Genomic DNA, 253045 nt, shown 5'->3' with positions numbered 1-253045 from the left:
GTTACAATGACAGAAAAAACTTTTAGAGATCAAGATATGGAATGTTGTCGGAAGATAAGAGTTTGTTGACCTATTGGAACAAAAAAAAAACATCTTTTCAATCGTAAAATAATAACTCTGAATGTTACATCTTTAAAACCAATAAAATAGAAATAATTTTGTTAATATTATTATATACGCAGCACAATAGAGAACGAGCTATTTTAAGAAGCTCTTTTAAGATAGCCCCATTACATCTTAGTACAAGTATGTATATAGACAACTGAATCAATTCAATAGTCAATATTACATATATTACATAAATTTGGAAATTATACTCCTTTCAGAAAATGAAATTTTTACAATTTAGTGAGGGACACATGGTTACACATTTTGAAAAATTTTGGACGAAACTGAGTTATTTCGGTACTGACGTTCTCTCCATAAGTTTTAACACTTTTCTGCCTATATACCGCCCTCGAATGTAATAATTAAGATAGTTCCCTAAAAAAAATGACTATCGATAAAGGGTCTTGAAATTTTAACCACATATTATTGACAGTGCTTTTCATATGTGTGAGAGATTTCAGGAACTTTAACCAAACCATTTCCGAAGTATAATTAATCAAAGTTCGATACTTTAACGTGGGATCCCTATGCTAGCGTGTCAAAAAGACGCTATTTTGTGTGATTTTAAAAAAACGCATCGATTAAATCTTTTCAAAAATTAGGAGATGATTGTTCAGTATGTACTGAAACATAGCTCAAAAACTAGAAAAACTTGACCATACAGTTTTTGAGAAAAGTTAGTGTAAAAACATTGCAAAAATAAAAATTTAAACTTTTTGACCAGAAACTCACTTTTAAAGGTTTTTAGGATCATTTAAAATAAAAAAGTGCTCTTGCAAATTTTCTCTAAAATCTATTTTTTACGAGTTATAAACGATTCAAATTTAAACAATTTCAAGCCATGAATCTTTACGATTTTTTATCTCAATAATTAAAAATCTAAAAAGAACAAAAAAAGTCTTAGAATTTGTCAAGGAAAGCTTATGAATTTTTTTGTGCCACCCCAACCTAAAGTAACATTTTACTCCCGCTGAGCAAAACCAAAATGTTACTTTAGGTTGGGGGATTCACAAAAAATTGTATTTGCACCTATGTAGTGAAAAAAGAAAGTCTCAGAGCACGTGATTATCAACCTCGGCTTCGCCACGGATGATAAATTACACGTGCTCTGAGACTTTCCAGTTTTTCACTCCCTAGGTGCAAAATATACTATTGCAGATTTTTTCTAGACATATGCCCGAATTTTCAAGTCAGGTTCTGAGGGAACTACCGTAAAAAACTCAGCATTTATAAAAAGAAATACATGGAAAAATGTCAAACGATATTAAGAAATGATAGTCGAGTAGCTAAATCAGCGATCGGTAGCTCTCTACAAACAAGGAAAGGTCTACAAGAAAGACGAAACGAAAGCGAGCTGCAATTTTCTCGGAGAAGGAGGATACTCTCGTTATGTCTAATTACCGTACTATTATCGTAGCATTTTATCGATCTCGCTAACGGTATTGAATTCGAAAGTCGATCGATGTTAATGAAGATGAGTTAGATCAAGTTCAATTTCGCAAAAATACCATCGAATGCATTAACGAATTTTTTCGACGCGTTGACGTACATACCGTCGACCAAATTGAACAACCAGAAAAGAGCATATTTTTTGCTGAACAAAAAAAAATAGAAAGAAAAAGATGAATTTAGCTGATCATAGCGTTAGTTTGATTTGGGTGCGTGAAAGGACGATCGCGAAGCTCCAAAGAGGAGAAAAAATATTTAGCTTATCAGGGAGATGCTTTGACGCAATCAAATACGCACGGCTTATATATATAAATAATATAATATGTATCTGTATAGGCAACTGATACTGCTTCCTCGCACCCGTATACACGCAAAGTACATTACACACTGGTAGATATCAAAAGGCACGCGCAAAGTCGAGAATTACATAGGAATATATGTGTGAAAAAATTCTCTGCTTATACACTCGCACAAAAGTTGCAGCTCGTGTGTTAGATGATAAGAAAACCCTGCGTCGCACTTACATACACACATGCTCTGCACACGCGGGCAAAGAGGAAAGAAGCATCAGCAGCCACAAGCAGCAAACTTCTTGCCACGCGCGACTATTTCTATATATACACTCGCTCTCTTTCTCTGCTGCGAGCTTTATATTCGCGAACTGTATATACCTGTATACATATATATGTATATAACAAATACGGCAAACCCACATGTGTCAGCGATATAGATAGATAGTTAAGGTATATACACGTGTTTTCCTTTTTGCTCGCCTCGCTCTCAGCTCCCCTCTGAGCGCGTGTGTGTGTGTGGTGTGCGTCTGTAGCCGCGGCGCATCGTTTCAACTGCATGTTGTACGTGATGTCGAGCTTCGAGTCCCAGTCTTGCTCCCGTATACAGCCATGTTTATGCACCTGTATATGCTGCTTGAGAGAATAGATATACGTGTATTGGAATCCACGTCAAGCGGATGAATACATAACGAACTGCTGTGCGTAACGAAAAGAGAAAAAAAAGCTCTCGCTACAAGAGTATTATACAATTAACGATGAGTTATCTTTGACTATCGAATGCTTGGTCAATTCGGATCCGTACGATCAAACGATGCTGGAAAACGAAGCGAGCTGCTGTTGCTGCAATCGACTAGACCAAAAGCCATATTAAATTGCAACTTTGCAGTCGTTTTGTATTAAATTACGATTGAAACGATTGACGCGCGAAGTGTAACGTTGATCTATTAATATGATATCACGATCAAAGCTATCTTCATTCGCCATCGATAGTTTAGAGGATATTTCGTTTTGCCGATGCGACTGTTGCGCAGTTATACGAGTGCAAGGAGTAGGAAATTTGAATGGGACACATTATGAGCTAGGGCTCTAGCTTCGATTAGCTTTGCCATTTGACACTCGTGCAATCGTATTGTTGCATTATAAAGATCAGCTCTAGTTTTCTGGTGATTGGCAATCACTCGTTGATAATTCCATTGCCTGTTCATTACTTTGGCGAATTACTACTTCAGCGTTGCCCTAGTCGAAATAAAAACGTTTTTGGGCTTACGGGCGAAGCGCAACATTTTTCGCGATATCTCAGCTAAATTCCTTTTATCAAGCTCAGACACTAATTACAGGTATCCATGAAACTTTTCTTTTTTCGCGGCCCATGCCAGTTAATGTACTATTTGTTTTCAATTCAAGAGGAAATTTACTGACACTTTTATTGAAGTTGTACCCAAGGCAGGCATGTAATTTTTTGTGAATCCTTTGAATTCGTCACATAGAAAGTAAAAAGTTTATTCGGTTCGCTAGTCTGAAAATGTCGCTTTTGACTGGATGAGAGAAAAAAATCATGTCGTCGCTCAAACGGCAAAAAGAATGGTACGCCCGGCGATTAAATTTTTTTTTTCTAACGCTCTGATCATCGAATAATTCACAATGAATGAGTTGAAACTTACTCGTATACATTCTTTTTAACTCAATTGCGCATTTCTTATCATAGACTATTTTGTAAGTTGCCCTAACTGTTTCGATGAAACTTTTACCATATTTCGATCAAGCCGTAACTTATGATTTATCTACATGAAAAAGGCCAATGAATCTCACTAAACTTGCTGAATGCATCAAAATTTGAGCGCGAACAATGTTGTTCTCTTAATTCTCATCAATCACTATCAATCTGCAAAGCGTCACGAAGCCGCGCGGTTATATATCTGTAAGGTCTATCAAACAAGACGGCCGGGTGCACACGTAGTAGCGGCGGGGGTGGCGGCGCGCGCCTCTCCCTCCTCATACCGAATCAACGAGTTCCGTCAAACTTCCAACAACTATATATAGCTAACGTAAACTACCGGCATCGAACTCGCGAATTCCGCATGAATAATTTTCCCTGGTCAATGAGTAAATCTTTCGAGCTTCTGTGCCGTTAGCTCACCACACTGTTATATTTGATTGGTGAATACGACATTTTTAAACGATTCAGTTTTTTATTCTCTGTAATCGTAATATTTCTTATATTTTGATTCGATACCCAAAACACCGATCGCTGTGACAAAAAAGTTATCGATTTTTGACGAACGAAGCATCGGCTAAAAATATGAAAGATAAAAGTTACAATTTTTAAATCTCCTCATTACAAATTTGTACCATATACGAGGATTTACTATGAAAAAACTGCAAATACGTTGTTTAACGTGAACGGCAAACTTTGGTAATTTCTGAATTTATAACGAGTCTCAAAGGACCGAAATTTCAGAGTATACAATCAACAATTTTGTAAGGTACAAAATACGTGTTGGTATAATATGTCAAACGAACCTATCGCATCCTCTTCTCTCTTATCTTGTTAAAATACTACGCTCTCGTGCATGGCTTATTGTTTGTTCTGCTTTTTGCAAAATAGGGGTAAATTTCAATAAACATTATCACCAATTTTGATTAATGGAAATTAAAGAGCGCTAGCCACTATAAGGTGCACTCTTAATTCTATACGTTTTTTTAGCTACTCGTTGACACTTCCTGCAATCGGGAACTTGACGGGAACACCCAATAATAGGTACAGTCGATGGAGTAAAAACTGATTCATTCCGCAGCGCCACTCTATACAGCCGAATATCTTAAGAACTGATACCCCACATAGTCAGTCGCTCACTTTTTAGAGGGAGCGTTTAACAGTTCTACTTTGCAACCGATCAAAACAAACTTCTCGTTCTATGCTCTTTTGGACATCGATGCGAGAGAAATTGCAAATTGTCTTCCTTCAATTCGGTGTTGAATCGTTAAACTGCATAACGCTCGCCTACCTTACTCACGGGAAAATTGAGTTTAGAATTGTTGGATACTGTAAAAGGAATATAACCAAATCAAAACACATTGTATCAAGCTGAACATCGGTTTTCTTCTGAATAAAAAGTCTTAGTTATCGTCACACAACTAAAATTTATGTATATTAGATTAAACAATAAAATCACTACAAGGGAAACTTCAGCTAACTGAATTTTAAAGTTCTGTTTTATTTTAGATTGAACGACTTGATTTTTCAAATTTTTAATTGAATTTTTATATTTGCGTGAAGGAATTTCGCATCTTGCAGCTGTTCATACACCGCTAGACGTATATTCAACAAATCCTTATTTTTCAGTTTCTTTATGACTATATCACAGCAAATCCAAGGCCCAGCGCCTTCCTCGGTTTTTGGAAGCGGAGCCCCCAGAACTGTCCCTCTACACTCCGGTAGTCCTCGTATATGAGTATTTTCTTTGCCTCCTTTGGTTTTAATCTGATCACGTTGTTATAGATCGACAGACTTGGTTTTCCTTCTTTTATCTCTATTTCTTAAACTTTTATCACGAACTCCTCATCATGGTAACAATTTTTTTCAACATCCGTCGACGTCTCAAAAATTTGGTATTTATAAAAAAATTAAAAGGCCATTAGGGCGTTACTTCGGTTCAGTCCTTAGCATATTTTCTCTAGGATCTCGATTATGGACAGAACGCGTGACGCCACTCGTATTTTGCCCATAAAATCAGTATGTTGTAAGTCTTCAGCTTCCATGATGTCGAAGTGACTCTCAGAGGGGAAAAAAAGCCTGACAGATCAGCACCATGACTCAAGATAGCTTCTAGCACGAGTGGCCCACTATTCAGCACAGCCCATTGTAGCGGTGTCCGACTCAAGTTGTCCTGAACATCGACGTGCAACGTCTGATTTAAGTCGTGATTGATCTAGTGGGGCTAATTCGTTTTTGTAGCAAATGACATGAAGAGGTATCATCCCTTTTCTGTTGGCTAAATTCGGTTGGCGCCACTTCTTAGCAGCAACTTGACCACCTGCTGACAATTATTTTCGTAGTCATCGCCCAGAGTCAAGAGAAGCGGCGAATCACCGGTTTCTGGCCAGATACAATTGGGATCCTATCCAAGCTCGAGAAATTTCTTGATGGAATGTACACAGACAAACTTGCAGGCCACATGAAAATGTGTTAAGCCGGACTCGTCGATACAATTCAAGTCGAATCTATCGTATATTCTAAAAAGATTACTGACGACGTTATAGTTTTGTTGGTATGGATCTTTGTTTCGAGCCACGAGATGTATCGGTGTGCTGCAATGCATCAAAGGCTCACCGTCTTCATTAACTTTGGGCCCGTCCTTGTAGCCAGTGCGAGCCACGAAGTAGATAAAATTGTCTCCAGTTCATTTATTCGGACTTTCAAACCCGAAGCTTGCCAAATACAAGGGAAACAAATCAATTTCTTTCTTGCGAAAAATGTTTAAGTAATCTGGAAGTTGGTCTTTCCAAATTTCCATTAAATGAGCAATTTTACAGAATGATTTGCATCGTTCTTCTTCGATCTCCCAATCGACATTTTCACGCATATTCCTCAATTGTACCGAATTATTTTGATTCCTTTAATCATACTCATTTTCAAAATAAAACATCGTGGACACTTTTCTCTAATTCGATAATTAGATTTATTGTCTCTACGAATAACAGAGGGCCATACCATGAAAATTACACGAGGCTGTAAAGGTATTAGGTACGCAAACGTTACGTTAGCGAGTATGATATGCAGTACTCAAGAACGGCGCAACAGCCGAATGGCTCTGTCTTCGAAGAGTTCATACTCTTATACGATCATCGAGCCTGCTCGCTCGTTTTTGAATCCACGACGATTGATCCTGTTTCGTGTATGCGGGAGATTGAACTATTAAGCATCATTTAACTCGTCGACTTCTATGCGATAAATGAACCGAACGGTCAGGCCGTACCTTTTCCCTAAATTTAAAATGTTAATTTAATTTGTCATTCGGACTCGAATGCGCGCGTCCCAGATTATTCGAAACGGACGTAAAGTCATATACGCGCTATCAAAATATATATAGCGTACACGAATGCTCATTCGGCTGCGTTTGTATGTAAACACATTCTTGTCTCTCTCTCTCTCTCTTTTGGTTTCAGCATTATTTACTTTGTTATATATTCACGAATGTGCGACTCCGTGTGCAGCGCCTTCCCTTGCGGTTTCGGGAGACTGATAAGAGCCTTTAGCTTGAGGTCCTCTTGGCAACTATTACACACTCGCACACTCGCTCTCGCTCACATCGGTTTGGCCATTCGCTCTGCCTACATACGTGTGCGTGCGTGTGTGTACGTGTGTGTGTGTGGCTTTTGTAATTAAACGACATGCAAGGCTCGCGCGATTTTATATGACCGCGTGGTAGCGGCGGCACGCCGCTTTGTGCTTGCAAGCTCACAAATGCGGTGTAGTGCCGCCCGGCGTCAGGCTTTCTCTCTGTATTTCGCTCTCTCACTCTCTCTTCCTCTATCTCTTTTCGCTTCCTTTCTCTCGTCCTCTCTACTTGTCGCTATTATACGCAGCTGCATGGTAAGATTTTCAGCCCCGCAGCAGATTTTTAGACTGTCGGGCTTGATTGCGCCCTGTATAGCAGTTTTAGCGATAAAATTAAGCTTTGTTGCCGCGCGCTCGTTCGCGCGCTCTACGTGTATTATATGCGTATATAGCGATCAGCGAAGCTTGTCCTATACTAATTGAACTTTGCCGTGAGCGCGACCATTCCGAGATTATAATTGTTGGAGTTTTTTCTTTCGCGACGAAAATTACTCCGTAAGCAAATAAACGATCGCGTACTCGCAGCTTCTGTCGATACTTTCAAAAATTAATGAGGCTTTTGCATTGGTTTCAAAATGAAGATGATGATGATGATTACACGACTATGAGAAGCTATAGTCATTACCTGTCACGACTCTCAATTATTCAGGATCTTGCCTCTGAAAAAGTGTTTTTTCTTTTCTGCTGCAATCGATCTTCTATCTGGTGGCCGAAACAAAATCATATCGTAAACTACGTTTTTCATTTTTTTTTTTTTTTGTGAAAACAAGTGATACGAATGATAAGTGTCTAATGAAACTCTCACGTTTCAATAAGCTAAGGTTGATAAATGTTTTCTTATGATTATTCCAAACTTAAGTAGTTCGAAAATGGTTATTTTTACCATTCTAACCCAATGTACGCAACTTTGCCTCAAATTTGAGGCTCTCGTGGGGAAAAAATAGTATCATCAACTGGCGCAGATGGTTTTTTAACTTGCCTTCGGTTCGGGCCCTCGTTTTGTTTAAAAACGATAACTTTTTCCGTTGTAAAATGTACTATTTCAGGACAGAGATATTAAAATACAGAACAGAAAAAAAAGAAACGAATTGTTTCATTTAATATATTATTATTATATTTTTTTAAATAAATTCACAATTGAAAAATATACATATTGAATGTAATTGAAATGTTGAACGAGAACCACAGATTTGAAATATATTCGATATCATTTACATTTTTTCGAGTACATATCTATTTAAGGCAATTTCACTAATTTATTTACAAAATATAGAAAATTATTTCTATTAAAATTATATGGCTTGTACCCAAGTCAATTCGTAAATTATAAATGTCTAAATGTGAAATTTACAAATTTTCAAAAAATAACATTTTTTTTAATTTCATGCTCAATGTGAATAAAAACGCGTCCAGAAATGAAAAATTGTCATATGGTACAAGTTCTTTTGTGGTTATTTTCTTGGTAAAAAATAACCTTGGTATAAACATGAATATAAATTCAAATGATCAAGATGTTTGTGCTATAAAATACGTATAATTTACAATTTTTTTCAATATTTTTTCTAGTTGTTTCTTTAAAGGTTCCTCCAACGCTTCATCCAATGGTTCTATTAATAGTTCATTTTCCATCACGAAAACATTAAGAATACAATTGCATGCGTCAGATTCATGATAGTCGTTTATTACTAAAAAAATTCCTATTTTTTGTTGAACTTTTTTTAATTTTTTCTAGTTTCCTATGTGGTACGAAATATTTTTCAGCTGCTTCAATATCATTCATACATCTTTTTTTAACTTGTTCTACAGCATCTGCCAATCGTTGCTTTTCAGCATTCAATCGTAGCTTTTCATTGGATTCGGGTTTTTTGTCTTCAATTTCTACAATTTTAACAGACCCACTTTGTTTCATGATTTTTATTCTATTTTTCATTTTTTCCAATTTTTCTTTAAACTCTTCACCTTTCAGACGCAGCGTTTGAAACGTTTTAACTAGCTCCACCCTGCCTGAAGAATGTGAAGAATGTGAAGAATCTGAAGATTGTTCGTCGGAAAAAAGAAATCCTTTTTCGAGTCTGTTTCCTTCTTTTTCAAACCAATCTCTTTCGCGGTTGGTTCTTCTTTTTTTTCCCCTACCTCTTTCGGGTTTGTTTCCTCTTTGTCTTTCCCTACCTCTTTCGGGTTTGTTTCCTCTTTCTTTTTCCCAATTTCTTTCGGGTTTGTTTCCTCTTTCTTTTTCCCTACTTCTTTCGGGTTCGTTTCCTCTTTCTTTTTCCCTACTTCTTTCGGGTTTGTTTCCTCTTTCTTTTTCCCTACTTCTTTCGGGTTTGTTTCCTCTTTCTTTTATTCTTTCGTTTTTGTCTATTGAATTACTCTTAGATTTATTTTTATTTTCCTCGACTAAAGATCTATCGAAATCATACACAGAAATAGGTTCTGTAACAAAATCTTGCGAAAAATCGATACTTTCAACTTCACGCCCATACCAATCATTTTTCGAGAAAATCGTAACTTGATTCATAGCTCGAATCTGAAAAACGAAGAAAATTTATTGAGTGATAATACTTTTTTGAAGTGTTAAAATGACTATATTTGATTATTATGTTTACCTTGAATATTTTAACAAGCTTATTGAACTCTACTAACAAGGTTTCGGGTACTTCAATATAATTATCATATAAGAAACGAAGTAATAAACGCATCGCCAAAGGGTGAACACGATTCAGATAAATTTTTATACTTCTTTGGTTCCTACTTAGCGCCATGAGCCCTTCTAAAGTTTCACTAGTTGCCGCCAGTACTTCTCTATGAGCTAACAATTCGTCTCTGCATTTTATAGCAATAGTCCCTGCATCGTTACGTAGTAATACTCTTCTATAAATATTTTGAGGAACAGTTATCCGTAGCCCTCGGACAATTAAGATTATTTTACCTGTGAACAACAAATTGGATTATTTGATATAATTTTTCACCGTAAGAAATCGTGTTTTTTAGCTCTGACTAGTTTTCGATTTTAAATCATTTCAATAAATTGAAAACAAATAACGGTTTCAAATCGTGTAGTCAGCGACAAAAAAACGAAAGTACTTACGTTCTTGCGGACTTTTTTCTGCAGTTGCCAATTCAAGTGCTTCTGTCATGGACTCGATTGGTCTGAAAGGTCTTTGATGAATAATCGGCCTCGGTCCCCTCGGTGAGTCCATATACATATCGAAATCTAAATCGCCGCTTACAATGTATGGAGGCTGATCCAGAACTTTAACGATGCGGCTCATTTTGAACGTCACACAAAAATTTATTTCAATACGAAGTAACAAGAAATATTTCTTTTATTCGTCTACCCTGATCATGTGCGCTTTATATGAATAATTCAAGAATGAATTTATTCACGAGCCGAAGATAATTATGATTGTTTAGTGCCTATAATTGTACGTTAGAAACCACTACTTTCATGTATACTCGACGAGCACTCGACGGCTAATGATCGCCGATAACTAATAAACAAAAATTATTAATTTTATGAAAATATTGTCTTAAGCCGAACGGGCCAAATCAGAAATTCTGAGCATAGCACCCGTTACAGTGTCTATTCATAACAGAGTTTCAAATCGAGCAACAAAATTTGATGTATAATATTGAATTGTTATTAACATTCAATCTGTAAGTCACTGATACGTAAAAGGTGATTTGATATTTTTCAATTATTTAAATTTTCTCCTGGATTTTTGTCAATTAACCGAAATTTAGTTATTACAGAAATTTCGTATCACCTATTCGTAGCTGTGAAAATATGAATGTAAACATTCTCAAACAAAATAAAGTTATTTTGTTGTCATTACAATCGTTGAAGGAAATATTCATAAGAAAATTCGATAATTAAAATCAAAGATCACTCGCAATTAATTATGAATATTTCTATTTCTATATAGTGGCAACTGTGAGAGTTATGCAAATTTAAAACTTCAGAAGAAATTTACATTCTTTGATCTCGTAAAAATAAACGGTTAATTAAATACATTTTGTATGATGATTACTAGTCACATTAGAGAGGGGTAGTAAAATTTTATTTTTATATTGTGATATGGTTTTTTTGTGTATTATAGTTTATCTGGAATTGTTTAAAATAAATTAGATATTTTATCTTTGCGTGATGGTTTGACATAGAAGCTGTAGTGACATAGTCATCAGAAAGTGACATGCTCCGCCATGCTTGGGTCGTTTGGCTTAAAATTCTTCACAAATTTTTACTTTCACTTTTGAAGATGTCTGATTGGCTCCACCTACAAACGCGCACGTCAGATCTTTAGCTGATATCTTTCTAATGAAAGCAGTTAATTTCTTCAAAGTTATGTTAGCCTGTTACATGACCTTGAGCAAGTAAATATTTTTTAATCTCAAGCAATTAACGAGTTGTACTATTTGGATCAAAAATTTCAATATTTACATCGTTATTTTTGCTATTTTTGTGGATTCAAATCCACTTTTAAAAATTCATTATTGCTGTACGGGATATACTTTCTTTTTCAGTCCATTGATATTTCAATGATACTAACCAACTCCTTTCCAGTTATGTTCTCTTGACGAAAGACATTGAGATTAACCGCAACTACTCATGTTTATGATTGTAAAATATTTACTTTCAATGACTATTTTTTGTATCGAAAAAGTAAGTCAGCGCTTTTTCGTCGAGTATGCCGCAGAAGAGTGAAGTGTGTGCCATAAAGAATGATATTGTCTCTTATTTTACCCAAATGTTATAACATAAATTGTATGAACATGTATAGACTGAAAAACGTCGCATTAGCGTTTCTCCGTTTGCAAATCCAGCTGTCACTATAGATTCTGTAAAAATAGAATGAAAAAAGGCAGAAAATTAAGCGAGTAAGGACTTAAAGAAAGAGGATGAACTTTTAGAAGAGAGATCAAGATAATATTCGGAAAATGAATGAAAAAAAGGCGCAAATATCCCCTTCGTTGGAAACAATAAAAGATAAAGTCTTTCTCTCTCTCTTTGCTCGTCAAAATTAATGTACATATAGCGTCGGTCGAGCATCTCATTAGTGTTCATTCTCTACGCTTCAGTCTTCGAACTAAACCCGGAGTAATCAGCTCGACTAATACATATTATAGTACAACACTAGCATCCAATCACATGCGTTTATTAATTATAAGAATAATTAAAATAATATAGAAGCTTTAGAAAATGAATGGTAAAGTTCAACATATTTTTCACCGTCTCTTTGTTTTTCTCTTCCACTCCAAGAGCACCATTAATTTGATGATTAAAACGTAACTTTATGAAAAAATATACTTGATTCATTACGGAGTTGAAAAAGAAGTCTAACATATACAGTAATACAAACGAGATCGAAATTTGGCGAAATCAGAATAAAACGTTGGCGCATCAAAATGTTGGGAAAAAGTATGATTATGAATAATTTCGTGGGTTCATTTTAAAATGTAAATGCGAAATAATCTCGATATGTAAAACAAAAAGTTAACAGCGCGACGGGCGAGTTGTACGCGGGCAAAAACAAAAACCACACGATGGTCATCCAAGTGTCGAAAACACACATACGACTGTGGGCGCGAAACTCGTGCGGACGACGACGACGACGACGACGATGACAACGAAAATGACAACGAGGGACGTGTGAAGTATCTCGCTAACAAACTTCTTGCCAAAAAGTTCAATATTCAGCGAACGCATGTATATAGGTGGTAGAGAGTATAAGCGGCGGCGCATTCCGACGAGTTAATCTTTTGGCGGGCCGCAACGCGTCCGACACTTAAAACTGGAAGACTGCATGCCACGCGGTAATGCGAACAGCAGCAGCAGCAGCAGCACATAGACAAGTCGCACTGCACCGGCACAGCAGAGTCTCTCTCGATGTATACTTTCGCAACTATATAATATGCAGTCTGCGGCGCAGTGGCATCGCTCGCGCCTCTAGCTGCTGCTGCTCCGGCTCTCTTCTCTTCCACTCGCACCCTATGCATCATAACGAAGCTACTACTGCTGCACACACGCGTTTCTGGCGATGATGACTTTTGTATGCGAGTGTGTGTATAAAGGTGCGTTGTGTATACGGTAGCGCGGCAATGTGTGTGCGTGTATGCGAGTGTATTATATATACGAAAAGCAGCGCGCCGAAAAAGCCATTTTCTATCTCCCGCAGTCCGTACGCGTGTGTTTCTACTATAAATAATTCACGAGCCATTCAAATGCACACACGTTTCTCTTCGCTGTTTACCTGCATATTATATAGCATATACGCGAAAAGAAAGAGAGAGAGAGAGCTTGCTTACTTGGAGTCGTTTGCGCATTTCTCGCTTCTTCCCTTCTCTTTCTTTTTCTTTCCTACTTTTTTTTTAATTCTTTTACTCTCCGGCACATTGTTGGAAATTCGAATGAAAGAGAGAGAGAGAGAGAGGTAGCACGCGCGGGATGGAAAAAGCTCTTGTTCCCATTACTGATCTTGAGCGCATCGAACGAGATAGAAAAAGGGAAAGAAAAAGAATTAAAAGAGAGAGAGAGAGAGGAAAAAAGGAGGAAAGGACACCGATCGCAGCATAGCGAAAATCCTGCTAATAAGGTATAGTCCTCCGCCGTGAGCCTGCACCCTCTCTCTCTCTCTTTCTCTCTCCCTCGTTTGATGCAGCTACACACGGCCGTCTCTATATACGTATATGTATATCCATAGCAGGGAACATAGTCATTGCCTAGTAGAACTCGAGCGCAGGAGGAAGCTTGCAGAGCTTGCATACCTGCGTACGTATATACTCTCGCTACCGCCGCTACATATAGATGTAGCTGCAGCTCGTGGCGTGGGAGAGTATGTGCGGGCGCACCGTATATATACATACATATACCGATCGTAGCGTGTAGCGCGCGCGGCGGAACCGAGAGCGCGCAGGGGGAGAATAATTACGAGCTTGCGCACGAGCTGCGCACAGTCAGCGCTCTGAAATAAAGCCCCTACTTCTCCACGGGGAAACGGCAGGAGCGGAGAGATCCTGGCAGCGGCAGCTCGGGCCGGGCGAGCATCGCGAGCGCGCGGCGAATCTCTCTCTCTATATACTCGCGAGTGAGCGACGGCACAGCGCGGAGGCTGCTAGTCTAGATCCACACGGCAGCGGAGCTTGCGAGGAGCGCGCAAAATACTGTATATATTAGCCTACTGTATATGGAGACCGAATAGGCGCGCGCGTAATGTGCAGTAATAATACGCGAATCGAGTGCAGTGTGGATCGCGATCGGCAGCGTTAATAAGCAATCGTCGCTCGGTAGTCGCGCATCGTGTGTTGTGTTCGCTACGCGCCTATCCACGTATACCATACACCGAGCATTTGGCGACACGTGCTCGGCCCGTGGACGCGTACTCGTGCCACGAGCGCGCGCTAATATCCTACCCGCCAAGCCTTGTGATAATTTCTCGATTCGACTCGACGGATCTCGAAAGAGAACGCATATTTACCTGTACAAACGATAGAATTTTGTCGTCGATCATTGTGAAAACATCGAGTACTTCGTGATGTCGTCGACGATCGTCGCTCGCGGACAGTGTTGAAATTACGAAATGAAATAGTAATGATAACAAGAAGACGGTTGCGAGGAAGGATATAAAAATTAATTCAATTACTGCTGCAGTGTGTCATCTCGAGGAGAAAACATCAGCGAGATAATTTAATTACTTATACCTGCTCACTCACTCGGTTTCTCTCACTCTGTACCGGCTACATTAAGGCATGCGCTCCCGCACGCCTTCTGGAATTGATGTATCGTAGCGTGCAGGTATATATAACCGCTCGTGTTTACCATCATACCTATATATATACGTATACGAATGCTGCAGGCTTACCTGACAAGACGTACTCATACACACACACACACACACACATCTTCACACGTGCACGAAACGGCAAAGACGAAGACAAGTTGCAAGCGCAGGACCACCTTTCAGATATTCGCACAGCTCCCTTACATACATGTATCCAGCTCTCCTGTTTTAGCCCGAGGCGCGCGAAAAGCGGAGCCGAGCTCGACAGCTACGTACTACTTAACTTCCGATATCTTTATCTCTCTTTCTCTTTCTCTCACTGCCTCTCTTTGCCCTGTATGCTCTTTTGCAACCTTGTTTTAGGTGTATATATATATAACCCATGGCACTCGGCACGTAGAACGAAAGCTCGGAGATCAACTTGTTTTCTCATCTTTTCTCGCTCTTTTGTAACTGTCCATCTCGTATACATCCTTCCATTTCCACTGCTTTCATTGCGCTTACTTCGTTTCCCCCTTTTTTTCTCGTTTTTTTTTCTCTCTAGCTTTGACTTTTTCGCCTCCGCGCGCGCTGTATAGACTGAGAGAGAGAGAGAGAGAGAGAAAGCGAGAGAGAAAGAGAGACTGTTTGTTTGGCTAAGATTTTTTTACAAAAGTTTGAAAAAGTTCCCTCGATACGCTACGCTGCTTTCGGGGCCATCGCAGGACACTCTCAGTCAATAGCAGCGTATGATTCATTTTGTTTAACAAAAGAAGCAAAACTGCCCAGATATTTTTCATTCCGAAATTTTTCCTTCAATCCTTATAATTAGAAAACTTGGAAGTCGAGTCAAGTCGCGCAAAGTATTTCACGAAATGGTAAAATTTATGTATATAATTGTAGAGTAGTACTCGGCGCGGCAAAGTATGATTTTCAATTAAACTCTTTTATATCTTATCCCTCTTATGGCACTGCTCATCAAATTTATAATTGCACCTTTATCCTGCGAATCCGTGATGAAAGTCACCACTAATACTCCACACAGTTTTGTGCTCCTGAATGTATTTATTATATTTCATCTGAAAGGGGGACAAAAATTTTATTATCATTTTATACGTGAAAAATATGTCGCCAAAGAATAGGAAAATGAGGATGAAATATTTATGCGAATGCTAACGTAATTTTCTTGTAAGGATCATATATGTACGTAAGTGCGACGTATCATCTTCCGAAGTGCATTAAATCCCTCGTCACTTTATTATCATAAAAAAATAGAGACTTCATCGAGCTATATCGTTAAAAAGTACATTTACCTTTGACAATTTTTGCGGTATGATATTTCAGTATAAAAAATGTCTCTCACTAAAGTCATAAAATTTCTCCTCCCACCTGAGCTCTAAAATTTTTCTAATTTACACCATCATCGAGCAAAATTTTATGATTCAAAGTACTGATAGTTTAGAATATTTCAGTTTTAATTGCAATTACCCAACCGAAACAATTTTCTTCGTTTTTAGTTCGCTTGTAGCCGTGATGATATATTGTATTTTAGTCAGGATACAACAGCGTTTCAGAGCTGGAACGATCCTTTTGACGAACGTTTATATATAATAATATCTTTAATTGCACTGTAAAAGCGCGAGGGTGAGAGACCCGACTGTTTCCCCCCTTTGAAGCCCGCCAGGCAAGTATTTATCACTGAAATTTATTTCTATCCGAATGAGAATGATTTCTCGCTCGAAATTTACGCCGCATTTAGTTTATTTACTTAATCGTGCACATGCAAAGAGCCAAACTTTTCGTTCAATCCTGTGTATTTTAATGCTATTAGCGAAATCAAATTAGTTTTTCAACGTGAAAAATTTCCGCAACTGTGCATTTTTCACTGTTTATACGAGAAAGGATTTTCTCGAAATAATTTGACCGAGGTGAAAACTTCTTATTTTTACTCGTCGAAGGATTACTTTATTTCGGCTGAAAATTTGGATTAGATTGAAAACTATATATTTCACGAATATATATAAAAGAGGTTTTATCGCGGCGAGAAATTTCTATGCTGTATGTGCAGTATAGTAGCATATTTGGTAGAATATACATGTATGTAAATTTATTGCTCAAACGTGTACTGGACATTGGAAATTTTCATTTCATCTCTCTCCTCTCTCTTCTCATCTCCCTTTCGTTCGTTTTTCCAAACGATGAAAAGTATTTTATATTGAGTGGGTGTTGAGTAGTTATCAGGCACGTACGTGATTTATTTTTTACTTTAAATATTTTATGCTCTTTCGCGATTATACAAACTTTGCATTTTTTGACCGCCCGTCGTATACATTAAATTTTATCTTGAAAGTCTGCTCTTATCAAAAGTGTTCGGTAAATTTGTTAATTCTTATTATCATCAAAGTTTTTTAGTTTCTCACATTATTCTGGTTAGTTTTACTGATAAATCCTAATGATAATTAATTTAGCAGTAATCCATAATAACTATACGAGTTTCATTTCTTACTAAATCAGGGGTTACGACTCGGCAAGTATCGGAATACTACCCTGTGAGAACATCACACGTTCACGTACACCTCCCATAATTCATGAATATGTTCGCATTGGTCTCTTGACTTTTTTAGTATCAGAATGATCAACAGGTTACTTTTTCTTACAAAAAGGAAAAAATCTCATTAATATATTATCAACTTTAAATAATAACTAATACATCCATTAAAAATAAGGTACTTCTTTCTTATTGGTTTGTAGACATGTTTTAGTAATTGGTGGTTTTTAAATTGAATTTTTTTGGTATGTTGAGCAATTACTTGGGTGCGAAGAAGTGATTCTGATAAATTAAAAAAAAATGAATTGAAAATTCATAGATTGAACATTTCAACCGACTGGCTCGACAGATCATCATTCGAGCTCGTCAATTAAAATTTCATTCAATGACATTGATTCAACTTTCAATACCGATGAAAATGAAATTGAAATGTTTGAAAGAAAAAATGCGGAGCTCGATTAAATTAGAAACGTGACACACGAGAGAGGGTCGTGCTGGTATGGGTATAAGAAAACTGAACGAGGTTACGCAAGAAAGACGACGAGCAGAGAGTGAAGTTCCACGCAGCGAAATAAAATATTGAATTATCATGCTGCGGGGTGCGGTTGAACTCATCTACTTGTGACTGAGTGAAAAAAGTTTCGACAACATCAGAAACAATATTTACTTCAAAGGCTCGCAGGCTCCTTTTTTTCGTCCTTCTCGCTCTGTGCTCACGTGTGTAACTTGACATTCATTATGTGCGTCCTACGTGTGTGAGATTCAGCTGTTTGCATTTTATTCCCTTGTTATCCAAAAAAATTCGCAGTGAGAGAAATGTTGCGGGTTAATATGAAAATTTCAGAGTATTTAAAAATGTACATGTAAAACCGACAAAAACCGTACATTACTGCTCTAGGATGCGAAACCAGAAAAGTCTCAGGGTAAGTGTAATTAGCGGCCGATAAACACGTGCACTTGAGGGCTTTCTTTTTCACCGCCTAGGTCGGTATACACTATTGTTCGTATCTCGTGGCCTGAAAATAACATTTCCCGTTTGACGCAGTGGCCGGAAAATGCTACTTTCGTCTGTTTTTATTTTATATCAAAAATAAGACCGAACGTAGATAGTAAATTTTATGAATAGAATTACATATGTAGGATAAATAGATACATTTATTTCTTCCGCATACAAGTGTGCCATTAATCAGAGCATTTAACGCAACGCAAAGAGCTGCGATATCGGATTCCAGCTGGGTTACTCTTAAATTGACGCACACCTCGTAAACATTCCAAATATTATTTAATTGCGAATCCCTAGCAATGCTCGGGGCGGACAGACGAAGATCGAACGCGATTTCGTATAAGTACAGGTATACTAGGCACGATGTAAAATCACTGGATTAAAGCTCTATACATAAGCACAATGGGAAAACGTACTCACTGCACTGTGTTTATCCTGGGCTACTCTGGAATATATTTACAAGCATCGATAAAAGAGTGAATATTCATTGGCAATCAGCGAAATGTCCACTGATTTAACTACTCTCTCATACGAGCTACTAGGACGCGGTGGCAGCGGCAAAAGACGATCGTCGAGCTGCAGCAGCTCTACACTCTGCGTATATCTCTATACGGCATTTTCAGCGAAGAAACTTTATTAGACGAATAAGTGGAAATTCAAACAAAACAGTACGACGAACTCCGCGAGCTGTACTAGAAATTGAGTGTTTGCTTTAGCTTCCTCCTCCGTCCTCCTCGTAGTAGTATATATATATAAAAAAAGAAGGAAAAAACGACGGCGGGAGATCTTAGGATGTAGCTGAGGTTGTTTCGAGAATTCGAGCATTATGCCATGTAACGATATATAAAGTTCGTTAGTTTATATAAAACAAATAATCGAGAAAAAGCTGCGGGAAAGGACGAGGAGGAGAAAATGGAATATGGGTAAAAAGGACTGGTTTCTGATTGCAGATTTGGATTTATTCAACGTCGCTATGCTTAATATTAATGTTTTTCGCCGGGGCCGTCGGTGGCATTACTACGGTAGCCACAAAAACAGACTTCGCCTGCGTGGCCGAGTGCATGTGCCTATCAAAGACCCAGGTACGTGTTATTTATATACACAATATACAACATATGTAGTACGCGCATCATGCAAATATTAACGTGGCAACGTACAACGCGCGTGTTTGTATGCATCTCGTTTGTGCAAACGTTGCAGCGTTAATGATGCATATTAAATATTGAAATCGTTTGCGAATGTTATATACGCGATGCGTGTACACACTCGGGCTCGGTCGTGTAGCAATTCGATGCGTGTGGCAGCTGCAGCGTTCATACATAACGATCCGCACAATGCACATATATACGTATATTTTTGCGCGCGGGGATTCATGTCTCATTACGATAGTATATACGCATAGTGGTATACGCAGCGGCCTTTGAACTTCATTTTTTTAAGTACTCACGCATGAATATTTATCAAACTAAAAACGCGCTTAGAGGTGCAATGACATTTCCTCCTTTTTTTTTAAATCCCCAGTCGCGTGTTTCTCTCTCGATATTTTTTTCTTTAATATTTCAAATGGAATGTAACTCCTGCGTCCTTTGCTCGCCGCGTGCATATTTATTATATCGATGTGTAGTAGTGTAGGTGTGTGTGATGTATCAACGAGACGCACTCGTTCGCCCCTCGCAGTATTGAAATTGACGAGATTTTATACATTTTATACATTTGATACATTTATATAGAATTTTCTCATCGGGCTTTAGTCCTCGCGGCAAAAGCAATAATTTTACGCTTACGAAAATTTTTCATCGAGATATTAATATCCCTTCGACGACGGTTGATTCGAATTAAATTTTTCATACCGATGAAATTACGTCAGAAGTAATTATAATCATGCAAAAACAAACGAATCGAATTTTCGCAGTTACGTAATTTTGCCTTTTCTCGGCTCGGGAATGAAAAAAAAAATAAACGGGGGGTTATCGATTGCAGATTCTGTGTAACACGGGCGGCCTGAAGGGCATACCCAGCAAACTGCCGGACAATCTCGAGGAGCTGTCCCTGTCGAAGAACAATTATCCGGTTGTGCGCAGCGACGCTTTCAGCCATCTGCGCTCGCTCAAGCGACTGAATCTCGACGCCAACAACATCCAGGAGATACAGCGCTTCGCGTTTCGCGGCCTCAACAAGCTCCTCGTCCTGCAGATCCAGCAGAATCCCCTGAGCTACATCGGCGAGTTCGCCTTTGCCGCGCTCCAGAACGTCTCGACCTTGATTCTGGCTCACAACAAGATCGGCTACATCAAAGGCCGGGCATTCGCCGGCAGCACTCAGATACAGAACATCATGCTCAACAACAATCCCCTAAAAGTCATACACAGCAATGCCTTCTCGGGGCTCACCTACGTGCAGAATCTCATACTGCCCATCACCATCACGAGCATCGAGCCCGACGCCTTTAACGGCCTCGAGCACGTCGGCTTTCTCAAGATGACGTACATGGACCTGAAGGGCTTGATGCCGTTTACCTTTCGTGGACTCAGGTATACATATAACTTCAACAATACATAATTTCCTACAGCTTTTTGTAATATAATACAAAGTTTTTTTTTACGAACAATTTTTAAATACCTCTCGTTAGAAAGTTACGAGGGCTTTGGAAAACGCCGTAAATTACAATCGCGTATATACTTTTTTTTTCCTCGACGCGCTGTTTAAGCTTAGCACATTTATTTTAAGACACGCGTAACGAAAATGTATGCCAAAGTTGAGGCGTGCGCCGCGACATTATTATAGTATAGCCTTATATGTATATACCATTAAGGATGAAAGAAAAAAATCGATTAAGCAGCTGAAAAAGTATGGGCCAAAAGTTGGCCTGACCGACAGCTCGATCGATTATGCATGAAGTTTGGTGCGCAGTTCAGGCATCGCCTGTGCACACCACTACGCGTACCTATACCTATAACCGCAGGAGTTCCAAGTCGCGAAATGACTCGATTTTGCATGCTGCAGGCCTCGCTCGACGACGACGACGACGACGATGATGCGTCTCCTTATGAATTTAAAAATTGCGCGCGTTCTTTGCTAAATTTTTTACTTTTTTTTGCTCTCTCTCGCGACTCGGCGCGTGATTAATAACTGGGCCGCGCGAGTTAACGCGTGTGCTTGCCTGTTATCCGTACGCAGGTATGTGCACAGACTGCTGATACAGACGAGCGACCTCGGGGTGGTGCATCGCAACGCCTTCGCGGGCCTCGAGCACGTCAACAATCTCGACGTGGTGAGCAACAAGATCGACGCCATCGATCAGTTTCGCCTGTGCGCCAACTCGTCCATCGTCACGTTTCGCTTCCACAAGAATCACGTGCTGCGCGCCCCGGACTACGGCGACGCCGTGTTTCGCGTCAACTCCAGCAGCATCGAGGGCAATCACTTCCCCTGCGACTGCCAGATACATCTGGTGCTCGAGAGCGACTTCGTTCAGGGCGCCAGCGTGAACGAGTTTCGACGGCGCAACTACTGCATCTCGACCGAGTTCAACGGCAAGTCCATGGACGCGGTGCCGCTCGAGTCCATCGCCACCTGCCACGATCGCCTGACCAAGGACAATTACGGCTTGGCCACGAGCCCAAGGTCTCGCGATCTCGCCCTCGTAATCTCCTGTCTCGCCCTTTACGTGCTCAATGCCTTGAGCCTGTCCTGCAACGATTTGCCCTCTACGTCTTCGTACCTATAATTTCAACGATGTTCTTATTTTTATCTCGTTCATTTTTTCACTTCCTGTTTGAATATGGATTTACAAACGTGCCGAAGCTGTTTTACGAAAGTGTATTCACTCGAATGGTTGTGCAAATCTTTATGTCTATATGTACAAAATAATATATTTTCAATTTAATTAAAACTTTATTAAAAATGTTGGGCTGAAAGTTTAATGTTCTGAATGCAGCATATCTGAGAAGCGTTCAAGAGAAACGCAACAAATGTAAAATGCAATATTGATATTAATGAGTTCCTTTCACAATACACTGAAAAGTTTTTAATTTTACAATCCTTCTTCGAATAATAAGTTTTAATTACAATTATTTTCGTTCGTGTTACTGTTTTTTCACACGAGGAAATATTTTGAGCCAAACAATTGAAAGTAATAAAAATTCAGGGTATTGCCTTATTTATAAATATTTCTACGTAAAAATATAATATAGCTTAATATGTCTGCTATAGCTATGATACTGATAAAGATAATCTATTCATCAACTCGAACTATTCTTATAAATTTTCTTCACGAGCTTTAAAAAGGTATCATTATGTATGCATAAATGATACACCTATTCAAAAATACTTTGGGAGCTGAGTAATCGTCTAACAAAAATAATCTATGAACTCATTTTAACGAACTTTTAAACACGATGAAAGTATTGATAAAAATTTTTTGAAAGATTATTAATAATAAATCGTACGTGCAATTGTAAAATTATTTTTAAGTAAATACGATTATTGTATGCAGCTTAAAAATATCACGAGCTCGAAATTGCTTTGAAAAAGATGCCATTAAAGATTAAGGTTTTATGGGTGAAAACCAAATTGGGATTTCCACGATGCTTGTACGCGGAGGGTAATAATAAGTGCTTTCCCCTTCTCCTTTTGTATTGTACTAAAATTGTTGGGGATGCTCTGAGGATTATTCATGCACTCCCGACAAGGAATAAAAATTTTATAAATATGAACGGATTTTAATGGATTTTGATAAGATTAATATTAATACAAAAGGTTTTCTATATATATAAATTCGGTGTTGGTAAACTAAAGTGAGTTTAAACAATGAAAGTCTACGCAAAGTATAGATGGGTAATATTAATAGCTAATTTTCAGGTCTCCGATTAAAAATTATAGAAATAATTTAAAATGTAAATACTTATCAAATAAAGAAGCTGAATGAAACAATTGATTTTTTAAATTTTATTGTAATAATATTAGTATATGATTAACAACATTCGCTTAAAATGTGTTATATCTTAAGAATCGCTCTATCAAAGGGTTGTGCTTACTTGATTAAAAAATTTTAAAATTGTGATAAAATATTAATGTTAAGTGAATCTGATGCCAAACGATATTACTCAGCAATTGTCAATTTATGCCAGGAAAATTAACTGCTTTGTATTCGAAAAATACTACTTCGTAAGGAAAAATTCGCAATCATTAATAAACATTTAAAAATTGATTGTCTTTCAGATTTGCTACAAATGGAACAATACTTTTCGATTTTTTAATGTAATATATAATTACTATTATGTTGAGATCGAGCAGAATACTCGATTTCCAAAAAAAGAAGTGTTCTAAAAAATCCTATTGCAATAAAATTTTTTTCAATCGCATCATATTTGAAAAGCTAGGTATGGCCTTATCTATTTTATAGTATGCGTTTACAAATATTTTCTCTTCAATATGTTCAAATAACTCATGAAAAATATAAATTCAGTTATAGATATGATTACATTCTTAGGTTTAAATATTTGAAAATGAAAAAAAAATCCTCTTCATAAGCTGAAAGCTGTAATTTAATATGATTGCAAACAACTATTGGTTTAAACGGAGTCCAAGGTTCTGAAAATATTATTAAAATGTCTTTTATTTAAAGTTATTATCCAATATTGCAATAATATTTAACGTGAATTTTTTAGGAGTTGGTTAAAATACTTGTAAGTTGACTTAATTATTTTAATTCTCATGATATTATGCACTTATAAGAAACACATTTTTTCAACAGTTTATAAATTACCTTGATTTTTTGTACCATTAATTTTTAAGTACTCTATTGGATAGACTTTGTTGAAGTAACCGAGGACCAAACTAGCTTGTATTTTTTAATGATGATACAGAAACATTCATCAATTATCTTATGATGTAATACTCATTATGACTCCAGAAGTGTTTTGAAAATTATTTAATAAAATAAATATGAAAAAAGGCTTACTTATTGAATGTGAGAAGTTTTTTTACAAAAATAATCAATTTCGAAATTCTAAATTGTAACAGATTTTTATTATTTACAAAAATTAATTGTTCGAATACAGCCGTAATATTTTCCATTTTTGTCGTTGGTAACAAAAAAAAAACATATTTTGAATGAATTCAGTATACACTGCTTGTATTTAATACATAGAGTTTCTTTACCTAGAATAAGCTTACAATTCTTTCATATAACTCATTTATATTCTAACGCTTTCAACGGGTTTTGGTGGAATTATTTCGGAATATTCTCCATAATCAGCTTCGTAGCTACCATCAAAACGATGTGGATCAAGTTCCCAAGGTATTTGCGTGTCAACTGGTATTGGTGTAATTCCAAGATCTTCAAGAGTTGGGACACCTTTTATTACTCTATCACTTGTGTGTTCCTGTAAATAAATGAGAAAAATATCATTGAATCTTTGAATCAATATAATTAAGCTCGTATTAATCTCCAAGGAAAAATTTTGAAAAATATGCAAGGTGCAGATTAGCAATTTTCAACATTTTTCACTGTCAAAAAAATTAGATATGTGAGGCATCTCAAAATTCGACGAAGAAATAAATTCGAAAATGTATTTCTTTCTCATCATTCACTGAAGGTATTTTCAAGTCAATTTTCTTGAATTAAATTACTAAAAAATTAACTTTGAATGTAAAAATTTTCATGTCAATTTTAAACATTTGCAAGCAGCAACAATGATTGTATGTTCAGTATTTAGATTGCTAAATTATATCTATTTTCTTACCTTTTCCAAACCCTCCCAGTGTAACAATCCTAGTGGATAAGCAGGACTAAGCATTTCAGTAAGAGTAACTTTGAGTTTAAAAAGTGGTGCCCAATCTAAATCAATTCTTTGATAACCATAGTCAGCAGCTTCTCTTCTCAAAATTTCATGGAACCAGTCCATTAAATCTGATAACTTATACCGATGAGGTCTGCGAATCAATAAACATGGTATTGTAGCACAAATTAATCATAATTTTTGTTTGAATTCATACACTCACCCGACAAATTGATAAGTTCTTCCTGCAGCTTGTGGATTTTTGATTGCAGCAACAATACCAGCAGCTACATCTCCAACCCAGACTGGTTGTTTTTCAGTTTGTTCTCCTTTTTTGTACAAGGGAACACCTCTAAATTTGAATTAAAAAAAAAGAAATGAATAAAAATTCAGTGTACTATTTGAGAAAAAATGACTAAAACCTCTCACCTAAAATGCATTCTCCACCTATTAGCATATAAGCGACAGAATTTATCAGCTGTTCCATATGTATCCGCTGGTCGAATAATAGTAGCATTGGGGAATTCTGTTTTAACAGCCCATTCACCTTCCCACTTAGATTTAAATAATCTAGAACCTTCTGGCAGTAAAATAGGCTAACAGAAAAAAAACATTATTACTTTGAATGCAGTTGACGTGAATAATCAGTTTACCAACCTTTGGTTCTGCAGCAGCATTCAAACATGAAACATGAATGAATCGTTCAACTCCACTTTGTGCACAAAGCCTTGCCAATCTTGCGGCACCTTCTACATGAACATCATTGTACTTGAAGTTTTTAGTTTCCCAGTCACTGCCGATGAGATTTACGACAACATTGGAATATTTAATGCACTTCAGTATAGAATCTTCATCGCGTAAGTCAAAAGGATGGAATAATACTTGACCAAGATCTCCACAGAGCTTCAAATCAGCAACATCGTAGAATTCTTTTCTATAGGGTAATATTAACTGTAAGATGAAACAACATATTAATGTATCAAATAAGAGAAAATACTACATCTTTTACAATAAATAATCAACATACTTGGGTTCCTATTTTACCAAGTCGATTGACCACATGTCTACCAATAAATCCAGAATTACCAAAAACAGTGCAGACGATGCCATTGAAAGAGCTGCGACCACCAGTTCCTCTTTTCATAGAAGCAAGCGTCGGATTTTTTATGACTCTGGGTTTTTGAGAGTAGTTACATGACTGCACAGCTACACTCAGAGTATATAGTGATTGCCTCTCTGCAACAAAAATGCAGGAAGGTAAATAAAAATATTTTTGACAGTTATATAATAAACAATAGACTTTCACATAAGTTAACTAAGCACCAATTGGTACAAACTCTTTTATGAGTCATTAAATGTATTATTTGTAACACTACTCACTGGCAACTTGAAAATGAGTTTTTGTTACGAGTGCAGCCATTTTTGCACTATTGGCAGATCACTACAGATCTTATTTTGCACCCTTGCAAAATAAAGACGTCTGCTACGCTGGCGAATACTGAGTGCTAAACATTAACATTGGATATCATTATTGAAAGGTTTAATGTATTTTATGAATATTTGCTTTTTAAAGGCTCGTTAGAATTAATAAATTTAAACAGAAAATAATTACTTATTTAATTTTGGTTAGTTAATTTGACAATATGTGATGAGTATTCGAACCTTAAAGTTTTAATACAGAATATTTCTGACAGTACGTGACGGGTGCTGCCGCCAATTTTGACCACGTCGATCTGTCGTACTATTCGTCGGGCACGATTTACAAAATTGAGTTTCTTCATCGATTATATTTTATCGAACAACTTTACATAATCACAATCACGAGAAGAGCGTAAAATCAAAAAAATTTGGCCCTTTTAAATTGTATTACTGAAATTACCAAAATACCAAAATACCATGTAATATACTAAATGCCAATTATATTTTTTTAAATTATTTATCGAAAATTATTATTAATTTTTTGAGTAGAAATAAAATGTTTATGAAACAACTCAAACCATAATTGCATTAATATTTCGGTACTACAGAGTGGACAATTCATACGAAAAACTATTTAAAAATTTATTGAAAGAAAATTAACGTAATTGTAATCAAATTTATTCCGTAACGAGCTACTGATTGAGTTTTTTGATACAACAATGATTGGAAAAATCACGAAATATTTACGGAAACGTGTACAAATGTTTTCGCAGAAAAAGAAGGTAAAGTCGAATCGACGACCTTAGCGCCATCGTTCGCTGCGCAGAATAAGTCACTGACCGAAGAGACTACGTATTTGCGCAAACGTTGCGTAGGCTGCTAATTTCGGAGTCCTGCACTCGCTGCTCTGCGGCCCCGAGACGACGAAACTGAGGGACAGAGCCGCCGCCACCACCACAAGCGCTGCACTCTGCAGTCGAGCGCAGCAGTAGAACAGTAGCAGCAGCAGCAGAGATAGAGCTCGCAGAAACCACTGGCTCCACAGTACAATATAGCCTGCAGCCTCGTTAAATTGCAACCCCTCTTTCGCGTTGTAGAGCGTATACGTGCACGAGTGCACTGCACGGTCGACTCTGCGTGGGTGTTTGTGTTACAATCATGTAAAAAACGGCGTCTTGGACTCGATCCCGACCTCGAGTCAAGATACATTTGCGTTTTCGGACGATAGAACGCGTCGAGACGTATTGATCCTGTGCAGCGATATTTCGAGCTCGCTAACGCGTTCTGGCGTCCGCCTGTAACGACGGCGCACCGAGCGTTCGACACTAGTGCATCGAGTGTGAACTATGTAACGGCGCGAGGATAATCTCGTTCATTCGTAAGACGGCTGGTTGCGAACATCGAAAAAGGACGAGTGCGCGTAAGTGAGCAGTTTGCGTGTGCGTGTGCGGCGCGCGCGCGCGTGTGTACACACACCAACACCAACACAGGTACTCGCGCTCGTATACACTCGTAGGTATATGTATTACGGGTCGATAGAGCAACGACATGAGTAGAAAGCGGGTGCGTCGACCTCGTCGCTGGTGTAGCAGAAGAAGCAGCTGTTGTTGAAAGAGCCCGGGCCCCGACGACGATCGAGTCCATATAGGACTCGGTGATTCGAGCGAGCTCCGAATTCCGCTGACACAAGGATCGAGACTACGTACTATACCCATTGGCAAGTGTCTGCGGTGCGCCGTGCGCGACTCGTACGCGAATACATACGCACACACAGACGAACTTACACTGGAAGCTGGCCCATGTGTTTGTGTGTACGTCGGTCGCCTCTGTGTTCTGCTGCATGACAAGTGCGCTTAAAACGTATACACACGAGCAGCAGCAGCAGCAGCATAATACACGGCACACACGTCTTAAATAACTTTAAGCGCGAGCAAGTGTCCGACGTAGCGGAGAAATGACATGGGAGTACCAGCGCGGGGATGCCTCGCTGTGGCCGTGTGCGCCGCTGCACTCGGCGTCTACCTCAACAGTCTCGGCTGCGGCTTCGTCTTCGACGACATATCCGCCATCAAGGAGAACCGAGACCTCAGGTCGCACACGCCGCTCAAGAATGTCTTCTTCAACGACTTCTGGGGCACGCCGATGCACAAGGTGAGTCGATGATCGCTTCAGCTGAATGCAATATATACCCATAATGATGTCATTGACACGACGCGCAGACTGCGTTGAGTCAGGTGATCGCTGATCCTCGACGCGTCGTCTTTGACGCGCTCGTAATAGTCACAAATTTGTGCTATACCTATATGTATGTAACATGTTTCAATCAACGCGTTTGGAGCCATTGATTCGAGCCCAGTCCAAGTTCCATGACGCCAGACGCATATTCTATTAAAAAAAGTCAATTTCGACCTTTTCAATAAGTCAAAAATGCTCTTTGTACGTCGGAGCACGATATGACTCCGAATTGAAAATATTCAAATGAATCGAACTTTTCTCCCCTGGCTCCGATGCTGGCGCGTACGAGCAAATATCGCTTCATTTTTAATATTCTTTGGTGATTTTTTTCAAAAAATATTTTATCGTTCTATTTAATATTTTATCAGTCTAAAAATATGAGCGTCCTTACTTATAATATATAGCAGAATAAAAAAGTAATATCGTTTCGATTCTCGAAAAAATGAGATTACTTTCTTTTGAAAATACATGTTCGAAGATCATATCTATTCATTAGGATCTAATCGAGTCAAACCGCACTCGTATGTCACAAATAAAATAACGCGTTTCGAGAGACATTAGTCGGATATTAGATTCGATCGGAAATAAACCGACTAATAATTAACAAATTTTATCAAGTTAGTTGCAAAATTTCGCATAATCGTATCTACTTATTCCATTAATTTTTTGTCAACTCCCCTCTCGATATTATAATAAAATCATATCTACTCGAGTTAACTTTTCTTCTTGCTCTCTAGTTGAGAGTAGATTCGATTATGATTAAGAATCGACGTCTAACTCGTCCATGTCAACTTTGTACAACATTCTTGCGTTTATTTATGAATCACGTAATAGTACGGAGGCCCGGCCTCATAAAGTTGTACAAAGTTGACTCTTTGGCGGCGAAATTGATAAGGCAATGTGTATAATTCACGCACGGCAGGTATATATGCGTGTTCGCGAGCGCAGCGCGCCAAGCATCTCTCAATTTCTCAGGCTCTGCGGATGTACAGTGGTCGCCGCTTAAGAGAATTGCGCTTAATAGAATACGCCGGTTAAATGAATCAAAAATCCTAACAATGATTTTCCCGTATCCTTATACATGTAAAATTCACCGCTTAAGTGAATAAACTTTTCGCTTAATAGAATCAAATTTAGTTTGAAGACGATGTTTACATTCAATGTTGTTGTCGATTAAATACAAGTTTCATTGTCAGTACTTTCTCATAGCACCGTCGGTATTACATGCTCATAATAATTAATTGTGTTAGTGATACAAGTATGAAAAAATCATCAGCTATAGTTCATAGAAAAGGCTTAAGTGTCCTTGAAAAAAAGGAGCTACTAAAAAAATATGATTTGTTGCCAAATTTATCACAAAGTGATGCAGCGCTGTTATTAAACATATCACAAGCTACTCTTAGTAGATTATTATTAAATCGTTACGAGATAGAAAGTACCTCTTGCTCTCACGAAAATCTCAGCCGCAAGAGAAAACGATGCGGCAAAGACGAAGACGTAGAAAAAACGTTGAAGAAATGGTTTGTGGAAGTGAGAGAAAAAGGCGCTCCAATTAATGGCCCGTTACTTAAAGCAAAAGCTGAAGATTTGTCAAAGAAATTAGGCAAAGAAAATTTCAAGGCCACTGACGGTTGGCTCTCACGTTGGAGAGGCCGAGAAAATATTGTGTATCGCAAGCCACATGGTGAACAAGCCGAAGCTGATTTTACAAGTGCAAATGAGTGGTTTATACAAGAATGGCCAGAAATATCTAAAAATTATTCGCCAAGCGATATATTTAATGCTGACGAAACGGGTTTATACTACCGAGCATTACCAGAGCATACATATGCTCTAAAATCAGAAAATACGAAAGGCTTCAAAACAAGTAAGGAGCGTATAACGTTGTTATGCTGTGCCAGTATGGCAGGTGAAAAAAAAGACCTGTTTGTTATTGGAAAATTTAAGAATCCACAATGCTTCAAAGATGTGACTCAATTGCCTATTGCTTACACGGCCAACAGAAACGCGTGGATGACAAGAGACATTTTTTCTGATTGGCTACGAAATTGGGATAGACAATTAAAACGCAAAATTTTATTAACCATTGATAATTGCGGTGCACATTCAAACTTAGAGCCTATGAAAAATATTACAGTGGTTTATTTACCTGCCAACACGACGTCTCTGATACAGCCTTGCGATCAAGGTATAATTCGTACATTAAAAGCGTACTATCGAAGAACAATGAGGGAACGGATTATACAAATATTAGATAATCAACAAAATGTCAAAGCCAATGACATTGCCAAGAAGACCTCTCTGCTTGATGCGCTACATCAGATCAAAGAAGCTTGGTCTTATGTATCTAGCGAAACGATAAAAAATTGTTTTAGAAAGGCTGGGTTTGTTAACGGAACTAATGAAATATGTAATATTTCGAGCAACGTTAGCTTGAACGAAATTTATCCGGAAGATATGACACATGAGGTTTTTGACGAGTGGATAGATATTGACGAATGTCTAGAAACCTCTGGAAAGCCAACAGATGATGACATATGCCAAAAATTGGACACAGATGAATCAGAAATTGAAGAGGAAGATGATAGTATAGAACCCGCACCTAATAATCTAGAAATGTTTAACGCATTACAAGTCTTGAGACGAGGAGTTCAACATCGTTCGAAATCCTTTGAAGAGTACTACAAATTTGAAAAATTTATTTTCAAAATAATTGACCAAAAGAAAAAACAAACCAAGATAAATGACTATTTTACTAAATTATAATNTCTCGTTATACCTCTCTCTCTCTCTCTCTCTCTCTCTCTCTCTCTCTCTCTCTCTCTCTCTCTCTCTCTCTGCACGACTAACGCGCGGTGAAAGAGAGTAAGATAGAGCGAGTACATCTTGCTCGTTTGAAATCTAATGCTCTCCATCATCGTACGCGTACGCGCATCAGAGCGCGGCAGTAAATTTTTAAAAGGACAAAAAACTTGCCTGCGTGCATTATCATTAACATTTTATTTGTTAAAAGGCATTTCTCGCTATAAAGTATTCGCGCGCAAGTATTTTGCCCCGTCGCTCTAGCTTTAATTAAGCTCGAAGCTCGCGCGCGCAAAACGACAAAGAAGGAATTATTTTTCACCGAAAACTCTTAGTATTTCATACTAATTACACGTAGCGGCGCCGGGGACGTTTGCGTTCTTCGTGTATATATATTTTTTTTATTTCTCGAGACGCGTGCTGCACCCGATGGCTAGGCGCAATATATTATATAGACACACAGTCTCAACGGCAATAAGAACTCGTTGTTTTCTTTCTTTCTTTTTTTTGTTTTTTTTTTCGTGACTTATGTCGCTGCGAGTAAAAGAAGAAAAAAAAGCTCGCGCTCTTTTTCCACCTAACGGAGTTCATATATAGATATACGAATACAAAGGTAATACGCGAGAGGGGCACGAGGATCTATATGCCGCCGTATACACATAGATATGCAAGTGAAGAGCAAGGAAAATATGTGTAAAAACTGCCCTTTTTCGGTTGACGACGACGACGACGACGGCGACGTAGACGTCGTAGTAGTATAGCGGAGCAGCAGCGGGAGGCGCGCGCGAGCTTGAACATCAGCTCTTTGCAACTTGTGTGCAGCTTTTACTCTGCTCTCTCTCTCTCTCTCTCTTTCCCTCTGCGTATGGCGTCTATATGGCTCGTGCGGCTGGGATATTGATCCACCTCGTCTTTCCCTCACGGTATGTACTCTATATAGCTAGAGCAGCGGTAGCAGACGACGTCGACCCTCTCGCTGTATATGTATACATTTCGAGCGTATATGGATATTCCTACGTTACTCTTATACTCGCGCTTCTCTTCTCTTCTCTATCTTCCCTCACTCTCTCTGTAAACTTAAGTTCTCGCACCTTGAGGAAAGTTAAGAATCGCGCGCGCAGAGCAAAATTTGCGGCCTCGCTCGCGCCACCGGCTGAATCAGCTCTTGTGTACTTGCGCCGCGTATACTTTTCTCGAAACCCGCTGCTGCACTTGTGCATCTCCGCGTATATATACATATACTTATATTGCGCTGCTACTGCTGCAAGCACAGGTCGCAGCTGTGTTCGCGGCGACGGACTTTTGTCGATTCGCCGCCTCGTTGCTGCGGCTTCTGATGAACCATACACATACAAAATATATTATAATGTACGCGCGTGCAGACATGCATAATATATTCCTGGCCATATAACACAAGTATTACAGCCCACATTGATATATAGGCGATGGGACGATGCGACGTTGCACATTCAACGTGTTTTCGTGATCTATGACCGACAAGCAGCTCTCGCTTGCATGTGTGTACTACTGCACTACTATATATACCATATATAGCCGTGCACATGCGAATGTACACGTTTGTGCCAGTGATTTATTTGATCCTTACTTAGCTTAACCGTGCCACACGCCGACGAGCGAGAGAGAGAAGCGAAGGGGAAGAGATAGAGCGAGATTAGCGAGGCGCGATTGTGGCATGTAATCGAAATTACGACGCCGAGGCTTGTATAGCACGTATACGCCTCCTGTGATATCACCTCCACACACACACACACACACATGCACCCCCGCTATTGTTTCACAAAGTGTTTCTCTGCATCTCGCTTTCAATTATGATTACCTCCAGACAATACTCCGTCGGTTACGTTATATGGTATATATTTCGCGCCTTCAATTTATCAAATGTTTACCGTAATACGTTCCACGTCGCGTATCCGCGCGCCTGCATATACGTACGATGCGCAGAATTAATTTTAATCAAGCCAACTTTCGAGTCGTAATTTATGTGTCTTGATTGCAACCTTCGTCGTTTTATTTTTATTTTGCCCTTCTTCAATCCGACTGAACTATTTCGAGGTGTACTTATTTAATTCCACTGGATTATTCCGGGCATTTCAAAAATCCATCATTACCCCGTACATACTCGACAATTTATTTTTTTTGCCACCCCAACCTAAAGTAACATTTTACTCCCGCTGAGCGAAATGAAAATGTTACTTTAGGCTGGGGGATTCACGAAAAATCGTCATTATTATATTGCACATATTATATAATTTTGAAATACAAATATCGTACGAAATCAATACAGAGTAAATATAATCAGTGAATCGAAGTATCTTCCTTCTTCCTCGTCAAATAATTTAATTTTCAATTTTCAGGTCATACTCAATTATTAGTAGAATATTTTATTGACTCTCTTTTGCTTTCAAGAGTTGTAACTTTTGGTATATTTCCATGCGACCAAAACAACTTGGTTAAAATATGTATCTTCTAGAACCGTTCGAAAACCGAATACACCATTAGTAATCGCCAAATTGAGACGCAACATTCGGCGCTTTCAGCTCTCTATCAAACAAAATTTCGACCCTCTTGAACAATAGTTCACTAATTGTAATCCTCGAAATAATTTGTTTGGCTATCCGTAGAAAGCGTCTTTTCACGATGACGTTGATTACGTACATTGTGAAAAGAAAATGCTCGACATTTAATGCAATTTGAGCTGAAAGCAATTTTCAAAACCGTGCTCTGAGATGATCTCGCGCGTGCATTCATCGTATTAAATTCGATTCAATTTAATTTTTGTATCTTTTTTTTTTTAATTCAAACTCAGCCATTTATTACATGGTCCCAGGTCTCGGAAAATCTTGCATCTTTGTGCTGAAAAATTACGTCGAATTTGTATAAACTTTTTACCGCATCAATGAACTGTTTTAATGTAACACACTGAGAAAAATATTTCCCTATTCAATCCAATCGATTTAACGTTCAACTGATCGACTGGAATATTTCATTCGGTTAACTGTGTAATTTACTCAAATTAATTAAATTTTCAGTTCCTTTAATGAAATGTTTCGTTGAGGGGAAATATTTTGACCAATCAAATAAATATTTAATTTATTTGAGTGAATTCTACAATTCATCGATGTTATGCAAATGAAAATATTACTTTATACAAAATTGATCATGAGTTTACACAATTTTTAAAATATTGGGATTTTTTTTTTGCTCACAGGAACAATCGCACAAATCGTACAGGCCGCTCTGCGTCCTCACATTCCGTTGGAATTACATGATACATCAATTGGACCCGATGGGATATCATCTTTTCAACGTTATTCTACACGTTGGAGTTAGCCTTTTGTACTTCAGGTTGGTAACAAACTGTGTATATACGTAAAACTGACGAAGACCATCGTAGCATTCGCGTATTGGATACGCGGATTCCTGGCAAACACACACGAGCACGAGAGAATTGGCAGATACTCGTGAATAGACAGGCCGGACACACAACGTGCCATACGTATAGAGACGGACTTGATTCGTGAATATGCTCGGTTTTTTTATTCAGCTTTTTTCAAACCAACCAAAAAAAAATCACCAAGTGGAGATGATTTTTTTTCTTTTTTATTCATTTAAAAATGAAGCTGCGCGCCGCACGCTCCAGTTGCGTAACGGGAAAATATTCACGAAGCAACGGGGCAGAGGGATGCGGCGCTCGTATATTGTATGCTTAAAGTAAACTGAAGGGTATTTTTTTCATCATATTCTGTTGTAGGATTTTGCGTAAACATCAATTTTCATCGAGAATTTGCTGAATTTAAACTACACCGTCGAACTCTGAGTGGAGTCGTTATCTATCTCGATAAGTCAGATCATATATTAGTCTAATTCCGATATATAATAGTATTACATGTTGATTCGAAGCAAAAACACGATCGAGTACTTTAAAAGCCCAAAGCACACATTTACTATTGCTATGCATCCAGTATGACATAAAGTTAACATCAGGATTTGTCATCTCTCGGAATGGCATTAAAATCGAATCGGGTTTACATTTTTTTTCCAGAATATGCTTGATGTTTTTACCAGACGTTGCGAGTTTCATCTCGGCTCTGCTGTTCGCCGTTCATCCTATACACACAGAGGCGGTAAGCGCACGCACTTTAGATTACTGCCTTGAAAAAAACGATGTATATTCCGAGCTTACGCATGAAAGCACGAAATCTATATAAGCTGTTTACCCTATGAATGTTAATGTATACATGAATTCGTAACACGTTTGAACGTCGACAGGTTACGGGAGTCGTCGGCCGAGCCGAGACCTTGTCATCCTTGTTTTACTTGGCCGCTTTGATGACCTACACCAAGTGTTGCAGAAGCAAACGATCCACAGGTCCGTATTTTTCGTAAAACAAAACGATTCGTTTTCACCTCTCGTATACTCTTATACTCGCGAAAAGCGTATACCTTGTTTTTCTTCGACTTTCTCGTGCGGACTTTTTGGCACATGCACGTATATATATAATACTCACACACGTATCCCTTAACAGGCTGGAGATCATTAATAATGTCCATGTTCTTCGTGCTCGTGGCTATGCTGTGCAAGGAGCAAGGGATCACCGCCACTGCAGTCTGCGTTTTATATGAAATTTTCGTTGTACAAAGGGTAATTGAGAGACTTTATGATGAATAATTAACGCGCCGACTCGACTCTCTCCGATGTGTGTTTGTCGAGTCAGCTCCTTTGATTTTCCGCCCTACTTTTCTACTACTACCGCTACTTGTTCTTTCGATGCAGGTTCGAGCTTTGGACATTGTATTAGCGCTCAAGTCGGCGTTCGACGGTAAAAAGATATCGCCGAGCTGGTCGAGCGAGGGCACAAAGCGACTCACCGCCGTCACCCTCGTTACCTTTAGTCTGTTAATTTTAAGATTACACGTGATGGGCTCGAAGCTGCCCGTATTCACCAGGTAACTTGAATATATACGTATATTTCACATCGCGCATTCTGACGTTTTTGCATGCGAGAGAAGTAATGAATTTTACCCCGCGCGGTATATATATCGAATCGACTTTTCCATTTTATTGAATATGTGTCCGATATACATCGGACTGAAATCGAAATGCCAAATTAATCTTGCAACTTTATAAAATTCATTTTCTCTCTCTCTCTCTCTCTCTCTTTATCCAGCGATATAATAATTTATGTATTATTCATCCTTCGCCGTGCGTCATAATATCGAAATTGGCGCATGAAGATAAATCGAATTAGCCCCCGCGAGCGAGCTGCCACCGCTGCTCGGTTTGTTGGGAGGTCGGCTTAAAGATTGAATTTTAATGGTTGCCGCCGTGCCCGCGTTGCATTACAGGTTTGACAATCCGGCGTCGGTGGCCGCGACGCCGACCAGACAATTGACGTATAATTATTTAGCCGCCGTCAATATGCGTCTGCTGTTCCTTCCGACGGATCTGTGCTGCGACTGGACCATGGGCACGATACCACTGGTCGAGGGCCTGCTGGACGTGAGAAACTTGGCCACTCTGGCGGCCCACTCGACGGTCCTCGGCTTGCTCGCCACCGCCGTGCTCACGTGCAATCGACAAACGTCAATAATAATCATCATGGTGAGTCTTTCTTTTTTTATTTCGTAGCAGCAATTACGTTCAGTACCATTGAAGTTCAAAATTGTTCTATCTTCTTTTTTTTCTAAATTTTTCGCAGAGTTTAGCGATGATGATTCTTCCCTTTCTACCGGCTTCAAATCTATTTTTTCCAGTCGGTTTTGTTGTTGCCGAAAGAGTACTTTATGCACCTTCCATGGGATTCTGTATGCTCGTTGGATACGGATGTCACATTCTATGTGAAAAAAGGTATTTAAGAGTATGCTTGCCTCCACTTGTAAATTTACGATGGTCGGTTTACATTACTCCCGACAATTCCTCTTGCATATCGTACGAAAGAAAAAATTCACCAAATATGAAAATACATTTTACACGACCTGGGGTATCGGGAGTAATATGGCCATGCTTACCTGTACGTCGATGAGCGGGCAAAAAGCGACAAATTTATCGAGCGTCCGCTTTCGCGTTCGCGACTTTTTTTCTTGTTGCAGTAAAAAATTATCGGTGTTGCTGCTGCTCACGCTGCTGCTGTCCTTCGCCACGAAAACCTACGTGAGGAATTACGACTGGCAGGACGAGTATCAGATATTCATGTCGGGTCTCAAAGTCAACGACCGCAACGCCAAGCTCTTCAACAACGTCGGCCACGCGCTCGAGAGCCAAGGCCGCTTCATGGAGGCGCTGAATTTTTTCAACATGGCCGTGCAGGTGCAGGGCGACGACATCGGCGCGCACATCAACGTCGGCCGGACTTACAATCATTTGAAGATGTTCAAGGAGGCTGAGGACGCTTACTTGAAGGTTCGCAAATTACTTTATGGCTCATCCATAGATTCGTAGTTATTCGTAGATGGTTTTTCATCTGTACATGATGCATAGCAATAATATTCACGTCGTCAAAAAAAAATATCACCATGAATTTTTTCCCCATTACAGGCCAAATCTCTGCTACCGAAAGCCAAACCCGGGGAGTCCTATCAAGCGCGGATAGCGCCCAATCATCTGAACGTTTTTGTAAATCTGGCCAATCTCATAGCGAAAAACGCGACGAGGCTGGAGGAGGCCGACCTGCTGTACAGGCAGGCGATCAGCATGCGAGCGGATTACACGCTGGCGTACATCAATCGCGGTGACGTCCTCATCAAACTCAATCGCACGAAAGAAGCCCAGGAGGTTTACGAGCGAGCCCTATTTTACGACAGCAACAATCCTGACATTTATTATAATGTGAGTGTGGCGCGGAGAAGTGCTCGTTTATCATCCGCACCTAGGACGTGGATATGTCGAGAGAGCTTTTATGATCATCGAAATTTAACGGCGCCGCGTGGGCATTTTTATTTACAGCTCGGCGTTGTGTTTTTGGAGCAAGGAAAAGCCTCGCAGGCCCTGGCCTATCTCGACAAAGCCCTGGAATTCGATCCGGAGCACGAGCAGGCTTTGCTCAACTCGGCCATACTTCTGCAGGAGCTAGGTCGCGCTGAGCTCCGAAAAGTCGCCAGAGAGAGATTACTGAAGTTATTGCGAAAGGTATGCACTAATTGATGGATTTAAGGGTCGAAACTGCGCGCGCACACGCTACCTATGATGAATCTCGATAAAAATGAAATTCCATTCGTACGCAGGATTCCAATAACGAGAGGGTACATTTCAATCTTGGTATGCTTGCGATGGACGATCACGACAGCGAGGATGCCGAGAGATGGTTCAGAAATGCCGTTGCTCTGAAGGAGGACTTCAGATCAGCTCTGTTCAATTTGGCTCTGCTGTTGGCCGACGAGCAACGGCCTTTGGAAGCTGCTCCTTTTCTGAATCAACTCGTCAGATTTCATCCGGATCACGTAAAGGGGCTAATTTTGCTCGGTGATATTTACATTAACAATATTAAGGATTTGGATGCAGCTGAAAACGTAAGAGAGAATTTATCCACAAAAGTGTTATTATTAGACCACACAATTAAATACATGTAAATGCGAGTGCAGTGCTACCGAAAGATTCTCCAGCTGGATCCGACCAACATACAAGGCTTGCACAATCTTTGCGTGGTAATGGTGGAGCGCGGCAAGCTCGGCTTGGCAGCTCAGTGTCTGGAAAAAGCCGCAGCCCTGGCGCCCGAGCAGGACTACGTGCATCGGCATTTGGCGATCGTGCGAGCGCGCTTAAATCGATTGCCCGACGAGGAGGTCGACAATGAGATTTTCGATGACTCGTTCTGGTCGCAGCCCCTGCCCGCGGCCCAAGATCAGCAGAGTCAGCAGCAGCGTGACAGCACGGAATCGCCGGCCTTCCTTAATCACAATCATTACTCAGGGAACAATCAGCAGAAACGCACTCAGCAGTCGGTTAGCGAGCTGATAAATACGCGGCCACGCGTTAATCGTAATAGTAAGTATTACTTGTCTTTTTGTGAATTCTAATTGTGCACTTTCAAGTAATAACGACGCAATCATTATTTTTTGTCCATTTAAAAGTACCAAATAATCAAGACAACGTGGATAGTTTGAGCAGCATTACCGGATCGAGGCCCGAGAATGGCGCTTTCAATCGCATAATAAGCGCTGACGCGACCAAACTCGATCTGACTCAGAAGCGCACCCCTACTAGGACTAAGATTACCACTACAGAACCGAAGAGTACGAATCGTAGCGGCGGCACGACCAAGAGCAAAGTGTGATGCCCGAAATCATGATGTTAAAGAAAAAATTATTAACGCAACAAAAAAAAAATTATTTACAAAGTCGTAAAATATATTATAAAATATATATGTGAAAAAAAATTAACCCGCCGAATAATATAAAGTAAATATATAAATAAAATATATGAAAAATATTGAGGGTTACACGATGATGGTATAGTCGTATAGAATTAAAAATGTGTGAATACAATGTGAAACAAAAGAGTATTGTTTTATATGCTGTATAAATAGAACATTTTATAAAAATATTTAAAACCATTTCATGCATTTATCATTACTTTAATTATTTATCCTCAATAATACAACATTTTAATCCAAGTTGCGTATAATGCGTGGCACTCGTAGTACATTTATTCTTAATAAATGTTGCGCCCTTTTACGCTCGAAGTGAAAAACAATACATCAAAAATTCAATTTAATCTGCTGTTCAGTGCAAAAGGAACCCTCGAGTACAGGTTCATTCACGTGGTTTTGTAAAACAAAGTAAAACGGTCGACTTTTTTGAATTATACATTTTTTCTTTTCTGCTCGTGCATCTGTAATGTATAGTTTTTCCATTTATTGAAATCGCCTAAAAATCTGAATAAATACAAAACAATTAAAATGCTAAATATAAAGCTCCGTGTAAGTATAAAAATATTAAAAAATTACACGAGTCAATAAGATAAAAACTTTAATCGCAGTGAAAGTTATCCTAAGATATTTTGAATATTTATTTGCAAGTAAATCACGGATTTTTCATCAATAATTACGATCGCTTCGGATTTGGGACAAATGAGAAGGACGCATAGGAATATCGAAAAAATGCACGTAGAGCTTTCAAGTTTTCTCTCTCTGTCCCTCTTCGCTAACTTTTTGTTTACGATCATACGTCAATGTGCATATTCGATTTTAACTGCTTGATACACTCTCGCTTCTGCTTTATGTAGTTTATATAGTATGTAGCGAGAGGTATATATACACACACGCACGCTACAGCTTAAGGAAAAAGTACGTATAACAAAAGCAGTGAATCAGGCATGGACTTTTACGAGCTTACAGTGCACAGCCGGAGTATAGCCCGGCGCAGTTTTATGTGCGTAAGTGTATGTGTGTGCGTGCGCGTGCATCAGTGTATACGAGAGCTTGCGCTATTGGTGGTATATAAGGGCTTTGTACTCGGCGTATAATACGTCTGCAGCACGGGCACAAACTTGCAACTTTTGTATATAATGTAGACCGTACGGTCAATGCATCTATCCGCGCGCTGCAAAGCACGGAGCACCCACAGACACACACACACACACACACACACACACACACACACATGTACGAGCTACTTGCAGTCCATTGTAATAATGATGATAACCGAGTTAGATATATAGCTCTGCATGCGCTCGAGGATCGAGTCGTTTTTTTTTTTTTTTGTTATATATTTTACAAGCTCCGCAGCTGCGTGCGCGGGGCAACTTTTGCTGAGCGCACAACGACGAGGGCTAACTTTCCGCGCCCAAGCTCGCGCGGATCATCGTTATAATACTGTACACCTACGTTTCGAGTGCTTTAAAAGATATATATTTACGCAAACGATGCACGTGAGCCGTGAATTTACGAGCCTTGCAACGCTGCTGCCTATAATATATACCTTGTTGTTCTCGTGCGAGAGCGCGTTCGGCGAATTTTTTTTTCCTTTATAGCAGAAAAACCTGTTTGTCGATTTTCTCGTCCGCAACTTTTTGGCTTATTGTTACCGAGAATTCAGCGATGATTTTTTCGACTAACGGGTATGCAACGACTAATCGTCTCGCTCGATCGATTCTCAATTTCGCAATGATAATACGGATATGGGCGAAGGGAGCGCTAAATGAGCTGTGCTCATTTCGTTGCTCAAAACCATTAAACTCATTGGGAAAAATCGCACGAATTAGTTTTTCAAGTTTACTGTCGCTATAGTCTCGGATATCTCTACGACATTACGAGTTGATATTGATGCTGTAGCCTTCGTCAGTATTAGGGTCCGAAAAATAAATGATTTGTCAGATTTTCGAGTAGATGTATGCGTGACTATAATTAGTAATTATTAATTACACTCGGCAACAAAATTATCGCAACAAAAAAATTCATTGAAATTTTGTCAAATTTCAAATGCCTCTATCTTGGGCTAGGTTTATCGTATCGAGACGCTTTTTTTTTTAATTTCTTGGAAATTTTGCCCTCTTTAAATCTATATCCCCCGTAACAGAAAATCCCGCGTTTAGCTGAAATCAAGACGATTTTCTGGACATTTTGCGTACACAAACCGTACCTTCAAATCGACCTACAGGGCGTTAAAAAAATCGTAGAGAGGTCCTTTTTTTTTTAAATTACTCGTTGAAAAGAGCACTTTGCGATGGTGTATGTTAGATTTCGATAGAAAAATTACTGTGGTACTGGTACACGTTCAAACAGTCATTTTTTTTCAGTAATTTTTAGTGTCACGCTCAAATACTACTGGTAACTCAACATTAACTCGAATCTTATTTTATATGGATTTAAAGAGGACAAAATTTCCAAGAAATTAAAAAAAAAAGCGTGTCGATACGATAAATCTAGCCCAAGATAGAAGCATTTGAAAATCGACAAAATTTCGATGAATTTTTTTGTTGCGATAATTTTGTCGCCGAGTGTATTTATATATGAGAAAGTATAGAGAAAGGTGTACGCCACCTAGCGATCAATATGAAACTAATAATATTTTATGTGCTGATGTTTATTTGAAAGTTTGTGTTAACTTATACCAGTCACAGGTCTTAAAAATAAATTATAAGAAAAAAAACGCGATATACTCGAGAGAAATTTTTAATAAAAAATAGCCGCAAGATATTGACTATTTTTTGACATCTAATCAGTTGGTAGTTGATTTTCTACTTCGTTACTCCAGCCCAGAGAGGTATCGTTCTAAAGCCAGAAGCAAAATATACCTTAGCTCTATCTTCATAATATAAGAGGCTATGATTCGAGATAATCAATCTTTTCAAATTTTTTATTACAATGCGACATAAAAATCGAAGCTTTTTTCGATGCAACGTCGAGAAACAACGATTAACTGCTTAACGGCAGAATAAGAGGCTATTTTACAGTTGATCTTGATTTAAATACGCATAAATAAGCAATCGACAGGGTCGCATGCCAGGATATTTTATTTACCACAGCCCCTTGCGAAGAAAAATGTGGCCGAGGCGTCGCGTGGCCCTCCGAAATCTTAATAAGATTGCACGATCAGCGGCAAACTTTTTCCCCGCAGGATCAGCTGTAAAAGTTGAATTTAGAATGATCGAGGCAGCGGCGCAAAAACTTGCGAATTAAGCGACGTGGAAAACGAGAAAGTTTCCGGGGTAAAAAACTCCGGGCACATCCCGAGTGGAAATGTATTTCTGTTCTTGCCTATTCTGCGCGACTGTTTGCCCCCCCTCCTCCCTGACTTCCACCTAAAATGGCTAGATTGGCTAGAATGGAAGTATATTTTTGCAGTTCTTTCTTGTTTTCCGTCTATACGTATTGTTATTCTGTTTATCCCGAAAGCCAGAGAGAAAGAGCGAGGTAAAAAGGGTAAATGATTTTTCATGCTCCGCAGGAAAGCTGAGAGAGCTGCAGTCAGGGGCACAAATCGCTGAATCTCGCTCATCCAATGCCGACCTTGTGAAAGTTTGTTTTTTTTTTTGTTCATGGCACGATCCGATTATCTCTAACGAGACGAATGTAATAAGCGGCAGTCTTAGCGCCTCCTCCCCCGCGCGCTCCTTATAATTCAGGGACTCGATAAATTGAAAAACAGTAGAAGGCTATAATATTTTTCTATATATATAACGAGCGATCGAATCAAAGCTAAAGCTCGATGCACTCGAATATGTATGTGTAGAGTGTTTGTCGCCCTTTATCGGTTCATGGATAAACGCAAACGCGTGACGCGAAGGACTTAATAATATATAATCTGCAAGCCAAGGCACTGTGCTCGAGTGCATGGGCTGTCGAGCACCCTTAAGTCTACACGACGTTGCTCGAAGCAATCTTAAAGGCAAGCCGAACGTGCCACACATACACACGCACAAACACGTAGCTATATATTATATATATCGACTATGCATTATGTGTATCGCGTTGAACGGTGTGTGCGCGCTACACGCGGCGCCACGAGGACGCTGCGCTGACGCTCGATTATGTGCACTGCTGTTGCAATATATACGTGCTATATATAATGGAGAGAGAGAGAGAGAAAGACGCTCAGCGCGCAGCTGACAAACACTGTTTAATGAACACGTCCTAATAGCTCAGCATTAGATGGCCAGAGGCTCGTTTCACATTATTATGCATTCTATGTACCCGCGCGCGCCCGACGATAAAAAGGTTTTTTCGCCGTTAAGTACGTATTATAATGGTCGCGGCCTCAGCAGCAGAGTTCCTTGTATATAATATATAAATTGCGGCATTGCACACGTTGCTCAAGGGATTTTAGCGCGATATAAAAGCGACTCCTGTTTACTTCTAAGACGCCACAAGTGCAGGTCTTATTGGCGCGTTCGCACACACTTACGATAGGCGCGCGCGCGCGACGGCGACGATCCCTGCCACTGTATTTATTGTTATTTCATTACGATATAATACAAACATCGCAACGTTTTAGAGCTTGGATCGTTTGTTCTTGCATCTTGGCGTGCCACCCTTCGAGTCAGTTTTGACGCGAAAACTTTCAAATACCGTACCTTGATTTTTGGTTCGCTGCAGCCACAACTATTGGAAAAGTGACGTTGCGTCGGGATCCTTCATTCGTATCTTCCGCGAGCAGGCTATCTCGCGAGCGCTCCCGTTTGACAAGGTAAGTTTTATGCCCAAATTTACGTCCGCGTGACTTAAACCTGCGTCAAGAATTTATCGGCAAACTATTTATTTTTTTCGTTTTTTGACGCTAAGAATTTTAATAATTGCTAAATATATCATTTAAATTATTGTGTAATCGATGGCGAACAAAGTCATAAAAGCAAAGGGAAGAATGGCAGTATCGACATAAAGGTTATTAATGAATTGATCAAAAATTAGTCATGAAAGATACACAATGAGCGAATCAAAAAAGATTATTCTATTTATGTAAAAATCAAATGGTCTAATTGAGTAGTGCTGTAAACGGAAGTTTGACGATAGCGGAAGAACGAAGCGTGTACAAAATCATCGAGTGAAAATGTATAGAACGCAAACGACACCGCGGGTCAATGTTAAAAGCTCGTAAGTCAGTCGAGAATTGCTCGCGAGCGCGCGGGTCGTTTGCGCAAAATGCACCGCATGAAATTTATGTATATTCTCGAAATTGCGTGCGTACACGCACAAGGCCATAATGGGGTATATTTGCCATGCGATACGTAGAGTGTATATATATTAGTAGTATATTTGCGAAGCAACGACGCGCCGTTTCCAGAGAGAGAGGCATCGAGCTTTTCGTCGCCGAGTAACGTATACCACGCGCCGCGTTGCAGGCGTTATTTGCCGCGGAGAAACAAGAAATTCAGTTTAGCCCCGTTGCGCGCGCGGCAACTTCACTCGTCGAGGCAATATTGCGCGGCGCGCGAGCCTGGCAATTGCACGGCTGCAAATGTTTTCCTAGCTCACTACACATAAATTTTCGGCGTAAATACACGTAGCAACGTGAAAACTGCTTTCCCCGATCATACGCGCTACGCGTTCACGAAATTGTGCAACGAGCTACGGTTTCCGTTCGAAGCCAGTGAAGAGTGCCAATATTAATGAGTTTACATTTTATTTACAGAATGTATTTTGATTCTTCCATCAACTCGTCGCGTCGCGCTCCACAGCATTACATCCTGAATTGTTTATATCATTGTAACATAAATTATTCACACGACAGGTCGCGCGATAATATCTCTACGAAATTCTGCGCACAATGAAATTTTAACGCGAAAAGCAGCCTAGATCTCTCGCATTCGGTCTGTACGCGCATATCATATGAAGGGTGGAAAATGTTTTGACGTTCCTAGACGCGGCATCTCGCATTTACAATTACTGTACAATATAGGTGTAAGCAGGAGCTTGCGATGCTCTCTCTATCTCTTTCTCCCTCTATCTCGACACGCATCGCTTTAAGGGATCCTTTCAAGTCGCGACGGTAGCGACGACGCTAGCTTCCATTTAGTCATTACTGCAAGCTTCTGCAAGCTCCCGTGCAAGCTCTTGCACGGCGACGGCGACGAACTCGTACGCTCGCTACATTAAACAGAGACAGCAGCGCGCGTTGCCGACGATAAAAAGCTTGCGTGCATATACGCACCGCCGCCGAGCGCGACTTAGGCACCCGGGCGCTTTGTAATAAGTAGCGCAAGTTCGGGTCGCTTACGGCGGGATGCGCGCATGATATATAATCACGATAAACCCGCTTGGAGATGAGGTTCGCGGAGGCCTCGCATAGAACGCAGCTTTTAGCGTGAACTTTAATACGTGCGCGCACGCACTCAGCTGCACTTCGGGACGGGGAAAGGGGTGGAAAAGTTGAAGGCAAAATTATGATAAATGCGCGGAGGGCTGAGCGATTCTTTCATCTCGCGTTATCTCGCGTACTCGGATAATAATTTTTTTATGCAAGTCGCGTCCGATCGCGTTGAGTACACGTTGACGTTATAATTGATATACACCGCGCGCTACTTGTTTACCATCTGGATTTTTCATTTGCGATTCATTCGTTTTAAAAATGTCTAGCCCCCCGAATAAATGACCGAATTTAGAGCTAGTCTCGTGCACACCGACATGCGCTGAATTCGCTGAATAAAATAGCAAAGAGAGGAGAAAAAAAAATAAAGAATTATATTGGCACGAGGACACGCGCGAACGGCTGTTGTGACGATCGATGTTGCCGCGCGGGCCTCTTTCATAAGATATACACATACAACACACATTTACAATAATGTAAATACGCGCTCGGGATGCTACGAAAAAATTGATCGCACAAATTTGTTGTTTATTCTCGCGTTTATATACGCAGATCAATGCGTGCGCGCGTGGAGATGGTTATATAAATAATACAGGCGTCGCGATGCGGTTTGTCGCGATGATCCCCGCGAGCGCGCCAAGTTCCAAGTCAGAGCGCGCTTATTATATATCGACCGATGAATAATACTTTTTAATAAAAACGCGGACGCTTTCTCTCTCTCTCTCTCTCTCTCTCTCTCTCTCTCTCTCTCTCTCTCTGTCACAGTGTGCGAGAGAGGCCGCGTGAAATAACGTTTGATAAATGGCAAGCATGCTATCCTCGCAGCTCGCAGCTTACAGCAGCCCAAACAGTCCAATTAAAGCGAAGAAAAATAGAAATATATCCGCGCGGCCCGCAAAGGATCGCTCGCGCCGATCGGACGCCACCACTCTCTTATGCGCTTATAAAGCGGCTCGCAGGCAAGCGTCGACGACGGAAAAGTGTAATGAAAGTTGGCGACTTTCGACGATTGCATATTTTATTTATTTATCATCATCATCATCATCATCCTCGTTTGATTGCGCTCGCGCCTCTTCACGAATCATCAAAGTGAGACAGATGTCTGTATTGAATCGTATCTGTGTATGTGCGTGTGCGCTCACGTGGACGCCTAAGTGAGAGCATGTGCCTCGTGCAACGCGCAGCTTATATTACACATGTGTTGGTCGAACAAACGATTTGTTTACTCAGCTTTCGATCCAGACGAGGATGCGCGCGGCTAAAAAATAAACCAGAGAAACGAGAATGAGAGAACCTCGCTTGTTCAAATTGATTTCATCATTCTTGGGTGCAAGTGTACTCTCGCTCTAGTATGCTCTCTCTCTCTCTCTCTCTCTCTCTCTCTCTCTCTCTCTCTTTATCTCTCGAAGCTTAAAAATAGATCGAGATTTAAGCCCTTGATGAAAGCATTCGCATCGTTAGACACTTCCAGTGTATGGCAGCCGCCGGACGATTACGATTTCGCTCGTATAATTACCATCAACATTCTGTCTCTCTCTCTCCATACATACATAAGCCTGTATAATAATGACGCAAGAAGCACTGCGACACAATACACCAAACACCCTGAATCGATTGCTTTCATGCTCGTAGACCGCAGACTCGCGCCGAGGACGAAGACACCTATTTAAGTACTTATAAATGCAAAAGCAGCTGAATAGTTACGACGAGTACTTGTGCGGACCGAGCGTGCATGTGTACAGTATACACGCTATTATATGTAGACTGCGAATGGCAGCTTTGAATTTAAAGCAACCCGGTCACTTGAGCACGTCGTCGTCGTCGTCGTCATCGTCTCGCTGGTCGTCGACGCGGCGACTTCATTGGCGAGCTATATATCTAGCTAGTAAACGTGTGGGGGGAGGGACATCTACATGTGGATATAATAAAGACTTTAAACGAGACGCTCGAGAGCCGCAAGCAGCAGCGACTATTCCATGTCGTTTTCTCGATCTCTTTTTTGCACTCATAAACGCGCACGTATGGTCGAATTGAGATATTACAAAGTGAGCATGCCAAGTAAATATAATTACCTAATATGGCGGAAAAGATTGAATTGCATTATGAGTGGCATCTGCTACCTAAGAGGCTTCTCTATTGTACGATCTTTGTTACATTGTATGGTGGTTTATTGAAAATTAAAATAAAGCCATCTAGCGGTCAGTCGTAGGGGTTTGCGTGTATGTTTTCTGAGATCGAGACGTCAAAATAAACTTTTTTGTGCCACCCCATCGAATTAGAATCAATTATAAGAACTTTTTGGTTCTCAGAGAAAAATTCTTCCAAGAAATAGTCGCCCAATTAGAATTTCAAACTAGTTCAAATATCATACGAACAATGAATAAGCAGATAAATCGAAAATTTAATTGTAAACAAACTTATCATAAACGATTTTGACATAGTTCCTCGGCATGATTGATCATGTTCATCGTGAGTATAAATTAGTTTGAACGTTGTCGTTTAATACATTGATCCATCGTTAAATTTAGGCATCAAAATGGATAAAATTGGTAAGAAATCCGAGGAATTAGTCTCGAAAGATAACTCAAATGAAGTCGACATTGTGGTTTCAAACGACAAAAAATACGTTTGTGATATTTGCCAGGAGGCATTTACACTAGAATCAAACATGTTAACACACCGAGACACGATTCACAATGAACAAAAAGATTTCGCATGCGACAAGTGCGAAAAAAAATTTGAGTTCCGAAGTCATTTGAGTAGACACAAAATATCGGTACACAAAAGCCGCAAAGACTACGCATGCGACAAGTGTGAGAAGAAATTTGAGAAGAAATCGAGTTTATGTACGCATCAAAAATTGCTACACAAAGATCGTGCAGATTTCACGTGCAACAAGTGCGAGAGAAAATTTGAAAATAAATCAAATTTACTCAAGCACAATAGAATATTTCACGAAGTTTTCAAAAATTACTTATGCGAATTGTGCGCGAAGAGATTTGATAATAAATATAGTTTGCTCTTGCATATAAAAGCAGTCCACGCTAAGTGCGAAAAGAAAAGAGGACAAAAATCGAAGTTGATAAGACACCAAAAGACAATACACGGAAGTCGCAAAGATTTCGCATGCGACTATTGCGGGAATAACTTCAAACATAAATGTCATTTGCTCGCGCACACAAGAGCAGTCCATGAAGGCTTCAAAGATTACGAATGTAACGAGTGCAAGAAGAAGTTCGGATATAAATGGCTTTTACATTCCCACCAAAAGAGAGTCCACGAAGGACGGAAAGAGTATGCATGTGACAGGTGCGAGAAGAAATTTGAGGGACGAGACACTTTGATCAAACATCTAAAAACATTCCACGAGGGTCGAAAAGATTTCGCGTGTGACAAATGCGGTAATAATTTCAGACATAAATGTCATTTGCTCGGGCACATAAGAACAGTTCACGAAGGTCGCAAAGATTACACATGTGACAAGTGCAAGAAGAAGTTCGGATATAGATGGCTTTTACTTTCCCACCAAAAAACTGTCCATGAAGGACGGAAAGATTACGCATGTGACCAATGTGAAAAGAAATTTGGACATAAATCAGATTTGTTAAAGCACCGCAAGTCAGTACACGAAGGTCGTAGGGATTTCGCGTGCAAGAAGTGCGAGCTAAAATTTGGACTTAAATGGATTTTGCTTTCACACCAAAAGGTAGTCCACGAAGGCCGGAAAGATTACGGATGTGACAAGTGCGAGAAGAAGTTTGGACATAAATACCATTTGCTTATGCATCAGAGGGCAGTACACGAAGGTCGCAAAGATTACGCATGCAACATTTGCGATAAGAAATTTGGGGACCGAAGTAATTTGCTCAGACACCAAAAAATAGTCCACGAAAGTCGGAAAGATTACGCATGTGACAAATGCAATAAGGAATTTGCACAAAAACAGAATTTGTTTGTCCACCAAAGGGCAGTACACGAAGGTCTCAAAGATTACGTATGCAAGAAGTGTGGAATAAAATTTGGGAATAAAAGCAATTTGAACAAACACCAAAAAACTGTCCACGAAGGTCGTACAGATTACCCATGCGACAAATGCGAAAAAAAATTTGGACGTAAGTGTACTTTGCTCAAACATCAATTGACAATCCACGAAGGTCGCAAAGATTTTGCATGCGAAAATTGTGAGCAGAAATTTGGACAAAAGTACGATTTGCTCAGACACCAAAAGACAATACACGGAGTTTGTAAAAATAACAAAAACACGATAAGTGTAAAAATTAAACATGCGACTCTATCGAATTTGAGTTGAAACAGAAAAATCAAAAAAAAAAAAAAAATTACAGAAACTACTACCGTATACCCTTAGTATGAATACGGGCAAAAATCCAAATTCATAGTGTAAAGTGTCAGATAGTTTTAGCAGCGGATTCACTGGACCTGAGATATTTTTAATTTCGCGATCTTTGCAAGTATCAACCAGACAGCAAATCATCTGGATTCGATTGCGGAAGGCTACTTCGCACTCAGTATCTGCAATGGAACCGAACGTGCTTACAATGATTAATAAGCTTGCAACCCATATATGATCTCATCATCGCACGTATAATTTAAGAAGTAACGAATTTCTAACGTCATACACCGATTATTTCAATTGTAACTTAAGAAGTAGTTCTCAAAATTGTGTTTTTAAATAAATTTGTTATGTGTGTTAAGACGAGTACGTACTTCGTTTCATTTTCTCTCACATCTCGCTTCAACACAAATGGCACAAAAGTAAACCATAACATGATTATTCAATCATAAGAGAAAAATAAAAATATTCAATGAGATGAAGCAGATTTTTTCGTTTCGATTTTCATTGGGGCGTAAAATTGGCTTTCATTAAATCTAAAATTTGGTAAGTACGAAAGAGACAAAGATTTACGCATAAATATGAATTAGTTATTAATAAAAGCTGTACAGAAAATCTTCGATTCAAAAGACGTTAATCAGTACGTGATACGTCGAAAAGGGAGTGCGAATAATCAAAAAGCAAATTGGGAATTTCTATAATAGCGAAATTATAAATCAGTAGAAATTCGGCTCAAACAGCTGTAAGCAGTTTTTATTGAAAACTTCAGAATAATGAATGATTTTCAACTAAGCTTCGACAGCTGTGTGCTTCATCTTATTGTGTTTTTTAGGTGACATCATAGTCCCTGAGCTTCGTCTAAGATTTCGTTTAATATTTCTCAAAAGCACTATACGAAGTATCGAACACGACAGAATTTAGATTCGGTCACTAAACTCTGAGATAATCTATACAGTAGTCAACAAAAACGATGCTTTGAAAACGTTCTCTCGAACAATTGACGAATTTGACAAATGCAAATGATCAGCCGGCAAAGTGTGCCGCGATGCACGTAAGCCCTCTAATCGCATAACACGTAGACATCGCGTGCAGTATAATATACATGGCTATTTTCGCGCTCGAGAGCTTTTTAATCGCAGTTCGCACTCGGCGTCGAGTATGTGCAAATGCATAACTCGGCTGGCGGCGGCGTCGACGCGTATCAGCTGTTATGCTCGCAACTGCGACTGCAGCGAGGCGAGAGAGGCGCGCAGAAAATCAAGGCACGCACGGTATCACGGATAACGATAATTCGCAATGATTCAGAGATCGAGCTGGGCAAACTGCACATGTGTGTATAATAAACTGTAAAGGCAGGTCGATATATGCGTGCAGCGAGTAAATCATCGTCGAGGAGGAGGCAGCTTCATAATATACGACTCGGCCTTATCCCTCTCTTTCTTTCGCGTGCCCGGCTATATATAATTATTATTACTGATTCATTCCTCTCTCGCTCGCTTTTTCTTTTGTACTTATATATTTATTTATTTTCATTTTTCGTCACGATGCCTGCTGCGGCATGTGTCTCTGCGTGTGCACGACAGACCTATTATCCCGTCACCGGGACGTCGTCGTCGTCATAGGGCCCTCTCTTTTGCCTCGTAGCCACCACTTTGCGACTCCTCGGTCTCTCTCTCTCTCTCTTTCGCTCCCGCGTATATATATTTATTTCACGCGACCGAGCTCGAGCCCGGACACCACACAGTCTCAGTGGCTGCTGCTGTTACGGTGGCATTACAAGCCAGGCGTGCAGAGTACAACCACCTTTTGACGCGCGAAAACTTCCATCATCGTCGTCGTCGTCGTCGTCGTCGTCGTCGTAGTTGTCATCTCATTTAGTAAGCTCTGCACCGGCTTCTAATGCTGCTCCGCTGCTGCTGTCTTGTCAACTGACAACCTCGTCTCTGTCCGTCAAAATTATTCTTACGTGCAAAAAGGAAGGAGAGAAAAAAGCGCGCGTATAGAAAAAAAAACGTGAGAAGGAACGAGACTCGTGGACGCCGGAGATACAGAGAGAGAAAGAGAGAGAGAGAGAAAAAGCAAGAGAGCGCGAGAGAGAGATTAATTTTTTTTCAAAGCGTATCGTATCGCCGATCCCCCTCCAACTCTTGCTTTTCCATTGAGAGAAAAAACAAACAAACAAGAACTTCAGTGAATGTAATATCGGTATGTGTACATGTATATAGAGGCCGAGCGATCAGCTGACGATCCGCAGAAGTGTATTAGCCGCGCGCTCTGACGAGGAAACGATCCGCAGGCACATTTCATCTCTCGCGATCGTGTGCATAGTCCATATACAAGTTGAGTGTTCGCGCCTCGTAATCGTCGTGCTTTTCATACAACCGACATAAATGCATCGTAGCCGAAATCTCTCGTGGATGCAGCCCGCAACGATTGAACAGCTCAAGAGATCGACTTGGCGTCCGTCAGACATATCAATCACGATTATCCAAGGAGGTCAAAATCGGCAGCAAGAGCAAAGATAAAGAAGGGAAAATCGAGGGGAAAAAAGTTCACCTGACTGTGATATAAAAAAGTGATAGATATACGCACCATCGCCAGCACACACGAATGATATCATCGTTTGGTTATTTGTTTGTTATACATAGGCGTAAATGCGTTTGTTGACGTGATTTATTTGTTAATTTTTTTTTTCGCGCTCTCTTCATTATTTGCCCGCAAAAGCCGTGAATTTTGTTTTCCAACATTATATTGACGTTGCGTCGGGGGCCGGAATATGACTTTTACTGTGCTTCATCAGTCGTTCGGCATCGTCATCGTCATCGACAGTCATTGACTTTGCGTCAACAACCCATACATAGACAGCAGCAGCAGCAGCAGCAGGTCCGTGGGCGCCGAATCGCAGAATCTCGTCGCATTTTTGATTAATTTCTTTTTTCGTATCCTCGCACCGAAATCCAACACAGCTAATCTAAGTAAGTTTAATTTTTCTCAATTTTAACTATTCGTTTTGTTATGTGCCGCGCATCATTCTCGCGTATCATTGTTTCACGAAAATTCTGGCCACTTGACTCATTTCTAAAAATCGTGCAGTGGCCAAACTATAAACGCCAAAAAGAACCATTGGCATCGGCATAGTTGAAATATTATAAAAAAATAAATAAATAAATAAATAAAGTATAAAAAAATACGCGCGTCGATCACATAGCGCCGGCCGCTCTCGTATCAAACACAAAGTAGTGAGTAACGCGGAATAAATTTCAATGAAACGGGAGAAAGATCGTATCGCACGCAGATGCGTGACTGCTGTATATACGTTATATACATGCTCGGGGATCAAGAGAGCTTTCAATGAGGAACTATAACATTGCAGCAGCGGCAGCAGCAGCCTGTAATAGTAAAGCCGAGAGCTATCAATGGTCAGCTGCCACTGGAGTGCGCGTCTATTTATATAACTTGTTTTTCATTTAGAACCAGTTTTCAGAGGCGCGCGCCAACGTTATCAATGTAGATTACACATAGTTATATAGTGCAAAATCTCGGTGGCAGCATTGCTTTCGTTTTTTTCCCCCCCGAACATTCCTTGATAGGCCTCTGTATGCATGCCAGTGTTATATTAACACTACTATAGGTAGTAGGGTGCTGCCGGTTGCGATACTCTCGCGCGAGAACAAAAGCGCGTAATGTCACACGATCGCGGCGACGAGCTGCAATAATACTCGCGCGCATACCTGTATTGAAAACTGCGCCACGCGCGATCATTGCCCATCCGTTGTCGTTGTCTGCTGCATACACCTACTCGGAAAGATGCAATTTATGCACGAGCTTACGCGAATACCATCTCGCTTCGAGCTTCAATTTGTTCGTTTGTTTATTATGAGTAAACCGATCGCGCGAGCGAAGCGAAACAAACCGGAAATACGGGAATCAGGTACAATCGTGTTTATTTCTTTCGGGAGAAAACCAGCATGTCTAATGCGGTGGCATTTAATGTTTTGTTTGTTATCTGTCAAGAATAATTTCTCAATTCGCATTTTGCGTTTTTCTCGCTTTCTGCTGCTGCAGCTGTCGTTGCTGTTTATCGTTGACGCCTCGCGAACGCGCAGCGCAGCAACAGAGTAACGCGGAGATTATATATATCGTCGTTCCTTCTTTTCTTATTTTTATTTTCTTTTCTCATTAAAAATAAACTTTCATCGCGATCTGATAGCTTCGCGATATTAAAAATAAATTCTGATATCACGGGGGGGCATAGCGCAAAAATAATCATACACATATAAAAAGCCTTGGGCATTCTTAGAATACCTCATGAAAAATGTCGCTGGTATTTTTTTCTTTTTCGCAAGGGGGGTGTCATAATAAATTACTCATATATTGTCACCTGCCTACGCAAAGAACACGAGCTGTATATGACATCCGCTCTCTATCTCTCCGCGGCCGGCCAATCGTCGATCTCAGCTCGGCTTCGTATATCGCGTCTCCGCGTCGTTTTGAGAGCAATCAAATGTAAATAATAACATGTACGTATCGAGCAACAATAAACAAAATGAGCAAAAAAGAACACGACGATATTAAAGAAGCAGAGGTCGATTAAAATTTATCGCTCGATTTTCCAAATATTTACGACAAATTCTTGAATACCACGCAAAAGCACGAAAAAAGGCGAAAAAGAAAAGAGTTGAAAAGAAAAATACATAAAAATCGATTGTGCATGTGCTCGATCGCGAGTATGAGTGCATATATCGCTCGCCTGTACACGAGCGTCCGTCCGTGTGCTCGCTTCTGTGCGTGCGCGCGCGTATGTATGTTTAAGAGTTTATTTTTGAATGCAAAGTATCTGCATCGGTTTATAAATAAAATCCAGTCGTCGGGCGCGCGACAGGCAGCCTGCAGGTATGCGCGCAGGTTTATAAGCACGATAAATACACGCTTGTGGCGCCTTAACGACACACACACGCGCTCACTCACATGTATAATAACATTAAGCCGGTACCGATTTACCTCGGATCGGATCATCATCCTGTGCAACGCGACAGCTTCGTATATATGTATATTTTGCACCATATACATGTGACCATATTATGCATAATAACAAGCCCCGGCGTGATCGAACGAATAAATTCTTCGTGTTTTCCACTCTCGAGGATATCGCTCTTATCGTCAGCGCCGATCTATTAAGTATATACTCGTATGTGTAGCAGCGCCGTGGAATCGGTCGGGCGAGTATATTTCAATGCACGATAAATAACGATTGTTATGGACTCACGCGCGATTCCAAATCGAGTGCAAAATTTCCTGTTCGAGATGCAGTCTTTCACCTCTTTATCTCGATGTGGTTGTTGTTGCTGTTGCTGTTATTGTTGTTGTTGTTGTTGTCGTTGCAGCAGTCGTTGACTTGGAAAACGCCGAGCGCTCGAACGGCTCGATCGGTTTATGTAGTACAGAAATACATGCGTATAGTATACCGTTCAGGTGAAGATTGCGTTCGCCCGTTCGTAATATCAATTTTTGAATATACTTTACCGATATCGCTTGACTTATTATAATAACATGGAATTTTGAAAAAAGCTCGCGCTCGACTGGCGGAATAAGTGGCGAATCGATCGTTTTTGAAATTGCTACTGCTTTACACCCTGCCCGCTGGTGCCTGCGTGCGTACATAAAATTAAAGTGTGCGATACACACGTATTATCATAGAAATTCTACATCGGTGAAATATTCGCGCCACGAGTTATCTGGTCTCGAGATCGCGACGGAAAAGGGTCGCTAACGTTGCGATCCAGCTTTGTACATATAGTATCCAGCGTGTACCACGCACCACGACGCGATTTCGGTCTCTGAACTCGATCGTATAAGTATACGCGAAAAGTTTACTGCGCATTGTGCACATTACATTTGGTCGATATTTATATACCATACATTATGGTGATAAAACAAGCCAAGCGCCATTCGCGGATGATCGAACAAACGACAGTAGCGACTGCGAACGTTGTCCTTTGATTTTTTTCTTTATATTTTTTGCTCGATAACGCGCATGAATCCTGTCCCTTGCGAGCGACGCGATACGATATTTCGCGTTCATGTGCGCCATTGTCTTGACTCATGTTTCGTCATTACATCGAGTAAAGTCAGAGAAATTGTTATCTGCTGCTGGCGCGAGTATACAGATGGATTTTGTTTGTTTGTGGTCCACATATCGTGGACGCTCATGTTCGGTGCACGCGAGCTCGAAACGCTCAGTGCTCAAAATCGTGCGCACCAAGTCGCGAGCGCTGCGGCAATTTCCGCGAGGAAAATCGCGGGAGGCAAGAGTGCACGGCGATTTATATATATGGGTAAGGCTCAGAATTTTTTAAATAAACCTGCGCTCGTATGTCACCGATCTTGACGCGCTTTTGGTATGTTATAGTACATGGTAAAAAAGACCCAAAACCAAAATTTTAGACCCCCTCCCCCCTCCTACCCCCCACTTCCGGTATAAACGTCCATTTTCTATCTATATTTTTTCTGAAGGCCTGAAGCAATTAAAAAATCTGAAAAAATTCACAAAAATACTTTTCAACAATCCAAACAACCTTGAATTTTTTCAGATTTTTCGAGTGCTTCAGGCCTTCAGAAAAAATTATTGAAAATTTTGAAAATTCATATACGGCACTACGATGCAATACAAAGCCCGATCTTTTTTTCCAATTATTTTTGACATCAAAATACATAACCTCAAATTTTTTCAGATTTTTTCAGACAGAGCGCTGGCGGTTTTTAGCCGAAAAACGCCCTTTTTTTACGAAAATAATTTTTTTAGGGCGATATGAAGCTTTAAAAAATCTGGAAAAATTTTTTTCTTGTTTTTCAGGTCAAAATACATAACCTTGAATTTTTTCAAATTTTTTAATTGAAGGCGATAGCATCTATGGCTAAAAAACGCTATTTTTATGAAAAACGGTTCCTGGAACCCAGAGGTTCCGGTAAAAAAATTTGAAAAATTTTTTTTCGAATTCCTTGTCAAATTTTAATAAATTTTGACAGTCGCAAAATTTCGATTGGAGCTTCCTAGCTCATTCTAGAGCATAACAAAGATTAGAGCGAAATTCTGAAGACGTTCATCACAATTACATTACTTTTCAAATTTCTTCAATAGTGGGATGGAAAGTCAGCCGAAAAGTAGCAGGAAGCGATGATTTAAAAGATTTAATTTTTGATAATGAAAAGATTTAACTTTCCTGCTCGTTACCGAATTAAAATCACGCAAGTAAATACATTAGATACTTTCTTATTTCCCATGTACTTTGGGACGTATATGTTTTTTGCCAGGGCAAGGTCTCTTATTCGCCAGATAGATAACAGGCTTCGTATCATCACATCTATTTCGATCTATGTTACTGCAATCAATTGGTTGTAGATTAATTTTGTCCAGGCATATACGTATCTCTAACAGGTATTGATTTTGCTGTCCGTTGCTTTCCGTCTGTGGATTATTATTAAAACCCCGTTTTTCGTTAATTAAGTACTCAAGTCAGAATTAAATAGCACGTTTTTTTACGAACCGTTTTCATACATATGAATCTGGGAGTAGCTAGTTTTTGTTTTAGAACATTGCGTAAATCTTCAATTTGGTATGAATCTCCGTCTCTCTTTTCTTTTAGTAAATCTTCTAGTAAATTACTAGGATCGTGATGATGGTAAAGTTTTATGGTCTCTTGAAAGAAACTATGTGGACGGTCCATTTGGATCCTTTTCGTACAAGTACCGTGCTTCTTCCACTCATGCCGTTGCAGATTGTTGCTAGAATGCTGATTATTGTAAGAAATCCAGTTAATACGTAAATCCTCCGCTAAATGCGATATAGACTCTGTCGTGTATGTATTGTGTTCGCTGTGGCAAGAATATATCTTTCCTTTTTTTTCACGCTCTAACAGTGCATCATTACTTGGCCACAAGCCGTGAATTGTCCATTTGTATATGTTTGATGGCATGTCACATACACTGCAATCTTTCTCAATCAGTTGCGTTAACAGATTTACGTTCAATTTATTATCTGCATCTTTAGAATTGTAGAAATAACAATTGGTTTGAGGCCACATTAATGACAAAACAAGGTAATCGTAAAAAGTTTTCTCGTAGAAAATGTCATTTGTTTTTGGTTTATTCTTCCCCACTTTGAAAATGTCCAGTACCAATGTCTCAGAATCCACGTTTCTGTTACTTTGCAACACATCCATTCTTAAGTTAGTATGGATAAATTTGTATAATAATTTTTATCATACTTACATTATTTCTCTACTATGCGAATTCATAAAACGATCACTGATTATTAAGAAGATGAATATTGCAATAAATTGGCGTAATAATATCATTGCGGTGTGATTAGTTTTAAAAATTGTACATAAACTGTATACGTTGCGAACTTTTGGTGAATATCAAAGTATTTCAGTTGAACATATATATAAGCATATATTTTATTATAAACGTGACTGTAATATTAAAATTGTACGTCATTTGGAGAATATAAAAACTTCTCAAGTTCGAATAGCTTTTAATTATTCTATACGCTTTCCGGAAATTATTTTTAATTTTTTTGGTCATGCGTACATAATCTTCAATAGAATGAAGTCAATTAATTTTGGCAATTTTGTTAGATCCAACGTTTTCAATACATTTTTTTGTTTATTGACTTATGGTGCTAGTTTTTTGTAGATAAATATTATAGCATTAATTTAATGGTTGGCGACTATAGATAATTGTATATTTTCTAGCATAAAATGAAAAATTCAAAAAAATATTCTTTGCTTTAATATGATGCGTAGTAAACCTTAAAACCTGTTAATTTTCTCGCACTTCCAAGTATTAAACAATTTTTCATTCCAAAATGTAATGAGCTTTCCACGTGTCTGCCATTTTTGTTGCCGCAAAGAAAAACGAAAAAAATGCATCAATCGATGTACACAAATGTACATCGTACCATCGTACCGATTGTAACCATGAAAACTCCATCAATATAGATCGCCTCGATATCAATTAAATTAATCGGTGACGTCGTTCATCAGTACTGGGGCTGTGCGAGTACTCGAAAAAACTCGACTCGTCGAGTTCGAGATTTTTCCTCGAGTTCGAGTCGAGTACTCGATTTTTTGAGTACTCGAGTTTTTTCGGGTACTCGATTTTTTTTCGAATACTCGAGTTTTTAGAGTATTCGAAATATATATTAAAGTTTTAAGTAAATAAATAAATGATGAATTCACAGTCTCTAGACCACCTCCTTTTGTGTGTCCGTGCTTATAAGTGTGATGAAGTACGGTACTATTAAATTATTTTCTTCTTTCAATCCAATACGCTGCGAATATCACACTTATAAGCACGAACATACAAAAGGAGGTGATCTAGAGACTGGTAATTCATCATTTATTTACTTAAAACTTAAATATATATTGCGAGTACTCGAAAAAGCTCGAGTACTCACATTTTCCCGACTCGACTCGAACTCGAAAACTCGGGTACTCGCACAGCCCTAATCGATACACAAACGTACACCATAGCGCATCTATGTGTTATATTGATTGAATATTTATTGCAGATGTCCACTCATCGGTTTAACGGCTTTTTGATTCTTGCCCTCCTGGCACTGGTCGTCTTGCAATTAGCGAAAGCGCAATCGGACGTCTATCAGTATCAACAGCAGCAGCAGCAGCCACAGCAGCAACCGCTAAAGCGCCAAGGCCCGTCGCAGTATTGCGGCAAGCTACTGTCGCACACGCTCCAGCTCGTCTGCAAGGGTCACTACAACAAGCCCCTATACAAGAAGAGCGGCCAAGGTTTGTCCTAGCGCACAAATAAATATACATGGATGTCCACGTCAATCTTTGTTTGTCTACTAACTTGCCAACTGGGCTCTCCGTTTACGAGCTTGATATCTCATTCGAATTGTCTATTCATATATTGGGACGCCTCTTTGGTAAATTGAACTGTTTTCTTGAGAGGCACGCGACGGACGGTCTGTCGCGAACTTTGATTCGACGCTCGAAACGCCACCGTTCAAGTTTGTACATTAACCCGAGAGTAATCGAAATCTGTCGGAGCGATGGGCAATGCAATTGCACTAATAATATTTCATTATTTTCGATTATTTTTGTTGCTAACGATCGAATCATTCTTCTTTTTTGTTATTGTTTTGAAGAAAATTACGTTGGTTTGTAAAAAAATGTTTTGAGCCTTAGATCAACTAGCTCACTGAGACTGAATACGAGCTTAATTTTTTACCCAACAAGTTTTTCCAACACATTTTAAAATACGCAATTTTACGTGTACAGATTCATAGATTCGTATAAATTCGTTAAAAACTTCGTGAAAATTCCGATGACAGATCCTCAAAATAAGGTCGCGTTAGATTTCAGCGAGTGATCGTGTATGAAAATAATTCGTACAATTAAGTATCAGTAAAATGACTTCTTGACTTAAAAGAGGTATAAACTTTCAAAGTCTGCACAGTAAAAATATTTTAAATTTTGCGAGAAACTAAACTATTGAACGATAATTCCAATCCTAAATTATTCCTTGAAAAATAATCTATTTTCTTACTGATTTATAACAAAATGCAATAATCATTTATCATTGTGCCTCCGTTTGCAGAAATGGACACCGAGGACTGGAACGAGTGGAGCAACGACGACTCTTATCCATTCAGATCGCGATCAAACGCCATGGCCATGATCACCGGCAGATTCGGAGCTGGCCGTTTCCGGCGAGAGTCACGCGGCGTCCACGACGAGTGCTGCGTGAAGCCTTGCAGTCTCGAAGAGCTGTTGAGCTATTGCGGCTAATCGAGGTTACGCGCACCCACTCAACACACATATTCGCGCACTTAGGTACCCTGCTATTTTTTCTAGCCCAACAAAAAAAGTAATGCCTGACAAAATGAAAGAATACGATTAAGTAATGATGCAGGAAACTCGAAGCTTACTGTAGCCCCCGGTACTCATGATTTTGTTGTACAAGCGATTGTAAAACCATCGCGATCGCATTGAGGTGGTCCAAGTGTACACACCCTACAAATTCACAATTAGATGTAAATTCGTTCCGACATTGTTGATTTAACTTTTGCATAGAAAAATATATATTCCACAGTTGAGTTTGGCCCCTTAACTTGACAAATGCAATATGATTTTTAAAAATTCACTTGACCGTCTGAATTTCAATATCTTCATCATCGCTAAGTTTTTCTCGAGTATAACGAGTAAAAATATCTTTAATAAACATTTGAATTTAGCATTGTCGAATACGTTCTTTTCCTTTTCTTTTTTTTTCTTTTTTAGTCGCTCGAAAGTATCGACGGAGCCACTTCATTTTAACGCTATACGTGAATATTTTTTTTATCCAATTCATGCGACTAATTCACTTCGATATACACGATGCTTGGTTTAATAAAACTTTTATGAGCTGACTATTTAGCGAGTAAGATTATCTTCGCAACATTCGAAATCCCGTTAATTTTTAATATTGTGAAAATAAGTATATGGCCAAGCTACCAGAATTATATTCCATCGTATATTGTCGTGAGAGAGAATGGATATATTGTGAATCGTTGTTGACGAAGCTGTCTTGTATTATATGACACGTAAACGATGCAATTTTGTATCAGTATTCCGTTATTATTTTATATATTAAATGAAAAATGAAAACACAGAGAGAATTTTAATAGTATTCTATTAAAAATTAAGAAGCGGTAACTATTAACGTAAACCTTTTATTCTATTGTATTTATTCTTGCTTATGAAGTATTTTTAAGCGTTTAATTTAGTTTTTATTGCATTATTACATCGTTCGATTTAAATGCAAGATATTCGCAGAAATAATAATGATGAAGAATGGAATTATTTTTGTACGTTTATTATGAAAAACATCGTGATGGTAAAATTGTTATTATTGTGCTAATATGCAATTCGACGAGTTGATCAAAGCACGATTGTTGCATTTAAAATTAAGGTTTTAGAAAACATTTTTTAGAAACTTGTAAATACGTAGGTTTCCCAATCTAATTTCAACTGCTGGATAAGAATGATTTTATTGAAAAATCATCATTTACTTTTACGTAACATTTTGTGAACAATTTGTGCGGAAAAAAATTTCGATCACATTAATTTTTTAACATTTGAAATCTCTGGTACTGTACGTTTATATGGTCACGCATCGAAAAAAAAACTTAATTAATTATTGCGATTGTGTTATTAGTTATTTTATAAAACGTGATTTTCAGAGTTAGATTTTTTTGTTTAAAGAGGCTGTGACACGATGGAAATAGCTCTGACTGTACTGAGACTACTTTTAATTATAGAGGAAATTTTTTTCGTCACACTATTGTAAATTTCATTAATTATCAATGCAATGCAAAATTTTTTTTTTTTTATAAAACTTGAATGATACATTTATTGACTTCAGTTAAAAGTTTAAATGGTACTTTCTATTTTTTCCCTTTGAACATAACTTGGATAAAAATATATAACTCACGCGGATACATCAAGTATAGTTTTTGAATATATATATTTTAATGGTTTTATTTTTGGATAACCAAAATTTTTGTTCTTGCTCGACTTTGCAATCAAATACTTGGAACGGATAACAACTTTTATTGTTATTGTTTTAATAAACTACTGTATCTTGAAAAATTTTCTATAAATGTTAAGGGAAAGGACGAAAGAAGTACTGTTTATACAATTAATATATAATAGTCCTATGATTACATTGAATATTCATATCAACATATGTTGCTGCTTCCATATATTGATTTTGTAGGCTCGTGTATCGACTATTAACATCTAATGAGATATTTCTTATATAAGACTATGTACCATTGTAATTACACATAATAATTATTTAATTTTTGAATTTGAATTGTAAACGATAATAAACTATATTTGCATTGATTTTTTATTGTTTCAATATGTCCGTAGCTGATTTTTCTAATTTTACAAAGATGTGTTTTATTTATAAATTATTAACAAATTATGAATCATCATATCGTTGCATAGTAGGATTCTTTGCTGACATCTATAATTACTCATTTACCTTATTATGAATTATTTGACAAATGAACTGAAACGAACAAGTACGATTGAGTCTATTTTTTGTTATTTATCATACCCTAAAATATCAAGCAGGGTGACACTAAAAATATGGTAACCCTTCGACAACTCGCGGAGTGAGCACGAAAGAAAAATCAGAATCACTATCCCCCATTTTTTCAAGAAGAATCTAATTATAACCTTGAATTTGACCTTAACATTATTTCAAAGTTTCAGCAAACCAAAGAACTATTTTTCAAATAGAAAACCCTATTTTTTATTGAAAATTCAAAAAGAGAAATAAATAATCGAATATGTCTCATATTGTATTTATCAAGATCATTTCAAATGTGCAACATTCGAAATCCTTCTTAATTTTAGATCAAATTTTGGGAAAATAATTAAATTTTTCTTTATGTATCTCATGTAAGATTTATCGAGTACAGATTTCTAGAAAATGTATTGAAAATATTAGAAAAAAACATAATTGAAACGATTGAAAAATGTTGTTTGAGTTTTTTAGCAAAACTTAAGTTAATATTTGGGATGTATTTGTTATTGTTGTTCCTTTCAAATAGCATTGAAAAAAAAATGAAAGACATATTCGAACGTAAAATTTTCAGTTCTTTCCAATCTGCTATAAAAATAGGGATCCCTCCTAGAAAAAAAGATTTTTTGTTTGTTGAAGCTTTGAGGTGGTTTTCATTATCAAATTCATTGACAGCATTTTTTTTGGGACATATTTTTACAAGTCAGCTAAAAGTTTTCAAGTAAAATTCTAAGATATAGAGATAAAACCTGGACAAGGTTTTTTATTTTCTGGATAGATAACATGATATTTCTCTTCGCATACACCTAATGTTGGGGCAGCTGGATTGACAGGAGTTTCGCAGTTTATTGGTTCAAGCAATCCTTTGTCCAGACAAATACGTATCTCATGGAGGTATTGATCACCTTCTACCTGCAATTCGAACCCGTTTTGTAAATTTAACATTTCAATTAGTATTAAATTCAAAAATTTTATTTTTACGAACCGTTTCAACGCAGGTAATGTTTGGAACAGCCCCATGCAGAAATTCTTTCAAAACGTTGTGTAGCTTTTTAAATTCGTAAGATTGTCCTGGCATGATTTCCATATCTTTCAGATATTGACTGGGGTCGTATTTCTTGAAAAGCTCTATGGTCTTTTCAAAATACTTTTCTTGGCTGTTCATATCTTCTCTATCCTTCACACAGGTACCGTGCTTGTTCCACTCATGCTCATGTAATGCGATATTTTTTTTACTGCGACCGAAAGTAATCAGATGAGTATTTAGATTATTTGCTAATGTAGTGTTAGCATTTATATTGAAAGCATCTCTTTTCTTCTTGCAATTAAGTATCTTTCCTTCTGCTTCCGGAGTCCATATTAGTTTATCATTACTTGGCCACAAGCCGTGAATTGTCCACTTGTATCTGTCTAATGGCATGTTGCATTCGCTGCAATTTTTCTCAATTGCTAGCATTCTCTGATGTAATTTTTTGTTTTGGTACAAATAACAATTGGTCTGAGGCCAATTTAACGTTAACATGAAATAATCGTAAAAAGTTTCCGGTTCTATTGGAGGTTTCTTTGGGACGGTATCCATCTCTGCCTCTTTGGAAATGTCCTTCTCGAAGTCCATGTCTTTTTCACTTTGCAACATATCCGTTCAAGAGTTATTATTGGTAAAATCGTTTAAAGATTTTTATCGTACTTACGTTATTTTCCTACTGCAAGAATTCATAAAATGACCACTGATTATTAAGAAAATGAAAGTTGCTACACATTCACGAAGCATCATGGTAATTTTTATTTTTAAATATTTAACTAAACTTTACATGTTCGGAACTTGTTGTGAATATGAAAATATTCCAGTTGACTATAGCTGATATTTTATTAGCCACGTGACTATTTTATTGCAATTTTACGTCATTTGGAAAATATAAAATTTTACAACTCAAAATCGTTTTAAATTATTTTACATTGTAAATGTTCCAAATTATAATCAATTTTTTTCTATCGCGAGTAAGAAATAACTAGAAGAGACTACAATTTCAATTGATTTTAAAAATTTCGTAACATCAAACGTTTTCAAAAAATTATTTTGTGTATTACATTATTTAAAATTTGATTGCAGAAATCTGTATCTTTTAGTATTTTGATTAAGTTTTGTAGAACAAAATAAATTATGAATCGCCATTCAAATTTATTTCTTTATGGTGGCGAACATAGGTTCTACCTTAAACCCAAATACTTGAACCTAGAGTTATAGAAAATGACCAGATATGTAAAAGGCGTCAAATATTTTTGGAAAAACTGAGATAATCTATTATTTTTATGATGAAAACGTTAAGATTTCCCAATTGAAAATGTTATGTGTATTTTTATGATGAGGTATCCATGAATCCATGAGTGTTCACCTTTTTTTCTTGGCGTAAAATGACTGGATGCGTGAAACAGTAATTTTTTATTTTTTCTTACCTGATTCCAAGTTAATATTTATTTGATTTTTTTAATGAGTAAATATCTATATAATATATAATTTTAAACAATAAAGGAAGAATAATATTGATTATAAACGATTCGTTTGAGATTTCATTTTACAGCACATGGTAACTCAAGAAAATTTTGGAGATTTAAAACAAAAATATTTAGCAAATATTGATATTTTCTTCTATTCCTGTTTTTCATTCAATCGACCAATACTTCGATTTTTGACACCCTTCAAACGCTGGAGCATCCCTTAGCTGCCTAGTCAACTGACATTCTTGTTGCTTCATTTGATAAAGTGTTTCGATAATACATTGATAAAAAAATTAAAAAGATAAGTAATAAGTAAAATTATATTCTGCAGGAAATTAATGTTTTGATCAGCTATATTCAGTGTGCTTTAAAAAAGTTTCCTCGTCACGCGCGTATGATACCAAAGTATGTACTTTACAAATACATGCAAATTTTCGTGCCCCATTGTGTCACGAGCGATCTTAAATTTTTACGATCATAACAATAACAATAGGTTGCAAACGAATATTTGGAAATCCGCTTTTGGTTAAAGTACGCGTATGATAAAAAAAAACGATAAAAAATATATGAAAGTGCAAACGTCGAAGGGTGAAAAGTTCAAACGCGTGACTAATTAAAAATAAAGCGATTGATAATTCAATGACATTTTTGTCCAAGCGAGTGTGTAAAATCGATCGAATGCTGTATAATTGCTCGCGTTGTTCGGAAGCTCACTTCGTACAAGCTCGTCCTTGGCTGTTTTTTTTTGCTCTCCGTCTCTCTCTCACCCTGTCGTGCATTGTGTTGCATCGCCACCACAAATTACACACGCTATATACCTAATACCAACGAAGCCAGCGCGACTACACATACACACACACACATACACATACACGGACGGATAGACAGACAGACTGGATACTCTGCGTAATAGTAATTTTTTTTCCTTTTATTTCTATCGCAATTTCATCGGAGCTTTCCAATACGTGATCGCTCGTCGCTTTGCACGCGTTGGTAAGTCGACGGCGGGTAGGTGATAGTGAAAACGCGTTGCTGCCCGTTCGCGAGGGTGCACGTGTGTGGGTGTACGTATGTGCGACTAAACGCCTTTCGCTGCTGCACACCCGCACACACACACACACATACACGTACAATACAGGTTGTTGTTTTTTTTTCTGTCGGACACACACACCGAGCTCGGCGCGTGAGGTGCCGGAGAGAGAGAGAGAGGCAAGGGCTGGACGAGAATAAGTGATGCGCGCATCGGCGCTGATCAGGCTCGAAAGTCCGTGTAGTACGTGGACACTGTATCGATAGGTGCACCGTGAGTGTGTATATATAACGGCGCGCGTTACGATCGACCATACCGCTACATACTGTGTTCGTAGTTGGACTATCGGATACTTTTTTCTACCCCCTGCTTTTTTGTTTCTTTCATTTCGACGCTTTACGTTTTTGAGCTCGCGCGCGCCTGCGACTACCTATACTACTGGTGCCGTTTTCTTTTCTCTCTACGTCCTCGTTTTTTTTTTTTATTTTTCATCGTACAATCGTAGCGAGACAGTTTCGTAGATTGCACGACGACGACAGGGAGACACGAAAATTTTCTCTCTCTCGACTGTTCTCGAGACTTTTAAATGCAAACGGGTGAAATGGTCGGGAGTAAATGCCGTTTACCGCTAATAAAGTGACAAAGAAAATACACAACGGACCTTCGAGTAATTCCGATGTGGTGCGCGTCTGACATCGACGCAATAATGTAAGCGATAGTTATTGTCGTTGTTGAAGAAGAAGAAAAAGAAGAAGAAGAAGAAGAAGAGGACGAAAAAAGAAACGAACATCATTCCGAAAATGGAGGCAGAGGACAACGAAACGCAATTTCCTGCGCACATTACCGTAACGACTTATTCGGTGAGTTAATTTTATGCACGATATCGAGAGGCATCGAGCATGCAGCAGCTCTCGTCCTCGATATACATAGGCGCCGTCGCGCGCGATAACCGTGAATTTTCATTTTTACGACACATTTCCGGGCGCGCACACAATGGGGGCGTCGTCAGGATTGGCCGTACTCGTCTTACGGCAAGGAGGACGGCGAGTGGGTCGGGCGCGGCTACGCGTTCGAGCTGCTCAAGCTCCTGCAGGAGAAGCTGAATTTCACTTACACGATCGTGCCCCCCAAGATCGACGTGATCGGCGATGACAATCGTGGAATGCTCCAGCAGCTTTTTCGCAAGGTACATTTAGAGCAAAAGACGCGTACGTGTCCCCGATGGCCGCGGCTATATTACGCACATCCTTTGTATGCGCAGGAGGTCGACGTGGCCGTCGCCTTCATTCCGGCCCTGAGCGAGTTCCGAAGCTGGTGCAATTTTTCCGTGCCGCTCGAGGAGATGGACACGACGTTCTTACTGAAGAGGCCGCAAACCTCATCCACGGGATCGGACCTCTTGGCGCCCTTTAGCAACAAAGTCTGGATCTTGATTCTGCTCTCGGTCCTTCTCGTTGGACCGACCACTTACATCATGATCTTGCTCAGGTACGCGTGCAAGGGTGTCGAACAAAAAATTTCGTTACTCATTTGTCATTTCAATATTTGTGCAACGATCGATTAATCGATTGGCGCGTGGCGCGCGAGAGTGAGACAATTATAGCGATAGGCTAATCGGTCGAATGTTGAAACAGAATGCAATTCGCCACCGATGACCGAGCGAAAAAATTCACCTTGTTCAACTGTCTGTGGTTCGTTTACGGAGCTCTGTTGAAGCAGGGAACGACTACGGCTCCGATCGGGGGTAAATTCTCGACTCACTGAATTAATTTTTTCATCAAAATATAAATTTGTCCGTCCGAGGCGCCCGAAAGTTATATCGTTGAAATGTGAATTTACAGATTCTACGCGGATAATATTTGCTACGTGGTGGATCTTTATAACGATTTTAACGTCGTTTTATACGGCCAATTTAACGGCTTTTCTGACCTTATCAAAGTTTACGCTAGATATAAATTCAATAGACGATCTCATACGCTACGGACACTCCTGGTTCGTTATTGAAGGAAAATCCGTACAGACCTTGATGAAATACGTAAGTTCAAACTTATCGTCGATTCAATTTTCAACCGTCTGGTCAGTTGTCGAAAAAATCTTTGAAATATTTTAAAAATTAATTTTAGGACTACGGAGACGCAAAAATTCTCAGACAATACTCGAACAAATATGGATTTCGATCCTACGATTACAACATGTCCTATCAGTCTACCTTAGCCCTGACAAAACGTAAGTCTTCTTCGATAAATGTTATATATTTTCCCATCAGCAACGTACAATTTTTTTTCTTTTCATCTTGACGCGTTAAACTTTTTTTTGTGCACATTGAAATTTTTTCATGCTGCCCATTAGTACTTGAAAATGATTCAGCTCGATGAAAAAATTCCATTTAAGCTCTTTACATTTCACTGCGAATATCTGAGTAATTTTATATGGATTAAATAGCAAAAATGTACTTCAAACACATCAGAGTCATAAAACGATGGTTTGTACGATTTTTCAGTTGGAAAAGTTTTTATAACGGATCGGCCCTTCGCTCAGCTCGCAATTTTCGAAGATTATCGGAGTAAAACATTTGCCGGCGTAAAAGAGGAGAATAAATGTACCTACGTAATCAGCGAGGCTAATGTCCTACCGAAAAGTCGAAGTTTTGCATTTCCAGCCGACTCGCCCATCAAAAAACATTTCGATTACGAGTAAAGAGCATTTACGAGTGGTGTTTTTTTTTTTTTATGCTGTTCAAGTGTGCGCGTGTGTTGTCTGTCTGTGTGCGTGTGCGCAGTTCATAGCAGCGATGAAAATCCATCGATTATTCATTCGAAACCTTTTATATACTTTTTTTTCTTTTCTATTCTTGCCATACCACTCATCGTGCCTCTGCACTTGGCATATCTATACTCGAAGTAGCCGAGAGCCTCTGCGATCGACAGCAGCTCTCTCAGCTTAATAATTTTACATGCATTTTTAATTAAATCTAAAAGCAAACCTTCGTTCATCTTACACGGCCAGCTTTTTCGAATTTTTCTCTCGAAAAATTGCTGCTAAATGCGTTTGAAGCGACATTATACGTTTACAAAGCTTAAGTATACTCAAAGTACAACTACATTTTTTACAGGCTTACTAACGCAGTCGAAGGGGGATTGATCAAGCACTTGATATCGGAAAAACTACCTCTGGCGAAGTACTGCCCGCTGACTTTGGACTCGAAGGAGCGACGGCTCAAGGTATCCGACTTATGGCTGACTTACCGTGTGGTATTTTGCGGCATGGGCGTCGCCGGGATCGTCTTCTTTCTCGAATTGTTAACTCGGTAAGATTCGAAAAATCATCCTTGATACATTTGAAAATGATTTACCATTTTCTACCTGGCCTTCCCCAGAATAATGCGAAAAATCGTGAAGTATCACGAAAATCGACGGAAAGTCAGACAGAGCGCTGCAGCGAGCACCAATCGATCGAAGGCGTCCTGGGACGGTGGCGGCATCGTCAACAACAACAACAACAACAACATTACGCAGAGCATCGAGAAGAGCGTGTGGATGCGCACACCCCCGCCTCTGTACCAGCAGCATCTGTCGGTCGATTACCCCAAATCTCCGATGAAGACGTACACCATTAATGGCCGCGACTACTACGTGATGAAAAACGACCATGGCGATCGAAGATTGGTACCGACGGGTCGTACGCCCTCGGCTTATCTCTTTCAGTACATGCACTGAACACATCTGTGTTCTCCCAAGATTTTCTTTTTTTCTAAAATGTCTCTCTACCCTTTAATTTTGTACATTTTGACGTGATTAATGATGTTCGTTTGATCGCTGCTTGATCACAGGTAGAATTTTACTCCATAAATTCTAATTGGGATATCGTGCTAAAGTTGTTAAAATTTTCGTGTAATCAGTTTTAATTCTTACTGTTTATTGAATTAATAATGTATTATAGACAATAGGTGTGGTGGTTGAACTTTGAATAAATACATGAAGAAATTTGAAGAAATATAACTTTCTTTTATTATATCATTTATTATTTACAAGTATGTGAATGTGAAAAAGTCTCGCCACGACAATTAAAGCAAACTCATAGCAAATAGATATTGATGAAATAAGTGATTGGTTGTTTTCATCAATATGAACGAAAACGACTATGCGATATTTCTGTAAACTGGTATAGTTTTCTTATAAAAATATCTTTTGTACATAAAAAACTTATACTGGTACGCAATTATATTTAGTAAGATTTATACATTTATAAGTTTATCACACTTTAGAGATTCGTTTCTCTAAATAACTTTATACATTTTGATTGGTCGCATCAACAACATATTTATCGTTTATGTTTTTTCCTAGCTGCAGCCAGGGCCTTTTCTTTCTTTTCTAAAGCTATGTCCTCTAAATCTTCCATGATACCGATCCTCGTCGATATCTGTTCTTCCCTCATTTGCTGAGCAAAACTACTTTCCATCGCTGCATCATCTTCTTCATCGATATGTCGATATTTACTTTTGTCGTATCCGAAAATTTCGCTAATATATTTACTGTAGTCTTCGCCCTCCTCTGGTCCATCATCGATGAAGTCGTCCAACTCAGAATCATATTCTTCCTCGTCTGTGTCATAAATCACGTTCTTCTTCTTTTTTGGCTTTGGTTTTGAAGACCTTACGTCGGGAGGAGGGAACTGTCTTGGTCTTACATCATCGGGTGGGAATTTGCGCGTTTTAACGTCTGCTGGCGGAAATTGGCGTGGTCTCACTTCAGCTGAAGATTTAACGTCACTTCGAGATTTAACGACACTGGATTTTCCATTTTTAGTCGACGACGATTGCAATGCAGAACTTTTCCCATTTGAAGATGAAGATTTAGCGAAATCTCTACCTTTACTATCAGTAGATTTCTTTGATGGCAAAGTCTGTTTACTATCATTTGCTCTACTTTGCTGCAACATCCATTGTCGCTTTTCTTCTTCAAATTTACGTTTTTGTTCTTCTAACATTCTCTTTTGCTCTTCTAGCATTCTTTGTTTCTCTGCAAGGACATCTCTACTGGATGATTTAGAAGCTTTGTCGTGTTTAATTGTACCATTAGAACGTTCAACATTTTTGTTTGTAACATTAAAACGTTCTGTAGATTTGCTTATCATGCTGTTGCTAGAGTTTGAGCTACTTTTAGTTTTAGCTGTTCCATTTGATTTTTCAACTATTTTATTGCTTGAAGAGGTACTTTTGTCAAATGACTTTTCGCTCACTTTTTTAGGTATACTTGGCAGTGATTTGGAAACAATTTTATCAGCAGAAGTATTACTTGAACTCTTAGAACTGCTTGTCTTAGCTGAAGAAATTGGTTTACCATTTTCAGTTGAAGATGAACCTGATTTAGATGTTTCTGGCTGCTTGTTTTTCAGTTCTTTTCTTTCTCTCCACTCTTTCTCTTTAGCATATTCCATCATTTGTTTTTTGGTCATGGGTCGCTCTTCTTCTTTTGGCTTAGGTGGAGGAAGTGCTACAGGCTCATACTGTTTTTTGGCTGCCAATGCCAGTAAAGATTGAAAATCTATAGGAGGTGGCATAGGTTTTTTTTTAATTTTTGGTTTTTCATCTTTGACATTTCTTTTTTCTTTTTCTTCGTCACTATTTGATGATCTGTGTTTTTTGTTTTCACGTTCTTCACCCTTCTCATCATTTCCTTTGCTTCTTTTTCTTCTATGTGGAAGAGTTTCTTCTAATTCTTGATCTTTCAAAGCTTGACGTACTCTATCTTTTGTTGATGCAATATCTTTAGCTGACTTTTTTCCATCGGAGCTAAATATGGATTTTTCTGGAGGCATAGCATTGTATTTATTCATAAGTTTATCATAAAACGCTGAAGCTTCTTGTGACACATATCCATAATCATCTTCATCGCATTGTGAAGGTCCTGCTATGGTAACAGCTGTGTTTTGGTGGTTAACGGCATCATCGAGAACAGACTTATTAGCAGCTTTACAAACTTTTAGATGTTTGTTTATTCTACTTTGTGCCTTATGATCTCGAAGAGCTTCCAGTTGCTGTAAAAAATAATAATAAAATTAGTTTCAGAATAAATTTTAGTGAGATATTTACTGAGAAAATAATTCTACTGATTCTTCAGAATATAGGTTATAGCATCCCAAAGATAGGCAAATGTGAATATGTGCAAGAGCTCTTGAGCTTTCTACTTATTATTTTTCGAAAAACGTGGATGTCTAAAAAACAACAAAAAGAAAAGTATTCACATAGTTTTTTAATTATGACATTCAGAAAGAGTCTCAACATTTTAAACTTGAATAATACAATGAATAATAATTACAAAATGAAAAATGCTAAAATAAGTTTAAAATTCTACCTCTCGTTTTCTTTTTTCTTCTAGAGCTTTCTGTCTATCTTCCTCTTCTTTTTTGGCCAAGAACTTTTTGATGTTCTCTGACAGTGCTTTACTTTGCTTCGTAACCTTTTTTACAGGTTGAAATTTTGTTTGAAGGCATGGTTTATTAGTAAATTTGTCCTTGTTTTGCTTGGCAGCGTCCAAGATTGCATGAAAATCCATGGCCATTGTGAATTAAACGTTAGCACAGATGCAATTAACACTAGAGTCGATAATAACACGTCACTTTACTCTTTCACTCACTGCCATAATATAACTGAACTTCTGCTGGTATCGCGATAGTCTGCTTGTCTCGCCTAGTACACTGTTCACTTGTAACATGAGGTTGGAGTGTGGGTAAATTTCGTTTCTTTCGCGACGTAAGCGTAACTCGGATTGCACGACACGGATATCTGCATTGTAGCGCCCTCTATGTGTTATAATATCGATTCCTTCAAAATTTAAAAGGATTATATTTAATTTTTTACAAATCCTGAGTGATACGGTAATTATTTACGTTTGTTTTTCGTGAATAGAATAACATTCAGTTAGTTTTTACCTTCATTTACACCGAATTGTCTTTTCTTAGAACTTTTTGATATTTAATTGAATATTTTTAATTTAAGCTATAAATCGCCAAACCTCTTTTACTGGCGGATACTAATAAAGTTAATATACCTAAATCTAGTAATTGATAATAAAAAAACCCATTGCTGAGTTGTTAATTTTATCTTCAGATCATTAATACTCAAAGAAATTTTAGTCATTCTACCATTAACGCTGTATCTTCATTTTTTAAATTTTTTCTTCATTTTTCAGTTGGACACATGTATTTTTCTGCAATTAACTGGTACAGAACTTATTTGTCTTTTATTTAAATATGATGGGGCCAAATAAATGCTCCAGCCATCTATAGTAAAAACTAAATTTATTAAATTTAATTTGCTATTAAAAATGATAACAAGAAAAAGGTCCAAAGTAAAAAAATAATTGGGGCTGACATTGAAAAGTTACATAAGAATAAATAAATAAATAAATAATAAATGTGACTTAAATAAGAATAAATTCATTTGGTGTATTTGAAATAAAAACTAAGAATAAATAATTAAGATAATTTATTTTACTTTATTTTATTGTATGATGATGCATCTCAACAATATGACTGAACATTAACTCATTGTAACTTATTGTTAAAGTTTATTTTAACATAATAAATAGTGAGCACATACAATTTATTCATTCAAATTTACAGAAATAAGAACACTATAACTTTACACTTCTAATCATTTTTAAACAGTTATACCTCATATTTAACGGTTTATAGTCGTTGGACCAAATGTACACATTTATAACTGTATTAATAATAATTATTCTTGAGCTGTGATTGTGATGGTTTTTCCTTTAGGATCATCAAAGCGATCCATTGTGTGTATATCCATAAGCATGGAAATTCCCCATATCATAATCATTGCTAAAATAAATGTTACAAAAATTCCAGTCCAAATTGGTGCACTAAAGTATCCAGAGCAGTCCCAAACATCGTCTCCGAATTTTGTTGTATTCATTTGCACTTGCATATTTTTTAGAGTTACTGTAATTTTATCAACTGTGTTATTTGCTTTACTCAAATATGTAAATAAATTATCGCTACCACAATGATAGGATGAATTATATGGGAAATAAATATCCTCATTGCTGTTTAAAAATACAGTTTTAGAGTCACCAGTATATTGAAAGCCTCTAAAGCTGTAGTAACCAGCTGACATTATAGATTCAATAACATGAGCAGTTAAGGTAATTGAATCAGGTACACCGTTATTACCACCTTTAAATGTCATAGTCAAATTTGTTGTTCCATTAAATTGAATAACTGATGATGAAATAGGACCGGACAATTGTACTGCATCTTCCTTGTTAATCTTGATCATTGGGGCTTGGCCAGAATAGAATAAAATACCTGGCTCGCTTACAATTACAGGAACAGGAGCCTCTTTAACTTTTTCATTGTAAACTGCTTGTCTTTTGCTTCTATCATTGGTATGCGAACAAGTTTTTCCAGTTAAAGCTACTTTTAAATTAGGACTCAATTCTCTAAGCAGGTTATATATCTCTGGAATAGCATTGAGATCAGAAACTTGTAGAATGGCTAGCTGCCCTTCGCTCACTGAATCTAAATCACGTTCGGTTGAGTATGAAATATTGTATAGCGACAGATTCTCAAATACAGATAGAGCTGACTCAACGGATGGCAAGTAAGTCAGCGATCCAGCATTATTGAGCTGCTGAAGATTCTTGTGCTTATTGATGTCTTCGATGCAGAAACTGTCTTTGACAAAGAGAATGAGAGGAGGATGTGTCTTACCCAGCCGCTTGAGCAAAGTTTCCTCAAACTCGTGTTTGGATGTTTTGTGAAGTGGGTTCACCAAATTGTTGGATGATTCGCCGTACCAGAGCATGACAGGAACGCTATTACCAGCTTCGGCGAGCGGCACAGCAGACATCGCCAAAAGCACCAGCGAGCTGAGGCAGATGAAAATGTTCGCACTAGCCATGTTTGGATCGATAAGTACGCACAATGAGTCGATATTACTGTTTAACCGAAACTATTCGTCGTCTACCATAGGTCCAGGATTGAGTACTCTCGCCCGTAACAACCACAATACTCGGCGATCGATACTCGCCCAAAAGCTCTCTCAACTACACTCGACGAGTACGTAGCTGCGTTTAAGCAGGAGAATATAATCAATCACATGATAAACTTGGGTATGTCTCCCGTCTCTCACATGACACCGTCATGGAAGCAGCAGTTAGCAGTAGACAGTGGTCGTGTTGTATTATCGGCTGTACTGCTGCTGCGCGAGAAGTCGCTAATCAGGCGCATGTTGCCACGATTGAGGCAGGTGTGCCAGTGCGCGTGACACCGCGAAAATTCGCGCTGTGCAGTGGCGAGGCGGGAAAAATTCAAAATTACTTTTTGGCTCATGAGAAAACTTCGAACTTTTTTTCGAAAATTATCAATTACCGATTGGCATTGAAAACAAGTTTTTCGATTGATGAGTTTAAAATTTGATTCTCGAAGCCGAGGCATAAATGTTTGCCAGGCTACTGTTAAACGGGAACGGCTATACATTTTTACGACTAACATCTTGATCGATTATTTAACGAGAGAAAAAGTTTTTGCACACGGTTCACACTTTCTTATCGATGATCCGTTTATATCTGTCGCAAATGATAATAACATTTAAAGTTAGACTGTCCAACTAATTGAGTGCAGTGGTGTTTATGCGTTTAATAGAATTTCAATTTTTTTATTAAAATTAGAATAAAATTCATTATTAAGATCAGTTAATAATTGATAATTGAGACGTTAATGGGTGAGTTGGTAAAATAAATAAGTATTTCTTTAATTTGTAGAAAATATTTTTAACACATCTATTATCATAGTTAAATTTATATGAAAGATTCAAATTAAAAAAAAACGCTAACTATTCGCTTATGCTATATGTTACATTCGAAATACACGGCTGAACGTAAATAAGAATAATTTTAATTTAATTGAAAAATAATACCGAGAAAGGACTATTAATATGAAATAAAAATAATCATTATAAGCTAGAAAATACAAGATTAAACAATTGATGGCTTTGCACGCATAATTGTTTACAGTGGCGCTTACAACAGAATAGTTGGCACTGTGAATGAGTTGGAATAGGCCAACAGGTTTTTTTCTGGGAAATTTTTCTATTGCACTTCTGACTCGATTTTCAATTCAAGTATTTAGCCTCAATAATTTTGATTTGCATTACAGGGTAGATCGAGTGCAAAAAGTTAAAAGTATTTTATACTCATTAAACGGTATGGCTCTGCTTTAATCTCTATTTTTAGGTTTATACTACTATATTTTTGATTAAAATTCTATCTTCGTAAAACAAGGTATAAGGGTTAAGTAAACCTCGTTTGCTTTGTTCCCAGGCAAAATAGTAACATGCCCATAAAATGTGGAAAAACTGTTACTCTATTGATTAGTAAACCTGTTTAAATGGCCTTTTTAAGCCTAAGAAACTTTTTTGTTGACCAAAATCTAGTTATAAAATGTCGAGTATTTTTATTAGGGCCAAAGAAGGAGATAGAGTACATCGTTAAATTAAAAATGAATGAAGCTTTGATGCATACGAGTCAACAAAATTTTCCTATTTTTCAAGCCAGAACCGGTGCAATCGTCTATTTGTCGTCAGTACGAATACTGCTTATCATATCAGTATGATGAAAAATCGATAATAATTTATATAGAAATTCGAGCACAGTTCATTCATATCTTCATTAGGCTTGCATGAAAGCGTACATCCCGTATCTCGTACTCTCACCATAATGAGCGATTTTTAATTGCCACAGACCATATTAATTGGCCTGGCGATGGGGAACGAGCCGAAAGTGTCTATCAGCTATGTAAGTAGTCGTGTATACCATTAAGCATTAAGGAGAAAGATTTGCATGCGTTATGGGTCGGCGCGACGAAATTGAGCTCGATACATCGCAGCGATCTCACTGTTGACCAATTCAATTATAATCAATCTATGTGTGCGTATATAATCGCTCGAGAGAAGAATGAGAGATGCATGTTGGCCAGTGGGACAACAATTTTTCAATCGGCAAAAGAAAGAGGCACAATTTCGAGACAAATGAATCGAATTATTCGTAGTCACGGCCAAGGTTTTATGCTCTTAATTTCAACTACCGATCATATCCTAGAGCTGCATTTGAATCTGAGAAAAAATTTACGATCACCCTAATGTTTCATAAGTTGATCAAACAAGAAATTTTTCATTGAATGATCGCGCGTGCTTGCGGCTGAGAAACATGTAAAGTTCTCGTGGCGCATGGAGAATATTATGCATGAAAATTAATCGAGTCGGAAGTGGCATTGCATTTGGCAGACTCGAAGTATAAATATGTCTACGTACATAAAATATTTACGCATCCGAGACGCTTCGGCGCAGGATATAAATCCTGTCGATTCTCAACTGCATCAGTGGTGGCTAGCCAGTTAGCAGCCACGCGGCTGTTAAATTAATGGTAGAACTTGAAAAAGAGAACTTTGATAAGCCTCGATGTTTTTTCCGCGCTTTTAGAGGAAAAAATATTTTAACTTTATACCCGATGAACCAATTGATCTCGACGCTTGACTATATATACTATGCATTTTATCCGCATCTCAAGCTCGATCGGGATACCGATCTTTTAGCAGTAGTAATTGTGAAGCGCGTGCCGTACGTTATGCGACGCCGCACGTACCACATCGAAACGATCGCATTGGAGCTCGATAATCTATCGACTTGTGCTTTCAGCCTCGCGTACGGCATGCCTCGGCTTATAATAAGTCACACGAGATTCACTCGTAGGCGCACTTATTACTCGGCAACGATTGCTATATGGAGTGTAGACGCGCACCTGTTGAATAGAATAAACATTCTTATAGAAACATATATAGACTGATATATTTATATAATCTGCCGAGGGCAAACGATAAAATCTCTCTATCTTTCTTTCTCACTCTGGTCTCGGCGCACTCGTGTGTCTTGTGCGCTTGTAAAAGTATGTGTAATAATATGTGCACGACAAGGCGCTCACTCACTTACACACAGACAACAGCAGCAAAAGTCTTATCTTATAGACTCTCGCTTCGCTCGCTCGATCGCGCGGGTGTTCGAAACACTTGGCGCGATCGGCAAGTCGTCGTCGTCGTTGCCGTTGCTGCTGCTGCTTCGGACCCCGCGCTCTCCTCGAGACGCACTGCTATTGGCGATGCCGATGAGTAAACGTCGATCGCCACGCTCACCGAGACACTTTCGTCGTTGTGCTGTGTGCCGCGCTTATTTTTTTTAGATCGAAACAACGAGCATGTGAGTGAGTGCGCGTTAAAATAAAGACACACTTTTAATAAGTACAAAGAACACCGATTACCGGACTGGCTCGTGCTCCATGAGCTTTGATTTAGAAAGCAAATTGGAGATCGCTAATTTTAGTTCGACAAAAGATGATGGTCTTAGCTTGTCATTAACGATATCAAAGGTTGGTAAACAATTAGTTTTTTTTCCGTAATTTGAGCTTGATGCTTTCAAAAGCGTTGCGCATTTTACAGTTTCTATGTGAATTCCTGTACAATGAGGCATTTTTAATAATTAACACCGATAATGCGATTTCTCATAGCTATTAATTTCATATATATTCAAAGGTTCAACACGTGGTTTCCAGAAAGTGATACTCTCTTACAGGTCTCACCTTGTTATCTATTTTTCTTTTAATCAAGTCTTTTAATGTTATCTCGGCACGGTTTACTTAATTGCATCGAATTTATCAGACTGTACAAAATTCGTGCATTATTTCGTTCAGCCCGGCTTCTCGTATCGATTTATCATTTTTCTTTATCTTCGCGGAGAAAAGAATCTCAAGTAAATATCCATTAGCGCACCTTATATATTGACGAAAAAAATCGATCGTCTGTAGTACGAATCATACAAAAATCAAGTATAATATACGATTGCGCGCGCGGGCACATTGTCGCAAGCAGCTCCGAGCCGAGCTTATTCCTCGAGCATCAGCCTTGCACTTTCGCTTAATATGGCCCGGGAAGAATTTCGTGACTTAAAATTGCCTTGACAGACGAAAATCCCGCTGCACTCGTGCATGTATACACCTCTGCACATACAAGACACGCATACGTGATGCGCGGCGCCGTGTCCGCGAAGATCGTGTCGCATGTACATCGCGGTAATATAACGAGGCACCTCGAAGCCCTCAAGATCATCCGTGCCGATCAAGCGGCGCACAAATCGGCCCGAAAATGCAAATAACTCATTGTCGTCTATTACGCAGCAAAAAAAGAAATCGGCAATTTTCCCTGATATCGTCGAATCGTTAATCAGATCCTTCATCGGGTGACCCGAGCTACGTTGGTCAATTTTTTTGTCGTTTCCAACCGATTTTTCACGAATCAATGCAAGCCGCAATCGAGATCGAACTTTTCGCGATATGGACCATTTTCACGCGCAGAGCTCGTTGAGATGCTGTGCCCGGACGTGCATATAACACCATTGTCTCTCGCGCGTAACACTCGTAATATATCGCGACGATGATCGTATAACGGTTGCAGCGTCGTATAATAATACGCGCTCGTAAGCATCCTCGATGCAGCGACAATCTCTTTCGCAGCCGAAACATTACAGTACGTAGTTCTTGCATATAATGCACCAACCGTGAACTCGGATTTTTCCTGCACCATCGCGTATAGTTACATACCTATACGTTACAACAAATCCGCGTGTGCCGTGCGAGATAACGAGCTGCCATTATAATACACGAATGTCCTCCTATCTCGAGTTTCTTAATCTTCGTGCGCTACTCGTCACGCGTTAAAACAAAAAAGCTATTACGATCCTACACACGAAGTTTCAGATTTTTATAATCCGGGCTTGGCGTGTATCACATACATGGAAAGTAATCATATCGCGCGCGCGAGGTACAAATAGAAAGAAATATTGTAGATTATTTTACATTTGACTATGTGTCGACGGTGCACGATGTAGCTTATATATAATTGCGCAGTCCAGCGAGTTTAACGAAATAAATGCTCGTAGCACGGGTTCACCGCGCCGGTATATATACACTACTACACGATGTAATACAATCATAACCCGTCGCCGATTACGCACACTTATACATAGCCGGCACAAGTGTATATGAATACAAGACTACTTACGGGTCGGCAGATGATGATTTTTAACGATCCGATAAGGCCCGTGGTGCAGTGCGCGTATATATAATATACACAGCGACGACGACGATCATCATGCTTATTAAATGCCGCATACGCAGCAGCGTAATATACGCAAGCTGCTTCCAGCACATCGAGATTATAATATGTGTACCTAGTTTTAAACGAGTGACAAATAATTTTTTCTTCTTGTAACTTCTTCTCTCGATGCGAGCGGCGATCTGTTGAATATTTACACGCGTATGTGTGTGCGTACGAGTGCGCCTCGATACTTTTTCTCAAATTAATTATCCGCAAGTACCGATGTTTTACCAGCTCGTGTATACGATTGACCATAAATTAATTACGTTCTCGCTCGAACCTACTTACGTAAATGCATGTGTCTGTACGCCACTAAGTATATGGACAATACTCCAAGTAATTACAGATCTTAACAGTCGTAGATATAGGCGACAAACGTGGAAAATCACATGGGTATAAGTACGAGTCCTCGGGATGAGAGAGAGCTACTAGCTTCCAAGAGCTATACACGCGACTTTTTACTTCGTCTTCTTCTTCTTTTTTCTCTTTCTCTGTATTTTATCTTTGGCTTTCAGTCGATGTGTTTATGTCGCATGATTATTGCTAATCGATAGCTTATTCGCGCGCAGACTCGATGATAAATCTTTGCGAGATCTTGGGGTCGGCGGATAATCGAATGGAAATGGGACTTTAATTAAGAAAATACGCGCGATAAATTTAACGGAGCATAAAACTTTGAAAATAAACAACAATAATTGAATGATTTGCGAGTGACAATCGTAGTAGAGGCGAGCATAGAACTCGTGGTTCGGAAAAATTAATATAATAAAAGTTATTCATTCATACGTGCGCGAACGACACGCGCACGCTGGTCTAGATTAATTTTTTTTCTTCGCATTCTTCAGGTTGCTTATTAAAAATCAAAGATTGCACACGATTGTTCTAATAAAACTAGTTTATATGGGTGTGGTATGTGTCGAACGTTTAACACGCGCGCATGCATATACTTACTACAAGACGCGCGCAGAGAATCTCTCGCCAAGGCGACAAGTGTTAATCCAGTTTTTCTCATATTATCGCGGCTTTAATTGTTCAAGTTTTTCGATTCATAATTAAATTTTGCACCCGCGACCTTTGTAAATGATCGTGTAACGAGAAAACACCATTTGATCGATCGAATCGGCGTATCGTTGTAAGGATCTCGTCGACTCACGATAACGGTCACGGCGGAATTATGAGCTCCGAAAATTTACCAAGATCAAGGTGCAGGAAAAATTAGCTGATTTAACTGAGTTTTACGATCGCCTGTGTCATATATTTTACACATAATCTACAATAAAAATAAATGCTGCACACGATCGTAGAATTATCGAAAACGATATTGACGCGACGGTGCAGTGTGAGCTCGAATCGAGAGCCGAGCTGAGTTTTGTTCCTGCACGGGGCTAGCTGCTGCTGCTGCTGCACCGCCGCCACGCGAGAGAGAGAGAGAGAGACTCACATAATGTTGTATGCACGCACGCAAGTGTCAGTAGCCTATCGGCTATGGGCGCGCAACGACGTGTGTGCCACTGCTGCGGTGCAGGCGTATTATAATATGCGAATTACGACGACGACGACGACGTCGAGCGATCGACGAGTGTGGAGCAGTTCCTTTATACATTACGCGCGCAGCTTCTATATATATACGCCTATTATACACACCGGACTTGGTATATTCATCCTCGTTCGACGTTCAAATGGTAACGATTTTCTTTTTCACTCGCGTGCGAAGATTGTTATAAAAAGTATACGTTTTTTAATTTAACGAGACGAGTGTTTGCAAAGTGATAAGATCCCGAATGTGCGGTAGCGGGCAATTTCGACATTTGTAGCCCAGATCGTCGTTATGGAATTTTTAATTTTTGTTGACATTCTGCGAAAACGCACCTCGTGCCTCCGGATTTATCGATCGAAACGCGCGTGTAGCAGTAAGAGCACAATGCAATTATAGCTGAAAAGCGCAGAGCAAGTCTCGCTGCGTTGACTAGGCTGCCACGCACATAAAGCTCAATGATTTGTGACTCAATTTTCCAAAAAAAATATGTTGCAATACAAAATCGTCCGAGTACACAGTAGTTGGTATTTTCATTCGTGTGCGCGGCGTTCCGTAGTTTGACCGGCGTGCGATATACTTTTAATTATTTCCATGAATTTTCTCAGTAATGCATGAAAAATCAAGAGGTTTGGATATTACATAAAAGACGATTAATCGTGCGAACAACCTGTGTGTAATAACGATTTTATCGGAAAAATCGGCATTGCATTATGAGTTTCATCGAACGAAACTGTTTCGCGAGGCTTGCGCGCGCGCGCATGTACACAAATGCGCCGCGGCGAGAACTGCTTCGGCGAACAAAAATGTGTTAAAATTTTCCGTGGTATCCTTTCTTTTTTTTCTATATCGTACAAGATATTTAAAAAAAAGTATTACAATTCGTCACTTGAATTGTTTAACAATAAAAGATACGAAGCTGCTCGAGAGACTATCGATTGAGTATGTGTAGCCATGCACACGTATGCGCGTAGTTTATTTTGCAAAGGAAGCGACTACGCGAACGATTATCTGTTATATGTAATACAATTAAATTGTTGCACTTTGCCGCGACAACAAAGTCAATGTCAATGTTTATTTACCCATCGGAGATCGGTAAGCGCAGTGGCGTTAGGTCCGCATTATGTAATTCGTCGTAGCGGCGATGATGTAATTATATATAATGTACAACAATTACATTATGACACTTGGTCCGAAATCGGGTCAGCTACCTGCGATGCATATATTATTATCGTGGCTTTGGGTGCGATTCAACAATTTAGATTTATATAAATCCTCGCGTTGGCCAACGCGTACGCGATGTATTTTTAAATAAATATCGTTTGTACTTTTTTTTTTACAGGATAATCACTCGCACGTAGCACATCACGAAGCAAATATCAATCGCTCGAGCAGTAGCAGTAGCGAATTATAAGAAACGACGCATTAGAAAACAGAAAAAAAGCAAACATGGCCGTGAAGGAGTGGTTCCGAAAGCTGCGCCCGGTCCAGCTGTACATCGTGTTGGCGCTGACCATAGCTTACTTCGTCGTGGCTATCATCGCCACGTACATCACCCACTGTCTGACGTTGCGCATGAACGCCTATCACATGGTCTGCAACATCGTCTCGCTCTTCGGCTGCATAGCTTCGATCAAGGTGAGATTACTTTTATTATATTCTAATGCGTGACTCGATTTATTATGCAGTACACGGGTGCGTGCGAGGCGCTAATTCATTACTCTACCGCACGCGTTGTAAGAAATATATGCAAGGATTCGAGTCAAACGCGTCCGAGTGATTTTCTGTAATAATTTCGATAACGAACAAACGTACATTATAGGGACTCGAATCGTTGCGCGAGACGATCGGTAAGTGCCTTTTGGTTCTCGCATCGGTGACTTTGTTTTCGCGCCGATTTTCGTGCCGCGCGCGACACGATTCCGCTTTCGCTGCGCGACGAACTTGTATGCACGTCCGCGGGACGCTTATCATTAGACGCGCCTGTTTACGACGTACTGCGGAGATGAGCTCTTTTCTTGCTTACACATTTTCTCTTCGATGAGATTATTTTTCTTTTCAATTTTTGCCAATTACAACGATTTATGCGCTTGTACACGCCAAACGATCTGTACAAGATCGTATTTTCTGCCCGTCGATCCGCTTTCAGCGCGGAATAAAAGTTCGCCGATTACAACAATGCCAATCGCGGCTCCGTTTAACTTTTTTTTTATTTATTTTTTTTTATTTTTATACTCGCCCGATGATTAATGCTGAGGAAACATTTTGCTGGCAGATAATTGCACACAGTATATTTTATGTATATAAATAAATCACACAATCGAGTGCAATATTATTTTCGTATGTAAAATGAATCAAAATCGTTCTTATTGTTTGTTTGTTTTTTCGTTGTTTTACAGTACGAGAATGACAATGAAAACAGCTGCCAAGGTTCGATGGCTTCTTTGAAAGCATCGTCTAACAGTTTGGATGTTGCCGAATCGACCAATAAAGCCGTCGTATCCGTTTCGGAAAAATCGCAGGATCAGGTGAGCTCGACATTCAAAGTGCTCTTTTTTATAATATTACAGAATCGAGTCGATAAAACAATTTCCCCTCTCGTTACATAATTGATTGCCCTAATAATTTCAGTCGGAAAAGAGCAACGAGAAGAACGGCAAGGGCTCGACGGCGTCGATCAAATCGTCGTCCAACAGTTTGGACGCAAAAACGACAGTCAACAGCAAAGCAGTAGTGGCCAAGAAAAAAGCCAAAGTAAGACGAATGTTTTCCAAAACGTTCAAAGACCGACGAATTGATACAAATGTTAATGAATCACTGTGCTTTACGCAGCAAACGCGCTCGGAGAAGCGCATGAAGAACACGTTCGGCTGGGCGCGCATCGACACCGTGACGATGCTCGTGTGCTGCGTGCTGCTGGCCTCGTTCTGCTTCTCCATACTGGTGGACTCGATGTCGGTCCTCGTGCACGTCATCCACAAGGACGCGATGCACTATCCGCTGACGGTCATGAGCATCGGCGCGGCCGGCGTCCTCCTCAATGCCATCTGCTACTTCCTCATCGGCGGCTACACCTTCAATCAGGGCATCTTTCTGCACTTCACCAGCGACGGCAACGTCATTCTCAAGAGGTATAAGACACGTGCAGCTGCCGTATCTCGGCATCTCGCGGCATTGTATCAATGAATTATCGTTTCCTCGCGCGCGCGCGTGAGATCGGTTGCCACGATGAATTAATAATGTTGACGCGCGCCACAACTCATAACAAGAGATTCACGATGTGTTGTTTATTATGCTCGCAGGAACCTGTCGAAATCCAATGGGACGGACGTGAGCATGGACAGCGCGACGAGGCGCAGCCCGCTCAAGCAGCCGATGGGCCAAGGCTGGCAGGAGATGTGCCGTGACGTCCTCGGCTGTCTGCTCATAATCGCCGACGCGGGTCTCGTCCACATGTACATGTATCTCGAGCAGTCGGATCTGGCGGCCAAGATCGATCCCATATTCGCCATCATTTCCTCGGTTCTCGTCATGGCTCTCAGCTACAAATACAGTTTAGTCTCTCTCGCTCACTCTCACTTTTTGTTTTCAATTTCTGTATAATAATAAGTGAACTCGTTAAAAAAAAAAAAAAAAAACAAAAAACAAATCGTTGTAATTTTTGCGCGCAGTGAAAGAATCCGGCATGATACTGCTGCAGACAATACCGAACCACATAAACATCGACTTGCTGCAAAAAGAACTGCTGGCCGCTTTTCCCGACATCGTGAACGTGCATGACTTGCACGTGTGGCAGCTCAACGGGGAGAAAGTCGTTTCCACGGTCCACATCATCTACGCGGATCCATCGGTATGATTCCTTGCTGATATTTACATGGATCTTGATCTTTCGCAAGTAGTTAAAAAAAAATCGTTCATAACAACGAGTCACTTTTGTTTTCGCAGGTCTGCGCGAGAATTACCGATCAGATTACGAGTTTCTTCATTGAAATGGGTATAACGCACGTGACCATTCAGCCCGAATTCAGTAACGTAAGTGACAAATGCACATTATATTATTATTATCGAGGAAGATTAAAAAAAAATAACAAATGTGAAATTGCAGATGAAACCGTACCTGGACCCAAACACCGAGTGCCTCATACGTTGCCAGAGCAAGACCTGCAACAATTCGACCTGCTGTTGGGCCACCCTGGACGAGGACGATCACGATCATCACCATCACCACCACCATCATCACGATCACAGCAAGCACGAGCACGTGCTCAATCGCAAATTCAGCTCCAAGGAGATTCTGCCCGCGGACAACGTCGACTTGACCAAGTTCAAGATCAACATCGGCGAGGTCAACGAGCTGACCTGTTCGACGCCCGACATTGCCTGCACCGGCAGCGGCGAACAGCAAAGAGAGCCGCCCGTCAAAGAGAGCATCAAGCTGCGCGCCATCAGTGCCATAGAGTTGAGCCACGATCGAGCCCTGCATCAGCAGCTCGACGTCAACGTCGCGGTACTGAACAAGCCCGAGGACGACGCCTCGTTGGCCAGCAGCAGCAAGGAAACTTCGATAGCTGCAGCGGAGGACAGCGAGGAAAGGGAAAAGTCGAGCTATTCGCTCGATCGGGGTAGCCAGCAAAATGTGGCGGTACAGCAGCAGCAGCAGCAGCAGCTGGCCGAATCGAACGAACAGTTGGCGGAGCCCGCGAAAGAGACGCCACTTGCCCAAAGTTGAATATACGCATAAATATTATTTGCCTGATAATATACGTAAACGTGTGTGAGCCAATTTGTGAACTCAAAGACTGGATTTATATTAGTGTGTGTGTTTTTTTGTAATTAATATATTATATGAAGTATTCAACTCGACGCTAAACACATTCCACACTCGATATCGATCAAACAGCGTGTGATCTTGCGTGATTATTACCTTTTTTTTTTCTTTTTTATACGTGTAAATAAACTTTCGATGAAAATACCTTATGATATATCATAGCTTGCCAGTGCAATATTAGTGGCGAAGATTATTACGTTGCATATGGAGCAAAGGACGCGAAACGCGTTTGTAACGCGACGATTGCCAAAATCTTTTTTGAGAACATAATATAACATATTTATTATACAGAATTTGTAATCTATATATCGTTATAATTGTATACACTGTTACGAATTGTATTTAACTTTTTAAAAAGTTTATTACGCAAAAATGTTGAATGTATTTTTAATAGTTTAAGTAATTTAAACAGGTGCGCGCATCGACGAGCCGGGTTATTCCCCGGTCTCTTTGTTATACGAAAAAAAAAAAAATAATAAAACGATCGACCCATCAAGTTATCATTGAACCAAGCGAAATCGATTTGTCGTCTATCTAACGACGCTTACCCTTCCTCTCTAATAGATAAGATTCACTAGGTATCGATTAATGATTTTCGGACGAGCTCCTGTTATAATTTGGCTTGGAATTTGAAAATTACGCGCGGCGCGCCTGGGCTCGCTTCGTGTGCTCGTCGCACTGTGCATATGGCCCGTGAGCTCACACATGCAATGAAATGCCTTCTTGATATATGTATCGAATGTCGTACTAGTCATCGTCGTCCCCCTCCTGTCTGAGAGCAGCTGTCTGTCCTGTACAAATAAACAAGCGCACGAGCATTTTCTCTTCTTACAACATCGCGCGGACGACGCGAGTCGAGCTCGAGTCGTCGTCACATATTCGTCGCCGCACTCGCAGAGCGGCCAGCCGCCGATTCATCGGTGTGGGAGGTCACCACACTACATTATCAACGCTCTTCTCTCGATATATATACCATTATACATATGCTGTACTAGCCGCGCGTGAGAGCTCGTCGTGCAGCTATCACCAAAATACATACTTTACACTTAAAAATAAAATAAAACGTTTTTTTTCTTCTCTTCTTCAAAAGTATATTAATTTATACATGACTCGTCTTTTCGCGTCGAGCGTATTCCGAACGGTGCTGCGATATACCATATATGTCGCATAATATCAGGCTTATCACTGAAGTCCGGTGCTACCGCTTTCTGATACTCATGGTGCATTGATCGCGAGGGATCCGAGAGCTCATTCGGCCGCTAGTGAGATCGCCGCTCTCGCGCAGAGCTCGTCGATTCATGCAGCAGTCTTCGTCACGATATCGAGCAATTGTACAAGGTAATGACTGACTGCGATACATATAAATAATATAAAATTTTTCAATATCATTGTGCTCGCGACTGCTGATAATAAGTCACTCGTCGACCTTATTTGTGCTGCTCTGAACGCGTACGTTCTTTCTTTATTTCTTTCTTTCTTTCTCTCTTTCTCTGCTCTCTTGGCTCCTTCTCCACTCCAAAGCTGACACGATCAGTGGCTTTATATATTCATCCACTACATGCGTGCAAGACCGTACATACACACTTACATTACACACGCAATTACGTACTCGAGTGTAGAAAAACGCTTACATTAACTCGTATCATGTATTATACCAACAGAGACTCCGTATAAAGTCGCATCGACACATTGGCCGCAGCTCGCTACTGCTAGCTAGTGCTGCTACTGCTCCTACTGCTACTGCTGCTGCCTGCTGCCTGCTGCCACTTTGAACTCTCCTTTCTCTTTCTCTTCGCTTTCCGCTTGATATTAGATGTGTTGTGCGTTTCACACATCTTCGCTCTCCCTCGACACCCACCGTAGTCGTCGTCAACTTCGGAGTCTGCATAACCTTATACTGCATTCGTATCGAATTAGCCACTAATCCTCGCCCTCGGCGTCCAACAATGTTAACTTTGCACTGGTGCGGTGAGTTATTTACGAAAAATTATACGATCGATCTAAACAACGGCTCTCGAGCTGAGCCAACGCAATATCGCGAGAAAAACAGGCATTGACATTCCACTCGATATATACCTGTATACATATACCTATCGACACAATGCGTTTACGAGGTGCACGTATGTATCGCATATGACACTTTGTGTACATGCATACGTGTGCGGCTGTATAGGTGCGAATCTAATGTGATTAATACAAATTCTTTTAACTCGTATATGTACGTTAAAACTCATCTTTTCTCTCGCTCTTATGTTGTTGCAGAGCTATAGGCGCACACACGCTTGGACGAAGAGAGAGAGAGAGAGAGAGAGAGAGAAGAACACAGCTTGTGCGCGATTCGCCGAGAGCAATAACGCACACGCGAGAGCCGAGTGATAATATTCCGTACAGCGAGGTGCTGCTACGCTTACAAAGTTGATATTACCAGCGAGGAGGAAAGCGTCGTCGCCGTCATCTTTCAAGAGTATATCGTCGCTTGGTCAAGAGCAAGACGGATAGATAGAGAGACGCGGACATATGCACATATACGCGTAATTGCATACTACTTGTAATAACGAGATAGAAGGACATGGGCGTGATGGCATCGCCGCTGCTGAAATTACGTTTGTGCAGTCGCTGTCATTGTTGCTTCAAAACACCTCGCTCCAAATAGAAGAAAAATATCCGTCCTATCGTTTGTGTATATATGCGTGTTATCGTAGTCTGTCGTCGTCGTCGTGCAATAATTACCGACCACCGAGAGAATCTTCACTTCGCTGAGTTTAAGTGCCTGTAATGTGCGTGTGACGTGTGTGTGCGTGCTCATCGTTAATCCACTGTACACGATTTTTAAAAGATTTCGATGCTTAATCACTCATTATCGATCTTTTTTTCTTTTATTCTTTCGTTCTAAGCCACCGAGTGAATTATATCAACGGCTCATTAAGGAGAGATAATTGAATCTATATTTTTTTATCGAACAATTCGTGCTTTATCACTTCTAACAATATGAGTTTGAATCTCGTCAAATTTTTCTCCAAGAAAAAACATCACAGCCAACAATCGGTAGACACGGTCGGCGAAATTGGCCTGCCAACTAATGTCTCACACAAATTCCATGTGAGTAAAAATGAAAAGACCGGACAGTTGGAAGGCTTACCCGATTCTTGGATACGACTGCTTAATACCCAAATTAGCAAGTCGGAGCAAAATGAACATCCAGATGCTGCACTTCAAGCCATTAAATTCTATAATTACTCCATAAAGAAGAAACCAACACCTCAAGAGGAAATTTTCAAGCCATTCCTTACTGCAGATATCATTGAAGAAGAGTCGTTAGAAATAGATAAAATATTAGCAAAAAAATTCAATAAAGAAAGGGATTCTGATGGATCTACGTCTGCCAGTTCTACAGATAGTCAAGTTCGTAAAGTACCACCAGAATTACCTCCAAAGTGGAAAAAAGCACCCAAACCAGCACCTAGAAAATATATTGAACGTAAGGAAAAAACATTTACAGAAATTCTTGAAGATCTCAACAATTGTCAGGTAGATGACTACGATTTATTACCAGAAGATAGAAATGGCAATAAACCTGTTGAAACTAAAGCTGAACCAAAAGAGGAAAGTCCAATTTTACGAAGAAAACGAAACTCTGCTGATGACTCTATGAGCGATGCAGAAGTTTATGCAGAACTAAGAAAAATTTGTGATAAAGATGATCCTCAGTCAAGATTTGACAAGAGTAAAGAAGTTGGTGCAGGCTGTTCTGGTACAGTCTTTATTGCTACTGATTTAACTAATCAACAAAGAGTAGCCATTAAGGATATTGATTTGACCAAACAGCTCAAAAAAGAGCTTATGCTGACAGAAATCAAAGTTTTGAAAAAATTCCAACACCCAAACTTAGTGAACTTCTTGAATTCTTATCTAGTCAACGATCATTTATGGGTAGTAATGGAGCTTTTAGATGGGGGTCCATTAACAGACGTTGTAACAGAAACTGTAATGAAAGAAGCACAAATAGCTGCTGTGTGTTGTGAAGTGCTCAAAGGTGTGAGTTTCTTGCACTCCAAGGGAATTATTCACAGAGATATTAAATCAGATAATGTTCTTCTTGGTATGGATGGATCTGTAAAAATCACAGACTTTGGTTTTTGTGCAAATATTGTAGGTGATGAAAAGAGACACACAATGGTAGGAACACCATATTGGATGGCTCCAGAAGTTGTTACAAGAAAGCAGTATGGTAAAAAAGTTGACATTTGGTCACTAGGAATTATGGCGATTGAAATGATTGAAGGAGAACCACCATATATGAAGGAAACTCCTCTCAGAGCTTTATATCTAATAGCAGCTATAGGTAAACCTAGTGTACCAAGTTGGGAAACATTGAGTCCCAAATTTCAAAATTTTTTGGAAAGATGCTTAGCTGTTGAAGTTGATGATAGGGCTTCCGCTAATGAACTTTTAGCTCACAATTTTCTTGACAACTGTGCCGATCTATCTACTTTATGTCCTTTGATTCGTGCTGCACAGAAAATCTTACATAAGAACTTTTCGAATCATTAGGAATTCATAAAATTCCAATTATAAGATGATTTAAAAAATTATCAGATATGTTATTCAGCCTGTTGATTTTATTTGCTCATTTCCAAAGGATTGCATTGCATTGTATAGATTAAGAATCTTAATCCAAAATGTATTCAATGAAGCTAACGTGATTTTTTTATCAATTGTACATATGATTTTTAAAGCTTGTGCGAGAATGTAAAATACATGTTATACTATTATTAGCTGCTTGTAATAATTTTTAATCTTTTGATAAACTTAATACTTTTGACAAACATTTTAACAAAATATTCTATAAGAACTTCTAATGTGAAAACATTCCAATAATAGTCTGAAAATTGTGCAATTTACGTCGACAATAGTAATTTACAAGATGAAGCATTTAAAAAGCAATATTTTGTAATTTTTCTACGAAAATCTATAAACTGTACTTATTTTTGGGAACTTTTATCACCTGTCCAATAAAAAATGTAAATTGTAAATATACGTTTTACAAAAATTTAAGCTCAATCGTGTATTAATCAAATAAAGTAATGTATTTTTCCATTCTTGAGATTCGTAAATATTTAAAATGTATTACTACTACAAGTATTACTATGACGTATGTATACTAAGCGTTGGACTCGTCGACTTTTATACCTTTTTAATAAAAAAAAAACTTTGCACGATTTCATCCAAAAAAAGTAACAAAGAAACCAAGGAAAATTGTCTAAAGATGTTCTGTCAAATGCAAAATGTATATGTGCCTGAAGGAGCACTTGATTGCTCTATGATATTCATACCATAATAATACTATAAAGTGAATAGTATAATGTATGTAAAGTGTATTTAGTGTAATTTTATTAATAAATAAACTTAAAAAAGTATGGTTCCGTGAATTTTTTTAAATTGATACACAAATAAAAACACCATCATGTGTAACTGTGAAGGATAAATTTATTATTTACACACTGGACATATTCTCAACAATACAAGAGCTGAAAATTTTAAACCACAGTTATTTCACATTGTCCTCTCCTATTTGCATCATTCACATAAATAAATGTATGTATATAATCAATCTAATTATATATTTGATTAAACTAACAATTTCATATAATTTCACTGTTAACAAATCACAGACTAACACGATCGTCTCTTTATTGTTAAAGTGAACGGTAACTTAAAAAATTGCAACTAATAAGATCAATCAGGTTGTGATAATTAGTTCAAAAATAAATTTGAATTATTTTTTACGCATGAATCAAAGATAAAATAACAATACCAAAGTCGTTTCACATTGACGTTTGTTTTTTTCCATTAATCAGTTGAAATGACATTCGCGTGTTCGTAAAAAAGCAGTCGCATTTAATATACAACTTTTAGTTCTTGCAGCAACGCCAATAAAAACCCTGTACCGATCAATGCAAGTCGAACTCGATTTCTTTTCTTGAACTGATATTTTGATGATTAAACTAGCGTGAAAATTCTGACGAGCGCTGAGGTGAAAAGAGAGATCAACTCATTGAATCGGACACACGATGAAATTGACATTAGATAAACTAGATAACATATTTGCTAAGAGTAGGTACGGTAACACAAGCTCCAAATTCACAATGCAGAGCTTCGACCATCATGTGCATATCTATACAAGCTTTTCTGTTAGGGTTATTTGTACAGTGATTCGATTGCGAGGCAGTCGTGATTTTTTTCTGTCAATACCTGAAATGAAAAATCGAGAAGTTACAAAGTGAGTCATGCGTCCATTTAGCGAAGTCGTAAAATTGAATGTGCAATAAAGTGCCGAATTAATTAGTCACGGAATAATTTAGTAGAAGGAATATTAAAACATAAATGGGAGTTCAATCACCTGTTTTTTCTTTTGTTTGGGCAAAACATTATTAACATGAAAAAAATTCATGCCGTGTCGAAGGAGCCACGCTAAAGATTTAGTATAGCATGCGCCTATATCGCTTTTTCCCGTGCTAAAAATCACACCAAACAAGGGCAAAAAAATTAGTCAAATTCCAAACTCATTTAACAATCTCACCAATTTTTAACGCCGGACTCGTCTCTCTCACTCGTGTCGAGCTCTGAGCGAGTGGGCTCTACCTACAGCTAAAAAGGATGGATCCTGCAGCATGGCTTGCAGCACGGCGAGGAAGTCAGCGGCTTGATCGTCGTCTATCGCTCGTCTGTCGTAGGACAGCGTCACGGTCATCATCGTTTTCGTTTGCAGCGACGAATCTGCAGAAAATTAATTCGATGAGTCGAGATATTCTTAGCTTTTATATATATAAGAGATACGAGCAAACCACATACCGAGAACTTCGCGGCCCGTTCCTACGGCAAGGATGCCGATTTGAGGGGGATTGATTATGGCACTAAAATCTTTGATACCGAACATACCAAGATTTGATATCCTAAAAGCACAAAAGTGAAATTTCAATACTATTCAGATACTAAAAAAATTATTGATCGATCGTAATGATATTACGTGAAGGTTCCTCCTTGGAACTCTTGTGGTTGAAGTTTTCCATCTCTTGCTTTGCCGGCCAACGTTCTGATATCGTTTGCGATATCGGACAAACCTTTGGATGCGGCATTGAACACGATTGGTGTGATGAGGCCAGTTGGCGTCGATACTGCTATCGATATGTCAACTTTGTTTTGGGGTACAAGCTAAATAAAATAAAAAGAAAATATTACTCCACGATGTATTTTACTTTTCAAGTGATATATATTACTGTGGCTTTGATTTTTACCTTTCCATTTTGGTACAATGAATTAACTTCGGGACACTCTAGAAGCGCATGTGCCACTGCTTTGGTGATGAAGTCGTTCACCGATACTTTGATGTCCTCCGTTCGCAATTTAGATCGGAGTTCGTTGAGTTTATCGATGTTGATTTCGATGCTCGCGTACGAGTGAGGAATTTGACTCTTGGATTCTCCAAGTCGTTTAGCGATTACGGCACGAATGTTGGATACCGGACCGTCGACGAAGGTCGATGGACCACCCGACCACGTTGCCGATGACTTCGATGCAGGTCCGGATGGTGCCGCTGATTGCGATACACCTCCCGTTGGTGAAGATACTGTGGAAAATAGTTAATCGTAGAATACGAAAATCTTCTTAAAATTGAAGCTTCTAGCCAGCCTATTAAATACAAAGCTTTCATAAATGAAAAGAAAAAAATATAAACAAAAAATTATACCAGTTTTAGGAGGAACTTTTTGAAGATTGTTTGACGCGATGTGTGCCAAAACATCTTCCTTGAGCAATCGATTTGGTCGCCCACTACCTTTAACAGATCCAGAACTGAGACCATACTCCTCCAGCAACCTTTTCACTGCTAAACCATATACTCTAAAATTTTTGGAAAAATCATAGTAAATCTTTTACTATTTGGCAAATGTAAATAATGAAATTTATAAATAATAACTCACTGTCCACTTGGTGGTGTTTGATCAACAGCTCTTGATGCTGTTGAAGACGGAGCTGATGTTGCAGCTGGAGTTGGTGCAGAAGCAGATGCACTAGAATCTCCACCTTTTAGATTTGTTGGAACTACTAAACTGGATAAATCAAAATCTCTCTCAGTAACAATTGCAATGAGATCACCCACTTCAGCTTCCGCTCCTTCAGGTGCCTATAAAATTATTTCTCATCTATAAATCCCCTTTATAATAATTAAGATAGTTCAAAAAGACCATATTTACCAGAATTTTAGCTAGTTTAACTTCTTCATCAATTTCAAAAGTTACAACAGCTTTATCTGTTTGAATTTCTGCCACAGCATCACCTGGTTCAATGTTATCACCTTCTTTTTTCAACCATTTAACAATAGTACCAGAAGACATTGTTGGAGATAATGAAGGCATTTTAACGTTTGTTCTAAAATGGATCATCAAAAATAAGTAAGTTGAATTAAGTAATATACATTTATGTTAATAAAACACATACTGTCCAGCTGGAGGCTCTGCATTTGGAGCACTTGAAGGTGCAGAACTTGAAGGTGCAGGTGTTGAAGCACCAGCTGACGATGCTCCAGCTCCGGCAGGACTCTCGACAGACTTCCAATCTTCACCCTGTTCAACTGTAAGAGCTATGAGATCACCAACTTTTGCAACAGTTCCCTCTTTGGCCTGTAATATATATTTTAAATTGTAATAAACTTCTTAGTTTCTCATCAAATATCATCATAAGTATCTTACTAAAATTTTTGCAAGAACAGCATCGTCGTCAACTTCTAAGGACATCACAGCCTTATCTGTTTGTATATCAGCAATTACATCTCCTGCACTGATGGAATCACCTTCCTTTTTTAGCCACTTTACTATAGTACCATTTTCCATGGTAGGGGAAAGAGCAGGCATATTTAACTCTTTTCCTGCCACTAAAATACATTAATGCTGACATTAATAAAAGAATTGGATTATTCCAAAAATAACAAAAATGTATTTCTAGATTTGCAATATTGGGTGCCAGTATTGATATTTTTGACAGATACATAGTCTGTGTGTACATTTGTTGCATAACAAACACAACAAATTGAACCGTAAACACGATGACAATCATCAATAAGCATCGATAAGCGAATATCGTAAAATCGCATCGAGCTTTTCATTCATGACAGTTGCAAAGCACAAGTCGAAAAGTCAATTCGCCAAGGGCAAATGTTTAATGTATATGTGACGAGCGCGCGATAAAGCTAACCTCACACGAGCGCGTAAAACGGGCCCCGCTAAAGCGTAACGAAGGAAATTCGATGTCATACCGTCGAGCAGACAGCTGGTGTGAAAGCATGTTCGTTGATAAAGCTCCGTCAGCCTGACTCGATATCCCAGAGGCTGGGCCTGTTTCCTCAACAGGATTCTGAGGCTGCACCTCATCATGTTCGCCATTTTTACACCACCACAGAGCGTACACTGACTTTTGCGCGATTGTAACGTCGTCGTGTGGCGTGAGCGCAGCAGAACAAGTCAGTTGAACACGCTAGAATCGGAGCAGTCGACACGCGCCTATACAGCTGCCAGATAACACATGCAAACGTAGCAGAAACTTTTTTTTTCTGAAACGTGGAGTTAATTTTTATGACATTTACTTTTTTTTCTCGTGTTGTATACGTATAGACCGTGTATAAAATACACTCGATTTTGACGATAATTTACCAATTTTTACAATTTTACGGTGTGTAATATTGTTCAAAACTGAAGATTCAAATCTTCTTGATTATTCCGCGATCTTAGAAAGTTTTGAAGATTGCGTGGCACTGTAAGAAAACTTTCACCTACCAAAATTTTACGATTTACGGCAGTGGAGAGGCACCGGTCAATTTGAAATCAGTATTTATTGTTACGATATTTGAATAAATAAATAATAATGATCATGTGTCAGGATTGAATGAAAAAACATATATTTAGTATAAAATATAACAATTTATTTTTAGGAAATAATGTATTATGTTTCTTTCCACAACTACATAATATTTTCAAAAACTTCAATAAACAGTAATAACAAAGTTTTGAGTTTTTTCTTTAAAAAAAAAAGTGTACAATATTATTCCATTTCTAAAAACAACTAGTAACAATACGTCGTTCCGATGCATCTATGCGATGCGTGTATGCATTCGTGATACGTCATTTTAAGCTCATTTGCACAAGCGCGCACGAAAAATGCACTTATCCCCGAAAAAATATCGTACACGTATATTTATGAACATCTTTAACTCTTAAATACTAGGGGGTTTTAAAAATCTTTATCTCTCGAAAAATAACATTATCGTTTAGGGATTAAAAAATTCTAACGCAAACATATTATAAGATTGGATCGGTAATCACAGAAAATAGTCGAACATTGCCTCAGCAATTGTTCATTGCTTTATATGAACCGTAGTTATAAGTTTATCTTAAATACTATATAGTCGTATTATTGTACGCTTTTTCTTGTTGAGAAGCATAGAAAACATAACATTTATATTTATAAAATTAATTTGCTTATCTTCGCGCAGCTTTTGAATTTGAAAATGATTATGTACACTCGTGAATAAAAAAATCGAATGAACGCAATTATAATGACTTATCTATATTCAACACAATTATAAATCTACATTTGGTAATATCTCCTACACATATACATTGCACAAGCAGTAACGGCTATAATTTCATTAAAATTGTCGTATGAAGTCGATCGAAAAATCGCCAAATTGGTGCATTTTGTCTGACAAATTTGGGTTTCGCAATCAAAAAAGAGACATATAGAGGATAGAGAGAGAGAGAGAGAGAAGAAAAAATCGGCAGTACGCGCGAGGAAAGATCGCGTCGTTGGTAATTTGTACTTATTCGATGGGCATCGCCCACGGATGATCGACGTAGCCGTACTGGATCTCGGTCAAGCGTTGGAAGAACGTCCTGTGAATGGGCTCGGCGTGGTCCAGGGTCGGTATGTACAGCTCCTGGTCCATGTACTGAATGAACGAGACGGGACTCACTATGCAAGCAGTTCCAGCGCCAAAAAACTCCAACAGCTGCAACACACGTCCGTGAGAGAAAAATTTAGCGCCTGTCTCTGGTTTATCTCGTTGTTACTCGTTTATAAATTGATTAAGGGCAAAATGTTATCGCGCGCAATATAGTGCTCGTATTAGCGCGATTCAAGGACGCAAGAATAAGCGAGGCGCGCTTACGTCAGACTGCAATAACAGCCCCCATAATAACATGATTATCGTGCACAATCGATTGCTCTCGATCGAGCTTCGAGCAGCTTACCCTATTTTCCGACAGCAATCGGCAAACTTCCGTCATGGTGATTCTTCTCTCGGAGACTTTGAACTGATTCCAGTCGCGCGACAACGACAGTATGGAGTTGCGCGTGATGCCGGGCAGGATCAGTCCATCGAGCGGCGGCGTCACCAGTTCCTTTTCTGCACTCGTCAACAGTTTTCGATTAAATCATTATTCGAGGTCAAAATGAATAGAAAGAGATTGCATATATAGCTGTAGCGACACGCACCTCCGTCGTCGTTGACGAAGTAGACGAAGACGTTCATGGTGCCGGCCTCGGTGATCTGATGGTCCTCGCCGTAGAGCCAGAGCACCTGCTGGAGGCCGCGCTCGGTCGCCTCCTTCTGCACGTGGATCGTCGGCGCGTAATTGCTGCCCATCTTGCGATCGCCGCAGCCGCCCGGCCAGGCTCGAGTGTAGCGCGGATCGGCGAGCAGCGAGACGCCGCGGGCCGCCTCGTGGCTCTTGAAGTACGAGCCGACCGGACTGAGGATGACGTAGAGCATCGCCGAGTCCGAGGCCGCCACTCCCAGGGTTGGCTGTGGGCAATGTAAATTTTGACGTATGCAATAATGATCGATATACAAGGCACAGGCACATGTCAACACACATATTTCACGAGTGATTACAGTGCGCGAGCTCTATCACGTTATTTTGATCGATCGCTTGTCTTCTTCTCTCTCTCTCTGAATATAGCGTGTTGCTGAACTCATTTTGCCCGAGCATCGAACGCGTGAGGCAAACAAAGCTATATTTGTGCAAGTATTTATTGAATTTATCTCGCCGGCTTATGTATCTCTCTATACATGATGTATATATCGTCGCCCCAGCGCAGGAAGGTATCTATTTCCAAGCTGTAGCAAGAAGGATACTTACTCGCGCGCAGAGGCAAAAAGGTATCTAACTCGAGCGCAGCGGCAAAAAGGTATCTAATTCGAGCAAGAAGCAAAAAAGTAGCTTATTCAAACGAAGTGGCAAGAAAGTTTTGACGCGCTGAATTTAGGTTGGCAACGGAGCCGTAAATGATAAAATTTTGTTTTGTATTAGAGCAAAAAAGAGGAAAAACATTTGAGCTAGTGTAATGAGTTTCATCTATGTGAAATGCGAGCAAACAAATCAATCTCGCCGCGATTTCGACTCAATATGCCTCTTATGGAGAACTTTCTATGTTCTGAGAGGAGTAGAAGTTATCGGCTTTACATATAGCTTTGAATTAAACGTTGAATGTTGAATGTTGAAACAAAATTTTATCATTTACGGCTCCGTTGCCAACCTAAATTCGGCGCGTCAAAACTTTCTTGCCACTTCGTTTGAATAAGCTACTTTTTTGCTTCTCGCTCGAATTAGATACCTTTTTGCCGCTGCGCTCGAGTTAGATACCTTTTTGCCTCTGCGCGCGAGTAAGTATCCTTCTTGCTGCAGTTTGGAAATAGATACCTTCCTGCGCTGGGGCGACGATATGTAATGTGCATCGATGAACTTTTCTCGTATAGGTCCGACAAAAAACACGTTTTTATCCGACTGATTGAAAATTCGTGCGCCAAGACAAAGCCTCAAAGTTGCGCTACCCGAGCCAAAGTGAGAAAAAGGAGAGGAAGAGGAGATGAAGATATACGTAGAAGAAAAGGAGCGGTCGAGAGGAGAGTCTCGCAGCTCGTATCGGTATAGTAAAATTATGAGAATCGCGCTTTTGTATAAACATGTATAAATCGTTATCGGAGAGCTCTTTAGCTGTCTCACAGCCGTAGAGCGATTGGAATATTTGGAACAAAAATCTTCGCGTGTAATATAGCTTATTCGCTATTCGCGAAGTTTCCACAATCGGGGGTGAGAACAAGATCTCTTGCGCGTACGCATGCAACAAACACACACACACATACACACACATATAATAATTATTGTTGTTACTGCACTTGGCGATAAATTGTCATCGTTGTCACAAGAGTGCGATAATATACGCGAGCGGCGCGCGAACAATATAAACAATATCTTCCAATCGCGCGATCATGCACTTTATTGGTACAAGACAATTGAGAAAAGTATGCGCGAAAATCGGATGCCGGATTTTCCGACAACATTGATATGTACGAGATGGCGAGGCCCCCGATACGACAACGGCGGTAGCGATTCGTAAAAAAGTTGACAGGCGAAATTTGCCCGAAAGATAATATTGGCGAGTTGCAGCAAGATAGTGCGGCTATGTGCGCACGAGAGCCGCTTCGCGTGTGTTCGTACGCGTGTTGGTGTGTATAATATAATAAACGCGTGCGACATCGTACATCACGCCACAAATTCTGCACAAATTATCGGCGTTTTAGCATACTGTACATACACACGCACGCGTATAAGCACAGCCGCTGGCTGGCGTTCGCGCGCGAGCTATTGCTTGCATGCTTATTGTGAAATTACAAGCTGATTACAAGACTCTCCTTTTCATGTTTTGAGACGGATTTTCTTTTTTTTTTACCTTTTTTGCCTCTTTTGCTCGCTCGAAAAATGATAATGTGCACAGAATGCGCGTAATACTTACGTCGATACCGATGAGAGTCGGTCTTATGTAGAGGCTCGACGCCTCCGAGTGCGGCACCCATTCCTGATCAATACTGATGAGCCTGTTCATGCATCTTATCAGCTCGATACCGTTGAACTGCGGTAGGCCCGACCTCACCGCTGACGCGTTCATGCGCTCCATATTCATGTCCGGTCTGAAAATGCGAATTTTCCCGTCGATTCCTCGGTAAGCTTTCATGCCCTCGAACAACTGCAACCAGTAGAGAGCACAATTTTACAAAAAACGTCCATCGTCGTCGCGAAAAAATGCAGCACGCCAGAGTGCACTTGTGGATGCTGCTTTTGCAATAGATTACTCGTCGTCGCGTTAATCGCGTGAAAGTTATTTTCACGATTTTTTCTAAAATCAGTTTTGATAAAAGCCATCTGAACAAGCAACAGCGAATTTTACATCAGCCGCGTGATGAAATTTTAATCGTGCTTTTCTTTACGTTTTATCTGAAAACCGATTCTTTGCTTTTGAGATTTTTACGTTGGAGATTACGAATTTTTCATGCTACTGCAAGTAAACCCTCGATTACATATTTCCATATTTTTTATGTCTAATCTTTGTGCTTGCGATAGACTAAATAATGAATGAATGAAATTGTTTTTGTCATCTATGAAAAATGAACAATTTTACAAACCTCTACAGCGTAATGCAGAACTTTGGCTGCAGGGTGTAGCACCAAATTTTCAAATGGTGTGATTTCTGGTGCTTGCCAACCCCCAAGAGATTCATAGTAGAATATTTTTAACATGTGATCAGTGAAATATTTGCCAAATGCCAAATCACTGACATTTGGTTTGGCTTGTAATTGATGTGGAGCAGCCAATCGCACTGACAGATCAGCATACTGAAACAAGGTTTATCAATCATCTAATTAAGAAACTCAAAAAAGTATGTTTTCATAATATTATGCATTAGTTTATCTTACTTTGAATGATCTATCTGGCTGTACAGCTTCTTTGTCTTTGTATTTTAAATTGGAGCCTAGTGAAGAATTCCATCTCACATTTGGCTGCAATTGATTTAATAAGCTACTTAAAGATAATATCTGTAAATAAAACAAAACAGTGAGTAAACTTTACTTGTAATTGATTAAAAATATACTTTGTTTACAATTGTCCCACCTTTCTTTCTCTGAATAGCAACATATTTTAAAAAATAAAGTTTGCTTAAATTTGATAGCGATATCATATATTGAATAGTTAAGTGAACTTTTAAACAAACTTCAAAATGGAAATATTCTGAGCACCGGTAAACAACTCAATACTTTCTCAAATATTTGATTTTATATTACATAAGCAGTCTTCAAAGGCAGATTTTTAGTTTGAATTTGCATTATTTCATTTTAGACAAAAACAACAATGGCACATCTTTTGTCGATAAATGGAAAAAGTTGTACAAACTATAAACTTGGTCTAAATATCTTTCTCTTTCTTTTTTGCTGCATTCAATGACCTTCTCGCGCGCATTTGATTTATGCAGGCCTGTCTTCATTACAATCGCAAATCGGCGATGCTTCGCCACGGGCTAGAAAATTCCATTTCAATCGAACGCGATAACGCAACCTCGATGAAAAACTGTATCATAAACGATCGTCGAATAGTTTGAAAGTTCTGTCGAAAATTCATGCGTCGCTAAAAATTCGCGAGGGCTACTACATATTCTAGCAGACGACCAAGTATTTATTAATTTACACACCGGCCTGCGAGCGATAATATTTCTCTCAAAGACGAGTTTGATATCGACGTCACGAATTACGCGACTCGGTTTATTCGCGCAAAAAGTTCACATTGTTATGCTCTTTGTTGCAGACTTTTGTGCGAAACACGTGCGTGACTTGAACTGCAGGTGCAGAAGTCACGCGAGACAAGAAGATAGAGAAGGGGAAGGGATGAAATCGAAGGAAAGATCAGCTGTTGCGCGCGAAAAGGTTAGACATTTGAAATCGGCAAGCCGATGTTTTTTTTAAATTTTCCATAAATTTACCTTGCGCCTGAGCTGAACCATTTTTTTTCTTTCTCTTAGGCTTGCGACTTGTTTTCTTTCTTGCAATCGATATGGTGATCGCTGATAATCGTCACGATGCAACAATGATTACTTTGTCGAGCGCAATTCGCATAATCTCGTTCGACGAGGAAAGCGCTCCCTTTCTCAACTTATATTCGGCACTAAATATTTTCTCGAATAACAATAACTAATTGGCACACTTTATCCTCCTTGATCGAGACGGGAAAAAGAAGCGTCGCGATACTCGCGCGTAAATCGGTATTATTTGGCAAGTTGTATATCACAGGCGGAAAATCCGTAAAATCATTGATAGTCGCTAATCCCGGATGCACTCGCGAACTCGACACTGCGCGCCAGCTCGCGATCTGTAAACGCTATAAAAATCAGCACCAAAAACTCTCGCTCTTTTTTGTGTATCGAGGGGTCTCGTAAAAATCAGCTGCAGGGTATAACTGACTGTAAAAAATTGCAAGTAGTTCGATTCACGTCAGTCACTGATCTGAGCAGCTACTTGACGACGACTAAATCGGCGATGCGACTCGGCGGCGGCTAATATTTTATTTATCGGGCGGCCCTGAAGAAAGAGGGAGAATCTCGCCTCGGTATCGCGCTAACGAGGAAAAGAGCAAAACTCGAGCTTTCGATCCCCTACTACCACTACTCGTGCGCGCCTCGCCGCATGTTACATCGGAATAATAATGCGATCGTCTCTCTCTCTCTTTCTCACACAGACTCGTATACTATCACTCACATCAAGTTGTCGTGTGTGCATATACAGCCGCCGCCGCCGCCGATGTAACTTTCTCGACGCGCATGCACACACGCGGGTATATGCTTAATACAACGTGTTTGTTCGAATGAAGGAGAAAAAAAATACAACATGACGATAACCGTATATAATACGCGTATTTTTGTAGAAAATGCAAAGTACGCTCGATCGTCGCCTTAGCTGTAAACGATGTACAATATACAACGTACGTTATACACATTCGGCGATCGTATGCGCGTGTGTTTTGCTTTGCATTATCGCAGCGATGATTTCACGAATCGCGCGCGAGCGGCGGATGCTACTCGCAGCGAGTTGCGCTATTTGCGCGCGCGCGCCCGAGATAATCATTAATTCTCGTTTCGTATACTTTCGATCATTACCCGTTCGCTGTTAATATATTAACAAAAAAAAAAACCGTTTGATTATACATATTTACGTATATCCGCGAGACGCGTCGATCGTGTGTCGCAAGTTGCATCACTCGTGGTTGGCATTAAGCTCGCATGATCATCCGCGTCGACGCGACGACGATTGTTTCGCGCTGTTGCTGTTTTTCGAACTGCAGCAACCGATTGAATTATTAGCATATGATCGTTGTTCGGTCGATCGATCAGCGGTGAGCAGTGGCGGTAATGAAACCAAAAAAAAAAAATTGAATCGGCTAATGAGGAAAAATGTCGCCCATTTGACTCGCGCCCCGGAGGTAATTCGGAAGAGCGTCGAGACGCGATTAGCGATTCATAAAATCTTCCTCGGCTCGATGAGCGTCAGCGGCTGATCGCTGCCATGCGCCGCCGACTAATCGAACGTATCCGCTTTAATCAGCGCAGGTGAAATGTCTCTCGTGTCAATAAATCGTAAATCTGCTTACAGAGCCGCGACGAATAAGAAAAACGAAGAGAAATTTCTTCTAAACATTTGTCGTCGAAAATCGACGATAAGCGAAAAATATTTTGTACATGTGCATCGAGGCAAGTGAGCGAACAACAGCGAGAATAAACGAGGCGTTAAGAAGCGCGTATCGCTCGAAACGTATAAGAAAAGGCGGCAGCTATGCCGAATCGAATAACAGTCAACTACTTTTATCGCAATAGAGAGATGTTTTTCTGCTTTTTGTACAGTTACGCGCGCGCGCGCCTCGCTCTCGTTATATTTGAGCATAATCGCGCGAGCGATGCGTATCGCACTTCAGAAAATTCGCAAACTTTCTCAGTGAATTATTTTCGATGTGATTTTTGTTCTTTTATCAAAACGAAAAAAAATGATCCGCCTTATCGCGCGAAGGCGTGTGCTCATGCTTGCATTCGCTTCAGGGGTGTGTGTATTTTTACATTAAACGAGAGAAAAAAAATACGTAAACACGTGCCGGGCCATAATTGCTATTATTTGCATTTCGTATACATTTAAATGGCTCGCGAAATGGCCTTTATTCCGTTGTCAACTCGCTCCTCGATGCGAGCGAGCTTGTGCTTGTGATGAATTATGCAACGTCGAAAGAGTTCAGTATGTTGTATTGTTCTATGAGTTAAGCAGAAAAAAAAAGTACTCCAAGTTCGGTGAATTCATTCATTATTGGTATTCCGATTGAGTGAATTTCGGAAGATCGTTGACGCGATGATTTACAATTCGTCATTGAACGAATCTTTTGCTACGACGAGTTTACACGTTGAACTGAAAAATTCAATTTGTATTCGACTTGAAAATATTAGCGATAGATTGCGAAGAAAAAAAAAGACCCAAGTGACGTTGGTGATATTATTCCCCCGTACAACAGTCCCTAGTTCCTGTTGTTTTATCCCAATACATGTATGATGACGCGTCTTCGCTATCACCATAAATAATCGATTCTCTTGCATTTGATATTATGCGCGCGCGCGCATTGCATAGCATTGACAAGAGAGCATCGCACGATTCTCAAACGCAAAATAATTAGGTGCGTTCGCGGACTTTTGATAAATAGTGTATTATCATCTTATTTTTCGTGTTTGAAATCTGTTATTACTTGAAAGCTCATTTGAACTTGAAATTCATGGCACTTTATTTATTAGGTGAATGATAAAATTTCTTTTTAATATTTCAACAAAAAAAAGAAATAATTGCAACAATTATATTGATCGATATTGAAGTCAAGTTAAAGCTAATCGACAGGTTATATAAGGGCTATTCCATAACAGGTTTGTCAGACCAAAAATGAATCTATGTCCTAATGTTGTACGCTGATAGAGCATACAAAAATATGAAAGTTTACCGACGTCTAAGGCCTTTGATACTGGTGCACTCAGATGCTCAACGATAGTGTTCAAAGTGATATTACTCCTGCTAAGCCAATCGACACTCTATTAAAATAAACAAACACAGGTTTTTTTAGTAAAAAAACTGTGAGATATTCACATTGGAATGTTAGAAGTTTACACATTTCGAATGGTAAATACCTATATAAAAAGCCTAGAAACAAATGTGGAGGCAGAAAATAGACGAGAAGTGTTTTGCGTTGACATTAAATATCAGTACCCGTGGCAGTGGGAATTTTTTCAGGGTCAGAATCAAATCATGAAGATGATGAAAAATGAAAGCTTATTTCCCACTGTCGGAAATGAAATTTATTTTATGAAGTACGCATTGGAACATAAAATACTGGTGATTTTGAAAGCACTCCATGCAAACGGTGAACATATTCACGAGTTCAGATGGGAAGATGGAAAGTCAGCGCTGCATTACTTAGTCGAGCAAGGCGAGCCTTATAGTCATAAGGTTATGAGTCTCATTAATTTTCTATTAAAAAATTCAGAGAGCAATTATTGCGACGAGCTGGGATACTCGTACTTACACGGGGCCTGCTTCGCCGGCCATATCGAGATGGAACGATTCGTACGTCAAGGCGTCGATGTCAATCTCGACACGTACACGTGCTCGGCGTTGCACATCGCCGCCCAGTACCATCACAAAGAAATTGTGAAAATTTTATTGGATCACGGCGCCAACCCAAACCAGCTGGATCATCGCGAGCAATCGACTCCTTTGCACGCACTCGCGTGCATATTCGTCATACCCACCTCATACTTTTACTCTTCGAGAACACCAGTCGACGAGATCGTTGACATGCTCGTTATGAAAAAAGCCAATATCGAGGCACGCAACAGTCACGGGGACTCGCCCTTGCAATATGCAGTCTCTCGCTTCCACGTCCAAGTAGCCGAGGCACTCTTGAAGAATTCCGCAAGTCTGAGCAGTTTAAGCGAGGACAGAATGTTCAGCACGACCTTCACCACATTGGAATTGAAGAGTTATCCTTTGACTTTCTACATCATCGAAATGATGAAATTATTGAAGTCAGCTGACTACCAAATGAACATGAACACTGGGCTTAGGATGTTGAAGTATTGGATGGAAATTCGAGGAAACGATACAGACCACCTGATACCTTACATCGAAGATGACGCATTTAATTTTTTAATTTAATAATTTTTATTTCATTTGGTAATTTTTTTCTTTTATTATAGGCTCCAACGAAATATCATCTTTTAAAACGAGTATGCATAATTTATTAATGTATAATGAGTACGGTTTTTATATAAAGCCCCAGTCTATGAATTACTTGCGCCTATTTCGTGACGCGTCGAGGGAAAAAATGTTAAAAATTTGGGGGGATTTATACGAGCGTCAATTAAATCATGAAAAGTATATGAGTGATTTGGCACTTGAAGTAGAAAAATTAAAAAATATGAAGGTGAATGAAAACATCTCGCTCTATAAACTTTGCCAAATGAAATATCATGAAGGTTATATGATTTTGAAAAAAGTGAATAATTGGCGTTTACCATCAATGTTGAACATGCGTTATTTGCATCAAGTAGTAAAAAGACACATAGCAAATATTTTGATAAGGTTACATTTGATATTATTCGCAGCCGATCTTTTTGTGAGTGATCACTGTCCATTGAGTCTTCCTTACGACATTTGCTATTTAGTTGCTGAGCGTATGAGTAACGAGGATCTATTCCATTTGTGTGAACAGTTCTCGGTTGCCAGTTTGACGGAACAAACTCCTGTACGTCAAACGGCAGATTCACCAGCCTTAACAGTTTAACAGACATAGAAATCTATAGGTCATGCTCATTTGTCTCTAAGACATTATTTTTTTGCTGGATTAATAGTGAACGATGTTTTTTACAAATAAAATAAAATTTTACAATATGATTATTCGAGGATCATGTGCCCTATAAAAAGAAATAAAGATTTATGTATCAATTTATATCGAAAATTATGTATATCAACCCTTTTTTACAGAAAAATGAATAGTTCTTAGATTGCAAAATCAGAAACACAACAATGACTTATTATGAAATTTCATTAAATGAAAAAAATCACAGCGATATTTCTACTCCTGTAGCTTATGTCATGATTTTTTTAATTTCTTAAATTTAACTTGAAAATTGACCTAGTTGTCTTCCAAACCCTTCGGCTTTTACCATGATTGATTTATTTAATTCTTTGGAAGAAACCCATTGTAAAAATTTTTCCTATTCTCTGTCATTGCATTTTCTACTTTTATTTAATGAGCGACTACAATTTTTTAATATCTTCTTGATTTTTAACGAAAAAATGGTTGCGTAATTTTCTTGCTAGAAGCGAGGGTATATCGTTAAATTTAACATTAAAAACACAGGGATGGCACAAAAATTTTATTTGCTCTTATCGAGAGAGAAAAAAAATGATCGCTTGTTGTCTGAGACAAAGTGCAATATAGCCATTATATTGTGCGATCATTTCAAAATTTTTGCGTGAGAAAAATGTGTGGGTGGGCCGTTTGAGCGTCTATCAAGTTGAGTGAGTTCGGAGATTTTCTAAAAAAAAAAAAAAACGAGAGAACTGCATCGGTCAGCGTCGCAAGCACGAGTGGTACAGCTGCATTTTTAGTCAGACGCGGGTGGAATTTTTATAACGCGTATAATTATCTCGAGTGACCCGTCGCGATTACGCTTCGAGGCTACTAATTTTCAACGCGTAAAAACTCCCTTTTTTTTACATCCTATAAACGAAGTATCGAAAAGTGAGTGAATGAGTGTGCGTATGCGTGTTAAAGAAGGAGAAAAAAGCATCGCCTTTGAGAGAAGAGCGTCTGTTCTCTCCCTCTCTTTTTTTATTCCACAATGTACACAAAGTTGCGATACAATGTGCCTAATAAAAATGTACGATCCCTCGAACAGCCACCAGTTAATGTGGTGTTGCAATTTTAATTCGAAAAAAAGCATTTTCAAGCTTTTGGTCACATATACCTAGATATACTTTCAAGCTAAATAACGTTAAATTTTTTTAAAATTATAAAAAAAAGCCAAACTGTAAAAATTTTCACGACGGATCCAAAAACGCGCAAAGAATATGTATCTCTTCTTGTTTCTCTCCTTTTTTTTATGTCCCGTCAGTGTGATAACAATTTTTTCGTCTTGTTTGAATAATTACATTGAAAGTGTCGACGGGGATTGTTATTTTCGGAGGAGCTGTTTATGCATCTTACGCCGTCGATGAAGTAAATGACTCAAGTTGAATGGCGGGGAGGCAAGAGCATTTTTGTATGGTTTACTCACATTTTCTTTGTCATCAATTTATAACTTAGATTAAATTGATTTTCCATAGTTGTTAAATCAATTCACTCGACTATGTTACGTTGTAGTAGATGTGCAGCTTCATTCCTTTAAAGATAGCGAGAAATCTTGTTGCCGAGAAAAGGCAAAGGAGAGAGACACTGTTGCTTTTTACCCGCTGGAAGTTCACCGATAACGAGTTACACGTAGTCTTCACTTTGATGTGCAGTTTCTTTGTGAAATGAAGAAATAATTCAACGCTTCTTTTCGAAATCTTAACGAGCAACTTGAGAATTTTTTTTGTACCTTGTTCTATAATGTTACACTGAAGATAAATTCGCACAATTTCTCAAATGCAAAATAATTAGGTGCGTTCGCGGACTTTTGATAAATAGTGTATTATCATCTCATTTTTCATGTTATTACTCGAAAGTTGATTTGAGCTTGAAATTCATGTCATATTTTTGACTTTATTTACTAGGTAAATGAGAAAATGTCTTTTTAATATTTTAACATATAAAAAGTTTATTTGGTAGCATAAAAAAAGAAATAATTGCAACAATTATATTGATCGATAATGAATTCAAGTTAAAGCTAATCGACAGGTTATATATACAAATATATTAGCGTATGCAATTAAATAAATGTAAAATTAGCAACGCATCTATTCTTTTTAACTTTTTAGAAGAACATTAATTCAGACTTATGCTTCAATAATTGCCAAACTTATAAGATATCGATATCGACAATATTTGTTTGCCATCTTACGTATAATATATTTATAATATATTATATTATTTCTCAATAACTTATGAATATACCTATATAATATCAATTGCAAGAGGCCATAAATATCATAACATATATTATATGTATGATTTACATATATCTCCAAGCTAATGATTCCGGCTTATTCGGCCAAATTTTTAATACCGGCTAAATTTATCTTCGCAATAACGACCGATAAAATCATATTTTACGTCATATATATTTATGCATAAATCTATTTCGTTTTATATACATTATTATTTTAATATAAAAAATTATTCAAACATTCGTGCCTCTCATTAATCATAATTTTACACTTATTATAAGAACTTTACACACTTTGATTCGAGAAATCGAAATATATACAAATACATTTTTAAAATACATATATTATATGTGAGCTAAAGTTTTGATTATTTGCGAAAAGTTTTTAGTATTTTATCGCTTTAGTCAAATAATAAATACTTAAATAAAATGATAAAAGTATTATTAGGCCATTTATGTAACAACCTAATAAAATATTTCAAAATAAGCAAATCATTATAACCAATGATAATGAAAGTTTTCCGAATCATTTTAGAACTGATTTAAAATTCACTTTTAGATTCATGTCTTATTTTCAAGACTTTTGTACTTATCAGAATTAAATTAACATAAATACAATCTCATTTTTACTTAAATTAGGAAAATTATTGAGTATTACTGTTTTAATGCTTCATTTAATCTTCACTTTGGCACCATAGTTTATGTATTTTGAACATCATTCATAGAGATTTCAAAAATCCTAACTATTATCATCTCTGTCAAAGCACAGATAACGTGCGGGAATTTGAGATACATAGGACTCCTCTCTACGATGACGTATGAAATAATTTATTGAATAATAATTATCACGCTTACTTAGATATCTAATGTGGTAAGATAATTACTATACAAATCGTCAATTGCTTAACTATATGATGCTTTTATAGTTTATAATAGTTTGTCGATTGAATTTCATGTAAAACTAACAAAGTGTAAAAAGTCAAGATTCTCGTAAATCTAAGCTACTGTGAAATTTTAAAAAATTAAAAAGTTTATAATACAATCACGTTTCAGTTATGAGCATTGCTTCAAAAACAAAGCAAGTGTAGTCTTACTTGTGTGGTGGTGAGTAATCATGATTGTTGATTGGTTAGACAAATTTGAGCATCAAAAAATCACAGTAATCGGAAGGATGGTTTGTAATACCGCCATTGTTTCTTGCTTGTTTTTTTTTTCTTTTTGAACAATCAATTCGTTTTCATTTCAAAAGGAATGTGTAAAATAATTTTCTCTGCAGAACAGTTAATGTTCTTGAGAGAAAATATCGGAAACAAAGTAGAGTAAATGTACCTTCCACGACTAGGTTTGATTTTGAAACCACATGCAAGTAGTTTATTCGGGTAAGTTGTCCGTCGTACTAACATTCTCTTCTTTGATTGTAGTAAGAGCTGGCTTTTTATCAGAGTTGTAAGAATTATTTTCAGAATTTAAGCTATCTACTTGATCATAGCCTAAACTTCTTTCAAGATTCTGTCGATTTTGCTCCATCCTATACTGATTATTTAGCATTTCTCTGTGCTGATCAACATTTACGAAATGTTTGTCATAACCACAAAAAGAATCGTCATCTAATCCGGTCCAATAACGAGGAATCACTGGAGATGAATCTGGTGAACTGTCTGAAAAATCTCCAATGGCACCAAACATAGGCGAACTCGTTGGATAACTCATATCAGGATATGGAATTGTTTGACTGAAATTAGGCATAAACATTCTGTGAAATTGGTTGCGACACGAACCATCCTAAAATGATGAAAAACGTTATTGAAAAATCATGTACAAAACTGAAGAATCATTGCAAAACATATTTTACATACTGTGTTGTAATGTGATGTCAAAGCTACCTCAGATGGTCTTGACTTTACTGTGCTTGGTTGAAAAACTCCTAACAAAGTCCAAGTTGGCACAAAGAACTTGATTAAAGTAGCAACAAATATAATTGGACTATAATATAATTGGTCATGATAAAACACTCCGCTGCATCCTCCTTCATCAGTACCAACTGAAAAATATAATTTTATAGAAAATTCAATAATTTGTTTAAATTTGGTTTGCTCTAAATAAGTAACTTACACATTATCATAGAAGTATCAAAAACAACAGATACTACTGCAGCAATTTCATATACAGCTGTTATCAGCCATAAGTCTCTAGTTTGAGATGATGTTGAGGGCATCATTAAAGCAGATACTACCAATGGTGTATTTTTGCTAGTGAGATAAAGAGCAACAATAGCAAAAATTTGAACTGCAATAAAGTCTGCTCCTGAGAGTATCAACCAAAATGGTCCTAGAATAAAATGTGTGAATAAAACTGCTTTGTTTTTAGAATTAGTCAAAATTCAATATGTAAATGAAAAGGCACTCACTGAAACATATGTTCCAAGAACTACTACTGTAGTCTACTGTTCCCATTATAGCAACTGCAACGCAGAATAGAGTATACAAAAAAAGTCCAGGAATTATAACATGTTGAGTAATATCATCTCTGTGTCGAGATTCTGCTGCCATGGACCAGTGAATATAGCATATCGAAATGAATTGATACAATTTGAAGAAGTTCAAAATGAAATAAAATTGTGGAAATGTATTGCCAATTAGGAAGCATACAATGCTGAAACATACAAAAAATATTAAAATTTTTATTCATTACAAATATTTTTATATAATAGTAAACCTACCAGAGTATGCATTGGAGAGCTGCCAAATAAAAAAGGGCATAATGTTGTAATGGTGAATGCTTGTACTTGTGATATTTAATGATTTTCATAATCACAAAGATCAATGTAACAAGACTTAGTACAACTAGTATACTAATTCGTCCACAGGCTATACCATCGTATTGTTGGAAACAACCCTTGTTATTGATATCCAAGGTTTGGTTCTCAAATCCTCTACCTCTTTTCATTAACGACCTCATTTTGAAGCTTTAATATTTTCGTGCAGTGTAAAGTTCCTGTAAAAGAAAATATCTGTTATAGACTAATTTTAAATTTGTAAAAAAATGCATATTTAATGAAAGTGTTTAGTTATGATTTATAGGGAGAAAATGTTGTGCAAATAAACTTTCTTTGAAATTCAGCAATAATTATATGACTCCTAATATGCAGGTACTTAAAAAAATGATCCCAATTCAGCCACATAGGCTGTTCTAATAAAGTTAATAGTAGTCAAACGTTTTCACTTTTATGATTCAATTAAATTTCACTCGAAAGCTGTTTGCATATATACTTTTACTTCAGTTCATTGATTTTCTATTGTATAAAAGAGCGCCTCTGTTTGAAAGTTACACAACCGAAGGCTATTACATCAAAAAACGACGTATCTCGCTCGTTAGGCGCGATAAAATCTTGATAAAAAAAATAAAATTTGTCCGCCAAGTGTTGTTGGGAGATAGTGTCGATGCGCGATTTTAAAATTTTTGCAAAGATCGAGGCAAAGTAATGAAGCTCGAACGATTTAACGATGTTAGTCGAGCGAAATGATATCGAAAAATATTTTTTTGTGTCGCAATACGTGGGAGTCGTGTGACACCTCTTCGATGATGTAGAAAAATCATTGCTGCGAGCCATTAACAAGTGTCGAATAAGCGCGTCGAGAGAGAGAACGACAAATACAGAATAGGCACGGAAAAATACCGAGCAAGCTTTAGTCACCCTTTCACACATAGTGTTTATACACACTTATCGGCTGGACAGCTCGGAATTTGAGTGTAACATAAACTACAGTGCCGCGGCTGCACATACACATACATATTGCATACACACAACGCATCTGTAATAGAGCGGGCGCGCGTTGCAAAGTGCATCGATCTCGCGCGCGCCGTGCACATTACACACTATACACGACGATAGAGCACGATGATCCGCATGATTCTCGAGCCTCTCCTCGAGCCGATGCTACTAGTTACTATCTGCATCGTGTATATATATTATATATAGTCGCACACGTTGCACATAGCGCTGCACTCGGGTAGTGTGCGAGAGGAAAAGAGAAAGAGAGACCATAAGGGCACACCTGCATGTATATCGGTGCATTGGCATTGCAGCTCTCGCTCTCTCTCTTTCTCGCTCGTTCGCTGCGCTGCAACACACCCATTTCCTCGCGAGTTCTCTCTTTCTCTCTCCGCTGTGTACGAGCATTCCATCGTTTACTCCGCATAGTACACACGTACTCGCGTATTATAATACACACGACTCTCGCGCGAGTGCATACAAAACGACAATAACAACAACATTCGTGCACTGCTATTACTTTATAAACGAGTATGGGTGCGATGATTCGCGATGCGTCTGAGAAAAAGAGAGCGGGGAAATATGTAGTTGCGCATATAATATTATAATGTGTAACATTGCCGCGCGCTCGGAAAAAGAGCGACGAGGGTAAAAATAAACTAGTCTTCCTTGAGAGAAAAGAGAGCCCGAGCTATGCGTGCTGCTGCTGCGAGCCGTAGCAAAAGGGGGAGAGGCGGAGCAGTTTATCACCGAGCTGAGATCTGCGTTGAATGTCCGTGTATAGCACGCGTACCTTATAACCATGTATGTGTTGTGTGTAAATTGTAATAGCAGCAGCAGCAGCAGACAAATGTCACGCACTCGTGCTCTCTCTTGGCTCTTTCGTAAATATAGAGACGTAAAAACTCTGTGTGGCACTTTAGTGTATTGTATCCGCTCTACCTATTTGGGAGGCGCGCGAAGAAAAAAACAACAAACGGAGCAAACGAAGAAGACAAGAGATACGGGTTGTTGTATTTTATTACGAGGCGCTTTCCCTGCTGTGCCCACACGGCAATCTTAATGTGTGTGTGCTGCGCGCGTGATATATATATAAGTTTGGCGCGTTTAGCACACATAAAAGCTTCATAATCCTTATTAGAAGCGCGCAAGGCCCCGCGGAGTATATCGCTGCTGCGACTCGAGAGATAGAAAAACACGGCACAACTTTCTCGGCCACTAGAGCATTGTATATATACGTAGCCACAGACAGAGCGTGTAAAGCAGCTCTTTATAATCTCGTTAAAAAAGACACGCGAGGCAGCGGCAGCGAGAGACGTCCCATTGTCAATGTGTGCGCTAGGTACATGTTTTTATTATAATAATATTATGCATGCGTATACAGAGCAGTTCGCGCTCCGAAAGCGAGGTTGGCGCGCGCGCGTGTAATAAAACACTCGTGGTCGAGGAAGGAAAATAATAATAACAACGATGGAAAAGTAGAGAAAAAAAAGAAAGATCGTATACACACACCCATATAATGTACTCTCGCTCTCGAAGCGATTGGCGTATTGCGACGCGATGAGAGAGTAAAAAAAAACAACAACGCGCATAATAATATGTAAAAGAGAGAGTATGTGTGTGTGCGTGTGTGCGTGTGGTCGTAGTATACGTTTTATGGCGTGAGTCGCGTACGCACCTCCTACATAAAATCTTTGATGCAAAGCAGTGACGACGATGGCCGATGATAGCGCGGATTGTAACACGACGACGACGACGGCGACATCGCCGCCGATGCTGTTGCTGCAGCTACTGCTACTGTCGATCCGATGATCGTCTCGTGCTGCTGCTGCACCGCTGCGCTGCTACCGTGGTACAACAATAACGACGACGACGACGACGACGAGGAGGAGAAGAATACGATGCCGCTGTCGCCGCCGGTCGACGACGCCATACTCCGCGTGCAGCGAATATTTTCACGATGACGGAGTGCAGCCACTATGTTTTGTATATTATCGTTCGTCTATATATGTAAGATCACTCGGAGAGGAAAGAACTAAGACTATCCGCAGCACTACTCACTGATTATATACCTATACGAATTGTCCGTGCACGTATAGCTGCACACTGCTCACTGACAGCTCATGTAGTACAGCGGTAGCAGAAATGCTGTATATACTTTCGTTTTGATTCTGAACTAAGTGACTGACGGATCATGAAAGAAAAGAGAGAGCTGCTGTATCTGTATCTGGCTGGGCAGCAGCAGCAGCACAGCCGAGCCTCGCCTTTATACTGAGCTCGTGCTGCTGGGCTGTAGTACTCGCGCTGCTCGCTGCTCTCTCTCTCTCGCTCTCGCTCTATCTCTGCAATCCCCGTATATAGTATATCTGTCTGTGTGTGAGTACGAGCGTCTCTCTCTCGTCGAGTACGCGAGCGCGCGGATTCGCCGCAGGCCGCTACTACTGCTTACTCGCACACACGCACGCACAAACTCACGAGCACACAGACACTCGAGCTCGCTCTCTCTCTCGTAGTAGGAGTCTACGATGTACACCATATAGGAGTAGTAATATCGGCCTGGCGTGCACCGCTGCTGGCTGCTGCTATGCTGCTCGCTACGACGCTATTACTATACTACACACGCTCCCCTGTGGATGGGTGATCTGCGCGCGCGAGAGATGCAGCCGAGTGGCGGGGTAGACTCGACTCTCTCGCCTATATACTATAGTCGTGCGCATATATATCTATACCAATGCAGTATGCACACTCTTACTGCAGCGATGCAGCCCGTGTGTATGTGTGTGTGACGTATATTCTGCAAGTAGCTCTGCAGCAGCAACTAATGCGCCTGAGCCGAGTACTCGCTACTCACTCGCACACTGGCTCACTGCCTGCATCGGGATCGGACTGTAGTCGGAGTCAGCTCGGAGCTGCGCATGCGTCGCGCAGCTGTACACACACAACATTTGCATTTTGCAGTACAGCTTTTCGTCGTACACACACGACACACACGAGGCATGTGCATACAAGTTATATATCTACTATACGCGAAGGTGTGCTCGATAAATTAATGACAGCACAACTGGCGTGGCTAGCGACAAAAAGCTGTCGGTGTGTCACGTACAGCATCGAATTTGTTCAAGACGCGCCTCGTATAAAAAAAAAATAAGAATCGACGAGTGCTCCTCTTCTTCTGTATTACATATACAGAGACAGCTACTTGCTACGGCGAATAATTACGAAACGTCTCGCGGCCGCGAGTGAAACGTTGTCGCACCTGACAATTACGTAACGGCTGATGTATATATAGAAGAGTCGACTGCAGCTAGGATTTTTTTGTGTCAAGCGATTCGACGACGGCGAGGACGACCTTGATCCCGACTCCCGAGTACCTGCTTTAATACCTACATACCGCGAGTGCAGTAAATCTGCTACTGCTGCACATCTCTCTCTCTCTCTCTCTCTCTCACTCTTTCGTATCACAAGCTCACGTGCTCCTCGAGAGCCACTTGTTTACCACTCGTACACCTATATATACCTGCAGTCTACTGCATTTCTACATAGAAAAGAAAGGAAAAGCTAACGCGCGAGTTAACGGCATTAATGCGCAGCAGTATACTACTCTGTTACAGCTCCTCTCTTTGTTGTACAGTGCTTGTACCTTTTTGTCTCTCTCTTTCTCTCGCACTCGGATGATGGATCGCGGAAACGCACGTTTGACGTTTAACGAGAGCCCGCCGCGCGCTCGAGTGAAACTTTTCTCTCTTTCTCTCTCTCTCTTTATAGATCGTCGCGCGCTTTTTTCGAGAGTACCCATACATACACGTTTTTGTTTTTAAGAGGTCCGCGTAACTCTGGTGCCTTTTTTTTTATACGCGAAGCCAATTTATTTTGGCCTCAATTATCTTTATTATATGCACGAATCGGGGAAAGTCGTTGCAATACACAAATGCGCACAAACACAAACACTTAGTTTTTCCCCGAAAGAAAAATCAGCCGAACGGAACGAGAGCAATTCGGCGGCCCCGATTATCTCTCGCTACGTTTAAGCTTCGATACGTGTGCTGCTGCTGCTGCTGCTGCTGCTGTTGCTACCGTCCCGAATGCTTATCATATCTTATTTTTTGTGCCCGTGTGTGTGAAATACACAATGCGCGAAAAAAAATGTGCCAAATCAAGGTACGTTAAGCGGCGCAGTCTATTTAATAAATCTTACGGCGAAAATATTTCGCTCTTTTCGCAACCATACAACGCATAAACTAGTCTTTCCGGATTCTTTCGACGGGGGCATTCGTTTAGAGATAATTTTCTCTTACTTTTTTTTATAGATATAAATAAACGACCACGCCATACGAATTCCGTGGTCCGCAGGCGATCGAATTTGTTGTTCGTACAGGAGTTCATGTCTTTCTTTTTTAATCTCCCAAAACTTGCAAGATCAAGTATGCATATCCGCGGGCAATCGCCTACTATAATAAGTTCTGGAATGTCACTTATTCCGATGTAATGTAATACTATGTATAACGAAATGCTTTAATTACCGATCAATGAAGGCATATCCGATAATTTTATTATCAGAATTAAGAATCGTCGACTTTTGTCTTTGAAGCTTAGCAGCTGAGCTCGCTATACTTTGTCCTCGCTTCGAGCAGCATCAACAGCAGCGACTCCATAGCACCGATAAAGCACAATATAATTTATCGCTTGCAACACCTACGTATATACTTCAGCTATATGTATACGATACGCGAGGCATGTATATCGGTGAGTCTGCCTCGGTGTATAATGATAGGCTCTCTCGTTGCGCCGCAGCACCGCCACCGCCACCACACCGAGCCGAGGAGTTATTATATGAATTTTACGATTTTGCCGAGTAAAGAAATATATAAGAACAATATCTCTCTATATTATAAGATAATATCGCCGCCATTCGGTGAAATGGTCATATGACGTCATTATCGCCGCCATTCGGTGGAATGGTCATATGACGTCATTACGCGATGATCACGTGATTCGGTCGAAAAGTCACATGACGTCATCACGTGATGATCACGTGATTCGGTCGAATGATCATATGACGTCATCACTTGATGATCACGTGATCAAAAGGTCATGTGACCTTTCTATAACGATGTCATCAAGTGACAGACCTTTTGATTATGTCACTTTGACCTTTCGATCACGTGACGATCACGTGATTACGTCACGTGACCTCTTTACCTTTCGCCATTTTAAACATTTTATTATAGTGTAACCTTGCGCGTTTTGGTACAAGAATAATTTAAATAATAGGGTCATAAATGTGATAATTATGGTTATTTTGGTTTTTTGATTACGTGATTTTAACCTTTCGTTCACGTGACGATTACGTGCTTAAGTAACGTTACGTTAAGTAACGAACCGCTTGATGATAACGTAACCTTGAGCGTTATAATTCGTTCATCATGCGATGCGTCATAACGTGATCACCACGTGATCGAAAGATCAGAGGCACATGATGATCACGTAATGAGGTCATGTAACCTTTTGCCATGTTGACCATTTGAACCTTTGACCTTTCGATCGAAATATTTGAATTTGACTTTTTGATCACGTGATTATCACGACACCTTGACCTTTTGATCAGGTGGTGATTATTATGGTGACTTTGATCCTTGACCCCTTTCGATCATCACATGATCATCACGTGACTCTGACCTTTCTATAACGCGATCATCAAGTGACTGACCTTTCTATACGTTAACATTACGTGACTTTGAACTTTCGATCACGCGACGATCACATAATTACGTCACGTGACCTTTCGTTCATTTGGTACAAAAATAATTTAAATAATAGGGTCATAAATGTGATAATTATGGTTACTTTGATTTTTTGTACAAGAACCAAAAATTATTATGGTTAATTTGGTTATTTTGGTTTCTTCCATTGTACAGACGTTCTCATCCAGTTGAAAGATTAGCATTACACTTAGAAATTAAACAAAATTTAATTTTCCCTGAAAATGAAGAAGTAGAAGCAGCCAAAAAGCCTGGTACTACTTTAACAGCGTGGTTTGATTTAAATAAAAATGATGTTCATGCTAGAAAATTCACGTACGTAAATAATTTACAAGACTATAAGTACAATAAAAAATTTTGAATTTGGGAACGGAGATCACAATTTTCAAATACATTGGGAAGAATAGTTAGTGTTGTGCCAAAAGATGTTGAACGGTTTTATTTAAAATTAATTTTACACAAAGCTAAAGGCTGCAAATCATTCGACGATTTAAGAACTTATAAGGGTATTAAATACGATACATTTAGAGAAACGGCGATTGCAATGGGATTAGTAGATAGCGATCTAGAAATAAAAAAAATATTGACGAAGCTTGTTTAATAATGATGCCGAAACAACTTAGAAAATTTTTCCCTTGGTTTATAATTATTAACAATATACCAATGATTCGAGACGTTTGGCAAACTTATAAAAAATATTTTTTGGAAGGTTTTAAAGATAATCATGAAAACAGAGCTTTGAAAGAAATAAATGATATTTTAAAATTTGAAAATTTAAGCTGTATTGATGTCGGTTTACCAGCACCGAATCTGGATTTTTTATAAACTCTTGTTGATGAAGAAGATTTAAATAGTCAACTGGAATTTTATAAAAATGAATATCTTCTTAGATACAAAAAAATGAATTTAGATCAAAAATTAATTTTCGATTACGTAATAACACATTTACGTAACGCTGGTAAACCGACATCAATACTTCTTCATTTTCAGGGAAAATTAAATTTTATTTATTTTCTAAGTGTAATGCTAATCTTTCAACTGGATGAGAACGTCTGTACAATGGAAGTATTATATAAAATTTTATATTATTAAACATATACTCATATGAAATTGTAAACGAGGGGGGTTGGCGCGCGAAGCGCGCAGGGGGGCTCGCGGTAGCTCGCGCCTGCTCTATCTATATAAGAAAAAGCCGATGAAAAATCACAATAGATCCGAGCTGCAGCAACGTGTTGCAATGATTCAGAGGCCCGTTTCCGAACGCGCGCGCGATATTATATACACGAGCTGAGTAACCATTTGTTTTTTGCGAAACGCGATTCGTCGATACATATGAGTATAATAATAACGAAGTATGCTTAGCGCATAAAAAGTATAGAAGCCGAGCATGTATCGCGCGATACGTTGCTAAATCATCGAAGAGCGCATTATTTGACATATTGTTTAAAAATAGATGTTCGCGCGTATGTGCATTTTACGCGCGCGCGAGAAAACTCCGATAACTCGGCGGTGGCGGCGGCGGCGCTTTAAATATAAAACTTCGAGCTTTATGTATCATCGTCGCGTTTCACGATGAGCTCGTTAGACAGAAAGAGAGAGAGAAAGATGAGCGCATCTCGCGAGACGATAAATATATAATTCAAACTCATCGGAAACGTCTAATCAACTATACATACGCAGTGTGAAAAGTGCTCGTGAAAAAGTGCAAACTAACGCATTTATACGTTTGGTTATGAGTGTATCTCTCGTCGACAAGGCTCGCGATCAGAATGAATATTCCAAGCGCTGTGTGCAGTGATTCAGGAAGAATTTCTCAAGAACAGACGGATTGGAGGAAAAACAAATCGTAAAAATGCTTTTGGCCTCCGTTCACGGGAACTTATATAGTAAAATATACTATGAAACTGGAAGCGATACTTTTTATGCGTTGTTCTTTTTTACTATCTATTGTTAGTCGTCCAACGATTATGATCTTTAAATTTGAACTAATGGGTAATTGTTATCGGGTCTCTTGAGACACCCGACTGACGGCAGATCAGCTGCGGCAATTTCGTTCGTTGGGACACCCGAAATTTCGAAAATCATCCATTCATCTTTGCCGATTGCCGAAAGAAAAATGTGAAAATCATACACAACACGCGCGGGCAAAAAAAGCTACTCTTTCGAAATTAAAATGTGTGTCTCGCACGCACGCATCATGACAAAAATAAATAGCTCGCAGCGCGTCAGGTGCTCGCAATTATCGTTCCAACGCGAGCGTAACTGTTAACAACAGTTAGATTTTATAGCGATGCCGATTGTAACATATCATTTGAATACACGGACGCGTGCGAGCTTGTGCTACTGTTCGTCTGGCAATTTTGATAAATAGCACAGCAGACTACAAGAGATAGAGCCGACTATCGTACGGAAAACAGAAATTCTCGATGCAGTGGACGTGATTTTTTTTGTCTCGTATTCAATATACTTGACCAGTGCTCCCAAATTTCGAGGAAAGCATCACACAGCGATTAATTCGTAGTATACAGCTTAATTACGATACTCGATTACGATAATTACGATCATATTCTATTACAAGAGTGTGAATTGATGTACAGAGAGCCATGCTGCTATAGCAGACGCTTCCGACTCGACGCGATAAAACGAGTCAAGAGCATCGGATGTATACAAAAAGAGCGTTTTAACTTTCACGACCGATCGCCTCTGCTCTATGTAACATATATTAGGAGTACCGAAAATTCTCACCGGGCAAAAAGGAAATTTATCCCAAGCTACGAGATGTTCTCACGATATTCTCGTTCGAATTTTCGGTTCTCTTGAAGTCGTCGATAAAGCTCGACGAAAAAAAGATGTAACTCAAAGCTCGCTCGCTCGTCGAATTTTTATCGATATTCTATCAGCGATCAACATTAATTTATACGAAACGTTTAAGGAAAAAAAAGTAAATAAATTTCGAAAACTCACCTTGACACTTGACTGGTGTAGATACAGGAAAATCAGTGCAGCTTTTGTTTCTCTTTCATGAATCGCAACCGCCGGTGAGCTCGCGTTATAATAGAGCGATCGAATTAATCCTCGGGAGCTCTACAAGTGCGTCGAGTCGTCGCGCGAACCTCGACAAAGGAATGTCTAATTGTTCATTAGAGGCACGCAAGCACGCGGCATCCATCCACTAGTACACCATTATCTATTTACTATTTAAATATATAGCAGTCTTGTGCGTGAAGTTTTGAGCGACGTATCGCGCACAGCACGATATAATATATCATAGGTATTATAAATACAAAACGCTGGCACTGGTATGTATGACAATCACGACTGTACGATACGCACTCGCGGCACTCTCTGAAAATTTAATGAACCATCATCGAGTGAGGTATATGATATAGTTGTGCGCTCGGGACGACTCACGGAGACGGAATAACGAATTGTGTGTGTTTGCTTCTGTGTGTATATTTCTGTGTCTGCGCTCGCGGTATGGAGGCGGCGCGGCGCGCGGAGTAGGAGACGCTCGAGTGTACATTTCAATTTATATAAAAAAAAAGAAAGAAAGAAAAAGCTGTCCCACGTGGGGAGCTGCGCGGCTCGACGCACTTGCCAGCGACGCACAACGTCCTATGCCTATCCCATAAGTACCGAAGCTGCCGTATTTTGCGCGTCGTATCATGGGGTCGTCGGCTATTAATGTGTCCCCGCGCGTAATGCGCATACAGTACGTACAGACAAGGACTTTGAGGCCTGCGGGGGTGATGGTCTCTTCCTCTTTTGTCTCTCGTTCGAGGAAAAATTACCAATTCGCAGCGCGTCGTCGTCGCGTGCGTCTGCAGTCAAGTTTCCGCTCGGATGTATGGCTTGGCTATACCATATCCCATACTCCTATATGCGTAATAATATCGAGACTCGGGCCGCGACCAAATAAAGTCAGCGATCGATTTTTGTCAAATACACAAGCTCGCAGCTGTGCAACGTAAGCCTCGTAGTAGCTCGGCCATCGCCTGCGGGTATCTTTCCGAGCTCGTCGAGCCGCGCCGCCGCCGTTGCTAATACACACACGCGATTTTTCATCGATTCGCCGCCGCTGTGGTGGTCTCGAGCTTGACGTACCGGTAACACACATGCTATATATATTATACTACCATATACACATTGTGTACATGGCGTCGTCGTCGTCAAGCACATCTTATTGATGTTTCGGGCGGTGGACCTTTTCAAGGGGAGGCCTATGACTCGTCGTCGGCTCGGCTCTGCCCCTTGCCGCGCGTAAGCTCGCTGGGGTTGGCGAGCTCCGTTATACAGCGTATATATAATGTATTACTCGCTCTGCCGTGAACTTAGCGTATGCGCGCGGGGCATTGATCTAGGCCAGGGGTGCCGCGCACAGACACGCAGACACGTACATACATTATAGACACCGACAGAGCACACACATGCCACTGTTCTGTGCAGCCTTCGCAGTTTCGTTTGCACTGTGTACTATACTACTATATACGATTCAATCGATACATATTCCGCCTATTTTATTATATTTTAACTCGACGTTTTCGGCATGGTAGCAGAGGCGGCTTACGCGACACATTGATTAGATAAAGAATTTTCAAGTACACGCGAGGCACGCGTATATTACACGATGCGAAACCCAGGTCACGATGGGTATGAAATGAATTTCTGGAACGCCGCAGCGAAGCACCGATACGCGCGTCTGTGTCTGTATTTATACGTGTGTAAAAAGCTCACGGTAACGGTATATAGCAGCTATATAGTAAATGTGTATATGTTCGCGATTACGCGGAGAGCGCCGAAATATCCTTTCGCGAATCGCCAACATATGCCGTAATCGCCGCGCGCGTACTTTCTTCCGACGACTCAATATTTCGATGATCGATCATGGGACAACAAAAAAAAGGAGTATATTCGCGCTTGTCTATAATACGTACAGCTTGTGTCGAAAACTTGGTTTATTTTTTCCCTGTCACGCATTAATGCTTTACCTTGCGCATATAATTCATTTGGAATACGGGCAAGGTAGCGCGATCCCCGCAAGTATATGAAATACACCACGTGTGTGTACGTACGCGCGGCCGTGAATATCGACGAATTAAAAATAGAGATTCGCGCGCGGGTAAGAGAAAAAAATGTGTAACGCGCGCAGCAGGACGCATGGCACTATACAGTGCGATTCGGCAGTGGACACGGCATTTTTGACATTTTTTTCTCATTGCTTAACGAATATAATGATCGAGTCCATGTATAAACGACCGATAATTATTATTAATGTCACGCTCGTAGTTTCGGCACGCGTCAGAAGCACCGCGACGAGCGAATTCGCTCGTACTCTATATGGCTTATCGAGGCTCGTTTTGTTGAAATCTTATCGTTCGCAACTATAATATAAAATAAAACCTCTGGGTAATTGGTTTTTTGCTCCGTTTTTAGTGCAACTGTATAGTTTTCTAATCTGTGCTTAAAAGCACACGAGTTTATTTACCAATCTTGTGGAATATACCATCGCACGCGGAAACCTAATGATTTTTCGAGAAAATTATTACATGCGCTAAGAGTCAACGAATGGACGCGCATGTGTAATGTTTTTGAACCATCGCACGTGTACACTAGGGTGTACCCCTTTTTTAAATATTTCGAATAAAAAGAATAAAATAAAATATATCTCAGGAGCCGAGTGAAAAACTGTAAGATGGTATATTTTTGCAGGTCTGTGCACAACATGGGTGCTGAAATCAAAAATTTTTAGCTCGGAGTAGCACGAGGCAAATAAATACTAATTTGGAAATGAAAAGCTTTGCGATTTTTTTTCTCCCAATATTTACAAAAATCCAAAAATGGGCCGAAAAAATCTGAAAAAATTCACACATATTCTTTGATCAAAATTAAGCACTTTTTGTTCAGAGAAAATTTTTCGTTAAACCTTTCCTATGGGAGAAAAAAAATCGCAAAGCTTTTCATTTCCAAATTAGTATTTATTTGCCTCGTGCTACTCCGAGCTAAAAATTTTTGATTTCAGCACCCATGTTGTGCACAGACCTGCAAAAATATACCATCTTACAGTTTTTCACTCGGCTCCTGAGATATATTTTATTTTATTCTTTTTATTCGAAATATTTAAAAAAGGGGTACACCCTAGTGTACACACGTGTATATTTAGTGGAAAGCCACGCAGAACAAAAAGGAAAAAAAGGAAAAAAGAAACAGTGGCGGGTAATCGATGAACAAATCACCGCTATGCGACAAGTCGTTAATTCATAAACATATTAACGTTAGATTCTGCAGAAGAGCCGTACACTATATAATACATTTTTCCGTTTCGATGCATTCGACGATCGGCAAAAATATACGACGTCGCAGCTGTATGCGCATTTTACGTAATGTTCATCAATGCATGGCAGCAGCAGCAGAATTAGCAGACGCTGCGTGGCAATAACAATATAACGCAAAAAACGCAGTATTTTAGTTCTTGCTTTTTTTGTATTGTTCGAGTCACGCTATAGAGAAAAGAGCTGCGAAATAATTGGCTTTATCGGTTGAGCAGTGCACTATTGTACCACTCGATTCCAAATGCATGTAACACATGTACATACGACATTGATCAAGATGAACTACATTATAGTGGACTAGATAAAAAAGGCACTAATAATGTTGATAACCTTGTTATAGTTTTGTTTTTCGATTTTAATTATCATTTCTTTTTATTATTACAAATATCGCATTCATTTTACACATTGAATCGAATCTCATTACAGCTACGGACCTACATTTAATCTTACAATGCTGTGAAAAATAAATTAAGTTTTAGAAGTTAATCGATACGTCTATATTAGCATGGATTATAATTATTTTTTATATGCGTATATATCACGAGCGAGTTGTAATGAAATATCGGCAGGCTATTACAAGCTAAGCTCGCTGAAGAAAATATGCAGCATTACTTGGAGCTATCGACTGCGTATTTTCTTTCAGGCGAGATGCAGTTGGGTTTTTTGCTATCCTTACCGACACTTACAACCGTAATTACATCAAGAATATCGTCGATATAATTAATATCCATACACCTAAGCTTTTCGTTATCATTATTGTTTCGAGAGAGGGAAAAAACATTAATCGTTGTTACAATGATACGGTGGTGGTTGGTGTTTTTTTTTTCGTCCTCTTCGTCGTTTTCACGATGTTATCACGACTCATCGTCTCGCCGACTTTACTCGCAATCTGTGCGGTTGATACTCTCCGGCCAATCGCAAATGTTCGTCTCGGGATTGTAGTGGAGACCGTCGCGGCACTGGAACAGCAATGGTTTTCCATAGACGCATCTGTAGTACTGCAAACAAAAAACAACGAGTTATACACGATGAGTTAATTTTTATTACCGTTCTTAATTGATCTGTATCATATTTATTGTTGTGACGAGCTTTCACTCGTGCCAATGTATACTATGGAAGATACAAATGATACAAGAGTATTTTGTAAACGATACTTATGTAATTGTGTATAAGTAAGTCATTAGGAAGTAAGATATAGATCGAATTACATAATTGGCACGACGCGCTAATCAAAGATCGAATACCTTTTTTCCTTATGAGAGAAAATCAGGAGCCGTAATGAGTGATCGTAAGCGCTTGGAAATTGGCACTAGTCTAACTTCTGGTATGCTAATTGCCTAACTATTTTTTCGGTCGAGTGTGTATGCACGCGCAACAAGCCTCGCCAAGTCTAATTTCAATAATTTGAATAAAAAATTGTCGAAAGAAAATCGTCGATGACTAATTCTTTTTTTTTTTACGTAAAGCAAGAGAGTCGATGTTCAATGAAGTTGTATTAATAAAACTCGAATAAATTACGCTATACTATAATTATATATCTGCGTAAAAAAAGGAAACGCATTTCCAATTTTACGCGTTCTTTTCTCTCTCTCTAAAACGACGATAAATGTTGACTCGAACACGCGTACTGCAAATTTATTTTACCACGCAGTTGTATCGCACGCGATTGTAAGAATCGCTCACAGTCCTGTGCAATTACACAAGCGGGATTTGCCGTTCGATGTAAAAATGACTCGTGTGTGTGCACACCTTTCGTCATATCATAGATACATCTGCGCGAATCGATACGATAAATATATATATTATTGGTATTTGTATGAAACGAGTACGTTGTGCCTCGTGTACGGGCGAACTAATGTTTCTGGAAAGAAGCGGTTTGTTATAAGGTATAATTCGTACTGGGTCATCTAACGTTCAGGCTGGTTTATTGTGTATTGTTTGATGTACTCAATAACAATGGGCTATATGATTTTAATAAATTTGTTGATTTTTAACGTTGATACTTTCGATCTACTTAATTAGTCGATTTGTCCCGTTTTGTTTCTTTTTTTCGAAAAAACTAGCACCCACAGAGCATAATTACGCTTCATTATAGACATGGAACAAGTGAAACATGATCGAAGTGGTAAAATTAAGGTTTATCTACTAGTGTCTCTTTGCGTCGTTGTCTAGCGTGTCAGCGATCACGTTTCAACGCTCATCAGTAATCGATACTTACGGAATCGCATCGTTTGGCAGAGACAAAGTCCTTATCGGAGCATTTGATCTCGTTCTCGCTCTCGAGCTCATCGAATTCGGATTCGGTAGAGCCTTGGGTGGTGGTGCTGGTGGGCCGAGATGGCCTCCTCGTCGTCGTTATCGTCGAGGGTCTGCTCGTCGAGCTGCTCCAGCTTGGCCTGGTTGGTCGGGTCGTGCTCTCGGTGTCTCTCGTCGCAGTTGTGCCGAGGCCAGCTTCATTTGGATTTGGTGTTGTGCTTTTCGGTCGAGACCATTCGGGCTAAAACACAAATTTTAATATTAATGAAAATTCGATACATCGATTTTACACGTTCTATCGTAAGTCCTGTAGAATATCGGAAAGGAGATCCTTTAAAAAAAATAAAGTTTTGACCGCTTACCCTAGGAGTGGTGTTGTAACTTGGGGTAGGAACTATGTAATTGCTCATGCCCTCGGCCAAGATGAGTGACAGATCGTTTTTGCGACCGCAGAGTCCGTGGAAGTCGTCCATGTCGATGGCCCAGGTCATTGCGCCCAAGTAGCCTTTCGACTTGATCCAGTCCATTTTGATTTTCAAACTCTCCGGGTCTTCGTAACCGACCCATTGAGTACCTTTAACAAATAAAATTTATCATTTTTGTACAAGAGCTTTTACAAATTTAAAAGCGAGACATTTGCGGTTCAATTTGTACGAAAATCATATTCGAAATAATAAAATAAAACACGAAAATTTTTATTTTACAAACAATAATCGTAAGTTGTATAAAACGTATTTGATAAATATGATTTAAAAAAGCACGAATAAAAAATTAAAAAAACTGTATCAACAGAAAAGTTTTAAATTTTTTTTTAATGTAATAATGCATCGTTTTGTGTTTTTTATTCTACTGACACTAAAACAGCTTCATTACTGTTCTTCAAATATCAAAACTCGTTTAAAGCAATGAATAAAACATTGATGGTATTTCGCGTAAATGTGAAATTTTGTATCAGTTTTTAAAATTTTAAGTATATGTTATCGAAATTCGTAATATTGCTTTTTCCAAAATCAAGATTATCTATATTCTGTTGACAAACTTTTTTTTTTCTTTTTAATTCGTCACATGACAAAAGCTAAAGAAGCCGAGGATGTTTACTCGTTTGGGACTTGTAGTAAAACCATTTTTGAGTCACTGTCTCGTAGAAACGTTGACAGTCGGAGTGTACGCATGAATATAAACGCGAACGCGCCGAGATGCGATTTACATTTTAAAGAGGCAACTCTCTCAAAACGAGTAGGAGTGAAGAATGCCATTTCAATGTTTCTTTTTGTTGCTCGGTTCGCGTCTTAAATCGTGAGTCTGCGTGCACATTCGTTAAACAGGAATTCGTAATAGTCATTGTATGCAAATGCATACCGAGAGAGTGGAAAAGATGCGACGATTGCTGCAGAAATTTATAGGAAAAGTATAAATAGACTCGCAAGTTTATAAACATTATTCTTGACCGACGCTTACCTTTGTACGCGTAAGGAACTCTACCGTACTCGTCCCACTTTTTCGTCCAGCCACCATTAGGATCGTCCACCTCGGTACAGATCTGTTGAAAAATGTCAATTAATTTCTTTTGATTTTCTTTTACTTTTCTAAAAGTATTCTTTGGTCGAGACGATACGTTACCTCGTAGTAGGCAAGGAAACCCTTGGCACCGGTGTATTTTCCAGGCGCGCCGCCACCTGCTTCCTTGTTGATGTAAGTGCCGGGATTGTAGTTGGTATTGCTGTTACTGAGCGTGAACGAGCGCCCGTAGAACGGCACACCGACGACGAGCTTGTTGGCCGGGCAGCCCATGTCTTCCCACAGTTGCAAACCATCGTTCTGCGAGAGGAATGTCAATCATCAATTTCCCTCACCAAGTGGAAAAATTTTAAATGTTTTTTTTAATTTTGAAATTTATGTATACGTACAACGTTGAGTTTTTCGTAGGCCCATTGGTCGTGGGGTCTCTTGTAGAGTGGACTGTGCACGTCTGCGAAGCCGCCCCAGTTACCTCTCAAGTCGTAAGACATCACGTGAATCGCGTCGACGTTCCTTGAATAAATCACTCAATTAGTATACCGCAGCTGAATGTGCTTACTTTTCATAGTTAATCGCACATGGCAGAGTAAATGTTCTTATGATATAATAAGTTTGAGGTGAACGATCTCACGAAGCGAACATAAAAATGCAAATTTGAGAATCGTGATACATCAGAAAGCGCCAAGTTGTGACTTACTCGCAGAGCTCGGGTACGTGATAGCCCTCCTGGAGCCTGAATTTGGCCAGGGGCACGGCCATGGTGATTTCCCATCCTCTGCCCTCGCGATCGAAAGCTCGCCTCAGCTCCTCGACGAAGTAGAAGAAGACGTCCTTGTCGGAGAAGGAACCGCCGCGATCGGCCGCGCCCGGATACTCCCAATCGAGATCGAAGCCGTCAAAGTCGTACTTCTTCATGAATTCTGCGAAACAATTGCGACGATAATTCGATGTATTTCGATCTAATTTCACGTATATCGTAATAATGCGAGTTAATGGGTGCAATGAACTCACGAACGACGCTGCGTATGAAGGTCTGACGGCGCTCCTTGCTGTGCACCAGAGCGCTGTACTTGCGACCGCCCTCGGCCCAGCCGCCGACCGCCACCTCGGTCTTGAGGTGCGGATACTTGGCCTTGAGCTGGGTGAAGTTCCTGAAGCCGTTCTGCTCGAGATCGACCTCCGGATCGATCACGAGGATCTCCCAGGTGACGTTGCTCACGCCGATGAACGAGTAGATGAGGTGGGTGCACAGGTCGGCCGGCACGTCGTCGATCCCGTACTTGCCGATGCCCGGACGATAGACGGCCCAGTTGCTGAAGTAACAAACCACGCGTCCGGGTTGTTCTGTAGGAAAGGTGACAGTTTAAAATTTTGAATTTTCAGAGTTGACAAAAAAATGAGCTCTAATTTGTTGTACTCAGTACTCACCAGCAGAAGCTGTGATGGCGAATAGAGCTGCGAGAGCTCCGAGAGAAAGCAGGAGCTTCCCCGTGGATTTATACATTGTGGTAAAGTTGCTGTAAAAAGAGGCAGTGAATAGAAACAAATTATTTTTTCTTCGTAATAAACAAGATCTATAAACAAGATGTGAGAAATTTTCCTAAAGTTTTGGCATAAAAATGCATGGGATTTATACAGAGTACTAGTCACATATAGCAATAAAGCTCACGGATTGATTTTTCAACGTTCAGTCCATAAACCGATTGTAATTGTAATAGAATAGATCACAGTTTCAAAAAATCTCAACGTTGAGTAAATCCATTCCACAAGTTCGTTACTCGGTGAAAATCACATAATTCGAACTTATAAAATATGGAGTGATTGGCTAGTCTCAGCCGAATCCAATTTAAATATTGAAAATAGTCGCATTAATTAAATTGTTTTCAAGAATTTTTCAATTATGAGATAATTAACTTCAAATTTAACACTTTTTTATAGTCAGGCGATCAAAAAGCTTTTAAATTTTGGATAAATGTAAATTAGAGCCCTAGAAATAGTTTTGGTTATAATTAATTTCTTTGAGACGTCGGTAAACCCCATCCTTGTCTTGTCAAAAAGATAAAACAGTATACATACGTTACCGCTAGATGGAGGTTATTCGAGTTTTCAGAAAGCACAAGAGAATTAGAAATTTTAAGGAATAAAAATGAACCAATTATTGAGATTCTGTAACTCGACAATTTTTCAGTTGTTAAATAATTGTGCTGGGCTCGGTAATGAGTTTACAGGTCTTGAAAACACCTCTTCTGATATAGAGATTAGAATATTTTGTGGATATATTGGAAATATTAAGTGTATTAGAGTGCCATATTTCGAAAACGTTCGAATAACATAGCTGCTAAAAAAATTGGAATTACCGCATAATTCGAATTCGTATAGAGGGTCCCAGAACGTCTAATTATGTGAGTTCCACCATAGTTTAAAGAAAAGGAGTCATAAGTGTAGCTCCTGAAAAATAACGCTGGTAAATACGTTTTATACTACGTTATTCAGTACGATGTCGCTCGCGGCCGGACTCTCTGCGCAGCTCATCTGCCTTTTATATTTAAATTTTTTGTCGTATCAATCGCGAGCGAGCGAGGCAGTGGGCGAGAGCGCAACGGTCGCTAATAAAAGCCGACGACCGGTTTTCCACTTTAGTGATCGATGCGACGACGATGGCGCGCGGGCCGTTATAAAAGCTGCCCCGCGTCAAAGCGTGACAGAATCGCTCTTTCTCTTTCTCGCGTTTGCCAGCTCGATGGCACCGCTATATGAGCTTCACTCCCGGTACATGCGCGAGCCGCGTCGTTTGCATCCGCGATATTCTAGCTTGGTCCTTTTTCTCGTTCGCGTGGTTATGCATGAATAAACGATGAAAATATAGAAAAACAAGTTTATTATTTTTGCAACGATTCACGCGTGTTTCGATGTCATTCTCGCATTTGAAAAGGCGTATTTCCAAAAGAGAGAAAAGTCAACAATTTTAATCGTTTGTCAAAAGAAACTCGGCACATAAAACGCGCGAAGAGGCTGCGTCAGGCGCGCAGGGTCTCCTCCGCAAGTTCAAGGTTGATCAAGTGCGTATCGAATAATGGTCCCGCAGGTTATTGACTCTGTCACTCGTGAATGTGCACACACACGCACGAGAGCTGTATCTTTTGCTTTCGCGCGCGTGCCACGCACACATTTGCTTTTAAATCACGCGCCTTTTTCGCATCTCGACCATTTGCATATCGAGCTGAAGAACCTCCTCGAAAGTACAAACATCTCCGTGTTGTCTTTGTATGAATTGTGAGAAGAAAATCTGAAAAATCGTAATCGGCTGCACAATCGGACAAGGTTTACCTTCGAATAAATCGTAATTTACTTTATCGCGCTGCTGTTTAACAATTAAACGATTGTACCAATAAACAATACGATCTATGGAATCAACTTATTCATTACGATTCGAAGATAAAATAATAAAAAAAAAACATCGAGAGGCACCAACGTAACAGAAGCTGTCGGTTAAATTCAATTAAAAAAAAAGAAGATATAACAGTAGACGTCGTACGTAATTCAACAAGCTTTCAAAGATATAAATAACGTAATCGACGTTGCTCAATTCCTAATAATCGACAATTCGCGCGATAATACCATATCCTATTGTAAAAACGGCTCAACCACAAAACACGCCAACTAGCTTGATCTACAATGATACAGCGATGCAAATCGTTCGACGCTTAATTCGAGAAAATACAAAAGGTCGTCTCGTGGTGGCGAAAATTGCTTTACTGCAAGGCTATGTGGCAATGTGAATTTTCGTATCTAAAAATTGCGTACGAATACAATTATGAGCGCACATGGGCTCTATGCACCAAAGGATGCATTATTGATAGCTACGCAATACCTTCACCTACTTAATTTTCTGTCTAAATCGTTTTGTTGCTTTGTTTTGATTGTTAAATTGGTCAATGCATTGTAAAACGAACAAGTTTATTTCTTGATACGGCGTGGCTTTTATAAATAATTATTCTACAGTCGAGCTCTAATCGGAATTAAATTATTCATTTTCCTGTACTCGCGAAGGCTGTGTGTTATTTCCGTCGCATCTGCAAATAATTTACGCGTAAATATATTTATGCATAAATAACAGCGTTTGTTTTTGAATATTTTTAAGTGAATTTTTACCACTCGTCGCAGATGCGATTTTGATAATTAAAAAAAGGTCGAGGGGACAAAACTTATATAGCCTTTGATAAAAGCTTTCATGCAATACTTCGGTATGTCAGACTTTAAAAATTCATTAATTTTTTATTTATATTGATTTCACATTGACTAGCACTCGTCACCGATAAAAAACAAAACAAAAATAAGAATACAGCTTGACGTAACGTAAACAAAAGCTCATATATATCGCGAATGAAAAAAAAACATTCCTTTTTCAGAACGTGCATTATACCGTACAACTATACAAAAGCACCAAGTAATTAAAATTCAAAGTGCATCAAACGCAAAACCTTCGTGATAACTTTTATATACGTGTATACTTGAAACATCGTCTGAATGCGAAATTTTTCAAAGAAGGATCCAAATGAGCTCTGGGTAAAAACGCGCGTGTACAACGTGTTGCATTACTTTTATAACTTTGTATTTACATTTAGAAACCCTATCAACATTATTTAATATAATTTTTTACTTTAATAACGAAATGTTTGCACACTTATTATCGTATCTCGTTCAAACAGATAAAGCCAATCTTTCGGAAGAATTAGATATGATCCGAACATAAGAGTTATATCGTTTTACACATTAGTATTTCCGCACTAAAAATATTATGCAGATAACAAAATAATTAAGTTGTTTTAGCAACATAATCGTGTGTCAACACTCTACTCGGTTTTGTCAATTTACGGAAATTAAATTTATACGTAGTGTAAAAGGTTAATGTAAACACTTGCCGGAAATTGAAGCGATTCGAATGAATCATTAAAATAAAAAGCAAATGATGAATTCACGTAGATATAGCTCGGTCCACATACATCCGCTCAATAAAAAAATAATGTCAGTCATAGAAATAATTTACACCGAGTACTATGCACTCAATTTTCGGTGAATTTAAACTTTTCCAAATAATACGACTTAGTTGTAATTATAATTTTTCAATTTAAATGTTACGAATTTTCTTCCACAACCACAGGAAAGTAATTACCTAGGCAAAATGTATGAAGTGCGAGAAAGTTTACTCACCTCGGTGGTGAGCCGACACCAGAGAGGAATCTAATGAAACTTGTGCCGGGATGGATAAGCAAAATTACAAGCGCAAAGTAGTCTCGTGTCACCGACTTCTTATAGTCTCTCTCAGGAGCCTGATTATAATTCAGGTGCAGGGACCAGATCGTGATTGGCTGGTTCGTCGACCTCCTCCTTCCCCAGAGCGAGTGTCGCACCCACTCTTCTCTTCGCTTCTTCTTCGTCGTCATCTTCTCTCTCGCGCGCTCTTCGTTTTCGTCTTGATGCCGTTTTTGCCGCTATACACGAAGTTGAACGAATTTACGCTCGTGCCAACTCGACTGTGTGCCTTTTTGTTTACTGCTTTAGAGGCGTATACACCATGTCAGAAGATTAAGATCGATGCGTTTATGGAAAATTTTTGTTATTTTCCATCGCGATTGTTGAGCTTGAGCGTATTTTTAAAGAAAATACTGATTATTTTCAAAGTCCGATGAATATTAATAACAGTAGAGTAGCCACCTTACATTGTTATGGTTTTTTTATTTTTATCTAATACTTTTTTTATCAAAGTATTATCAAATAAATTAATAATTAGTACGTTTAATTTTTCTATACTTCGTGGTCAACTTAATTTAAATTATGAAAATTTGGAACATTTTTGATTGAATCAGTAGTGATCTAATATCATTTCACTAAATTACTTTTTCCTGTAATAATTATATCATTTAGTTTTTTTAGTTCAAATTTTGAGTTTGCACTGTCATCCAATTATGCAATCGAGGGGAAATTTTTCTTCGCTTGTCCATCAAATTAAGGCTCTGAATACCACAAGCAATGGTCATAGTTTGCTATTATACAATAACGAATGACACGTGAAAATTTAAGTTAAATAATATACTCCTTATGGCACTCATCCATTTCCGCTTTACACATTTTTTGCCATAAAACCCAAATGATTCAGTCTTGTCAAAATATTGATGAAATTGTTGATTTAAATTTTTGTAGGTGTGACTGAATGTTTATTTTTTTGTTTGTTATTGAAAGATTTTTTTCTCGAACTTATGACAAAAATTTCCCGAAATTCAATGTCATCGGGCCGTTACAATCATGATTAATATACTTATATATGATCTGTCTATCACGAATGTATGCACCTGGTTAATAAAAATCACGATCATTAAATATTATGCATTTTTCAAATTATCACGTGCAATTTTGAGAGAAAGTAGCGCGTGGCGCATGAACTAAGTGTGCCTGCATCGATGAGGGTGCAATTGAATTATGTCTTTGAAGAAATGTAATCATCGAAGGAAAGTAATGATTGGAGATTACTTTGATTAAGTCACCTCGTACTTGTGACGCTAAGTGTTATACATTGTTGTTTTCGGATAAAACAATAAAAACATCTTGATCTTTCTTATCTGTTCATTTGTCATAACGTAAATTATTTCTAAATAAAAAAAATATTGATTACGGTATTGAAAAATATCAGTTCTTTTTTTGTTACTTTATTTACTTATCTAAGATGGGGTTAATCCGCGAGATGAGTCCACAAATAGATCAGTAGATACAATGTTATATTTATGATGATTTTATTCAAATAACAATTATTTAAAAAGTGACTACGACTAATGAATAATCTTCAATATTCCCCATATTATTCTCTTACGTAAAAGTGGTCTCTATAATTTTTAGAGTACTAATATATGTTTCTACCAAATACTTTTCTTTCAGAGTGCTATATTAAACGATTATCGATTATTATGATTATATTATCTTTAGCATGCATATATATATGTCATCGATCACGCAATTTGTTTAATACAAAATTTACAGTATTCTGTCTCATTAACGACACGCGCGTTTTTTTTTAATAAGGTGTCGATAAAGTGGAAAAAATCAACAACCTGTTGTTTTAACGATAATCATCATCGGAAACGGTTGCAGAGTTAAAAATATTGACGTTACGTGCGTTTTGTTATATCATAAAAAATGTTTCTTTATAAAATTTTCACTACGATCATCTTAAAGGTACATTTGTGGAAACGTAGATAATATTAAGATTCTTAAATTATCTATCAAACATAAGAATCACTCATACTTGATACATGGTGGTATTTACAATATACAAAAGAATTTTCATAGAAATACTTGAGAAATTTAAAACAAATTTTATTAATAAAGAGTATTTTTAGAAAATTTTAGAAAACCTCGTGCTGTATCAATGAATGTTTGATACTAGTTTATTGTCTACGACAAGTGTGCATTCATAAAAATTTGAAAAACATAAAGTATATGGTTAATATTTTTTTCTAATTACTCTTTACATTAAAAGTTTTTTAAAATCGGGTTAAAAATTAAGAAGATTGCTATTCATACCCTGAATTTTTCATTCATCTTTCACACCACTCAAGAGTTCTTTACACAAATCACGAGTAATTACAGCCGACGTAATTACTTTCCACGCTCGAAATTGTTATAATACATTTTATGTAACTATAATTAAGACATTTTGACATACATGAGCTTTACGTATCTTTAAAGCTGTACCGAAGTTATTGGTACTCGATGAGTATTTACTCAAAGGTAATAGCTTATGACAACTTAAAAAGTTTACTTTATAAAATTGTATGACTTATTCTTCACAAATTGTATTCAATAGCAATAAAAAATTTGATAATTTTGGTAGCAAAACTTTTTTCAAATATTTGGCACTCATCGATTTAATAAAAATTGTACAAATATTTTATCGTCCAGACTCACAAGTTTTTTGTCGATTAAAAGACTTCAATACGGATCATCATTTTTGAGTGCTGATAAAAATCAGACTTTTATAAAATGAAATCGGAATTTCGACTTTTTTTATTTTGTGAAGAATTACGAATTTACGAAGATAACAAAAATTATTACTATTATATACAGTATAATTAACGGTACAACTTACACCATAAAATAACATAATGTACATGAAAAATCGTTGAATATTCGTCCACCATCACGTTTCTCCGCACAATAGTTTTTCATAATTTATGTTTATTGCACGTGTGAAAGTGATTGTTTATTTTCGAATTTCAAGATCCGATGAACATCAATGAGATCCCTCTTCGATGCACCGAGCGACGCTTCAAACGACGGTCGTCGAAGAAAGCTCATTGATGTCGTCTTGGCTTCAGGAGTAGTAATTGTCGCGTTGCTGATACAGTGGCATAGGTGTAGATGGTGATAAGTCATCCGAATCATCAATGGTGGATTCATCGTCAAATGAGGAGACGTCAGATCGAGCATTGGCTGAAAAGTCATGGGTTGAGAGCAAGTGGTATTTTTTATTCAAGCTTCTAAGATTTCAATGACAAATTTAATATTATTGTGTTTATTTTGAGGGTGAATCAAGTACAAAAATAGTAAGTGCTGCAAATAAAACGAAATCAACCAAAAATAAAAGTAAAAAAGAAGCAAAAATAGGAACAAACCTGATGGATGGTAAATGACGAGCGGTTCCTATTGCGGGAGGATGGAGCAAGCATATCAGTTCAACGTGCCATGGTGGTTACCTATTATGCACAGCACAAACGTTCCAAACAACAACACTCTCTATCTAAGCCGGCGTTATTTAAGAATCATTGTCAATGCAGGGAAGCTGCTAGCGTGCTTGCTGCTCCGACGAGTTACCATTGCTATACAGTCCTTTTTTCGAGGTAATTGAAAATTCGTTAATTTACCATAAGGTCAGAATTATTTTTAAGACTAAATGAGACGATTTATTTTTTGTTTTTTTGATTTGGAAATTTCAACCGTAAAGCACCACTTCCGAACTTCATTGAGCAATGAGACTGGTTTTGCCGCTAACAAAGGTCTAGATAATTATTTTAGCGCAAACATTCGACATGATAATGCAAAATGCTTCTGTTGTGAGCTCACAGTTCGTTGAATAATGAAATTATCAAACGATTGTTCAGTGAGCATGAAAATCATAAACGCAAATACTTTACGAGCGTAATAATTTAATTTTCAAAAAAATCATGCTCGTTACACGCTTCTAAGTTCTATTTCAAACAAAAGAGAAACGAAATAAATAAACAAATAAAAACTAAAATAACTGAATCATGCATTATTATTAAAACGCGGAAAAAAACAAATCTATAATAAAAATATAATCGTCAGTTAGTTATTCTGAAATAATGAATGCATACCCGCAACCATCTTGCTTTTCTCCATAACTTGCTTGGCTAAAATTTGATTCAATTGGAGAATATGATTTCTTTGGCGTTTCTCCTCAGCAACTTTTTTCTTCAGCGTTTCGGATTTCTCGATATCTTCGTCGTCTAAGAAAATAATGGTACAATGACATAATAATTCAGTCGTCTGGAAATTTCCAAAGTTTTGTCATTAAAAATTCATACCAGCTCCATCGGCAGAGGTGACCGTAGTTTCCGACAGCATTTTCCTAATGGATTCGGCTTTTTTCAACCTTTGTTCCTTCTCTTCGGCCGACAGCTCCGGAGTCTGCATTGGAATATTAAAACGTGCTCGGTTTATTCCTGGCGTGTAATGTTCGTCGAATAAAAATGTAACATTAATTTTTATGCATCACAAACCTTTTCGGGTACGTATCGCTCCGGTATGAAGATCTTATTCGGCGCACCCAAAAGGCTATCGATTGTGCTCTCGTTGTACTTGAGTTCCTTGTGACTCAACGTCGATCTAACGACGTCGGGAGCATTAATTCTTGGCCGCAAAGCTCTCTCCATATCGAGATCATCGCGAGCTCGTCCCATGCCCTGAGGAAAGATGAGATAAAAACTTTAGAAATCGATCGATTAAAAAAGAAACAAGTTCGTGGTTCAAACTTTTCAAGTCATTTCAATGGCTTTCCGTTTCCAGGCCTTTTTTATATCACTAATTATTGATGAAGTCGATTTTCATTTATTTCAGTTATGAAAGAAAAACCATCAGTACATATATCTATGTATACCTAGAGCTATTGATTAGTAGGTAATGTACACTCGATTGAAGGAAGTAGTTTTCAACTGATATCGTACAAACGACATTTATACACTAGTTAAAAATGAGAGAACATTTAACAGCAAAAGCACTTGACTAAAACTGGATAAAAGCGCAAATGTTAGCGAGAGCGCATGCAGCATAAATGATGGGTAACGTGCACAACGCAACTTTTTAATAGATGGAAGTGAGAAATTAAATTCGCAATTATACGAAAGCTCCTTCAAAGCAATGAGAACATGTTTGTTCAAATACTCATAAACTATCATTTTTTTTAACGAACTGAAGATCAGATTAAACAGAATATAGTTTCCAAGTTTCATGAAAGACTGAATTTAAACTTTATATCTACATCTTAATTAGATCAATTAATTTTTCTGCAATCACTGAAATGTTATCTTAATATAAGTTATATTCTGAATTATAAAGTAGTTATTAGATCTTTATTTCGTTAAGTTACGGAGTCTTTTACCGTCTTCTAGAAACGCTAAACCTGAATTATGAAGTAGGAAGAAACATGGAATAAAAGTGTGAGAACCCATTTCAACAAATATTCGAATTTTGCAACTCGAATAAAAATGAACAAGAAGGACTGAATCCGATCATGTATCATGTATTTGCGTCACGTATTTTAAAGGAAAAATATTTTCTATGTATCTGATTCAGTCCTTCGATGTTTAGTTTACTAATAAAACCAAAACTTATCGAACAAGTCAGTACGGACAGATGGAAAAAATCAATTCCAACGAAAGAAAAGAAAAAGTCAAAGGCATATTTATATATAGAGAGAGAAAGAGAGAGAGCGTGATTAAATTCGTGAGTGACTACCATCTTCGCGAAAGCATCTTCTAGATCGATATTTGGCTGGCTGCTGGAAACCGTATAATGCCTCCTCTTCTCTCTTGGCACCTGTCTCTTTCTCAATTTCACAGGGCCGTCGTTGCTGCTGCTCTCGGGCTTCTTGTCGCTCATCTCCTTGATTATCTGCTTGGCAGCTTCGCTTTTGAAAATCGTCGACCCGCTGCCCGGAGCAGGAGCAGCAGCAGCAGCAGCAGCTGCAGGCACCGATGCTGGCACTTCCTGTCCATTACCGGCTACCTTGGCGGCAATTAGCGAGGACACCGGTGGAGGCGCCGGCACCGGTGGTGGCTCCGGACTCTGCATCGAGTACGGAGGACTGTAAGCCGGACTCGTCGAGTAATTGCTCGAGCAGCCGGCGTAGTTGCCGTTGATGGGCGACGAGACGTAGCTCGCGCTGCAGTCCGTGGCGTATGTGCTGTCCGAGTCTTGACTCATCTCGAGCTGTGACGATAAAGCGACGACGACGATGACGACGACGACAACGACGTAGGTGATGATATGGATGCAACGCAGGTGGGTGTTATGGTTTGTAGGTCAGGATAGAAGGGGTGAAATTATATTAAAAAAAAGAAAAAAATTAAAAACCAATGAATCAAGGGGGGAGAGATGTTAAGTTTAATAAGTTTTATAGAGGGGCTAATCTATAATGTTTTTTGTATGTTTAGCTAATGCAGCCTTGCTTGTTTTAAAGGGATTTGTACACCGAGAATTGATGAATTAAAAAATTGTTTATCAACATCAAAATACGTACATGGATACTTGTATTTACATAATTTCATAAAAAATTATTTTGTCATTCTGTGCCAAGATCGTGTATAAGTTGTAAATTAAATTAGTTGGTTACCAATTTGACATAATCGTAGCATTGACAATGTGTTAATGTTGAACAATAAATGGAAAACGTTTAAAGTTACATATTTGTAATGAATAATATTTATACGTTAGAGTGCAAATTTCAAATTTTTAAATTGTTAATTATTAGTTATGTTATTACTTTGAGATGTTACTCTTTCAACGTTTTCCTTTTGCGGCGGTTAGGGTTTCATAGGTTTTTGTATAAAAAATGCATGAAGATGTAATGAAAAAATTTATTTTGACACGAACGAGCAAATGCGCTATGTAATCATTCTTCAAGCACAGCTCTATATGACTAATGTATTAAAATTGAAACTTTGTATATGCGGTATACGTAAAACTACTCTATAAATAACAAAGGGACAATTAAACGAGCGATCGATTCATGAGTCGTGCTATCTATAGAGAAGGGAAAATTCGGACGAGAAAAGACCGACTCACCTTGATTCGCTGGCGACGAGCGATCATGTTCCTCAAAGCGGCCATACTGTCGCTTCGAGGAGGTGTCGGCACTGGACCAGGTTGAACATGCTGCTGCGGTGTCGTTTTACCGCCGAATCCTCTGGGCAGTGACATGCTGCGCTGGAATTGCATCTCGTCGAGGTCAGACAGTTGCGAGTTGCTTTGAGCGTGTAGCATCGGGCTTTCTTCCAGCACGCGATCAAGTTGGCTCTTTAACATCGAAAAAATTGGGTTATTTATTGGAAAAATGTATTAAAAAATTATACACATAATTTTTGAATGAAAAGTACCTCGAAGTTTTGAGAACCACCGTAATCGTCGTCGCTGAATCGCTTTGCACCTCCTGGCGCCTGAAGTCCATTTGTTAATGGAATGCCAAGATTACCGCTTCTATCGCCTCGATCTCTTTGACGTCTTTCGGACTCGCGTTTTACTATGCGCACCGTTTTGATTTCTGGTTTTTCGCGATTGTGAAGCAGGCCTTTGGTATGGAGATGAAAGAAAAAGGGTTTTTCATTAGCCTTAAGCGACTAGATGGATAAGAAAAATTACCTGCAACTACTTACCGGAAAATTTGTTATCGTCTTGGCCGTAGCAACTTCCGTTCATCATCATAGTCTCGGGGTCGGGTATTGCTGGGGGTGGTGGTGGCACATACTCGGGTGGTGATAGCATAAGACCGCCGTTAGTCATGTGTTCGTAATGCTTGAGACTATCTGCAAGTCGATTAAGTTATCGTGTTAGCAAATTCAAGAAAATTGCAATTATCTTCACTACGCTGTTATATCGAAAAATAAAACTGCCTAGTAAGGTATAGTATGTAAAATCAACATCAAAACGTGTTTGAAATATGTATATAATATATAGGTATAATATTTAAAACATAGATTATAACGTCCATGCGCAAACATGTCTATACACAGTGTTTGTGAAACAAAAGAATAGTTTGAATTAATATTGCCAGCTATTGGATATACATTCCGTATTATATATATAAAGTCGTATATTGTGTAACAGAGTATTAAGAAAATTGTTAATGCAAAAATTTTTAATCTGCACTTGGCGCACAAAAGTAAAATAATTAGTCAGAATTAATCGTTGCGCAAGATAGCTTTCCGTTTTGGGAAAGTTTTTCTTTACAAATTCATCTTGGCTTCTCTCTCTTTCTCTATGAGTATGCAATTGTTATTTCCTTGCTTTGGATATACATCACACACATGCACACGGTTACAGGGGCAAACGAGAAAAACAATTAAAACTGATTTAATTATTCTCTTTTAGCGCTCAGTTGCAGTTGTTATATGTCTCTTACCTAACGCGGTCCCCTGTCTGTCAAGGTAACTATACTGTGGTGCCTACGGCATGGTAGTCACCCAAGTCTATTTTCCGAATAATGAAAGTAGGTCTTTTTAATCATATTTCTTTTTTTTTTTTTGCTTTCAATCAAGAAAATGGATCACGATGATCGGATGTATTTTAATGGCATGATATCATTAAACGACGTGATAATGTAACTTTATGCGATCTTTTTTTTTTTTTTTTTTCATGAAAATTTGGTGCGTGAATTATGAATTTTCGATGTTTGTATGTTAGAATGATCATATTCGTAATAAATTATGTAGCATATTTTAATGTATTTTCGATTTGTTAGTTTTATTATTGATGTCGATGATTATCATTATGATGCGATACGATATGGTTGCGACGGTGCTTGGCGTGAGAATGTATAATGTTCTGATTCATGGGTTTCCCACCAAACTCATTTTAATTTTCTAATGCGAAGAAAAAAATAATGAAAACAGCAGTAATTACGTTTTCTGTTTTGCAGTTACAAAGAGTGCATGTAAAGTAAAGTTTTCATCAAGACAAAAGTCGGTCACTGAAACGACGGATTACTCCAAAGTAAGAGAAGCATAAACCCACGAATAACAGAACATCGTAATATTCGTCTAAAAATGACTTTCAAATGAGAAACAACAGCTGTGGCCTACCTGTCATTTGTCTTCTTGGATCGGGTACCATGGCGTTGGCGTACAAAGGCACTGGACTCGACGAGGCCTTGCCCTGCATTTGATCCTTGAGCATCTGCTGCTTGAGCTGATGCTGCTGAATCTGTTCGCGCAGATGAGGCGACAAGGTCGGTGGTTGTTGCTGTTGCTGCTGTTGTTGCTGCTGCTGTTGCGATTGTCCGGGCACCTGACGAGTGCCGTACTGCGAGGACGACGACGTCGACGAGGTGGAGACCGGCGAGCGAGTTTGGTTGCTGCTCGCGTACTGCGGCGAGTTCAGATTCGGACGATAGGGCCCGTGGCCGTTTTGCTTGCTCGACGAGTGGAACGTCGAGGAGGAGTTCTGAGTCGAAGTCGAGGAAGCTGGACTGGTCGGTAAGTCGCGATGATGGCCGTGCTCCTGAGTCACGCCCGAGTCCAGGTCGGTCTCGAGCCAAGTATTGGGCGTGCGTTTCTTCGCTTGGTGAACTTGTGCCGCTACAAAGATTATAATCGTTCAAAATAACAATCGAGGCTCGTAAAGGGTACCTTTTTTGGCTGGGTGACTCACTCGACGACGACGTGTTGGATTGCGGTCGAATCTGCTGCACGAGACTGTGGCTCTTCTCGGTCAGTTGGCGCACCTGCACGCTGAGCTCCTGGCGCTGGCGCTGCAGATCGCCGACGAGCTGCTGCACCCGGCGCAGCTCCTTCTCGAGGGCCTGCGTCGTATTAGCCGTGGAGTCGCGCGACGGCACCTGGTCCTGGTAGCGTCGTGAGGCCTGCAGCTTCTGGCGCAGCACCACGAGATCTTGCTCGAGGCGCGCGTTCTCCGCCACGGTCTCCTCCAGTTTCTGCGGAATGCCAATTTTTTTATCGTTTTAGGCTTTTGTGCGGTACGAACGTTTAGAACGCCAGAACTTTGCTTGCATTGTTCAGAGCGTCTATTATATCAGACTGCGATAGCGTGAACAATTTTTTTTTTCTTAAGAATGTCCTACTTGCGTGAAAAGTTTGAACGTGTCACTATATATCTTTCTATTGAAGTGTAAGAGGTACAAGGTGAAGCATAAAAAAATTGATTAAATCTTCTGATAAGAAATGCTACATCGCCAATGTGCGATTATGCAATTTGATGTCTGATTATTTCGAGATATTTTAAAATGAGTCATAACGCTAAATTCGTCCTATTTTTCTAAAATTTAATTTCTAAAATGTTTGTTTTCTCAATGAAATTTGATGGTATTCATTATTTCATGCAATGTCACAAATGAGAATGTCATCAAAATCATAATCGGTGAATAATTATCGTTCGAAAGAAATAGAATAATGGCTCGCATGATGTAGAAAAACATCTCATTCGTTACTACGTGACATTTTACCTGGAAAAAAACGGGCTTCTTTGTCTGTTGGCAAGAAAAAGAAGAATAAATCCAATGATTATGATGCATTCGTGAAATATACGCATAATTTGCTGATCTTTAAATTTAATTACACCGCGTGCAGTGTGCGCGTGTCAGTCTCGATATATAAACACGAAAACGTGGCTCGATCGCCGAGGCTGCAGATTCGCGGCGTTCGACTTGCGTTGTTAAAGTCAACGGTATTAAAACGTTCGTAATAAATCTCGAACGAACTGATACCGGGTAATATAATGTGTATATTGTTAACAAAAAGTTATACAAGCGAGAAAGGTCGAGTCGAACTAGGCCACAAGACGAGACGTTATTTATATACACACATCCTGGAGATGCCAAAATCGAGGGAAAGAGAGATTATAAAAAAGGAAGAGTAAAAATTGACGCTTACCTTGGAATTGTGAGCCAGCAAGAGCCTGACGCGGCTGAGCTCGCGTTCGAGCAGCATCTGCTGCTCGCGGTAGCGCTCGACCTCAGCTGGATTATTGTTGCGGCCCTGCATTTTATGCCTCAAGCCTCCCAGTGCCTTCTCGAGCAGCTCCTGTGCGCACACATACGTAAACACACGAACATGCATAAGCATACGCATAGAAAAACGTAAATATTGCAGCGCAGTCGGAATCGCAGTTGTTTATTCATCGTTCGACATTGACGGCAGCTCTCGCGCGCGCGCGCGTTTAATACAACGATAAGACCCGGGAGTCGCGTAAAAAAAAGCGTCGATCGGCTTTAATATTTCATACATGAAAATACGCATCGCTTCGTGAGTTGCTTGTCTAATGCTTCTTTCAATCTAACGCGTCGCGCAATGCGACGTATACAGTAAATGCGACGGAACACGAGTTACGCGAGTGTGAGCTTTGCCCGGCAAGGCGAAATAAAAATCAACCTACGATCGGTAGCGACGATAACTTTTACCGATCTTTTCGAGCCGTATAATTTCCGAGCAGAAGCTCGGGATTCTCGCGCTCGCGTAACTATATAATTCGAGCGTCCGAGAAAAAGAGCTCCATATAATATACGTGCACAAGCTTCGAGCAGCTATAGGTCTCGTTTATTACACGTCTTTGGAGGGCGCGCCCCCGTGCTCGCGATTTTCCAATCTTTTCGCCAGTTCGCAGTTAACGATCGTAGAAAAAAGAAAAGAGTGACGAACCTTATTTTGTTGGAGACTGTGCAGGGTGCCGGACTCCTCTTGCAGTAATTGATCCAACTTGTAGAGCTGCTGAACTTTGGCCTGAAACGAGAACAAACGAGATAACTCATTTTTTTTTGCCGCCCTCATTACGAGTTTTATGTTTTATTTTTGCTAGAAGGACTTGGAGGATATCTGCGGCAGCTTTTCTAATGACGCGACGGTGGGTTACTTTTGCAACGACAGAAAAGAAAATATATAACTAGAAATTGTATCGTTATAATTGAGAAAACGAAAAGAAGGCAGAGATGAAAGAGAAAAACGAATGAAGCATTAAATGGTCAACGTTGATACGTCTGCGTACCATACGCGCTGATATATATATATATATATACGGTATTCGAGTGAGAGAAAAAGAGCGAGCTAGATTAAATAACACGTGTAGACAAAAAAAAGACTAGCCACACAGAGGAAGCGAGATAAACTTTCATCGAGTCAAATGCGATTTAGTTCAATCTCGGCGAATTAGGTCAGTTCCTTTCAATTACACTCGATATGAAATTAGAGAGACAATGAAGTGGGATGTTAAACGCATTATGGTCTTATACCGAGGCTCTTCTATCTCTCTCTCTCTCTCTCTCGTGCACACAGTATGGCGTTGCGCGCGCTTGGCTACCGTATATACTCCCTTCCCTCTGCGATGCGCATATATAAACGCATGTGTACATACACGCATCAAATCCGTTTAAGCTCTATTAGTTGCGCCGTAAGTTTAGCCTTCGTATATTATAAAAGCGTTCGCGTGTACGCGCTTCATTCAACGCGAGATGCCGCACCGAACTCGCCTTATATTTCATTTTCGTTTTATCTCTTTCTCGAACGACATTAGAACATTAGAAAAAAGCCAGACGGTATGTAGGTATAGGTACGCATCTCGTCGCGCGGAATTCGATGGCTGCAGGATATAGAAAGTAACCTTGCCCGATATCGCGTCCTCGCGGCGCGCTGGAAAGTCGCTGCAGATCTCAGCGAAAGGCGCGCGCGCGTATCTATATAGTAGTATAGTATATATAAGAGTAATCCCGCATGGCATTATCGTATCTCCGCATCTGATATTACAGTAGTCGCCGCGCGGCGGACATAGAGGCACACATTATACGCTCGCGCGATACGTGATATTTTTTGCATGGACGGTGCGTGTAAATGTTTTCTTTTCTTTTTCTTTTTTTTTGCCTCTGGCCCCTCCCCGATGTAATACATACAAATGTAACTCACATATTATTGATATTATAATTTTTCTATCGAGTTAATAATGGCGCGCGTGAAAGTTAAATGAATTAATTCGAGTTAAGTCGACGAATCATTCAGTTAGCTGCCAGTGAATTAATCATAATGCGAAAAAAGCACACTTTATCGAATGCACTCATCGTTTTTAACCTTCGGAGCGATCTTGAGGAAAAACTCCCTCTTAACTCCAGGATACAGTATGTTGCCTCGGCTTTGATACAGATTTCCTTGAGAGAGCGAGTTTACAGCCTAAATTCACACGTATAGCACAGCGATTGAGTAAAATAATAATAATCTTGAAAAGTGTAGATAGTCGAGAGAGAATAATATTGTACAATAGAGAAGCATCGGAAAATCGTAGTACCTGAAGTTGTCCGTGATCGGGACTCAGTCGATCCCAGTCCCTCCTCTCCTCGGCCAGTAGCCTCTGCTCCTGGACGCGCTGATTGAACTCCAATCGGTCTCTGTGATCCCTGGCACCGTCCGATTGGTGTCCGAGATCGTAGCGCGAGCCACCGAGACTCGTCGTGCTGGCCGCGCCGTTCAGCCGATTGCAGTTGTACAGCGAGCCGAGTTTCACCATGTTGTCGACCAAATTCACCAGTGGCTTGCCCTTCTCGTACTGTAACGCACAATAAAAACAGAGTCATAATTCGTTCGGACGTTAACAAATAAACGCGCGACTATGTATTATTATCAACATATGCGGATGTAACCCGATATCCCTCGTTGCCGCGCGAGTCTGTAGAGCTGTCGCGTTATTTGAATGAGTCTCAAGGTACAATCAGTTAACCGAGCCAAACGAGCAATTGTTTATCAAAACCGAGAAACGAGTTGAAATTTTTGAAAGAGACAAAAACAAAAGCTCTCACCTGTTTCTCAAGATCCATCAAGTGCTTCTTCAGTTCATCCAACTTTTGCAGATTCTCCAATCGTCGCGGTGTATCCAATTCCACGAGTCTAGCCTGTGGTGCGCCAAAATGTCCCATTTAAGCGAGAGAGGAAAAAGAAAAAAAGAGCAAAAATTTAGTACTGCCGTATACTGCAAAGCGATTCGTATATGTAGTTTAATAGGTATACAGCGAGTGAATTATATGCGCACGCATATAAACCTCTCGAGAAACTTTGCCAATGCATTCCCAAAACGCAATGTATTATGAATGTATAGTTTTACATGAAAACGACGAATTAATATACAGACGAGTGCACAAAGATTAATGCATACACAACCCACGGTTATTTGTGCCGTCACGTGTATGCCTTTCGAGTGCATACTACATGAGAGAATGTAAAGAGACAGAAGAGAAGGAGGAGAAGGCAGAAGTTGTGAAGAGGGTTTGACTGCCACGAGGTTAATTTTTCAGTTAAAAGTTCACAGATCGACTCGTCATTAAAAACATTGAATTATGCGCACACGACGATCGAGTACAGTAAGCGACGCTGCATTGGATTAAAAAGATGTCGGATGAAAAAAGAAAAAATAACAAGAAAAAAAGCTCGCTCGCGTTTGCACTACTACTCGCGAATGGCTCGAGTACAAGAGAGTGGGCCATTAAGCCGACACTTTGAACCGCGCGCACGCACCGAGATAAGCTCGCTAATGTTACGACGACGACGACGACGACGCAGCACATGCACAAGAGCCGCGTGATAATTGCACTTACCCGCGGCGTAGTCCGTCTAGCGTACATCCTTCCGAGGACGCGCAGTGCGCGCGACACGATCCCGATCACCGAGAGATAAATGCAAAATTACGATTTCGATCCTCTTTTTCTTTCTCTCTGTCACTTGTATAACGAACGCGAACGCGACGAAAGCACAAGAATTAAAAATGATAAAACCGTCCGTCAACGGCTTCGCGCGTCGTGAGACGAGGACCGATACTGCGCGGCCAACACTGCTGATGTTGCTCATATACACTATCCGCGCTGCGTGTGCTTGCTGCAGCAGCAGAGAAGCGCAGCGGCGCGAGACTACATGGGAAACCCGACTCGCCCGCGCGCTCGCTCGCTCGCCCAGCTCTGTATAATATGCATGCGAAGTGTATATAAGTGCAGCGACACACACACATACACACGGAGCCATGTGCAGCGAATATTATATGCCACTTTTGCGAAATAGACGCGCGCGCTCGTGTCGAATTTTTTCCTTCTATTTTTCATATTATTGTGTCTGTATACGTATCGGGTTAGCAAAGACGTCGAAATCGTTGCGACTGTTGCGCTATACGCGAATTTTCCTTTACGAGCCGCTCGCGCGTGTAGGATTGATCGCTCGATCGCTTCGATCCTTACTATTTGTGCCTTATTGTATGCTAATTGCTCCGCGTCTACTTCCGATCGATTGGATATATGGTCGCGCGGCAACGACTCGGTCGGAGAAATTCGCTTTCGAAACAACGCGCCAAGCGACTTTGCCGAAATTTTCACGAAATTCGGAAGCTCGAGACGCGTACTCGCTGCTTGTGAAGCTTTATATACGCTTCATATATATTCGCAAAGCTCAGTCGGAGACGAGAGAGAAACTCCCCCGCGGTACGAGCATAATTCAATTTGCATTATATAGTCGCGGCTAGGAGAAACGAAAACGCTGGCGCATAGGCCAACTTTGCGGTCGCGAATTAATCAAGCTCCCATTGTCGTGGCCTGCCCATTTCATGCTTCAGCTAAATTCTGTATGAACCCGGAGAGCCTTCGAGAGAGCGAGCGGGTGAGAGAAGTACAAGGAAAAATTTTGCCGTATTTCTGTGAGCGGGTTTGTGTGTGCATGTTTGTGACTATGTGGCGCCTACAAGTCGAAAAGTGTGGAAAGAGAAAAAAAACTAAGATGAACGATTGGATGTTTAATGAGTTCGAAGCGTTTTACGTGCCAAAAAAGTCTGTTTACTTGTGTAAATGGTGTAAGTAGAAAAGTTTTGATGTGCTTGTATGCCCCCTACATTAGAGTTGGGTGAAAATCGGGATATTTTTGCTTTTTCTTTTTTCCACGCCGTTTGAACCTTCATCGACTGCAAGTCTGAGAGAGTAACGCGCGGTGTGTCAATTCGTCGAATTTTTCAGAACTTTGAAAATAATTTCGATACAGGCACGAGAAAGTAATAAATGTTTTCCATTTAAATTTTGCTGCTTTGTAAAACGATACTTCGAAAACGTCGCTTTTCATTTAAGCATTATTATGTACTGCGAGAGTAGCGTATTATAAAATTATATACTTTGCATGCCGTATTTAGGTATCATTTACGCAAGCAGAAGTACTCATTTACAGTAATTTATATAATTTTCATGTACATCTATGATATTGAAGTACCTATTAAAGAGGAATTATATTATATTAAGAATAATTTATTACGAGCAAAATTAATCAGGCGAAACACGCCTTTAGAGACCATCACCAAAGCGTTATGTCTTCGCTTAGTACCTGTTAAAAATTGCAATGAAAATACAAGCGCTGTAATATAAAGTTCATACGGATAAAACTATCTTATAGCATTAAAAAATTACCATCAACAAGTTGTCAAAAATTAATGATTAAAAGGGATTAATAAATAATTACAACGATGCATGAAATATATCGATTTGAGATTTGTCTCTAATCCAGGTACCAATTTAAAAATCTCAAAGGGTAAATTTCATCCTTTCGTTATATCGAATAAAAAATATTATAATTATTATTATACATAAGGTGCGCCCAGAAGCCATATGGATATTAGCCACGCGATGCCTAAATGATCGTATAGGTATGAACAATGTGAGGCAATGCAGTATAAAGAAAATGATTTTTTTTGTTTTGGTTGAATTTGTATTTTGTGTATAAGGACCTGAGCCTCGATCTCCATATGGCATGTTTCCATTGCCTTGCAGAGCGTGGCGCTCTGGCGTCGTAGCTGGATCAGCAGGAGCACAAGCTCCTCGTGGGTACGGCCGAGCAGTTCACCGGCCGATACCTGGACGAGGCCGCCCGAGATGCGACTGCTGCTGTCGCGTATGCGGCTCGACGATTGGCTCTGTAAATTTCGGGTTTGGTTTGCGGTCATGCGGAGAGAACAACAATTCAACGGCACTTTAAATACCTCGCAGATCGCATCCACTGATATTGCGGGTATTTAAACGATATTGCGCGGTATGCAGTTATACGTAAAATAAAATTAATAATAATAATAATAATGCCTATAAATAGTTGACACGAAAATTGAATGTTATATTTTATCGTACCAGATATGTTTCATTATTCTTTCTCGATGCATTAACTTGCGTTCGGCGTAGATAAGAATTGAATCGATTGAATTTTCATACAATAATATGTCAATCAACATTTATATCTATATCGCGGGTAATTTGTTTCAAACGCTTGCACAGAGACTCACGCACCACAATCTACGAGAAAATTAAAATAACAAAAAAAGAGAAGAAAAAATAGGACTGCGTCGTATATTTAATGCTCGAGTTAAGCCAGCGCACACATTGTGGCACGCGCTTACATAGATTCCTTAATTAAGGTCACACTCAGTCGGCGTATGAAATTTATAAATGATAAATTACCCTTTCGTGTCCCTAACTAGATGCTCGCGCGCGAGGCGTACGTCGTGCGTTCCTTGCCTGCGCGCTCGTCAAGTTACTATATATGTGTGCTTTTACCATATAATGTGTATAAAGGAAACGTCACGCGCTCCAAGCAAGTCACACCTCCTTCGTCGACGAACAACAAACACACACACACACACACACACACACGACTCGCGCGCATACAGAAATAAGTGCGCGTGCACAGCTTTGACTCGGCAAAATCAAGGCTTAAAGTAAAACTTTCTTATAAGTGTCCGGGATATTTTTGAGCGAGAAACTGCTTGAACACAACGCGGGCCGAGGAGAATGCGCAAGAATAGATTAATAGCCCGGCGAAAGCTTGTGGTCAGTATACATACGAAAGGTAGTACAGTGCCAGAGAGCAGTTGAGCTGCGAGAGAATAGTCGACGCGATATCAGGCCTTTTTTGTCATGTGCACTGCACACAATATAATATGTGCACGCCACTTGCTGTTGCTGACGCTGTTGTTCTGACCATCTAATGTGCAGAGCTCGAGTCTGGCAATGACAAAATTGTATTTGCACGCACATAAGCTTCCAGAGTCACCGCGCGCGCGCGCGAGCGAGGAAGAAAGTAGGTTTTACGCCGCAATTTTTTCTACCTAATGAGACGCGCGCTTTATCTTCGAAATGATCTCGCACGGCCGGTGCAGCTGCGATTTTCTTAATTTTTCAGCTAAAATACGAGTTGGCGCGCGCAGCAAAAAAGGCTGCACACAGCAGCTGCCGTAAGAAGCAGGCGCGCGTCGAAAGAAAACGTTTTATCTTTGTGGAGTGCGAAATAATCGCGCGACGAGCTGCAAAAATACTGACCAGCCTCTGCGCCTAAATCAAAATCGTCCGCGACAGCAGAAAACCGCCTGTGTGTAGAGTAACTCTTGGCAATGACACGACAGCTATGCGTCCAATGACCCGCACTTACGTCTTCCTTTTAAAAGACGCACTGTACACGCGAGGACTCGAGCGGCGTACGCGTCGTCACGTGCACTAGCTTAACACAGAGTCGAACTGCTTCTTCGGAGCCCGAACGATACATGGCTGCCACTGGACTCCCCTGGATTTAATTGAATATTTCCGTTGTTCGCGAATGCAGGTATTCTCTCTCTCTCTTTTTCTGCGTTGTACGTCTGCAGCGCGAATCAAAGCAGCTGCACAACGCGTCGTCGTCGAATCAGTGCCAAGGAAAATTATGTGCATAAATTTGCTCTCTTTCAACGCGCGGTACAAACTCGCGCGCGTATACGCGTACATGTATACGAAGTAGTAGCTGCGCGCACAATCCGTAAGGATCTTTTTAGGAGAAATGCTCGGCTTTTCCGCAATGATGATGAATATGTACCAGCGAGTAAGTAAGCTCGGCTACTATACGGAGTAACTCACCAGAGCACTACACTGCGCACCGTTGCAGGATGGATGCTAAACGTAAATTTCTCGGCTGCGATGCTACGCCGATATTTTTCAGCAATTTCATTGATTAAGTATTCGTGTATAATATGTAACGGAAAATAGGAGCCGAGCTAACAGTTATATATGTACCCGCTCGGCTAGCTGATATGTATATAGAAAACGTTTTGATTTATTTGCAATATAAAGAAACATGCCTATAGGGACTACTGCTGTTGCTGCCGTACACACGAGACGAACAAGCCGATGACTCGTGAACGATAAATAGAACATGCAGGCTCGAATTGAGCCAAGTACTGCCGCTGCTGCTGCTGCTGCTGTTTTAGGATCTTTCGGAATTTTCTCGTTTAATCATGGGTGGACTTTGTACTTGTGTAACGGATAAATCGATTCTTCGAGTGCGTTTCGTTATACAAACAGGTAGGTAGCGGGCAATTTGAGCGTGACCATCGAGTGCTTGCGTGTTGGACGCGCCATCGCCAACGCCGCATTATTGGAACGTTTAGAGCGCGGATCATCGTAACGTCGAGGCACTACACAGGGACAGCAAAGTCGTGAGCGACTGAAAATGGAGCGAGATTATAATATCGAGCCGCTGCGGTGCGCGGGGGCTGTGAATACAAGGAGACATCGCGTCCGGACGACTAACTGGCTGACTTAAATACAGCGACTCCTGTATATGACGTCTACCGTATACTGCACATTACTTCGGGGTCAGAGCCTCGAGATTTGGATCTTGGCTCTACAGGACTATACACAATGTTATGTATACGTACGTGTCGTCAATATACTCTTAGACGAGAGATTTTTTGCTCTTCGCATACGTGGATGAAATGAAAACATCTGGGAATTTGAAATTAGTGGGTGCGTATACCGCAAGCCGCGTACATTTACAAGCGTGAAAAGTTCAAAAATTCTACGCGTGCAAGTCCAGCTCCAGCGGTAGCCTACATAAGGCGTGATATTCCCATAACATCCGGGTGTAATATATGCGCACATGCATACGTACGTACGCATGAACATAGCTCTACGAAAACAAACTGCTAGTTTTGCGCTTGCTGTAGGCGTTCGCGTATATGTGCCTCATCATCATCATGATCATCGCCATCATCGTCGTGATCCACAGCGCCCAGTAAGTAAGCAGCCACCAATACCCTCATATACTCGCACACCAACACCATAATCGCTCGGTAAAAGGTAGCGTAATATGCGGCAAAAACCACAAATCAAAAACCATTACGGCGATGTATTCTGCAGGCTGATTTTCGAACGTGCGCAAACACTCGAGGCACAACAACAACAACGCACGAGCCCACTCACACACGCACACACTCGTGCACACACGTATACGATACGTACACAACAACAACAACATTAACAACACACGGTGCACACTTACACAAAATCGAATCTCAGCGAATCCGCAGGAGCTGGCTGCTGCTGCTGCTGCTGCTCTCGTGCAATTTTTTTTCATTCGCCGTCGGGTCCTTCATATAAATCACGAAAAAAGCACATAGACGCGCGATCGCAGAGCTGACAAAAACAAGCGCAACCGCGTAAACTGTGGCGTTGAAAGCGGAAAATCGGTATTGTTGCACGCAGCCTAGCACTCGTCGATGATCGGGACGAGGACGCCGCGCACGAGATGTTTTAGTATGGACGGACGATGCTGCACTGAAGCTCTCGACTTCTTCTTTTCTTCTTCTCTCTCTTTCTCTCGATGGCCCTATATAAGATGTGTATAGGAGAGCGAGGGGCCCTTGGCTCACTGTATCTCTCGTACCTACCTATATAATACGCCGCGCACTACAGCCTCCCTTTCTCTTTCGCTGCAGCAACAGCACACACGAGTCGACGGAGTGCGCGGCGCGTTTCCTCCTCCGCCCGCGGACACAGGCCGCTTTCTTTTTCGATCGTATAACTCCCTGTGCCGCTGCTGCTGCTCTTCTTCTTTTCTCCGTCTTCCTTTTTTTTCAATCTTCTCTTTCTTCGACTTTTTGCGAATTATTCTTTCTTCTCGCTCATTATTCGTTTCTGGCGCGCGCGGGCCCGCGCGCTCCGAATCGCTTTCGATGCGATCGTTAAAGCTACCCGAATGTGGCACGAAGGTCGATTTTGCCGAAATTTTACGAGCTAATGTTTTGCTATCCATCTTTGCGAGGGGCCTAATCGAGAAATATATTCGTGGCGTCCTTTTCGTCGCTTCGCTTTTTTGCCATCGAAAAGAAAATTGAATTGAAATGCAAATTGATTCGAGCCTCGAACATCTCAATATAGCCATTTAGCCTTTCGGCTGAGACTGTGTGTATACACACGTAGCGAGAAGCAAAAACTCGAGAAGACGTGTTAATCAAGGGATCGTTTTTTGAATCTCATCCCGTGTGGTCCTCCTCTCCGCAGCGAGTCGCCCTTTTGTTTTGTAACCGCAACCATGAACGCGTGCACTTCTATCTCCTTTTTTGTTGCTTCTCTTACACTTGCATTGCGGACGTGCGTAGTTCGAACTGGTCGTTTGGCTCGTAGAGCTGCCAGCTATCATTTTATCTGCTTCTGCTTCTTCGTCTTCTTCTTCTTCCTCCTCATTTTTTTTCTTTCACTTTGGCCGAGCAGCGCCGCGCGCGTTGCATGCATTAAGACTCAAATATCGACGAGCGCAGTCGACGCACTATAGCTCGAATCCGAAGCCCAGGGCTCGGCTCCCTCGTCTACTTTTTCCTTCTTTTTATTCCCTCCAATTCATTCCATCTTTTCGGCTTATACTTACAGCTTCGTTGCAGTGGATTATTTTATTTCTCTCCCTGCACCGGGTGCAAGTTTGGGCTCTATACATTTATATATACCTGCTCGCCCTATTGTTTCATTTCCATTCCTCATTCATCGGCCTATCCGTTGTTCCCTTTGTTCGTAACATGTATTATATGTGTGTATTTTGCACAGCACTCGGTCGACTCCGAGACATTACTACCGGTAATCGCCGCGTGTACATGTGCAGCAATGGAGTCCGGCGCGAGCCCTCGAGTCTGGGCAAATTTTCTTTTCCGCGTACACATATAACACGCGACGCGCTTTAATAGCGGCGTCATTTCCCTAATCATAATCCGTGATAAGTGCGTAACGGCATTCTGCCTGTGTGCATAGCTGCCTATATAATACATATGCACAATAAATAAATCTTGCGTTGATATCGGGACGGAGGCAAAAAGTGTGTTTGTGTGTGTGTGTGTGTGTGTGTGTGTGCACACACGTGGCGCGCAGCAACACAGAACGACAGGAGACAGGCGCAGCAGCAGTGGCAATACGAGTAATACAATATCCGTGTTTTCTATCCACTTAAGCGGCAGCAGCTCTCGATAAGTATGATTTGTGCATCACTACACACGAGCTATCGCGCGAGCTGCAGCGCAGTGCCGGAGCAGCGTGTGCACCGTTATATTTTGCGCGCAACTCTACTCGTAAAATGTAGAGCAGCATTAGAGGAACTGTGTGGCAAAAGGATGCTATACAGCCCGCAAAAGAGAGAGATGGAGAGAGAGAAAACTGGAATTTGTCAGTGGTGGTTACGTCTATATGTATAGTGCACACGTACACATATATTAATATGTATGTAGCCAAGCGAAACTATGCATCAGCGATCAATTACACCGACGGGACTCATTGGTTGGCGAGTACCCCGCAAGCTCGACGCTCCAATATACCGTACAACATGTCAGATTTTTATTTTTTTTTTTTTTATATCGTATTTTATATCGTAATATACGTGTAATAAGGTCAATGAGGAATTGTGTCTTGGACGCGCGTGCATAGGATCCTATGTAGTGGTGGTGCCCTATATGTATTCACTCGTCTGCTGGCAGCAAATCACATTTGTATACTACCTATGTGCGATAACATTCAATTCGCATCTGCGGAAAAAAGTTCGAGTGAAAGTAATCGGATTTATTCGGAAAGGACGTTGGCTCGGAAAGCCGATGATTAAGTGCACACGAATGTGCGCTAGACTGCACGACGACGAATCGTCTCCAATTTTACTATACTTTTCTTTGGTAATAATAAAGGGTCATTTTTTTCCAACGTCAGTTAATTAAAGTCCATTAATCAAGCGCGAGAGGAGTTGAGAAGATGCGGGAGGAAGAGCGATTAATCAGCGACAGGATCAAGGTACAAAAATGTTGGAATAACCAATCTCTCTCTGAGTGTGCACAGCTGCATCACACACACACACACAGGGTCTCACGCGCACTGCGACCTTTGCGCATTTCTCTCTCTCTCTTTCTTTTTCTTTGCCGCTCCGCTCGTTGTTTATGAATTCTCGTCGAGATTCGGCATGCGGATGTTCGGTTATACTCACACACACACACACACTCGGTAACTCTGATTTTTCCTCGCGCATTTATCGAAGAAAAGGAAACGGGGTCGGTAGGACAATACTCACGTGGACCAATTGGAGAATCGGAAATTCCAAAATGTCGATTGCGTGTTCGCGCGCGTCGATGATACTATTCACGCGGCGCGTCCCCCCGCACACGCGATTGTTATACGCGCTCACGGATTGGGATTTTCGATTGCTCGTTCAACGCTCGAGCGATAAATAATTGCGAATTTATAACCATGCGTGCGACCGTACAATATAATTCCTATATACATGCACGAGTGCGTCGTCGACCCTATCTAAAAAGCCGCGAACAGGAATATAACGTCGCGTAATGAAACAAGCGATCCGTTAAAAGTCGACTTTACGCACGCAATTGCCACGTACATTATATTATATCCCGCGTGTACCAGCGTCTAGCATTTATGTATAATAATAAGTGTGAAACGATTATATGTAATCCCGCAACTCGCGTATTATGTATGTACATATACATATATACGCACCGAACTATACGTACAAGAAAGACGATTACGAGAAAGGCCGAAGAGAGCAGCAGCAGCAGCACCGCGGAGATCTTTTCGCGTGCGCAGCTGAAAACTTCTGGTACTTATCGCGTTTTAGAAACTATCCTGCCTGAGAGACCTAGACGTTAGTTCCATTGTGCTGCTGCTGCTGCTCCGAGTAGGCAACTTTCCTACTCATATACTCGTTTGTATACGCCAGTGCGCGCTAAAGTTTTGCCAGGCGCAACTTTTGCGCTAGCTCGCGCGCGCGCGCGAGAGGGAAATAAAATAGCGAAAAAAAAATAAAGTAGAAGAGTAGAGGAAGACGAGGAAAGAGTATGGAAAATGTTCGCCTTCTCTCGCGCGCGAGCCGACCGATAAGCTCGCTTGGATCTTGCCGAGGGATTACGAGCGACTGGTAATTTTCTTGTCAAAAGTGACTAGACGTTTTGTGTAGCATGCCCGGCTCTGTGTGCGTCGTTGTTGTTGCGCTCGCTAATAATTGCCGCGCTGCGTATACACGCCCGACTTATTAGGCTTCTTAATTGCCGTCGATTTCACTTGTGTCGATCGCACGAGAAATATTGATTATCAACCGCAAATTAAGTAAATTAAATAAACAGGTCGGAACAATGTTGTAACGAACACTGCTAAAAAATCACTATGTATCAAACTTCCATCGCGCGTGCACAGCGAAACTGTCGGTAAGAGTTTCATCGCGTTGATTAGTATCGCTTTTGATCTCGCGACTTTCAAACTTGTATTGTACCGCGCCAAAATTTTTTCCCATTCATCGTCTTCTCGTTCAAAGCGAGCAGCGAGCTTTCTCGCATGATTTCGAATTAGCTTTCGTAAACTTGCTTTTACACAGTACATATCGAGCTTTACAATAAAGCTTTAACGAGCTTTCTTAAAGCTAACTAACTTTAATGGTATTTGCTGAAAAGCTCTTGTATGAAAATTCGATTTACATTAGTAGAATCCTTCGAATTTCATAAAGGTTCATTTAAAAGCTCCACGTAGCGCATGCATTCATTTTCCACTTCCCATCGAAATTAAAATCGTTCATGAAACATATCTGCGTACGATACAATATAGCAATGACAAAATAAAATGAAGCTGCTTATAATAATAAACAAGGTTCGATATTTTCTCTTTGGTCTTTGCAGACAGATGTGCCCTTTTTCAGCGCTGTTTTCGCTTTTTGCCTCGGAGCAAATGTCGTGCGTGTACAAACAAATATATTTATTCTAAAGTCAAATGCGTACACGTTACATGTACGTATAGGTATATATATATACGCGTCGGTAAGTATCGAATGCATATATGGTGGATAGATATATGTATGTATGTGCACGGGTTTACGCCGTGTTTACTCACTCTCTTGTGCAGAAGGTCGTTGGACTGGCGATGGCCAACGCCGCGCTGCATTTGCCTGAGCGTTGGATTACTGCCACGTTCGGGATCCCTGGCCAATGGGCTGGACATGCCACGGTCGCCTGTAAAAAACACACACGCGTTCTCGTTGTGTAATGCAATTCGTTGTTGCTACATAATGCACGCTAAAATTTTCGATATCTACGCTCCACGGGTAAAAGTCGCGACGAGCGATAATACCACAATTTTCGTATATCTTGTAAAACGCGAGACACGGCGCGTTTCGCGTATAAACAAACTCGGCGAGCTCCTGGGCTCGAGCAATTAGAAAAGCAATTTGATCTAATGGCAAGGCTTATTTCTCCCGGTGAAGATCTGCGAGCGCAGCCTCCGCGCATTACAAACACGAGATCGCGAGTCGAAAGAACAATTTAACTCGTGCCCAGCGTGTTCGAGAGAGAGAGACGGTACACGTTTCTATCTATAGTAACATCGAGTGTACTACTACTACCTGCTGCAGCAGTCGATGACTCGACGAAAGAAAAATACTACACTGGCTGCAAGAGAGGAGACTACTACTTCTGCGGTGAATAATTCATCGGTCGCGCGCAGACTACTACTATAGCTACTTTACTAACTTGATGGGTTTTTTAGGGTCACTTTCGCTACGACTAGGCTATAACTACAACTACGGCTGCCACGGCATTGATAGAGAAGAATACAGAAGAAACGTTTTTTTTTTCCTTATTCTTTCTTTTTTTTTTCTTCCATTTTACTCTCTCGAAAGATTCCGCGCGCTAAAAGGCTCGAATAAGAGACCTTTCATTTATCCTCGTCGAGCAAGAACGCATCGGCTTATTGCAAGACTATCTCTCTTTCTCTCTCCCTCTCGATGTACTTGGATGCTTCGATATATTTATAAGTCTAATTGAGAATCGATCGATGCGTTACGCTCGACTGCAGACCTCGGCAGGAGTTTGCTGCGCGATTCGAATGTTTTTACCCGGGCAGCAGAGCTGGTGTCACTTTTCGAAAACGAGCCGAACGAAAACCTCACTTATTTCGAGCTTTATATACGCGTACAATAATTTCGCGCACTGATTTCAATAATGAATTCGTTCGAATTTGCGCGAATCATCGGAACGAAGCTCGAATTCTACAGTAGCTACCGATGTGCAAGTTATAATCATTTCAATCTATATAACTAGGAGCCTAAATATATTCATCTGTGCGGAGCTTTGGCGGTGCGCTCGCTAACTTGCTACCGCGCGCGGAATGCGAATCCGCATAAGTAGATGTGAACTCCACTTGCGGACTGGTATGCGTGCGCTGCGCTTTGTGCGCGCACTCGATGTACAGCCGTGCTATATACACTCGCGCGCAGTCGCGCTGCTGCGGCCGAATTCCAATATTAATTCATCAATAATAAATTTCTGTCCATCGAGTTTCCGCTCATCAATAACGCGCCATTATTACTTATATTGGAGAAAGGGAAAGCACATATACTCACTGATGCTGTGCGTTAGGCGCTCGCTATCGCTCGGGCTGGATATGCGAGGGTCTATCGGCGAGATGACTCTCAAGTGGCTCGTCGGACTGACGAGACGCTGCGCAGAACAAGGCGATGCTATTCTTGGGTCGCGATGATACTCGTTGCTGTATCTGTAAAAAAGCATATATTGGATTATTGTAAAAAAAAGTAATAATAATAATAAATAAATAAGACGATAAGGGAACGTTCTTCTTAAGCCCGGGCTACTGTAAGGCGCTTATTTTGAATGGTATGATTGATTGACGCGCGTCTCCACGCTTTGAAGTTTCGAATGATCCTCTTTAGAGCGTTAGATTGTATGATGAATTCAAGTTTAATTAGTTGCTCTCAATAGGCTCACGACGGTAAAAAAAAAATTATCCGCTCATAGAATCGACGTATCGAACGCTCATACATTTCCCCCAATTCATTCAAATAATTTGAATTGCTATACAAATCCGTAAGTGCATCGAGTTTTATATGATGGCGTCGTGGGGCGGCACTCTATTATCGACATTTTCAGGGCGCTTATCTCGGCTAAAAGCAGCGCTGACACGTGAAAAAATAGGGTCGCGCAAAAATGTTGCTGACGTGTCCACGCGTTCTTCCAGAAAAAAAGTATACATCGCCGATCTGTATGTACGCGCAAGAAAGATACAAAAAAGAGCAACACAAGGATAAATTGCCGAATGAATTGCTTCTCGCGCACTTGGGCTATTTAAAGCTCGAGTATGGCTATACGGTAGCACTCGGGGACATCAATTCAGTCGGCGATTTTGTAATTTCAACGAATCGATCGATGACCAACGGGAGATGCTCATTCGGGGATGCGTTCAAGTATCTACACATTAATAATGATTTCTTGATTCTATAGTTTAATCAGATATTTTTAACGGTCGAGATTTACGCTGAAAAGTAGCCATTCTGTCGAGGCGCGAGTTGTTGTTTGAGATGTGCAGTCCGAGAGTAGTGAAGCACGAGACTATAATGGCTTTTTTCCTCTGAGACATTGGTTCGTTTTGTCATTACCAACATAAACACTAATTAGTAGCCAAGTTACTGTTAGATGGCGCATATTCAAACTCTATGAAATCGCAAGAGAAAAAGCAAAGGTCTTGGAACATATAGAAGCGAATCATGTAGAAGTTCAGACAGCTTCAGTAGTAAGTAAGTAGTTTCTGAAATTTTTCTATATGAAAATTAAATCAATTCAGCAGATCAGATCGAAACCGGATGCTATCGCGTGTACTTATACATAGCGCGCATATTTTGCTCACAGTAAACAGCGGAGTTGAAAATTAGTCTATTCATTTCCTTTGGGGAATATTAATTTTTCCCGGCATCTCCGTCTCTCCGGCGCACGCGGTAAAAGGCTTTTTATAAACAGAGAGAGAGAGAAAGAGAGAGAGAGAGAGAGAGAGCCGGGGCATAAGAAGAAAAGCGAACAACACACTCACGTTCTGACGTCTCCGCTGCTCGCTGCTCTCAGTATATGATTGGCGTAATTGCTACCGCCGTTCGCGCCGTTAAGCTGCCGATCATGATCGTGTCCCAGCATCGACAGCATCGCGGTCGACTGCGAGCTGCTCGGTTGCTTGTGAATCGGCGTGAGATTTTGGTACTGCACTTGATGCTGCTGTTGCTGATGATGATGAAGCTGTTGCTGCTTTTGTTGTTGTTGCTGCTGCTGTTGCTGATTATGATGATTTAGAGGCGTGCTGTGATGCTGGATGCCATTTAGCATACTCGTGTTGTTCACTAGTGAGCGTTGATGCGGCAACGTGGCTGACGTCTGCTGCTGCTGTTGTTGCGAGACGTTGTTCAAATTGTTGTTTTTCGTTGTGGCTAGCGCCGGTGATTGTCTTTGGTTTGCTAATTGCGATGTGCTGACGGCCCTCGGTGGCAGCGGATCCCGTCCGATTACCGAGCCCGAACCCGATGCTGAAACCATAAAAGATAAAAGTTAATTTTTCGATTCCGTTTCGTATATGTATACAGGTATGTACGTTGCGCTTCCAATAATAATTTATTCGCGGGGAGATTGTTACGCGGAGACACGCTTTTCATTTTCTTTTTACTCGGAGTAACAATTGCACTGTCTTTTTTTTCTTTTCTTGTTTCTTTTTTTGCAGTACACTGTTCACCCATGTAAAACTAGAAGAAAAATGTCAAATGACAATAAGGCTGTATGAAGAGATGCACTTTTATTCTGCAAAACTATTACTTAGCATGATTGTCCTTTTTATGTATAAAATGCATCTCTTGCTCAGGGAACGAAACCGACTTCCATTATGAAAAACCACGACATAGACGAGGCCTCTTTATTTTGTTACGCTTGATAATTTTTTATCGTGTTTTTACCTCGGTTTTAAGAGCGATTCATAATTTTAAATTAGAATCTAATGACGAACAATATAATTGCGATACTAAATAAATATTTCTTTCGAGAGCTATTTGGTAAAAAATAAATAGAGCGTAAAAAAACAAAATATCAGTTTCGTCAGAGTTTGAAAAAACTCGTCCCCGATGAAATGAATATGAACAAGGTAACATGTAAAAAAATTTTTCTCTTCAAAAAGGCGAAACTCCTCGTCAACAAGATATATTGATGCGCAGTAATTTCGTTGACGGTATAAGCTCATATATACGGAAGTTCCAATCGATAAATCCGCGATGTCGAAAAATTTGATAATTTTTTTTATTTCAAATTGACCTTTTTTCGTTGAAATTTTTTTAATAAAGTCTCCACGAGCCGCGCACTACTAAAATATGTACGCTTTTTTTCATAGAGCAAAAAAAAAGATTAAATACTTTTTAGCTGCAGTTTATTAAAAAAAATTCCTTTGCGAATAAAAAATATATATTAATAATACCGTTTGTGTAATTATAAAAAGAAACGCGCTTAATGACGCATCCTTTTTCCTCTTGGAACTTTCCCAGGATCTTTAAATGACCGGGCTGCAGCGCAAAATGATGAAAAGTCGCAAGTGCGCGCGCGAGCGTCTTATGAGATACGCGCGCGGCTCTCGCGCATAGAGCAGCAGCAGCAGCTGACAAAGTAAACGAATATTTGCATGCTTAATGCCATTAATAAAGCGAGCACGTGCGCGATATTAATATCCGCGTGTGTACGTCTGTCTCCGGCATCTTCATTGAGGCGATAGTCGCGCGCCGCGTTTACTGCCTGCCTCGCGGTACGTAACGATTGTACGCGACTCTGTGCCGTTATGTTATAATGTAACCATACCTAGTTTATACATACACGCACACGGGTAAAATTCAAGCGAGGCATTATTATATGTGGCAGCTGTCATCTCGTTTTAAATGGCTTATATCGTTCTACATACCGAGCTTGAATCCATCTAAAAATATTTCCTACGTACGTATCCTTTTCTTATTCTTTCTCGAGCGTATATGAAATAAAAGTTCGGATTTCCAGAGACGACTGCGCGCGAGTGCGAAAGAAAAGGCGTGCTTTCGGAATTAATAGATGTCATCCACGACGAGCTGCGACGAGAGAGAGAGAGAAAGAGAGAAATGCTTTCAACGACGAGCAAGAGTTAAAAAAAAACGACTCTTTCTCTCTATCTCTCTTTCTCTTTCTCGTCCCTTTCGTCGACGACAGGTCCAATATTAATGAGACGCGATTCTCAAAAAAAGTGATTTTCGAATCGCGACCAATCTGCTATACGTACGGTACGTATACGTACGTAGCTCTGCGGAACTTTTGTTATCTTCGCTGCGCGCTCTCATATTCGAGGGCATTTTTCAAGGGTGACATCGGTGAAAAATTTCAAGCTCGTAAACAGTAGCAGCCAGCGGCAGCTGAGCAGTCCAGAATGCATGATAATACGACGATGCCGGTGTAACAATTTTTCACGAGCAATTTGATACGAGCGCAAGCGCGCGGCCGATGGAGCCGAGTATACTAGATAGCCGCGTACACTTGCTGCAATTTTTAAATTAAACTTTTACCCCGTGTGGCACATAGCATACCTATATAGGAAACAAGGTGAGGTAACTGCGCGTCTCTCCATAGCTTTGTGCCGCGCTCTGTACATATAGTTAAGTATATATACAGACGCCACCACAGAGAGGAGGATTTGAATTTTAGATCCCAGTTAAACAAGTGTATATACGTGTATAACTAAGCCCACGGATTTATACATGCATATATATATTAGAGTTGCGCCAGCACCGACGCTACTGCTGCAGCAGTAGTTCTTTTGCCTACTTACATATGTAAGTAATCTTCGCAGAAACGCGAAAGCACGGAATCGGTTGAAATAAAATGAAATAAAATAAAAAAAAAAATCGACTCGACTATTTCGGGTGGGTTTTCATTGATATTATATCGGAGCTTCGTAAATTTTTAGCGGATCGCGGAAATGGCTAGTAGCTGCTGCTCCTGCTCACTAGAGCGGCTGCGTCTCTCTAGAGTCGTATGAATTTGAAACGGATATATATCTCTCTCTCTCCACTTGGGCTAAAGCTTCGAACGCGAATCTCTTGCACACGTGCGAGAGCACATATTCAGGCGCGCTACGTGTGCGATGACTTTAAGCGTGTTATGTGTGTATAGATATACTCGTGCGCGTGGATCGCATCAGTTTAGCATATGACTGGACTCTCGCGTGCGTGCAAGTTATAGAAATGTGCACGAATTTAATATCTATTTTACATGTCTTGACGTACGTGTATATCCGCACGGGAAGGAGCTATTATTAAAAGTTCACCTTGGTGCGCAGACGTGCTACAGTTATATTATCCATAAAATATATATGTATGGCTATAGGCTACTTAATTCGTACGTATAGCGACTTTTTTGCGGAACGTCTTTTTTTTGCTCTCATATTTATTTATTCTTTACATTCAGCGTACAGTAGCTCGCGCGAGTTGGAATATTTATCAAGCCAAGCTATTATCCCGTTGAGATTTTAGTCCGGAAAAAAGTCACCCGGCGTAAACGCACGCACGCAGTACGGCTCATAGCGCAACGTTGCGAGTTAGGTATGAGTGCATAGTTGCGAAAAAAATAAAGGAGGGTAATTCCAATAGATGTGTATTAACGCACCATTAATTTCGCCGGACCACTCCCAGGAGCTCGCGAGCGGCGGCGGCGCACTTTGCGCCGCAGAATTATATCCATTTCTCCTCGCACAGCTATTCATTGGCACAATTGTCTGGCTCGCTCGCGTTCGCGGCGCAAGAATTTGCAAAACGTCCGGATGTAACTGTTGTGTGTGAGTGTATTTGTCTATGTATTATAAGCGGATGTATCCGCGCTACGCGCACCACTGTTGAGAGGAGAGCCGTGCATACGTGCAAAAAACGTTTTCTAAATAAAAAAGAGGATCGAGAGAGACAGAGAGAAAAAAAAATTGCGCGAGCTCGTGCGACGCGCTTCACTTGTCACTCGGAATTGAGCGATTTTCAAGGTTCGCGTGTCTAAATGCGATAAAATTGCGCGACTCTAAGAGTATGCGGTCTTTTCTCTCTCTCTTTCTCTCTGTTTCTCGATAATAGAACGGAGGTTTATTATATACACTCGATGCGGCGGCGTCTACGCTGCGGAGTGGGAGATGGGAGCGCAGTAGTAGCCGTTGTTGATTTCAGTATTGATATAACATTTTATCAGACGTAATACGAGAAAGATAAGCAGACCTACGTATAATTTACATCGAGAAACAACGATGTACTAATTTTTCAGAGTCACTCGAGCTCAGGTGCAATCCAAGCAACGGTAAACTAGTGCTTTTTTAGGGAGAATTAGCTCGACCGACTCCAAATCGTGCATTACGCTTCGCGAGCGCATTGCTAATTTTTTCATTACAACAATACTTCAAAGATTGTCGGTCGTTTCGAGCGAGCCTTAATTTATTTATTTATATAAATCACGATTAAAAGCTACTGACGCATCCTAAGGCTCAATGCCGCGACATATTTATCGGATAGAGAGCGTGCGCAGCGCGATTTCTTATAAATAACGTCACTGCAGTAGCAGCCGCAACATCGTTCGGGCAGGTATGCGCGCCGAAGAAGAAAATCAGCGCAGCTAATCAAACGAGCTTTAGCCGCGCCCGTATATAACACGTCGCTTGTTGTAAAAAAAAGGAAGAAAAGAGGAAAGGAAAAAAAGGGCGACGGAGCATCCCAACGCGTTCATCAAAGGGCGGGCGTTGAAGCGCATCGAATGTTCGGTGCGTTTATCGGTGCAGCCAGCGCCTGTGACCGAAGTATGTGTATATAAAGGGACACACATGTATGGTGGGTATATGTTGTATGCAGACGAGAGAATGGTCGCATCGTCACTCGGCGAGTTTTGACCCTGATGGAAGGACAATGTGCGGTCGACAAGATTTGCAACATTAGCCGTATAGGTAGCAGCAGCAACATCAGAGAACGTTGGTGCAAAAATAGCCCTAGCAGCGACGCCTTTGATCGTCGATACGTGTTATATATATAGACCTTTTGGCTCGGATCGTAACTAAGGTTTTTCACGGCTACGTGCGTTATGTACTCTGTAGACCTCGGATCGATCGTAATTCTCCAACATCGACAAAGGTCGTTGATACGCGATATAAATGAAGAGGATGAGACAAAAAAAAGAAGAAAAAGAAAAATAATTAGCAGTCGTACAACAGACGTACGAGAGAAAAAAATAGTCGGCCGACCGGTATGCGGACACGTAATAGCCTGTTTAGACAAACTCGCGCGCGCGCGCGCGACCTGTGTTGCTGCTGCTACTGCTGTTGCAGTTGTGGAATTTAATCAACGACGATCCGAATCGGATGAAACAAATTCGAGCTCGTACTGGCACGCACCGACCGCGTGTGCACGCACTAGACTCGGCTAACAATTATTTGCAAGTTGTGCGACGACGGCAATAGTAGTAGTAGTAGCAGCAGTAGCAGCCGAGGGTCGCATCGTGGCTCGAGCTTCGTAGGTATATATATGCATTGTGTAAAAGCGCGGAGAGGCTAACGAGAGCGTAATTTTAACGCGAGGCACGCTCGATTCGCGGATTAGCGGTCGCTTCGCTCCGTCTACTATATATACGATACATAAATGTAGGCGCTCTCGAGAGTCGAGCCGCTGCAGTTGTGCGCGGCACAATATATATATATATGTATTTACAGTGAAATGCGCGCGACTGCGTTTATATTGCAGAACAGCAACAGCGACGAGCGAATACACACGCACGATCGCAGCTGGAATGTAGTTTAGAATGGGACAGCGAGAAAGAGAGAGAGAGGTGAGCGGCTATTCCGGGTCAGATAATGTAGCTGTATATATGTACAGTGTGCGTATACGTAAGCGACGAGTGCACCATCGAGGCTTGCAGCAGCAGCAGCGAATCTCGCGACCGAGCGCAACCCATAAGAAAAACGTCTGTGTGTAGTCAAATTTTATGTGCGTGCTCGCGCGAGCTATTACGTATGCTATATGACAACTACAATACATCCATTTGTTCCTCTACTTTAGCGAGTGTAGTATTATAGGTGTTCTGGGAAGATGAGAGAAAAAAAATCATCCAGGAGAAAGGACCATCGTCGTCGATGTTATAATGGGACTTCAAGGAAAAACTTTGTGACCGAATTTGCTGAATAGACATGGGATACGCGGATTATCGAGACTCAATGGCGTCGCAAAGGTGTCAATAATATAAAACTCGAAGAATATAAATCGCTATTAAATACGGCGCGAAATTTCATTTTATATCTATATACTTTTTATTTTACGGTAATATCTTCGGTAGCCGCATGACGAACTATGTGTGCGACGCTGTTGGATTCTCGCGAAAATTCTCGAGAGCAGATCTCGATCGAAATGAAATATCGCAATTCAAACGTAATAAACTTCCTCCTGTGCTCTCTCGATATCTAACTAATTATTATTGATTTTTGCGCGATGCAGCAAACCACTCGAGGGAAATCGAGGCGCAGGCTCGCATGTATGCAAAGATTTTTCCATTCGAACCTTTTTTTCTCTAAAAAATGAACCGACGTTTCATTTATGAGAACGTATAAAGATATATATTCACAATCCAGCGGCGAAAAATAGGGCGTTCAATTAAGATGAATGCAAAAAAAAAGAACACCACCGTGAAACCCTTGATCGTCCAACCATATAAATACGAATGGCCGCGAGATCCATCGCCTTCAATATATACCAGTTATATATAATTTTACATTCATTGTGCTCTTATATTGCGCCGTAAAAACTAAATCTAATTTTTCGTAATTGAGCTGCATGCGATGATGATAATGTCGATGTCAACGTCCAGTGACTAGGCAGCTTCCGCGCGCGCGCGAAATCGTTTCACGGAAGAGAATACCCGCATATAATAACGCGAGCTTTTTTCCCCCTTTTTATATTCTGAAAATCGTATACAAAATATCATCGCGCACAATGAATCGAGTTGTGTGTGTTGCCCAGAGCGGGTATAGTACGGGATTTACCGTTGAACGCGTAATGTACCCAGCGTCGTCGACGAGCTCTGTGCGCACTGCGCCCGAGTTATGCAAAATAATCTCTTACATAAAAGTAATAAAAGAAAAGAGAGAAGACTCGAGAGAGAGAGAGAAATGGCTATAATTCACGCGACTTTTGTTGTCCACATTCGCGAGGCGCGCACTTCTTCGTACACATTTTCCCATAATATATAATAATATTGTATTGTATATAAAACGGGTGGGCATGCGTATAAAGTGCGCAACGCATCTTGCGCGCAGAGGCTAATTTTAATAATGCTTCGTAGCCATGCATAGCTGGAGGAATTAAACGCGCTTTTCCTATACATTACATTATTACACGCATATACGAATGAATATCATCATTTTGTAAAATAATTGTACACGCGCAGCGAGGCTTTCAACACGATGGAAAAACCGGGGGAGTTTATGATACACGCCAGAGCTGCCTGAAAAATTGAATCAAGAGCTGATTCGAAAGCTAGCGCAGATATCATAATTTGCTATCATATAGCAAAACGGGGCGCGTAAGTCATATGTAATTATAAGCGACGTAGACGATGGATATTTAACGTGCACTGCGGCTGCGTGTACGTAACACGTAGGATCTCACGTGTGATATGCGAAGGCTCGGAGGTAGTTCGAACAAGGCAAATACTACGTAGATATATTGTCTGCGTTTTCTATATTATACTCTAGACTCGAGACTCGCTAAATCACTCGGCGCGATCTTCCGTGTGACAAGAATTTCTCTTTCAATGACGCAAACTCGAGGAAATTCTCTCGTGCATCCTAATAATAACGCGCTCCCGCGCACATACATACCTACAAAATGTGTGTGTGTGTGTGCGAGTGTGCGATTGTCGCTCGCTTTTAATAATGGAACGTGTCGATGTCGTAATATATCCCCGAATAATCGTCACATATTATTGTGGCGCAGCAGCAGCAGCAGCAGCAAAAAAAATTCCAGACACGTAAATGATCGGAGCGGAAACGAATTTCTAAATATACATTTTGTACACGGCTTGTCGTACATTGTATATACTGTAACACGGAATCACACCGGGACGTGTGTGTGTGTGTGCATTATGCAACAGAGAGCGTCGACTGCTAATTATTGTGTCTCTCATCTGCATCAGTTGCAAACACACACACAAACATATATAACTCGACGTACATGGAGGAACGCAAGTGTATAGTAAAACTGTGTGACCCAGTCTCGCAGTCGGAGCTGCAGCAAAACGATCGCGAATTGCCAGTCCGTTGTTATCTTTCCGAGTCTCCCTGACTCTCTCTCTCTCTCGTTCCTATTCTCTTTTCTTCCTCGTATAGTCGGTGCGAATATACACGTACGGGACGACTATTTGGGAAATGCGTTTCTGCGTGTGTTTGTACGTGCGCGTATACGTACGGGTACCGGGTTCGGTGTCTATGCGACTATTACGATCCGCACGCGCGTCCGTGAATTTAGCGCGATAGTCGGCCCGATCATCGTCGTTTTTAGAATTATCCACGCGTGCAGTGCAAACTCGACTCGCTGCAGCAGCAGCAGCAGCAGCTATTCTGACACAAAAATCCACTTTTACAATTTAATCCGCGCGCAACAGCATAAATATGGGCATGTGCGTTTTACAGCGCTGCCTAATGAATACCCCAGCTAGTCTGCAGCAGCAATATGTGCACTGCAGCTAGGCTCTCTATACGCGTTATGTAGCATAGGATGTACCGCTGTCACACAGATGTAACGCAGCGCAGTGCTCGGTATACTCGACTAACTCGTTCGACTCGGATTTGTCGACGCGTTTGATAGTTCGTACTCGTGTGTGCTTATATAGGGTACATACGCATGACGAAAGCTCGTATTAGCTTGGCTGCTGTAACGCACATATAGCGCAGCCGATAACAAATTGACACGAGTATCGTGTGTCGATCGTCTGTGTGTGTGCATATATCGAAGGGATTTCGATGCGTTTCGAGCGTTCTTATGCTTCATATTGACCGATAAATTGATATCGCATTAGTTCCAATTCGAAACATCGACCGAAATTGATCCGATCGGCTCTCAATAAGTGCGCATTCGCGTACTGGGTAATACCTAAAAACGTCGATCGTGCGTCTATTTCGCAACCAAGTCCAAATTCGCGCGTTTATACACCAGTACATTGCGTTCTCTCTGGGTACGGTGCAGCGTATGACGTACGCCCGACACACAATACGTAACACACAACGTACAACACATGTAAATCTATCTCTCGTTTCTCCGCGTGCCACGTGCCTGCTTTGCGCGTTGCGCGTACATTTTTTCGCCCACCTATTATAATGCAAATCGAAAAGGAAATTAGCCCCGCGATGTATAATATGTGCACTCGCGAGAGCTGTAATATGTATATCGACGTTTGCTATATGTACGACTTTAGAGAGAGAGAGAGAGAGAGACGTTGCGCAAGCTCCACTTGATTAACACGCCTCGACGTTTCGCGCAGCAGCAGCAGCAGCGACTGCATCGAGAGTAGTGCAACAGTTGCATTATGGCACGCAGCAGCAGTCGGAGCAGTAGCAACAGCTATAAGCGCGTGTATAGGCAATAGTAACCTCGCTGCAATTATGTGTAGCTAATGTGCCGTGCAGTGCACGTACCTGTATATATACGCGTATGGTGCGCTAGCAGCAGCAGCAGCGCGTTTCGATGATTTCGAGCTGCAAAGAGAGAGAGAGAGAGAGAGAGAGAGAATAGTCGTATGTGATAATTGACTACGAAGGGATCGATAGAGTGATGGCATCTTGCGCCTCTCGCTGCTGCTGCTGCTGCTGATGTTGATTACTCTGTATCTCTCTCTATATATAAATCGACGAGAGAAAGCTCTATACCGTACATCTCGAGATCCGCACTCATCGAGTCGTTCGCAAGAGCGTCTTAATCGCGCGACTAGACGACTCGATTCGTTTTTCACCGTGGATTAGTCGTCGAGGATTAGTACTAATTTCTTGTAAAATCCAGATATTACTATAAGTTCTCGCATCCGATTGATCAAAACATGGGGATTGCCGTGATACGGAATCGTCGCGAGGGACCTGCAAGCGCACGAATCATCCGTATAATTTTTACAAATTATCGCTTTATATACGACTCGCAGTTTTATTATTATTGTGCGTATGCACTCACGAGAAACGGCGTCGAATGTGCCTCATACTTTTTATATGCGTCTCGCCACGTTCTTTTCATCGCATTGATAATAATTATAATAATGATGTCAAATCTTTGCAACTTGTATCTTTATAGTACTCATAAAATTTATCGATCCAAGCGAGATCCTCTCCGCTGCACGAAGGTGCGAAGTGCATCATTGACATTATATACCTGCGCGCCGAGCACTACACGTGCCAATATATACCTATATCTGTAATATAACCAGCTCCCTCGACCTTCGCGTTACCATGAATATATATTTTATGCGTTTAAAAATAATTCCAGTTTCCGAAGTATAACGTACGACCCGAAGTTTGCATTGGAATTCGATGCAAATATGCTCTTTCTCTCTCGGGCGCTCGATCGTCGGTGCGCAAGTAAGACCCGCTGCTGCGGCTACGAGCTCGCATGGTACCGCGCGCTCACGCACCCATGTATGCACACATAAGCGAGTGCGTGTAATTTCTGAAAACCACGAAAACGCTCGCGCGCCTCCTCGCTGACATATAACGTATATAGATCGCGCATATTTATATAGACATGTACTATACGTGCGAGCGCAAATTTCTTATGTGTGTGCGCGCGCCCGTATGTGTTTAATATAATGCGAGCCATTTGCCACCAGGACTGCCGTTGCGGTTGCTCGACGAGTAATACGAGATTATACGTACGCGTACACGTGATAGGGCATGGAGCGAGAGAGAAGACGTCGATATTGGCGAGTATGATTTTTCTACCTTGTTGTGCGTAAAAACTGTGAGCGAGGCGCGTCTTCGGTCGGATATAGGGAAAATCAATCCAGTCTGCGGTATTCAAAGAGATCTCTCAAACGATATATAGGTAAAATTACCGATTCAACGGCTGCTATAGAGGCTACGTTCCATATACATAACTCACGCGTAGAAAAACAGGAGGAATGGAAAATATATAAGAGTCGGAGTTATATCAGTAGGTCAGGGTGGCTATTCGATGATCGCGTGTGCCAAGTATCAAACATTCGGCATCCAAGAGAAAGAGATCGAGAGAGAGAGAGAGAAACACACAGAGAGCAGCAGCAGCAAATGGATCTTTGTGCTCTGCAATCTTCATTAGTTACTGCAAATTTTCTCTCTTTGCTTCTCGCGTTTGCTCCGCTTCATCTGTTCTTCGTCTGGCGCGCGTATACGTATATAACTGCGCGCACCGCTGAGCTACGCGCTCGCCCGATTGAACACCAGTACGCCAGTCGGATAGAGCTGGAAAGACTTTATACTGTTTGATGTTTGCCTTCGAGTATTACTCGTCGAGATGCAGCGCAGTTTAGCTCCGCGCCGCGCAGAAGAGGGGTGATTTATCGGATCCTCGCCGAGGTAATTTGCCTTATAAACTCAGGCATTATATCCTTTCCTCGCTGCGCTGCGCGGAGATGGAGCAGCTCGAGCTTGCAGCGCGCCAGTGCCGAGATTTATATGCAATGCGCTGCGGTTGTCTTTTCGCCGCTTTATTATAAGCGAGTGTCAAGTGCCGAGCATCGTAGCTGTACAGCTAGATTATTGCGATCGACCAATTGCAGCGACGCGTCCTCGTCTCTCGACTGATGGTATTTGCAAAATCATCGTCGCGTGCGCTACACAAATTGCCAATGCGGAGATGAATAATGTAAGGCACTATGCGCGCACAAGTCGAGGTACACTGCATGTACATATAGTACGGGACAAATGCAGCGTGAATCTCGAAACAGGTGAGACAGAGCTGCTGTCGTAGCAGAGCAGAGAGTGAGGAGCTAGGCGAGAGGTGAACCTGACACAGAATTGCGAATAGTTGGACAAATATAACCGTTCCATTTGGCACTTGCGAGGGATCGAGGCATGAGCGGCGGGCGCGCCTCGACTCTCTCGAGTTTGCACGATAGATAGGTATGTGTGTGTGTGTGTGTGTGTTGCCACGGGCAACCCGAATAACGCGCTCCGACTTAATTATTTCATTATTTCGTCATAAAACCGCTCTCTCGCGAGTGGCGAAAATACAATAATAAACGAGGCAGTCGAGTGAGAAACCACAATTGAAATACCCCTCGCGGAGAGCAAGATTCCTTACGCGCCGTTCGTGCAATTGACGATAAAAAAAGTACAGAGGACCACGTTGGAGAAATTTAATGCAACAATTTGGGTTTCTATTTATAGAGATGCTTTTCATCCAACTCATTATTTTCTCGTTTGCGATATACATTTTTGATATTTTGAATTCGCGTAGAGTTTAAAGTCCGCTAAATAATAGATGATTCGAAACAAATTGCAATATTCGTTCCCGTTCGATTTGAATGCGATTGATTTTTGCACGAGTTACGTCGTTATGCATGCGAACGTAGGCAAAAAAAAAGCAACGAAGCATCGGGTTGCCCTAGAAATGCTAAAATCTCGGCGCTGCGGCGTGTGCACCGCGCGTATCCGCTTTTTCCGAGCATCCGCGTAAACATAACTAACGATAATTACCGGAGGTTCGGATTTTCGCCAGTCTCTGTCGTTGATACTATTATAATAGTTATTATTAGGGGTAGCGCGCGTAAAGTATCACGCGAATTATGCCAATTACTCGTCTTGAATTTCTTTGAAAAATATTCTACCGTACGATTTGAGCAGTTATCTTTAGGAAATTCGTTGTTTCTCATCGATTTCGCGCAGTCGCTTCGAGTGTTCCGTTGTTCTCGAGTCTGCTCGAGTGTAAAAGTCATCATCGTGATCGCCAGTAGAGAATTGGGATACTACAAGAAACTAAATCTCATAATACACACACATCGACAAAATTTTATGGCTTAATGATCGTACGTGTCGTTGTTTTTTTTCGACACCGAGAGCCCTTACAAGTGTACACTTGTAGAATATTTTGTGTATATGCCTTCGTCATTTTCGCTTTGAGAACGTTCCCAAGCATTGTCACGAATATGGTTTCGAGCAGCACAGGTACGCGAACAAAAGAGCGGAAAGGCAAGTATGTGTGTTGCGTTAATTTTTGTTTACGTACGTAACTATTATTGAGGAAAAGGCGCAATCAGCGTTGCCTGCTGATGCCGCTGCACTTATCGACAAATGAGATTTTCCACGCGCTACCGTGCACAGCGAGAAAGAAGAAAGAGGCTCTCGCTAAACGCTCAAATTTGTCTATCAAGATGATATAGGAAGGAATCAAACATTTTATTGCCGCGGAGCAGCGCATCGCGAGGAAGGATGAGATGGAAAAAAAATTATAAGTACCGTTACGCGCGTGGCAATTACGCGATATGCGTATACACACACACACACACACGACCCTCCTTTGCGCGCAGTATATATTCATCATAGCGATGCATACACTGGCATGTATAGCGCACGTGCCCAAGAGCGAATAAACGTTATTAACGATGTGTAATTACCTACACGCAGCTAATCAAGTAAATCTATTTTGTTATCCTTTTCATATAAACGCGTAAGTATAATAATCTGCAAAGGTTTACGCGTGTTTCGTCGAGTTCATCCGCCGCGCGTACATGTTATATTATACATTTCACCTCTCGTGATTTTTCGCATTCACGGAACTATTATGTGCTACTGCTACTACTACATTGTTTCTTTAATTTCAATACAGATCTAATTGAAAATAAAATGTTAAAATTAAAGTAATTGATACTGAATTTTATTCAAGGTACTTTTGCATAAAATCTTCGGTGAAAATGACTTTTGATGCTAAAATGAATAAAAACAATTTAATTCTATTCGTAAATTCAAACACATTGACTGAAAATTAATGTTGATTTATTTTTTGCTTTAATTGCTCAAAGAATATATGAATATTCAATGATAATTCATGTCAGTTTCTAACACTAGATGGCGAGTAGCTTTATGTGTAAATCTACAAGTGACAAAGCAGAAATAATTGTATATATAAGTAAGATCATGTTCACTATCATATTATTCACGATGATTAGTGGTCATGTGGACACCTTCACAAACAGCAAAATGTACAATGATTTAAGTCGTGCTGCGTACGCATTTGTAATTTCAGCTATGTAATAAAGACACATATGAAACTAAAACAAATTAAAAAAGAAATGATATAACTCTGAAGAATAAAGTCGTAACTATGTGTTATAACAATAATGTCATTACATTCAAATTAATTGATTCGATGTGTGTCACTTCAAATGTAAATAATCAAAAAGACACATGAAAATTTATGTGAATTCAAAATATTAAATTTAAAGAACTTCACATTAAATTTAACTTTATATGATTCATGAAAAATTCTTATATTTTCAACGGTGTACCTAATCCACACAGCATGATGAAGCTCTTGAGCCAATTTCTCAATTAATCACCTAGCGATTTCTTAAAGCCAACGCGAATACTTTGTAACGCGGAGAGGAGAAAGATAGAGAGATGGGCTCGTGCGAATGCATAGTTAGCCTGCCGCACGTGCTCAAGTGCAGCATATATACCATATAATGGTGCATTCCGCGCAAATCAGTCACGAACGAATTATATATCGTGTAGGGATCGTTGCCTCCGTGCGCGGTTGTACAAATTGCTATTTAAATGAATTGTTTACCAAACTATTCGATTGTTTGCCTAGACAAGTGCGCGCGAGCGCCAGTCTGCTCAGCGAGAATTCCGTCCTTGGACTTTGGAAATATTTTCCCATTACTTTTCAATTGATGTATGAAGATACATACATAAGCTGTTTAAGAGGTGAACGAAGCAAATCTCTCGTTGCTCACCAAGTTATTTTTACGTATACGTCGAGCGAATTCTATCGATCGAGCATGAGTTTACGTATACCTGTCAGTCTGTGTTCAATATTCACGAAAAAAAATTGACTTGATTTTCGGGTAAAATAAGCTGGTTTGTTTCGCGATTGGCGCTCTAACAAGTAAATCAATACACACCGCTCGCTCGCGGATTTACTTTCGCCTCCCGATATATCCATATAAATACACGAAATCGGTTTCAATCAAGTATATAACACAACACATGAATCTGCGTGCGTGTCTATGTGTGTGTGTATAATACAACATGTACTTACGCGGCAAAAAGCTATAAATTTTCACTTTAATTCATGGGTCGTTGATCTTTGCAGAAACGTGAGATAGCCGAAGCACTTTTTTTTATGGAACTACACATTTGCTGCTGATGCTGACTTTGGAAAGTAGGAAACTATGATTTACATCATAGATGCTGCGATGGAATTTTCATTTCAATAAATCAGCGCCAACTTTTTTGCAGTGTTTATTAGTCTAGTCGCTCGATAACAACAAGTGTTAATCTAAAATACTAAAGTTTACTTAATCGCGTCATACCAGGCGCACGTAATATATTTAGAGTGAGTGGCAGAAATAATTAGCCTCATCGGATGTATTATTGGCGTTGTCAAATTGATGTAGAGAAAACGTTATGACAAACGCTTCCGAAATAAGCCCATTTAAAATGGCAATTAAGCAGCCTGAAAAATTTATTGAGTTTTAAAACTAGCATAATGTGAGTTAGAGAGTTGATTATGAACGAAAGGATACTTTCGCACTTAAAAAATCACATAATTTTTTCTTCGCTGTCATCGTGACTGATATAGATTAAAAAAAAAAAAAGGTAACAGACATAACACGATCAAGTTTTGAAAAATGGTTATCCGTTCATTTTTAATATATTCTATGCTGCTCTTATCAATTGCCGTGGGATAGACTTGGCGGGGAGTTACCGTAGAGTTACAAGGAAAAAAATATTTCATTAACGAACTTGAAACTTCAACGAACGACAAGATTAATTTATTTATTAACGTTGATTGAATCATTTTACACTTTCCAGCCGAGCAAGGGAACAAAACTCAATTTCGCAACTTCACTGTTGATTAGAGAAACATCAATAAATACATGAATCCTTTGATCAATACGGCCTGCGTACAATATTAAATTCTGTTGCAATGGAAAAAAGTTGACCAATATCAATTTTACGTACGCTGTTGGTTCATCGATTATTTCACATTCTTTACGTGGTAATTTTTCAAAATGATCATCAAGACTCGTGGCATATTTGACTGCGAAAAAACTCGTCAAACCCTATAAAACAAGAACAAAAGCTCGAATACGCAAGATGGAGCATAAACAACAATGCGCTCCACCTATCTCTGGCTCTGCACGTCTGTCTATAACATTTTAGCCATTGGCTCTGAAACAGGCTGAATGAGAAAGAAGTGCCATGGAGTCCCTGGCGTACACTGCGGAGTCGTACACGAACGAGGCCGCTGCACCGCGTATACACCTCTCTCTTCCATATACCTTATACCATAACACACGTTGTTGCGCGCGGCGTGTCTCTCTCTCGCCTCTCGCGAAAGAGATTCCTAAGAGCGCGCATAGCGCAGCGCACCTATAAAACCACGTGGTCCAACGAGCGCAGCAGCAGCAGCAGCACCGCGTGGGTCGCCAAGCGGTACTCTCTGCTCTACTCGCGCTCGCGCTATATACGCGCTGCAGTCGACAGGTGTAAACGCGCCTTTCGAGAATCGGACGTTTATGCACTTTTTGCGCCCGACGTATACCCGAGAGCTCGTTGTAATGTTTCCAACTCTCGCAAAATGAGACTCGAGGATCGCTCGGGACTCGTGCCTTGATGGTACTTCAGAGCTTATGTACAGTAGTTCAGAATTGCCCCTATATACCGGTTGGGCTTTATACGCATTGTTGAGTATGTGTATGTGTACGTGTGTATGTTTATGTATAGGTCCGGCGATCTGTTACTGTGAAACTTCGAGACGCAACGAGTGGCTTTTTGAAAATAGTCGCGCGGCATGTATAACTTTCAACAACGGAACAGAATGTCAAGTTTTGCGGGTTCGGATTATGATATACATTTAAATATAACACGGACCAAATAAATCATTTATTTTTATAATCAATATTTCGACCTTCTCGTAGAGACGAACAGGTAAATCACTTTCTTATACTTCGCTTTTCATTCTAAATACGAAAAAAAACTCGTTCAATTATTTGCTTTTAAGAACGAGTTGAAATGCCTGCGTAGCTCGTGCCTCTCGTCTTCTCCTATACATAATAAGCTTGGCAGCTAAAAATAAAATTTAAGCACAACAAAAGCTAGCGCGAGTGTGCGCGTGGCTCGCTCGCGCTCAACACAACATTCATACATTCGCATTTCGCTATACTAGATTTTAATGTTAATGAACTTTTGACGTTGCTTACTGTCTGCTCGCGCGTACATATATTGTATATACAACGCCGCGCGTCTATGACGAGGAAACCAAATAAAAAAGAAACGACTTAATGTACAATGCTCGCGCCGTATTATAAGTGATACAGACGAGTTGGTGTATATTATAAGAAGATTAAAATACTCCGTGTATATTTTCCAGCGGTGACAGATGTATATAATATAACTGCCGCGCGGGTGCTGTATAGCTGCGACGCGAGAGCGAAAAATATAATGATCGAGCCGGGCGCGAGCGCTATTTTTCTCCTTGGCTACAAACACATCGATGCACGCGCAACATAATGTTTCCGCAAATCACTTCCACTAAACTTTCTACACTATTATATGCTATACATCAACGAGAGAGAGAGAGAGAGAGAGAGAGAAAAAGACGCGAGAAAAAAAATTTGAATCCTTGCAAGTCGCTACGGCGCGCGCAGTTATGACGTTTATGAACTCGATATTTTCTCTGCAATTTCACTCCCGAGTGAAGCTTTATCGTCGTTTGCAATATTTTCTGCGGTATACTAGCTCGATGCTATAGACGCGCAGCTTTGCTCGACGAGAAGCGCGAAAGAAGGAGAGAGCAGAAAAGCGACGAAAAAGTCGGCTGCATTATCACCTCGACTTTTTTGTTCGCGCCAGCAGATATTTTGACATAATCGAACGTTTTCGAAGACGTATAATACTATCGACAATGTCGGGCGGGCATCGTCGGCGTCGCGTTGTCACCATCGGCATATCGTGTCGGCATTGTGTGTCGTTACAAAGTAACCAGCAGTACTAGAGATATCATCTTTTGTTTTGACACGATCGTATATTTTTCTTTCAATTTCTTGTCGATACGTTCGGAGATACATACAGAGATATATACGTATACAAGGCCCGCGCGACAAGAAGCTTCGAGTGTATAGTTCATGTCTGCAGGTTGTTTGCATCGCTAATTAATATTCTGGATATACAAGTTCATGAATAATGGAACGAAAAGCGATATAATGTGTGCGCGAGCTCGAGACGCATCATCGAGCGGAGTGCTGAGTGTGTCGCTTGATAAAAGTGACCCAGATTTCGGGAGAAGGCTAAGTATTTCTCGTTTTGTTTATTTTGTTTTTAATATAAAAAAGCACAGACGGTATACAAACAACAGAGACGCACTGCCTCGTATATCGACGATCGAAAATAGAATTGTCAAAAAGCTCGCGAAGCTGCAGCCTCGAGTTTACATAGAGGAGCTATACGGCCGAATCATCAACGATGGTCGATGTGCACGCGGGCGGTCAGAGAGGCTGCTGCTGCAAATACATGGCCGAGCGCGTACACGCGGTTTGTACTCCGTGTAATATTAGCCAGCACAGCGTTCGCGAGCTTTGCTTTGAAAATCAGGTCTTTGACACGTATCGAATACGGGTGCTACGAAGCGCGCGCGCTTGTACGTGTGTGTGTGTGTGTGTGTGCTACCTATACTCACAGCTACACGGTCAATTAATGGTGCGATACAGCGAAAGGAGAGCCTGGAAAGGAGAGGATAAAAGAGGAGGAGAAAGAGAAGAGAAAAAGGTGGCATATTCTCCATAAATTACAATATACACTGGTGGATACATACTGTACTTGCCGGACCAGCAGCTGCCGCATATCAAGCCTACTTTGCCGCCCATCGTGTATTATTTGTACAAACGGTGCGCTGCGTGCTCGTACTTCTTGTACGTATATATCTGCACTCGGTTGCACTCACTTTCCTCCCTCCCTCCTCTCTCTCTCTCTTCTCTCGCGCACACTACTATGTCGCAAACTCCTCTCTATGCAACTCTTGGCTATTATCTCTGTCGCGCGCTGTCTCCTCCTTTCTCTGCGTCAGGTATGTATGGCTGCTGCATATGCATACGCGATACGCGCCGCACACAGACATAAATATAGAAATATGTGTGTCGCGGGCTCCTCTCGAGCGAGAGAGCGAGCGAGCGACCGTACGTAGCAGCAACTGCGACTGTGTGCACTTGGCTCGCTCAAAAGCCACAAGTGTGGCGGCTGAGTCGATAGTAGCAGCCTTCGTCTAGGAGGTAAATTTTCCGATCGTAACCAAGTGGAGCAGCACTGGCTTTTACTCGTGTTTTCATGCCTGATCTCGCGTACCTTCGGCGACTGTAAACAGACGACGACTGGCCCGTGTTGTGTGTCTGTGTGCGCACACGTCCAAAGATGACTCCGTTTTTTTCTCTCCCGCTCTGTGTTTTAATAAACGCACACACACCCGCGTCAGCTCAACACCTTGAGAGGAAAAAAGGCAGAAACTGTAGCAGCTCGTTTACGTATAACACACGCGCCTCGGTGTGTGCGTACGTATATATGCTCGCTCTCGCATGCGCATGTGTGCGAGCTGCGCTCAGGCCAAGCCAGAGATCGGCTCGGGTAAAGCGAGCCGGTTATGAGTCTCGCGAGTCGGTCCTGATCGACGGACGCGAGAGCGGCAATCCGATTAACGGTACCAAACTACGCGCGAGCGTGTCTGTCCGTGTGCGTAAGTATATGTATATACTACTTCTGGAGATCTCTCGCCCGCGGCCGATGCTGCCGCTGCTGCCGCTGCTGCTTTATACTTATATGTTATGCTGGTGTGCAAAAGTACGTGTGCAGCAGCTGCCTGTATAAATGCACGTATGTATAAAGTACGTGTGTAGCGTGCGTGTGTGCAACTGGTTGACGTAGTTGCTGCTACTGGTGCAGCAGTCCCAATCACTTCACGCCCACTGATAGTCTGTATTTTCTATGATTGATGCCTTGGTCGCGCGCACGGAGAAAGCTTCCGTTTGTCCGCATCAACCCGTCCATGCGTAAGCTGCACTCGATGTATAAAATCCGCAGTTTCTTACTTCTCAACGATGAAAAGATCGTCGCATCCGAGTCTCGCTTATACACAGTACGACCGCAGATCGGCTCTTTGGCACGCGTAAGGCACTTTATTGCACGCACATACGCGAGTGTGTATATGTGTGTGTGTGTGTGTAGTGGCTCTCGAGTTGCTGCCGCTGCCACGAGTTTTTTACCTTGCTTCAACAGTAAAAACTCGCGCCGGCAATTGAAAATGTTGCCGACTGCGCGCGTGTTTTTGCCTTCACTTTGAGTGAGATTTTTACTCTTTTTTTTTTTTTTCAACTTTTTATTTATTTTTTGTATTCGACGTACGGTGCGCGCACACACAAACAACGAATTATAAACTGCTTTTCCTCGACGTGCTCTTTACTCCTTTTTTCTCTCTGTGCATTTCGATTCAATGGCGCACAACGTGCATATTTTGGTACAAAAACGGAGCACGAGCCGCTGTTGCTTATCGTACAAAACAAACGATACAAATCTGCGTTCGGCTACTTTATAATAACTGTGTCGAGCATATACGAAGCAAACGATGGAACCGAGCAATCGCAGCTACGCACTAATGCCAATAAACGTAAAGCCAGGCGAAAATATCACACACAATTTAAATAAAAATGAATGAGAAATTAGAAGAAGAAGAAGAAGAAGGAAAAGCAAAGTAGCGCGCGCGGTGTCCGCGCTCCGTACGAGCCAGCGGCTGACTGACTTGCAGCCTCTTGCCGAGTGGCTGTCACACCGTCGCGTATAGGTATATAATACACCACGCGAATGTACATACCACTATATACGTATGTAAGCCCCCACGGCCATATAACTATATATACATATATAAGAGCGAGCGAAAGAGAGAGTATATATATAGGCAGTGTAAAGCTGCTGCCGCTGCTGCTGCTTTTTTCTCTGTCTCTGCCTCTCTCTCTCTTCTTCGCTTCGCTCGTTCTATTCGCGCCTCTCGCTCCAAAGAGAGAGAGAGAAAGAGAGAGAGTTTTCTGCATGATGTGCGACAGAAAACCTCGTTAACCATGCGAATTTTTCGATGGGGGTGTGCGCGCCGATATGCATACAGATATATATACGTGTGCTGTGAGTGGGGTTGCAACGATCCTTCTCCGAGAGAGTCTAGTCTGTGCCGCGTTATACCACCACCGAGGAAGGGACGCTGGAAATATCTTTGATGATGAATGCCAGTTACTTCAATTACCAAAGCCTAGAGTACTACGTGTAGGTACTAGTGCTAGAGGGATTTTTAATGGGATCTTGCGCGCGCGCGCCAGCGTCAATTTGTAGAGCTAACTCTCCCATGCAGAATAGAGAATGAGATTTTTGTTCTTTATACGTATAGCACTTGCTGCGCGGCTAGCCCTGTCGACGCTTTTTCCACCCGAGTGCAGGCTATTATCGTTCTCTTGATAAAATAAAATTAAAAAAAATAAAACGAACAAAGACTCCGAGATCTTTGGACACGGGTCGGGAGCTTGAAATGTATTTAAAGCTTATGAATTCAATTTTTTTTCTTTTAATTTTGAATGACTTCAATCTTCCTATACCAACGTAGTTGCTGCTGCTGCTAGTTGACGGCCGTCATCTCTCAGCTGTCATTTCGTTCGAACGAGAAATAATTGATATAGTTTGTTCCTTAGCGCTGGTACGTGTGCTCACACCGCGTCGTGTATGAAATAATATAACTAGGCCAATTTTCTCGGATATTATTGGAACGTGTATATAGCGCAAAAAGCGCGCGCGCGCGAGAGCTCATTGTTTTACTATATATATTTTATTCACTGCGCTGTGGCGGCGGCCATTTACGATTCCCAGTCTGACGATGAATTACGAAAATAAATCGAATTAGCTGTGCGCGCAAAAAGTTCGATATTCAACTGGTTCGTCCGACGTACCTCAATATTTATAAATTCGAGCTATAGTAAAACTTTTAGGCTCGCGGCTTGTAAAATGCAGTCTCCTTGGATCAGTCATTATTTGCTTATCCGCAGCTCGACGCGACTAGAAAGCTAACACACACGTAGAATGTTTGATGTTTGTGTGATTAATTAACGAGTTTCTCGAAAATTCGACATGTCAAACTCGAAATGTTTGCAGCCGCGCGCGCGAGGTGCAGACAAAAACCATGTCGACGAGCCTAGAGGTGCTGCTAGTTTGAGTCACGTGCTAAAATTACACGTTCAGCGCGCAGTGACACAGTGAGTTCAGGTTGCAGCTATACGTATGCTATACACACGCGCGATTATATTCGAACTTTCACGATAATTCGAGCTGCCGAGGATTTTTCAAAGGCCCTCGAGGGAAAATGCGCGCGAGCACGCACGCGCAAGTGCCGAAAAATCGAGCACACGATCGCGCTAAGTGGACATTGGCACGCTCGTTTTTCACGTCTATTAACTATCGCCCAGCTATGCTGCTACATAGCAATCATCGCCCTGTTTGACCAGACAGCCATGTGTTCGTATAAATGTGTGTGTGTGTGTGTGTGTGTGTGTGTGTGTGTGTGTGTGTGTGTGTTGTGATTGAGCAATGATTAACGTACATGCTCGTTCAAATGAGGAAAGTTCGACGTTCGTTCGAGAGCTCGTATATTTATTTATTTCCACAATTCATATCTACACTCTCGTGTGAATTATTAATGATTTCAAACAAAGCCTTCGATCGCACGCTCCAATGGGTAAAATACGATGACCGACAAATTTCTTTTTCGTTTCTCGCTCGGTGTCGCGCGGATTGCGATCTATCAAAAATTCATCTGCCATTCCGTGTGCCGAGCTAGTCTATGTTTTGCTTTCGGATGCAGCAGCAGTGGCACAGTGGCGCATACACGGCAGATCTCGTGTAAAAATGATTTTCCACTTTCACTCGTGCACAGGAGGCGCGTGTTTGCATGTGGGTGTTTGCACGAATTGACCCAGTCGCGCGCGGGGTTATATATGCAGATTCTAAAAATCCTGGCAGTGCGTTGCATAACAATGGCACACACGCTCACGTGTACGAAGAAATTGTGACCAAACTCATGTGTACACGCCAAGTCACCGCGTAGCCTATTTCTTATTTCTTCTTTTCGTTTTATCATAAATTCGTTACTTTGAGGAGAAAAATAAAAGAAACGACGGAAAAGGAGAAATAAAAGCGGTACAATCGACTGAAAATTTTGCCAACTAGGCTAAAGCTGCGATTGCAAAGCTGAGATTTGGAAGATGTTACTCCAAATTTTCGATCAAAGGGAAGCCTTCAACCAAATGGCCCATAAGAAGTTAACTCGTCATTTATTGTTTAATCTATCAGGCCTTAGAGACGATTATCAAGATTTTCTATTTTATTAAAAAATCTTTGTGATTTTTTATTCCGAAAAGGATCTGCAGGAGACTGTGGCATTTTCCCTACAGAAGTGAACAGATTTTAGAGGCTTCTGAAAGTACGTATAATAGATAAATATAAAATAAAAAATTGCATGAATTCTGCTTTGTACGTTTTGCATATAATATTGGGAATGCAGCTGAAAATGCACACCAATGTGTTGTAAATCGGGTCGATGTTTTACGGGGCCTTTCGTACAATTTTTATAATCTCAGCCAATTCGAGGCATGCGTGCATTCATAAACGATCAATCAAGTTTTCAATTATTGGAAAACATATTATTGCGCATTACATGTACGATAAGTCTCGTATACACAAACGTCATCGAGTTGAAAACCTATTGTGCACGCCTCCTTTTCACTTTTACTTTATCCCAACAAACCATTCGATTTATATTTTTTTTTCCTTTTCTTCGCTTTGCGCGCATAGTACATTGGACCGTGTGCATACTGCGCCCATATACACAAATTTTGCGGCACAATACACGTGTGAATTTGCTCGAGAGAAATTGAACCTTAGCCCTACGAAGCGAGATGTCAAACACGGTAAATAATGAAAAGGTAGGTAGTTGTGCGAAGTGTGTGTGTACGGTGTATAAAGTTGCGCTTATGCTTCGAAAGTTTCCGGCTTGAAGCGAGGCAGCAAACTTTTTTAACCCTTGGTCCATCGGCCCGCTTATTTTAGATTCGATTTCATAAAAGATATTACTTTATAATGGGAAGGAGCAATGGGGTTGTAACGAAAATGTACCTCCTTGATCGCAGAATTTTGATTAAGAACTGCATTCGTTAATTAATAGATCAAAAGTTTTGATGAGGGCGCGTCACACGCGTAAGCGCGAAAACTTATTAAACTTTCAATGTTGCTGCAACGCGTTATAATTCATAAACACCGAAAGGTAAATTAGTTTAGCTGGAGAGGTTGATCCATTATATACTTGTAGTAATATTCTCAAAAGTCAAGCGAAGAATACATTTCTTGAACAATATAGTTTGCTAACATTTTTTTAACGTCTCTCACTTTGATATCAAGAGCCCGCTAAAAAAAAAAAATATCGCGCAAACTAACGTGGCAGTTGAATGATAGATCGAGCTGCTATATAAGGTTCATACAACACTCGTCTGTGTGCAGCAAAGTTCGTTCATAATTAATACGGACCGTTGGTCAGCGAACCTTTGCTACATCGCATAGAGCAAGAAAAAAATTCTATACGTTTATAGATTCGGTTCACTGGTCTATCTATATTCAGTCGATTTCATCAAGGGATTTCAAAGCCAATAAATTGTCATACGCAGCGGCTCACGTGTCAATTGATTTAGAAAAATGCTTCTGCGCCACAAATTTGTCAGAGCAAAAAAAAAAGAAAAATTTTCTCGGAGCTGGAGCAAGATATTTCCATGTCCTTCTCGTCGTAGGTAAATGCACAGCTCTGTGCTCGCGCAGCAGACGCAGCAGCGCACGATATTTTTTTTTGCACTCGAGCGAGCTCTGTATGTATATTAAACTCTTACATGCATACACTGAACGAATGTTATTGAACTCGGTCTCTCCTTCTCGCTGCTATACAATATACATTTTTCATAACGCGTGCGCATACGCATACACAAACACACGGACTTGCACACGCACGCAGACGCTCATGGCACGGCGTCGTCATGGTCAGTGACGAGCGAGAGGAAAAGGGCAGAGAAAAATTATGTATCGTAATATTTCATAATACCTTCGTGCTCGCGTAAAATCCGCTCATTATATAGAGATGCACGGCAGCACGAGCTATTTTTATCTCGTCTTGTGTGTGCACCGAGCTTATAAGTATTATGCAGCCGTGATATCTAAGTTCAAATGTTCGTGCCTAATAATAATTACTGCAAGCCGTTGCAGTGAGTAACTTTCTTTATATCAAGAATGCAAACTTACGTACCATTGCTTCGAGAGATTTATGCTCTTTGTGTGTTGTAGTTGCTGCTGCTGCTGCTGCTACTGTTTCCTGCAAGTCTTTCGAGACGAGTTTACGCAGGTGTAATAAAAGTTGTACGAAACGATTCGTAAGAGCCCCAAACTTAATTATAGTTCATGAAACAAATCGAAATTCTACGACTAAATTACGGAAAAAAATGAAATTGAAAATAGCTAGCGTAAAAGAGCCTCCTTAAATCGGTAAGAACATTCAATCTCATTTGTATCGAGCTGCGCTACCCGAGACATCGAGCGTCGATATATATTTCTCCCTTTTTTACACAATCAATCCAAAAGCACTCGGTCAATGGATCGATGAAATATCGTTACACCGATACGTCATAAACACGACGTCATAACAAATCAATAATCTTCTCGGTATTTCCGGAAGAAAAGAAAACGGCGAACGCCGTCAAAAGGCGAGACTGCACTACTTTGCGATTGTTATTTTCCTCAAAGTCGAGGATTGATTAATCGGAATCTCGTGTTCGAAACCGAGTGGAACGGACCATGCATCAAAGTGAATTACACATGTAATGTCCTCCTGCATGCTCGAGAAAAAGGAGGAGGAGGAGGAGGTGGAGGACGAGGTGAACGAACAGCTCTAAGTATATAGAACAGGTTTGCAAGTTCATGGGAGGCGCAAGTTTTCCAAGTACAGTCGAAAGAATTTAGCAATAAGTGACGTTTTTTTTAAATTACATATGCGCGCTGTGCACGGTGACGATGTAGTCGAGTTTGTCGAAGTGAAAGGGCGATCGTATATAATTTTATGCAATTTAATAACAAATACGAGAATGTATAAGTAACTTCGTGAAAATATTATTATTATTATGTTTTTTAACAAACTTATGGGCTTATGTTGCTCATTCATATTAACAATAAATCTGGACAGATTTAGAAAAAATAAAAAATAAAATATTGTTTTTACTGAAAAAATAACACGTGTAACAAATGTAATTTGCGCTATTATACGCAAATCAAAGTGGATAATTATTCCAGAGTGAAAAAAATCGTTTCATGATCTGAGAATAGATGGGCAGATAAAATTAATATACTGCAACGCCCACGCGAAACACGAAGCACGCGCTCGCGCCGTACATGTAAATAAATCGAATTATCAATCATTCTCACGCCTCGTACGTTACATGTTATGCACGAAATGCACGAGTCTCAGGCTATACATCGGCGAGTAAAAATTGTTCCAACATTTCATTGGCAATAGCCGGTGTAATAGATCTGCGCGGCTTTCGCTCAGTAGCTATCGCACTCACACACACGCCGCTAAACTTCGCCGTTGCCTGTGCCCGCCCGAGTATTTATTTAATCAGTGCACACATAGGCGAGTAGGAGCAGCGCTGCGGCTAATTCAAAAAGTTGGCTGGCGCGACCGGAAAAATTTTATTGCCGCCGTCCAAAGGCTGCGGCGAGAAGTTGAGTGGCCGGACGTCGCGGCGGTAGGCGGCATTTCTAATTGGTCGGCTGGCAGATAGATAAAGAGGGAGGTATGGAAAATGCGCCCGAGTACGATGATGTTAATAATGCAACGTAGATGTACACGGTGGCTAATTGACGATCGGCTAGCAACGGTTGCTGCACTGTTCGTCGTGGCCGCTGCTGCAGCTGCTATTTTTTTTCCTTTTTTTTTACTCTCCGGAACTAATGACACTATATACGATATAAAATTGACTCGCGCGCCTTATTATTATCACTTATGTTTGAAGCGGGTGAAATTATTCTGATGAGTAACGTTGAAAATTGTGTATGTTGATTGTTTTGTTTGCTATAGCACTTTGTAGCTTATGATTAGGAGAATATCTGAAATTAATTTGAATTCAGAAAAGAATCAAATAACTTTTTTAAAATAATTAAACAAATTTATTTTATGTGAGTAATACAGAAATAAATCATGTATTTTTTACATTGTACTAGGTACACTTTTTACCCGGTTCATCTATTTATTTTGCGTATTAATTGTAATGTTTGCTTATATATGTACACGTACATAAACTTATTTGCAATGTTAATTACATGTAATGTATCGAAAGCCATAACTGTTAAATTGTCGATAAATAAATAAATTAAATTAAATATTTATTGAATTTAATTCCAGGAACACTTGCATCTTCAAAATATATTTCTGAAGTTTTTTTATTTACATTTATAAACGTTTCGAATCGTTTCGTTTAATTTCTTCGAAATATTCAAATTTATACTAATTATCAACTTACAAATAAAAACTGTACAATTTAATTATTAACATTTACTATCCAAAATAATTTATCACTTTTTTAATATTCGTATTAATGCGAATTGATTCAGTAAATGCTCAAATTACATGGAAATCAATCAACGCTAAGTACAATAATTTAAAAAAAGAAAATGATCTCGAAGCTTCGTTCGAACATTGCCATCTTTCTAATTCGCAACGGCAGCTTGAAATAAAAACAGAGCCTCAGTGTGCACAAGACGCTACGAAAGTTTAAGCTTAACAAAGAAATTGCTTGCGTATTCAGCAATCATTCGATGCGTCCAACATGTGCGACTCAAAATAAATCGGATAACCTTTTTTTACGAGGAAGATAGAACTATAAATTCCTGTAAGCTTTTATTCCGTTGCAACTTGGAAAAAGACAAGAATTGAATAGACTGCTTGCTTACAATGAACAGAAACGAAATCGTCCATGAGCATCACACAAAAAATTAGCGTCAATAATGCCATAAATATGCAGCATTGTTATTGGAAAATGTAACGTTGACTTAACATGGTTTACTTATCGTGAGTATACTTTTTAAATGCATCAATTGAATAATGAGTTTGCCATCAACTTACACTACTTTTACGAAATTCTCATTTACATCTGAAAAATTGAAATACTTTTCCAATAAATACATGTTTAACAAATTCAATACAAATTTACAATGTATAAACATCTTATTTAATAATAAATTTCATAGTGAAAAAACCTCTAATCAGACATTACTAGTGAGCAATTAAAATAATATTGCATAAAACCCAAATTGAATATATACATTTTTGTATAGTAACAAAAATACTTTTTTCTTTAAAAGAATGCTCACAAAATTACAATAAAATACACGTTGAACAAAAAATTTCAAAAGTAAATATACTCATACAAATTATCAATTCAGATTTGTACACATTACAAAAGAGATATTTTTATCCATCACTAATCATCACTAAATATTCATGAAAATTCTCTGTCAAACAAAAAAAGTAACATTCGTACTACTTATCTACAATCATTATGATGCCTTGCTGAATTTTTTAGAATTTGATAAACTATTGATTACAAAATTATCTTCATACCATGTGCATTGTGCAGTATAACACAAATCAAGAATGTTAGTCGGTACACGTTTTATAATTATAAGTTCTCAACCGCGTTAACAGGTACTTTGGTAGTATAGCTAAAAAAATTTCTTCCACTTTCAATGTTGTCATCGCACACAACTGCTGCTGCTTGCGTTCCATCAGGGAAAGACAGAGTGCTACGATGTAGTGGCAGCCGCCAGATCATTTTCTTTTTACATTCACTTGGGATAAGCTAACCCAGCACCAGGACGATAGAGCCAAGACTCACCTGGTCGCTGGCTGGTCTTTTGCTTATTGCTGTTGTTGCTCTTGTTGTTGGCGCTGTTCCTCGGCAAATCGCCGACGACGTTCGCGCAGCCTGTAGCTACTGCTGAGGCAGCTGTTTCTGATGATAGGGCTTGCTGCGGGCGCAGCAGTGGCGCAGTTACTGCGGTTGATTTGGTTAGCAACCCTCGCCCCGGCCTGCTGTTGTTGTCCTGGAGCAAGCAGGCGCTCGACAACAGGTCCCACTGACGCAACTTCTCGCGGTCCAGCTCGAAGTTGCTCTGTTGCTGTTGTTGTTGATGCTGCTGCTGCTGAGCTGCCGGTGCAGCTTTTTTGGCCTGGGCAGGGTTGCCTTCCCCTAAAAAATGCTCGGGCATGCGGTAAGCTTCGTTTTCCGGGTCCCAGATGTAGCCTCCCGATCCGATGCGATCCATGGCGAGGCTCTCGTACGCGTCGTCCTCTTCGTCGACATTGGCATTGCCCTTGTTATCGACGCTCGTCGAGGTTGTCGAAGACGTCGTTGACTCGTGCACACCATTGCTCTCGTTACTACGTCGAGTCTTAACTCGTGGACGCTCGCTGCTTTTGACTACACTGTCATTCACGTACGTAACTTCGCGACTGATCTTGGCGATTCGCGGCTTGGTATTACTTGGAGGCCTGGCGGGTGCATTGGAATCGATGTTGTCGAGTGACCTGGCGTGCCTTAGACTGACCCGTCTGAGATTTTCGCGCCAGAGACTGTCTTGCTCCCAGGGGTCAACGAAACTCTGATTTGTGGCGGAGCCAGAACGAGTCGATTGACTTTGCCGGTTGGGTGCGGAATCTTGTTGCGGCTGTGGCACTTGAACAGAGGTCATTTCTGGCTGTTGCACCTGATGTTGTTGTTCTTGATGTGGCTGCTGTTGCTGCTGTTGATGATGATGTTGTTGTTGTTGTTGTTGTTGTTGTTGTTGTTGTTGTTGTTGTTGTTGTTGTTGCTGCTGCTGCTGTTGATGCGCCTGCTGTTGTTGCTGTTGATGATGATGTTGCTGCAGCTGTTGTTGTTGTTGCTGCTGTCTATTGGCTCTGTTTCTTTGCTCTACGAGATTCTGCAAACCAGCATCATCGAGTAAACCCTCCAGAGACCTAGATCGTCTATGCGACGAAGCCGAGTGCTGTTGGCTCACATTATTCGAACTGTTCAAATCACTCGTGGTGGAGCTTTCTAAATTTAGTTGCGTTTGACTACCAGATTTGTCCTTTAGACCGTGAGGATAAAGATTTCTGGTATCTACATCAGCAGTGGCAGCAGCGACATCGGGCAAAGGATCGGTAGATTTCACTCTTCTCAGCGTGTCCGACTCATAAAAATTTCTCCTATCGACTAAGGCAGCCTTGTCTTCGGCCAAGAGCTCACACGTTGTTTTTCTTAGCTCGGCGGCTATTCTGCGAGCTTCGTCGATGTCATCAACCTGTATTTGCCTTGGCATTTGTCTGGCTATTGGATTGACCAACCTGCCGATATCGTTTCTTTTGCTCAAGCCAGCAGCGGTATTGTCCCGTTGATTATTAAGCTGAGGCAATCTCGCTGTGCATACCCTGTTGACTTGCTGGGTAGGTTCTTGCCTTGGAGGCTCGACACTTCCCGCTTGTAAGTCTGAGTAATAATATGGCGCACCACCCAGCTCGGATTGCGTTGCATTAGGATTGACCCTGGATACCCCAGAACTCGTACTGGGATACTGACTAGAGTCTTGGCTTGAAGAAGATCGGTGATTTGGCGATAAAGAATACCTAGCAGAGTCCTGACTTGATGATCTAAAGTGATAGTTGTATTGTTGTATCTGCTGAGCTGTTGGTTGCTGTTGTTGTTGCTGTTGCATCTGCTGAGCTGTTGATTGTTGTTGCTGTGGCTGTTGCATCTGCTGAGCTGTTGGTTGTTGTTGTTGTTGTTGTTGTTGTTGTTGTTGTTGCTGTTGCTGTTGCTGTTGCTGTTGCTGCTGCTGCTGCTGCTGCTGCTGCCTCATTTGTTCACTTGCTGCAGCTGATTGAGCACTGGCTGGTCGTTGAGCAGAATAATTGGCTACGGATGCCGTACCCGAGACATACGAGTAACTGTTATCTCGACTGTGCGTAGCAACGATAGTAGCCAAAGGTGAGGGTGCCGTTCGGCCAGTAGGAGGTCTGTAAGTTGGTTGTTCCTGACGTTCGATTGCAGGAGACGATCTAGGCATGGGCGAGAAGCTCGCCACGTTTTCGTAGTGTACGTCTCCGGTGAACGACTGCGAGTGTTGATGATTGTGCGGTGGCACCTGCTCGCTGACTCTCATAGAAGGTAGACTGCTAGCAGAGCTGGTCTTGCTTCTATTTCCTTGATTGAACGGTTGGTCGAGGGATTCGCTGCTCACCCCCGTGGCAGCGAGTGTCGGCTTCGGAGCCAAAGGAGGTGGCGCGGTACTGCTTTCGGGATACATTTTATGATGTAGCTTATCGGCCACGAGCAAGTTTTCGTTAAGTCCGTAAATGCTGTTGTAACTCATCTCTTTGGTGTACAGGTCAACGTTGAAAGCATCCCTGGATTGTAGATCTTCGAGGTATTGATCCAAGTCGATGCTCGTACCATCGAATCGACTGCCAAGTGACTCAAGTTCGTCTAGACTGTCGAGGACCTCGCACATGTCATCGCTCACTGGTCTCCTTTTCATTCTCGCCTCTTCCTCTAAATTTCGCAATTCCACGGAGTCGCTGCCGGAAGCACTTTCCAACGACATTCGACTATCTCGGAAGCTCGACTCGGAAAAGCGCGACGGCGATGAGCGACGAGTACTTTCGACTTGAGCGCCAGGTTTATTCCAGGATTTCGGAGAGTCTTCGGCGCAAGGCTTTTTCAGATCCAGCGAATCGTGCATTTCGAGCGAATCGAGATCTTCCATAGAGGGAGCCGAATTAGGTATTGGTGGTGGCGATACCAATTCACTGCCCGACGAATCTTGCATTTCCGCTATCAGTGTTTGACTCGCACCCAGGTAATACGATGCTGGTCTGAATGTATCGGATAAGCTGAATCTCGGATGTCTCGGGGCATCGATCGAGTCTAAATCCTTTGACGATTCGTCGTCTGCGTCCGAACTGTCGGACTTGAGAGTTGTAAGGATATCGGGCAAATTCTGGCTTTCGGAATTATTACTTTCTTTCTTAATTATTTTTTCTTTCAAATTAGCCTCATTCAAAGCTTTGCTGTTTTGATCCGTCAGCTGACTGACCTCCATGTAAACGGGCTCCAGTTTACTACCAGATACACAAACGAACTCGTAATGCGGATTATCCAGAGCCGTGTATTCGGTCGTGAGATTTTTTGGCGTACCGTTCTGAGTCATCTCTACGTAAGAACACTCCTCGCGCATCTCGGCGAACAAACTCTCCATAGCTTTCGGCATTGGTCGTGATTTTTCATTGTCCGATTCGTTATTTTCAATCATAGCCTTACGCGGAGTCATCGGCAGGTAATGATCCTCGTCGTTCAATGGGCTGGCGGCATTGTCCTCGCGGTCACCGTGTGTCACCAAAGATTCAGCAACACTCAATCGAGCGAATGCGAGCTCGTCGATTTGCTGATTATCTTTGCTGCACTTATCTTTGGGTGACTCTTGATAATTGGGTACAATGCATTGCTCGACGTTATTTGCTTTCTCGTTGTCGCATTGAAAAGTTTCGTTGTCACTGAATGCTCCCCGAAGTTTAAGTTCGTTACGCAATTTGTCTTGTTCCTGCTGATGTTGGACTTGCTGCGATTTCCTTTCAAAATTGGCGAGCAAATCTTTGACCGTTTTGTTAGATGTATCGACATTCTCTTGCTCTTTTTCTTCTGCAGCTTTGATCGGTTGATTTTTACCCTGTTGACCAAGTGCGAATTCTCGGATCGAAGCAGCTTTGCGCGAAGATTCAGGTAAATGTGGCAGTGGCGTTTGAATCTGATACGATATCGTTTGTTGCGGCGAAACTTTGACGGGTTCCTGAAAAGTGACCTCTTTCTCGAGACTAGAATTTTTCATACCAGACTGAAAAGTCTTGATACGATCCTGAACCAAATTAGCCGCACTGTCAGACAATTCATTTTGCGCCGGTTCGTCTTGACAGTCCTCTTGCTTTACGTATCGGTAAGTGTACTCTTTAACGGCTCTATCTTCCTCTTCATCCCAATCATTGTCGTGGCTGATTTTCGGACTCGTATCCCATTGAACATTTTTCTGTACGGGCCAAGTACCACCATCTCTCGAAGAGTAGCCCATGCTACTCATCCTACCAGCTTCGCTTTTGGCATTGGAATTATTCGCGGCGTATGCACTGCCAGAAGTCTTGAGAATGCCGAGCGGTTTTTTTGGCGTTTTCATGATAGGCTTTACTTCTCTGACGGGTGATTTGGATACTTTTTGGGGCTTCGGCGGTGGCTGCTGCTGTTGCTGCTGCTGTTGCTGTAAATGCATGCCAAAAGACATTTCTTCGTATGGCATATTGTCGTTCATCGAAGAAGTCGGTCTGGTGGTGGGATAGCTGCGCATCGGCTGCTGCGGTACTGCGTGCGACGTCGAGACCAACGGTGGCACCGGGATCGCTTTCGACGACGATGGCACGTTGGCGGCTTCGAAATCGCGTGGACTGCTACGGGGAAGCCTACTGCGTGTGCGCTTCTTCCTGACATCGCCGCCAATCAGCTCTGGGTCGTGGCAAAAGAAGAAACATGTTTTTAGATTAACACTTTTGTGTAGGGCACTTACTTGTTCTAAATAAGAAAAGCGAGGATAGCAAAGCAATGAAGAGCAGAGACAGGGAGAAATAGATTTAGATAGAGAGAGAGAGAGAGAGTAAAGAAATTGAAAATTTTGCACGTTTAGTTTTACGATTAAGAGTTTCGGTATTATTTTACATTGCATATCGCTGCGAAAGCATTGACAAAAATAAATGACCACAAGTGAAAAAGAAGCAAGAAATTGTCAAATGTGCAACATAATCGCGACGATATTGGTATGTGCGAAGATCGTTTTGTTTCTTTTCTAAAACCTCAAGGCCTCGCTCGCTTGGCATTTCGCGTATATGCACATGCACGCGAGGCGGTCCGCGTCTCAGCTGCACATGTACGCATACGCGAAGGCTCATAACCAGTTTATCCAGGGTAAAGAAAACGACACATCATATCGGTGAAAGTGAATCCCTTTATGATACGTATGGGTTGGATGTTTTATACCAAGGACCGCAAACTACCGAGTGAGAGAGATACGGAGATGAAAAGGGAGCTATGTACAAGGATCGTATGTAAGGATGATTGTTGTAAGAGAAAAACTGCTCCAGTTTTATCATATTTATATCGTGCATGAATTATATTATAAATGTATAGGCAGAATTTCAGATCAGTGCACACATTTTCTGGATATAGTTTACAAACAAGTCAAGACAACACCAATAATTAGATTATTTTCTGCTCCATGCAAAGAAATGAATGTTGCCATACATGCATTATACGTCGAAGTGTTTACTCACACTTGCAATGTCGACGACTTATAGATTACTGACGATATAGCTCGAAAGTAATAATTCAGTAGACACGGCGCCAATGTCATCGCGCGTATGAAACACTTCGTACGTATACACGAAGGAAATGATGCGTAATGAGGCGATAAAAAGCAGAGGATATTATTGGGAATCAGAGGGATAGCTCGTTAAAGTTATAAGTATGTACCACAAAGTGTTAATATAAATACATGTTCCAGTCACCAGAGTGCCCAGAGCCCAGGCCATACACAATCACCATCCCTCGACGTTTCATTTCTAAACGACGATACTCATTTGTACTGTTTTCATTTTCCGTATTGACCTTGCGTATTCTATTCACCACACACTATTTTTACACCAGAAGATGAATGACAGTTGATTGCACTCGACACTTTATAATGAAAATTTTGCCATAAAACTTGATGGTAAAAAATGATTGAATACGTAGCTTCGCAGCTCGATAAAATTTACAGATTTAATGACGAAAAAAATTATTTTAAAACAATTTCGGAGTCTGATCCAATTTTAGGTAAAAAAAAGATGTATTTAAGTACAAAATGTGAAAAACATTTATTGGAATTTCATGAATGACTTTATACGGAATAAAATATTGAATAATATACAAGGAAAATTTTACAGAAAAAATGTACGAGTCTTATAAGTCTTTATCATCGTCGGAGGGATAACAGTTAAGTGACTTGTGCATTAATCATTATGTTAGCCATAGTCTTATTAATAAAATGTTAATGAATTAGTACTATAAAAATTATATATCCACTACAAGCTTCTTACTAAGAAATCTTTAAATCTGAACAAAATAACGTCGCATCGTTGAAAAATTGAGAGTGAAAATTTCGTCATTTCAGTATTTTTGTAACAAAATAAATGAAAATCAATTAGCTCAAAATTTCACAAGGACACGAGTCAATAGATCATTTATGGGCAGACAAAGCGTGTCTCACAGGGTAACGCGACAATACCCCTCGCATCGACGTTAAATATACTCGCAATTCGTCATGAAAATGACAATATGTCAGATAAATTATAAGGCTCGACTTACCTTCATCGTCGCTGCTGTAACTGTTGTATCTGGGCAGGGCGGCGTGCATGCCCAAGACACTGGCCGCGTTGCTGCGCCGAGCGTCGGTGCTCTTGCTGCGCGGATAATGCGGCCGATGATGCGCCTCATCGCCGCGTCCACGGCGATGCTGCCTCTGCTGCTGAAGACTGGCCTCGTGAGCTGCCAGCTCCATGAGGGCCTGCTGCTTGTAGCAATTGGCCAGATCGGTGCTGTGCTGAGGCGTGCGAGGCTGATTGCTGCCACCGCTGCTCGAGTGATGAGGTTTTCGCGTCAAGGGCGACTGGAGCATGCGCTGCTTCCATTCGAGAAGTCTTTTCATCGACTCTTCGCGCTGGCGATTGAAAACAAAAAAAAAATATTTTAGTTTTTTATGGTTATTTTAACATTAACCGAGAAAAGAATCGATTGAAGGCACTAAGGATACGATGCTTCTTCTATCTTTTGAGGGAAAATTCCTGAAGAAGACAGTAACCATTTAATACTCACAACGCCCATCGCCGAAAGAACCGATTCCAGCTTCATGACGCAGATTTTTAATTAGAGCGCGACCCAAACATGAATTTCTTTGTCAAGTGCACAGCAAACTAATGAAGATAATGTACGAGCAGGTCCGTACGATCGGCAAGCCTACGACATTATGACGGCAAAGCAAATTCCCGACTGCGGTACACCGCATGCAAAGTCAGATCTGCTCGAGGAAGAGGACAGAGAAAAGATTATGCGGCGATGAGTCAGGCGGGCGCTCGCACTAAAAACTGCTGCGCGCCGCGAAGACCGAGTAGAAGAGACTGAGAGAGAGAGAGAGAGAGAGAGAGAGGTAAAAGCTCCGCAGCACACCATTCGCATAATATGACAGCTGTGTGTATAGGTGATTATATACGCGAGCCGCGTGAGCGCTTATCACTCGTGATTCACCTCCATAGGATCGCGGGCGCGACTCTTTTTTTGCTGCGTGATTAGTTTTATTTCTGCGCGCGCTCTGATCGCGGCTTTATCCGATGGGCAGGAAATGCGCTCGACACTTGAGACGTTGCGCTGATGCTGTTGCAGCTCCTTTATAAGATCAAAGACGACTCGACTAGCTTCTTGAATAGATTTGTACGGTACCGTGTACGAGTTTTAACGGTTTCCTGCTAAACATCGTTTTGATAAAAAAAAAAAAAAAGGAAAAAACATGCGCCATTGAAACGAGAAAGGAGAGACATTTATATATATTTTGCTTCTTTCTTCTTTTTTTTCTCCTTTTCGAAGAAGATTCGTACACAAAGGTCGCCTGTTTTATGAGTGGGATTAGATTTGTCTATTATTGGTCCTGTACTATAGACAACGACTCGCAGCGGTATACATCCTTGCGAAGAAGCGAAGAAAGACTGCGCGAGGATTTTTTATTCAGTATTACCACGAAATTTAAAACTGGTTTTTAATCTTTGGCACATGCGAGTGCAGGTAAACAATTATGTATACCGAGAACTGTTCTCTCTCGAAGAAGTTGAACCTGACTTTTTTTGGCCTTTTTTAATAAAGCCAAGCAAAACATATATTGGGAAATTGCGTGTGCGATATAATCCGGCGTAGGCTGCCACTGACGCTGCCCCAGTGACTCACCTGTTGCATTTTGCGCTCTCCGTTGCTCGACGCTTCCAGATTCATGCTCTTATCGATGTAATCGTCGTACTCGTCGTCGTCGTCATTGTCGTCGTAATCGATTATCGCGGCGGGATGTCGATTGCGAGGCAGTCTCGCACTAGCCGAGCGCGCGAACTGCTGCTGTTGCTGCTCGCTCCAGCGTCTGCTGCCCTGCTGCTGCTGCGGCGTGTGATTGGCTGAGCGACTCGAAGATGGCGACGGCAACAGATCCAGGCGCTGCTGGTGCAAGGACGACGACCGCGAGGAAGTTTCGCGCAGCGAGCGCCTCGTGTGAGCCGCCGACTCGCTGTAACGGCTGCAACGAGTTCAGACGCACAAAATTTCAAAAATTAGTAAAATTGAAAATTATGAAATTCCATCGCGACATCTTTAGCTGAAAAATTAGGATGATAATCGTACTCGTTGTGTCGTTGAAGCGACTGCTGATGATGATCGCGTTGAGCTCGCCTCACGCTCGACGTGGTCGGATACGACATGTCCGATAGAGTGCCGATGCCCGACTCGGTGTCGCGCGACGTCGACGATTTCGACGGGGTCGTGGCTCGAGACAGCGACTGATTCCTCGAAGACTGCTGATCTCGCTGCAGAGGAGCACTGCCGTCGACCGTGACTGACTGCGAGGCCGACGCCGCCGGAGACTGATGCTGCAAGTACACCGCCCCGGTTTGACGCATCTGAGCTGCGTACCTGCAAACAGACGAGCCAGACGTTGTTTGTCCGTCGCTATCGAGGGATATTTCGGTTAAAAAATTTGTTCATGTGCTCGTGTGTCGATGAATCATTATCATCGATTCATACTTTTATTTTATTTACATTACAAAGCAAAGAGATCACGAACGATTGTTTTAACCGAGGAAATTTAAATATTGACAATGCAAATACCAGAATGAGAGCTTTTTGAATTAAATTCGGAATACATGATAGAGATTAATCGATCTTCATTGAGAATGGCATTTGTATGTATATTGTTAGGAAGAATATGGGCCGCACACTCGATTGGCATACATTTGAATCAAACTCACCTCTCCTCTGAATAGAAGTAATTGTCGTTGACAGTAGGTACGTCCGACGGATTGATTACGTCGAGGCTGGACTTTGGTCTCTGTGGGTATCGGACCCGAGTGACTGGTTGGGCCGGCGTTTGCTGGGACGGCTTGCGATTCGTTTCGTATTCGAGAAAATCAGCGCTGTGGGGTCTCGGCGGTTGAGGCTTCGGCTCCGGTGGTGGCGGTTGCTGCCGTATCACAGGCGCTGCAACGACGACGATATCGACAAAGTTACAATTTGAAAAAGAAGAGTTTTTTGTTTTTTCACACGACGCGAAAAAAACTTTACCATTGGTCAAGGATCCGGCAACAACGTAGTACTGTGGCTGCACCGGTTGCGGCTGCGGTTGCGACTGCTGCTGCTGCTGCTGCTGCTGCTGATTATGCACGGGAATAGAAATAGGCGCCGGGGCCGGGCCCTTCGTGTAGCCAACCGGGCCAGCTGGTCTCTGATACAACTGGGGTGGCGTCGCCCCGTAAACGTCCTCGTAATCGGTGCCGTTGGCGAGTCTAGGCATCGCGGGCCTCGACTTGGCAGCGGCGCGCGCATACAGATCCGGCGTTTTCTGGCCTTGCTGCTGAGCGCTCATGCCGTAATTCAAACCGGACTTGTCGGTTCTCAAGGACATGCTGGGCTGTGGCGGAGCCATGCGTTGGGCGTAGATGGCACTGCTTCTGGGGTCGTTGTAATCGACGAGCGACGACGACGCCGACATGGAAGTCTGCTTGCTGCCGCTGCCGCCGTACCTGGCGTCGGGCGAGACCGGCGATTGACGATAATCGAGGTCGGGCGACGGTGTGCCGAATTCGTTGGAATTCTCGGCCAATCGTCGGGGCTTCGGTGGTGCGTTCGCGTAAACCGGTTGGCCGTAATTGCGAGGCATCGGCTGCATATTTTGAACCGATTGACGACTGTGCTGCGGCGGTGGTGGCTGCTGTTGTTGCTGCTGCAGGTACATGCCAGCCTGCTGATGCTGATGGGGCTGCTGCTGAATGACGTAAGGGCTCTGGCTCACCAGGTCGGGATGATGCCTGTACTGGGACGATTGTTGTTGCTGCTGCTGCATCCAGCCATTGGCCATCGGCTGATGCTGCTGTTGTTTTGCGTTCTCGTGAAGACTCGCGTTATTGTTGTAAACGTTGGGATTGTTGGGCAGCTGGGCGTTGTTGTTGCTGCCGCTGCTGCCGGGAAACGAGCCGGTATTCACGCTGTTGGGACTGGAGTTGTTGTTAGACGCGTGGCTCGGATCGTCGCGCGACTGAAAGCCGTGGAAGCCCGAGTCGCTATCGTCGGCGCTTTGATTGGCTATCGACGAGATGGACGAGACGCTGGGTCGAGCGCTTCGATCGCCACCGTCGTCCAGGGCGGGTGCGGCTCCGTCGCCTCCAACCGGAGTAGTTACGTTTCCTCCGCCACTGTTTCGTGATAAAATAGAGGCATTTTGATTCAATAACGATCGTAATGGTATCACTTCTTTTGCAAAAATGGCAAAGCTTTACGGACGAAAATTATTTCAAGTGTTGTTTCGTAATTTTAAGGAAAAAATTGAAACTCTCGTTTATCATACTTTTTGAATTCATAAACGCATAAAACTTATCATGCTTTATTACATTTGTTTTTTATGATACGAAATTTTACTTGCGTGTCTGACGTGCGCGAGGATTAAATGAATGAAAATTTCACGGAAAATGTTTAAAATTGTTGCTTTAAAACAGGAAAATCCGTACATATTTTGACCATTTTATTATATTTTCATGGAATTAAAAAAATGTGTCCATCATCTTCACAAAATAAAAATATGCATAAATAGTGTAATTATTGAAATAATTGTTCGTCTAAAGATCACGCGAAATTTTTGCTATTCTGCATTCAATGGCTCAATTAATAAAACAAAAAAAAAGAAAACACATTTATTTCGTATACTTAATCGATATAAAATAACTGAACACTGCTTTTTATTACTTGAAGTGGTCTCTCTTAATCAAGCTATATGGCTCGTTATCAAGAGGGCAAAAAAGCGTCGCACGTAACGAGACGCAACCGTTCATACAAGCGAGCAAAGAAAGAAATTGATCAACCAACGGAGAGCGCGTGAAAAGTCGTGTCTATGCTCGCGACTCGTAGGAAGATCAATATATAAACGAAGCGCGTGTATGACTTACGGATTAGGATCCTGGAGTAGCGTGGCTAGAGTCAAGACGTTCACCCACTGATTCATGCTCTCGAGCGTGTCTGCGGCGAAGTGGTACGTCCTCATGTTTGCGTGCTCGGCCTTGAAGGCGAATCTCTTGTTGATCTTGTCCTCGGGCCTGCATACCGTAACTCGATAGGACGGAAGCAGAATCGATCCCAGAAGCTTTTCCTCCTCGGGACCTGCAATGCAATAACACGCGATCCAATGAGCTTAAACTCGTTTCGCTATTACCTTCTGTACTCCCGGTATGATACATGTATACATTTACATGTTGCAGCCAACGAGAATTAATAACAAGGAACGAGCAGGAAAATAACACCGCGTCGAGTGTTACTTTTCAACCGAACACGCTCAATGAAAAGGAAAAAATCAACGTGCGCTTAGGCCAATAAAGCCGCCATTCGTAGTGACACGTACGGTCCTTGCTCGAATACTGATAACTGCTGTATGGGCATTCAGCACGCTTCAAAGGGTGCGAATAAAGAAAGAGTGAATCGAAAAAGTGTACGAGAGAGAATGAGAGAAAAAAAAAGAGGGTGTCCCGGTCTTTGTAATGATAGCAGCGGTCTCGGAGATGCAGTTATACGTGAAAAAATGCAGCATCAAAAAAAACAGCACGAGTAAAAAGGAAAAGCTAGAGCAGCCAACATCTACCCCGTTGGTAGTACATCGAGTTTCAACTGTCACGCGTATAAAAAGCCTACGCGGTTAAGACTACTGCGAGCTGGCTCTGTCGGCAAATATTGAGCCGAGGCATGTACACGTTGAGGGTTAAAGAGTGATGCAGGTGTGTGTGTGTGTGTGTGTGTGAGTGTGTACACGCGTATGCATGTACTAACGAGAGGATTGAAACTGATGCTGCGAGCACTGCACATTACGATAGGAGCAGTCTCGCGCGGCTCTAAAGAACACGGAATCGAGTCTGACGCGGCCTGATGCTGCACATCAGTCGGAAATAACGAAATATCACGGAACGTTGGAATTTACTGTATTTCAAGAATTTTTAACGAAAAATTTAAAGTACTACTATAAATATGAAATATGAGGAAACAAATTAAGGGAAAAAATTTTTAAATTAACCCTGTATAGAAAATTAACCAATTTTTCGACAAGAATGAAATTCAAGTAACAATGTTACGTTTTCAAAGTCCAAGAGCATAATGATGACAGTTAAAAATAAAATTAAAGAGAAAGGAAAGTATAAAACGTATGAATAAACATGTAGAAAGACGAGATACATTAGAAAAGAAGGTCCAGCGTCAAATAAAAGTAAAAATTAGTCGTAATAGTTATAATACACGGGTACATAATAAAAAGTTCAGCTAAAGTCATGTCGTATACAAATATACATTTGATTCAAGTGTAGCGCGCGCGAGCGTCAAGAGAGTGGAATACGTACACGCGTATGTCTATGTATGCGTGTGTGTGCTCTTGTGCCAAACTCGTTTTCATCCCAGTAGCAGCAGCAGCAGAGTAGTCAACGACTTCGCGCATTGTGCACTTTTCTTTCGCAATTCTCTTTAATTTAAATTCTTTGCCGTACGCTCGCGTGTGCATGCGACTGCGAAGCCCTACTCTCCGCTGCGCTCTGCAGACGCGCAGCTGCTGTTGCTTGATTTCTTTTTGACGTTTGCGCAGCTCGCGTACAGGGTCCTTTGATTGTCGTTTTGAGCCTTCATATTATATAAACGCGTCACTCCTATCTCTAGCGAAATTTTTCTCGTTTTAATGAAGTTCATTCGACATCTATGAGCGTAATATGCATAATGATGCTAATTTTGGAGGAAGATTTCATATTTCTATTAGAAACTCGAACTCGCGATACTCGCTGAAAAGTCGTCGATGGACTCGAGTAGGGGATTTAATCCAACCTCGAACAGTTCCATACGGTATTACTTCTCAAGAAGCTTATTAGAATTCCTCAGGACTCTTTATGAGACGGTACTAACAATTATTTTCGGAAAAAGCTCAAGGGCTAAAAGGGGGTTTAAAATCGAAAAAATTTTTATTTTATTTTCGAGTAGGATTTTTCGTACCCTTTCCATTGTATTATTTGAAACTTCAAAATTTTGAACATTCAGTGAGATACAGCTGTTTCCGTGAGCTATTTTCGTATACCATGCGTGTTAAATTTTTTCTTCTTTTGCGTTTTCTGGCGAGTAGGGTTTTTGGTCATCTATCGTAACTTTCAGAGGGTACCGATTGAAAAAATTTAACACGCGTGGTATACAAAAATGGCTCACGAAAACAGCTGTATCTCACTAAATGATCAAAATTTTGAAGTTTCAAAAAATGCAATGGAAAGGGGACAAAAAATCTTACTCGAAAATAAAGTAAAATTTTTTTCGATTTTAAGCCCCCTTTGTGCCCTTAAAGCTCGGCAGATAGATTATTTATACAGCTTATTAGAATAAATTGAAACGTATAACAAACCTTTATAGTAAAAGAGGCAGTACTCGGAGAGAACGAACCATCGTTTCTTCCACAGCATCAGGCCTTCGGAGCCCTGCTTGTGAAGCCATCCTTGTAAGGCGACGGGCGCCGAGACGGGTCGCTTCGCCGCGGGTGAGCGAAGACCTTGATTTTGCACCCCACGCCGTCGCACCCCCGATATCGCGGAGGCGACGACCGGCTCGGACTTGCGAGCGCTCCCCGGTTGCTGCGAGTGTGGTGGCTGAGCGTTGGACAGGACCTGCTGGGCGTCGACGCCGCTCACCGGTGCAGTCATCGCTTGGACAGCCTGAAAACAGAAAAGCAAAAAATATTGAAATTCAAGAGGACGAACGATTAGGCTGCGTAAATCATCTCATTATAATAGGATAGGGTAACGAGATGACACTCGCGTATAATTAGTGCGTCGGTATAAAAACTCGAAAATTGGTAAGTGGATATAAATTAGATATAAAAGTGCTTCTTGGCACTCGAGCGCATGATTGAATATTCTCGGGCGCGCAAGCGCAAGCGCCGCTTCAAGTGCATTAAGGCCAGGGCTCTTTTCTTTCGACAAGATAAACTTTTTTAGCGCACGAAAAAAATCTTTTGTTCGGAGCGTTAGAAGCCGAGCTCGTTTGTCTCGATCCCCTTCAATGAGAGAGAGAGAAAGAGAGAGAGAGAAAGAGCTGAGAGCTAGCTCTTCGAGTCGCGTGCAGGCAGCGATGAAAGTTAAATGTAATATTCTCATTGTTTCAATCCAATAAGAAAGAGGCAGGCAGGCAGGCAGGCAGCCGGGCCAGCAGCTCAGCAGCGGCAGCAGCAGTGCAGTGGCGGAGGCTTGCGGACAACTTACCTAGAAATATACGCGCGCGCAGAGATAAAATTGGAAAATCGTCGAGGTGCGATGAGTAGAAAATGGGAAAAGGGCTTTGTGCCTGCCGTGAGGCCCCTGCGGGCGTACGCGACGCGTACCAAGTGTGCATCGTCGTAATTATTTCGCCTCTGGGTATTGCAGAGAGAGAGAGAGGAAGAAACGAGCCCGTGCGCACAGAGAGAAAGACAGCGAGATAGAGAACACACGTAGCTACGGAGCATAAAAGCAATAAGTGGTTCGAGTGCCTACAGAAATAAATTATCGGCATCGCTTCATCGGCTAGATCAAGCTGGATACGGCCGCGCGCGCACGACTCGAAACTATGCGCGGCGTACGCGATGCACGGATTAAATTTATTCGTGGCGTATACGAAAATGTAACGACATTCGAAGATGATTTCGAGATCTGAAGCGAGAGAGAAAGAGACCGAGAGAGATACAAAGAGAGTGAGAATTATTTCCGGCTTTACTTTACGCGTGTGTATTTACCGGCTTTTCTTTTCCACTCGCTGGCTCGGCTGCTCGACAGGTGATTTTCATAGAGAAAATTCGAGGCAGCCTAATTTCGAAAAGGAGCATTTTAATCGTTTTGATTGACGCGAGGATAATAATATTAATTCGGTTTTTCTCCACTTTCTATAATAAAACGTGATTTCGTACATTATAGCCCGAGCTGCCGCATTTGAGAACAAAGTAATGAGATAAATCGCTGCCAAACAAATTTACCGCACACGACGTACGCGAGTGAAATAATCGCTTCAAGATAAATCGTCCCAACGATGCGCCATAACACGAGCCGCGCTCGCTCGGTGTATATAGCTATAACAAACGCGTATTATGCGAAGTGAAATTACATTATAATTGAATAAATATAGCCCCGAAATATATAGCTATACCATAGTATACGTAGGGATAATTTATGAAACAAAGCACGGGTATACGCGATCGCCGATAATATCATCGGCCGGCTCTAGATATAGATTTTAAAATTTAATTTCCAAACTCTGGCGCTTGACCCACATCCTGATTATGTAAAATTTGTATGTGTGTGTGTAGCTCATCGTTCCTTTGTATAGGTGTGTCCTATGCAAAGCAGAATAACAAATTCGATACTTTACCGGTGCGGAGGGAGACAAAAATCGACGTATCTCGCGCAGAGTCTCGCGTATATGCGCGCGCGGAATGATTAATCACGCACTGCAGTTTTCCGATTTCCTTTCGCCGCGAGCTCAAGTATTTTCGCGATAGATAAATGTAATGCATTTCGATGACGTATGCATTATACATTTTACGCGCGCGCATTTTGGCTTTGTAATGCTCAGCTCAAAAAGTCGAAAATAATCGCATCTCATCAGTCTCCGGCCGATATCCGCTCGGGCGATATATTATAATATAGATATATATATGTTCGAAGAGCCTACACAACAATTGGCCAGGAAGCCGCATCGCATGAGGCGCGCGCTCAATGCGAAATCTCGATACGCCGTGTACAGTGTCTATGCGCTACATTATATGCAAGTACATAATATCTAACCACCGGACAGGAGGAGGACACGGTGCAGTTTGGCCACGAATAGCTCTATGGCACACATATAACGTATATATATCGCCGCATAGAAACTAACACTCGGGGGCCGGCTTGAGAGCTGAATCGATCCTGCACGTACATACTACATACCTATATGCAGGGCACGTGTGTGTAATACATAGAGATAGAGAGAGAGAGAGAGAGACGCAGCGTGTGCTGCAGACACTTGGCTCGTCGTAGGGGGTATGTATGGGAACTCTCGCGAATCGAGTCTCGAGTGTCGAGCAGCGGCGCCGCAAGCTCGATCCTTTGGAGAGTCCCCCCTCCTTTCCGCTCGCGCGTCTGTTTTTAAAGTCATAATGAGGTGTTGTACACAGATATATTGTATAGTATTATGCGGCGCTCGAGAGCGGCAGAAAGAAGCACAAGTAGAAATGTACAGTACAGCACTGCTGAAAAACACAGCCCGGTCTAGGGAACGATCGTGTAAATCTCTCAACGGCATCGGACGCGCAGACAATAGTTTCAGTCCAGAGTCTATTTAATACGTATCGAGGCCCGAATCGCGAGTATTATGCCCAATTTTTTTTGCGATTTATTTGCGCTGCATACGATGTAGACATCGTGCGAGCTGGCAGCAGCGGTACACTCGAGCGCGCACACGGAACATAATAGAAAGCAAATAAAGTTGCGCAAAAAGCACACACACAGTAACTCGCGCGCGTTCGTTTTGACGCGAACTCCTAAAGCGATGTATATACTCATATTTATTCGTGTATGTAGCTCGAGCAATGGCTACTGCGCGCTCGTGATCGAGACTCGTTCGAATTGAGTCATACATGTAGCCCCGCGAGTGCATTGAAACATCAACGTAGTTTATGTGACACGCTTTCATATGCATGCGCCTATTGAATAAAAAACCATCGTTCATAACGTAAAATACATTCGTTAAATATCCGTTTACGAGTTTCGGGAGATCGTAAATTCGAGACCGTGACTAGCTCGTGGTTTCTTCAGGGGCAATGTCCATTTTTTTGCGTCTTTCTAAATTTCATCCAGATGTTTGATGTTATTTTGTTTTTGAACCGCTGCTTTACTTATACAATTATTTTTACTTTACCACTTGCAGAGTTACAGATATAAGTAATCGCCATCTAGTGGTAGATGTCTTCAATTATGACTGAATCTTCATACATTTTATGAATGAAATTTTATGATGAAGTTCAATCGAAATGTTTTAATACGAGCATAGAATTAAATCTTTTTTTCGTTTGTTTTTGCATTAAGAGTAATGCCCATTGATTGCGTTCTCATGCATTTTTTATGCAGTTCATATAATAAAAGAAATCAGCACCGATACAATAATTTTCAAAGAAGATTTCGTGTAAAAATACTATAAAAATGCAGTATTGTTTACTTCAATATTAATGTTCGATTTTATTTTAATCATGATAAATTATAGTTCAAGAACCCAAGTTATCCACCCAACCAATTTCAATACTTAAATTAATTTTTATTTATAGAGCTAATATCTCATAAACGAAACTATTTACTGCATCGCTAGAGTAACACCGTGTTGTATGCGTAGTTTCAAACTCATTACATTAGTCTCATTGCCAATAAGAGGACTGAATATCGAATTTATTAGAATCGTTAGATCTAACGTTCGACTTTGGCGTATTTTACAAGTATATTCAGTCATAGGTTATTAATTGAATACAACCGAGTATCAAAGCTATTTTCGCTCGCAAACTCGTAAAATCTCGCACAAGTATATGAGGCTTCTATGAGCGACTGTGTAAGCTAAGCCAAAGTATAAGCAAATGTATTTGCCTACATTCGAGTGCAGAAGCTAGCATCGTTCGAGTTTGAATTCATTTCATGAATATGGATTTCATTAAACAACAAGTCTCCGTACCTATATGGCACATGAAGTTCTACAGTCACTTTAGCGATGAGGTCATCAGGTTAAATTTTGCTCGCAGAAGAAAGTGCAGCAAAGAAAAGTACAGAACAGCGGTGAGTGAGATTTACCAAAGCGAGCGCTAAGCAAATGACAACTGTGACAAGCGCAGAAGCAGCTGCTGAAGATCCCATCAAGGGCGCAAAATCAAACGGTGTTAGCAACTCGTGCTCTTGAGAAGTGATAACTTTACCAAACGACGGATATTCGAAGAAGTTACGTCGGGCGAGAGGAGCTGCACTCGGGATCTGCGCAGCGCAGCGTCTGGCTTAACTCAAAAGCTTTTCACGTAAAAAGATGTAAAATATATAAATTCTACCTTGAATTTAACGGTGAAAAAAACTGGTTTATAAAGAAACACTGAACCCTAGGGAAATACGGACGGCAAATCCGGCGCATGTCTTGACGCTGATTCCGCTATCAGAGAGAGATCCTACGGCAGCTCATCAAGATTAACTCGAACTAAACTATAACAAGCTGTTTCGTAGCTTACTTTGAGCTCTCGACGGTCAAACTTGTTCTGGAGCATCGCGGACATCACATGCAGGCCGTATATATACGAGAAACGAGGTAATTACACCTTTATAGCCTCGTACGTGTGCAAAAATGCATATCGATGCTCCAAAGTAGTAGCGTCAGCGGCGGCAGATAAGCTCACTTTACGAAAACAATCGAGTTCACGCGAGCCACTCGTGAGTCTTTTGCTGCGCGATTGAAATTCGCGACGGGGTCTATTTACCGTCAGGATCGTGGGGATGATAAAAATCGCGATTAAAACGCTACAACCTGGTAAAGTAGGTATTTGCCGTCCAATTATCGTTTTTTCTATCGCACTCGAATCGTTTCACTTATCAGAACTCAGCCGTGTCTGTTGCTAGCTATGGGTCGAATGAGAAATTCAATTTGAAAATATATTACGACGAGGCAGAAGGTGAAAAATGCGGGCAAGTAATTGTATGTACTCTAAAGCTGCAAAAGAAAAAGCCCAAGGGGTGCAAATCCGATGCTCCTGTGAATACGCACGCGTACGACGCTTTGAAAATCCTTTTTTCGTTCATTTAATTTATCAACCATGACTATTCAATTGGATTTTCTGAAAGAAGGTTACGCACCCACGCGCGCGAAACGAGATTCACGCTTTGAATCTCTCGGCCGTTCTATGCTCGAGCCAAATGGTCAACACGACGTGGTCGAAGGGACACGAGGGCAATTTCAAACTCGCAAATTTTTTTATGCACCATCCACGCTTTTTAACGGTGTAACGAATTCAATTAAGAACTTTAATTTTACATACAATCCTGCTTGGAAATCCTGGATCGACGCGTATATCGTTGATTGGATAAATAATTACCGTTGGGAATGCGAGCTCGATCGGCGAGTGAATAGCTCCTTTATGGAAATATATAAAAGGAAAACATGAGTGTTATTTTAAGAATACTCGACGACAGGATGTTTGAAAGATTCCAGGTCAGAAATTCCGAGCCGGCATTCCTGTGCGTTCGACGATTTATTAGCGTAAAAATAATTTTATGATTTTATGATTATTTTTACTGTCAGCGTGCCTCGATAAAGAGGGCGCTGCGATGCTGTGTAAGTTTGTCTCGCATCGAGAGATCCTTCAGAATTAATCAAATTTATCAATTGATAATTAGAGAGGCTGAAATGAAATTTTTGCTCAACTAAGTGTGTCGTCGCACTTGACTGCAGGTCCTCCATACGATAATTAATCGAACCGCAGGCGCAATTAGCCGCTGACCTGGATCGATTTCAAACTTGAATTATCATCTGAAGGTAATTGATTGCCGTCAATGGACCCGTGAACGGCTCGAAGACAAAAGTCTGAGGCCATTGTCAGCAGATTTTCGCCGCCGTCTAGCTCGCGCGCTCTAATGAAGAAATGCACACGCCCTCGTGAGCAAGGAATAATAAACAACGCTGCATGCATACTTTTATATTCTCTCTCGGTAATGCGTTTCTTTTTTGCTACTGTTGATGACTATATTATGACATCAAGTGATAATTTTTCATCAAAAACTAGAAACACTTGAATTGAATTGCTAAACCAACATTTACATAGCGGCAAATTTTTCCGTGGCAAAACAGAGCCGTCAATTTTAATTGTAAAAAACTCGCTTTTATAACGTTAACGTTATTAAAAACAATGAAACTTTTGCCTCGCGTGCAGTTGTCGGACGCGCCGAGCGCGTGTATTCTTGTAAGATAATTAAACAACCAAGAGAGAGAGAGAGAGAGATAGAGCTGCAGAGCGCGTATTAAACACTACAGCACGTGTGTGCATAATTAGAAAAAGAGCTAAATAAAAGCGGCAGATAAAACGCGAAAGAGAAGGAGAGCAAGAGAGAGAAAAACAAAAGCGCCTCGGCACGTTGTAGCGGCGTATCGCTCTAGATGCAAATAAAGCTTGTATCCTATCCCGCGTAATATACGCGCTTATAATCACGTTCGTGCTTTTTTTCTCAGAGAAATTTTTTTCGTAGGCTGCTAATAGCGAACAAAAAACATTCTTACCTTTTTGTTGTCCATACCGCTGTTTGAATTCGTCACCGGCTGATCGAGCCTGAAACAAATGAATTAAATTATTCGTCACTCTAGATGTTGATGCAAGTTCGATGTACTTTTAATTTTTTTGAAATTAACACTAGATGTTTTGAAATACTTTTCATATACTTTGCATATAGTTGTCAGGAATCAGATTTTGTAATGTAATCGGGAGCTTTTTGCACGTCGTGTTAGTCTAACTCAATTTGAACAAGGAAATTTATTAAATGGCGGGTCGTCACTTGACTCTTTCATTCGGTTATTGTCTACCACGACCAAAAAAATGGTAAGCATTGTAGGCAGCGTTAACTAATCTATACGGTTCAAAACCACTGCGCCTAACAGCCCCAAGTTAGCCTACCCAATCGTGACGTTGAGGGCTTCTTGTCGTTGTCGTCGCAGTCGTCACCGTCGCGCACAGGAAGACGAAGAAGGAAAAAAAAAGTTTTTTCGTTTCTGCAGCTGCACGTTTGCCAAGTCGAGATATTGCTTCTGTCTGTTACGTGTACGCATATATACTTTCGTCCCGACTTTTTCGCCGCTGCGCTATACTTGGACTTTATGAACGCACCCAAGTTATTAAAATCGATGCGAAGTTTCGGCTCGCGGTGTATATAGCTCAAATTTTTTCCTCATCAAAGTTTCAAATACTCGTTTAGCTCTGGCTATACTTATTAACAGTAATAGAACATTAATCATTCGCAAGGTACAGCGAAATTTTCCTATTTATTTTTACGCCCCGTTTTTTCCTCTCTGTCCCTTCGTTTTTTTTCAACTTACGTAACTAAGCAAACGGTGACGGAAGAGGACAAGAAACGGGCGGAATCGCGATTCAAATCAGTTTTACAGGCCAAATATATATAGAAGTACACGGCGCTGCGAGGAGAGGAAAGAACTCGGCATTTTTCTTACATTTTCCAATACGAACTCGACGAAGAATCTCTCTAGATGCACTTGTATACTGTCTGTCTTTGAAAAGTGCTCGCGTGGCGCTTATTTCCGCGCACAAAGCTCCAAACGCCGAAATACCATTGTCCGCATCCAGCTCGGACAATGCGACGCGCGGTGATTATTTTATCGGCATTGCAGCTAAAAAAAACGAAGCGGCGACTTCGAGGTCAATTTTCCTACGATGCCTTTGCAATGTTTATTTGAATTTATGTATACTTTATGGTACTGTGGCAACTACTTTTAATTAAGTGCATAATGCAGACACGTCTCGCGGTGACACGACAGTTTCTTTTTAATCCACTTTTCTTCGACTTGAAGTTAACTAATATTGAGGTATGGTTACGTTGTTGGGATTCTAATCTCAAGGTGGAGACTTACGAAAATATACAGAAACAAATTTCTTCCACGGAGAAGTTGCAATTAATAAGACTTCCATGCAACGACTTCGAGAGACATAGAACAAGGATACAAAAACCAAGCCAGGTAAAAGTGCAGCAGTGCACGATTAAATCTCATTATTCTTCGGCAAATGTCGCGTTCTCTCTCTCGCCTTTGTCGTATTCCTCAGGGGGTTCGACAGCTATATAGCGGCTGATGACCCATCGATTATCGATCGCTTCTTCGCTTCCATATATTTTCTGTCGACAACTATATACGTAAGCGAACGAATGCATTATTACAAAAGCTTAATTTGGCCTCTAGAGATATTTGTTCTAGTTTCACAGATGTGATTTAGCATGTTATATGCGTCACACCCTAAAGAAGCGCAACGATCACGGAACTCTTGGCCCTTTTAACAAGAAGCTCTTGCCGAGCTCTCTGAAAGCATAATAAACCTTAAAAATTGTTCTTCTCTCAACAGACGGCTTTTACTCACGACTCCTTATGTGTGGCGACAATTTCCGACGATTGTCTCGTTCGTTATTATTATATACATGTACGTACGTACACACTTGTAGGTAGGTGAAACAACTTCATATACGTACGTACGATAAGTCAAAAACCGCGCGCGAAGCTGAAAGGGGGAGGCCTCGAAGGCTTAGCACTTCAAGAAGTGCATAACGCGCTTCTTTCGCGCTTATACACAGCAGCAGCTCTAGCTGGGAGACGAGCGAGAATGTGGAACGTGAAGAGTAAGTGCGCAGGCGGGCGCACCTGCTAAGACTAAGTATGCTTCTTATGTATATTATGTCGGCGTCCCCACGTCGTTATCTTGCCTATATTATAATATGCCATCGCTGATGCGCTAGCGCATAATGCCGAGGGTAGAGATACAAGCACGGAGCGCACTTGTGGTTTATCGGGCTCAGATTCGATTTTTTCTCCTCTTTTTTTTCGTGCTTTTTTTTATCTTTAAAATTTTTGCTTCTGCGGTCGACGGATTGATAACACCCACGCGCTAGTATATCGCTAAACTCGGGCGCGTCCTCATCTTTTTTTATCCAAATTTTCAACTGACAAAACGCGACTTTTTAACAAATCTCGGCTTTTTAACAAAGCAGCTTTTTTGAACCAACTGTATGAATAACTTTCCTTTATCCATTACTCGACTTTTATCTCATTCTATGTACTAAGGTGCACTTTTTTTTGCTTCGCATGCATACAGCCGGCACGCTGGCGGGTGCACGGACTTTCCGGTCTTTTCACAACTTGTAATACCAATACATGCGTTCGGAATGTTGTTTTTCTTTGGTCCTGCGCGCACACTTGCACACACGAAACAGAAAAGAGCGAGAGAAAGAATAGAAAAAAAAATCAGCGAAGCTTTTAAAGCCTCTCACGGGTACGCGCAAGCCCTTGCTCTCTCTCTCTCTCTTTCTCCTCCCTCTGTACGTATTCGCCATATAGCGATAGAGCTGCGCGCGGTGTCGTATTATAAGACAAAACCCGGCGCTGTAGCAGCTTTTTTCACATACACAGGTTCAATCTACTAGCACTTTTGTGCGCGCGCGACTCTGCAGCTCTACGGTTACAAAGTTCAAAAAATTTCCTATTGAGGGCTTTATTGTAAAGGGGATTTTTTCCAACCCCAAACAATGTTAGCTTTATTTTTCATACAAATCCAATCCTGTATTAATATTGAAATCTCGGGGAGATTCCCGACAACTTTTTTTTACTCCCAACGCAGCTACGTAGCACGCTGCTTGCAAATGGGTCATCTATTCATAAATCCTGAATCGGTGTAAAACCTGATTGAGCTATTATCGTCGTGCGATATAAATAATACGGGAGTGGCTGAGCAGGGGTGAATTCGATGTATTGCGTATATAGCATTATGAACAATAGATGATTAATTAAATCTTACCAGTCGAGGAAATTCCACAAACACGTAAACATTTTGTCTCTCCAATGGTATTCGCTCGTTGCACGGGGGAATGTTCGAATAGATCACATGACACACAGAGTAAAGTATAATCAGCCGCAGTCACAACGGATGTCGCACTCGATCGATTATCTCTATCGAGTCAGCAATAAAGACGAGTCTGTCGATTCATTGTATCCCTTAGCCCCTTTCATCCACTAATATCGAGGCCAACAACTTCGCGACTTGCCAATTTTCCTCCATTGTCAATTTGGCAAACAATTTAATTAAGTCAACTCGCGATCCGTCGTCTTTTCGAAACACTGCTTACATATTACATGTACATTCGAAAGCAATTGTTCTACTTTCAGAGCTAAAAATAACGCAGCGCAAGTTGCATTGCTATTTTTTTTTTTTTATTTCGTTTAGGCAGCACCGTTAAGATAACGAATTCAGCACGACGCTCGGAAGCTGTTTATGACAGTTCTGAATGATGGATCGAAATTAAAAAATGACAAGCTGGTGGCTTGCGGTGTGTGCTCAGCAAGTTGACGTCGCGAATATGCGTGCGTTATACTTTCCTAGCCCGATACGTTGATGCTTGAAAATCGATTTATATCCACCGTACACCGACGCATGCAAAAGCAAGTCACGAGATGAGAGGCGCAAGAGACATTTTTCTTGTGAAAATTTTCGCGAGCAATTTTTTGCCGTGATTATTATTATTTTTTTTTTTTTTATACTCAAATGCCGTTTAAAAGAAAAACTCTCGAGCGTCACAGTCACGTCGCTGGTCAACTGTTCTCTTTTTTAATTATCAGATTGCGAAACGCGTGAAGCGGGTATATAGGCAGAGAAAGAGAGAGCTGCTGCGAGAGAGAGGATAAAAAGAGAAATGAATTGACTATGCAACAATGGAAAGGCAGGCGTCTATATCGATGATGCATCCACGTGTGTATGTGTGTGTAGGCGATCGTAAATCGAAGAGAGGCCAGTAGGCTACAAGGCAGTACTGTTAACACGTCGAGGGTAGTACAAGCGGGACGTGTACACGACTAGCATCTATAGTGCGGAATATATAACACATATACACGAGCCTGCACATATCCGTACACGGAGGCTTACTGTGCGTTTCTGCTAACGACTTCTCTCCCTCTCGCTCGCTCTTGCTCTCTCTCTCTCTCTCTCTCTGTCCAATATATTTGTTATTGTCTAACACCCCCCTGTTAAATGGGCGTGCACAGAGACGCGCGGCCGAATAGTTGCAGCAGCAGCAGCACAGTGCCATATAGTGGATGAAGCAGAAAAGCCCCCGAGAGCGCGCCGAGCGTGCCCTGCCGCTGCTGCCTGCCTGCTCGTCGACGGCGAAATTTTATTTTATTAAAAAATAAAACGCACAACTTTTAACGAATCGCGCGCAAAGGTTTTCCGATACTTTAAATGTGATTTTCAGCGAAATGGGCAGTATTTTCATCACCGACATATATATATTCCACGGTTTGTACGAAACAATACCATTATAATGCAAAGTTTATAATGGACGTCCGTATCGATTTCAGCATTCGCGATATAAAATTTGCTCGGGTCTTACCACTATACTCGCGCGCGCGCCACGCCGAGCGAGCTTCCATTTGAGAAACAGTGATAATAATACTATATAACGCGCCGCACTTTTTTTCGCCCACACGGAGCTCGCACTTCTCTTCATTCTCAATTTCTTTCAACAATGCACAATCCGTCGTAGATCTTTGCTCCATGCCTACCCGCCGAGTTTCGAAATTCCGTGAGATATATATATTTTCGCTCGTTTTCTCCAATTTATACTGCTTACAAGAGCTTTTGAATTTTATTCCCTGCCTTCGGTGATTTATCGCAAAAATTTTCGTGAAAACTGTCAAATTATCGCGGCAATTAAAATATACTTGGAAATGAGAATATTTTGAACTCTGTGATAATTAAATTTATCAATAATTTTTATTTAAAAGAAAAAAAAAAAATACATCCTTTCACACCGGTACCTGTCGAGTTTACATGCATTGCATTTATAATTCAAATTAAAAAATGCTGCGATCAACTTGCGCAGCGTCGATATCAATTATTTACTCATCGAACCCTTCGAGCGCGAAAAACAAACACGAAATATTTTTCGGTGTAAGAGTGACCTTTTGTTAAATTTTAATTTCAACCCCGTTTATAAGTGTGTTGCTTCCATTACCAACGCATCTTTTTTTTCTCTATACACATCGCGCGAGCATATTTTTACCCTCGTGTACTTACGTACGACTCGTAGCACATGCAGTCTAAATCGTCACACGATGGAAACCGTCGCGCGTAAAGCGATCTGCTATATACCTATAAGCGCATCTCTAGATGCACGCATGCAGGCGCGATAGGTCGACGTTATATTAATATACATCTGTACTCGCTGGCGCGCGAATCGATGTTCAGCGATATTTATACTCATATACGCATTTTTTTCCACGTCCTTTTTCTCTTTCTTTTCGATAAAGCTTTGACGACGCTCTTGCCTCGCGCACTCCACTCTTTCTCTCGAGATCTTGGCGAAGCAGAAACATTTTTTCACCTTTTTTTTCAAAGCGACGCGAGCAATATATCGCGCCAGGAGGGATCGTGATTTTGCTTTGACGGTCTCAAGTAGAGAAGGAAAAAATTTTCGAACTATTATATATTCGCGGAACATCCACACCCTTGTATATATACGCATCGCTAGAACAATTCGTCAACAACAATTCCCCTCGATATTTGGCTATATTATTAAAGCGAAATTCAAATCGCGATCGAGGTATGCATCTTTGTACTTTAAGCTCAGGACTATCATATAACGCAGGCATATCCGAACGTTACAAGCTTTACATATAGTAGAGAGCACAGATATATTTCGGAGATTGCACGAGAACATGCGAGGAAGGAAGGAGCTGAGCAAGCGAGAGAGAGTACAGCAGTAGTGCGCCACGAGCCGGCAATCGATGTTGCGCTGCAAACGCGGGGGGTGAGCACTCGCCGCCGGGTCGACGGACGCTCTTGTGCAGTGTGCCGGCTGCTCTCTCTCTCTGTACCTTCTGTTCTCTCCCTCGCCAACTCGCTCTCTTTAAGGCTCAACGAACACGTGGTCTTTGGCTTCTTATTTTTTCATCCTCGACCGTCGTTCCCCCCTAGAGAAGCTACAAACCGCAAGAAGTCGACTCGTACGATATACTTTTGTCTTTTCTAAAGCTTCGCTCGCACCGACACATTTTTTGCACTCGCCAAGAAGTATCTTCTCTGCACTGCTAGGGCGAAGACACTCGCCATACTGCACACGCACTCTTAGCACCTACGGGGACACACACACACACAGACACACATATACACGGGTCCACGCAAGGACACGCGGAAGAGCCTTGCAGACGTTCGGAAACAGCGCGAAGGAACGACTGGTCTCTCAAACTGCTGCCGCCAGCCGCTGCTGCTACTGGTGTGCATATCGCGGCTCTCTCTCTCTCTCTCTCTCTGTCGACTCCCTCGCGCTTCGAGCGCTGCGCAGAGGGGAAGCTCCCTCGTCGGGCACCCGACCGTATATATGTATACGCGTATAACTGCACCACCGCGAGCTTTTCACTTCCGCGTTGCGCTTTTCTCTTTCTCTCTTTCTTTCTCCCTTTTCTATCTCGCTTCGTTTTTTCTCCTGCTTTCTCTCGCTCTCTTTCTCTCTCTCTCTCTCTTGCGTGCTCTGTCGTACTTCGCTTTTGTTTTACACCCGAGCTCATTCTTTCCTTTTTTTCCATGCCGAGGTTTGTTTTGCGTGATCCAAGTCTCTTGTTTTTTATCCCTCTCCCTTTTTGTATTTGTTTGTTTACATGAGCGGAAATGAATTTCTAGTCGCAGCAGCCGAGTATCGATGAGAATTTCTGTTTATTCGCCATTGGCAGCTGCAAATCCCAGATTACATTGCTTCACGAGGTAGATTCATGAAGATATCTCAACTATGACATAGACCGCTATAGAACTGCGGCTTTCGATACATTCAACTGGATTGAGTAAAATTTTACAAGATAGAATGCTAAAAAACGTGTTTGAACAATTTAAAAAAAATGTTAATCTCTCTGAGAGCATCCCCTCTGTGCATGAAAATCTATATGTACGCAAAGACAACATAATTACGCAGGAAAACAGTAGAAGAGAGCGGAAAAAGATGCTATACGTGGAGCAAGAGAAAAAAACACGAGTAAAAGAGAAAGAACGAGAGAAAAATGCAGTCGGTCAACGGGTCGGCCTCGCCAGCGGTATCATAATAGTAGAGTGCGGTTTTTCACCCTCTGGCATTGTAGGATTTTAAATGAGATTCATTATACTCGAATCTCGTCGTATTAGAATACAAAAGGCGCGAGAGAGCGAAATGACCCTCGTGCGTGCTTTCATACGCAAGAGGCGATTTTTACTTTTAATTAAATTGCCATCGATACCGCTAATTATTTTTCGCATACTTAACCTGGGCAGGGAGAATAATTCTCTCGAATTCTTGTTTAATCAATCGATACACGCGGGCTTTTCGGCTATTTTATTTTATTTTTCTGCGTGAATGAAAGAATCTCGGCTTCGTTAATCGATACGCTCTTGATTAATGAAAGCGCGAGGAATTTTGAAAGAAAAATCAAATTGATGATTACGTAGCAAGAGTCGTCGATTAACGTAGCAGCACGTCGAGGGCAAAAAGTAAAAATTATTCTTGTTCGGTGCAAGGTAGAGCTCGACGCTGCTATATATAGATATACACGTAAAGGCGCGTATATAGGTGACCGCTTGACGGCGCAGAAGGGGACAAAGCGAGCTTAATAATCGCTGAACTAGAAGTAATGCGCACAAAAACTACTGGCACATAAAGTTTATCGAACGATTCTCAATCCTTTTTATATACTGGCGTTCCGTCATTAATTCGTAATTTATTAAATTTACTGTGTCTTCCATCTTTGCGCAGTACAATTAAAATGACGCAGTACTCGAGGCAATTTTTTTCCCCTCGGATCTGTCGGGGTGAAATCCGAGTAAATAAAACTTTTCAATTTGAGCCATCTCTTTGTGTCGGCAGCTCGCGCAGGTGTATATACGTATATATTCTTCGCAGCGAAAGATTTTCTTAAAAGGAAAAATAAAAAAGAAGAATCGAGCTTGCAAGAGTCGTGTTCACATCACGCGTTTCAATTTTTCAAGATTTTTAAGTTACAGCTGCGTATTGATAGTGGAAAAGCGAGTTCGCAGGCTGCGCGTCGTGCAACGCGCGCGATGTGATCGCGCAAACCGCACAACATAAAATCAGGAGAAACGTCGAGAAAAGGCGGTATACACACGGTGCGCCCGACGCGTATGTGAGTCGTACTACACATCTCGCGTAAAAATACAACCACATGCAGGTCAGCCGTAAGGAATACATTGGTGTGTGTATACGCGCGTGTGTGGCTAAGAAGCTTTTACATTTGGTGAGCTTCCAACTCGGACTGCGCGCAGCAGCAGCACTCAGGGCGCTCATTCGGTGCAGTGTCCGCCGCCACCTTCGTTTCAGCAACTCACACATACCCGCACACACAAACATACACTCTAGCAATTTATTGCCAGCTTCGCGGCTGCAAGCTGTAAAGGAGAATATTATGACCTACACACGTGGATTTTCACGACTCTCTTGCTCTCTTGCCGCGTTCGACGTATACACGTATACGTTCTCGTTTGTTTCGGCTGTAATATCGCCGCGAGTTGTGAGCTTGTATTTTTAAGCGCAAAATAAAAGAGAAAAATAATTTCTATACAGTGTTCGGGGGCGAAATTGAGCCACGTGCGCTCGGCACAGCGTCTTATATATTTATTAGCTTAATAGAAATTTACTAGGAAAGGCCGAAAGTTTTCGCCCCCGTACTTCGCCGCGATGATGCTGCGCGTATCTTATAAACGTTATACGTACGCCGAGGTGAATTTAGGCCAGCTTCTCCGGGGCATATTACACGCGACGACGAAGCGAGAGAGAGACTTTTCTTGCCGTCGACGTTATTAATTCGGATAAGAGTTATATTACGAATGACGCGCCCGAGAACACGATGAAAATATCATGAATATCATTGCGAAAATTGCTGACGAGCAATGCTGAAACTTGCGGCAGCGGAAAACGTTCGGAAAGATAAATTCTCGCGTTCAAATGCTGGGCGTGCTTGTCATTTGTACGAGTCTTTCGTACATTGTTAAAAGATGCCATCTCTTTCATGCGATAACCCAAGAAGTGCGGGCGTACATGTAAAAAGTTACACAAAAATTGCGATATTCGCCGAGGTCTATGTAACACTATACGGTCTCAGCCAAGATGCGTATCGCGATTTTTCCAAATTCCAACTTTGCGTATTTTCACGCGTGAACTCGTCCGAAGAGAGAGAGAGAAAGAGAAGAAGAAAGAGATATTCGGGCAAAGGCTTCTGCGCGAATAAGCGCGTGGTTAAATTCGCTCTTGGATCTCGGAGGAGAATACGCGCCTTAATCAAAGTCAACAAGTATGTGCACGTAATATTTCGTAGCCGCATAACCACGCCCAGATTCGCCGCTGCTCGGTGCGGAGACCGCACCGAGAGCAGCCCCGCGTATATATGTGCACATATAGTACACGTTATATACGCGTGCACACGAGCGACGCAGGCAAATAGGAAAATACAAAGTATCACGGTGTAATATTCTTGTGTGTACCGCGCGCGCGTATACCACCGCTGCAGCAGCAGCAGCAGCAATTGCTTTATGAGTCTAATATGTACAATACCCTTCAGTCTTATATATTCATAAAATAAGCCGGAATCGTGTAGCGGTGCTGAAATAGTTCCTGGATTGATTTTCCGACTGTGCGCCCGTTAATTATCTATTCAGAGAACCGATGCCATATTTAGAGGCTTTGTGTGCATAGAATGACGAATAGTTGTGGGTCGGTATTACGAGTCATCTGGGAATCGTTTCATTGGGAGGCGAGCCCGAAATTCGGACTTACAAGTGCTCATCGGTACTTTGTTTGCGATAAAGTTTTTTTCTTTCTTTTTTTTTCTTGACCCTCTCATCATCGTAAACTTTTTATCCACTGGGGTGCTTGTAAATTTTTTCAAGAAGCCGCGAGTGATTATGACAGCCCATTACAGCGTTAACGAGCTTTTTTCTACTCTCGTTTCATAAGCCTAAGTGGTGAAATTGAATTCTCATTGTTTATATATTCACTCTCATAGTTGTCGCGCCGACTTGAATTATTGCAGTGGAAATGTAGGTTGAATGAAAAAAAAAAGAAGTGCGGCGGCATGGGAGAGTGAGAGAGTGGCGATAAATCAAAAAGGGAACCTCTATTAGCGGGGCTGCCTTGCATACATATATACGTACTGTGCAATCGCTGCGAAATATAATACGCTTATCTGTGCACGCGGCCTCTGAAGTAAGTGTTTTCAAGGAGTAGAATTGCTGGCCTGGCTTACACGTGCGCACACGTTGCGCACAACGTCTCGAAGAAAATATTCAATTATCGCTCATTCGTTATCTGCCTAATGCTACGTTTTATTCCTGCGAGCACAAAAAACCTGCAGTATAACAGTTTCTAATTAACAGTCGAAATTCACTTAATAAGGCTTAAATATAGACTCTCGAATCTTGAGTGACTGGCTGGCTCTCTCTCTCTCTCTCTCTTGGTGCATGCGGTGCATCAAGCTCTAAAATACCTCGCGCTCGAATCCTCCTAAAACCTTCTTAAAAGCCAGCCCCGAGACGAGCGTAAATGTATACATGTATACAGCGAGGCAGTGGGTGACCTCTTTTGTAAAGCCTCGTCGTCGTCGTCGTCGTCGTCGTCGTCGTCGTTGCCGCGCTGCCTTATTTTTGAAGCTTAGCTGCCCCAAACAGGACATGATATATACAATACTTTGGGATATAGCTCAGTGTAAAACGGAAGGAGGTGCACTGGCATAAGGGCCGCGCCGCGCGCACTAGCAGTAGCAGCTCGCAGCTATACACTTACGATATGGGCTTATTTACGAGCGCTTCGGGGGGATTCGCCCGTTTCGTTTGTCTACGTATACAGTATATACCTATATCTGTAGGTAAGTACGATGCGATGGCCTCGGTTAAAGTAGAAGAAACTACCGCAATTAAAACTCCGACTTTTCGAGCAGTATACGATTTTATTCGATATCGAAGTGCGCGCGAGTTTTTTTCAATGGGAAAAATTTTCGGGCGCGTGCTTGCGCTTGCATTGCGCGCGAGACGTACCGTATATAGATGTATATATAACTGTATATTTAAGCCGGCAGCAGTAGAGAACGGGGATGGGGGCCACTAAAAGTTTATGGGGCAGGTGTGTGCTCAGTGCGGTGCGGTGCGGCGCATTGGCGTGAGACTCCGAGGAACGTGCCGCAGGACTTTCAGGTGCCTTATACTGTATAAGCTGCTTTACTTATCGACCATTTCAGACGCAATCGAAGCAAGTTTTATTGCGAAATAATATTTTAACCAACTGTAAAGTTTGACGGAAAGTGCGATATCGAACGCGCTATATATAACTTGCCCAGATATGACAATGAAAATCGCATAAATTTTACCAAGTGTAAGCATTCCCAACAATCTGTCTTCTTGTATAACTTGGCTAGCGCGAGATCTCCGTTATATGGACGATAAGAAACGAATCTCTATGACGGGTTGGATAATAATTTAGATGAAAAATAAACTTTATACTCGAAGGGTGATCGCGCGTCTAACAAGTGCACAAAACGAGCCACAGTCTTTTAATGTATAAAATCTTCTTTTTGCAGATACGCGTGACTACTTGCTCTACTCGTAGCGTGAAGAATGATTGAGTAATTCGAAGGAGGTATGCAGTTGGTTTCTTGAATCATGAAGAATTATGATTACCAATCCAATGGTTATTAAGTGCAGAAATGCGATATCCGCTTAAAATTACCCGAAGCGTCATCGCCACCTGACAAGACGCATTGCGTCACCATTCCTCATAACGCATCGTTCCCGAGAGGTTAATGAACTCGGCACATAGCCGCGCATACCCGATAAAATTTCCAATACACATGTAGCCGCGCGCATACACCGCGTACTTGCAGTTCGAAAGCGGCAGTTGCTTTTTAGCAGCGATCTAGAAAGGCGCATAACGTATAGCAGGGGTTGATAACGAGGGCATCGACTTTACTTACCGCAGAGGCAGGGCTTGACTGGCGCAGTTGTTGTTGCTCGTCGGGGGTGGTACAGCAGGCGCCTGACAGCAGCACGAGTCCACCTGTTCATGTCTGCAGTTGTTCTGATGGGGTAGATTCTGCTGCTCCCGCTGCCGCTGTTGCTGCTGACACAAGTGCGTAAGCTGCAGCGAGCTGCGCAAGCTGCCCGGCAGATGGCGATGCGGCGTTAAGGGCTCGCTAGAAAATTCAAAATAATGCCACGGTTACCGACAAATTTATCCAATGATCGTTGAAGATCTATCTTTACATAGTTTTTTCAGTGGATCAATCCGATATGAATTTACCAGTTAACTCTTTCTTAAATCTAACCGATCAATCCAGATGATTTTTCACGATTGCCGGCGCGCACCAACAGCTGCATGCGCTCGAAAAATAAACCGTTTCTGCTTCATACATGCATGAACTTTTGCGTAGGGTGCCGTTGCACGCACATACCTTATACCCGTACTCGAGAGCTAGCTGCAGTCTCGGTGGCACAGGTGTGCACGCGGAAGTTCGCGCGCTGCGCGGCACGTACATAGGATTCCGAAATACGATTTTATCGGCCAACGATGTAGTACGTCCGAGAATGTATAGTCCCGCGCACAAAAAAACACACCATATTCTCGCACAACCCGTGTGCGAATAATACATTCGCGAACGTATAGAATTCAACGTACAGGGCCAGCATAACCGCCCACGTTTAATATTATTACCGAGTTATTATCACGTACAACGTGTTACGATCTTGCGAAAAAATCGGAGCCCGTATCGTAACAAGTACCGAATTAAGCCCACGACTACCGCGCGGATCCCTCCGATTAATCAAGGAAGCGTATACATACACGTGAACGCGCGGGGAATTTCGTTCGAGGAACACACGGCCGATTAATTTTGGCTTAATCGTCTTTATATATCAATCATCCTTCGCTGCGTACTTACACACCGAATGTTAGGCAGAGTTTCACACGCGGACACCGAACGATAATCTCCGTACACCGCGCGCCTTCGTCATCGTCTCACTTAGAACGAGCATGAGAGGAAGAACGGAAAAAATCAAAGTCACGCTCCGTATACATATTATATACACACATATAGAATTACGAGATCACGCTTGATGTATCCCGAGAGCTGTATACACATCGAGCTCGTGTGAGCTCGCGTGAATCTCATAATCGATAAGAGGTAATAACGAATAAGGATTTTTCAATAACTCGGACGCAGTGTACGCTCCACGGCATATCAGCAAGCCACGAAAAAAAGAGAAACGCTTTACAAGAGACCGAGATTTTTTCCGGTCATTAGCCATAGAGACGTACATAAAGTATACAGGCAGCGACTGTGCAGGTGCATCTCTATTTTTATAAAATTCTATGGTACGAGTGCGCGCGTAGAAGCGATGCATCTTTGCGGCTTCCGGAACAAATATCGCACCTCGCGCCGGAGCTGCGAGGGGATGCGCGCATATATATAAAACTGAAAATAAAACTAGCTGCCTTCCTATGCGCTCGCGTGTATGGTCGCGCGACTCGAGAGAGAGAGAGAGAGAGCGGATCTTCGCATCGGAAATGTGGAAATGAAATATTTTCTTATTCGTGCGTTGGGTATGTGAGCTCTCTCGCGAGCTAGCGCACAGGGTGATGACGACGACGTTTCTCTCTCGCAGCAGCAGCAGCAGCTCAGCTTTTATAAATTCCCATAAATTTCACTTCTTCGCGCGCTCGACGTGAACAGGTGAGTATAAATATACACTCGCGGGGTTTCGTGGCGCCGCTGCGCGAGTGCCTATACGTACCCAGCATATAGGTATACGTATGCTGCGTACCTATATATATATACAATGGGTACATAATGGCTGCGCAACGTCGTGCGTGTCGCTGTGAAGGATGGCCCAAACGCGCCGCATAGCATAAAGCAGAAGTGAATGAACGAGTTGAACGAATGTGATTCAGTTTTCGCGCGTATAAATAGAATAGATGCGTGCGCGCGCGGAATGTCCGATTAATTATGCGGCACGTATTTCTGAATTGGAAAATATGAACTGTGCGCGCGAAATCTAACGAGTTCGTGGTCCATATATCGCGCTTTATTCGAGAGGAAGGGTCAGTTTATCGCTTGAACGCGCTCGCGCGCTACAACTAGTGCTCCCGCATTTTTCTCTGCGTGAATGCACGCGCGATAGCGACGAAAGAACAACCTTAATTGGTATTTTTAAATCATACGTATAGCCATTGTAAATTAGAATAATTTTCTACTTTGCACGCATCGAGTAATCTGCGAGAGCGAGAAAAAAAGGTATATAGTATCTATTCAGTGCGAGAACTGCGCTTAAAGCGCACAAACGCACTGTACGCAAACCAACCGGTGAATATTATTACCATAATGATCGCGGAGGTAATGTCAGTGTGTACCTGTGCACTAATGGAAATATCGCGCTGGTTGGTGGCGCGCGAGAGAAAAAAACTCGCAGAAGCGTGCCACGCATAATTTAACGTTGAACTGTCTCGTACCTCGTGGAAATTAATGGTCGTAAGCTAATCGCAAAATGTACACGAAATTTCGGCGCGTATATTTGTAACGATTAACCAACTGCGAAATACAGCTTCATTCAAATCGAAAATTATTGACTTGTTTCGATGAACAAGTCCATTTATAATCGTATAATAACGAGAGATGCGTCAGAAAGGAGCCTCTTGCTTCAGTCTCACGATTCTTTCCACACTTGCGGTCGTTATAATTTTCCAAGGTGACAGTCGTGACGGCGGCCCTCTAATTTTCTGCGTGATAAACGAGAAAAAAAACTAACAACAGTCGCTATCGGTCACGGTTACGATCGCATTAACAATGGCCTCGGAAAAGCTAAATATGACGAGCAGTGGCGTCAACGGCGACGAGAAAAACATGCACACAAAAGGGAAATGATGCCTCACACATGGTAGAACCTGACCTTGAACATACGCTCGCTCTGCATTCGCGTTCTGTTATTATAAAAAATAATGATTACCGCGTGCAGTGTCATTTTGTCAGGAAAGAAAGAATCTAATACTTTAGACTTCCGAGTGTAAGGCAATCCGAGTCCAAAAATACATTACCAACGTAAAACAATCACGAGGAGGCGTGAAGGGAACTGTACACAATGGGGACTCAAGATGTCTCGTATAAAATTCGGCGTATGTGTGGCCGCGGGGCTGCCGACAAGAGACAAGAGGGAAAGAAAAGAAAGAGCCAAGCCGATAAAAGGCACGAACTATTGAGAGCGACTTTCAGACCACAAGAGATCATTGTGTTGGTTTGGTATACATATAAGGTTCTTACGAAGGCATATGGGTATATAACTTAGAGGTTCACGTACGCTCTGATGTAACTGTGACAATAAATTTGAGCTGCACGTTTGTTTATTTTGAAGCTATTTGGACAGTAATAAGATGTGTCAAAAAAAACCATTTTAGAAATCGCGGTCTAGCGGTATTTTTTTCTTTGCACCGAGCTAAAAGTCATTTCATCGGCGTTATCTCTGAATTGGTTAGTGATCTAGATTATTAATAAAATTTTTCAAGCTCCAAAGTAACTCGAGAAACTGTGCATCAATCGATTACAATTATTTTTATACTCTTTTTTTCTGTTAGTTGCACGAGCACGAAGGCACCGATGTTCATCGCACATTAGACGCGCAGGAGTGGCAACTTCCTCGTCGTAATGTATTTCACACTTTCACTCGGTAAAAATTCCAATACCGTAATAGCAGAGTCCCGGAAAGCGGGTATATAGTCGCGCGCTAGAAAGAAGAAGCTCCAATATACGTGTACAGCGTGTATGGTGTAATGTAGGAACTGAGAACGCTCGGCTAAATGAGAAACAGGTACACACGTTGCGTGCGGCATTAAAAAAAAAAACAAGAGTAAGAGTAGAATAAAAATAAAAGGGAGCAGTTCGCGGGCGTTAAGGAAGAGAACGAGAGACAGAGAGACAAAACAAATGGATGTTCCGCATGTGTTGTACATTATACGCGTACATCCTTAAAAGTTGAAGAGGGGAAAAAATAGCTGTAGTGTGACGTATTGGATATGTGTACACGCATAGGCATATAAAACACACAACCGTAATTTTCTCTCTTTCTCATAAACGATCTGATGCGCATGTAAGCCATTATTGTTTGAGGAAGTCTCTTGACCCGCTGACTATTTAAAGCGCTGTTACATTAAAATTAACGCAGATAGTACATAATGTTATTTTATGCGACGATTATATGCACGAGTGAAAAATATCGCGTGTTTGGGACCGATGCCTGTGACGTGCTTTTCTATCTCAGTACTATATATAATATGTACGCAATGTTTTCGAGAGAGTTAAGCTTGACAAAGTTGTTGCTGCATATGAAGCTGGAGCTCGGTATGTGCTGTTACGATCACGCATAGGTGGCCGCTGGCACTTTAAATTAATTGTACCGCAAGCCACCCTATGCACGCCGCGTACGTCCACTGGCCGAAAAGTAACAACGGATATTCATTGTTTCAGCGCTTCAGCTCTCTCTCTCTCTCGCTATCTCTCTCATGCTGTCTTTCGCTCTCCGGTAGCTCGCAGGTGTGCTGCATCATGCTACTACTATGCACATAATGGATGCTCGCGCCCGAGAAATTGTTGTTAAATTTAAATAGCTCATTAAATTTATCGTTCAGTGATGGTCATAATATTTTGTTTTAAAGGAAAATGCACGTGTGAGCCCCACGAGTACAAAAGGCAGAATTAGTTTAGCCCGGTGTCAAGCGTATAAGCGAACTACAGCTAAAGAGTAAGTGCGAGAGAGAAAGAACACGACGTTGTCCATTGTCATTCGCTCTCGTCCCAACATCGGACACCGTGTGTGTGTGACTGTGTGCACGTGTTCGCCACTCCGTGTTTCCTCTCTGGCTATCCCGGGAGCGCAAAATAGCTCGAGCCTCCCAAGTACAGAAGGAGAAAGAAGGAGAGAGAGAGAAAGGAGAGAAAGGAAAGAGAGCACGAAGAAAATGAAGCTATGTGCATTTGCGAGAACGAGACGGAATTTGCGTCGTTTTTTGCAGTTATTTTGCGACTTCAAGCTCTTTACCTATGCACCTATACCTATAGCAAATGCGCTACAAAGAGAGAGAGAGAGAGAGAGAGAGAGGGCTTATATAGCTCGTCTTATATATCGTATATGGATGCAGATTCGCCAGCCTCTTCGTAGCTACAGAGCTTTGTAATAGTTTTGCGCGCGTATGCTACGCTGTAGACCTTACTTGTTGTATGACTATATGCGAGCGCGTACAGAAATATTTGCATAGTGTGTAAGTACGCGTATACGTGGTATACACATCTATAAGGGATTATTTGAGATGATGCTGTGTTTTTTTTCACTCGACGCTTGGGTGTTTCTCTCGGCAGTTTGTATAATGCTGCAAAAAATATGCTTCCATGCAGTTCGAGTACATTATTATTTTTTATTTTTTTGCAAGTTCAAAAAATGTATGTGCATACGGAGAAAATGGGGAGAAAAAAAGTTTTGAGAGGTTTAACGTCGGCGAGCACAGAGATTCGGATTGTTAAAGCACACTCGAGATCTATTCAGCAAATATTAATGCATAAGCTGCTCATTACGGCAGCTACAGTTTATTGCTCCTGAACAAATCCCTTTATTGAAACGGTTTGAAAAAGAAGAGCAAAAAGCATTTACCTAGCGGTATTGTTCGTTTTGAAACTGACCATGGCTATTAATCAGATCTCACAAGTCACTATATAATTGTGCACTGATTTTTCACATATTGGCACAATTCACTAAACTTTTTTTAACGAATTCACCAATTCACGAGTACAACCAATTCACAGCTTACTGATGCGCACCATTTCAAAATGATGGTTGCTCGTTGTAACGTGTCATCACACGTTAAAAAACACAAACTGCACACACGCACACACACCATGTATTATGCACTGCACCGCGTGCATTCTTCGGCCCTTTGACAGAGAAAAACACACGCACAATGTTTAAAATATATGTATAAAGAATCACCGGAAACCTTATTACCGTTTTTTCTTTGGTATAACATGTAAGAACAAAAGGCCGAGTCTGCGAGTACACTGCATATATACGGAGCAACGGTGTCTGTCCGGCTAGACTCGAGTTTCCGCAGCGACTGCCTTGCGGCGCTCTCCGGCTTTAAACCGGCTCCTATATACGCGCGCGCCGCCAGCGCCAACGCAGGGACACACGCATACTCTCATAATGTGAGTGTATGTATCCCTCGTTGAAACGCCACTATATACACGTACATACCTATGCTCCCCTCTATACTTTCTCTCTTATGTGTGTGTGTATACACGCACATCTATATGTGTATTTTTATGTATACGTGTGTAGGTACGCTTGCCACTATACACAGACTTTTGTCTCGAGCGCGCAAATTGCATCGAGTACCACGAACGATCAGTCCCTATCGGAATTTGCAGTATTGAAAAATCTTCCCTCTTTTTTTTTATGTACCTCCGCGCTCTCTTGCACCCATCATCTTTGCCTTCGTCTTTATAAACCGCATATACCACATGCAAACATATACTGCACCGCACCGTGTAAAAACGAAATCTTACGTTCTGGAACATTTTCAGCGTGCATTACACGTAAATAGGTGCACGCGCGCAACGAGTCTTTTTGCGCCGAGGCGTAAATTTTTCATCGCGTATAGTGCAGCAGCAACGTGCAGCCTAGCCCCGGTACTACACTGGCGCGAGGATCGATGCAAGATTAACATCGCAAGCGCACGCGATTTATGGAAATGTTATGGCTCTGAAAAGTTATGCAAGATATTCGATGTGTTTCGCGTGAGCCGAACGTATCAGCTCTCAGGGCTCCTTTTTTTTCCTCTCATATTTTTCACGTAGGAGCAGCTGAGCAGCGCCGCTCCGTCGTGAGTCGATCGATGACGCGACTCGGACGATGATTAGCGGACCAAATGTGGTGCGCGCGATGAGTTTTTTATGAGCACGAAAAATCGCCGATTATGATCTTGATGCATGAGTTCACATTTTTAAATAGCACTCGCCGAAGACTTGTAATTTCACTTTTTTTTTCTTTGTTTAAAAAAACATTCGTCTTTATAAATACAATCGAAATTTATCGCATCTAGTCGTCTTTTTTCAAGCCCAAAACCAGTAATTACTAAAAAAGCTCGAATGCAACGTCGCGTAATATTTACCGAGCATTTTACGAGTCGGTCAAATGTAATAATGGTCACTTAAAACTCGCGAGAGCTATAATAATTTTCTTTCCCTCCTTTTCAAAGGATAGTCTTTCTCTCTCAAAAGCGAATCTTCCCTAAAAGTTGCTCGGCGCAGTAATATGTACAGAGGCCGTATATAACGAAAATTCAGAAGCGCAGTGGCTCGTGTGCGGCGCATACAATACATATAGATATACTGTATTATATGCACTCGCGCTCGCTCGTATAACCAAGCGTGCCATTTCATCTTCCCAGCCAGCGCGTAAGTAAAATTACATTTGAATAAACGAGCGCTTCAAAAGCCTCGCTCGCGCGCGCCGTTAAAGAAAGGAAAAGCTGCAGCTCGAGCTCCTTTCGCGCACTCTAAATTTCGCTTAACAGGTGAATAAGTGCTGCTTAGCTTTTTGCGCATTCCTCGCTCGACGTTATAAGCCGCGCACGCCGCCGCGTGTGCAATAATAGGCTGTGTTTATAATCTTCCGAAAGTTGAGCGATCCACACGCGCATCCAGGGTCATCGGGAGCATGCTTAAATATGCTCAAGTTCGACGTACTGCGCGCCTTGTTCTTCGGACTCACGAAATCTCGTATAGTAGCAAGCGCGCACAATACGTGCTGGGAATCGTCCATGTCCCCGGAGATCTCTTGCCATTTGAATCACAATGATTATGTCATTGACGCGACCATACGCGAAAACGTACAATGATGAAACACACGAGATTCGATCGTATACCTATATAGAGAGCGATTCGATCTGACACGCACAATAAAAAAAGGCACAAGTCAAAACGGAAAAGGGCGTACTACTCTCGAGCTCGAGACAGGCAAGATGTATCCCTCGTCGAAGCCGCAGTGCGGAAGGTATATTTGTCAGAAAAACCAATTTATATTATAAGCAGAGTCGGGGGAGCGAATCTTTTCTCGTTTGGGTTTTTCTTTCCTATTTTCTGCGCGCGCTCCAACTCTTTTGCTCGGAAGAAAATTGACCGACAATACGTGCAGCGTTCAAGCTCATCTCCGCTTGGCTCTCTCTTTCGTTCTCTCTCTTGCTTGTACACGATATATAAGCGCGTGTGCTCCCGGAATATCTTGTGTACCGCCTCTGCGCACGCATGCAGGTATATTTTACCTATACCCACACACATACATAGACGCAGAGCAGACGAACAGCAATACAAGCGTATATATACACGAACGAGCACAGAAAAACGTTCGTCCCGTGAGAGAGAAAGAGAGGCTTCGAATCTTTATGTTGTTCCGAAGAAGCTCGAGGCGTCGGGATACACGTTACACAGCGGCGGTGGTGGTGGCGGCGGCGTCGGCGCTCTGAATCGCAGGAAAGTAAAAACAAAGGCAAAGCAGAGCCTGGCAAGTGCAACAGGCTTATATAGCCGCCTATATACTACGAAACATATAAATTTGAAACTTCTCTCAAGAGAGAGAGAAGAACCTTGAGAGCAAAACGCTGAATGTGCCTATATAATTATTAGTTCGTCGAGTGAGAGAGATGCTTTAAAAACAAGCCATTTTTTAACTTTATAGTTGAATTATTGCTTTTCTCTGGGCGCACAGATTGTACCGTCTACTATAGATCAAAGCGACCAGGAGTGAAACTGCGTGAAATTGATCCGTTATATCAGTATCGTATATCCTCAGAAGTTCAATCGAGTTCCAAAATTTTATAAAGATATTGTGTTGCAATCTTTTTGATTAGTATTTCGCGCTATTTTGTTGCTTCGTACCATTTCGAAACAATCGATGTAAAAAATCGAAAAAATAAAATTAGGACTAAAAAACGTCGTTTGCATGAATTTATGAAAATGGTAGTAACAAAGGAACGAAATTTATTTTCAGAGTCTGACTCATACCAGAGTGTTTGAAAAGAATTAAACAGCCTCGTCTGTAAATGGAAAGGATCTTTTCTCAACAACGAGACTTTTTTTCGGACGTGTCATCGTGTCTAGTTACACCTACTGACTGATACATGAGAGAGTACCTCCATTTTGTAAATAAAAATCAATTGGCGTATCATGAAGCTGAAAAAATACTCTTTCGATAATTAACAGTAGAAAGACCGATTCTGTAGAATTAATTAAAAGGTCAAATCACCTGTTTATTTACGAAATGAATAGTGCGGAAAGGCGCATCTATTTTGACAGATGTATAGTCTTCAAAAACCTCATTATACGTAAATTATTAAATCGATTCTCCACGTAAAAAGCCTCGTGTTTTTAGTTTTTACAGTACCAACGGTAACTGCCGATCGTATCCACCCACACACAAACAAACCTCAATACATGCAGGTATTCGTGTCTATAGACGTGTGTAGGGTATATTTCACGAGGAAAAGAATAAAAAGGAGCCTCCGCGAGAGCTACTCAATGAAATTTTCTCGGAATAAACAGACGCTCGCTCGTGCGCGCGTTCGAGTCTGAGAAAAGTTTTTCGTTTTCTCAATGACGAGATATTACAACGCGGTTCGGAGCGCAGATCCTCACATATGTGTGTATGAAAGATATCGCAGACACTCATCGCGGGGCACAAGTGTACACGCGATACGTGTGTATACTGTATATATGTGAGAATTCTTAGCACGAGCAATACACGTATACCGTATACATTTATAAGAGAGAAGAAGCCCCCGGTGCACAAAAGCCAGGCGAAGCTTTGAACTTGGCGCGGAGCTTTGTCTGTTTCCATTTATCCACGAGACTGTATATATGCTGTATGCGCACGAGCATACATAGCTCCAATACGTGCGGTCGTTTTGGTTTTCTTTTGGCGCTAAGAAAAGAGAGAAACAGTTTGCATTTTGAATTTTAATGATATGCTCGCATGCGAAGCCTCCGTTTTCAGGAAGCGATTAGACTCGAATGAAGCACAGGAGAAGAAATGACGCTCCGAGTATACGAATATGCACGGAAACCACTGTAGGCAATGCTGCGTGAAGTATGTATCAACGATGTAAGTTGCAAGTTTTTTCTGCAATTGCTACAGTTGTTGTGCAATTTCATTTACTTTTTCAAAAAAAAACCGAGCAAGAATAATTATACCGTAATTTAATTAAGAAGTCTTAAGCTTGTTGTTCCGTAAATACATCAGCGCATTAACGAGGCTGTTGTTTCGCATAATTGTATGACTTTTATGATTATTTTTTAATATTTTGCAGTTCTGTACTCCACAGACGTGAACTTTCAGATTATTAAAAAAGAATCCGCTAACTTTTTTTTGTACAACACGCGCGCAACTGCAGGCAAATTATTTTATTTCAACAAAAAGGTAGATCGAAACTTTCGAGAAAGGGAGAAGGAGAGAGGAGGAAAAAATTCACACATTTAGCGAGCGACAAAATCTTAAGTCGCGTGAGAAAACACGCGAATATAAGACCACAGTTGTCAACATTGCATGTGAAAGAATCGTAGGTATGCAGATAATCGTTATACTTTTAGCCCAATTCGTGCACTGACTGTATCTTTTTAGTCGAAGAAAAAATTTCGGACCTCGGAAGAGTTTTATGTTTTAACTGGAGTGATATTTTGGACCGATTAAGGACTTTTTTATTGAGAACTATTGAATCATTGTCTTTCAACAAGGTGACTTTGCAATTATTGCATGCATTTAAATTGAAAGCCATTATTGTTATTTTTCGGCACAAAATCAAAAAGTCTTGCAAGGCTGTGGACAATTATGTCTCAACGATTTTTTGAAGAATTTACTGTTGGAAATGAAAGGAAATAAGCAAGAAACAGTTTAAAAATTGAATAAAAAGTAATATTTCTACTTTTTTATGAAAATATCGTTTTACCTCAAAGAGTAACATTTATTCTTTGCTGACTCAAACAGTTCTTTCAAAGTAAATATCCACATACTAAAGTTTGTAGATAAACTATCAAACAGGAAATGTTTAGACTGTACAATTTAAAAAAATAGTTTTCTTAATCTAAAGTTATATCCACGATAAAATGTTCGCACCTACTAGACGAAAAAAATCATGTTGGTATGACGAGGTTTACTAGTTCATTGAATCAGAAGACAAAAGTCGAATACGTTGACAAAACCCACGAAACTGAAATACCCCTTGATTACGTGTGCGCGGCTCGCCATTGACTTTGCGTGTATACATCGTGTAGTCGCGAAATTGGGTTTCCCAAGCTCGAGGGACTTTAAAGCCATCTTATACATATAGGCAACGAGACGTGAGTGCCATTCCATTTGTTACCATCCCTAGCAGCAGCAGAAGCGCGAGTATCTTCCTCTCGCTTTTTTTCACAGTTCAACAATTTGCATCCCCGCAGCTGGTATCTATATACATATCTTTGCCCGAGAGGTAGTACGGTCGAAACGAAAGGAAAAAGTGGGCTTTTCAAGTAAAGCGTTACAGCGCGATGTGCCTTTCTCTCCTTGGTAACATCAGGACCAGAGCTTCCTGCGAAATTTATCGTTGCTATGAACTTTTCCCCATTGAACGCAGTCTCTTTTCTTACCCTTTTCTCACTCTTAAATCTTTGCTATCAAGAAGCTCTTAAGGTTTTCACTGCAAATCAGTGCCATGTTCAATCTCAAGTATTTACGCGAGTTGGTTGTTATTGGAGCTTTATTATACTTATTACTCTTTCTTTTTTTAGTAAACGATTGAAATTAATGTAATGAAAAAATCAGAAATTTTTTCAAGTACACAAATAATTTTGTTTTCACTCATCACATCTGTTGAGAGTCGATGTAAACTCGACAAGAGCTTGCAAACCAATGACCCAATAACGTATCAATAATTTTTTCATCTTTTATTATGCCCCGACTTTCCTCTGTCATTTTCATGTGCTATCAACCGATTCGCTCGGAAAGCTGCCACGGCAAATACCCCGTTGTGCAGATTGACCGGAAATGAATTTTGTTCAAATTTTTTATCTCATTTTGAATGAAAAAGATGAATTTAATGGCTGCATAAAAGAAGATTGCTGGTATTTTATGGTAAAAACAATTGCATTTTACACTTCTCGGTGTATGTGGTAATTTTATGCAACTAACGCAACGACCGTGAATGAGGTTGTGTAAACTGTTAACATGTAAGAATTTGACATGTACATTTTCTAATTCATTAGCAGAGATTTTTTTTTTGATTGACAATCATTCTAATTGCTCTATGAAGTATAGAAATGAAGTTACTTTTGCTTGTCATTTTCTATGGAAAACTTTAATGCGCTTCGGCAATTCGAGCACACTGAGTCTAAAGTATATTGCCGTTGAAAAATGAAGAGAAATGATTACGGAAAACGCGCATTCGCGAGACGTACATTTATATCGGTGTTCGCTCAGACTTGAGATATAACGTTTGATGTCGAAAATTCATCTCTGATAAAGCAAAAAAAGTCAAGTAATTTTTTATCTGAAAAGCCAGCACGAGGTCGTAAATAACACAGCATCGAACTTGCATAATTTTTTACGCAGCTACGAAAATTCCTAATATAAGGGCCGTTATAACGACCGCAGTCTTAGTCTCTGTAGGCGCCTTTTCGCATATGCGTGGCTTCTAGTCGATGGCACACAACACGTAGCGACCGATCTCTATAGGTATACGGTATAGGATTTCGACTTGTTTGCATACATACATAGAGGCAACGATTAGTTCACGTACACCAGGCCTAACCCATCTAGTGTACGTATATATATATAGACATTGCGGGCTTCGTCTTGGTCAAATGTGCATTGGTGCGTGAACAAGCACGCGTCGCGTGTTAAAGATCCTGGCCGTTGTGACACAGTATTTGGAGCAGAGATCCATAGCACAAAACGCGAAGGCGTGAAATCATTCAGTTGTGATAATCCAATTGCTTTTGTCGCGCTCGCTGACAATTGCATTGAAACGGCAGGTCACAAAAAGGCGAAAAAAAGTCCATGTTTCATAACGCGACTGACGTTTTCATTCACTTATACAAAAAAAAGGACAGTGCCTCGTACAATTTTGATCCGAAATAGAACCAATTGAGTGCATAACGTAATGTTATAATTATTGAAACTCAATAAGACATGATTTATTCTGATGAAGCACAATTCGTTCAATACTGAATGACTTTCGCTCACGACTGAGTCTCCTTATTATCGTAAAATTTATATGCTTTAGTGCAAGATAATTCGGATGAACTAATAGCATTACGGCAAGGATGACTTTTTGCCTGATAATCAGCGCCATGCAGATACCGATGCCTTTATGCCCAACATTGCTAAGGTTACCCAAGAGGCCGTCAATTCGCTGCTGTTGCTCATACTCGCGACGTTTCTATAATAATTATCTGTACCCGCTTCCAGGCGCGGAGTCTCCCAAAGGTCTTAAGGGATTAAATGCTCCTCTGCTTCAGTACCAGATATGCAGGTAGCTAGGAAATTTATAGCTAAGTTGTACATAGACGTTATTAGCGTACACAAAATTGAACATGCGAATAATGATTTAAACGGTTTTTAAAAGGTACTCGAGAAAACCTATTTGAACTATGAATGGGAATCTCGAACTAGGCATAATGCAATATGAATTGGAATTCTAAGGGTTGTATGTAAGCTCAAACTCGGATAATAAAAAATATAAATAAAAAAAATTCAAAAATATTCGAAGAGATGAATGTTTTATTTCGCAATATTCCAGCTCTTGCGCGAACGCACGTGTACGTGAAAAACTGCAGTGTGTATATGTTGCATCATTCAGCAAGATCCCATCAACCCAAATTGCACCAGTCGATTCATCCATTTCACTTCGCTCTCTCTACCTCTACCTCTCTCTTTCTCTCTATCTCGGCTCTTGTAAAAGCTGTACACACATCGATTTGACGAAACCTTAGAGCCGCGTACAGCAACGGAGAGTGAATTTCCTTAGAACGTCGAATAACTGCAGCTATACATCGCGCGGCTTCGTTTACTCCTCGAGTATCCCTCGAGAGAACTCGTGAGCGTTTCAGGAAACTCCCCTGCCATAAATAATTTACAATCGCCTTGCGCCGTATGACACTTTTGCTCCCCCCCGCCTTGGCGAGCTTGAAAAACAAATTTTTCTATCTCTATCTCCGGCTCGTGCATGTGCGGGCGAGAACTGAACGAGGCGCAGAGAGTGAGGACAAAAAAGCGAAGAAAAAGGGGAACGCAGGAATACGCCGAAGTTCAAGCTGTCATTAATATTAAATTGCTCTATGCAGAGCTAGTCAAACACAAAACTGGAAAGATGACCGAGATAGCCGGGGACGGAGTGGTTCGCCTCTGTTTTCGACTCGTGCTCTCGCGCACCCGATTTCGTTCGTTTTGACGTATCCCGAGGGATTTTCGCCTATGTCCGCGCGCCAATTGAAGAGTTCGCTGCATGCGGAAGAAGGTCGGACGCTGCAGCAGCAGCAGCGGCAGAGCAGCTACATGACCGACCTGAACTCTCCGCACTTTGTGTGCAAAAAAGGGCAGTAGCGCGAGCGTTTAACCAGTTCGTTTTACTAAAAACTCCACCGTTTAAGCACTCGACTCTCGCTTCGGCTGCGAGCTTGTATCGGATAAAAGCCTTGTAAGCGTCCCTTGAGTATGTGCGGCAGCCCACTTACTTGAATGGATCGAGTTAGGGGCTGACCTACGAGTACAAGGTTAGCATGTCGAACGAAAATATGCCGTACGTGGCTAATTTTGCGTGTCAAAATAATGTGGAGCATGTGTTAATTTTGAAAAAATTGTGAAAAGTGACCAAGACATTTTTCAACGATAAAATTCTAGCATTCAGTTATAAAAAGAAGCATATCTAGAATATCAGCAGTGCTTGTGAAAAAAATATCTCATCGGAACGGACGCTTTGAATAAAAACATATCTTGGTGAAACGCGTGAATCGGTAAGATATCGTAGAGAATGCCGTGATAACATTGCAGTGATTACTTCCATTCTGATGTCTTTTTAAACTTTTTCACACCGAAATCTTTGAACTACTATAATTTTGCTACTATTTCAATTATAAAATTTTCAATGAAAGAAAGTTGAAGAATTTATTATATACTCTTTGATAATATTTATATCGTTAAAGAAAAATATAAATTTATCGCGCAAAATTGAAGTTTGGTATAAATGTTTGTTTTTATACCTTTAATTTTATTATTATTAATAATTCTATTTTTTTGCCTTTCTCTTTGTTTGTCCAGACAAATGATTGGATACATTGTTAAAAATGTTGCAGCAATGAATGGTTTAATGGGAAATTCATATTATTCAATTTTACAGTCAAGAGTGAATTATTTCAAATTACATACTAGGCAGTAGTTAAGAAGTTGTCTCTAGATAGCGCAGGGTCAAATTCTCGGAAACCAAATCAAGAAAAGTACAATTTTAGTATTAAGAGTGATTTTTAAACTAAATTCTTGTATAATGTATTGGTGCACAAACTTCGATAAAAAATAAGAAAGTGCAAGTAAGTATGATTTTGAAGCAAATATGAGTTCAAAATGAACAATTTAAAAAAATGTTCTCTTCCTTGACAATTAACTTCAGAACTTACATCAACATCCAATGATAGCAACCTCCCCAAAATGAGTTAACTTCTTTTAAAAGAGGATGATATAAATCATTTCTGCATTCGGAAAAATTATTACTTGGCAAACTAATCTATGTAAAAAGAAGAAACCTCGACTTCAACTGAATTGTAAAAAAGTGTACAAAAATATTGTCTTTAATCTAGATCGATCGAATATAATACCGCTATTTAAAAAACGAATTTTTTACAAAGATTATTCAAATTTAAAAAAATTAATTAATTATTTCAAATTAAAAAAAAATTATTCCACCATTTCGGAAATTGAGAGACCGTCTAATATTCAAGCCTGTATAAGCTTGCAGCCAGAGATTCTCCTTCTTTCTTTTTTCGGACCTCGCAGAATTTTACGCGGAACAGTCGTTGCATTGAAGTGCACCCACGCCACACGCCGAGCAAATTTTGCAAGCGACTCACGGCCGCTTCTGCGCTCTTTATTTCTCCGGGTCCCTTCGAGAATTGTGCACGGTGCGGCTCGCTTTATTTTTCCCTTTTTTTCTTCTCTTCTCCAACGTGCCTCATTCGAGACTCGTATTAATATTTGCTTTCGGGTCTTAGGTGAGAGCACAAAGAATGTTATTACCCAGCGATATCGAAACTTCCTTCGTTTGGCGTTGCTTTTGAGCTGCGGTTTTTGTGCGACGAAACATTAAGCCACATTTATTCGAATTTATAGCGATATCGTAAATAACATACTACTTTGTTTGCGTGAATATTAAATGTAAGTTAAACGGACTTTGTCAAGAGAAACAGAGAAATCAGCGTAAACAAGACAAGATCAGTCTCTAGATTAACCTATCATCCGAAAATAACATGCAGAGACCTTGAACCTGGTACTTTTGAGACGACACGGCCCCTCAATGCTTGTATCTATGTGTGTGTACGAGTAAAGGCCGGTTCCCGAATTATACGCCTCGCATCCTGCCCCGCGAAATTGCACAGTCGCTATTTATATAGCGCCTATGCACGCGCATGCCCAAGCGTTAATATCCTTTCGCGCAGCTCCCGGCTTCGTTAGATACGCGCGCGCGTCGTTTATTTATATCGGAAGCAGACTATTAAGTTACGAAATAAGCTCGGCCGAGTACTCATTGGCCGTTTTGAAGTATATGGACTTGGTAACGGCCCTTTCCCGATTCTCTCATTACTTTTCAATTAAGCGCTCGAGCGTGTACGGCTTTTGCTAGATTTTCTCGCGCAAATTAACCAGCGCAATGCTATACGTGCATTCGAGTGAATTTTATCATTGTGTTACGCGATTCGAGTCTCGCGTTTGATGCCCGCATAAAATGTAATTCGGCTTTTACATCTTCGTTTCCGTATAATGCCGTAAAGTATATGTTCTCTGTGTGCCTTATTTAAACCAGTTAAAACGAAGTTGGATGGAAAATGATGGAATTTAGCGAGTAGAAATCACTGCCGAAGGAATTTCTGATTTCTTACCAACTTTTTTCTTGTTGTGGCGTAACAATCATTGCTAATCCTTGACTAATTACAATTTATAAATTTTACAAATACATCCGAGCCCTAACCAAGCAGGAAGAAACCCGATAAGCTGTCAGAGAGTATAATAATGAGCACAAATGAAAAATACATATGAGATGCGTATAAAAGAAATGTATCAACACTCCCGCGGGACACAACTCTGCCTAACTCTTAAATAGCGGCAGTTATATTAACTTCAATTGAAAGCACATCATTACTCGATGACGAATCTTAACGCATAATAATGAATGGTAGAGCTCGGATATATTATATGACCAACTGATAAATCCTTTTTTGCTGGCGAGTAATTCAGAGAAAATATACTGCTTGTTGGAGTTTTTGTAGTGACGCGCGTGCGCGCGTTCGCCGACAAAACTGCTGCGAAGAATTAGTAATAGCGAACGCACATTTGTCGTTTATGCAGAAATACGAGAATCGAATAAAGTTTACCAACGACGAATTTGCGAAGAAAAAAGAATCGGTAAAAATGGTAATGTTTGCATAGCATGCATTACGTGGGCCGTAGTTGAAGATATTTTTTCGATTACTTTTGTTTATGAGAAAACATCGTACATGCCACAATGGATCACTTATTATAATGGCAAATGTCGATAACAATTATTACTTTTTCACTTTCCCCGCCAGAGGCAGAGGAAAAAGTTTTTTATACTTCGCGAAGAAGTAGCAGCGGCTACAGCAGAAGCAGTGGCGGCTAAGTTCAGCTATTTTCTCCTGCCCTACATTAAAGCGAGCGCAAGGATCTTTATTTTTAATAAGGTATCATCTAGAGCGATTCTTCATTATTTCTCGGTCGGGGCAAACGAGCTGAGAAATTGATCAAAAAGTTCGCCAATGTCGGAGGCTAGCAACAATGTTTTTGCATCGTACACGAAGACTACTCTATCTTACTCATTAGTGTTTACCTGGAGGTAATTGCAGGAGAAAAACTCGTGGTTACGCGGGCCTCCTAGCAATAGTTGATTTATTTTGTGAACTTTCATCTCGGTAGCAATGTTCGGCAGTCATTATTCATTAATGATTTTCATAACGCAACTGTTAATTGGCCAAAAAATTAACAATCGATTTCTCATGCGTAATGATGCTGCCGCACAAATCGATCCGTGGCCACGTATAGCAGCTGTATTTAGGCAATCTTTCCCGTTACACTTTCAACAAATTTCATAAAACACTGCAAAACATCGTGGTATCGTTTGCTCTTCATAATATTCAAATGAACTCACGCCCGCACACACGTATGTTCAAAGGCGGCAATAAACTGGAAATTCAAGTAATTTAAAAGTCGTCGTGCGTTCGCAACTTCGTAGCACTCAAAATTCAATTTTACTTCGCAACTCGAACCAGAAAGAAAAAGAAGAAGAAGAAGCAGAAAGAACGAAAGAGAGTAAACTTATCGGGGCCGATAGCTATCGAATGGTGCCAAAAGACCAGCACGCGCGCGTGAGAATAATCAATGAAATTTGCCGAGCGACAGCCTTACCGCAACTGACGCCGGTAACTCTTCGTCTCCGGTGCAGCACCGTATGCTGTGTGCTACTGCATCGCGCGCACGGCACTAAATTTCTTCTTTGCGATGCGCGCATGTGCATCGTCGTCGTCGTCGTCGTCGTCTTCAGCACCCCGAGAGCACGTTTAAAACTCTCTCTAGCTCACTCGTGTTAGTTTGCCATGTATTATATACCTGGCACCGCGTCGAGCGAATGCATCTTTAAAAGCCAACATTTTCCGGGGCCTTTGATGCGGCTGAATTCGAAAAATGAGTATAACCGTGCGAAAGGTGAACGCTCGTTCCGAGTAGAGAGAGAGAGAGAGGGGCAAAATATTGCGTCAATTGTGTCGTTGCATATAAACACGATTTTGAATAATTGAATGGTATCAGAGTCTTTTATTTTCTGCACTCTGTCATTGAGCCGCTGAAATTCTTTCTTGAAAAGGTGCAAAAAGTAGACGACATCCCGGAAAAATTACCAGTCGTAACACTTTATAACAACTGAGTAGTCACGCCGAGATAATACAACTGCAATTCTGCACTCGATTGAGTAAGAGTCTCTCTATTTCTCTTTCGCTAAGTTTCGAAATTCCGTCTGGCAATCAACTGCTTTCATTATCTGATTTCACGTTTAACGATACGGCTCCGTACACTTCTTCAATTATTATACGGAAAGATCCATCATAGCTCGTATAAAATGTGCGCAGCAAAAGATAAACAGCAAAGACGCAAAACCACGTATATAAATAATATGACCTCTTAGGCGGTCCACACACAAGACGCGCGCAAAAAGAAGCTCGCATAGTCTGACAAAGAAAAAAGAGGTAAAAAAAAACGTCGCGCAAGTAAATAGCAAACTCGTGCTGTACGTATACGTATGTAGGTTTTATGCATACAAAGGTAGAGAGAGAGAGAGAGACGCGCGCGACACACTGAGTCTATAGGTAACGCTTCACCGCCACCTACGCTGACTTTGCATTATGCGCGCTGCAACTCGTCAGAGTGTACACGAAGCTGTGTGACGCTCCAAAGGCGTGCATATGTATGCATATATACCCTGTAATACATGCAGACACACATACGAGGGCATAGGCAGGTATAAGGTATAATCGTGCAAAACAGCTCGGGACCTTTTTTACATCATTGGTCTCGCGTACACATTCTCATACGATAAAGACAGTAGAGGTGCTCGAGCAAGAAAATCGACTCTCGTCTACTGGATGGCGTTAGTCAACGAGCTACTGCCGTATACACGCGCTCATGGTTTTGTAGTTTCTTCTTTTTTACATTCTTACTCTAATGCGGTGTACGCTCAGCGAGTAATAATATCTCCGGGCGACACGGTCTACACGCCGAAGAAGCAAAAAAAAATCAAACGTAAAGGGTCGAGTAGTCTCAATTTAACTCGGAAAAATCGGACTATTATTGCGAACTTTGGTAGCCTAGCTTTTAAGGGTATTAAGCCGAATCGATTTCCGATTTTACAAGATTTTCAGACTACGAGTTGAACTAACAGACCGGACACTCCAAGAGTACAGCCGTACATAAACACACCCGGGCGCACGCGAAAGTCGGAAACTATACGATAGTGCAAAGGTAAATGTAGAGAACGAACGTGCGAGCGCGAGATTTTGAGAATTATTGTACGAATAGCCTCGAATTCCGTAAAGTGCGCGCACAGGCTACGTTATAAATTTAATTGGATTTTTACAGTATATATCGATAGTCCCCGCGCACTCGTGCTGGCCTGGTAATATACACCTCGTGTAAAATAATTATCCGATAAACTGTGCGGCCAAGCGAAAGAAGAAGAAAAAAAACCAAGTAATAAATCGGATGAAATAATTTGCAATTTTCAACTTTATGCAAACATAGCACGCCGTACTCGGCCCGAGGATCGATAAAGCAGCGTGTTTATTTTTGCATTAATATATTACAAGCTCGAGCGATCCCGCGAAGCTTTCGATCATCTCAAAATCATTTCCGAGAAAGCTTGTTAATTATGAGACAGATTCCTTAATTAACATCCAAACGATTCGATGCGCGGAATAAAGTTGCGCGCGTAAGTTTTGTTTCCAAGTCATTTACACGAGTTCCAGTTCTCGATATTGTAAGAACGAGCTGCCAAGTTATGCGGCTATAGGAAGTTAAAAAAAAAACGGGTGGATAACGAAGTATTTTTTTTTTTTTTCGATTGCGGGTATCTAGCTGTGTATTATGCACGTGCGATGATACCGAGATAAATTGAGAGATTGGCCATCCTCGCTGTATACGCATACAGTTTAATCTGCAGAAGCTTAATTAATTTTCGTTGAAGCATTCCACTAACTCACGCGATGATATGATATTGCACGCAGCGCAGCATCGCTGAAATCTGTCGTAAACTTCCTCGCGCACGTTTACAATCTCGAAGTGTGGAAATTACTCGCACACTCGATCTCTGGCATTGTTTACTTTCGAGCTCTGTTTATAACTTGTAGCCTTAGATTGTCGGTATTTTGCAAATGTAGAGAGGTTGAAATTTCTAAATTTCACACTTACGCAAAAAAAACCAGTCATTTCCGCGATATCCTCTTGGAATGATAATTTAGACTTGAAATAGTTTTCTTACCTGCAACAAAGAATTTACAAAGATTCTTAATCGAAATTTCATGTATAAAAATGTTAAAATATTTTGAAAGAAAATATCTATTAAAGATTTTAAACTATTATAGATACTGTACTTGAGACTTTCATTCTCAAGTACTTACGCGAAAGGGTGAGAGTAAAATTAGCTCATGGTTAATCAAACATCTATTTTATAAATTAGTTTCTGACCTGTTCAAAGTTAAAAGACCGTTTATCTTATCTAACCCAAAATGAGACCGAAACACGTTTCCTTAACCACGCAATTCACAAACTTTCAACGCATGCTCACCCACTGGCTGAAAAATATTTGCTCGTACAAGCTATTCATCACTTTTTATTTAACTTAAAAGTTCATAGAGAAACTCACTACACGAGCTCGAGAGATAAAAATATGTATATACTTATACGTGTATATTACCTCTAGAAATGAAAACAAAATCCATTAGCGGACGGCGTGTCGCACGTCGCATTACTCATAAGGCAAACAAGGCCCGGTTCCCTTACATGTATAATAAACTTTGAGCGATAAAAAGCATTTACGCAAGGATTTAAGTCTCATCGGGGAAAAAAGGTGTATATATGGGTGTGCGCGCGCGCACGTGACAACACGATCACCGGTCAAGTGGTCCATTAATCTCTCTCTCTCTCTCTCTCTCTCTCTCTCTCTCTCTCTCTCTCTCTCTCTTTTCCTCATAATTATTAGCAATTAGGCGTATCATACCTATGGTCGCAAAATCTAACCGGTCTCACGGCGTCGTATCGCAGGCTGAGCTTGCGTCTCTGATCGCGAGGCGTCGTGGGCCATTTAAGAATCCGAGTTCCACCCGGACTGTAAAAGCTCGCCGGCTCGTAGTAGGGCTGCTCCTGCAGCTGCTGCTGGTACTGCAGCGGCCGATAGGATTTCTCACGCTGATGCGAGCGCTGCTGGGCATTATTGGCGTCGTTGCCCCTTATCGCTTCGCGAAAGGCAGCCCCGACGCCGCAGCACTTGGCCATATCTCGTGCTCGCTATTATTCTCACGCGCGCACTGTCTGTTTATTATTATTGGATCTTTTTTTTTCACTCGGGGCAGCTATGCACTTGACTCCATCGCGCCACTGCAGCTCTCTGTTGTGACACATGTGGTGATTAGTTGAGACAAATGAATCGCAGATGCAGTCGATTACGACGAAGACGACGAAGACGGCGGCGACGCAGTTAATAACGATGATCAGTATCCCGTTATGCTCCAAGTACCTTCCCGCCTACGCGTCAACTGGATCTCATAATATTAATCCAATGCAAAATTTCTTGGCGTTTTATTATTCACTTAACTCAAAGCGGAAGTACATTTGCTTTCTCGAAAATAAAAAGTACTCGTTGTATCCGTCGTGGGCCCGCAAAACACATGTGAATATTATTCTCTCAACGTCTGAAGGCGCATTAATAGGGCTAAATATTTTGCGCACAATTACGCGTGATGAGAAGAAAAATGAACTTGACCCGTTAAAAAGTAACTAGCCATAGTTATTCAATACGTAAATATAATGTCAGCATTTTGAGAAAACGACGCTGACATACTTGCAACAATATTGTCGTACAGAACGCGCGCGCTGGATGACAATGTGTTGTACGTATGTACACGCGGTCATTAGTCGCGCACGAAGATGATCGTTAGCTCGTACACAAAGGTGGATATTGAAATTGTACGTTTCGAGCGCGCGGCTAATACCAATTGTCTCGTCGATGCTGTACTAAGCTGTGTACGCCAATAGTCAGCAGCAGCGCGTTGCACAATTTACTTTTGCCGTTAAACGCGACTTGGATCTCTTTGAAGCGCTCTTCTTATGGGAAAATTAAGTCGGATTCGAAATGGTCGCGAGCTGGTAACTTTTAACTCGTCGTTATTATTGCCGTCTTCGACGTCTTAGTCGTCGTCGTCGTCATCATCGTCGGAGAATTTCGATCACTCAGCGCTCGGGCGTTGCTGCCTGGCTACGGCGCGTCGCAATATTTTTTCACACAATGGTAATAACTCGTTGAAGCTCCGTCGACACTCTTTTACCACAAAATTATATTCACAAAGCCAAAAGTAATGACGCCGCGAACTCTCGTCGACTAAGACGGCTTTTCTATTTATATTAAAACGAGCACGGTGGCTCTGGAAATGATTATCGAGAGGCGCGCGCTCCTCGTCGTCGTAGTCGACAAAAAGATTTAAATGCCCTGCGCCTGCGGCCGCAAGCATCCACTGTGCGTATATGCTGCATTATTGTCGCGACGCGTCGCGTGCGGGATGCTGCTATTACTGCGTGGAGCTCTCTGCCGAGTGCAATTTATAAATATATATGTATCCGAGTATACGTGCCACACACATGGCCTTGAAAAATCTCTCATATGCAGGCACGGACAGATCCGCCTATCTTTGCGTGTTACACGTTTTGTGCGTATGTGCGGGTCTCCGTATATATACGTGTGCGTGTGTGTGCCGCCAGTATAAGCAACGCCTCTCGTCACCCTTTGGCTCCTTCGCTCTCTGTATACATGTGCTTGTTTCCGTTGAATTGATCTTCCGACGAATTTACCAATGCTACAAAAAGTTAACTCCGTTTCCTCTTTCGGCCTCCTCGCCTCTCTCTCTCTCTCTCTCTCTCTCTCTCTCTCTCTCTCTCTCTCTCTGTCTCGTCACGCGTGACTCCATTTGAATGGCAGAGTCATAAAAGTATCGCTCCGCGCCGCGCGACTCGCCTTCTGTTATTCCGCGCGAGTGCAGCGCAGTCAATTTTAGTGCCGCGCAAAATTTATTTATTTTACGCCGGCGATGGCAGGAGCGCGAGACTATATGCGATTCGATATTTTTCCTGAACTTTGCGGCTCGTTCGCCGAGAAATAAAGAGTAGAAAATCGCGTGCCTCGTGTACAGGCCGATGTGAAAAGCGCAGCATCTCGCGTTTCAGAGACTGTCTAATGGGTGAGTTGAAAAAAATTTTTACTTTTACTGTCACACACACACAGACCTCCCATCTCGAAAACATTTGACCGACTTATACTATTCAATCACACATTTTGTTGTGTATACGTATGAATCATTGACGGATAAATTTCGATTTCACGGCACGTTTACTTGAAAAAATTCATGAAAAACAGATGGCTATTGAGCAATTTGACTTTAGCATTTGCCTGACCATACGAGTATTTGCACGCACACGTACAATGAGCCTCGACAATGGCATTATTAACCCCCGTAAATGCAAAAAAAGAATGCGACGAGAGCTCGCGGTCACGCAGATCGGTTTGGCTTTGCGAACAAAATCGACGCATCTCTTTTTGTTTATGCACAAACTCACTTTTGGAGCAGACACCGCCAAATTTCACTGACAACACAGCACTGTAGCACTCCGACTTTTTTTTCGATACATCTACATGCGTACGGCGTTATAATATAATCTTACACGCACGCGAGTTCGAGAGCGACTACTGAACCGATGGGTTATACGACTCTCTGTACGCGCGGGCCGTAAGGAAACGGCAGCGCGAGCGAGAACACATGTCTTTCACGCGTCGCGCTTATGTATATAATATATATGAGCCGGAGCAGCGATCCCATGCCGTAGCAGGCGATGTTGTGCTGTATAGATATACACAGCATACACGCATACATATCGTAATTTGGTCGTTTAAAAAGTTGTCAAGGCAAAGTGCTCGGCAAGACTTTTCAACGACTCGTGCGTCTCTGCAGCAATTCCTCTAGACATTGGTTTTCATGTTGTGCTATACTCCCTCGGCGCTATTTTCGGCGCACTCGACTCGCAGCTGAGCAGATTACTCGGATTTGCTCGAAAATGCACTTGAAATTTCTCTCGTCTTTTTTGAAATATTAATGAAATGATTATTTTTAAACATTGCCAAACTTATTTCCGCGAATGTCGAGAAAAATTGTTTTCATTGAAATGAAACGTTGAAATGCCTTCTACTTCGCGGTTCATTTTGTAGTTTATCGTTTACCTAAACAGCATCGGTATATCTGCACCGTTTGTATAATGCACACATACGTATAATGTTCGTCGGAAAAATGATATAAAGTTTTCAAATAAGCTCCTTATTAGCCAAAAGCTTATGTAGGAAACCGCGCTTATGCATAAAAGAATACAACTTGTAATCCTGCGCGAGATTATCATTCAACTGCGCTTCAGTCCGGTTTTCGAACAAAACTAATTTTCATTGAAAAACACAAAAGTACCGTATTGTAACGTAGCGAGTCGAGTTATCAGTTAGGCCGATTGCCGGCCAACGATCTCGAATGAAAGAAATGCATTTAAAATTACAACGTGTTTACACGAATAACAATGATTAACAGCGACCAAAGCCTTTGAATATTTTTTCACAATGGGCCGGCCGCGTGCTATTTTCCTCTAATGAAATGTATCATCCATATAATAAGGCAAGACAAGGTAAGATATCTCCTTATCTCCTTTGAGTCTGCTTTCTTTCCTGGTTCGTATCGTACGAACTTTGAGTGGCGAACCGTGTGGATGAAAAAAAAAGAAAAAAAGAAGAGAGGAATATTTCGTTCACATATACATAATAAGTATCCTCGCTCGTATAGCGCGATGTGTGCCCGCTCGAGCTGTTTCGTAGCGGTTACGTGAATATATATACACACAACACACGCCTATGTATATCCTACCTCATATTTGCCAAAGGATAAACTCGCCCAGTTATCGGGGCACACGAGGCAGCGGCAACTGCGGCAGCGGTGCGCTTGTTAAGATGGCTTATGGTATATATATAAACCGTCCCCTCCCAGGCGCTGTTCAGGATACGCGGAATCAAGACTTCCGGTCTGTGCAGGCGCACGACGAGCTATATAACATACGGCGTGCAGAGCAAAGTCGTGTGCCCCGCGTACCCGAGGTACTCATATCAAGCATCTATTTTGTACCTCTTGGCTGTTCTCTTTACTTCTCCAAGTATTATAGATCTAT

The 253045-nt window shown here is 40.8% G+C and overlaps 18 protein-coding genes across 35 annotated transcripts; 7 read left to right on the top strand and 11 right to left on the bottom strand.

Moving 5' to 3' along the window:
* Positions 1 to 14828: 14828 nt before the first annotated feature.
* On the top strand, positions 14829 to 22256 carry LOC106650301 (chondroadherin-like). The gene is made up of 4 exons (XM_014368229.2): positions 14829 to 14980; positions 19447 to 19578; positions 20477 to 21027; positions 21674 to 22256. The coding sequence occupies exons 1-4, from the start codon at positions 14963 to 14965 to the stop codon at positions 22221 to 22223; spliced, it is 1251 nt and encodes a 416-aa protein (XP_014223715.1). The 5' UTR covers positions 14829 to 14962; the 3' UTR covers positions 22224 to 22256.
* Positions 22257 to 24552: 2296 nt separating this feature from the next.
* Positions 24553 to 26998, bottom strand: LOC106650405 (NADH dehydrogenase [ubiquinone] 1 alpha subcomplex subunit 9, mitochondrial). 2 transcript variants are annotated; one of them, XM_014368380.2, is made up of 8 exons: positions 26891 to 26998; positions 26659 to 26783; positions 26306 to 26514; positions 25936 to 26229; positions 25708 to 25874; positions 25502 to 25630; positions 25243 to 25432; positions 24553 to 24882 (listed from the first exon to the last, which is right to left on the bottom strand). In XM_014368380.2, exons 2-8 carry the CDS (start codon positions 26696 to 26698, stop codon positions 24694 to 24696), a joined length of 1218 nt encoding a protein of 405 aa, XP_014223866.1. In that variant the 5' UTR covers positions 26699 to 26783; positions 26891 to 26998; the 3' UTR covers positions 24553 to 24693. The 2 variants fall into 2 exon arrangements, with proteins under 2 accessions (XP_014223866.1, XP_014223867.1); XM_014368381.2 differs by having other exon boundaries at positions 26941 to 26964.
* A 601-nt stretch (positions 26999 to 27599) lies between these two features.
* Positions 27600 to 40111, top strand: LOC106650359 (transmembrane and TPR repeat-containing protein CG4050). The gene is made up of 14 exons (XM_014368308.2): positions 27600 to 28848; positions 34964 to 35100; positions 35798 to 35879; positions 36025 to 36124; positions 36282 to 36397; positions 36530 to 36702; positions 37102 to 37357; positions 37455 to 37603; positions 37846 to 38155; positions 38291 to 38581; positions 38699 to 38881; positions 38977 to 39261; positions 39334 to 39736; positions 39823 to 40111. The coding sequence occupies exons 1-14, from the start codon at positions 28657 to 28659 to the stop codon at positions 40023 to 40025; spliced, it is 2880 nt and encodes a 959-aa protein (XP_014223794.1). The 5' UTR covers positions 27600 to 28656; the 3' UTR covers positions 40026 to 40111.
* Positions 40112 to 44572: 4461 nt separating this feature from the next.
* On the top strand, positions 44573 to 63759 carry LOC106650337 (LIRP). 3 transcript variants are annotated; one of them, XM_014368273.2, is made up of 4 exons: positions 44573 to 44877; positions 53646 to 53820; positions 60417 to 60654; positions 61469 to 63759. In XM_014368273.2, the coding sequence occupies exons 3-4, from the start codon at positions 60417 to 60419 to the stop codon at positions 61657 to 61659; spliced, it is 429 nt and encodes a 142-aa protein (XP_014223759.1). In that variant the 5' UTR covers positions 44573 to 44877; positions 53646 to 53820; the 3' UTR covers positions 61660 to 63759. The 3 variants fall into 3 exon arrangements, with proteins under 3 accessions (XP_014223759.1, XP_014223758.1, XP_014223756.1); XM_014368272.2 differs by lacking the exon at positions 53646 to 53820; XM_014368270.2 differs by lacking the exon at positions 44573 to 44877 and having other exon boundaries at positions 52642 to 53820.
* On the bottom strand, positions 58070 to 59064 carry LOC111694377 (ribonuclease T2-like). The gene is made up of 2 exons (XM_023462322.1): positions 58390 to 59064; positions 58070 to 58310 (listed from the first exon to the last, which is right to left on the bottom strand). Exons 1-2 carry the CDS (start codon positions 59062 to 59064, stop codon positions 58116 to 58118), a joined length of 870 nt encoding a protein of 289 aa, XP_023318090.1. The 3' UTR covers positions 58070 to 58115.
* LOC106650300 (ribonuclease T2-like) lies at positions 62719 to 65746 on the bottom strand. The gene is made up of 3 exons (XM_014368228.2): positions 65638 to 65746; positions 64932 to 65571; positions 62719 to 64858 (listed from the first exon to the last, which is right to left on the bottom strand). Exons 1-3 carry the CDS (start codon positions 65718 to 65720, stop codon positions 64676 to 64678), a joined length of 906 nt encoding a protein of 301 aa, XP_014223714.1. The 5' UTR covers positions 65721 to 65746; the 3' UTR covers positions 62719 to 64675.
* A 1787-nt stretch (positions 65747 to 67533) lies between these two features.
* On the top strand, positions 67534 to 71382 carry LOC106650299 (glutamate receptor ionotropic, kainate 4). The gene is made up of 9 exons (XM_014368227.2): positions 67534 to 68332; positions 68482 to 68658; positions 68734 to 68960; positions 69107 to 69216; positions 69314 to 69507; positions 69596 to 69698; positions 69973 to 70165; positions 70585 to 70779; positions 70849 to 71382. The coding sequence occupies exons 1-9, from the start codon at positions 68273 to 68275 to the stop codon at positions 71186 to 71188; spliced, it is 1599 nt and encodes a 532-aa protein (XP_014223713.1). The 5' UTR covers positions 67534 to 68272; the 3' UTR covers positions 71189 to 71382.
* A 133-nt stretch (positions 71383 to 71515) lies between these two features.
* LOC106650328 (protein SPT2 homolog) lies at positions 71516 to 74536 on the bottom strand. The gene is made up of 2 exons (XM_014368257.2): positions 73826 to 74536; positions 71516 to 73508 (listed from the first exon to the last, which is right to left on the bottom strand). Exons 1-2 carry the CDS (start codon positions 74030 to 74032, stop codon positions 71793 to 71795), a joined length of 1923 nt encoding a protein of 640 aa, XP_014223743.1. The 5' UTR covers positions 74033 to 74536; the 3' UTR covers positions 71516 to 71792.
* A 411-nt stretch (positions 74537 to 74947) lies between these two features.
* Positions 74948 to 76675, bottom strand: LOC106650408 (V-type proton ATPase subunit S1-like). Its single transcript, XM_014368385.2, has one exon. It carries the CDS (start codon positions 76393 to 76395, stop codon positions 75211 to 75213), a length of 1185 nt encoding a protein of 394 aa, XP_014223871.1. The 5' UTR covers positions 76396 to 76675; the 3' UTR covers positions 74948 to 75210.
* Positions 76676 to 77112: 437 nt separating this feature from the next.
* Positions 77113 to 88564, top strand: LOC106650385. Of its 4 annotated transcripts, XM_014368355.2 has the most exons (9): positions 77113 to 77217; positions 84572 to 84867; positions 85629 to 85757; positions 85861 to 85983; positions 86062 to 86360; positions 86532 to 86782; positions 86901 to 87079; positions 87175 to 87261; positions 87335 to 88564. In XM_014368355.2, exons 2-9 carry the CDS (start codon positions 84679 to 84681, stop codon positions 87956 to 87958), a joined length of 1881 nt encoding a protein of 626 aa, XP_014223841.1. In that variant the 5' UTR covers positions 77113 to 77217; positions 84572 to 84678; the 3' UTR covers positions 87959 to 88564. The 4 variants fall into 4 exon arrangements, with proteins under 4 accessions (XP_014223841.1, XP_023318127.1, XP_023318129.1 ...); XM_023462359.1 differs by having other exon boundaries at positions 85861 to 86360; XM_023462361.1 differs by lacking the exon at positions 77113 to 77217 and adding an exon at positions 79665 to 79912 and having other exon boundaries at positions 85861 to 86360.
* Positions 88565 to 88958: 394 nt separating this feature from the next.
* On the top strand, positions 88959 to 93599 carry LOC106650597 (serine/threonine-protein kinase PAK 1). Of its 3 annotated transcripts, XM_014368710.2 has the most exons (3): positions 88959 to 89395; positions 89719 to 90025; positions 90320 to 93599. In XM_014368710.2, the coding sequence occupies exon 3, from the start codon at positions 91046 to 91048 to the stop codon at positions 92606 to 92608; it is 1563 nt and encodes a 520-aa protein (XP_014224196.1). In that variant the 5' UTR covers positions 88959 to 89395; positions 89719 to 90025; positions 90320 to 91045; the 3' UTR covers positions 92609 to 93599. The 3 variants fall into 3 exon arrangements, with proteins under 3 accessions (XP_014224196.1, XP_014224197.1, XP_014224198.1); XM_014368711.2 differs by lacking the exon at positions 89719 to 90025; XM_014368712.2 differs by lacking the exons at positions 88959 to 89395; positions 89719 to 90025 and adding an exon at positions 90052 to 90230.
* Positions 93525 to 97646, bottom strand: LOC106650596 (dihydrolipoyllysine-residue acetyltransferase component of pyruvate dehydrogenase complex-like). 2 transcript variants are annotated; one of them, XM_014368708.2, is made up of 12 exons: positions 97368 to 97612; positions 96805 to 96986; positions 96554 to 96735; positions 96310 to 96484; positions 96037 to 96239; positions 95805 to 95956; positions 95353 to 95684; positions 95085 to 95269; positions 94910 to 95010; positions 94704 to 94834; positions 94458 to 94572; positions 93525 to 94309 (listed from the first exon to the last, which is right to left on the bottom strand). In XM_014368708.2, the coding sequence occupies exons 1-11, from the start codon at positions 97492 to 97494 to the stop codon at positions 94537 to 94539; spliced, it is 1806 nt and encodes a 601-aa protein (XP_014224194.1). In that variant the 5' UTR covers positions 97495 to 97612; the 3' UTR covers positions 93525 to 94309; positions 94458 to 94536. The 2 variants fall into 2 exon arrangements, with proteins under 2 accessions (XP_014224194.1, XP_014224192.1); XM_014368706.2 differs by lacking the exon at positions 94458 to 94572 and having other exon boundaries at positions 94638 to 94834; positions 97368 to 97646.
* Positions 97647 to 98064: 418 nt separating this feature from the next.
* On the bottom strand, positions 98065 to 104455 carry LOC106650611 (branched-chain-amino-acid aminotransferase, cytosolic). Of its 2 annotated transcripts, none has more exons than XM_014368737.2 (7): positions 103919 to 104455; positions 102861 to 102980; positions 102570 to 102779; positions 101903 to 102133; positions 99602 to 99911; positions 99358 to 99512; positions 98065 to 99116 (listed from the first exon to the last, which is right to left on the bottom strand). In XM_014368737.2, the coding sequence occupies exons 1-7, from the start codon at positions 103937 to 103939 to the stop codon at positions 98928 to 98930; spliced, it is 1236 nt and encodes a 411-aa protein (XP_014224223.1). In that variant the 5' UTR covers positions 103940 to 104455; the 3' UTR covers positions 98065 to 98927. The 2 variants fall into 2 exon arrangements, with proteins under 2 accessions (XP_014224223.1, XP_014224222.1); XM_014368736.2 differs by lacking the exon at positions 103919 to 104455 and adding an exon at positions 103057 to 103800.
* A 2809-nt stretch (positions 104456 to 107264) lies between these two features.
* LOC106650298 (26S proteasome non-ATPase regulatory subunit 10-like) lies at positions 107265 to 108167 on the top strand. The gene has a single exon (XM_014368226.1). The coding sequence runs from the start codon at positions 107265 to 107267 to the stop codon at positions 108165 to 108167; it is 903 nt and encodes a 300-aa protein (XP_014223712.1).
* A 3743-nt stretch (positions 108168 to 111910) lies between these two features.
* LOC106650610 lies at positions 111911 to 123804 on the bottom strand. 2 transcript variants are annotated; one of them, XM_014368735.2, is made up of 7 exons: positions 116937 to 117519; positions 116554 to 116852; positions 113823 to 114097; positions 113511 to 113755; positions 113216 to 113431; positions 112960 to 113144; positions 111911 to 112885 (listed from the first exon to the last, which is right to left on the bottom strand). In XM_014368735.2, exons 3-7 carry the CDS (start codon positions 114059 to 114061, stop codon positions 112475 to 112477), a joined length of 1296 nt encoding a protein of 431 aa, XP_014224221.1. In that variant the 5' UTR covers positions 114062 to 114097; positions 116554 to 116852; positions 116937 to 117519; the 3' UTR covers positions 111911 to 112474. The 2 variants fall into 2 exon arrangements, with proteins under 2 accessions (XP_014224221.1, XP_023318189.1); XM_023462421.1 differs by lacking the exons at positions 116554 to 116852; positions 116937 to 117519 and adding an exon at positions 123599 to 123804.
* Positions 123805 to 127339: 3535 nt separating this feature from the next.
* Positions 127340 to 136025, bottom strand: LOC106650516 (endochitinase). The gene is made up of 10 exons (XM_014368556.2): positions 135949 to 136025; positions 132166 to 132254; positions 131749 to 132081; positions 131435 to 131657; positions 131127 to 131250; positions 130840 to 131037; positions 130678 to 130759; positions 129582 to 129793; positions 129182 to 129460; positions 127340 to 127961 (listed from the first exon to the last, which is right to left on the bottom strand). Exons 2-10 carry the CDS (start codon positions 132239 to 132241, stop codon positions 127842 to 127844), a joined length of 1647 nt encoding a protein of 548 aa, XP_014224042.1. The 5' UTR covers positions 132242 to 132254; positions 135949 to 136025; the 3' UTR covers positions 127340 to 127841.
* A 1312-nt stretch (positions 136026 to 137337) lies between these two features.
* Positions 137338 to 207601, bottom strand: LOC106650297 (protein split ends-like). 7 transcript variants are annotated; one of them, XR_002763620.1, is made up of 28 exons: positions 207299 to 207601; positions 204834 to 205044; positions 202960 to 204086; positions 202647 to 202875; positions 202024 to 202311; positions 201583 to 201919; positions 199957 to 200308; positions 164168 to 164651; positions 162690 to 162841; positions 161183 to 161301; positions 152758 to 152943; positions 149813 to 149905; positions 149305 to 149562; positions 149091 to 149189; positions 147675 to 147755; positions 146910 to 147059; positions 146483 to 146506; positions 145672 to 145954; positions 145104 to 145598; positions 143679 to 143828; positions 143403 to 143593; positions 143092 to 143322; positions 141763 to 142236; positions 140529 to 140711; positions 140334 to 140436; positions 140124 to 140255; positions 139404 to 139617; positions 139133 to 139221 (listed from the first exon to the last, which is right to left on the bottom strand). XR_002763620.1 is itself a non-coding variant. In XM_023462431.1 (27 exons), exons 1-27 carry the CDS (start codon positions 207591 to 207593, stop codon positions 139103 to 139105), a joined length of 6846 nt encoding a protein of 2281 aa, XP_023318199.1. In that variant the 5' UTR covers positions 207594 to 207601; the 3' UTR covers positions 137338 to 139102. The 7 variants fall into 7 exon arrangements, 6 of the variants coding, with proteins under 6 accessions (XP_023318199.1, XP_023318204.1, XP_023318200.1 ...); XM_023462431.1 differs by lacking the exon at positions 139404 to 139617 and having other exon boundaries at positions 137338 to 139221; XM_023462436.1 differs by lacking the exons at positions 139404 to 139617; positions 141763 to 142236 and having other exon boundaries at positions 137338 to 139221.
* Positions 207602 to 212513: 4912 nt separating this feature from the next.
* On the bottom strand, positions 212514 to 249077 carry LOC111694376. The gene is made up of 4 exons (XM_023462321.1): positions 248802 to 249077; positions 226672 to 226890; positions 214192 to 214240; positions 212514 to 212540 (listed from the first exon to the last, which is right to left on the bottom strand). The coding sequence occupies exons 1-4, from the start codon at positions 249074 to 249076 to the stop codon at positions 212514 to 212516; spliced, it is 570 nt and encodes a 189-aa protein (XP_023318089.1). The 5' UTR covers position 249077.
* Positions 249078 to 253045: the final 3968 nt, after the last annotated feature.

Source organism: Trichogramma pretiosum, unplaced genomic scaffold, assembly GCF_000599845.2.
Source record: "Trichogramma pretiosum strain Unisexual culture from Peru unplaced genomic scaffold, Tpre_2.0 scaffold3, whole genome shotgun sequence".
NCBI classification, from domain to species: Eukaryota; Metazoa; Arthropoda; class Insecta; order Hymenoptera; family Trichogrammatidae; genus Trichogramma; species Trichogramma pretiosum.
This window is presented reverse-complemented; position numbering and strand designations above follow the sequence as displayed.

Coding starts and splice junctions, on each gene's coding strand:
- LOC106650611 (XM_014368736.2), bottom strand. CDS start 103,080: ATGTTGCTATTCAGAGAAAGAAAG. Junction 102,134..102,569: donor TTCTGCATTACGCTGTAGAG/GTTTGTAAAATT, acceptor TACTGGTTGCAG/TTGTTCGAGGGCATGAAAGC. Junction 99,912..101,902: donor CGACTCTCATCGGTATCGAC/GTAAGTATTACG, acceptor CATTGCCCACAG/CCAACCCTGGGAGTGGCGGC.
- LOC106650408 (XM_014368385.2), bottom strand. CDS start 76,395: ATGGCTAGTGCGAACATTTTCATCTGCCTCAGCTCGCTGGTGCTTTTG.
- LOC106650337 (XM_014368272.2), top strand. CDS start 60,417: ATGTCCACTCATCGGTTTAACGGCTTTTTGATTCTTGCCCTCCTGGCA. Junction 60,655..61,468: donor ATACAAGAAGAGCGGCCAAG/GTTTGTCCTAGC, acceptor CTCCGTTTGCAG/AAATGGACACCGAGGACTGG.
- LOC106650596 (XM_014368706.2), bottom strand. CDS start 97,494: ATGGCGAACATGATGAGGTGCAGCCTCAGAATCCTGTTGAGGAAACAG. Junction 96,485..96,553: donor GCAGAGCCTCCAGCTGGACA/GTATGTGTTTTA, acceptor GATCCATTTTAG/AACAAACGTTAAAATGCCTT. Junction 94,835..94,909: donor AACGGGCCGCGAAGTTCTCG/GTATGTGGTTTG, acceptor AATTTTCTGCAG/ATTCGTCGCTGCAAACGAAA.
- LOC106650300 (XM_014368228.2), bottom strand. CDS start 65,720: ATGATGCTTCGTGAATGTGTAGCAACTTTCATTTTCTTAATAATCAGT. Junction 65,572..65,637: donor TCTTGCAGTAGGAAAATAAC/GTAAGTACGATA, acceptor TATGTTGCAAAG/TGAAAAAGACATGGACTTCG. Junction 64,859..64,931: donor ACATTACCTGCGTTGAAACG/GTTCGTAAAAAT, acceptor TTCGAATTGCAG/GTAGAAGGTGATCAATACCT.
- LOC106650610 (XM_023462421.1), bottom strand. CDS start 114,061: ATGAGGTCGTTAATGAAAAGAGGTAGAGGATTTGAGAACCAAACCTTG. Junction 113,756..113,822: donor GCTCTCCAATGCATACTCTG/GTAGGTTTACTA, acceptor TGTATGTTTCAG/CATTGTATGCTTCCTAATTG. Junction 112,886..112,959: donor TGACATCACATTACAACACA/GTATGTAAAATA, acceptor TCATCATTTTAG/GATGGTTCGTGTCGCAACCA.
- LOC111694376 (XM_023462321.1), bottom strand. CDS start 249,076: ATGGCCAAGTGCTGCGGCGTCGGGGCTGCCTTTCGCGAAGCGATAAGG. Junction 226,891..248,801: donor GTTAGATTTTGCGACCATAG/GTATGATACGCC, acceptor TGAATTTTCTAG/CGAGCCCTTAACGCCGCATC. Junction 212,541..214,191: donor GCGGTATGGACAACAAAAAG/GTAAGAATGTTT, acceptor TTCGACCCATAG/CTAGCAACAGACACGGCTGA.
- LOC106650597 (XM_014368711.2), top strand. CDS start 91,046: ATGAGTTTGAATCTCGTCAAATTTTTCTCCAAGAAAAAACATCACAGC.
- LOC106650299 (XM_014368227.2), top strand. CDS start 68,273: ATGGAGGCAGAGGACAACGAAACGCAATTTCCTGCGCACATTACCGTA. Junction 68,333..68,481: donor TTACCGTAACGACTTATTCG/GTGAGTTAATTT, acceptor GGGCGTCGTCAG/GATTGGCCGTACTCGTCTTA. Junction 69,217..69,313: donor GACTACGGCTCCGATCGGGG/GTAAATTCTCGA, acceptor GTGAATTTACAG/ATTCTACGCGGATAATATTT.
- LOC106650301 (XM_014368229.2), top strand. Junction 19,579..20,476: donor TGTGCCTATCAAAGACCCAG/GTACGTGTTATT, acceptor TATCGATTGCAG/ATTCTGTGTAACACGGGCGG. Junction 21,028..21,673: donor TTTACCTTTCGTGGACTCAG/GTATACATATAA, acceptor ATCCGTACGCAG/GTATGTGCACAGACTGCTGA.
- LOC106650405 (XM_014368380.2), bottom strand. CDS start 26,698: ATGGCTGCACTCGTAACAAAAACTCATTTTCAAGTTGCCA. Junction 25,433..25,501: donor AGAACTTATCAATTTGTCGG/GTGAGTGTATGA, acceptor ATTGATTCGCAG/ACCTCATCGGTATAAGTTAT. Junction 24,883..25,242: donor ACTGGGAGGGTTTGGAAAAG/GTAAGAAAATAG, acceptor ATTTATTTACAG/GAACACACAAGTGATAGAGT.
- LOC106650359 (XM_014368308.2), top strand. CDS start 28,657: ATGGGAGTACCAGCGCGGGGATGCCTCGCTGTGGCCGTGTGCGCCGCT. Junction 38,882..38,976: donor TACTGAAGTTATTGCGAAAG/GTATGCACTAAT, acceptor ATTCGTACGCAG/GATTCCAATAACGAGAGGGT. Junction 39,262..39,333: donor ATTTGGATGCAGCTGAAAAC/GTAAGAGAGAAT, acceptor ATGCGAGTGCAG/TGCTACCGAAAGATTCTCCA.
- LOC106650297 (XM_023462431.1), bottom strand. CDS start 207,593: ATGACTGCACCGGTGAGCGGCGTCGACGCCCAGCAGGTCCTGTCCAAC. Junction 205,045..207,298: donor CTGCCTCTTTTACTATAAAG/GTTTGTTATACG, acceptor ATTGCATTGCAG/GTCCCGAGGAGGAAAAGCTT. Junction 145,955..146,482: donor AGAAGCCCGTTTTTTTCCAG/GTAAAATGTCAC, acceptor GGCATTCCGCAG/AAACTGGAGGAGACCGTGGC.
- LOC111694377 (XM_023462322.1), bottom strand. CDS start 59,064: ATGGATGTGTTGCAAAGTAACAGAAACGTGGATTCTGAGACATTGGTA. Junction 58,311..58,389: donor GATTCATATGTATGAAAACG/GTTCGTAAAAAA, acceptor AATAATCCACAG/ACGGAAAGCAACGGACAGCA.
- LOC106650516 (XM_014368556.2), bottom strand. CDS start 132,241: ATGTATAAATCCACGGGGAAGCTCCTGCTTTCTCTCGGAGCTCTCGCA. Junction 131,658..131,748: donor CTTCATACGCAGCGTCGTTC/GTGAGTTCATTG, acceptor ATTGTTTCGCAG/AATTCATGAAGAAGTACGAC. Junction 131,251..131,434: donor CACGTACCCGAGCTCTGCGA/GTAAGTCACAAC, acceptor GATTTATTCAAG/GAACGTCGACGCGATTCACG.
- LOC106650298 (XM_014368226.1), top strand. CDS start 107,265: ATGATGAAAAATGAAAGCTTATTTCCCACTGTCGGAAATGAAATTTAT.
- LOC106650385 (XM_023462359.1), top strand. CDS start 84,679: ATGGCCGTGAAGGAGTGGTTCCGAAAGCTGCGCCCGGTCCAGCTGTAC. Junction 85,758..85,860: donor CGGAAAAATCGCAGGATCAG/GTGAGCTCGACA, acceptor TAATAATTTCAG/TCGGAAAAGAGCAACGAGAA. Junction 87,262..87,334: donor TTCAGCCCGAATTCAGTAAC/GTAAGTGACAAA, acceptor GTGAAATTGCAG/ATGAAACCGTACCTGGACCC.
- LOC106650328 (XM_014368257.2), bottom strand. CDS start 74,032: ATGGCCATGGATTTTCATGCAATCTTGGACGCTGCCAAGCAAAACAAG. Junction 73,509..73,825: donor AAGAAAAAAGAAAACGAGAG/GTAGAATTTTAA, acceptor TATTTTTTACAG/CAACTGGAAGCTCTTCGAGA.